Source organism: Pipistrellus hanaki (assembly GCF_964339955.1).
Source record: "Pipistrellus hanaki genome assembly, chromosome: 13".
NCBI lineage: Eukaryota > Metazoa > Chordata > Mammalia > Chiroptera > Vespertilionidae > Pipistrellus > Pipistrellus hanaki.
In genome coordinates, this window is record NC_140515.1 from 29,060,365 (window position 1) to 29,280,931 (window position 220,567).

General features: G+C 45.1%; 7 protein-coding genes across 15 annotated transcripts; 2 read left to right on the plus strand and 5 right to left on the minus strand.

The window, feature by feature from the left end:
* Positions 1-682: 682 nt before the first annotated feature.
* Positions 683-8,082, minus strand: MKRN2OS (MKRN2 opposite strand). Of its 3 annotated transcripts, XM_084902649.1 has the most exons (5): positions 7,634-8,082; positions 7,198-7,365; positions 3,829-3,878; positions 2,439-2,601; positions 683-1,225 (listed from the first exon to the last, which is right to left on the minus strand). In XM_084902649.1, exons 1-5 carry the CDS (start codon positions 7,690-7,692, stop codon positions 985-987), a joined length of 681 nt encoding a protein of 226 aa, XP_084758775.1. In that variant the 5' UTR covers positions 7,693-8,082; the 3' UTR covers positions 683-984. The 3 variants fall into 3 exon arrangements, with proteins under 3 accessions (XP_084758775.1, XP_084758774.1, XP_084758776.1); XM_084902648.1 differs by having other exon boundaries at positions 7,198-8,082; XM_084902650.1 differs by lacking the exons at positions 3,829-3,878; positions 7,634-8,082 and having other exon boundaries at positions 725-1,225; positions 7,198-7,393.
* Positions 8,083-11,959: 3,877 nt separating this feature from the next.
* On the plus strand, positions 11,960-54,662 carry MKRN2 (makorin ring finger protein 2). 3 transcript variants are annotated; one of them, XR_014796668.1, is made up of 9 exons: positions 11,960-12,115; positions 26,808-26,936; positions 28,201-28,382; positions 29,550-29,851; positions 31,356-31,570; positions 33,407-33,517; positions 37,877-38,021; positions 38,395-38,620; positions 53,997-54,662. XR_014796668.1 is itself a non-coding variant. In XM_084902627.1 (8 exons), the coding sequence occupies exons 1-8, from the start codon at positions 12,090-12,092 to the stop codon at positions 38,530-38,532; spliced, it is 1,248 nt and encodes a 415-aa protein (XP_084758753.1). In that variant the 5' UTR covers positions 11,960-12,089; the 3' UTR covers positions 38,533-39,828. The 3 variants fall into 3 exon arrangements, 1 of the variants encoding a protein (XP_084758753.1); XR_014796669.1 differs by lacking the exon at positions 53,997-54,662 and adding an exon at positions 39,612-39,828; XM_084902627.1 differs by lacking the exon at positions 53,997-54,662 and having other exon boundaries at positions 38,395-39,828.
* Positions 39,723-102,515, minus strand: RAF1 (Raf-1 proto-oncogene, serine/threonine kinase). Its single transcript, XM_084902586.1, has 17 exons — positions 102,094-102,515; positions 65,143-65,375; positions 60,711-60,823; positions 58,628-58,730; positions 58,184-58,341; positions 56,852-56,950; positions 54,696-54,849; positions 51,630-51,657; positions 51,396-51,523; positions 50,937-51,054; positions 45,075-45,159; positions 44,166-44,342; positions 43,083-43,129; positions 41,747-41,865; positions 41,245-41,376; positions 40,977-41,111; positions 39,723-40,763 (listed from the first exon to the last, which is right to left on the minus strand). Exons 2-17 carry the CDS (start codon positions 65,347-65,349, stop codon positions 40,620-40,622), a joined length of 1,947 nt encoding a protein of 648 aa, XP_084758712.1. The 5' UTR covers positions 65,350-65,375; positions 102,094-102,515; the 3' UTR covers positions 39,723-40,619.
* A 31,620-nt stretch (positions 102,516-134,135) lies between these two features.
* TMEM40 (transmembrane protein 40) lies at positions 134,136-158,344 on the minus strand. Of its 3 annotated transcripts, XM_084902639.1 has the most exons (12): positions 158,121-158,317; positions 148,537-148,620; positions 147,864-148,004; positions 144,930-145,019; positions 143,597-143,650; positions 141,065-141,100; positions 140,330-140,362; positions 139,916-139,966; positions 136,443-136,514; positions 136,279-136,353; positions 135,688-135,750; positions 134,139-134,715 (listed from the first exon to the last, which is right to left on the minus strand). In XM_084902639.1, exons 1-12 carry the CDS (start codon positions 158,248-158,250, stop codon positions 134,696-134,698), a joined length of 849 nt encoding a protein of 282 aa, XP_084758765.1. In that variant the 5' UTR covers positions 158,251-158,317; the 3' UTR covers positions 134,139-134,695. The 3 variants fall into 3 exon arrangements, with proteins under 3 accessions (XP_084758766.1, XP_084758767.1, XP_084758765.1); XM_084902640.1 differs by lacking the exon at positions 144,930-145,019 and having other exon boundaries at positions 134,136-134,715; XM_084902641.1 differs by lacking the exons at positions 144,930-145,019; positions 147,864-148,004 and having other exon boundaries at positions 134,138-134,715; positions 158,121-158,344.
* Positions 158,345-163,542: 5,198 nt separating this feature from the next.
* On the plus strand, positions 163,543-189,351 carry CAND2 (cullin associated and neddylation dissociated 2 (putative)). The gene is made up of 15 exons (XM_084902557.1): positions 163,543-163,702; positions 169,441-169,584; positions 170,804-170,958; positions 171,576-171,699; positions 173,074-173,345; positions 174,925-175,030; positions 175,229-175,371; positions 177,500-177,792; positions 178,578-178,719; positions 179,047-180,549; positions 182,302-182,397; positions 183,675-183,844; positions 184,113-184,277; positions 185,447-185,554; positions 187,403-189,351. The coding sequence occupies exons 1-15, from the start codon at positions 163,635-163,637 to the stop codon at positions 187,628-187,630; spliced, it is 3,717 nt and encodes a 1,238-aa protein (XP_084758683.1). The 5' UTR covers positions 163,543-163,634; the 3' UTR covers positions 187,631-189,351.
* On the minus strand, positions 189,306-193,714 carry RPL32 (ribosomal protein L32). 3 transcript variants are annotated; one of them, XM_084902654.1, is made up of 5 exons: positions 193,584-193,625; positions 192,944-193,014; positions 192,307-192,407; positions 191,552-191,733; positions 189,306-189,487 (listed from the first exon to the last, which is right to left on the minus strand). In XM_084902654.1, exons 3-5 carry the CDS (start codon positions 192,400-192,402, stop codon positions 189,358-189,360), a joined length of 408 nt encoding a protein of 135 aa, XP_084758780.1. In that variant the 5' UTR covers positions 192,403-192,407; positions 192,944-193,014; positions 193,584-193,625; the 3' UTR covers positions 189,306-189,357. The 3 variants fall into 3 exon arrangements, with proteins under 3 accessions (XP_084758780.1, XP_084758779.1, XP_084758781.1); XM_084902653.1 differs by lacking the exon at positions 192,944-193,014 and having other exon boundaries at positions 193,584-193,714; XM_084902655.1 differs by lacking the exon at positions 192,944-193,014 and having other exon boundaries at positions 193,416-193,605.
* A 2,637-nt stretch (positions 193,715-196,351) lies between these two features.
* EFCAB12 (EF-hand calcium binding domain 12) lies at positions 196,352-213,422 on the minus strand (the record flags this gene model as incomplete). Its single annotated transcript, XM_084903330.1, has 9 exons — positions 196,352-196,667; positions 197,974-198,119; positions 200,014-200,177; positions 203,227-203,440; positions 205,909-206,105; positions 209,315-209,468; positions 210,916-211,101; positions 212,318-212,760; positions 213,323-213,422. The coding sequence occupies 9 exons, from the start codon at positions 213,420-213,422 to the stop codon at positions 196,352-196,354; spliced, it is 1,920 nt and encodes a 639-aa protein (XP_084759456.1).
* Positions 213,423-220,567: the final 7,145 nt, after the last annotated feature.

A 220,567-nucleotide genomic window follows, 5' to 3' on the forward strand; every position in this document is an offset into this window, starting at 1 on the left:
CTCAAGCGGAGAAATAACAGGCCGACTACTGCCAGCGTCACCTCCAGGCGGGGAGCAGCCTCTGAAACAGGATGGGCACTGCTGAAGCTTTGAAAAGTAAGGGATGTAGCACTGAGACAGTTGCATGAAATTGGCAGTCCGAATATTGACCTTATCTGAATTGCTTTATGACATATAACTTACTTCCTCTCCGAATTTGAATGTTGGTGAAAGCAAAACTCTTATTTTCTCCTTTAACTCCGCTAATGCAAAAATTGCCGACCCATGGCTGCACATCTCAGGAACCACGGGCCTCTTGCAGGTCACCAGGTGGCCCAGGAGTTAGTGCATAAACCCTGGTTTTGCCACTGGGTGAGGTGAAAATACTCACTGTTTCATAAATTGTAGATGTCTTGCTCACCTTCTTACAAATGACCCCACCTTCTGGATTCACACGGAAAGATGGATTAATTCAGCTCTAATTAATTTATAGGAAGAGTTTTCATTGTTCTGGAGATAAAATATGCTGCCACTTTATGCTTTAACATGGATTCTCAGTTTGAAAACTAAAATTCTATGAAAAGAATTTTGAAAACTCAGGGCAATTTTTATTAATTTTGAAAATTCTTATACTGTGATAAACTGAAGTATGCTTAAAGGGAAGCCTTATCACCTTTTTTTTTTAATATTTTATTGATTTTTTACAGAGAGGAAGGGAGAGGAATAGAGAGTTAGAAACATCGAAGAGAGAGAAACATTGATCAGCTGCCTCCTGCACACCCCCCACTGGGGATGTGCCCGCAACCAAGGTACATGCCCCTGGCCTGAATCAAACCTGGTACCCTTGTCCGCAGGCCGATGCTCTATCCACTGAGCCAAACCGGTCAGGGCACCTTTTATTTTTTATTTTTTAATTAACCACAGGTTACTGTCTTTAGAAGTCTCTATGATCTGTTAAAAGTAGTAACCCCAAAGATCCTGTCCCTTCTGCTTTTCCACGCGCACTCAGCACAAACCACCCCCCGGAGGAGGACTCGGCGCCTGGTCCGGGCGGTCGGTCACGTAGAAGCCGTGCTCCTCTATCGCCCGGTAGAGCATGATGTACTTGGACGCCTTCCTGGTCCTGGGGACCACAAACTTCTCCGTGAACTCCTCCTTGTCCAGTTGCTCCTTGCCTTCTGTGGCCAGAATGCAGTTAATGAACGTGAGGGTGTAACTGTAGCAGTTGTGGTGTTCTTCTTCGTACCTTCAAAACAAGGATGTGAAGAAGAGAAGGCTTAGCTGTGAAAGCTGCTCAGGAGCAGGCCAGGAAGCTGCTGAGGGCCTTCCATACCTGAAACCGGGCTCACTCAGCGGGCCGGGCCCCGGCCTGGGCTAGTGCAGATTGCAGCGTAAGGTACAGATGAGACTCAACTGAATGTTCAGAGTGATGAGTGAAGGTGCACCTAAACCCCAACCTGGGGAACTTAATTTCACTGAAATTCTAGATTCTAGAAGTAGAATTTCATTTCTTAAATTTTAGGATAGCCTACATTTCAAGGGCAGCCTGAAAACAATTTAAGTGGACAAGCATTCTATAAAGTGTTAAGGGAGCAAGCAATTGAGAAATTAAATTTCAAAATTGCTAAAAACCAAACAACAGAACCTTAAAATATTTATAAATTTGCCGAAACCGGTTTGGCTCAATGGATAGAGCGTCAGCTTGGGGACTGAAAGGTCCCGGGTTCGATTCTGGTCAAGGGCATGTATCTTGGTTGCGGGCATATCCCCAGTAGGGGGTGTGCAAGAGGCAGCTGATCGATGACTCTCTCATCAATGTTTCTAACTCTCTCTCTCCCTTCCTCCTGTACAAAATCAATAAAATATACTTAATAAATAAATAAATAAATAAAATATTTATAAATTTTGAATATCATTTAAATTGTTTGTTTTATGGAACATAATATCACAGCTTTTGCTGTACATATTACTGTTAAGTGTTAAGTATGTAAAAAATATCTATTCAAATAATGAGAGTTCTAAGTTCTGGACCTTTCAACTCTTAAAATGCTCTGATTCTATTATGTAATACCAGAGTCAAGGTGCATGAAATTCGTGCATGGGTAGGGTCCCTAGGCCTGGCCGAGGATCAGGGCCGATTTGTGGGGCGACCAGCAGGGTGGTCAGGGGGGCCCTCTTGGCACCCAGCATGGCTGGCCTGGGGCCTGCGGCAGTTCCTGCATTGAACATCTGCCCCTTGGTGGTCAGTGCTTATCATAGCGGCTGGATGCACCCCTGCTCGGTCGATTTGCATATTTGGCTTTTATTATATAGGATATGCTGGCTCACCTCTGAAGAAACCCCTGCTTAAATTCTGTTACAGGTGCTACTGCTAAATGCCGCTCAGCATCTTCAGTGAGTTGATGACATCTGTGTGGCAAATGTGGGCCAGGGAGCAGGTGGTCTCAGCAGCCCCATACCTGTGAGGCAGCCAGGCCCACGAGGTGGAGAAGTCTTCCAGGTACTTGTCCCACTGGTCCATCAGCCCGAACATGCCGGGCTGCAACAACGGGACGCTGACACTCTGCTCCCAGCCCGCTTCGTCTCGCTGGACGCCGTGCACGGTGTAATTATAGACGACTCCTGCAACCAGAGCCAGGATCGTGCGGGAGCTTGGGGGACGTCAGAAAATGACAGCAGCCGCCACGGTAACCTGACATATCGGAAGCCCAGGTTGCACTTTCTGATTCCTGCCCATTAGCAGTAGGCCCCGAGAGGCTCCGGGACCTCCTTCCTCCAGGATCACCAAGTTCAGGAGGCAGCCACGCGCCTGGGGGATTTCGGGAAGGTCTTGCCTGGACCTAAGGAGAGGCTATGGTGCCCCTGCCTCACCTACTCTCTGCAAAGCAGTTCCTTCAGGGAACCCAGTTCTGGCTGCACCTGATCTTCAGCCTCCGGAGTCACCCCCAGGAAACGGAGACAACGATAGGCACCAGGATAATCATCTCCAAATAGTTTTGTTGAAGTTCTCCGTTTACAAATGGGCCTAGCTTTCCTTCAATCAGCAATAAATTTCTAGTGATCAGGCTGGTGGTTAGTGTTACTGATCACATGGGTAACTCTGAGCTCAAAAACCCAATCCTAGGTTTCTATTCACAGTATCAGTTTCTCCTGGCTGGCTTGCTCACCTTCCCAGGCCTGCAACTCCTGCAAGCGGCTCACCAGGCCCCTTTCCTGCAGATAAGGATGTTCTGGGTCCAGGGGTTGCAGACTCTGTGCCCTCAGAGCTAAATCTGGCCAAAAGAGCTGTTTTATTTAAACATGCTGATGCCTTTTTTTTTTTTTTTTTTTTTTTACAGAAAACAGCTGCTCCACTGCTCAGGCGTTCTATCCCCTGACTTATCCAGAGGTTTCTGCCTATTTCCTGGAGACCCTGGAGTGTGAAGACCCAGTAGCAGTGGGCTGAGTGAGTACAGGATTGGAGAGCACAGGGCCTTAGTCCAGATTCTGGTTTCCACACCCAGTGAGGTCTTGGGCAACTCAATCTCTCCAGGATTCTGTTGTTTTTTTCCCTTGTTTAAACACCAACAAAAAACTAAAAGGTTTCTGTCACTCTTGGCTGAGAAAACATTAATGACCTTTGTTTTCAAATATTGAGTATTGTTGGTAATACTTTGCTATACTGTCAAGTATTTCTCATTTGGGGGGAGAGTAGCATCACTTACCTCATGGTCCAGCAAGAGAAACCAGGGACCAGAGGAATTCCTAATTAAATGCTGCACCATCACTTTTCTTTAGAAATACTACTCTCCTCTGGATATTTTGGGGGCTTTTCAAGCTAAAAATATATATATATGAAAATGCACTCACCATTTGTGTTAGTTATTCCAACGTGAAGATCAGACCTTCCATCATACTCCCTGAAAGAAACAAATATTTTTTCCTCATTTGCATATGTCTGGCACAAAGCTTTGGTACGTAGAGTCGGGGAGTGGTGGGCCTCCTCTCTTGCCTGGTGCCAAATTGCTAACAGTGTCAGAGCCTGTGTCAAAGCTGGTTAGGCCAGTTCTACATTCGAGATCTAAAAATTCCCTCTGCCCCCATCTATTTTGTTGCCCCTCCCCCAGTACTCAAGATGAGTGTGCTAGAAGGCCGGTTCTGCCAGAGCCGTGGTCGGCAAACTGCGGCTCTCGAGCTACATGCTTCTCTTTGGCCCCTTGAGTGTGGCTCTTCCACAAAATGCCACAGCCTAGGCGAGTCCATTTTGAAGAAGTGGCATTAGAAGAAGTTTAAGTTTAAAAAATATGGCTCTCAAAAGAAATTTCAATCATCGTACTGTTGATATTTGGCTCTGTTGACTAGTGAGTTTGCCGACCGCTGTGCTAGAGCAAAAAGTCAGCGTAACACGTGGCAGAGGAGCCCACCCAGAGGTGGTTTGTTGAAGGAGCACCTTATTCTTTCCTCCTTTTCTATGAGGTAACAGCCTATTCCTCAGCCAAACGTGGGTGAGAGGCTCCTGAAGGCCTCCCAGTGCCGTCTGCCTCCGCGCATTTTGGTCTTGTGGCCTGTGACCACACCCGCTTCTCCTGGACAGCCCTTGTCTCCTGGAATTATTATTTACCTGAGACTGGACATTAGATGGATAATCCGTATAATTTAACCTTCGTATACAGTCCCAGGCCATCACTAACTAGCCTTAGGACATTGGGCAAATCATTTACTCTCTCTAATTCGTTTCCTCAACTATAAACTGGGAATATCATAAGCCTCCTGGTGAGCTGGCTGTAAGAATAAAATATCCATTGAGTGCCTACCGCATAGAGGTTATTTTTAAATGATAAAGCTTCTGTATCAGACCACAGGTCTGGGTATTTGGTTCCTCATTAAAGTAAGCAGTTGCAGGTTTTAAAATGACCACATGGCTGCCCCATCTCTTTAGAGCAGTCTCCTCAGGGTCATCTTGTTGGAGCCACTTTGAGTTCTTTTGAGACCCTGGGGGTCCCAGAGGTTGAAAACGAGGCATGGCTCAGTGGTTGAGCGTTGACCTATGAACCAGGAGGTCACAGTTCAATTCCTGGTCAGGGCACATGCCCAGGTTGCAGGCTTGATCCCCAGTGTAGGATGTGCAGGAGGCAGCCAATCCATGATTCTCTCTCATTGCTGATGTTTCTCTCTCTCCCTCTCCCTTCCTCTCTGAAATCAATACAAATATTTTTTTTAAAAAAAAGAAATGAAAATGAAGATGAGAAAAGCAGGGATAGTCTTGGGTGGCTGAGGACAGTGCGGCACCCACCAAATTTTCTACCCCAAGCTCATTCCCTGAGCACATCACTGCCCTTGGTTTCCTGCCTAAGTCCCAGGCATGTCCTCCCTTGCTCTTCTTTCCTTCAGTTATTTCTCAGTCTTGCAACACACGTTTATCGGGTGTCAACTATAAGCCTGTACAGTCAGGTATTTCTCATATTTTGAAGTGAGGGATAGTGACATACAGAAAATAAAACCGGGTCTCTGCCCTCACTTCCAGAGAAGACGTATTGCTTTAGTTTAGCAAGTTTCTAATAGTAAGTGCTGTGAAGGGAAACAATTCGTAGAATGTTGCAGATGCACGTAATGGGGCAGGGCCGGGGCCACCCCCTCCTATAGGACACCTTTGTACAAACGAAGGGGCCCCTCCTTCCTGCAGAAGCAGCTCCGCTTGGCGTGGCGAGTGGCATGCTGAGTTCCTGTGCTCGCCGCCACCGTGGCCCGGGGCCTCTGCGGGACCCTCGCCTCGCTAGATCGGAGCCTCGGGGGTTCCTCTGGGTCACTGCCGGGCTCTCTTTTATGAAGTCAGTGAAACTGTCTCAAGGTAAATGGTGGGAGTCAGTCCTGAGAGTTTGGAAATTGGGTGTAAAGGAAGGAAACGGTTTGGAATTTAGCTTTAGAGGGTCTACCCTGCTTCCCCGAAAATAAGACAGTGTCTTATATTAATTTTTTCTCCCAAAGTTGCGCTAGGTCTTATTTTCAGGGGATGTCTTATCTTTCCATGTGCTAGGTCTTATTTTCGGAGGATGTCTTATTTTCGGGGAAACACGGTAGTAGGCAGGAGGCTACATAAGACTCTGCAAATCCTGTCCTGAGGGGTAAAAGGATTGGGAGAATGCTCAGCCTGTGGCTTGTTTCAACACCGCCACCTCAATTCTGCCAATGCCCAGGGAAGACACGGATGTCATATGACCCCACATCACAGAATAAGTAAATCTGAGTAGGGGCCAATCAGGAAGCCGGTCATGTGTCATCTGAGGGCAGAGTTCCCCACCCAAAACTGCTCAGTAAGGATTTGTTGAATGAACCGTGTTTTGGCAAATGAATTCCAAAAATTTAACCACTTCATTAAAAAACGTTTGGAATCTAAACAGTTAATGACTTCAAGTTAGCATGAATGAATGAGGGGCTTGCTTATAAAATAGTCTGGTACAACACCTTTTACACACTTCGATTCCTGTCAGCCTCAGAGGGACAGTTAGGAAATCGATGAAAGAATTTAGTGAGCAGGGAAGTGAACAGTCAACTCTGATGTCTCTTCCCCAGCACTCCTGAGCGAGTTGGGAGCATTAGGTCGGGATGATGCGTGGACATTAGATCGGGATGATGCATGGACACGCTTCCTAACGGATGTGCCGCCCTCCAGTAGCTCCCCTGCTCTCTTGCAGCCTGGCTTGTCCCTTTGTAAACCCCACAAGGACTCTCAGGAGGCACAATCCTTCCTTTTGATTTCTGAAACCTTAGAGGCAGGTGGTGCCTGCAATGGAAATAAACCAGCTCCAGTCTCCAATTTAATTCACCTCCGTGCAAAAGCGTCTTCAGGCTCTGTACACTGAACCTGTTCATCAGAGAGATTACAAACTAACTCACAATAGAGGTATTTTGGTAAGACCGGCTGCTGGGTCATTTTTTTCCAATTAGCCTCTTAGCTCAAAATCTATGGCTAAGTAAATCTCCATATTATGGATTTTTCTCTCTTAAAATTGTATAAGTAGGTTTGACCTTCATATATTCTTGCACTTATCGCTCCAGGAAAGTAAGCACCCCGTCTAAAATAAATAGGCCCACATATTAGAATTAAATGCCAAAAAACTGGAAAGAATTATCCACCACATTTCACTCTCACTGTAAAAGGTTTTAGTGACTACAACACAGAAGGAAAGTTTGCACAATTCAATGCAACACTTAAAAAAAAAAAAAAAGACAACACTGTACCTAAGAAACGTCCCCTCGGTTGGCCGGAGGAGGAATGCACACTTTTCCTGATGCCCATTGGTAAACGGGTTGGAGATGCTGACAGGCGCTTCCTCCAGCTTCCTGGAGCCCACGTCCTGCCGGCAGAGGGGGCAGCAGCGCGGCACGCTGAAGCTGTAGATGCATTTCCTGCAGTGGTTGAATTTAATTAAAGGCTTTCCGGCCTCTGCACGCTGCATGGCTTTCCCGTCCTGGGCAGCCAGGGGCCGTTTCCCCAGACTTCCCTTTCCTGATTGCACAGGTAGCAAATTCCCGCAGCCCGAGCAACCTGATCGGCAGTGACGTCATTCTGATTGACGGCCTCCGAGGCCAAACCGGGTAGGATTAACCAGTACAGTAGCCAGGCCGCCCCTAACACTAGTGTCTTTCATTTTCCCTTTCGTTTGTGCTTGCTTACAAGACCGTTTTTCCAATCTTCACACATTTTGCTTCTGCTGGCAGCCAGCTCCTACTCATGCTTTAAAGCCCCAGGTTTCTGTGAAAACTTTCTCCGCCTCCTCCAGCGCTCCCTGGCCCTGCGGGGCTGGGTTCCTGTTTCCACCAGGGCACTGTCCTTTAATTAGTCATAAGTCTACGCGCCTCTTGGAATTAGGCATCTCCACTTTTTTTGTGTGTGTCTAGGAAAAGTTTATATCGTTTTGGTTTAGAATAAGTAACCTTACTTTGAGGTTACTGTCTTTTGATGCTTTATATTGTAAAGGTAATCTTGCTCATAAAAAATTAACAGCACAGCCGAAAACAGTTTGGCTCAGTAGATAGAGCATCGGCCTGCAGACTGAAAGGTCCCAGGTTTGATTCTGATCAAGGGCATGTACTTTGGTTGCGGGCACATGTGCAAGAGGCAGATGATCGATGATTCTCTCTCATAGATGTTTCTAACTCTCTAACCCTCTCTCTTCCTCTTTGTAAAAAAAAAAAAAAAAATCAATAAAATATATATATATATTTTTTTAATTAACAGCACAGTAAAAATAAAGATAGTGGTTACTTGCCGAAACCACTGGATTACTTGCCGAATAATCCAGTAGGGGGTGTGCAGGAGGCAGCTGATTGATGTTTCTAACTATCTCTTTATCTATCTCTCTTCCTCTCTCTAAAAAAAAATCAATAAAAATATATTTGAAAAAGATAGTGGTTACCCTAGGTAGTACTTACTGACTAGGAGAGGGTGTGAGAGGTTCTCAGACTGCATTTTAAAACCAACCAACTAGCTTGGCCAGTGTGGCTCCGTGAAAGAAAGTTGATATAATTCTATTAATTTTGAGATATTTTCTTTTTTTTGAACTAACACTCTTAGAAGCATCTTTTATATAGTGTATTAAATGCACCATTCTATCTGTAGTCAACACATTCTTTCACTGAAAACAGTAGCCTGATGCAATGAACAACTAGCATTCTCAGAAAAATCTTTTGTATACGTCTTTACATAGTGTACAACAGGAGGTGAATAGATTCTTTCACTGACATAACATTGTCCTGAATCACATGGCAACTCGCACAAAGAGGGAAATTTATTGGTCATAATGTGTTGGAAAAACAGAAGAACAATCTTAAATTTATTTTAACCTAAAAACATACTTCAAAAAATATATACCAAGTGTTAATCAAACTAAAAGGATAATAAACAATTCCACAGGGGGTTTGCACTAGAAATAAAAAGAAATCAATAAGAAAAGGCTAACTAGAAAATTCCCAGTAGTTTAGAAATTAAGCAGCATACTGCTAAATAATTTATGGTCAAAGAATAAATAACAATGGAAATTAGAAAATATTTCAAGTCTAATCATAATGACATTAAAACTTGTGAAATACAACTAAAAGGGGCTTAGAGGGAAAATTATAGCTTTAAATACTTAAAAAAGAAGAAGCTAGAAAACAAGAACAATTTGAACTTAACAATATAGACAATAAAGATTAGAGCAGAAGTCTGAAGTAAAAATCATACATTCAATACAAAAAATAAACAAAGCTAAAGTAAACTGCAGGACGAAATGGCTCCCATGATAAATATTCTGAACATTTAAGAAAAAAGTAATACCTACATTACACAGACATTTTCAGAGAATTGAAAAGAAGGAAGACTTTCAAACTCAAGCATATCTCAGATATTAAAACTTGACATGGACATTCAAGGAACACTACAGACCACTATCTCTCATGAACAAGGATAAAGAAATCCTAAACACAATATTAACAAATAGGACCTAATGATTTATAGAAAGAATAATATAACAGAATAAAAAATAAAACAATATGGCTTTTTTGATAGATGGGGAAGGGTTTTTTTAAATACATGTTCATGATAAAAACTCTAAGAAGCCCTAACCGGTTTGGCTCAGTGGATAGAGTGTTGGCCTGTGGACTGAAGGGTCCCAGGTTTAATTCTAGTCAAATTCTAGTCAAAAGCATGTACCTTGGTTTCCAGTAGGGGGCATGCAGGAGGCAGCTGATCAATGTTTCTCTCTCATTGATGTTTCTAACGCTCCCTTCCTCTTTGTAAAAATCAATAAAATATATATTTTTTAAAAACTCTAAGAAAACTTTAAAGAAAAAGACACTTCTTTAATTTGATAATGGATAGCTTCAAAAACCCTAGAGCTAACATTTTAATTAATGGTGAAATACTAAATAATTTCCCTGAATTCAGGAACACGACAAGGTTGTCCACTGTTACCACTTTTATTTAAGGTTACACTGAGAGTTCTCAGCAGTAAGCCAAGAAAAAGAAATAAAGGATAGCTCAGTTGGTTCAAGCGTTGTCCTGATACACCAAGGTTGTGGGTTCAATCCTGATCCAGGGCACACAAGAATCAGCCAATGGATACATAAATAAATGGAACAACAACTCACTCCTCTCTCTCTCTCTTCCTCTCTCTCTCCAAGATCAATAAATAAAAATTAAAAAAAGAAAATATATAAATATTGAAAATGAAGTAAAACTCATTATTTGCTGATGGCATGATTGTGTGTGTAGAAAATCCAAAACAATCAACAAACAAACCATTAGAATTAATACATAAATATAGCATGGAACAAGCAACAACAATTAGGACATTTAAAAAAATATCATTTAAAACAGCATCCCAAAAACCATTTAGATACCTAGGAATACATCTAATAAAAGCTGTCAGAGACCTGTACACTGGAAATGACAAATTTCCCAATGTAGTTCCTAATTTCTGAAATTTCAAAAGTTCTAATTGGAAGTATATACTGTGCTCATTCATTGGAAGGCAATACTTTTACAAAAGCAAAGTAAAAGAACTACATACAGTTATAGTTCTCATAGTATGTTTACATCAACACTGACGGCTACATGTTGTTTTTACAACACATATAGGTCTCACAGGTATAATATTGGTCAAAAGAAGACAAAGAGTACATACTGAGATAGGTACACAGATAAAAAAAAAGAGTACATACAGAATTATTTCATTTATTTCAAGGTCAAGAACAATCTAATTTATGATGATAGAGGTGAGATTTACACTTATCTTTGGGAGCTATTGATTGGAAAGGGGCGTAAGGGGTATTGATAATGTTCTTTTATCTGGGTGGTGGTTTCACCAGTGTATACATATGTAAAATTCATGGGAACATATGTGTTTTGTCTGTTATATTTCAATGTTTTAAAAAAATTTAAAGAATTTTTTTAAAGGCAATAGGAAATCATTGAAATTAAAAGTTTAATGACATGATCTGATTTACTTTTAACAAAATAGGTTTTGTATAACAACGGACTAGCAGGGGACAGGAGCAGAAGCCAGAAGAGCAGTTAAGAGGCCATTGTGTGGGCCCAGCTGAGGAGTGAGGGTTGCTCAGACTAGAACCATCAAAGTAGAAATGGAGACAAGAGGATTCATTGGAGGGCAGGGTCTGCTCTCAAATGTACGTAGGTGCAGATTTTGCAGGATATAGAGAACCAGAGGAACGTGTCAAGAATTACCTTTCTGGGCCCTAACCTGTTTGGCTCAGTGGATAGAGCGTCAGGCTGCAGACTCAAAGGGTACCAGGTTCGATTCCAGTCAAGGGCATGTACCTTGGTTGCAGGCACATCCCCAGATGGATGTTTCTAACTCTCTATCCCTCTCCCTTTCTGTAAAAAGTCAATTATTTATATATATATATATATATATATATATATATATATATATATATATATATATATATATTTTTTTTTTTTTTTTTTTTTTTTTTTAACTATCTTTCTGGGTTTCCACGATAGGAAATGGAAGACAAATAGAGAAATGCTTGGAAAGAAAATGACTAAAATTTGGGGAGTAAAGGTTTTGTAAAAGAGCAATTGGAAGAGGTCTAAGAGGGATTCCTTACTTGGGAGACGGAGGTCTGACGGTAACCGTTGAGGCAGGGCCTGAGAAAGGGGTCCGGGAGAATACATCTATTAATACATACAGGTTAGGTGTTTGGGATTAAGATGCGCAGAGGAGAGGCGGGAGCTTAGCCGCCCGAGAGGTGAGGTGACTCTAGGGACGCGAGCAGTCGCTAAGGAAAGCTCTTGGAGAAGGGGCAGACCCGTAGGGGCTAACCGCACTCGGTATCAAGACCGTCAAAACTAGGGAGCCCGCTAGGACCCGCCCAGGAGGCTTGGAAATGGCGGGACGAGGAATGCAGGGTCTGAGCATCCGCTCCGCCTCCATCCCGGGGCGGAACCAATTGTGACGGCGGCGAGGTTTCCGGCCGGCGCTACAAAGGTGAGCACGGGGAGGCGGGGCTGCGTGCGCCGTGCGCCGTCGTGACGCGGCCGCGCGGGAGTGGCAGGGCCGAGGAGGCGACGGCGGCGGCCAGAGTCAGAGGAGGCGGTAGGACGACCACGGCCCTCGATCCCGACCACCATGAGCACCAAACAGGTCACTTGCAGGTTAGTTTGCGTCTCTGCGGGGTCCTGGAGTGCCGGGGGGCGGTTTGGGGCGTCTCCCCCCCGGATCCTGAGCGACGAGGGCGTGCTCGTGCAGCCGCCGGGGAAACTGAGGCCGGAGCGGGTTCGTGGAAGGCTGCTCAGCTCCCCGTCCGGCGGCGTTTCCAGGGGGAGCTGGCGCCGGGCCCGAGCCGGGGAGCCGGCGGTGTGAAGCCGTGTTCGGGGCCGAGCCCCAGGAGGCGGCCAGCGCCGGGGCCGAGAGCTCGAGTTGGCAGCGCGGCCCCCGGGGGCTGGAAGGATGTCCGAGCCAGGGGCCTGCGGGGGCCTGGGCCTGGGCCCGGGCCCGGGACAAGGGCCCTCGGAACTTACCGTCGAGCAGGGAAAGGGGGTTTGGGTTCGAGTGAGGGAACGCGAAAAGGTCGTTTCCAAAAGGGGACGCGGCCCAGGAGTGGCTTGTTGATCGGTGATGAGGGCCTCGAAGAAGCTGAGGCCCGAGAGCGGCCTTGGTTTTCTGGGAATTCGAAGAACTCCGACCTGAACTTACCGAAAATAAGCCAGTAAGCACTGTTGTTCGCAGAAATAACAGTAGGTAGGGTTTTTTTTTGTTGTTGAAAGTTGAAGCGCTCCTCTTATTTCCAAGTCCTTAGTATTCATTGTCTTTAGGCTTCACACAACAGTATTAGGCAAATGTGATTTCCATTTCACAGCGCAGGAGGCAGGCTGGGAGGGAGGGATCCTCATACCGAGACGACCCATTTACATGGAGAAATACAATGGCAATGGGTGAATTTCTGTAGAAAACTCAGAACCGGATGAAATTGAAATGGTTTGGTTGTGTGACACCGTGGTTTCTGTGCGTTCGTCACCAGGATTGGGATGCTTCTCTTGCTGAACTGATCACTTGGAAAGTACAAATTTTATTTTAATAACTGTTCTCCATTAAACTTGTTTGGGAAACATTGCTAAAAAGGATGTTCGTTTGATTATGTAATACACTGTTTTAAGTATCATTGATGTTGTTATTTCTCTTCTTTAGTATGAATAATTGAGAAGCGACTGAAAACAATTTTCCTTTTAGCATTAGTGTGTAATTAACGGTTCAATTTAGCCAAGGCCCAGCTGATTTATGTTAAGCAGTGGTCAGAGATTTGCACTTAGCGTTTCTAGGAAAGACTTGCACTAGGTTATTTGTGCTAGAAAGTCTTTTGTGAAGACGTGTGTGTTTGTTTTTATTTGTATAAAGTTTCCCCAGTGTACTTAAAATTGAAAAGCCTTTTCAGAGTGAGCGGCAATACACATTTATTTGAGTTTTCCAAAAACAAAGAAGAATGTCTCTTTGGGGGAATCACTGATTCAGGCCGAAACCCACGTAGTGTTTTAATTAGGAAACAAAGGAAAGGGGTATTTAGGAGAAAGTGAAGGGGAACGGTTACATCTATGGAAGGAAGGCATTTGTATTGATGCAGGTAAGCTAACATTGTGATGCTAATTCTGGATCGTGTTTTTAATGTTAAGACCTTAGGCATATCTGCTTTCTTGTTTTCCTTGCTAAGGGTTCTCTGGGGGCACCATGTTGCTTTAGGCCCAGTAAAGGTTATTTTGCCTTGTTTTAACATTACAAAGGCTTGAGGCGTAAGACTTGCAAGGCCGTCCCAGCGGCTCCAGCTCTTGTTTAATGTGACTGTTTATATTTTTATATCCCTGTTGGAGCAGTGTCTTAAGTCATTGTGGACTATAGCGGATTCTGGCTACTGCTCCTAAAGGGGTTCACAAAAAAAGTGCACATTTATGCAATGTTTTATAATCGGGTCTCAACTCTGGGTAGAATCTAATTTTACGGATGCCGAAACCTTATGCTCAGAAAGACTTGAGACTTGCCCCAAACTTCACATCTAATTACAGGAATAAGAACTTAAATCAGCATCATCTTGGTTATTTTCTGTACCAGGAGATGGCCTGACCTGAAAGCTTTAGTCTTTGTTTGCCAAACAGGGGCGTCCTGCAGGATGTTGCATGTAAACTTAGAGTGAGTTGGAATGTTGGGAGGGATCACTTCTTTTTAAATACAGTCCGATTCTGTTGGGGGCGGGGGAAGAGGGGGCTTACAACATGCTGAGTGCTCTGCCAGCCATATTGCTTATAGTCCAGCAACCAGGACTATTCCATAGATTGTGAATCTGAGCCTCCACATTGAAATGATTACCCAATGTCATTCAGCTTCCAGGTGGCAGAGCTGTGGCATCAGAGTCCATGTTCTTGTAGACTATATGGCCTCCCAAGTAAGTTTTAGAAATGCTAAATGAAAGTTTCTTTCCTGCAGGACTTTTCAAAGCTTTTAATAGGTTCATGTGAAAGGAAAACATAGGCAAAAACCTACAGAAAGTTCACTTGCCAAAGAGGGTGAAGCAATCAGCCCTCCTAAGGACTGAACATACATTTAAATGGGAAAAAAAACCAAACCCCGCGGTATTACCAAGAGTTCCAAGTTTACATTAGTGTGTTCATGGTGGAAAAGCCTTTCTCGCTTTATTATCTTATTCACTAAAGCCCTTTTTATTTTTATTTTTTAGTTGAGAAACATCTATTTGTTGTTCCACTTATTTATGCTATGCATTAATTGGTTGATTCCTGTGTGTGCCCTGACTGGGGACAACCTTGGTATATCAGGATGACGCTCTAACCAACTAAGCTATCTTACCACTAAATCTTATTTCTAGACATTAGTAACTTATAGGAAATGTTCAAGGAATGATTTATTTGGAGGACAGACTTAAACAGGTTTCTTGGGTTTGTCTGAGGGTGCAAAGTATTTTTGTGGCTTGTTTTCCTGACTGGAATGTGATGTACATGATTACTCTGAATGGCAGCAGGACAAAGGGTTAATTTTGCTTCCATTCTAGTAGGTATTATATCTCTCCAAGAGATGGATATGAAGTCCTAGGATTCCCAAATTTAATGACAAAGACTCTCTAAATGTTTATTGTCTAGAATGGCAGCTCATACAGTTTTGTTATTCAACTCTCCTTCCTAACCATTGTCTATGTCTTCCAATGTGTCTTCAAAGTACTGGTGCAGGCATTTATTATAGCTTGGTAACCATTTTTTTTTTTTTTTCTTCCTCAAGTTCCTCTGTCTTATTACTATTAAACAATCTAGAAATTTCAGTTTCCTGAGGGAGTCAAACCTAGTTTTTCATTCTTTGAAAATCACAAAACATGACCAGTTAGTGATAGGAAGAATGTGAGCTCCAGAGTTGAGGTAGTTTTGGATTCGGATTCTGATATTACAGTTTCACATCTGTAAAATGGGAATAGTAATGCCTAACCAGCAGAGTTGGTTAAAATACTAAGTAATAACAACAGACTATCTTGGAGCATTTATGATGTGTTAGGATAAGCAGTTACATGCATTGCCTCAGCTAAATCTCACAGTAATCTGTAACAGCAGACTATGAAGTATGATTATTATAATCATACTAGTAGCCCAGTGCATGGATTTGTGCACATTGAAAGGAAATTAATTAGAAGAAATATTATAATGTTGCTGTTTGCCCTTTCTCTAAATAGAAGTGTCAGAAATGAAAGAAAATTAGTAAAATGTATTATGAAAATAATATATAAATTGGTTAATGAATAAACAATAACAACATGATATAACAACGACAAAGTCACAATATAAAACCCACAAAAACAAGATTTAAAAACATGATATAAAAGCAATGTAACCCACGGCCGAAGGTGGAATAGTGCAGCCCAGAGAGGAATCAGGTGGCCCAGTGAGCAATCGGGCTCCTTCCTCTCTGGTTCCGGGGTGTGTCACCTGAGAGCCACCACTGAGTCCCTGCAGCTCAGCAACTCATGTACACATCAGTGCACATCATGTACTGGCCAGTCAGACGGTCACTTAGCCTTTTATATATATAGATTGTAGATGGGTAAATTGAGGCTTGGAGATTTAAATAATTTGCTTTAGGTCATATAGCAAGCTGTCTGACTTTAGAGTCTTCACTTAACCACTACACTGTATTTCATCCCCACTTCCAATACATTTATTTCAAGTCTATTATCATGCCTAGCATTAGCTAGCTTCTTTCCTCCTTAACAGATCTGTTGTTACATGTAGGAGAGCCAGAAATTTTAAGCCTTTAAAAATGTGCAGGAAAATATAAAGGAAGGTGACAGGGAGAATATAAATTACGCATATACTTGGAGATGATTTGCAAAAGTGTTCTGCTACAGACAGGCACCATTGAAAGGCCTTCAAGAAACCATATTGATTTTGTGTGTTTTTTTCAGCCCTCAGCAACAGCTAGAATTATTGGTGGTTCTGTGGCTAAGAGTGAGCTAATATACTTTGCAACATATACCAGTAATAGCCATATTGTCCGAAACAATCTTGAAGTCACCCATAATAGCAGACCCCTCTGGAGTGTTCCCCAGAAAGAATCTCCCTACTTATTTTTAAGTCTCCAGCTATGTACTTCCCAGCCCTTGTACTACTCGTCTCTCCCCACTCCCCCCCACCCTCACACACATTATCTGCCTCAGTTCATGTCTAAGAAGGTATAAGGGATAGATGGTTTGGCCATGAGGAAGGGTGGACAGTTGGAAATGCACTACAAGGTATGAGAGTCCTGGATTAAGTTGAATACAACAACTGGGAGGAATGGCTGTAAGTGGTTGACAAGGATGCCCCAGAGGTTAGGCAGGGTGTATGGTAGTTTGTGTTTGTCACTGGGGAATGGAAATGGAGAAATGCTACAAAAGTAGCACTCATCTTTCTTGAAGGCAGTGATGGTGGTCTAGAAGTTACTTTTGAATCTCTTTAAATTTGAGCTCATTCACTTAGCAAAGTGAAATGGCTGCACAGAGTCACCAGCTTATAAAGTGGCAAAACTAACTAAAAGCTCTGGTTGGTGGTTAAATATTTGTTTTCTTAATGGCAAAGATAATTAGTGAATGCAATTTGGAAGGCAGATTTTCTGAATATGACTTACTAGAGGCTCGGTGCACAAAATACGTGCACTCGGAGAGGGGGGTGGTCCCGTCATCCCAGCCTGCACCCTCTCGCAGTTCAGGAGCCCTCGGGGAATGTCCAACTGATGGCTCAGGCCCGCTCCGCTAAGCCATTAGTCGGACATCCTTAGTGCTACTGCGCTGGCCAGCCATGAGCCAGCTTCTGGCTGAACGATGCGCCTCTGGTGGTCAGTGTGCGTTATAATGACCGGTCTTCCCCCATAATTCTGCCTTTAGGGTCAATTTGTATATTGCCCTTTTATTATATAGGATGGGATGTGATTGTAGAGAGATAAAAGGCATCCTTGTATGACCAATGTAAAAAATCTTTCCTCTTACATGCCTGGTTAACAAATAGTATCTGGTAGAGAACTTCTGGCCATCTCCTACCTAGTTTTTTGTTTGTTTGTTTGTTTTCAGGAAATATTCTTATCAGTTTCTCCAAAAGAAACCATTAATGAAGTATTTGTTAGATCTCACTTTTATCCAACTGTTTGTATAGCCAATTTGAGCCTGTTCTCTTCCATTATTTGAGTTTATTAATCCTCATAATTCTTTGTCATTCAGACTTGGTTCTTGGCACTGACTTTTTTTTTTTTTTTAACTTTTATACCTTCAAAAATCTTAAAATAGTTTTTCAGTCTTGATTTTGAATAGCATTTTTTTTAATGGTAGTTTTACTTTTATTTATCCAGGCAATAGATTATAGTTACTGCTCATAAAATGCCATAGTAGCCCAGGGCTCTGGTTGAACTGGTTGGGGATTTTTTATCTAGAGCAGCGATTTTCAAGGTGTATCCTTGGACCATCAACTTCAGCATCGCTTAGGGTACTTGTTAAAAATGGAAATTTTCAAAACCCACTTGGGCCTACTGAATAAGAAATTCTGTGATTTTGATGTAGGCTAACATTCGAGAGCCACTCTTCTAAAGGTTTCCAGAATTAACGAATTCATGCTATTGCAGGAAAAGTGGGCAGACTTCTTCAATCTGATCATTTTAAATTCCATCAGGAGCTATGTCTGGGTTTTTAAAAATTTACTGAATTCTTGGTGCTTTTTATTTTTTAAGTATATATATATATATATATATATATATATATATCTTCATTGTCTAGATTATTACAGGTGTTCCTCTTTTTTCCCCCCCATAGCTCCCCTTCAACTGATTCCCCACCCTACCCCATACCCTTCCCCTGCCACTGTCTTCATCCATAGGTGTAAGATTTTTGTCCAATCTCTTCTCGCACTCCTCAGACTCTCTTCCCCCTGAGAATTGTCTGTCCACTCCCTTTCTATGTCCTTGATTCTATTATATTCACCAGTCCATTCTGTTCTTCAGATTCTTTATTCACTTGATTTTTAAATTCACTTGTTGGTAGGTATGTATTTGATGTCTTTTTATTGTTCATAGTTTTTACCTTTACCTTTTTCTTCTTCCTCTTCTTAAAGAATACCCTTCAGCATTTCATGTAATCCTGGTTTGATGGTGATGAACTCCTTTAGCTTTTTCTTGTCTGTGAAGCTCTTTATCTGTCCTTCAATTCTGAATGATAACTTTGCTGGGTAGAGTAATCTTGATTGTAGGTTCTTGCTATTCATCACTTTGAATATTCCTTGCCACTCGTCTGGCCTGCATAGTTTCTGTTGAGTAATCAGCTGATAATCGTATGGGTACTCCCTTGTAGGTAACTTACTGTTTTTTTTCTTGCTGCTTGTAAGATTTTCTCTTTGTCTTTTGCTCTTGGCATTTTAATTATGATGTGTCTTGGTATGGTCCTTTTTGGGTTCCTTTAGTTTGGGGTTCTGTGCGCTTCCTGTACTTGTAAGTCTATTTCTTTCACCAGGTGGGGGAAGTTTTCTGTCATTATTTCTTCAAATAGGTTTTCAGTATCTTGCTCTCTCTCTTCTTCTGGCACCCCCATATTCTGATGTTGGTATGCTTGAAGTTGTCCTGAAGGCTCCTTGCACTATTTTCAACTTTCTGGATTCTCTTCTCTTACTGCTTTTCCAGAGGAGTGTCCTTTGCCTCTTTGTATTCCAAATCTTTGAGTTGATTCTTGTGTTCCTCTATTCTGCTGCTGGGTCTCTGTATAATATTTTTTTATTTCAGTCACTATATGTTTAATTTCTAGTTGGTCCTTTTTCATATCCTCGAGGGTCTCGTTAAATTTATCAGCCTTTTCTAGGAAATTCTTGAAAAACCTTATAATCGTGGTTTTGAATTCTATGTCCAGTCATTCTCCATTTCTTTCATTTTTTATCTATTTCCTTGTCTCCTCATTTTCGCTGCTTCCCTGAGTTGGTAAGGTGAAAATGGACACACTTGTCTTGCTCCTAATTCTAAAGAAAAAGCTTTTAACTTTTCATCGAGTATGATATTAACTATTGGTTTGTCATATGTGGCCTTTATAATATTGGGAGAATGTTCCTTTTATCTCCACATGGATGAGACTTTTTAAAAAATCATAAATGTATATTTGACTTTATCAAATGTTTTCTATATCAACATGTTCAATGATTTTATTTATATGCTGTATTACATTGACTTGCAGATATTGAACTAATTTTGCATCCAGGAATAAATCCTACTTAGTCATGGTGTATAATCTCTTTAATGTATTGCTGAATTTGATTTTTGTTTTGTTGAGGTCTTTTACATCTATTCATTGGGAATATATTGACCTATAATTTTCTCTCTCTTTTTTTTGGGGGGGGGGGGTTGTCTAGTTTGGATATCAGTAATACTGGCCTTCGAAAATAAGTGTAGGAACCTTCTCTTCAATTTTTTGGAATGGTTAAGAAGGATAGATATTAATGATTCTTGAACTGTTTAGTAGAGTTCATCTGTGAAGTCATGTGATCCAGGACTTTTGTTTATTGGAAGTTTTTTGATCATTGATTTTGTTTTGATAGTTATTGGTCTGTTCAGATTTTCTATTTCTTCCTGATTAAGTCTTGGATGATTGTGTATTTCTAAGAATTTATGCATTTCTTTCAGGTTGTCCAATTTGTTCACATATAATCGTTGTAGTATTTTCTTATCCTTTTTATTTCTAGTTTGTTGGTGGTTATTTCTTTTTCACTTCTGAATTTATTTGGGGCTTCTCTCTTTTTTTCCTTGATGAGTCTACTTAATCGAATTTGTTTATCTTTCTAGAGAACCAGCTATTGGTTTTATTGTTTTTTTAGACTCTTGTTTCATTTATTTCTGCTCTGATCTTTATGTTGTTTCTTCTGCTCACTTTGGGCTTTGTTTGTTCTTTTTCCTAGTTCACTTAGGTGTAAGGTTAGATTGTTTATTTGAGAGTTTTTGTTTCTTGAGGTAAGCCTATAGTACTATGAATTTCCCTCTTAGGGCTGCTTTTGCTGTGTCCCATAGATTTGGGATTGTTGTGTTTTCATTTTCTTAAGGTATCTTTTGATTTATTTCCTGATCTCATTGTTAACTCATTCATTCATTGTTTAGTAGGATGTTAGCCACTCTGTGTCTTAAGGTGATTAGAGACTTTAGAGCATTTACATTTGAAGTAATTATTGATGGGTATAAAGCTATTGCCATCTTAATTTTTCTTTTTCTTTTTAGTTCTCTGCTTTTTATTTTCTTGCTCTTGTGTGTTGATGACTCTTATAGAGTATTGTGTTTGAATTCTTTTCTCTTTGTATTTTATACATTTCCTGTAGATTTTTGGTTTGTGGTTACTATGTGTTTCATATATATCTCTCTAGTTATGTTTATAACAGTTTATTTTAAGTTCATGGTCACTTAAGCTCAAACACACTCTAAAATCACTACAATTTTTGTTCACTCAAAATGTTTGTTTTTATTTATTCTTCTGTGCATGTGTTTGTATGTATCCCTTAATTTATTTTAATTTCACATGATTTTCCTACTGTTGCTTTTTAACCTTTGTACTAGCTTTATAGTTCACTAATCTATTGGTTTCATTGATTGCCTTTGAGAAACCCAGGACCCTTCAGTCTGCAGGCCAACGCTCTATCCACTGAGCCAGACCGGCTTGGGCTGAACCTCAACTTTTCTATTTGCATATGGGTATAGAAATAATAGTCCTTGGCATTGTTAGGATTAAATGAGATAAATAAGCAAAAGTGCTAAAGTATTGTTAGTACTGCTTATCAGAGCTTTTGTATTTTTCCTTATTTTATGTACGTCTCATAATATACTTGTTTGGTGACAGTGGTGAGAGGACATCTTGCTCAAAAATCTTCATTCAGATCTTTATGAGTTATCCCTCTTGAAAAGACAAGTTGTCAAAAACAACAGAGAAGAGCAGGGGGATGGGATCAAACAAGATTGGTCGTGAGTTGATAATGTGAAAGCGTGCTGGTATATCTTGAGAGTTCATTCTATCATTCTGTTTACTTTTGTATGTTTGAAATTTTTAAAATAAGTGAAAAACAGTTCTTGGATAAAGCTTTTTTACAAAGCAATCTCCTAAAAGGCTCTCACCTTCAGCCCTCTCTAATCTATCTTACACATATAACTCAAGTGGCTTTTTCTGAAAAAAGCCTGGGAAAGGGTGTGTTTAATAAGAGTAAACAGTTTGCTTTTATGACAGAACACTCATAACTTTTCCTCTGCTACTGTCTATTGTATATCTCTGAGAAACATGAGACTGTGGTTTCCAAAGCTGACTTGACTGTGGGCCCTTAATTGCTTGTTTTGAGTATGCATTCATAATATTACAGCTGCTACTAAGGTATCTTAAAGCACAATTAGGGTAATGATGCTTCAGTCTCATCTCTCAACAGGCCTGTTCTCACCCCTCTCCACCTTTTTTCTTGCTGTCCTATCTTTTGCCACATACTCCTCTCACCCACTGTCATGCCTTCTATTTTGTAGACTCAACTTGGGCATGACCTCCACTGAGACATTGCACCCAGCCTGATCACCCCCTAACCACTCTGCTGCCAGCCCGATTGATATCTAACTGCTCCCCTGCCAGCTTGTTTGCCCCCAACTGCCCTCCTTTGAAGGCCTGATCCCTCCCAACTGCCCTTCCCTGCTGGCCATCTTGTGGTGGCCATCTTGTGTCCACATGGGGGCAAGATCTTTGACCACATGGGGGCAGCCATCTTGTGTGTTGGAGTGATGGTCCATCTGCATGTTACTCTTTTATTAGAATAGAGGCCTAGTGCATGGGTTGGGGCCCTGAAGGGTATCCCAGATCAGGGTGGGGGTTTTCTTGGGGTGTGGGGTGGCCTGGGCAAGAGGCCTGTGATGGTTTGCAGGCCAGCCACGCCCCCTAGTGGCCTAAGCAGAGGCCTTGGCATCTGGGATTTTATGTATCTTCTATAATTGAAACTTTGTAGCCTGGAGCGGAGCCAAGCCTCCTGCTTGCTCCGTGGCTGCAGCCATTTCTGTTGGAATTTGTTTACCTTCTATAATTGAAACTTTGTAGCCTTGAGTGGAGGCTTAGGCAGGCAAGGGCAGGCGGAAAGCTTAGCTTCCTCCATGGTCAGGGAATCCCAAGCCTCCCTCCTGCTCTCTATGGCTGTAGCCATCTTGGTTGGGTTTATTTGCATACTTGCTCTGATTGGCTGCTGAGCATGGCTGGTGGGTGAAGCTGGTATGGTCAACTTGCATATTATTCTTTTATTAGATAGGACTAGAGGCCCAGTGCACGAAAATTAGTGCACTTGGGGTGGGGGGAGGGTCCGTCAGCCTGGCCTGTGCATTCTTGCAGTCCAGGAGCCTTCAAGGTATATTAGACTGTGGCTTAGGCCCATGAGAAGTGGGCCTAAGCCATCAGTTGGACATCCTTATTGCTGCCACAGAAGCAGGAGAGGCTCCTGCCACTGCCACTGTGCTGACCAACCGTCAGCCCAACTTTTGCCTGAGTGGCACTCTCCTGTGGGAGCACACTGACTACCAGGGGGCAGCTCCAGCCTCACCCTCCATCTCCTGCAGCCAGCAGTCGCCATCCCCTCCCTCTACCCCGCCCCTCTGATCGCCATCCCCTCCCTCTGCCCAATGGTGCCCACCTTGGCTGTCCTGGCACTGCCCACTCATAGGCCCCGCCCCCTACCAACCAGTCATATGTTTTCCTTTGGATCCTTCAGCATATTGAGCATATTTAAAAGAGCTGTTATAAGAATCTTTGTCACCAAAACCAGTTTGGCTCAGTGGATAGAGCGTCGGCCTGTGGACTCAAGGGTCCCAGGTTCAATTCTGGTCAAGGGCATGTACCTTGGTTGCGGGCACATCCCCAATAGGGGGTGTGCAAGAGGCAGCTGATCTATGTCTCTCATCGATGTTTCTAACTCTCTATCCCTCTCTCCTTCCTCTCTGTAAAAAATCAATAAAAAATATATATTTTCTTTCTTTTTTTTTTCCTTTATTCATATTATTACAGATGTTCCTCTTTTCCCCCCCACTCCGTTGCTCCCCTCCACCAGGTTCCCACCCCACCCTCTGCCCTTTCCCCACCCATCATTGTCCTCATCCATAGGTGCACAGTTTATGTTCAGTCTCTTCCCACACCCCCATCTCTCTTTTTCCCCCAAGAATCGTCAGTTCACTCCCCTTCCATACCTCTGATTCTATTATATTTAACAGTTAATATTGTTCATCAGATTTTTAAAAAAAAAAATTTTTTTTTTGTTTTTAGATTCACTTGTTGATAGTTACATATTTGTTGTTCATAGTTTTTCTTTATTTACTTTCTCTTCCAAAAGAACCCCCTTCAGTAATGCATATAATTCTGGTTTGGTGGTGATGAACTCCTTTAGCTTTTTTTTATTGGTGAAGCTCTTTATCTGGCCTTCGATTCTGAATGATAGCTTTGCTGGGTAGATTATTTTTGGCTGTAGATTCTTACTATTTATCACCTTGAATATTTCTTGCCATTCCCGTCTGACCTGGTTTCTGTTGAGAAATCAGTTGACAATTGTATGGGTGCTCCTTTATAGGTAACTACCTGCTTTGCTCTTGCTGCTTTTAATATTCTCTCTTTGTCTTTTGCTCTTGGAATTTTAATTATGATGTGTCTTGGTGTGTTCCTTTTTGGGTTCCTTTTGTTTGGAGTTCTGTGTGCTTCCTGGACTTGTAAGTCTAATTCTTTCACCAGGTGGGGGAAGTTTTCTGTCACTATTTCTTTCAGTATGTTTTCAATATCTTGCTCTCTCTTATCTTCTGGGACCCCCATAATTCTGATGTTGGTTCGCTTGAAGTTGTCCCAGAGTTTTCTTACATTATCTTCAACTTTCTGGGTTCTCTTGTCTTCTTGCTTCTGCGGAGGAGGGTCTTCTGGTTCTTTATATTCCAAATCTTTGACTTGATTCTTGCGATCTTCCATTCTGTTTTTAGGACTCTGTATAATATTTCTTATTTCAGTCAATGTATTCTTTATTTCTTGTTGATCCCTTATTATTTCTAATTGATCCGTTTTCATATCCTCATAGGTCCTGTTTATCGGCCTTTTCTAGGATATTCTTGAACAACCTTATAAGTGTGGTTTTGAACTCTATATCCAGTCGCTTTTTGTCCTCCATTTCTTTCATTTGTGATCTATTTCGTTGTCTCGGCATTTTCGCAGCTTCCCTGATGGGGCGGGGTTTCAGGGTGGAGCCTACAGCCTTGGCTTCCTTCAGCCACGTCAGCCACGCCCTATGCGGCTCCTGAGTCTCAGTGTTCCTTAGTGTCCTTCAGTACTCGCTGCAAGCACCTCTGAGAGTGAGGTGCACTCGAGTTTTGCCTGCTACCAGTCTAGTCTCTCCTCCAATGAACCCGGAACTGGGGTTCAGTTCAGTTGGAAGTGGGATTAAGAGCAGTCTGGAGTTTTTGTCTCCTTCCCGCCAGGGCAATCCCGCGGCACAGCCAACCGTCCCTTCTCTGCGTGCAATGTGCGCGCCTCCTGGGGCAATGTGCGCATCTTTCACCGCTCCCCTGGGGTTCCACCTTACAGCCCAGCTCCCTCTGTATAAGCCTGGGTCCCCAGGGTCTGGCCTAGAACTGGGGTTCAAAGCAGTCGGAACTGGGGCTCAGCACAGTCCGGAGCTTTTGTCTCCTTCCCGCTAGGGCAATCTAGCAGTAGAGTCAACAGTCCGTCCTCTGCGCGCAATGTGCGTGCCTCCGGGGGCTTTGCCTTTCGCCGCTCCCCTGATATTCCGCCTCACAGCCCAGGCTCCCTCTGTTTGTGCCTGGATCCCCAGGGTCTGGCCTAGAACTGGGGTTCAGCGCTGTTCAGTCTGGGGTTCAGCACAGTCCAGAGCTTTTATCTCCTTCCCGCTAGGGAACGCCAGCCAGGCAATCAGTCGCCCCTTCTCTCCGGCTCCGTCCTCTCCGAGCGCGCTGTGTGTCTCCATACCTTAGGCTTTTACAGCTCCTCTGCTTTTCCTTCGGGTTTTCTCCTTGCTTCTCGTTGTAGAATTTCCAGTTAGTTGACTTTCCTGTAGTTCTGGGTAATGTCCATTTTATATTTTAGTTGTATTTTATTGAAATTGTTGTGTGCGGCTGTGGTTAGGTGTTTACCTGTGCAGCCATCTTGGATCCTCTCAATAAAATATATTTTTTAAAAAAAATCTTTGTCCACTAATTTCATCATCTGTTATTCCTATTACTGACTAATTTTTCTCCTAGTTTTGGGTTGCATTTTTGCCTGCTTTTTGGCATATCTATTAACTTTTGATGAATACCAAATATTAGTGTTTTTGAGCATTTGGATTTTGTCTTCTTTCAAAGAGTATTAATGTGTGTTTTGGCTAAGATATTTTCTATTAGGGTATATCTAAAATACTCTCTACTTTAGGACTTATTTACCCTTAATACCTGGTGTGCCCCTCTGTGGTCTCTTTACTGTTTGCTCTGAGTATTCAATCCCATTTCTCTACTCTGATTGGACAGAATACGAATGCCTCCCAGTTATTCTTTCAGGGCCAGAATTAGACATCACAGTGGAACATTCACACACACACACACACACACACACACACACACGGCTCAGTGCACAAAATTTGAGCATGGGTAAGGTCCCTCAGCCTGGCTGACAATCAGGGCTGATTTGTGGGGCCCCCTCTGGCACCTGTCTAGGCTGGGCTGGGGGCTGCTCTTGCAATGAGCATCTGTCCCCTGGTGGTTAGTGCTCGTCATAGCAACTAGTTGTTCACTGGTTGGGTCAATTTGCATATTAGGCTTTTATTATATAGGATAGGATACATAAATCTTTTGATGCTCACCACAACCCAATAAAATGGGTTGTATGACTTTCATTTTGTAGATAAAGATAGTGAGGCCCAGGGAAGCTGGTTTTGTGACTTACTCATAGGTGATAGGCTGGATCTTGGGCTCAGGTCTCTGACTCCATTATAACCATACCATGTAAGCTCCATGAAAAAGAAGGAGCCGTATTTTCACAATTATGAAGTGCACATTTTACACATGTAACTCAAATCAAGAGGATGTATCTTAAAATTGAAAATTTTGGGGTCATTTTTCTTCCAGAAAAAATATTATGGAGTAATTTTTTCCCCTTGAATTACTTGTGGTATATCTAAAAATCATTATGTCTTAGAATCAAGGAAATATATCTCTAGTGCCAAATACAGCCTTGATGACATAATATGTACACAATAGATATTTATATGCTAGGTTATAAAATATGTTGATTTTATACAGCAAAGTATGCTTCTAAAAGTTTTATGCCTCTGCTTGTCTCTTCAGGTATTTTATGCATGGTGTGTGTCGGGAAGGAAACCAATGCCTGTTCTCACATGACTTGGCAAACAGCAAGCCATCCACCATCTGCAAGTACTATCAGAAGGGCTACTGTGCCTATGGAACTCGATGCAGGCAAGAACCCCGCCACTGCCCCAATTGTTACACTGGGTTAAATATTATCTAGGATTCGGATCCTTTATTTGGAACATGGATCTTGAGGGGAAATTTTAAATTTAAAAGTAATATGACAACATTACAAAAAGTATGGCAAATAATTTTGAAACCTCAATTTCAGTACCCAAAACTTAATTTTTCAGAATCACTTTTCATGCTTCATTTTTATAAGTCTCTAGTTATAAAATTGCACCCATGGTATATATAAAATTTTATATCTTGCTTTTTTCCCCCCTACTTAACATGTCATAAGCATTTTCCTATGCTGCTATTTTATAATGTTACATAATGTTAACAGATCATCACATTAGAAATGTCACATCTGTGACTCCATTAGAAATTTAAATGACTTCCGGTTTTGCTTTGTTTGTTTTTTTTTGCTATGAACAATTATGTATATAGAATTTTCTTTTTATGCTGAAACCGGTTTGGCTCAGTGGATAGAGCGTCAGCCTGCGGACTGAAAGGTCCCAGGTTCGATTTCGGTCCAGGGCATGTACGTTGGTTGTAGGCACATCCCCAGGAGGGGGTGAGCAAGAGGCAGCTGACCAATGATTCTCTCTCATCGATGTTTCTAACTCTCTATCTTTCTCTCTTCCTCTCTGTAAAAAATCAATAATATATATATATATAAAAAGAATTTTCTTTTTACCACTGACATATGTAGGCAACTTTGTAACTTCTAAAACAAGGAAATATTTCCAAATCTGTTCCTGTCCTTTCCTAATGAATAGCTGCTCTGTTTTTTCCCGGGTTGCAAAGCCCTTCCTCTGGCTGCCTATGGGATAATGGCAGTTGGCCCACCTTGCCCTACCCCTGCCAGTGATGCCCCAGAGAGACAGCCAGGAAGGCTGGTCTCCAGCTGTTACACTGGCCATTGTTAACATTGTATAGACTCCTGCCCGAAAGAACGCTGGATTGGATGTCAGGAGATTTCAGTTCAACATCTGTCAGGAATTTTCAGGGTTTCTTTTTGTGTTCTGAGGCAGTATGTCTGCCCCACTCATGTCCTACAAAGACACTTAGGTGAATTTTCTACTCACTCTGAATTGCCAGGCAGTTTTTAAAATTGATAAGCCTTTTATCAGTTAAAATAAGGGGAGAGCTTGTTTCATTCTCCACCTCTGTAAATGGAGCAGAAGGAAGGGCTTTCTGCATCTGGGCAGTGTGGGAGACGTGCTTGTAGTGTGTCCATAATGCATCTGCTGTGTGTTTTGTTTAGATATGATCACACAAGGCCCTCTGCTGCAGCTGGTGGTGCTGTGGGCTCCGTGCCCCACAGCGTGCCCTCCCCGGGCTTCCACAGTCCTCACCCTCCTTCCGACCTCACTGCGCCTATTGTGAAAACTAACTTACACGAGCCTGGGAAACGTGAGAAAAGAACATTGGTACTTAGAGACCGAAGTGAGTGAGCGGAATCCTTTTGTTGTCTCATTCTGAAAAGCAGTCTTGTCTTTTTTTTTTTTTTTTTTTTTTTTTTTTTTTTTCATATTCCTTTCTGGTTTTCTCTTGACAAGAGAGTTGCTGACCTAATACCCCTCCAACCTGTCTGAATGCAGAGTATTCAGATGGTGCATTTGGCCTTGTGCCCACGGCTGGGCTGAACCCTAAGTTTGGCCTGGCAAAATATAAACTGACTTTTTTGTCGGCTTGTTAACTACCATCTGCACAGGTTGTTGCCCAATTCTGAGGAGCATCAAACTGTTCATGTCAAAGCTATGTATTTTGATAAAGAGCATGTATCACTCACTGTTTTACCCCTTGGTCAGTACATGGTCTTGGTTTTTATGGTGTTTGCCATTTTAGGTTGCACTTTTGGTAAAAAGAATGGCATATTGGGGTTTGGGGAGTGATCTGTACCCTGGAACAGGATTTGGGCAGAAAGAAAGCTAAAAATCATAAAAGTTGTTTTTGTTGGCTGGTTCTCATCTGGTGAAGGGATTTCTAGATCTCGGAATGTGTGATTTTAAGATAGGCAGATTCCATCCTAAGCAAACAAGTAAGTGATCCATTAAATATGTCCTCTAAAAAGGGACGTGTGTAATGGGTGGGGAAGGGCTCCAGGGTGAGAAGAGGAGGCCGTAGGACAAGTTTCAGGTTTTCATTAATTCTAATTCACTTTAAAATGATACATAACTTTACGGGTATAAAAGAAAACACTGTATTCTGTTGACCACATTCTAATTTCCCTTTGACTGACACACACACACACACACACACACACACACACACACACACACTGATATATATGTTTTTGTATTAACTGGTCCAAATGTTGACATTTCTATACTTGCTATTTTTAGAAAGCAACTTTAGTGTTCTTTTGTATAAGTATATCATGGTCTGTTATGCTATTTCCTTGTGTTGCTAACTATGCTTTTAAGTTAATGTCACTATGAGCATTTTATGCTATTTCTTTTATTTTTCTCTCTTGGCCTGTTTTTTCCTATATGTTCCAAGAGTGAAATTCCCAAGGTCAGAGTTGCTTAATCTGCCAGGTTTTGACTAGCTGCTTACCAGAATGGTTGGGCCAGTTTTCATTTATGTGTGTGCTGTGTGTTTTGTTTTAAGATCTCTGTGGCATGGATGAAGAAAAGGCTTGCCCAAGTGTAGTGAATAATCCAGGAGGCAGTGACGCCCAGAGTAGCCCAGAGATGAGGCCGAATTCCTACCTTGATGCAATACGGAGTGGCCTGGATTACTTGGAAGCCAGCAGCTCCTACAGCAGCGAGGAGCAGCTGTGCCCCTATGCCGCCGCCGGGGAGTGCCGCTTTGGGGACGCCTGTGTCTACCTGCACGGGGAGATGTGTGAGATCTGCAGGCTCCAGGTCCTGCATCCCTTCGACCCAGAGCAGAGGAAAGCTCATGAGAAGGTAAAGTTACAAGACTTCATGTGAACTCATTTTAAGAAATTTGAAAAGCACTATGTGACAAAATTGTTGGTATTTCTGCAAGCATCTGACTGCTAATAATACCTGTATTATGTACCTGGCATATTTACACCCTATTTTCAAGTCCTTTTCTGTTGTCACTTGACAATTCTTGATTATCCTATATAATAAAAGGCTAATATGCAAATTGTCCCCATGGGTGGGAGTTCCACCGACTGGAAGTTATATGTGCACTGACCACCAGGGGGCGGCACAGAACATGGTGGTTGTTGGTAATGTGGTGCTGGCAGCAGGCAGCGTGGAGGTGCTGCTGGCCCAATGGGCCCTTATGAGAGTTGGGACCACGGCGGGTGGTGGAGCAGGTGAGCAGGTGCACCAGGCCAATGCAAGTGCGAAGGCAGACCCCGGCTGGTGGAAGCAGCAGGCAGCTGGCAGCTGCTAGAGACCCTACCCATGCATGAATTTTGTGCACTGGGCCTCTAGTTTAGAATAAAAGGAAAAGGAGAGATCTCAGAAGCATAAAGCTATGCAAAGTTCAGAAAATAAATCCAGCCTCAGGAGCCTGGTGTGTGTGTGTCTGTCACACACATCACACACACACCCTTCCTCCCTAGGTTTACATGGCATTGTGGCTACAATCTAGCCAGGCTGAACCTGGAGAATTTGAGGGGCCACGTGTTGGAAGGGGCCTTTCAGGTCATTAGGTGCCAGTGTAGGAGGCACTGCCTCTCAGTGGGCCCTGTGCTCGAAGATGGGTGAGAGAGGGGAGGAGCCACAGCTGTGTGTAGAACCCCTGAGGAGCTCCTCCCTGGATGTGGAGGTCGTGTCCGCCACTCTCCGTGTCTTCCCAGAGTGTTCAGTGAGTGCAGAATTAGAGCTCCTCCCAGGTGTGCTGAGGTCTGTGCTGTTCGCGTTGACTTATCTCCCATCTGTGTCCATGTGAGCGCCGGGCAGAGCCGAGGTCTTTGTACTCTTCTTGGACTGTAATGCCTGATACACAGTACTGGTGTCACCTGCTTCCTGAATAAATGGATTCATTAAATAGTGTATTCTCTGCTTACCTCTGACTCTGTACTGCCAGCCTGATGTTTTAAGTTAAGGATTATTTGGCGTTTCTGGTATCGGTGTGGTTCAGAGTGAGGAAGGCTGCCTAGAGGGGCGAGGGGACCAGGATCCCGGTTCTTGTGAACTCTGTGATCCCACACTGCTGCGCTAGCCTTTGGGACAGCCATGGTCTCGGCTCTAACTGGAAGTGACCGTATCATGCTAGGAAAGCAAGGCGCTGGGCCAGTGATGGCTTTAAGTCCTCTTTGTGTCCTGAGAGAGTGTCGTGTCTTGAATCCAGGGATTGCTGTACCTGCATAAAGCAGCCACAGTCTGAGTTCTTTCCTGGTCTCGATTGTGGCAGTGTGGCTGGCAGCTGCCCCCAGCTCTCCCCGCTACTCAGCAGCCCAGACCTAAGCTTTCCCTCCTCTCTGTACTTCAGATCTGCATGTCAACATTTGAACACGAGATGGAAAAGGCCTTCGCCTTCCAGGCAAGCCAGGACAAAGTGTGCAGCATCTGCATGGAAGTGATCCTCGAGAAGGCGTCCGCCTCTGAGAGGAGGTTTGGGATTCTCTCCAACTGCAATCACACGTACTGCTTGTCCTGCATCCGGCAGTGGAGGTGTGCCAAGCAGTTCGAGAACACAATCATTAAGTAAGTACAGCAAGGGGTCTTAGCTGTAGAAGGAAGGGGTGTGTGTTTGATCTGGAATCTTCTTCCATCCAAAGGCGTTTCAATGCAGAGATGTGCTGGCCCCGGCACATCACTCCCCTTCCTGAGCCCGAGTGCCGTTCCCTTTGATGTGTGGTAACAGTTCCCACCGAGCCTCGGGCACTGGAAGGACACGCAGCAGGTTAATGGCAATGCCTGTTTGAGCTCAGCACTAACAGTACAGGGGGCTGCCCTTCCGCCAATTGCCTAGTGCCTTTTTTTCTTTTTTTTCTTTTTCTTTTTTAATAGATTTTATTGATTTTTTACAGAGAGGAAGGGGGAGAGAGAGAGAGCTAGAAACATCGATGAGAGAGAAACATCGACCAGCTGCCTCCTGCACACCCCCCAATGGGGATGTGCACGCAACCAATGTACATGCCCCTGACCGGAATCAAACCCGGGACCTTTCAGTCTGCAGACCAACACTCTACCACTGAACCAAACCGGCTTCGGCTGCCTATTGCCTTTTTAAGCTTCATTTTTTCCATCTGTAAAATAGGGTTATTTGATGATTAAGTGGAATAATGGCATGTAAAACATTTCACATGTCTGATAAACATGATGTGCTCCATGAAGCCAGTATTGAAATATAATTGACATATGACAACACAGGATTCTTACGTTCTACAGTGGGACAAGGTGGGAGGGGGGAGGGGAGCTAACTCATTGCGAAGTCACTGCATGCTGTGGACTGTTTTAGAAATTTTTCACACATTAACTTATGTCTCAGAGACCCTACAGTCTTCCTCATTTTACAGATGAGTAAACAGGTATGAGCTCAAATAACTTGCCTAAAGTTACACATTTGTGTGGTAAAATAACAGCTTTATTGAGACAAAAGTATACAACTTAGTTTTTTTTACAGTATATTCAGAGTTTGTACAACCGTTAATTGCTACAATCTAGAATATTTTATTATCTCAAAAGAAACCTCTGTTTGTAGTCCTTGCCCACCCCTCCGTGCTTCCAGGCCCTGGCAGCCGCTGATTTACTTTCTGTCCCGGGGACCATCCTCGCCATCTCAAACGGAGTCTTCTAGGATTTAGCCTTTTTGTGTCTGGCTAACTCTTATACATTACATGGTGTTTTTAGAGTGCAAAACATGTTATAGCATGTTCCAGTGCTTCATTCCTTTTTATGGCCAAATATCTCATTGTATGGATATCCACATTTTGTTTATCTATTCATCAGTTGATGGGCATTGGGTTGTTTCCATCTTCTGATTATTGTGAGTGGTGCTGCTATGAATATTCGTAGACAAGTTTTTTGTTTTTTTTATGGAAAACATGTTTTCATTTTTCTTGCGTAGATACCTAGGAGTAGTTGGGTAATATGGCCACTAGAGTTAACATTTTCAGAAACTGCCAGACTATTTTCCAAAGTGGCTGACCCATTTCACATTCCACTAGCAATGTAGAAAAATTCCAATTTCTCCACATAGTCATTAATACTTGTTATTGTCTTTATTTATGATTTTAGGTATTCTAGTAAGTGTGAAGTAATATTTTTATGGTGGCTTTGATTTACATTTCTCTGATAACTAATGATATTGTGCATCTTTTTCTGTGCTTTCTCAGCATTTCTCTAAAATGCTTACTCATATCCTTTGCCCACTTTAAAATTGGGCTTTTTGTTGTTGAGAAAAACATATTTTTAATAGTAAATATGTTGGTTAGGGAACATATAGAATGGTCATGCATTTGAGCAAAGGGTTTAGGGTGTAATGTGCACAGGATTTGAAACTTAATCTGTTCTATACTAAACTGATTCTTATTTCAGGTCTTGTCCAGAATGCCGGGTGATATCAGAGTTTGTAATTCCAAGTGTGTATTGGGTAGAAGATCAGAATAAAAAGAACGAGTTGATTGAAGCTTTTAAACAAGGAATGGGGTAAGTGCTTTGAGTTTGGGCATGATCCTGGTGCCTGCTTTGGTTCTTGTTTCGATCTTTGCCATTGCCTGCAGAGTCTCCTCCTTACCCCTAACTGAGGATGTGGTCTTGGGAGCCTGAGGCCACTCAGAATTTCTTCCTTCTCTCTGGCATCATGCTGGGCTTTGCAGATACAGAGATGAGCAAAGCCATGATGCAGTGGACTTGTTTCTAAGCTGAGGTCAACTTTTTATTTGTGATTATGTCACCCGAGCATATTTTTTTCCATTTATTTTTATGGAGTTGCAGGGAAGGAGTAAAGTGTGTTTGTCGGGGGTGTGAAACATTGATGTGAGACACATTCATTGGCTGCCTCCCACATGCATGCAACTGGGGCTGGGGAACAAACCTGCAACCCAGGTACATGCCCTTGACCAGAAATTGAACCAACAACCCTTCACAGACTGATGCTCTGACCACTAAGCCATGCCTGCCAGAGCAGATGTCTCTTCTAACGGATATGAGGTGATATCTTCTTGTGATTTTGATTTATATTTCGCTGATTAGCAATGTGCAAGCATCTTTTCATGGACCTGTTGGCCATTTGTATGTCTTCTTTGGGAAAACGTCTATTTAGCTCTTCTGCCCATTTTTATTTATCCCCCCCAAGTTAATATAACTTTATTGCAGTTTCAAAAAAGTGCATAGTTACATGTTGACTCTAAAATGTTTATTTCACTCATGATATCCTCATGAAGTCAGATATAACTGTTAGATATTGTATTTTCACTTCTATATTCTGATCTAACTTCACTAATAAATGAAATCGCTTCATAAAAAATATAAAGTACATAGGACATTGCTTTTCTCTCCACAAGAGCAAAGCACTTAAAAAATTATTTTTCTTTAAAAAGTCATAGTTAGACTAGTACTTTAAGTAGTAACAAGAATGTTTTGTCTTTATTGTTGAAAGTATTACAGCCTGGCTGGCATAGCTCAGTGGTTGTGTATCTACCTATGAACCAGGAGATCACAGTTCGATTCCTGGTCAGGGTACATGCTTGGGTTGCAGGCTCAATTCCCAGTGTGGGACATGAATGAGGCAGCCAATCAATGGTCCTCTCTCATCATTGATGTTCCTATCTTTTTAAGAAAATATATTTTTTTTAATTTTAGAAAGGGAAAGAAACATCAATGAGAGAGAACCACCCTCAGGCCTTCACCACACAATATTGTCTGTATCCATGGGTTATGCATAAGTTCTTTGGTTAATCTCATCTAGGCCCCTTCTCCCTTTCTGCCCCTTTTAAAATGGAACGTTCTTGTTGCTATTGAGTTATATTTGTTCTTTATATATTCTGAATATAACCCTCAGCAGATACAATTTATAAATATTTTGTCCCATTCAGTAGGTTGCCTTTGCCATGCAGAAGCTTTCAGTTTGAGGCAACCCACTTGATTTTTTGCTTTTGGTGTCAAATCCAAAAAGATTACTGGCAAGACAAGTGTTTAGGAGCTTATTTGCCCCCTGTAGTTTCTGATAAGTCAGTGGTAATTCAGATTGTATTGTTTCTCTGGGATTTCTTTTTTCCCCTGGGTTTCAGCAGTTATATATTTTACGAAGGAGTGTTTTGTTTTCATATTATGCTGCTTGTTGTTCTCTGAATCTAAGTTTTGTCATTCACCAAATTTAGAAAAGTTTGGTCACCAAATATTTCCTCTCCCTTCTTCGTTTCTGGTTTCTTCTAGTTATCTTTCGGTTCTCCAGGCCAGGACTGAAGTTTTCCATGGCAGTCTTAGCCAGCCTTCATAGACACACCCAACTGTGGCCTACTCTTGACTAAAAGCTATTTTTTCTATAAAGATAACCTCTTTGCCCTTCCTCCTTCTTGGTGTCTAATCTCTTACAGAATCCTCCCACTGCTGTTCATTCTCCAGTACTTTCAGGTGTTTTAAAAATGTTTGTTTCTAGATACTTGCAGTTGGGCCAGGTCTAGAAGCTTACTTGATAAAAACTGCTACCTATAAGTTCCATTTAAAAAAATAAATAAATAAGTAAATTATATATATATATTATTGATTTCATAGAGGGAGAGATAGAAACTGATGAGAAATCATGGATTGGCTGCCTCCTGCACGCCCCCTAGTGGGGATAGAGCCTGGAACCCAGGCATGTGCCCTTGTCTGAAATCGAACCCAGGACCCTTAGGCCCACAGGCTGACAGTCTATCCACTGACCCAAACCGGTCAGGGCTATAGGTTCCTTTTTAAGTTGTACATTGATTATGAAAGGCTTGTTGTTTTCCTCATGTGATATTATCATGTGTCCACCAGAGGGCAGGAGTGGCAAGGCAGAGGGTAGGAAGGTCTGCTGGAATAGTCCAGAAATTCTTGTTCCGATCTTTCCTGGCCTCAGTTTCTATTGACTGTGTTTTTATTCATTCCACAAACATTTACCGATTACCCACTACATACCAGGCATCTTCCAGGTAACACCAATGGGGGCTATGGGATAGATTAGTAAATATAATTTCATAGGAAATTGCAAAAGGACAATTATGATACAGGTTTTCTGGTGATAAATTCCCAAGCCATATGTCGCAAGAGGATGCACCTGGGTAGGAGTGTCAGAGAAACCTGAAGTACGAATAGCCTCTCCATGTGTGTGAGAAGGTGGGGGGTGGGTGCACAGAAGGACATGGGTGCAGGGTGGTACACATTCTGTGTCTGGGGAGCAGTGGAAGTGATCACTGAGGTTGAAAGGGGTATGTAGAAGGATTTGGGAGGACCTACCACCACAGGGATAATGGGGGACAGACTAGAAAGAATCAAGTCAAAGGGGGTGGGGGGGACAGGTGACCTACTATTTGGAGATGCTCCTCTGTGATAGAGGTTGGAACCTAGTGGGAAAAGAGGCCAATTAAGAAATTGACTGACAGGTGGGTACTAGAGGATGGCACCTCTGAGGGCTTCAACAGTGTGGGACCTGACAGGACAGTCTATTGGGAGTTGCTCTGTAAGCAGAAGTGATAGTTGAATGTGAGTGCTGAGAACTAAGGGAGTGAGAGTGATCTGGAGGCTTTTGTCCTTGGTGACCAGAAGAGGCTGGAGAAAGAAAAGCAGTTATTTTGGGGGTAGGAACTGGAGAATAGTTTTGAACTAGATGTGTTTATTAAAGCCTGTGTCCAACTGACTCTGGTAAGCACACACTGCTTGAGAGTCATTTCAAGATCTCAGAACCTCGGGGGCGGGGGACCATGGAAGATGTCTGGTTCACACATCTCTGCTTGAGTGGACTCCTTGCCGCCTGTCCTGGGATCAGACCTGGTGGGAGTAGCGCCCAGGCAAGCAAGGCAGTTCCCTCCCGTCTGCACAGGCGCTAGGTGGAAGGGCCCTCCACCACCGGTCTTTCACTGGAAACACTGGAGTCGGGGTCCCCCTTGTCATCTGCCCCGGCAGCAGCCCACACTTGTTTCGGTGATTTGGCTTTATTCTGCAACTTCTCTTCCTCAGCACCCCCAGATAGCCCTCTGGGTTATGGGGCTCTCTTCCTCTTCTTTAACTTGGGATCATTTGTGAGAATTTCATTTTAGTAATGAGAAATGGGAATTCTGTCATTTTCCTCAGGAGCAGAGGTTCTTAAAACATTGTGGACCAGTAGTTTTATTGCTAGCTTTACCCAGTGGCCAGATAAGTTTCTATTGAACGAGTACAAAAAATGTTTCACATAAATGTTAAATACCCATTGCATTTTGAAATTATTACATGTTATTGCTTAATCCTTTAAAAGAATTCTCGTGATTGGCCACAAGCCTTAGAACAGAAAACATGAGAATTCTCATGATCCGTCTGCAATGTTTTAACATAGGGATCTGTGGCAAAGATTGGGGGGGCGGGGGAGGGATTAAATTTTGATACCTGTATGTTGTAGACGTGTGTTTTATGCATTTTCTGTAGCATATAGTTAAGAACCCCTGAGAGGATGGGACCAAGGAAAACTGGGATGAGACCTCTAACTTTAGGCAGCTGCTAAAATTCACCCCCATTTCCCCCCTCTGTGGCTCCTATCATTGCTGGCCCCGAGGATGGGAAGTTCCCTGGGTAGATCTGTTGGGTAGCCCAGCTTCAGCACCTTGAAGCCCATGACAGTTGCCTTTTTGGAGCACTGCAGGCTCAAAACAGTGGGCCACCCATGTAGGTCAAGTTCTGTACGAGGGCATGTGTCACAATGGGAATACCAGTATTATCCAGCTTGGAAATCAGCATCCCAACCTCTCTGAACTTCAGCTTCCCTCCCTGAAACATGAGGGTGAACCAGTCCTACCCAGCGTTGTAGGCCCTAGATTCTCCCACCATCTTGGATTTTTTTCTGTTTTTTAGGAAAAAAGCGTGTAAGTACTTTGATCAAGGCAAGGGCACCTGCCCATTTGGAAACAAATGTCTTTACCGCCACGCTTACCCTGATGGGCGGCTGGCAGAGCCTGAGAAACCGCGGAAACAGCTCAGTTCAGAAGGCACCGTGAGGGTAAGGACTTTGCTATCTCTAGTCAGGCACACTTACTTGTGTATACACACCACTGCGGCACTATCACACTGCATGGGACCCTGTCCTGTATACATCAGGTAAGACTAGAGAGATTGGAGGCACATACAAGAGCACGTGTGTACCAAGCCCACAGGGGAGAGCGAGGGCCATGTTTCCCTGGAGGCACATGTGTAAGGTTCCCTCCAATCGTGGCTACAACACTAACCAGAAATGAGGGGCATTTCTAGATACTGCTCCTGAGTTTTTCTCTTAATAGTCAGGGCAACCAGAAATAGACAAAAGAAAAATAAGCTCCTCAGCCTCCATATTGTCGTTTTTGGTAATCAGGCATATTTTCTGGCTATTTTTGCAGTTCTTCAATTCAGTGCGCCTCTGGGATTTCATCGAGAATCGAGAAAGCCAGCATGTCCCCAGCACTGAAGATGTTGACATGACAGAGCTCGGGGACCTCTTCATGCACCTGTCTGGAGTGGAGTCGTCAGAACCCTGAAGAGAGATGGTTGCCCCTGCATCTTGGGCTCCGCCAGCAGAGCCTTTCCCAAGTAGGGTGTGCAGAGCTTCCTTTACTGCAGCCCCAGGTAGTGTGCGGCTTGGATTGAGTGGGGTTGTTTTAACCTGGGCTCTCATCCATTCTCCATTATTACAGCCATGAGAAGAGTGAAGGATGTAAAGTTAACAAGTATATGGAATCACTACTTTATAGCTGATATCTTAGTTGCACCTCAAGCTCCTTGGGGGGTGGGAGGGAGGGGGACTAGCTAAACAGCCAGATGGAGTTTTGATTGATTGCTTTTAAAACAGACTTGGCTCCTATCCTTCATGAGCTTTAGCTCCCTAGAAACTAGTCAACTTGCAGTTGCCACTAAAGCAGATTTCTTACCAAAGGATTCTTCATCCCTAAAAATGATTCCTTATAGTGAATTTCCATAAGACTTTGTGTGTGGTCAAAACCTGATATATACAGGGCTTTTCCAGAAACAAAAAATGGGCACTGCACGCCTTAGTGCCCCAAACGAGAGCAGGAGTCTCACTGCTCTATAGTCAGTAAGCGAATATAAACCTTCTTCCTTGTAAGGGGGCCTCGTAAAGTAGCAGGAAATGTGAGGCGGTAGATCAGTACAGCCCCTCATTTCTGGTTAGTGTTGTAGCCACGATTGGAGGAAACCTTACACATGTGCCTCCAGGGAAACATGGCCCTAGCTCTCCCCTGTGGGCTTGGTACACACGTGCTCTTGTATGTGCCTCCTGCCCAACCTATCTAGTCTTACCTGTAAAAAAACCTGGTCCAGACCCATCAGTGGTCCTAAGCATGTCTTTTTATCATCAGTTGTGATTTTAATGGAAGGAGCATAATGTTGTGAATCAGAACAAACTCACTCTAAGCCTGAATTTACCTATTTTTATAAACAGTTATAGATATCAAATATTTTGTAAAATGCATTAAAGTGTGGGTAGAAAAAAAAGGTCTATTCTTACCCGAGTTTAGAGTGCTTTATGCATAATTTTTATAGTTAACTCTTTAGTGAAGGGTGACAACACAGGCAAAGGCTGAATTAAATTCATTCCTAGCAGAGGCTCTGGGCCCATTTCGTGCTTCTCGAGTCCTGTTCCAGAAGGGATGAACAAATGGAGAGTTCAAGCTGTGAGCTTAACATTACTCTAAAAGGAAGAAACAGCCAGTAAGCCTACATTTAATTTATTTTATTAAAATAACAATTGAGGAACCATCAGGTAACTTTTTTGTCAGGCGCAATAAAAACAATTAAAACCAAAATCATCAAGAAAACCTGTATTCCTGGCTTCCTTGCATACACATGACGACTGTTGAGAGACAAGGCTGACCAATGGCCCCACCCCATAGGGGCAGCTCCTGGAAGACAAAATTCAGCATGATGGAAGACTGCTCCCTGAGAGAGCGGAGACTTGGACGGGGTGGGCCGGCACCTCTTCTGGGAAACCATCCCAATGCATTGGAGCCCTCCACGACACAGGAAGGGTCCCCAAACCCAAGTTCCATAGTACCAAAGCAGACGCCTCTAGGCGGCCATGGTCTCAACAGTGCTGGGTGGTTTGGTGCATTATGTGCAAAACTTCCTGTTTGGAGCCACATCACTCGCCACTATCTCTGAAGAAAGTCCTTCCTGTGAGAAGCATTCCTTATAGGAGCTGATATTCAAAATCCACATGTCCCCCTGCCATGATGGCTGGTCTGCCTACCTTCATTTTCTCTCCAAGTGCTTTTTCTTGCCCTAAAAGTACTTGTCTAGCTGATGGCCAGGGTCCCAGATCATATATTGCCATCAGCAGCCACTGGTGAATCTGGAGAAGGCTCAGCTCATGAGCATGGAGGATGCAGGTAGGGAGCAGGAGAAACCAGCATGGTAAATGGCTTCCTTCTCCCCGGACCAGAAAGGGTAGAAAAGAAGGCAACATGAAGTAAGGCCCTGTGAGTAGTCGAAGGTCCTTAGCAGCAGCTTCTCTGAAAACAAGCTCTCTGCTCCCATAGAAAGGGAGCAGAAAGATGGTGCCTGCTGACTTCCCTTCCTCCCCTGGTGGCCTGAGCACAGGTGCAGTCAGCTAGAAGACAGGCAGTCTTGGGGACGTGGTCAGTGTGCAGGCATTGATGTCCTCGGTGTGGGCTGCCCGGTGCAGGGATGGCTCAGAGGCGCTCCTGTTGATTTTCGGTAGAGAGTGCTGGAGCAGCTCAATGGACGACAGGATCTGAAACAGCCACAGAAGGTCTCATTATGAGGGCCTTGGTGTTACCACAGCAGCAGCAGCTTTCAGTTAGGAATCCAGAGATGCAAGCTGTTCTCAGCCCACCTGTAACATTTTGTGGAGAACATGAGCCCTTCCCCCGCTTAACCAGTTACTGCTATGATACTAAACTCCTGCTTCAATTTAATCAGTTCCAGCACCTTTGACCTGTCTTACCTGGGGAAAAAGAGGCCTCTCTTCCTTAACTTTCTTCACACAGTCAGCTACAAGCCGCTTCATTGCTTTGGGGCAGTTCTTGTATAGCTTACTCAGGTCTGGGGAGGCATACCCGCGGCCCACCATGAAGATGATCTAAGGGAAAGAAAACAGTTGAGGGAATGCGTGATTACCACTGAAAGCAACTCCCACCCTCCAGCTGCACAGACTGGCAGGAGGCCCAGAAGCTTCCACAGCAAGTGAGGCCCTTTACTGGCAGTACACATACCTGATCGCGGTTGTTGATGTGGGAGTAAGGGAGCTCCCCTGTCATGAGCTCGTACAGCACAATGCCGTAGGAGTAGACGTCAGACTGGAAGCTGAACGGGTTGTTATCCTGCATTCGGATCACCTCGGGGGCCTACAGGACAAAGGGCATTCCTCACCGTCTGCACCCAGCACTCCCAGGGGCCCAACTCTCCCTCCCATTGGGCACGAGAGTCCTGTCCTCTGTCCTCTGTCGCTCTTCCCTAAGGGCCCCTGACACTTCGAGCTCAGAAATCCTAGTCTCTGGGATCTAGCACTTCTTTTCAAGCTCTAAGCTTGAGCATGGTTCTGATCACCAGCTTCTTCCAGGAAGCCCAAGTTCACCCCCGGCTGTCTGATAGAGGAAGCGTCAGTGAGGTGGCCTGGACTTTGGGGGAGATGTGGAGAAATGCTTTACATTTTGCACAGACATGCAGAGCACCCCTTCTTCCCTGTACCCTCCTGTGGGAGCCATGCCGCCTCACCATCCACAGGATAGAGCCGGTGGGTTGTTCGACCTGCTGAGAACCACTCCAGCGTGACTTCACTGTTGCCAAACCAAAATCTCCAATTTTCACCGTCAGGCCTTCATGGAGAAATATATCTCAATGCTTGTTAAGGACTCTGGTTTCAAAACACTGGTCAAGTTAATTTTGAAAAACTTACCAAAATTCTTACTAGCATAGCATCTCTTCACCTCCCATTTGCCCGCAAGCCTGCTTTGCCCTGGATTTGCTAGGGTTTCTAAAGTTTTAAGAAGTACTTTTGAAATGTCCCTTCTTCCAGGAGGCATGGAAAATATCCTTGGAGTGCAAAATTATTTGGCTCCAGCCCAAAACAAGGCTTAGCCCCTGCTGCTTCTCCCCATTTACACATCTAGGTGCCAGGTTCCTGGCCTGTGACCTTCCCACATGATGTAGGTGTCTGAAACCCCAAGACTTAGAGTGCAGGTGTGCCTCACAGCTGTGCATGGCCTACTGTTATTGTTTCTCCCAGTGTTCTGCCCTCAAATGGCACGTGAATAACAATAGAGCAAATTACTCAATAAATACTGAATGTCCTAAGACATTTCTTATTAGAACAGGTAGCACTTGATTTCAAAATCAGAACCATTTGACTTCAAAATCATTTCTGGGTAATCAGGCTGTTGAAGGCTGCCTTGTGATCTGCTGATGCCCAGTAATTCACCTTAAAATCTGTGGTATCTGCTTTCATGGCATAATGTATTGGTCCCCAAAAAACCACTACTAAAAAGTATCCCATACCTCAGACACGTACCCAAATAAGCTATGTCCCATAATCAAACTCAATACAACTGTCATGCCTAAGAAGCAAAACTGTCAGCTGTAATGCCACCCTCCTCTCCAAGAAAAAGGGTGGGAGAGGGAGGAAGATGTGAAATCACATTTCATGCCCATTAGTGTGAAAAATGCCTTAATTATTTCTACAAAAGCACATTAAACCTTTAAAAGGGGAAGAGTTGATTCTAAACCTCTAAGGAAACTATTTCTGTACAATAAGACAATTATAAGTAGTAATTTTGAAAATTTTACATTTGGCTTCACCTATGTTCTGACGAGATACACAGTATCCACAAACTAGGGGAAAAGACAAAAAAGCCCCCCCCTCCTTTACCCCCAAGTAAATTTAGTAATCAACAGCTTAATAAAACTATACCTATTTCAAGCATAACCCACACACACATCTCACTCTTGTGGAATCCTTTTCAAGGTCACCTTTTGCTGAGATAATGTTGAAATGAAAGTCTCCCCTGTTTTTCTAAATTGATAACTAAGCAGTCAAACCATCACCAAAGGATACTGTTGGATTTCATGTCTCTGTGGATGATGTTCTTTGCATGCAAGTAGCTGTAAAGGGAAAACAGTTTAAGGGGCCTGGCTAGAAAGCAGCTCCCAACTACTACTAAGAAGCAAACCACCCGAAGGCCAGGCTCCCAGTGGAGCTACGTTTGGGGCTAGGCCCTGTGATGGTCAGGCTGGGCCACATCGTGCCTCACCATGAAGGTCACGACTATAGCAAAATGGAGGGACTCTTGAAGCATCTCTTTTAACCAAAAAGTAATTCTCACAACCAAAATATCCCTTAACTGATTAACAAATAAAATGCAGCATATATCTGTATAATGGAATATTATTCAGCCACAGAAAGGAATGAAGTACTGATACTATAATATGAATGAAACTCTCAAAAACATTATTTTTAATGAGAGCAGCCAGACACGAAAGATCTCGTTATTGAAACTGGTCTAAAATAAATAGTGATGGTTGCACAACTCTGAATATATTTAAAACACACACTTTAAAGGGGTGAATTTGATGATATGTGAATAATATCCTTAGTTTTTTCCTAAAAAGTAATTGTGACTAGTTATTTCCTAAAACGTAGGTAGAAATGAGCTTTTAAAGCACAGCTTAGCTTAAGCTCCCAGGGATGTGGTGTGTGAGGAACACACGCTCCTCCACATAAGGTACTTCCGAGGAAACGTTTCAGAAGCACTGCTCTGGGCTCGCCAAGAATGGAAGGAATAAACACCTTTCACAAAGAAATGTGTGAAACAGACACAAAAGGGTGGTGTGTAATGGAGATGCTGAGCATGACCTTTTAAGCATTATCCTAAAAGTGACATCTGATACCCACTCCCACAGCTGTAAGGCTGGGTGGCTGGATTTTAAGGGCAGTGGCTGAAAACAGAATCCGAGTCCCAAGATAGCAGCCTCAACTTGGATGAGGAACATGAAAGTGTCATTCTTATACCAGAGGCTTATTTTCAGCTATGCAAAAATATCAAAGAAATCGCTTAACACACTTGGCTTTTCCTAATCCTGATTTAGGGACAAATTGATGCTGGGACCCTAAACTGTAGTCATCAGGCCATCTACTCACTCCATTCCCTGAGCCGTCTGCCGGGCAATGTCAATCAGCTGGAACATCTGGAACTTGGTCTCTTGGACATGCAGGTGTTTGTAGAGGCTGCTGCCCTCACACCATTGGGTCACTATCGCCAGGTTGTCCTTTGTCATGTACCCCATAAAGAGCAGGATGTTCACGTGCCGTGTTTTGCTGGAGGAGGGAAGAGAGAAGGCTATGAACTCTGCCTTGTTTCAGATTGAGATCTCTCTACTCTGCTTCCTCACTGACGAATCCTATATGTTCTTGACACCACTCTTGCTTACAATCCGGGTGGCTGGCAAAGCAAACAATCCATTTGGTGTTCTGAGCTGTCACCAAGACTTACGATTCACCTCAGTGCTGGCCTTTTTGTATAAAGGACATTCTCTTTATCATTGTGCATTCCCAAATCTCCCCACAGGGGTCGGCAGGACCCCTCATTGGTGGAATTCAACATTATCCAACTTATTGCTACAAATCTAGTGACTCAGAGATTTGAAAGTTGAAAGTCTGACATTCAGAATAAGAAAGCTTGGCCATAAAAAAGCTCATGAAAATAAATGTGAAATGAAACCTATTTCTCCCTACCTCAAACCAAAACTCAAGAAACAACCTGGGCTTCCGAGTACAATGTGCCCAGAGACAAAGCAACGGAGGGGTCTGCTCATTCTAAAGGTCTGACAACCACATAAGCTGGAAGGAAACCTTCCATTTCCTTTCACTTGAAAGGGAGGATTTTGAGCCACAGGCCTCCACAGTGAACTCACTAACCACCAGTCCCAGCCATAGGCCCTCAGAGACAGGACTGCACCAGTAAGCCCACTTACTCTCTGGTTGGTGCACCACCACCAGTCCCCACCCCTGCCACTCCAGGGGGGCCAGACAGGCCAGCTTTCCACTCACCGCAGGACAGCCACCTCATTTCTGAAGGCCTGAAACTGCTCTGGTGTGGGGTCAACAACCTTCAGGATCTTTACTGCAACGTCTCCTGCAAATTAGTTTGTAGTCAGTATAGTCAGTTGAATTATCTTACTTTACTGTTCATGGACCCTAGTTCTGAGATACAGTGAATCATTTATTAAAAAATCATGTACCTAGAAAGATAGAATATGCAAAATTCTAAATTACTATTCAAGTGGCTGGGAAAAAGTTACATAGGTTACACTACTATCCTTTAAATGCCACCCCACAAGCCCTAGCCGGTTTGGCTCAGTGGATAGAGCGTTAGCCTGTGGACTGAAGGGTTGCGGGCTTGATCCCCAGTGGAAAGCGTGCAAGAAGGCAACTGATCAATGATTCTCTTTCATCATTGATGTTTCTATCTTGCTCTCTTCCTTACTCTCTGAAATAAAAAACATATATATACAAACATTCATACCACTCCACGGGGTGGAACAGGCTTGGTTTAAACTATTCCTAGAAGCCTGGCTCCCTGAGGTAAGGGCATGTGTGACAGGTCACACAACCTGGGCCTCTGAGAATGACATCAGTGGGTGGACATGAATGCCCCAGCAGATACTGAATCTTGGGGCCAGAAGGCTGGGGCCAGGAAGGAGGCCATTTAGCAAGCAGTTGTTAAACTTAACTGCCACGTTTCAATGAGACCTGAGATGGTCCGTTGTACAAATTCAGATATATATTGAAATTAAGCTCCGATGCTTTCAATACTATTAAACAATTCCTAAGGATTAATAGTGATTACTTACTATATCCTGGCAGTGTGTTTTTACAGGCATTATTTCATTTAATTCTCACAGTTGCCTTATGACATACATACTATTATCCTAATTTTACAGAAAAAGTTTATAGCCACAAACCATAGTGCTGGAATCAGATTAGATAGATTCCGCAGTCTGACTCCAATGGCTATTTTTAACCATAATACTATCAAGTTACTGTTAATCATTGTCAATCACTGTGAGCCTCTTTATATTACCTTAGAAACATCTATGGATCAATTCTACTTTATATGTGCTACCAATTTAGAAACCAATTTCAAAAATGCTTTTATGTCATATTTATCACCGAACTTATAAGCCCTATTAGGACCTTGGATTTTCATGGCAAATAAATTCACTAACACAGCCTTCTGGTGATCAAATAAAGTAGGAGTCAGTTGAATAGCACCTTGGAAGAGATAGTTCCTTCACCTATCAAGCACATCGTATCCTTGCAACCTCTGTTGGAGCACTCCTCACTACACTTTTGGGGAGCACCAACAGGTAGATAGTTCTTGAGATGGGTCCCAAACTGTTGCACTGTGATCTCTGGTTTTATCAACTAAATAAAACTGAAGTCCACTTAACCGCAGCCTCCACCCAGGCTTTCATCCAATTCCCTGGCACATGTGTTTACCAAGCCAGGCTCCTGTGAAGTTGCTGCTGACCTGGGATGGGAGTTGCACACTGTATTCAGAGCTGCCTTCTAGGAAGATGGAGCCAGTAAAACATGAAGCCCCAACCTCAAGTTCCTTATGACTGAGTAGGATTAGCATAACTGCTCACCTTGGAGCATCTGAGCCAAGAAAGGTGAGGAGCAGGTGAGGTAAGGAGGGGAGGGTGAGAGAAATAGGAGCTGTGTTCAGAAAGCTCTAGCATGGGATTTGGGCACCTGCAGGATACGAGAAGCTAGGAAGGAGTCTGCTGCAAAAGCCCAGGTAAGATGCAGGCACAGTCGTGGCGTGGGAATAGGAAGGGGGGTGGAGGCAAGAAGCCCTATGAAGGTAAAACCCATGTGGCAGCCAACTGAGTGGCAGGGCTGGGAGATGGCGATGCTGCTGGCCCAGGCACTGGGCAGAGCTTCAAAGGGACAGGCCAGAGTGGGGGGCAGGAGGAAGGCTTGAGGAGATGCTGTACTGTTCCTCAGGAGCTTCCTAGTTCATGAGCCCTCCCTTTTTTTACAGCTTTCCTCCAGACATGCTCCACTTGCTACTAAACTCATCCCCAGTGGCGTCAATTTTAGACCTACCTCAGAGCTCAGAGGATTCACTGGGAGCCAAAGCTTGCTCACAGTGACTCACTTGACTTAGTAGTCAGCTGATCATTCTTCACTTCTAGCCTCCATTTTTTGGAAGAGTGAACAGGGATAATTAACCCTTTGCACTCCGCTGTCCCCTCTCAGGGGACATTGCAGTTTATTAGTGATTAACGGGGAATTGAGTTAATTCAACGCACGTTTCGCAAAGTAGCGTCGAGTAGTTGGTAGCCAATGTCCAGAATGGTTTGGAGTGCAAAGGGTTAAAAGTTCATATTTTCTTTGTTCCATCATCACAGCCGTTCAAATCCACCCATCTCTCTAAACTCTGTTATCCAAAGATACATCATAACTCTGTGAGCTCCACAATACTTGAGTCTTCGTGCAAGTCATTGATGGGAAACCAAACAGGGTCCAAGACAGAGTCCCATGGCCCCCACAGGGATGCATCTGCCAGCCAGCTTACAGTAAACACAATAACAGACTATATGTAACTTCTCACCGAAGCCTGACTATATATGACCCCACTTCATTTACATGTAAATATTCTAAGAATTTCCATGATAGGCAGCCTGCAAGGGACAAGGGAAAATGGAGTTCAACTCATATAATGGACAGTTTTCCTATTGGTAGGAACTGCCCAGAGTTGGAATGATTTCTCATGGGATCCTACAGCCTCCACCCCCAGACCTCACTCCTATTAGCCTTTCAACACACAAATACTTTACTTTTCTTGATTATTATCCTCATCGGAATATAAACTTCATTAAGAGAAAGAATTTTTATCTGTTTTGTTCACTGCTTCATTCCTAGCCCCTAGGCCTAGAAGAATGCTTGGTATTAGAAGAATACTCAGGAAGCATTGCAAAGGAATGAATTCTAAGATTTAACTGTAAGCAAGATAAGTTATGAATTAACAAGCTGTCTGAGGCTCTGGAGTGGGAAGTGGGTAATATTGAGGACTTAGCTGTTTGCAGCCCAGGTTCAGAATCAGTTTCTGGAAGGGTAAGTCAGGACTCAGTGCCCAGCCTGAGGCCCCCAGGCCTTGCCTGGCCCCAAGTCTGTAGAATTAGGTACCAGCTCAAAACAAAGATGCCTCTCCAAACTATCTCAATACCTTTATAGCTGGCAATCTTTCAACATCTAAAGGATGGTACTAATTCATTTCCCCATTGGGATTGTCTAAGATTTATACACAGACCCTGTTTTCAGCAACAGAATAGAAGGAACACCATTCCTCTTCCTCTCATTGACTCGGTGAAAGTTATAAACTTCAGCATTAGGCTGAGATGGGGATCCCCAGACAAGGTTATGCCAGACTGCTTGCCTCAAGCTAAGTTGAGAGACCTGCTTGAGGGTTTTGCTGCCTCCTCTTCATGCTGTCAGTGCTGGTCCCTGTCATCAGTTTACAGCCTCTACTGCTATCTTCATGCTCTTTAAGGTGTTATTTGTAATGAGCCAAGACTAACAAATCAGACCACAAACTTATGCTTAAAAGGAGGCTCTGTACTTGAACCCCAGGGCCTCTTTACATAAAGTTAAGTAAGCTTTTAGTTCATGGGCCCGAGGTCTCCATCTCAGCTGCTTTGAGACCCTTCTGTTTACTTTCACACCTGCTAGGCAGAATCACAAATTTTCAAAAATCATCAAAATAGTCTCACTGATAAATTGAATAACATACTATATACAGGAACCAGAGGAACATTAACAAAGGGGGTGGCAGGGAGAGTACAGCACAAAACACTCGATCTAGAAATTATGGTTTCCTTGACTCTCCCCTGACATTTAGAGCTCACATGGCGCTCTTTCTGAGGGGCTGACATAAAAGTCCATGGCTCCTCGCTGCTCTGACTTTTCAGGCTTTAAAAACTAGAATTTTAAAAGCATTAGACATTATCTACCTTCTAACAGAAGGCTTTATGGCAGTATCAGTATAGCAGCCTAAAAGCTCACGATTGAGAAAAAAACACAAGTTCATAAGCAGTATTGTGGCAAATCTAACTAATGATATAAAAATTATGTGCTCAATCAGGAAACAAATTTGGGCACAATTTACACTGCATCTATTGGCTTTTAGCTGATGCTTAAAAAAAATGTGTGGCATAAAAATGATTAAATGCTCCCAATGGAAGCATTAAAGCAATAGTCACTGCTCTAACTCCTACAATTACTATCAGCCTTGTTGCAGATACAAGCACCTCTATCTTTTCCTAAGGCGTCACTTAGACATTTATGACATCTACTTGGATAATATTCTGCAAGAGTGTGATTTCTCAGAAACCCACAAGCAGGCCACTGGTATATTATTTAGAATTTTCAAAGGAAAAGGAATCATCCTACATGTAATTTACAAACGTGCTCGTCCCTGAAAGGAGAAATTTGTCCGATGATTAATTACAAGTGGTATACTCATATTCATGATCTTAAAGTTCAGGCAATATTGGAGGTATTTCTCAGTTTTCAAAACCGTGAATTTTAATGCTCCATTCACATGACTCTCTTAAGCTCTCTCAATCTTTGCCTGTTTACAATAAAGATAATATGGGAGCATCCAAAGTGGAAATAGGCACATAGGCCCTTTAGTTGTTTTTAGTTTTTGTTTGTTTGCTTTGGTTTTTATTTTTGCTTTTTTAAAATATGAATTTATAAGAGATGTCTTTTTAGGAACATGTAGCATTTTAAAGGCAATACTTCTTAAAATGTTAACATCATAAGCCAGAGGCATTAAAAACCTGACAAAAAATGCCAAGTATTTAGTTGCCAAATACACAAGCTGTGGCTACAGACATTGCAATAGTACATTTCTTTCAAGAGAAAGTGTTTCCATTAGAATAAGAATACTAACAACTCTACAGATTCAAGAAGTAAGCCTCTGAAAGCTCCCTTCCCTATCTGATGGGGATTCCCACAGCCAATCCCAGGGCAGATCAAAGAGAAGCTGTCGCAGGATGTTTGACCAGAGGCAGGGTGGCATGATGGTTCCCCTCTCAGGACCTGTTTTCTTACATGTAAAATCTCTAAGGTGCTTTCCGGCTTTAAGGTTCTAGAATCCATGCTCCCACCATAGCAGCAGATTCTTACTCATTTGAGAAGCTTCAAAGCATGTCCCTGTATTTAATGCGTGTAATAAAAGCCTAATATGCAAATCAACCAAATGGCAGAATGACCAGTCACTATGATGCGCACTGATCACCAAGGGGCAGACACCCAATGCAGGAGCTGCCTTCTGTCCACAGGCCCCAGGCCAGCCAGGGCAGGAGCTAGTGGAGACCCCGCAACGCCCTGCAGAGGGAGGTGACTGGGGGGGGGGGGGGGGGGGGGTGGACACACACACACACACACACACACACACACACACGGGACGGGGACAGGGCTGGCAAGCAGGCAGTGCCACGCCGTCCAAGGCAGGTGCCGGTGGATCCCCCAGCCTCCCCTCATCTATCTGCCAGTTGCCCCGATTGCCAGCCAGGTCTAGGGACTCTACCCATGTACGAATTTCATGCACCGGGCCTCTAGTCAGTTTATAAGAAGATTCCTGACATTTAGAGCTCACCTCTTGTTCACAAATTTCCAATTACCCTCACAATTACCCTTATACCAATTACAGCATTGTAGAGACTAAAATGAATGCTGTGAAATCTCGCTGAAATATTAAATTCAATCTTCAGATGTAACCCAGTATCCCTAGAGCGTGCTGCTGTGAGCTACAGAGCTTGCGGAATCCTATCCCCCTCCTATGCTCTCTGGACTGAAACTTGACTTCACCCCTTGAAGTCAAGGCCCCAAACTTACCATGCCACTTGCCCTTATAAACAGTTCCAAAGGAGCCTGACCCAATCCGAGTGGAGAGCATCACTTCACTGGCTTCTATTTCCCAGTAATAACTTGAATCTCTCTGTCCACGAGGCCTCTGAAACAGATCATTAAATACATTTCATGGAAAGGTAAAGGTCTATTTAACAAGGGTTTCAAAGGAAAGATTAACTCCATCTATTCTCAGACATTTTGAAGATAAACTTACTATAATTCCAATTTTTGTTTTTCAGAAAATACCATCTTAGTTGCACCCTCCCTTACAACAAACCAGCAAGTCTTCCTAATGGAAGCATACCAAAAATGGCATGACATTTATAATATGATTCAGCAAGTGCTTTTTGTTAGAGTCTCCTGCCTCCCTAAATTAAAAGGATTCTCATTTCTAAGTTTTTCTACTGAACCCTAACCTGCAGCAGATGCTTTGGCTATACTCACAATTTTGTTTTTCTCCTGGGTCCCGGATCCTGGTGCCCGCTCTCTCTGTGCCGGCACGGGGGTTTTGGGCTGTGACCAGCCCGTCGGGCTCAGGTTGTTGGGGCTGCTGGACAAGGCTGAAGGTGAGGCTTAATAGACAAGATAAACAGAATCCACACGTGGATAAGCCAGAAGAAGATACACAGCATAAAGAGCAAAAGCCCATTACTATTTGCTAAGACTCTGGACAAGTACCTGATTCGCTGTGACTTCGGATTGCATCCTGAAATAGAAAAGGAAAGCTGGTCAATTTTGGCATCAGAAAAGCTGTTCTTTGGGGAAGCGGGAGGGGAGGATTTACAGGAACAAAGTAGATGACAAAATCTCTAAATACAGTCTAATTTTACACTTTTAAAAATCAAATTCACCAAATGTCACTGTTTCTAACATGTTAATTTTTCATATATGATGAAAACCAAATTATCTCAGAAGAAAGCAATGCACACAGCAAACATACGTTTTAAGGAAGGCTAAGAAAGTTACTATCAGCTAAGATCTTTCCAATGCTTGGGGATCTTGCTCCCGTGAGGCCAAAAAAAGTGGGGGATTCAGTGGCAAGCTCACTCTTAACTTCCTCTGGGAGTTTATTAGGGTACATTGGCCAGAAGCTGGATTTGATATGAGTGAGCCATGACTTTATCACTTTATCCAAGCCTAAAAATCGTGGAAAGATGAAAGGACCATAATCTCCTAGTCCAATACCTACATTTTACATATAAGAAAACTGTGTAACAGGTCAAAAGACCTGGCCAGGCCACACTGCCAGCAGGTGGCAGAACTAGGACAAGAAACCATCACGAGGGATCTCGGCTCGTTCACCACAAATGCCCCTCAGACCTTAGGGACAAGCTCTGAAATCCGTTCCCCTCTAGGTGGGTAAGACGTCAAATGCTATCTGTAGAATTTATTACAAACTGGGTGAAAGTTAAATCACAAGGCCCTCCGCAGTCCTAAATACTCAATTTATATATCCTCACTTAAGAGTATATAAATAGTAACAATGTAAAACCACATGGCCCCTATATCCTCAAAAAGGGTATTTTTCTAGGAAATCCTATCCTCTTTGTTTTCTTTGTGTCACCACATTAAGATACTTTTTTTCCACACAACTATTACTAGAATGCTGCGACTTCATAATATCCTCACAAGATTCAAAGAAAAATCATAAACCAAGTTGCCCTTCCTGGCCTTAGCAGCCCCAACCAAAGCATCTTTAATAAAGCCTGGATCTGGGGTCCCCACACCTGGCAAGTCTTTAATAATCCCCTAGAGAGGTGTTTAATATCACAGATTGCATCCCACTAGGACTCAGTGAGCATGTTTGGGGGAGCAGGTGGAAGTCTAGGAACTTGTATGGTTTTAAGTACAACAGGGTGACTGCCGGGAGGGAAAATATTGGCCAAAAATGAACCTGACGTTTATTAAATACGCAGCAGCTACAGCTTTATTATCCAACTAATCTATTAGTTGTTTGAAGTCAAAGCATGGCACAATGTATTTTACTGACCAGGATTACATTCCCATTCACTAGGATTTCTTTCTTAATGTCACAGTAATTTTCTTCCTGTATCAATTCCATATCACATATTTTATTCTGTACTAATATCTACAGTTGGATTGATTTATCCTAAAAGGGACCTTTCAATCATCTTGGAATCTAAATATTAAAGCAAGAATGTATACTTTTAAGAATGCTGAATCATATGTGATAAAAACAAATCCAAATTTATTCTGTCTCATGTTTCTCTCTCCCTCTCTCTTTAAAATCAATAAAAACATATCCTCAGGTGAGGATCAAATAAATAAAGTAGAGAGAGGGTTAAGCACAATGGCAGTGCTAGTTATTTTATAGTAACAAAAATTTTTTACTTTTAATGTTTCCTTTAAATATTAGAGTATTTACACAGGAACAAGTCATATAGAAAAAAATAAGTAACTGATATATTACCATATGATTAACAGGGCTAATTTTGATTTAAAAAATAAAATAAAATTCATAGCTTATATATACACATGACCTCACAATAATCCTGTGATACTCAAAGTGTCCCTCCCGACAAATGCCTACTATAGACCCCATATCAGAAAGCCAAGTTTTTTGTTGAGTTCCTGCCACCTCTTATTGGTAGGACAAGTGATTTAAGGGTTGAGAAAGGTAAGCTGCGCCTGAAGTGGCAGGTATCCCTGAGGTTCTTCAAGGAACAAATTATGATGTAGAGAGAGCACAGTTATCTCTGATAAATTTTAACAAAGGATTTTCAGGGCATGTCAACCAAACTTACACATTTGTTCCTTTTAAACAAGGTATAAATAGAATAGTGGTGCTGTACCAACCAAATCTATACTAGCACTGATCTTGGATTAGAAATGATTTTTAAAAAATTTTTAATGCCCTTAGCCTCAAAATCACACTTGAGAAACTAATTTCACCTGTCAGCAATACCACAGACAATATTTCTTTTTTACTCCTATGTACTGTATTTCCAAAAAAGAAAAGGAACATGAAAGCAAGTCTGACAATAAATATAAAATTTAACTTAGTGACTGTTTCCTTCCTGACAGTCTTAGCAATCCTGTTAATGGACAAGAAAGCAAAGGCATAAAGAAGAATACCTACTCTTCCCCTCAAACAAAATCCTCTGGACCACGCCCTGGGAGAAGCATTCAGGCTGTTACTCTAGTCCAAAGCAATGAGAAATAAAGAAGAATAAAGAACAAAGGAAGTAGTTTTAAGTGTATTCAGTTGTTATTAAAGATGAACTAGAAAGCAAACCAATAGATCATACCAAAAGCCAAGAAAAGAAAAGGCGTTTGAAAGCACTAGCTTTGAGCACTTTTACATCTCCCTAAATACCTGCTATTTAAATCCTGACTCCACCCTTTTATTTCTAAGCTAAAACATTTAGTCTTTCAGAATTTGTAGTTTTTTCATCACTATTATTTTCTTTCCCACACCAAAATGAAACTACTCTTTATGTAGCTTATTCACTAGCTCACTTAAATCCCATTAAAATCTAACATGGAAAAAATGAATTCAAGGGTTAACATTTTTTCTTCAGGAAATTTTAGTTCTCCACTTGAATGATATACCAACCAGATTACTGAGCCAATCTAAAGATGTAGTGGATAAAAATGAAATTACAAAGTTTAGAGATCTGAGAAAGTGCTTATCAGGTTTGAAACCCAAAACTCTATGGCACAGTAGTCAATCCCACCCGAATTGACTGATTCCCATCACCACCCACCGGACCCTATTATTACCTCAATCATCCTGCTGTCCACAGGTAGGGTAGTGCTGACCATGTGGACATTAGGTGTGGATGTCGACCTCTGCCTCTGGGAAAGGGAACCTTCAGAGGAGGGGCTGGAGGTGTTGAATGTAAAGGCGTGGGGTGTGGAGTATCTGTGCTGGGAACTAGGTGAAGAGAAGAAAGACAATTCCATGATTGACATGCATGCCTCCCCACTGGAAAAGTCATTCAACTACCTACTTCATTAAGATACTTGGGAGACCCTAGCAGGTGTGCTCATTGGTTGGGCATCATCCCATGCACTGAAAGGTTGCCTGTTCGATCTCTGTTGGCACTTGACAGAGTTGCAGGCTCGATGCCCGAGTTGTGGGCTCAATCCTCAGTAGGGAGGAGGGTGCAGGAGGCAGCTGATCAATGTTGTGCTCTCACATTGGTAAGTTTCTCTCTATCTCCCTCTCCCTTCCTCTAAAAAAATCAATACACATATTTAAAAAAAGAAAAAGGAAAAAAGATACTCTGTGGTAACCCCTACTTGTACTACATACCACCTTTTACAAAATGTTCTTTTGTTTCAATATGCATCATTCAAATTTTTTCCTCTGTTGTAGGTGTTTTTGCATGCAGATTTTTGAAAAGGAAGTCATACATGCTCTTAGAAGTCATGTGAAAAGAACATCTAGAGCAGTGGTTCTCAGCCTTTCTGATGCCTCAGCCCTTTAATACAGGTTCTTGCTGTTGGGGGTCAAGATTATTTTCGTTGCTACTTCATAACTGTAATTTTGCTACTGTTATGAATCGTAATGTAAATATCTGTGTTTTCCGATGGTCTTAGGCGACTCTACTAGCGGTTCTCAACCTGTGGTTATTTTATTATTTTATTATTTTAGAAGCAAGTAGTTTTTTTGGTCAGACTTGCTTTTCAAATTATCAAGAAAAACAAAATCATACACAAATATATATTCAGATATTATTTCGATACAAGTCCCTTGTTCTAAGATATGTTGCTTTTAACAATTCTATGGTGATTTCATAAAGGCCATTAAATATTATACAATTATATGTTCATTAAAGTCAGTTTTTTGACAAAGATGTAGCTATTACTTTAGGTTCCAAATTCACATGTAACACTAAGCAAGATGTAAAGTCACAAACGCTCATTTTAAAGGTGGAAAACAGTAAAAGAAAATGTTCAAAATCACAGGTACATTATGAAGGGTGTTTACATAAAAATACCACCAAAAAATGGATTTTTAACCTTTGCTGACCAGGTTTTGTCTACATGTTTCAATTATTCCTGTGAATTTCAATTTAACTGCAGAAAAGATACGCTATTAAAATAGTATGTCTTGGCATTGAGATTACAAAGCAGAAAAGTGAATGTTTGCATCCCTTTAAAAACTGAAAATTGTATCAAAATTGTTGTTTCAGAATTCTTTGTATTTACAATATTCATGCAAACTTGTGAACAAGCTTTCATTTTGATCAAACTGATCATCTACATTTTTATAATAAAACTGAAGACTCAAAAAATTTATATGTAATTAGATTCTTTTTAAAGATAGCAGTCTATTAAATACCATGTCTTAGCAATGCAATGCCACAATAAGTTCAGTAATTGAGCACTGAGCTATGAACCAGACGGTCAGAGTTCGATGCCCAGTCAGGGCACATGCCCAAGGTGCAGAATTGATCCCAGTAGGGGGTGTGCAGAAGACAGCTGATCAATGATTCTCTCTCATCACTGATGTTTCTATCTCACTCTTCCTTCCTCTCTGAAATAAATAAAAATACCTTTAAAAAAGAAAAAAGCTTTAACAAATTTTGTTTTTATTACATCATTTTACATAGTTTTGGGATCCTTCCTGAGGCTCACCTCACTACATGAAGGCAGCAAAATCACAAGATTTTAAAAATATGATGAGATATTAAGGGTCATGCACGATAATAGAAGAATCCTAGTAAGAGTCACTTTCCAGAATGTAAGAATCACAGGACCAAAAAAAGAAAGCTCTACATTTTTCTCTAATACCAATAAAGCAGCAAAGGGTTTACACAGCGAGGAGAGAATGCAAAAAAAAAACCAAACCCTTTTTCTTTTCTATTCAGGATGCAATCCCACCTCTCAAGTCCCCATTATAACTTAAAAACAAAATAAAAAAAATTTACCTAACAGGCATCCGGGAAACAGACTCTCGCATCCGACGCATTGTCAAAGAAGGCAGTGCTGGGACCCCACTATCACCAATAGTGGAATTTGGAAACAATCTAAATGAAATCAGAGAAAGACTAGCTTATAGACTTGCAGTTATTTTATAATCAGCCTGACTTCCTTGCAAATTAAAGCTCCTCAAACTGAACTTTTCCTATTCACATTTTCTTTGATTATTTTAGGCTACCCAGGGTAAAGAGACCACCAACCCAAATGACTGGGTTTGAATGACCACAAGTTGTGAACAATACTGACCTGTCAATCAACATTGCAGGCTCTATGTATTTCTAGGAAATACTGGCCCTATGTCCAACTATGTCAAAATAATATTTTTTAAAGCTCCAGTAAAGCACATTTATAACATAAATCATGTGGAGTTTTCTGGAAACATTGTCTCGGAAACACACAGATGAAAAGACTGAAATGTAAAGAATAAGTCACATTCAGCACCAAAGGTTATAAATAAGAGAAGTGGTAGTGAGATGAGCACTTGTGCTCAGCAATTCCACATCATCTCAGGTAATCCTCATAGGACACTGCGAGGAAGGCAGTCACCTTCCGCCCCCGCCCAGATAAGTGAATCAGAGGCTCAGAGGTGATTACAGTTAGTGACATCAACATTTTGACCCATGTCTGCTGGACTCCAAAGCTTGTGCCATTTACCCTATACAAGGTCTCTGTAAAAGCAACCTGTCACTACCACAAAAGTAAAAAAAATGTTCCCATTGTGGTTTAATGATCATACTCCCTTAATTTATCCCTCAAAAAAGGGTAACACTTTGACTTTTCATATTCCTGTATTAACAGTTTTAAAAAGCATTTTGGAATATGTACCTTTAACTTAAATCTTACTAAAAGATATTTCTTCTAAATGATATACATTTTGATAACTGGTTTATCTCCTGAGGGATACAAATGTCTTTTAAGGTTTTAAGATTCAAAACATTTCAAGACTGTTTCTCCAGTTTGAAGTAAAGATAGAGGGTATTAGCTGACACTGTCTTTTTGGTTCCTGTATCCCTTTGTTCATTGCATTACTGAATCACAGTATCTCAATCTCTATATGACGGATTAACAGCCCTACCTGCTCATTTTAGAGAGTTATGCTGCACTAAAACTCACTGGTTTCAGATATGTCATATTTCCATAGTAGATGGTTTCCAAATCACGATAATTCATTTACCAAGTCCAAAAACCTGACCTGTCAGTCAAATATACAATAAGCATCCTCAAGTGATGTTATACACCCCCACCTCTTTATATTATGTTAATAAAGAATAATGCCTTACAGCAGTTGTCTGACATTACTCCAGTCCACACACATAGTAGGTACTTTGGTGCTACAATGCTCGTGAAATTTGTAGCCACAAGTCTGACATCGAAATCCATTTAGCAAGAACTTCTGACACATGTCACAGAAGGCAAGCTTTAGGAAGGTCTTCCGAGCCTGGAGCGACAAGAACACGGGTGTAAATTATGCTGAATAAATGAAAGGTGACAAAAGACAAAATAATTTTTCTTGACCCCCATGAGGTTTCATAAATAATCATACTTCTAACATTTGTGAAATTCATACCTAGGAAAAAATTACATCTGCGACTAATGAAGCCTAAACTGCCTTAATGTAAAACAATGACATAATTAACGCTTTAGATACATGCTATGGCATCAGGGAAATTCCTGCTAGCCAAACACTCGCTATGCCACAGAGAGAGAAGAGATCTGCAACTTACAAAGTTGTGTGTTGTGAGAGGAACATGATCCAGGAAGTCTACTTGAAGTTCTTCTCCAATCAAGGAGGCAGCATCAGTATTCCAATCTAAACGTGCTTTTTTACTAAAGAGGATTAAAAAAAATACAAAAGGAAAATGTTTAAACAAGGTGAGAGTTCTATTATTATTGGAACCCAGGTTGGTTGTTTACACAATGAAATATAGCAATCTCATGATAATGTAAATATGCAGTAAATTGGACTTTGTGATATTAAAATCCTATTAAAAATCCTAAAGAACCTATAAAACAGGTTATAAATACTGCTATGAGGGTAAAATTTAATCTTCACTTGCTTCAATATAGAAGATAAACAGAAAGGAATCACAAATGAAATGCACTTTTCTATTAATAAACAACAGGCTCAAATCTGTAGTTGGCAGACTCTATAAATATAAGTTGACAGCCGACTTGACTGTCTTAATATTGATATTTATTCTGAGACCACTCTTTCTGTGCCTAGAGTATACAAGACAGAAAAATTGATGCATTGAAGTAAAACGTAATGCCCAGCTCCTTTCTCATGTCTTGTCTAGTTAATTAGGCCCATCATCCTGAATGACAAGTCCTCTCGGGTAGGGAAAGAACACCACCATTCAAACCTTTGTTTACCAGAAGACGATTCCAGCCTTTTTTCTTTGTTTTTGTTTCCAATAGTAAACAATCAATCCCTTAATATAATTCCTTACACAAGGTCTGGGAAGTCCTGTTTTGCCCAAAAGAAAAAAGAGGAGCAGCCCTATTTTCCAATCATTCTTCAGGTGCTGTCTATCCAAGAAATAATGTAGGGTGGTTCTAAATCAATGCAACCTTGGATGGGAATGGAATGGACCAAGCTCCTCCTTATCTCAGAATCTCTCTAACCTTTTTTCTTAAATGACAGACTTATTTCTCTCAGTTTTGGAGGCTAGAAGTCTTAAGATTAGGGTGCCAGAAATTAGGTTCTGCTAAGAGCCCTTTTCCTGGCTTGAAGGTGGCTGCCTTTGCACTGTATCCCTCACATTAGGATCTCTGGTCTTTAAGAAGCACTATAGATTGGGTTGGGGACCAACCTGGAGCTAAAGATGGCATCTGCTTTGAAGATTTGCACTTCAACACCGCCTCCTAAGCTGAGAGAAATACCATAAAGAGAGGAATTTATGCTCACTTCTTTGAGTAGGCTCATTTCTGGGCCATACTCTCAAACTGGGGGACTCCCTCAAATATTACAAATGTTAGCTGAAGCTCAACAACAGAACTAGCACTTTCCAATAAGGTAAAGACGAGGTTATTTATCCACACTTTGGGGGTACAGTAACAGATAATGGACAATTATAAGTGGCTCTGATATGCTGGTGTATTATTCCTAGCCTTGGAAGGGATGCTTCTTTTGTGCCACTGGATCTTCCTTGAAGCAGAAATTCTTCTGCATCTTTTAGCCCTGTGTCAATCAAACTGTAGGGATTCAGTAAACTTAACTGAATAAAAATAAATGAGTGAATTACAAGAGAGTCAATCTCTTGGGAATAGTATTCTTTATCTATAAACAATAATGCAACATTTTGTGAGTACCTAATGTGTGCACTGCATTATTGCAAACACAAAAACACTTTGCTCTCAAAAAATATGACATTACTGTTTCCATCTATGAAAACATCTAACGTATTTTATTTTTCAATGCAATGTGTCTTTTTTAAAATATATTTTTATTGATTTCTGAGAGGAGGGAGGAGAGAGAGAAACATCTATGATGAGAGAGATTGGCTGCCTCCTGCTTGTCCCCTTCTGGGGATTGAGCCTGCAACCCGGGCATGTGCCCTTGACCAGAATCAAACCTGGGACCCTTCAGCCAACACTCTATTCACTGAGCCAAACCAGCTAGGGCTCTATGCAATGTTTTTAAGCAATAATTTCAAGGTTTTAGTATTTTATTTTTCTGAATTCTCTCTTTATAAACAAGGATATAGAAATATACAATATTTTACAGTAAGCTAGTATATATTTTTAAAAATGAAAAAGTATTCAAAGATCCTTACTAGCATGAAGCAGCTAATTTTGAGTTCTTACCCTTTGTGTTCGTGGAGAAGTCTGAACACTGCGCAGCACTCTGGTTGCAGGCCCCTCACCTTGAGTGCTTTCATAAGGCAGTCATGCAAGCTCATTCCATTTCGTACATTGACCTACAAACAAAGGACCATCTTTAGAACCAACACAGGCTGCACACCCTTGGAAAAACAAGCACAGAAATAAATGCACCAGTCTGTAAGGAGGCATGTAGCTTATAATGGTGTACATAGACACACACACACACATATAATGTCTAGCAATAGGTGAGCGCTTGAATAAAACACAGTACATCTGTGTAGGTCACATTATGCCACTACTAGATTATTCATAATAATGTGGAGGGAGGGGTGTCCATGATATGTTAACTGAGAGGAAATGTTTTTCAGACTAATACAAAGAGTAAGGTTATTTACAGGGTGGAGAAGATGTACATGTATCTGTGTGAAAAGGTATACACCTAGCTGTTAACATCAAGAGAGAGTGGTTGGAAAAGATAAAATAATAAACTTTCCCTTTCCCCATCTCTAATTTGTCTGACTCATTGAAATGTACATGCAAGCATAAACATCCACCAGAAAGAAAAATAAGCCAATCTGATCTATAAGCAAACGAGTCTTTCTGATCAAAAATTTGTATCTCAAACTATTTTCAATCAAACAGTTGATCTTCATAAAAAAATTTCCATTTTGCCCTGGTGAGGTGGCTCAGTTGGCTGGAGCGTCATCTTGGGCACCAAGCGGTTGCAGGTTTGATTCCTTGTTGGGGCACAGATCTAGTTTGCAGGTTCAATTCCTGGTCACGTAGGGGAGGCAACCAATTGATGTTTCTCTCTCACATCAATGTTTCTTTCTCTCTTTCAAGTAAATTAAAACGTATTTTTGAATGAGGATTAAAAAAAAAAAATCCCATCTCATTTGCACTTCACACTAGTGAGAGCAAGCAGGAAATGAAAGGACAGATCCTGCCCTGCTGTAAGGACACACCACTGCTGTTTAAATCAATGTGCCCAACATGACAGGAGCCTCCGCATGTATGCCTCCCCACAGTCCCCGAACCCAATCCTTAACAGTCAGGCAGTCATCCAGAGGCCTAGTAGAATGTGTGAGTGCCCACGGTACTAGTAAGGGCTGCTATATAAAAATCTCAACTAAAATCTTAAGGGGATTTTATACAGGCCCTATATACTTTATTTTTAAAGCCAATAAAGTTGACACAACGTAAGGCAACTAGAGTCGGAATGGCCAGTAAGGAGAGCAGAATGGAATGACAGCATTTGTGAGCTGCCTGGAGTGGAGCTCCCCCACCGGGTGAAAGTGTAACAGATGCCAGTTGCTGACCCAGCCCCTTCCCAGAGGAATGTGAGTGTATCTTTTATAAAAGTTTAAAATATTTTAAAACATTCATTTAAAATGTTACATAACAAGTTTATTTTAAAGGTTTCTTGAATCAGTGATATTCTTTAAAAGATCACACTAACTTCCAGCTTTTCAGGGGAAAAACAACCAACAACTAACAAAGTGAAATAAAGATGAGCTGAGCCCTGACTACTGTGGTTCAGTGGGTAGGAGCATAGTCCTGTACAAACGGAAGGTCGAGTGTTCAATTCCCTTTCAGGGCACATATCCATGTTGGGGTTCGATCCCCAGTAGGAAGGGATCCCCAATCGATGTTTCACTCTCATATTTCTCTCTCTCTCCCTCTCTCCCTCCCTCCTACTCTCCCCTTCCTCCTCCCCCACATCTTTCTCATCCATTAAAGCATGTCCTCTGGTGAGGATTGAAAAAGGGGGGGGGGGAAATAGTAATAAAATAATAAAATATAATGAGCTGAACAATGTAGATAAGAACAGCAAGAATGAGGACAACAAAGAGTAATAAACACATCCTAAGACTATCATACATGACCTGCATCAAACACTGTGCAGCAGTGCTTTGAAAGCTGTAAAGTGATACTTGTATTGTATCATTAATCTTCGTTAAAATTAACAGACTCCAAGAGTTAGACAGTTCCTTAAATATCTTCTAATCCAGTGGGGTTCTCAAATGTGGCTGCCATTAGAATCATAAAAGGGGCTTGTGAAATACAGATTCCCAGCCACTCCCCTCCAAAACACAAGGATTTTGATTCAATTAATCTTAAATGAAGCCCCGGAATCTCTATTTTAACCTGCTTTATCAGGTGATTCTAACTGTTTACAGTCTTAGCTATGGTCCAGTTACTCATACAACAACAAGGAGCAGCAGCAGTTAGTCAGAGAGACATGTTTACAAAACAAACGACAAGAAAAAATTCAAAATATAAGCAACTACTAATTTATTACTTCTAAAATTATTTAAATCCGATATACATCTTCTCTCATTCTCTCTACAACTCCCCATAGACACATGTTGGAAATGGTTACATCTGACTAATTTCCGGAGCCCGCTAAGTAATGATGAGTTATTTTGGGTTCCTACAGTGAAGCAACCTGGAGCTAATTAGAAGCAGCTGATTGACGGTGTTGGCCAGCAAGGAGCTCCTTACTCCTTCAGTGCCCCCCTAAGCTGGTGCCTGTGAAAGAAGCTGGTTCTTCCAGAGACAGAGGGTCCATCTCAAGTCAAAGGAATAGGAGAAACTTTTTCTACTGAACCTTCTCTTGAGCTGTAGGAGAAATCAAGTTTCCAAATCACTGGTTCCCAACTACCAGTTGTGTTCAAATGAAAGCTGCCAAGGACTACACAGATGTAGAAAAAAACTCAGAAATAATCACAGCTACCATTTTACTTATGAATTAGCCACTGTATTCAGCATGCCTCATTTCATAAAGGTCAGGAAACAGAGCCTCAAAATATTATGTAACCTGTCTAAATGACACAGCTAATAAAAGGCAACACAGGGATTTAAGTTTGGGCCTGCTTTCTTAAAGGTCCATACACTTAATCATTATGTCAAACTAAGGTTCCCAGCCTCCCAGGCAAACTAACAGTCGACGGGGAGAGAGAAGTAACTACAATAACGCCCAGAGCCACAACAGCTGATCTTCACATCACATTCACACTTCCCACCTGGGCTCTCTACTACGGTTAGAAAATTGAAATAGTAGGTAAAAATCACTTTGCAAATGAAAGACCACTACTGAAATATAAGGGAATTGTCATTTATTTTGCCAGTCATTAAACTTTCATTTTTAGGAAACATAAATAAATTTACTTAAATTTTAAATGACTTTTGAGTTCAAATGTACCTTAATGTAATACTGTAACTGGGAGGCTCCTTAGGTTCACAAAAGAAGTATAATTTATTAGTAAAATGTGGAGAGTGGAACTGTTCGAACAGACTGAGAAAACTCTGTCCTGACCTCCCAACCTCAGAACCCCGCCTCACACTAAGTACAAAGAGGAAACACAATGCCATGACTTTACATAAAGAATGAAGGGTGGGAAAGGAGAAGGTGTGGAAGTTTGAATTAAGGTTTTCAAATGTCCCACCTAGCAAAATGAGCACAAGCTTCATTTTTCTGCTTCAATGCGGAGGTGCTAGGATAGCAGGCAACTTTTTTGAACATTTTTTTTAAGTTGGGTTTTGTTTGTTTGTTTGTTTTTTGTCAAAAAACTGAGTGGCAGTGTCTGCCATGCATGATGCTAATAGAAGTCTGTCACTGATACTAAAAAAAATAAGCTTTGCAACAACTGGCTAGTGCCAGTGTTCTAGAAAAGAAGATGATGCTCTGATTTCTAAGCAACCTCCAGCTTTGCCCTGGGGCCAATGAACTTTAACATAATAAATTTTTATAGGTAATTTTATTTTCTTCTAAATACTTCATTATAATATTCAAAAAAATGTAAGTGAACATTTTGCTTTAATATTCAAAAGAAAATAATTTTTAATTATTAATGATTTTTTTAAAATTAGCTAGAAAGGTCTAAGGGAGCTTTGAAAGTCTTTAAAATATATCCCATAAGAATATAATATATGCCCTGGCGGGTGTGCTCAGTGTTGGGTTCAATTCCCAGTCAAGGGCACATACCTGGGTTACAGGTTCAATCCCCAGCCCTGGTCAGGGTGTGCACGGGAGGCAATCAATCAATGTGTTTCTCACACCATGTTTTTCTTTCTTCCCCTCCCTTCCACTCTCTTTAAAAAGCAATGGGAAAAATATCTTCAGTTGAGGATTAACAAAAAAAGAATGTACTGTTTGTTTAAATGAAGTGCAGAAAAGAAGATATACTAGGCAAGAGTTATAATAGAAGAAAGGCCAAGGATTGGGAAAAAACAGGGGCTATGGGAGGAACACAGCCATATAAAATAATAAAACCTGCAACTGGAAAGCCAATTAATGAAGATCCTAAGTGACAGTGAAGATTCTGCCTGTTTATAAGGTGGGCAACATGATCCGTAATGTTCCCTCTAGGCAGATGGACAACTACATTTTCTCAGAGGAATGTTCACGTACCACTGTTCTTTGCTTGTTTGGCAAGAAAACACGGATAGTACTGCTTGTCTTAGAAGAGTCCATAAGTTTGCCATCATCTGATGCTCGGCGCTGATAGCCAAACGGCTGAACTATGGTGGGGGAGATGCAGCTGGGGCCGTCAAACACTGCATCTTTGAATCCAAAGCCATTGCTGATCGTCTTCCAGGCCCCCTGTATGTGCTCCATTGATGCAGCTTACACAATACTTAAACCTGGTTATAAGAAAACAACAACAAATTATTTTTAATTACTTTATTAAATTATAATTCTAAAACATAAGCAATGAGCTCAACAATATGTAAATTGTGAAAATCATGGTATGTGGGCTTTCTCTTTTTTAAGTACTTCATTTTACTTATTTTTATCTTTTTGTGGTGAGAACACAACATGAGATACTCTTGATAATTTTTAAGTGTACAATACAATATTGCTGACTATACGTACAGTGCTGTACAAATCTCAAATCTCTTAATCTTATTCATCATCTTGCTTAAGTAAAACTTTTGCCTTTGATTAGCAACACTCCATTTACCCCTTCCCCAGCCTCTGGCCAACACCATTTCATTCTGATTCTATAAACTTGACTATTTTAGAGCTTTCTTATAAGTAACCAGAGGGCCAGTGCACGAAATTCATGCACGGGTAGGGTCCCTAGTGGTTGCTGGTTGCCAGCTGAGGCCTCCCTTCATTCCACACAACCCCTTGGTAATAGTGAGTGATTGAACTCCTGGTTGATCGAACTCCTGAGAGGACAACTTTGCATATTAGGTTGTTATATATTTAGATACCTTCTGCTTAAATAAATTAATTAGAAAGCTTCTATATTAGTATATTCCTATAAAATATTTCTGTTAATCCTCACCCAATGATATTTTTTTATAGAGTGGAAGTGAGGGGGAGATAGAGGGAGAGAAACATGGATGTGTGAGACACATCAACTGGTTGACTCCAGCACCAGCCCTGACCAGGGCTGGGCATCAAGCCTGCAACCAAGGTACATGCCCATGACCGAAATCAAACCCAGGACCCTTTGGTACTTAGGCCAATGCTCTAAATACTGAGAAAAACTGGCAAGGGCCTATAAAATATTTCATAGATAACTAAAAAATTAGCAAAGTGGGAATTAAGGATCTCTTACCCTTTAAGACAGCATGGAGGGACTTAGAGAGTACTATGCTAAGTGAAATAAACCATTCAGAGAAAGACAAGTATCACATGATCTCACTCACATGTGGACCTCTGATCTAATTAGCATATTATGCTTTAATATTATAGATTACACTATAAACTTCTACATGCCTATTTTATTTCTCCAAGGAGGGAGTGTGGGACAAGTAAACAGGGGCATGAAACACTGCCTCTACCTCTGGCACACTGAGTGCTGACACACTCCTAACTCTATCCCTTGGTTACCATGAGGTCACTTTTTAGGGCCACCTACAGTTTCTGTTTTTTCCTAGATCATTTTTCCCCAACTAATGAGAAAGAGAAGGAGTTTACAACCAGATTGGGGGGAGCCAGGGATAAAAGAGAGAGAGAGAGAGAGAACTCATTTGAGCATCTCAATGCAGCTCCTATGACCTATAGATATAAAGCAGATAGAGCAATTTTTAAAATATAACTCACTGCTCCCATTTTAAACTCGGAATAAAAGCTGAACTCCTTTCTGAATATTCCAAGCTTCACACCTAGGGACTCAGTGTATATTAGAGAGATGCAAATTTTTAAAATAAAGTACTACTTTTAATATCAGATTTATAAAATTTAAAAGACTGAAGACATCCATCACAAGCATTTGAGGAAAACTACCTCTCATTATACTGTTAATAGCATTAATTGCAACAATCAAATAAAGATTTAAATTCCCCTACCATTTGACAATCTATCCTGGGGTGGCTGGAGGGAAGAGGACCTGAACTCAGGACTGCAAAAACACACAGAAATAGTTACTGCAGCATTGTCTGTAATATCAAACTGTAAACTATTTCAGAGCCAAAACTGTGGAACTAAACTAGGAACAATTTAAAGCAAGACTGGTTTACAAAAACACTTCCCAGGAAAGGTTGCTGCTTCAACACTCTGGCTAAAGGTTTAATTTAAAAAATATTTAGCTAGACTTTTTGTCTAGAAAAAATATTATCTAAAGTTATAAAAAACAAAACAAAAAACACTACTTTTGTTTTGCCAGAGTAAATTTTTTAAAAAGAAAACTTGCTTTAAATAGGGATTATCTTATACATTTTTATTTAAGTAGAAAAACTATTGGATGTCACTGTTAAAATTATAAATTACTTTTCATAATGTAAGAATGGGGCCAATGTCAACTATCTGTTACAATACATTTAAAAATACTTTAAGGGACTACATGTGTTATGTAGTATCAAAAGTTAGTCATGCCGAAACCGGTTTGGCTCAGTGGATAGAGTGTCATCCTGCGGACTGAAAGGTCCCGGGTTCGATTCCGGTCAAGGGCATGTACCTGGGTTGCGGGCACATCCCCGGTGGGAGGTGTGCAGGAGGCAGCTGATTGATGATTCTCTCTCATCAATGTTTCTAGCTCTCTATCCCTCTCCTTTCCTCTCTGTAAAAAATCAATAAAATATATTTTTAAAAAAAATGTTAGTCATTCTCTTTACATATACAAAACAGCAACTTTATTGCTGCTGGGTTGTGTACCTGAAAACTGTATAACTTTGTTAGCCAGATAAATTTTGTCACCCCAATACATTCAATAAAAAGGGGGGAAATAAGTAATATCCAAAGTAAATAACAGCCCCCCCTATAAAACAGTACCTTTATTATTGCAAAAGTTCCTTGACCTTAAATATTTGTTGAAACAGTCTGAGATTCTGTATTCTAAAATCTAAACATTCACCTTTCACCAGAAAACACATAACACACTCAGTTTTATTTACTGCGATAGCTACATTCCATAAATTATTTAGAAAGCTTACAATTTATTTAATATAAATTTTTCTGGCTTATTTTAGATTTCAGGTTCAACTGGTTCTAGCTGTTTCCTTCTACATTCCAGACTCCCTTCCCTCCTCACCCACCTACAGCATCAAAGAACACATCAGAAATTAAAAGCCTACATCCTAACTGCTTCCTCTATCTTGGCTACTATTCCATTGAAGAAGTGACACAATGGGCCTACTCCCAAAGCCAGTCTCTGGAAGATAGCAGAGTAAGGATATTTTATGAAAGAAAATGGAGAGAACGCATGAACTCCTAGATATCTTAGCTTTCGGTAGTTACCCACTCTATAATTGTCAATCATAAGTTTCTCTAAATTTCTCTTAATCTATAATTTCTAGCCTACATTATTTTTGAGGGTGGTGGGTTCCATAGTTCACCAAAGTTTGCCTTCAATTGGCTTCATGCTTCATTTTCCCATCCTGGAGTCAAGATATGTTCACTGTAGTCACATAACTCAAGATTTTTATAGTCTAAACTCTTTTTTAAAGCTTTATCTTTCTATACAAAGATGTTCGTTTTTGCCCTGGCTGATGTTGTTCAGTGGTTAGAGCATTGGTCTGCGCACTTAGGGTCATGGGTTTGATTTCCAGTAAAGAGCACAAACTGGGATTCAGGTTCTATCTCCGTATGAGAAAAAAACCAATCAATGTGTCTCTCTCATCCATGTTTCTCTCTGTCTTGCCTCTCTCCCTTCCTCCCTTCTAAGCTTTCTAGAGCTTATGGAAAAAAATATCCTTGGGTGAGGTTTCACACACACAAAATGTCCATTTTTATTATCACAGTTCCCTTGTCATAATCACTCAACCTCATTTATCCTCTGTGTGAATATTCCTTTTTAGAACGTTAGAGTATCTAAGTTAAAAGATGGTTTGTAAATTCTAAAGTACTGAGTTTAGCAACAAGCAAAATAAATATAGTATAAAGACGCACAGCCCTGAATAATGCAGCAAGGGACTCAACGGAGTCAAAAGCCAAGCCCCTCAATAATCTGATAGGCTCCATCTTGAGATCTATTTCAGCTGCCTTCTTCGAGCCCCTATAACTAAAATAGCACCCAATATGGTTTCAAACAAGAGGATATTTTTTTCATTAATCTTTTTGAGAGAGAGTGGAAGGGAAGGAGAAGGGGCGGGGGGGGGGGGGGGGGGAGAGAGAGTCAGAGAGAAACATCAATGTGAGAGACACACATCAACTGGTTGCATCCTGCACACACTCCAACCCAGACTGGGACTGAACCTGCAACCAAGGTGTGTGTCTGTGGCCAGGAATCAACCCCGGGACTCTTTAGTCCAAGGGTGACACTTTAACCAGCCAGGACTAGGTATCTATAATAATAAAAGAATAATATGTTAATTAGACTGGACATCCTTCCAGATGAGGCTTGGGCTACGAGGGAAGCCAGTGCAGGCAGCTGGGAAAAGAAAGGCCTACTCTTGCACGACTTTTGTGCATCGGGCCTCTAATCTTATAATAGACTGCTTCTTCAGGGGAAAGACTTAAAATACTCAAGTCTCTTTATTTCCAACAGTGGGGTATGATGACCCATTACTGCTCAGGAAATAGTTTTGGTGAGTAATGACCAGCTTTCTGTTAAAACTAGAAGCCTGATTTGTCCACCAGTGGGGTTCCTCTGCCTGGCCTGCAGGATAGGGCCAAAACCGGCTCTCCTGCATCCCCCTAAGGGTCCCGGGTTGTGAGGGGGTGCAAGCCAGAACAAGGGACCCCACCAGTGCAAAACTGGGGCCAGGGAGGGACGTGGGAGGTTGGCCAGCCCGGGAGGGTCTGAGGGAGGGCTCCAGGGTGTGTCAGGCCCCTCTTGCTCAGTCCTGATTAGCCAGACTCCAGCAGCAAGCTAACCTACCAATCACAGGATCAAAGCGTCTGCCCAATGGTAGAGAGTGCACATCACAGCAAGTGGTTGGGCAGCCTTAGCATATCATTGGCATATTATGCTTTGATTGATTGTTGAACAGCCAACAGGACAATCGGACACCTAGCATATTAGGCTTTTATTATATAGGATTAGGGCAGAATGTATCTTGCATAGGACAAGTAAGTACTATTTTAAGAAGTCTTTGTTTAGGTACACACACATTATGAAACGTTTTTCTTAGTGTGAATCACTAATAAATTTGAAAGTTACTGATGTTAATTCTGAGGCCTAGAACCCCAAGGAGAGTTGGCATCACCTTCTCCAAAGGCATTTATTTATCCACACACAATACATTATTCCTGCACTTGAATAATGACTTTTTTATAGATCCATCTAGTCTTAAAATATCTTTATTAGTCCTACTAATGAACTGCTCTCCATATGTGTGCTAATTCCACTTTATGTTATATATTTTTTAAAAAGTCATTCCCCCTACTTCATGTAATTCTTCCAGTTTCGTGTATTTCATTGCTATCTGGACTAAAAAGAAACAAAATCAATATATTAAGTTTTCAGATACATTAGTTATTCTGTGACCTCATTTATTACTCAAATTACTGTAAAGATATCTACTTTAATGAACACACTGACAGTAACCTGAGACCATTCTCCAATACTGATTAGGTCACACTGTTTACTAACTTAAACAAGATGACATTTTAAGGCATGGAACTTACATTCCCAGGGTTTTTACGATATATATAAAATCTCATTTACTGCATTACTTTGCCCTAAGTGGAATTCTGATATTATCTGTCTCTCAATGTTAGGCCTTCCTTTACTTTCTCGTTTATCATTTCTTAAAGTGATCGTTTTTGCTGCAGGGCCTCTGTTTCCTGCCTGCTGAGAGGATTTTCTCTTCTGCTTTCAAATAAAACACCAAATGAGAGGGTGGTATTAACTCTATTTCACTAAACTTAATGTAGATTCCCTCCCCAATTTAAATCCTCTGTAGTGCACACAACAAAGATTACAGTACTCATTTAGTCTAGCAACTTTTTACCTTCTCTCTAGATGGCTTAAGAGATCCAGACTCCATACCTCACAAAAACCTGAAAATGTACAAATGGTTTTCTGGAAGTCTTTCTTTGAGGGCAGCCACTCAGTAAAATTCTGTAAGCCTCTATTGAGGCTTCCGATCCTCTGTGAGATTCTTTAGGTAAAGCACCTAAAATTCTCCACGATAATGCTTCCTTCTTCGTTTCCTATTCATAAAGAATTTATTACTCTCTCCTCTTTTTCATATTTATATTATCTACATATATATTAACAGCACTTCCCACCCTCTGCTATAATTTGTTTATTTACCAGTACATTCTGCTTCCCCACCTGTTGTAAGTTCTTTGAGAATGGAATACATGCTTTCTTTGTTCTTCCAGAACTTAACATGACTCCTGCCTCATTGGCATTATTCAACCAAGACTTCAAAACCAATGGGATAGTAATTGTAGAATCCACAATATATTAACATTAATGTAAATTATTAAGTAAAATGGCTATTTTCTAAATTATTAAGTAAAATGGCTATTTTTAAGATGTAATATAAAATTATATTTGAGACTTTTCTTGCTTCTTGAGGCAGGCTTATAATGCTATGAACTTCCTTCTCAGGACTGCTTTCACCGTGTCCCATAGACTTGGGGATGTTGTGTGTTTATTTTCATTTAATTCCAGGTAATTTTTTTTTTTAATTTCTTCCTTGATCTCCTTGGTAACCCATTCACTATTTAATAACATGCTAGTTAGCCTCCAGGTATTTTTTTTTTTTTTACTGTAGTTGATTTCTAGTTTCATGCCACTGCAATCCAAGATGCTTGGTATTTCAATCTTCTTAAATTTGTTAAGACTTATTTTGTGTCCTAACATGTGATCTATCTTTGAGAATGTTCTGTACACACTTGAGAAGAATGTATATTCTGCTGCTTTGGGATGAAATGTTCTGTAAATATCAATTCAATCTATCTGATCCAGTGTGTTTCCTTGCTGATATTTTGTCTGGAAGATCTATCCAGTGATGTTAGTGGGGTGATAGTTCCCGACTATAATTATACTAGACACCCATTGCACGAATTCGTGCACCGGTGGGGTCCCTTGGCCTGGCCTGCACCCACTTGCAATCTGGACCCCTCAGGAGATGTTGGATAGCCAGTTTTGGCCCAATCCCGATCCAGACAGGAGGGAGCCAATCCTGTGCGTTGAGCATCTGTAATTTAGTGGTCAGTGTGGATCATAGCATCTTTCCAAACAGCTGATTCCACCCTCTGCTTCATTCAGTCTACTTTTAATCCCATCCTGTGTATTTTTTATACCAGACATGGAATTCTTCATTTCTGACTGTTTCTTATTCCTGGTTTCTATGTCCTTTTTCATGCTGATGTAGTTCCCATTAAGTTCCTTGTTGTTCTCACTAAGTTCCGTAGGCATCCTTATAAACATTACTCTGAACTCTGTGTCTGATAAATAGCTTGCCTCCATTTCATTTAGCTGTTTTTCTGGAGATTCCTCCTTTTCTTTCATTTGGGAACTGTTTCTTTGTCTCCTAATTTTAACTGTCTCTTTGTGTTTATTTCTATATATTAGATAGAAACTGTTATGACTCCCATTCTTTGTGGGGTGGCCTCATGTAGTAAGTGCCTTATGTGACTCAGTGATGTAGTCTTTTGATCTCCTGAGCTGGCTGTTCTAGAAATGTAGCCTTGTGTGGGTTATTTGGGCTCTCCTCTAGTAATTAGGTCCTAAATGTTGTTGCCCCGTTCATGGGTGGGATTCTCCCCTAAAGCTGGCTGACTGTGAGGCTCAGCCCTGACCAATCATGAGAACTGCTGTGCAAGTGCAGTCTCAAGATGGTTTCTGCCCTTCCTTGTTTTTTAAAAGTCTCCACTTCCGCTAGTCTTCAGTTGGTAATTCAAGGTGAATGTTACCGAATTTAGTTTTCTTTAAAAAAAAAATATATATATATATATATATATGATATATATATATATGTGTATGTGTATATATATATATATATATATATATATATATATATATATATATATATGTATGTATATATTTATTGATTTCAGAGAGGGAGAGAGAAATAGAAACATCAATGATGCAAGAGAATCATTGACCGCTACCTCCTGCACGCCTCCTACTGGTGATCGAGCATGTGCCCTGACTGGGAATCAAACCGTGACCTCCTGGTTCATAGGTCGACTCAAACCACTGAGTCACACCAACCAGGCTCCTAATTTAGTTTTATTTCCAATTTGGTTCTGGGAGGAAGTGCAAGAAAGATCCACCTACTCTGCTGCCATCAGGAAACACTGTAATAGAAAGTTATAACCATAAGCAATCATCCATTAAAAAACACAAATATTTAACAAAGACTGTTTGGCTATCTAAACAATTACAATACTGGTTTGCTCTCTATTTTAATGCCTGCCACCTCACTATGGAACAAGATATATCCACTAAATTTTTTTTTCTTCAAATTCTATACTAAGTAGCAACATTAATGATTATACTGAGTTTTTTTACATTTCAGTATGTACATAAGAAGTTTATTCTTGCTGGGACCGGTTTGGCTCAATGGATAGAGTGTCGGCTTGGGGACTGACGGGCCCCGGGTTCGATTCCGGTCAAGGGCATGTACCTTGGTTGCGGGCATATCCCCAGTAGGGGGTGTGCAAGAGGCAGCTGATCGATGACTCTCTCTCATTGATGTTTCGAACTCTCTATCTCTCTCCCTTCCACCCTGTACAAAAATCAATAAAATATATTTTAAAAAAAGAAAAGAAAAAAAAAGAAGTTTATTCTTTACATACAATATCTCATTTAATATTCCAACTCTGTTCCCCAAGATTATTACTGTATTCTGATTTTGATGATTAGGAAACTAAAGGACCAAAAAGGTTAAATAAAATTGTCCAAGGATACATAATAAGATAGAGAACAATCAAGATTACTGAGAGAATATCTAAGGTCAAAAGCACTCACAGTTTTACTAAGGTTTTATCAAACCATCATTCTTTATTCTAAGGGGAGATAGGATCAGTGCAATTGTGAGACAAGCTATTGCTCAGATGAGGTGCTAGATTTCAACCTTGTGGCTGCCTGCTTCCTTATAGTTGCTCTTTCCTTCTACTCTGGTAACTTTTTAAAAATTATATTTTTATTTAGAATATGATATAATAAGAATTAAATTTGAGGAGAAAAAGGAAAAACATTACCTATAATCTTACTCATCCTAACCTAACACTTTTAAAATACCATTTTCTAATATTAGAAGCACAATACGCCTGACTGGTTTGGTTCAATGGAGAGAATGTTGGCCTGCGGACTGAGGGGTCCCAGTCAAGGGCGTGTACCTTGGTTGCAGGCATATCCCCAGTGGAAGGTGTGCAGGAGGCAGCTGGTTAATGTTTCTCTCTCATCAATGTTTCTAACTCTCTATCCCTCTCCCTTGCTCTCTGTAAAAAAAAAATCAATAAAATATATTTAAAAAAAAAAAAAAAAAGCACAATACATGCATATCAATTCAAAAATCTACCTCCAACTATTATTAGCCGTGTGGCCTTTGCTTAACTGCTTTACTGCCATCACAAAAATTTTCTCCTTGGTCATTCATCCAATAAACATTATCAAGTACCTAATATGCACCAGACACTGTTCTACAATAGATGCTTCGGGTACCTCACTGAAATAGAGACAAAAATCCCTGATTTTAGGAGAAGCCTATCTTCTAGTGGAGAGACACAAAATAAGTACCGTAAGATATATAACAGTGGGTAATAAGTACTGAAGAAAGAGAGGTTGCAATTTATATATCGAGGTCAGAGTAAGCCTCAGTAAGGAGGCAACAGCTGAGCCAAGACTTGGAAGTCAGGGAGTTCAACTTGCAGATATCTGGGAGAAGAGCCAGTAAAAACCCTAGAGCATGAGTGTCCTGTATACAAGGAATACCAAAAAGATCATGGAGTTCAGTGAACTGAGAGTACAGTTGGGGGCAGGGGAGACAATGCAGATAACACACTGCACTGTGAGGACTTGGCCTTTTACTGAGTGAAACAAAAAAGCCATGGAAAGGTTCTGACCAAAGCAGACAAGGATTGGTCCAGCTGCTTTTTGCAAATAAACCACATAGACAATAGATGTAGAATTATGAAGTCTGGGTTGAAGAATTAAATGTAAAAAAAAGATAATAAATACCTCACTGAGTTATGAAAGTTGTTCAAAAATGTCTGTCAGGCACTTAGCACTGTGCCTGACACATAGAAAATTACCCTATATAATAAAGAGCTAATATGCTAATTAGACTTGGTAGAATGACCTCCCAAAAGGCCTTCCAGAAAGACCAGTGGGCCGGGCCATGGGGCTTGGAGGCAGCGGGGGCTGTGAGGGCCAAGGCAGCCAAGGCTGGGAGGGCTGAGCCCATTGCATGAATTTCGTGCATCGGGCCTCTGGTATTGTTTTAACTTCTGATCTATACAAGGACACCTAGCATAGAAAATGAAACAGGACAGAAATTCAGCCATGTGCCCTATATACAGATACCATTAGCTTGGAGGAAAGGCTTTCTCCTAATTAACATGAAGTGGGCAGTCCTGCTAGCTGAGCCATGGATCTTTCTTTCACTATTTGGAAATGGTGCCTTTGGGGCTAGTGTCACATTAATAATCCTTGTCCATATGTATGCACAATTGCTTTCCCAATCCAAATCCTATGCTCCATTATTCTTCCTATATAATTTTAAATATTTGACAATTGTTTGCCTAATCATACTCAATTATGTTGGATGTAATTTATTATTACCTATGCTTACCTATTGCCACATATTTTTATATTTTTTTCAAATTTTAAAATTTCTGAAATCACCTTATTTGTCCGAACAGAGAACCTGAAATAAACACAGGAATATAGACATTGTGCTTAACACCCTAGGCTTGGGATTACTGGGTCGAAAGGTTAAGAATTATGCATGAGTGCTGCTACTGTCATGTTTTTAACACTTTAAAACTGGACTTGGGTAAATTTTTGTTTTTAAAATAAGCTTGTTTTCTAAAAGCAATTGGTTGCTATCTATTTTCTCTGATCTTTTTTTAGGGAGAGGGGGTGGTGGTAAAGGGGAGGTTTAATCCGGAAAAGGCAAGTTGTGATACTACTTCATTTTCTTAGAAGACAGAGTTCTAAAAGTATAGAAAAGGGTAAAGATACAGATTGATAAAGGCAACCAGTGGGTGTAACTTTTTAAAAAATATATATTTTATTGATTTTTTACAGAGAGGAAGAGAGAGGGATAGAGAGTTAGAAACATCGATGAGAGAGAAACAGCTGCTTCCTGCACACCCCCTACTGGGGATGTGCCCACAACCAAGGTACATGCCCTTGACTGGAATTGAACCTGGGACCTCTTAGTCCACAGACCGAAGCTCTAGCCACTGAGCCAAACCGGTTTCGGCAGGGGTGTAACTTTTATAAGAATTTCACATCAGGCCAGCTTTTCATCAGCAGGGTAAATGAGATAATTTTGTATTCTTCATATTTCTTCAAAGATAAGTATAACTCAGCAGCCTAATTTCCAGGAGCTCTCTGAAATGTTTTTTTTTTAATTTTTCTATTATTATTATTATTATTATTATTATTTTAATCCAGGAATCCAGGAGGTCACTGGTTCAATTCCTGGTCAAGCCCGGATTGCAGGCTCAATCCCCAATAGGGGGCATGCAGGAGGCAGCCAATCGATATTTCTATATCTCTTTCCTCCTTCCTTCCTCTGAAATCAATAAAAACATATTTAAAAATTTTTTTAATCCAACCATTTTAACCTAATCCTAGCCAATCTTCATCATCCCTTGCCTATTCCATCTATTCCACTATGTTTCACTCCCAATCTCTCTAAATCTATTCTTATCATCTTAAAAGACAAACCTGATGATATTTTTCCTCCTAAAATCCTCCATAGGTTCTTCATCCCATTCAAAATAAAACCCCAATATTTTTTTTTAAATTATTTCAATCTTTATTGTTCAGATTATTACAGTTGTTCCTCTCCCCCTACCCCCCCAGCTCCCCTCTACCCGGTTCCCACCCTACACCATGCCCTTACCCCCTCCCCCACTGTCCTCATCCATAGGTGTATGATTTTTGTCCAGTCTCTTCACGCACCCCCCACACTCCTTTCCCCCCGAAGATTATCAGTCCACTCCCTTTCTATGCCCCTGATTCCATTATATTCACCAGATTATTCTGTTCATCAGTTAGATTAACTGTTGATAAATAGGTATTTGTTGTTCATAATTTTTATTTTTACCTTTTTCTTCTTCATCTTCTTAAAGAACACCTTCCAGCATTTCATATAATATTGGTTGGGTGGTGCTTTTAGCTTTTTCTTATCTGTGAAGCTCTTTATCTGCCCTTCAATTCTGAATGATAGTTTTGATGGATAGAGTGATCTTGGTTGTAGGTTCTTGCTATTCATCACTTTGAACATTTCTTGCTACTCCCGTTTGGCCAGCATAGTTTCTATTGAGAAATCAGCTGATAATCGTATGGGTGCTCCCTTGTAGGTAACAAACTCTTTTTCTCTTGCTGCTTTTAATATTCTGTCTTTTAATTTTATGTGTCTTGGGGTGGTGCTCTTTGGATTCCTTTTGTTTGGGGTTCTCTGTGCTTCCTAGACTTGTAAGTCTATTTCTTTCACTAGGTGGGGGAAGTTTTCTGTCATTATTTCTACAAATAGATTTTCAGTATCTTGCTCTCTCTCTTCTTCTGGCACCCCCATAATTCTGATGTTGGTACACTTGAAGTTGTCTCAGAAGCTCCTTACACTATCTCATATTTTTGGATTTTTTCTTTTTACTTTTTCGGTTGGGTGTTTTTTGCTTCTTTGTACTTCAAATCTTTGACTTGATTCTTGTGGTCCTCTAATCTGCTGTTGGATCTCTGTATATTATTTTTTATTTCAGTCAGTATATGCTTGATTTCTAGTTGGTCCTTTTTCATATTGAGGGTCTCACTAAATTTATCGGCAGTTTCTAGAAAATTCTTGAAAAACCTAATAACAGTGGTTTTGAACTCTATATCCTGTAGTTTGCTTTCCTCCATTTCTTTCATTTGTGACCTGTTTCTCTGTCTCCGCATTTTGGCTGCTTCCCTGAGTTGATAAGAGTGGCTTTGTGTGCTAGGTGTCTACAGGATCCAATGGCTCAGCCTCCCCAGTTACATGAGGTAGACACTCTTGGTGCACCCCTTTGTGGTCTGTGTGCACAGTTTTGTTGTAGTTAAGCCTTGATTGTTGTTGGTATCGCTGGGAGGAATTGACCTCTAGGCCAAGTGGCTGTGAGAATCAGCTGTGTCTACGATGGGAGAACTTCTGTGCTGGAGACACCCTTATGAGGTAAGACTTGCTTCAGTGCGGCTTTGGTGCTCACTGAGTCTGCCCCCTTATGTATCTGAGGATTTGTAATCTGGATGGTCCTACTCTGACCCCTGGATACACTGGCTCTTGGATCTCCAAGGAGGTACTAATTTAGCTTCTGCCTGAGGCCAACCAGCAGGAGCTATGGAGAGATCTGCAGATTCCTCTTTGTTTGGGTTTTGGAGGTGCCCAGATGAGGCCCAGCTGTAAAGCAATGCAAGCTGTTGTAGGGCCTTAGGCCTACTTTTGAATGTTCTGGATCTCTCTGACTTAACTGCAGTTTGATAGGTAAGTTTAGATTTCAAAGGACCAGGCCTTTCATATGCAAAAGCCTCTGCCACAGCTTGGATGGGGCAGAGTCTCAGGGCAGAGCAAACAGCAATGGCTTCCCATCAGCCCTGCCCTAAAAGGCCCCCAGGTCTCAATGTCCCTTGGTAATCGCTGCAAGCATCTCTGAGAAAAGCTGCCCTCAAGTTCCACCTGATGCCAGACAGTCCATTTTCCCCCCCGTATAAGTCTGGGTCCCCAGAATCTTGACCAGAACTGGAGTTCAGAGCAGTTGGGAGCTTGTCTCTCCCTGGGAATTAAAAAAGCCAGCCATGTACTCAGTCGCCAGCCCCTTCCTGCATGCGCGCGCGCACACGCACACACACACACACCCCCCCCCCCCACACACACACACACACACGCCTCCGTATCTCTGGACTTTACTTCCACAGATCCTCTGAGTCTCAGTATGCTTTTCTCTTCCCTTCTAGTTGTAGAATTTCCATTCATCCAGCCTTCCTGTGGTTCTGGGTGATGTCTGTTTTGTCTTTCAGTTGTAGTTTTGAAGTTGTTGTGTGAGGCAGCAAGTTCAGGTGTTTACCTATGCCGCCATCTTGGTTTCCCCCCAAAACCCCAATTCTTTAACTGTAACCTACAAGGCCTTACACAATGACCTGGCCTCTATCTTCCTTTTCCACCTTATCTCCTACCCCTCTCTCATGCTCACTTTATTTCTGTCATACTGACCTTCTTGCTGTTAGTTCACTTCTTATCAATCATGCTTCTACTCAAAAGTCACTTCTCAAAGGGGAGCTCTTCAACCAACCTGCCCCTACCCATCATTCTTTTCTCTTTACTCAGCTTTGTGGTTTTCATAATACTTTGAAGTTGTATTAGATATCTGTCTACTCAGTGTTTATTGTCCCCTATCCCACTAGACAATATGCTCCTAGAAGCTAAGTTCATTTCACCCTTATAACCTCTTTGCCTTTAACAATGTTTAGAATACAGTAGGTCCTTGAGATATTTCCTGAATGAATAACAAAACACTGTCACTTGGGTCCAATGAATGCTGCACTCTAACAGAAATCTTCAGTGCAATCATTTAGGAATCACCTTTATACTAAGAGACTACACTCTAGAATCAGAACACTAACAACTGCAGAATTCTAAAATTGTACTTCAGCATTTTACAACTGTTGACTGGCAGTCAACTAAACAGTCTTACAAGAACTCATCAGAACAGAGCCCAGGCAAAAACCAGCTAGCTGACAATACCCAACTGAAGCCATTATGGAATTATTACAATATATTGATGTTATTTCCAAAGTTTGACTTACTAATATTGTTTGGTCTTTCCCTCCATAGTTTGTGTGTGTGTGTGTGTGTGTTTTAATAAAACTAAGCACCACTTCTGTTCACCTGGCTCTGTCACATGAAATTGTAAACATTTCCCACCTACACACACACACATTCAATCTGTCCTAAATATAGAATGCTGAAAATAAAAAGTGGTTTTAAACCACAGTAACCCTACCAAAGAAAGTAGAAATGTGTTTTTAAACATGCATAAGGTCATGTGCAATCCAAAAGAATGTATAGAAAGAGAAGCATTCTTTAGAGGTGATTGTTCAGTTTAAAGAAAATACAATAATTCCCAAGTATTTGGAGTGCATGTTTCAAAAACAAACAAACAAACACACACCAAGAATGTTGTAAGCATTATGCTAGTTATAATTTAGATTCTTGGGTATAAATTTAAAATATTCTTCTTGTAGGATGGATTTGAGAGCATTATGCTAAGCAAAATAAGTCAGTCAGAGAAAGATAAATATCACATGATCTCACTCATTTGTGGCATATAATAAACAACATAAACTAATGAATAAAAATAGAGCCAGAGGAAAAATACTTTAGAAAATAACAGAATTCTGTTATTTGCAGATTTTTGATATTTCCTACAAGTTTTTTGATATTACACTATATTAGTACAGTTTTGGTAATATTATATTTAAAATAGTTTTTATTGAAATACTGTTTATTGCAGGTAACATTATTATATTTAAAATAAAATTTTCTTGAAATATTAATGTTTACTGCATGTAAAAAAAAAACCCACCTTATGAAGCAGGACCCAGGGTATATTTACATATGTATGTATTCTTTCATTTCTTTTATTTTTGTTTACTTTTATGTTTGTTATAAATACTCAAATATTCTTTTTAAAATAATAAATAAGTAAATAAAAAAATTTAAAAGTGTATATATATATATATATATATTCTTCATGTACATTTGTAAATTGCCCACCATGAAACCAAGCACACATTCAGTAAAATTGAGAATTAAAGAGTAAACAATCAAGGAGTAATATTAAAAAAGATTAACACAGAAAAATTAAGAAGTAAACAAACAGGTGTAGTTCAGTAAAACAAGCTTAACATTTTGTTAACATTTCCAGGATTTCCAAAACTAGCAAAAGCTAAATAATAAGAGAACTGTTACGTGTTCACACTATGACTATATAATGCAAATGACTGTAATGGTAATCACTACTTTCTATTTGTTATGGACCAAACACCACAGGCCATAATATTGTACTCGTAAGAATAATTCTCCACTTTAGTAAAAAAAAAAAAAAAAAAAAAAAAAGAAGCAGCAAATTTCTTAATAAGAACAGTTGAATGTCAACAAGTTTTATAAGCCACAGCAAATTAGCTGATTTCTATGGTGCAATAAAAATTTCTCAAAATCCTTTATTTTTTAGAACTATTTTTTAAATATATTTTTATTGATTTCAGAGAAGGGAGAAGGAGATAGACAGAAACATCAATGATGACACTCATCGATCAGCTGCCTTTTGCATGTCCTACACTGGGGATCCGGTCCACAACTGTAACATATGCCCTGACCGGGAATGGAACCATGACCTCCTGGTTCATAACCACTAAGCCATGCTGGTAGGGCTAATCTTATTTCTTGAAAGTAAAACGATGAAAATCACTGGCCTCCTGCTTCAGAGCTTTCCGATAAACATACAGCAGAAAACTCACTGGCTGTACTGGTGCATGCTATTCATGGAAACTCTCAGGAAACGTATTCCTGGTTTCAAAAAATCTCATTTACAGAGTGTTTCTGAACATTTCTATATTTCTGAATTATTCAAGGAGTTTGTTCAGCTGGCATGGCTCAGTGGTTGAACATCAATCTGTAAACCAGGAGGTCATGGTTCGATTCCCAGTCAGGGTACATGCCAGGATTGCAGGCTCAAACCCCAGTGGCGGCTGTGCAGAAGGCAGCCGGTCAATTTCTCTCATCATTGATATTTCTCTCTCTCTTTCTCTCTTTCTCTCCCCCTTCTCCCTCCTTCCCTCCCTGAAATCAATAAAAATACATTTTTTAAAAATTATTAATTACCTGTTTAAGTCTAAACACCAGAAAGTTAAGGTTCCAGTCCTGCCATAATATTGCACTTCCATCCTCAAGAAACAAATCAAATGGCCATTAAGAGCACAGTACCAGCACTCAACCCCCAAGCAGCAGCAGAGAAGTCACATTCTGTTGGCTAAGGCAAAAAGCTGTACTGTATTTCCAGAGCCTGCAGAGTTCTGAAAACTGTTCCCACAATCTGCATGCCCAAATCTACACAAAGCATCATGAGAAACCAATTATAGCAGTTAAGAACATTCAAGTATGCAAACATTTTACATATCAAACAAAGTAAGAAGGTAGTAAATATAGGGGCCACACTATGTTTGTGAAAGTGACTTGTTGAAAATTTTACAAGAAATCAAGTTATTTCCTGGTACAATTCCCAATAAACTGTCCAAAGTGATCTTACAAAAGACATTTGTATAATTTATTCTGATGCTCATAATCCAGGAGAACACTGAGTTGTGATAAAAGCATTTTAAACTCAATACATTCATTTCAGTCTGCTCACACTGCGGCCCAGCTCTAGTAATAATTTCAGAGACATTTCTAAAAATGAATTACTAGTGCTCGATTAGTAAAATATAAGTTAGAAAACAAAATAAGCTTTTCAAAAACTTTAGTAGGGTCTCACTGGTTTTGCTTGAATTTATCAAATGCTATAAAAGTTTTTTAAAAGCAGGGTTATGTTTAAGGTGCAATATTACTAGGGAGCAGCACACATACAAAATACTGTTAAGTAGCCTCAGGACAGGTCAAATCTGTTAAGACTACAATTATGTAAATGTAACTAGCAGTACTTAGGGTATAATTTTTAGTGATTTGAGTTCTATGCTTTAAAGTCCATCTCCCATTGTAAAGCCGAATCTGAGGCATAAGTACCTGGAAATTCTACCCTACTGAATTCTGGAGATATAAAACATACTAGATAGAGCACTCACTCAACATTTCTGACTTATCCTCTTGTCACACAGCTCCTCTTCTAAAAGGTGGCCCCATGTTTTGGTTAAAAAAATAAACAAGCCCAGCCAGCGTGACTCAGTGGTTGAGTGTTGGCCTATGAATCGGTTCAATTCCCAGTCTAGGGCATATGCCTGGGTTTTGGGATCTTGCCCCAAAACCCAGGGTGGGGTGTGCAGGAGGCAGCTGGTCAATGACTCATCACTGATGGTTCTCTCTTCCTTTCCCTTCCTCTCTGAAATCAATTAAAAATATATTTTAAAAACCCACAATTATAGCAATCCTAATTAATCCAAAAAGCTTTTCAGGAGTTCAAATGTACAAGAAATAAAAACATCCTAAAACTTCTGCCTAAAAGAATCAAGAAGAAATTGGCAAATTTAGGATTAAAATTGACTTTGTTTCACCCTCTCCCTACCTCAGCCAGGTCAAGCAGACACATAAATCTTATTATTAACCCTTTTTTAAGTAGGGAAACACACATACACACACACACACACACACACACACACACACACACACACACAATGATGTAAATACTTAACACACAGGCATTTTCAATTTTCCTCAAAAATGCCTCATAGGGAAACCAAGATGGCGGCCTAGGTAAGCACCTAAGCTGCCCGCCTCGAACAACCATTTCAAAACAACAACTTAAAGACAGAATGGACATCATCCAAAACCACAGGAAAGCTGGCTGAGTGGGAAAATCTACAACTGGAAAGAAGGAGAGAGGCTCACGGATAGGGGAGCCGCAAAGCACTGAGGTAGGGAGCCGCTCGCATGCAGAGAGGAAGGGCAGCCTAGTGCCTGGCTGGCGGGAGGGGAAAGGAAGCCCCTGACTGCACTAAACCCCAGTTCCGGCTGCACGAAACCCCAACCCCTTCTGAAACCCTGTGGACCCAGGCTCATATGGGTGGAATCTGGACTGTAGAGAAAGGCACCCGGAGACTCAGAGACTGGGAGACTCGGGGGAGCTTGGAGCCACAGGGGGCAGAGTATACAGTCACACGTGAGTGAGTGCACGCAGAGAGATCTGACCATGGATTGCCGCAATCACTCCATAGTGGAAGGAGTTGGAAGCTCCAGACTACAGAGACCCAACCCAATTCCGGGTGAGCCCCTGGGGCACCCACACTCTTGCCGGGGGAATCTGGACTGTTAGGCGGAAACTCAGGGTAGCCACAGAAGGTAGAGGTCTGAGGCATACACACAAGGTCAGGATTGACTGGAAGCCAAGACTGTCGGCTCAGCCCTGAGACTCCACCCCATCCAAGCTGAGCACAGAGGCTTTTGCAATTTTGCAAGTCTGATCCTATAAGACTGTCTCCAATACAGAAGGTAACCTGGCATAGACACAGCTGATAATCACATCCAATTGGCTTGGAGGTCAATTCCTCCCTGTGATACCAACAACAATCAAGACTTAACTACAACAAGGTTATACACACAGTCCACAAAGGGGAGCACCAAGAGTGTCTACCTCAGGTAACTGGGGAGGCTGACCCACCAGGCCATTTAGGACACCAAACACACAAAGCTATCCTACCAACTCAGGGAAGCAGCAAAAATGCCGAGACAAGGAAATAGGTCTCAAACGAAAGAGATGAAGAACAAAAGAATGGATACAGAGTTCAAAACCATGGTTATAAGGTTTTTCAAGAATTTCCTATAAAAGGCCAATAAATTTAACGAGACCTTTGAGGATATGAAAAAGGACCAACTAGAAATTAAACATACACTGACTGAAATAAAAAATATTATACAGAGTCCCAACAGCAGACTAGAGGAACACAAGAATCAAGTTAAAAATTTGGAATACAAAGAGGCAAAGGACACTCCTCTGGAGAATCAAGAAAAGAAGAGAATCCAGAAAGCTGAAGACAGTGTAAGGAGCCTCTGTGACAACTTCAAGTGTACCAACATCAGAATTATGGGGGTACCAGAAGACGAAAAAGTGCAAGATACTGAAAATCTATTTGAAGAAATAATGACAGAAAACTTCCCCCACCTAGTAAAAGAAATAGACTTACAAGTACAGGAAGCGCACAGAACCCCAAACAAAAGGAATCCAAAGAGGACCACACCAAGACACAGCATAATTAAAATGCCAAGGGCAAAGACAAAGAGAGAATCTTACAAGTAGCAAGAGAAAAACAGTTACCTTTAAGGGAGCACCAATATGACTATCAGCTGATTTCTCAACAGAAACTACGCAGACCAGACAAGAGTGGCAAGAAATATTCAAAGTGATGAATAGCAAGAACTTACAACCAAGATTACTCTACCCAGCAAAATTATCATTCAGAATTGAAGGGCAGATAAAGAGCTTCACAGATAAGAAAAAGCTAAAGAAATTCATCACCACTCAACCAGTATTATATGAAATGCTGAAAGGTATTCTTTAAGAAGAGAAAGAAGAAAAAAGTAAAGATAAAAAGTTGTGATCAACAAATACATATTGATATTTATCAACATGTGAATCTAAAAATCAAGTGAATTAAAAAATCTGATGAACAGAATAAACTGGTGAATATAATAGAATCAGGGGCAAAGAAAGGGAGTGGATTGATAATAATCAGGGGGAAAGGGGTGTGGGAGTGCAGGAAAAGACTGGATTAAAATCGTACATCTATGGATGAGGACAATGGGGGGGAGGTAAGGACAATGGGGGTAGGGAACTGAGTGGAAGAGAGCTATGGGGGGGGAGGAGAAACAATTGTAATAATCTAAGCAATAAAGATTTATTAAATTTGAAAAAAAATACCTCATAAATCAGTTTATTACTCTGAATAAACTTACTTTCTAGTTTTTCTTCAAATAATATCTTATATTTCACTTATATTTAGTGGCAGAACAAAAATACCTAAGACAGACAAACACTTTGGTGTTTAAATGTGGTTTTAAAGAGAATCTATCTAAAACTTAGTTTCTGAGAATGTAGCAATACATTCTGTGTGGTTAAGATTGAGTCCAGCCCTAGCTCGTTTGGCTTAGTGGATGGAGCATCAGCCTACGGACAGAAGGGTCCCAGGTTCGATTCCGGTCAAAGGTGCATGCCCGGGTTGCATGCTTGATCCCCAGAGGGAGGCATGCAAGAGGCAGCTGATCAATGATTCTCTCTTATCATTGATATTTCTCCCATTCCCTTCCTCTCTGAAATCAATAAAAATATATTTTAAAAAACATTGATTCCAGAAAGTTTATTTCAATCAATAGACTTTATAATTTTACAGAACTTTACAGTTTATCCAACTCTCCTCACCACTCTCTCACGGGACTGTTAAACAGGGTAGTATTCCTACTTCTTTTTTAAAGAATATGTAAAGTTCAAAAGCTTTAGTGATGCCCTAGCGGGCTTGGTTCAGTGGATAGAGCATCAGTCTTGATTTCAGTCTAGAGCACGTACCTCAGTTGCAGGATGGATCCCAGCCCTAGTACAGCACATATGAGAGGCAACCAATAGATGTCTCTCTCTCTCTCACATCGATGTTTCTCTCCAACTCTCTCTCTCTCCCTTCCACTCTCTCTAAAAATCAATGGAAAAATATCCTTGGGTGAGGATTAACAACAACAATAAAAAAGCTTTAGTGAAAATTTAAGAGAAACAAAACAAATAAAAAATTCAGATCTTCATTAAATTGCAGTTCTATAACACACTGATTTAATTATGTGATGTTACTATTGTAGTACTTTTAAAGAGTTTATGAGTAATGCATCAGACCTGTATGTATAGGAAATGAACATTTACACCATGGTCTTATATATCACAAATTTATATTTTTCTCCATATTTGAGATGTTTATCTCATTTCTAAATAATGCATGATTTAATTTAAATTCATTATCCTAGAATTCCTAATGCTTTTTTCCCCTAACTTGGCCTTTCTTTCTTATCTACTAAGTAATATAGAACAGAGGGTGTATCAAAAACAATCTCTTATTCAGAAAGTTAATTCTTATAATCTGCAGTAAATGGATACAATTTAACACAAATACAATGAAGAGTCCATACATTTTTAAGCCATTCCTTTTTATCCTCATTCCAAAAAAAAATTTCCCTAGATTAATTAGAAGACTTCTGAACTTAAAAACCATGACTCACTAATTATAAGTATTAGTCAATACAAAAGAATTCCTGCCGAAACCGGTTTGGCTCAGTGGTAGAGCGTCGGTCTGCGGACTGAAAGGTCCCAGGTTCGATTCCGGTCAAGGGCATGTATCTTGGTTGCGGGCACATCCCCAGTGGGGGGTGTGCAAGAGGCAGCTGGTCGATGTTTCTCTCTCATCGACATTTCTAGCTCTCTAGCCCTCTCCCTTCCTCTCTGTAAAAAATCAATAAAATATATTTAAAAAAAAAAAAAAGAATTCCTATACATCAAAATAAGCACTGCCCTCCAGTTAAAATTCTATTGTAATATTACCTAGCTGCCCTGAATTTCTCCTTCACATGCAGAGGAGGAGGAACTAGTACCAAAGAGTTTTAAAAGTCTATGTCTGACATAAATGGCCTGAATACACTAAATAATGCCTGTATTTTAAATAGTATTTTTCTTACTGACATCTAAATTGAAGACATATTTCTTTCTTCTCTAGTGAGCATGTTTTATAACGTGTAAGGATTAAATAATATATTGGAAGTACATAGTGTTAGCCTGAGATAGTAAATGTTACCTATTATCAATTGTTATACAATCAATGATGGTTCTATTGATTACAATAATCAGGAACTCTTCACAATGGACCTTAAACCTCCAACCTGGGTTTTTCTGAGTTCTAAGCCTAAAGCTCTTAATCACTATGCTATTGTATTCCAAAAATTAAGTTTCAGGTTCCAAAGTACAGACCAACTTTGAAAGACCTTGTTTAGCTCAGACATTACTTAGTGGAGTAAGACTGGCACTATCTATTCATTTGCTCTTTGCAAACTGTATCAATATTCCCAGAGATCCTCTGCAGAACCTGTTTCTTCCTCTTTAAGATAGGATAATGTATATGTCTACATCACCAGGTTGTTGGGAAGATTAAGGGAATTAAGACAAAATCTTAAGTATACTCAGTCAATAAAGGTAAGCTATTATCTTTACAGGTCACTTTTTTTAAAAGCGTGTCTTTAAACAAAAGAATCACACCCTTAAAAAATCAAATGTCATCTCATCCAAGCTAGGAAACAATATGTCCACTTTGGAAAAGGCTATTTGTATTAGGCTATAGTTTCCCAACCAGTCCAAAAGGACACTCTGATACCCTGCAAGGTGTGTGTGTGTGTGTGTGTGTGTGTGTGTGTGTGTGTTTTGGGGGGGGGGGGGGGTTGTCAATATTTTTAAATTTCCTCACTCCTCTTTCTCAATTTCTGACCACAAACTGATAACTTCATCAGATGACTTGCCAACATAAACGCACATAGAAAAATGGGACACTCTATCCTTCTCAAAATTAACAAGCATGGGCTGCCCAAGTTTTGAAGATTCTGTTTAAAAAAGGCAATTAATTTTAAAATACAAGTTAAAAACCAGCTAGTTCAAAAATAATTATGTTAATCAGCTCCACAGTGAAATATGTCTTTAGCCAATTTCATTTTTAACTCTTCCAAAGTTACTTTGTCTGAACCCTTTTTAACCCAAGTTTTGCTTTTCATCTCCAAATCAATCATTGTTTTACAAGGAGTGAGAATGGAGGAAAAGTGTAGAAGGAAACGAACCTAATAATGAAGAGGATAGTCATTTTTACTTTTTATACAACTTCATTTTCCTTTTATTTTAAATATTTAAATATAATAACTTTACAAAAATATCCACCATAAATAGCAAAATGTCCCCATCCTCAAGCTTTATTTTTCTCTATAGTATCTAAATAATATATAAATTAGGGGTCTTTTTTTTTAACCCCGTCCCTTTTTTCTCCTGTCTAATTCCATTAAGTAATCTATATTAACAGCCTAACATTCTTTGGTGATTTTCTCTATGCTTATAATACCATCCTACCTAATAAAAGAGTAATATGCAAATTAACCATCACTATGCTACTCACAAGCCATGCCCACAAGCCAATCAGAGCAAGTATGCAAATAAACCCAACCAAGATGGCTACACCCACAGAGAACAGGAGGGAGGCTTGGGTTTCCCAGACAACGGGAACATCCTCCAGATCCAGGCTGCTCTTAGCCCGTCGGCCTGTGTTTAGATCCTGAGCTGGGAGCAGGGCAGAAATGGACGCGGGGACTTTAGATCCTAAGCTGGAAGCAGGGCGGAAATGGACGCCCCGCCTGCAGCCACTTGGGAATGCTCTAGCACCAAGCGGAGCTTTGGGTCCATGCCCCCAGCCTGGGGTTTCAGGCTGGCAGAGGCACACAGACCCATGCACAGATCCCCTCCCGGCCCAGCCTGGGTTCTCAGCCACTGAATCATACCAGCCAGGCAGATATGGAAGAATCTTAAATGTTTCTTTTTATATATATATTTTATTGATGTTTTACAGAGAGGAAGGGAAAGGGATAAAGAGCGAGAAACATCTACGAGAAAAAAACATCTATCAGCTGCCTCCTGCACACCCCCCACTTGGGGATGTGCCTGCAACCAATGTACATGCCCTTGACCAGAACTGAACCTGGGACTTTTCAGTCCACAGATTGACGTTTTATCTACTGAGCCAAACCGGTTTCAGCAATATTTTTATTTATTTTTATTAAATATAAACTAAATATTAATATTGTTTTATTTTTTTCCTTATTTTTTTATTAAATTATTATCTGTGTACATATCTTACCATTGCCCCTCCCTTATATACATACCCTCCCTCCCCAGAGTTTTGTGTCCATTGGTTGTACTTATATGCATGTATACAAGTCCTTCGGTTGATCTCTTATCTCCCCCAGTTCTCCCTCCCCACTATAATTTGACAGCCTGCTTGTTGCTTTATTGTCTCTATATCTATCTTTTGGTTCATCAGTTTATAATATTCTTTATTATCCATAAATGAGTGAGGTCATGTGGTGTTTCTCTTTCATTGACTGGCTTATTTCACTCAGCATGATGTTCTCCAATTCCATCCAGGTTGCTGCAAATGATGAGAATTACTTTTTTATGACAGCATAGTATTCCATTGCGTAGATGTACCATAGTTTTTGGATCCAATCATCTGCTGACGGGCACCTAGGCTGTTTCCAAATCTTAGCTATTGTAGATTGTGCTGCTATGAACATAGGGGTACATATATCCTTTCTGATTGGTGTTTCTAGTTTCTTGGGATATAATCCTAGGAGTGGGATTACTGGGTCAAATGGGAGTTCCATTTTCATTTTGAGGAAACTCCACACTGTTCTCCACAGTGGTTGCACCAGTCTGCATTCCCACCAGCAGTGCACGAGGGTTCCTTTTTCTCCGCAACTTCGCCAACACTTGTCGTTTGTTAATTTGTTGATGTTGGCCATTCTGACAGGTGTGAGATGGTACCGCATTGTTGTTTTGATTTGCATCTCTCAATACTATTTATAAAAATGGGATCTTCTTATACTTAGTGCCCTACTTTTTCCATTTAATATATCTTATCACCCAGGGTTAACTGAAATCATCTTTCACTAGTTGACTGAATACATTTTAGATTAAAAGGATATGCCCGGGCCAGATGGTTTAGTTGGTTGGAACATCTTTCCATATACCAAAAGGCTGCAGGTTGGATTCCGGCCAGGGCACATACCTAAGTTGCTGGTTGATCCCTCGGGTGCATAAGGGAGGCAATCAATGTTTCTATCTCACATCAATGTTTTTCTATCGCCCTAAAATCAATAAAAACATGTCCTCAGTGAAAATTTTGAAAAAACTTCTTTTTAAAAAAAGGGTATGAGGGTATAAAGAAAGGTGGTTATAACAACTACATGTACCAGCTCATCAAAAACCTTTATTCTTTTCAAAAAAGATGAGTCGTTGCCGAAACCGGTTTGGCTCAGTGGTAGAGCGTCAGTCTGCGGACTGAAGGGTCCCGGGTTCGATTCCGGTCAGGGGCATGTACGTTGGTTGCGGGCACATCCCCGGTAAGGGGTATGCAGGAGGCAGCTGGTCGATGTTTCTCTCTCATCGACGTTCTGGCTCTCTGTCTCTCTCCCTTCCTCTCTAAAAAATCAATAAAATATATATTTTTTTAAAAAATGAGTTGTTAATTGTGTAATTAATTCATCTCTTTGAACAATATTATATACAAATATATTTATAAGGAAGAAAAAAAGTCCATCAGATGCAAATATAGACACTTGTCTAACTTCTAAGCTACTGGTTTACCTATCCTATCTAATAAAGAGGGAATATGCAAACTGTCACACCATCACAAAGATAGCAGCACCCAGTCCCCGCCGGAGTCCCCCTGTGCTTTCAGCCCTGCGGCAGGCGCTCAGCCCCTAGCCACCCAGAGGCTCAGACAAGCCTCAGATGGCGGCTGCCCAGGGCCGCCCAAGGGTCATTTAACCAGGGCTTTTGGGCTGCTGACAGTGGCAGCAGCAGAGGTGTGATGGGGGCATCGTCTTCCGCCCTGAGGGTTCCGGACTGTGAAAGGGGGCCGGCCGGGCTGAGGGACCCCTCCAGTGTGTGAATTTTCATGCACTGGGCCTCTCGTTAAATATAATTAGCATAAAGAAATAAGCCTAGAGCCATTTCAAATCTATTAGGACAGTTATTAAAAAAAGAAAAAGATAAACCATGTACATTGGCAAGGATGTGGAGAAATTTGAACTTCCATGCGTTGCTGGTGGGAAGGTACAATAGTACAGTTGCTGTGAAAACAGTTTAGCAGTTCCTCAAAAGGTTAAACAGAACTACCATATGACCACTCCTAGGCATATAATCAAAGCAAAGCAGAAACTAAAAACACTTAAATACCAACTAGAGGCCTAGTGTGGGGGACTAGGGGAACCTCAGCCCCACCTGCCCCCTCTTACAGTCCAGGAGCCTTCCGGGATTGTCCTACTGACAGCTTAGGCCCTCTCCTCTGCGGGTGGCAACAGGCCAATCATGGGAAGGCACCGCCCCATCACCCCCTCGCCGCTGCTGTCTCTGGCCTCCCCCTGCAGGAAGCGACCGAGCTGATCAGGGGGAGACGATGCCTCCATCACGCCGCTGCCGCTGCCGGTCACGCAGCTGCCTGAGCCTCGACCCAGCCTCTGCAGTACCAGCAGCTGCCACAGCTTTGTCCAAAAGGACATCCACCAGTCTAATCAGCATATTACCCTTTTATTAGTATAGATGTTCATAACAGCATTATTCACAGTAGCCAAAAGGTGGAAACAACATGAGTCCATCAACAGATAAATGGATAAACAAAATATTACATACATGCCAAAACCGGTTTGGCTCAGTGGATAGAGCGTCCACCTGCGGACTGAAAGGACCCAGGTTCAATTCCGGTCAAGGGCATGTACCTTGGTTGCGGGCACATCCCCAGTGGGGAATGTGCAAGAGGCAGCTGATCGATGATTCTCTCTCATCGATGTTTCTAACTCTCTATTCCTCTCTCTTCCTCTCTGTAAAAAAAAAAATCAATAAAAAATATTTTTAAAAAATATATATATATTACATACACATACACAGAGGAATATTATTTAGTCATAAGAAAAAGAATTAAATTCTGGTCCCAGATGGTGTTGCTCAGTGGTTGAGCATCGTCCCATGAACAAAGAGATCACCAGTTCAATTCCCAGTCAGAGCACATGCCCTAGTTATGGGCCCGATCCCCAGTAGGGGGTGTGCAGGAGGCAGCCAATTGATGTTTCTCTCTCACTGATATTTCTATCTCTCTATCCTTCTCCTTTCCTCTCTCTCTAAAAATCAATAAAAACCATATTTAAAATTAAAAAAAAATTCTGACACATGGTACAATATGAATGACCCTTGAAAACATGCTAAGTAAAATAAGCCAGACACAAAATTATAAATATTGTGTTATTCCCTTATTTGAGATACTTGAATAAGTAAATTTATAAGAGAGAATATAGAAAAGTTTACCAGAGGCTAAGGATAAGAGGAATGAGGAGTTATTGTTTAAGGGATACAGGGTTCTGTTTGGGATGACAAAAAAGTTCTAAAAATAGTGGTGATGGTTGCACAATGTTGTGAATGTACTTAATGCCACTGAATAGTTTACATACATATGGTTAATATGGTAAAATTTACACAGAAAAATATTTGGTGGGTGGGGTAAACTATATATAACAAAATTTATCCTATTAACCTTATTCATGTATACACAAACTTTTAAGACTTGGAGATTTATAAACAAGAGTAACACATGACCTACCTTTAAGGAGCTTAAGTCTAGCCAGAGATGTAAGACATCTATACAAAAAATTCAATTCAATAAACATCATTAGCCTCTTACATATTCAACAAATAGAGCTGCAATCAGGGCTTGCCACTGTGCTAAAATCTGGATATTCAAAGGTGATTAAGATACAGTCCTCTATGAAAAGAGAAACATAAACAAATACTTTAACAAAATATGTACCACAATAAATACATATAAAGTCTATAAAGCAGAGTAGTACCAAAAAGTACTTATACAATTTAAGTTTAAATAAAAGATCTCATGAGAAGACTAAACCCTATTTTGTAAAACTACTGTTGAAATTCTCTGCTATTTAGATAGTCCCTAATTCTGTAAAGTCACCTCTGCTATTTTTTAGAAACCCCTTATTCTGAAAAAAATAACTTTGCTTTCTAGCCTGCTTTAGCCTGCTTGAATAATAAGGAAGATAAACTTAGCTGTCTGACCTTGTAGGCCAGAGACTAAATACACCCATACTCTCATGCCATGCCAGATGTATTTTTTAATTGGATAGAACTGTGTTGTTCTTAAGGCCACAAGCTTCCAGCGAGATAACCACTAAGCACACATAAGGCTGGCTCTTTAATAATAAGAAAATTTCTGCTTGTTGTTCTGCTTGGAATTTGAATTCATTTTTCTCTAAGCCCACCAGTATATATTAAAGTGTAACTCCAAACTCTCAAAGCATTGCTTGTTTTTTTGTTTTGTTTTTCCGGTCTTCTACAATAAAACCTACTATTAACTATTGGAATTTAGATTCAATACTTTCAAAACACACAGACCTGGTCCCTCAGCCTCTCAAAGGAAAAAATTTTTCCCCCACAAGTATCACTAAATAAGGAATTGAACATTGAGTTGGAAGCATTAATTTGAGTTTATAATCTAAGGCAGTGTTTCCCAAACTTTTGACATATGTGTACCCTTCTATAATTTTCGTAACGCTGAGTACCCCTCATACTCATGAGATCGTAGAATTAGGTGCAGCTAAGCACGGTGCAGTGCATATCCCCACCAAACTCTTACTGTACCCCTGGGGGTACGCATACCACACTTTGGGAAAAACTGATCTAAGGAAATGGTAAACTTACAAATGACTATATGATAAAGGCCATAAAAAAATAAATACAAAGAGTTTTAAGGCAGGACTCAAGGAAATAACAATAAATGAGAAGAGAAAAAGATCAGGATGAGATATTCAGAAGATGGTATTCAAAATGGTTCTTAAAAGAGAACAGATAAAAGTAAGGAAATCATGCCAATCTCTCTTCATTGAAAGCAGGAACTTATTACCTTATTCACTCTGCACCAAGCACAGTAACCTGCATCTACTTAAGTGCTAATAAAAATGGTTTTTTAATTCCACTAAATATAGTATGAGGAATCCATGCTAGCAAGACACAGAACCAAGAACTGTATGCATATTCTGATAGGTAATGGAGGAAACTCTTGGAAGATTTGCACAAAGGCCAGCACATCTACACCTGAATATTCTTTTATCATCATAAAAAAGATATATATAAGATTTCTCCATGAAAGAAAACTGGGTAACTGGGGGGACAAAACAAACAGGAAGATAGCATTACTCTGCACAACATAACTTCCTGCATCCTTTCAATTTTGTGGCATGTGATTATATTATCGATTCAAAAAATTATTAAAATTTCATTTTTTTTTTAAATTTGCACATTAAGAAAGTGAATCTGGTAGTAATAATGGATAATGCAGTGGCATGGGGAAAAACATAAGGAAAAGGAGCTCAGCGCTGGCAGGTTGCTCAGTGACGAGTGCTGTACTGTATACCAAAAGTTTAAGGTTTCAATTCCTGGTCAGGGCTTATACCCAGATTGTGGGTTTGATTCCCAGTCAGGACGTGTATGGTAGGGAGCTGATCGATGTTTCTCTCACACTCTCCCTTCCTCTCTCTCTAAAAAGCAATAAAAAAAAACACATATCCTTGAGTAAGGATTTTTTTTTTTAAAGTTCAGTTCAGAGGCTCAACAGTAAAAGCAAATACCGTGTTTCCCCGAAAATAAGACATCCCCTGAAAATAAGACCTAGCGCAACTTTGGGAGAAAAAATTAATATAAGACACTGTCTTATTTTCGGGGAAACAGGGTAGTAATAAAAGCCAGAACTAATCTGAAGTAGAAAGTAGTTGAAAGAAGCTAAAAAATATGGTTGTCAATGTAATCTGACAGTGACTGAATGTCTGTAGTGACATAAGGGCCCATAGCATAAATTGAATTGAGTTAATTTTATTTTATTAAATGTATTTTTTTATTTTTAAGCAATATATTCAAAGAATATGGAAAGTATAACGAGGAACATTACCCTTATGTCTACTGTTTAACAACCATTGTTAACATCTACATGTATTTTCTTCCTATGTGTAGTTTTTAAGATACAATTCACATACCATACAAATCACATATTTAAACTGTACGATTCAATGGTTTTTATTATATTCACAGATTTGTGCATCCAAATCCACAATCAATTTTTAGAACATTTTCATCACCAACCCCCCAAAAATTCCTATCACAATCATTGCCCTATCCCCACTTCCTCCAGCCCCTGGCAACCACTAATCTACAGTCTTGTCTCTGCAGATCTGTCTATTCTGAACATTTCATATAAATGGAATCATACAATATGTGGTCTTTTCTGCCTGAATTTTTTTCATTCACCATAATGTTTGTAAGGTTTACACATGTTGGAGAATATATCAGTACACCATTTCTTTTTGTTCCTAAATAATATTCCACTATTTTAAGTTTTTATATTCCAGATACATAATTTTGATATTCAGCATTTTCCATGTCATAAATGCTTCATACGTGTCATATTAATGAAAAGCATAGTGCTTCATCAAGTGGCTATACCAGTGTACATAATCATTTTATTACTGTTGAACATTTTAACTCTTTCCAGTTTCTTTCTATTGTAAACAAACTTTCTTAAATCAAACGGGAGCTCCTTTCTGAATGATCTATCTGGATCCAGAAGCTCTGAGCTTCCTAATGAGATTTGCCACAGAGAAGAATCACATCCTTCCAAGGAAAACTTAAGATTTCATCTAGCTCAAGCCTAGGTAAAGGAAGACGTTAAAAGTTATCCGAGGCTGAAAAGAATGCCTCCAAAATACCCATTTTAAGAATGAAAACTCATCAATTTAAAGACATATTAGCATAATTAAACATTAACTAGCCTGACTACTCTTCCATTAGAAATGTACAGGGATGGAGAAAGGTAAATACTTTGTCCATATGTGATGCCTAGTATTAAGTAGCTTCAAAGAAATCAGAAAACTTGCTTTCCATAGCAGATTGAGAGTGGAAAAAGAAAAAGAAAAAACACCTCTAGAGACTAAAAAAATGGTGGCGGATAAGTGGATGCTACACTCACAGGATTAAACTGAAATTACAACAAAAATTAAAAAAAAAAAAAAAAAAAAAAAAAGCCCTGGCTGGTTTGGCTCTGTGGATAAGAGCATCAGCCTGCAGACTGAAGGGTCCCAGGTTTGATTCCAGTCAAGGGCACATGCCCAGGTTGTGGGCTCCATCCCCAGTGTGGGGTGTGCAAGAAGCAGCCAATCAATGATTTTCTCTCATCATTAATGTTTCTCTCTCTCCCTCTCCCTTTCTCTCTGAAATAAATATATATATATATTTAAAAAGCCACCCTGAATAATCAACTGAAGACAAGCTGGAGAGAATCCTAATAACCAATGACAGAAAGTGGAGACTGCATAGAGACTGATTTAAAAAAATAATAAAACAGACATCTTAACTAACACAGTAAGATGTACTTAACTCTTTTTTTTTTTTTAAGATATTTTTTCCTCACCAGTTTTCCTTTTGCTTTCTTTCTCTTTTAATATATTTTTATTGATTTCAGAGAGGAAGAGAGAGGGAAAGAGACAGAAACCTCCTGCACCACACCCCCTACTCTCCCCCTCCCCCAACTGGGGATCAAGCCTGCAACCCGGGCATGTGCCCTTGACTAGAATCAAAACCGGGACCCCTCAGTCCCCAGGTCGGCATTCTATCCACTGAGCCAAACCATCTAAGGCAATGTACTTAACTCTTGCTATTAAATGACAGTAAAAATCCAACAAGTAAAAAGAGAAAATGACCTTGGTGTAGTCCACATGGTCCTCATAAGCAATCAGATATTGGGTTTTGGTTGCCATCAATTACCAATGCCTGCTGCTTCTCATTCATTAACCAAAAATGTAAACAATCTTAGTCACAAAAGTTTTAAAATTCTAAACTAGCTTTAGAATTGTTAATCCCACCCAATAAAATCCCTTAGAATCTGGTCTAAAAATAAAACTATGTGTCAAGTGTTCCTCAAGAAAAACTATGTACACTGATTGGAATGTGAGGCAATTAATACACTTTGTGAGTGATTTGCCAAAGAGACTTCAGATAGCCTGAGCCAAAACCAGTAACAAAGGAACAACACCCACTTGACATTTTCCTTGGTTAAATGAAATCCTGGGAGTGATTTTAGAAGAAAGGCTACACAGGTATTCTGGGAGAAATGAAGGAACAGATATCTCTGTAAAATTAAACATGAAAACTTTAATACATTATTACAGAATTTTACTCACAACTTTAAGGCAAGAATAAAATACCCAGCCATTATTATCATGAAGATTATAAGCAAGGTTAATTTAGCCCTACACATGAAATACTAACTGAATTTAGAATAGATATCTGATATTACATTTTGAACCTAGTTTGTTAAATAGGAATCCTTTTCCATCCATACACATGCATGAACACACATATACACACAAAATAAGACAACCTAAATATTACAAACCCATCCTAAATCAGCCCAGTGTTCCTCAGTTTCCAATTAATTTAGTCAAGGTGGGCAATTTTCCAACTACAGTCATTTGTTTTGAAGAAATGAAATTTCCATGATTTTGCACAATTAAAAACAACACACACAAACTTTTCAAGTCACAATTTTGTGGTTTCATAAACCCCCTACTGTCACATTTAGTCCACTGCCTTTCAAAGGCAATATTTAAAATTCTCTTCTGCAAATCGACATTAAGGCATGTTGTTTGGCTAACAAGCTCCTCCCAAGACCAGGATTATTATATATGGCCCATTATGTTCCTCAGACGCAAAACAAAAGCACTCCCTCATGTAACATTTTTCTATTTTTAGGCAGTAGGTTATCAACAAAGTTTTATCTGAAATTAAAGTGCAATAGAATCACACATCTATAACAGACTACTTAAACTAGTAATTTGAAGTAATTAATTATGTTTTCCATTTAATAAGTAATCTAGTGCTTCTGGAAAAGTCAAATTTAATTTCCAAGAAGTTTTTAATCTTCAAAGAAAACCACCTACTGTGATTTCACAAGTGGCATGTTTTAAACTAAAAGCAACTAGAGCGGTTGTAATACAACACTTGATGTTTAAACATTCTCCATTTCATCTTTTAGATACTTTTCATCATAAATGACCAGCTTAATCTGCTTCTCGCTGTTTTCTTCTGCAAAACCAAATCCCTTAAAATACTTTAATGTATTTCACAAGCCTTCTACTTTGAAGGCATACACTTTTTTTTTCAACTACTGACAAGAGTTTAACAAAGACTAAGCAATTCCACTATGATTTATGCTCATAAACACCACATACCTAAAAGATAAGCTTTTACAACAGAAACTGTAACTGGTTTATTTTCCCAAGTATCCAGTGTTCAACTGGGTCAAATGCTTCTGGTGCAATTTAAGCAGCTTAGTCCTTGAAGTGATAAGAGTGAAAATAAGCCAGAAGAGTCTTTTTATTAAGACAAGTTTTAGGGAGTAACACTGGTTAATAATACCATATAAGTTTGAGGTGTGCAATTTCATAATCCATCATCTATATATTCCACCCAAAGTCTAGTCTCCTTCCATCAACATCAAGAGAATCTTAATGTTCTTCAGTGGCATATAAGCAGCACAACTCAAGAAAGATTTAGAAACTGTTAGCTGAAATCTGTTAATATGATAATAAACAACACTTTAACATAGCATTAATCCTGTTGTGGGAAAATCATGTTCATAAAGCTAAAGATTTTATAAAGAACTGGAATCCATGGAATCAATCCAAAGATGGTTTACTGTACAAAACACATTTACTAAACTTAAAATACTCACTTGCATTCTACACTTTTTCAGATGTTTTACATAACCTGCCAATTTCTATATGACTGGGTAGCAGCCATTTAAAATGCATTACGAGTACAGTGGACTACATTTATAAAGTCAACATTTCTGTGAGCAAGTTATAACTTTAAAACAGTGATTTTCAACCCTTTTCATCTCATAGCACACAGAAACTAAATACTAAAATTATATGGCACACACAAAAAATATAAAATATTTTTGCCTTTCTGGCAAAAAATAAATAAATAAGGATATAATTCTGATTCATTCACACAGGACAGATATTGTTGGCTGGCTGTTGTCATTTTTTTTGACAATCTAACGAACTAAATAGACATTGCTTTTTTTTTTTTTTTTTTTTAAGAGGGGAGAGGGGAGGATGGGAGAGAAGAGGGAGGGAGGGGGGTCTAGGAAGAGAGAGGGAGGGGGGAGAGAGAGAGAAAGAGAAACATGGACTACTTGTTCCACTTATCTCTGCATTGATTCCTGGATATGCCCTGAAGGGGGAAGACAGAAGGAACAGCAACCTTGAGTCCAATGGAGACAATGCTCTAACTGAGTGGGTTCCCGGGCCAGGGCAGGTGTTGCATGTTTTAAAAATTCCTGAGACACACCAGTGCGCCATGGCACGCAGGTTGAAAATCGTTGCTTTAGAATAGGGGTGTCGAACTCAGAGAAGGGGCCAAAATCTAAAATCCAGCCTAAATCGCGGGCCGAATGGTTTACTGAACAGTCATAAACTGACAATGTCATAAACTGACAGCGGAGTGCAGTGATGACAGCGCGGTGCGGGCCACATTGCAAGGCCTGGCGGGCTGGATTTGGCCCGCGGGCCTTGTGTTTGACACATGTGCTTTAGAAGAATCTTCTGCAAGAGTCTCTGGGAATATGCGTTCAGTTTAACTCATAGTGTAAAGCACTTATCAAAAATATTCTTAACTGGGTTTCACAAAGTAAATCCTTTCAATTACTATCACCTTCAACATCATCAAGAGAAGGGGGAAAATTAGTCATCAGCAAGAAGTAGAAGGAAAAAAAAGAGTAAGCAACACATTTAAAATAACCCAAATTTAGTACGTAAACTAGTTCACTATCTTCACCAAAGAGCCTTCACAATGTAGACACCTTTTCTTTCAGGCCCTCATCTCTCACCACTTCCTTCCAGCACCCCAGACTATATTTATTTGCTGCTCTCCAAACTCATCCCAAGCCCAGCAAGGCTCCACGCTCTGTACCAGCTGTTCCTTCCCTTTAGAATGCTCTGCCCTCCTCACCTGGTGAGCACTTTTATTTCCTCCAAAACTCGGAGCAAAAGTCTCCTCCCGTGGATAGCTCTTCCTCAGCTCCCCCAGGGAAACACTAGCTCCGAATTCCCACAGCACCGGGTAAGCCCACCCCGATCACGGCGCCTTGTTTTCACGCCCTGGGGGGCCACCAGAGGGTAGATTCCCACCCCCACCCCCTCGCCGAGCCCACAAAGGAAAAGGCCAGCAGAAAATCCTCAGCGAACGTGCGCTGACTTCATCCCTACAACACAGATGAAGTGATCCTCTGGAGCCCGGTCACGTCTCAAGGAGAAGACACAGGAGATCCTATCATGCTTCCCACCAGAAAATGAATACCAGAGGCACACCCAGGGCTCTGGAAAGAGAACAATGAATGAACACAGCCGCCGGCCTCTCCTCTCCTGGAGCCCAAACTCCTCTCCCTGGGCATCGCCTGGCGCTGCAGAGCCCGTGATTGCAGCTGCAGAACCGAAACGGCCCGGCGGCTCTCGCTCTACACAAAAGACAGCCAGCCCCGGATCTTCATGCCAAAGCATCCCGAGGCCAATGCCCAGGATATGCATCCCAAACCTTCCGTGAATAACTCACCGAGTCCTGAAACCCAGAGGCACGCACCTCGAGGTCCCTATGCCTTTGTGGTGGGGAGGCAGTGACCTCTCCTACCCTCCCCGGGTCGAGGGGTTCCTCTCGTTTCTCCCCCCCTCACCCCCCCCTAAAAAAAAAAAAAAGGCTGTCTGTCACTGGAGTGACGGACGGACCTTGAGAGAAGATGCAGGCTCGGGCCCCACACTCCGCGGCGGCGCCACCTCCCTCCCCCGAGAAAAGGCATGAGCTCATCTGAGTGACAACACAATACGGGGCAGCTCGCTCCGGGCGGACTTTCCCATTACCAAAATGTGAGGAATGTGCACACGGGGTACAGGGGTGGCGCTGGCACAAGGAAATTAAAAGAGTGGGAGATGTGGGGAGCTTGGCCCGCCGGCCATGACACCGGGCCCCGGGGGCCCCGCCCGCCCGCCCGCCAGCGCCTCCCGGGGTGACAGCGGCCTGGCGCGGGCCCTCCACCCACCACCAGCCGCGGGGCCACCCGGTCAGCGCCGCCCAGTCCGGCCCGACGGGGAGACGAGCCTTTCGGCCCCGCCGCCCGTCTTCCCCTCCCTTCATCCAGGCCTCGGCCCTGCCGCCTACCTGAAGGAGCCGGGGCGCCTCCGAGTCCCGCGGTCCGTCCGGCGGCGGCGGCGGCGGCGGCGGCGGCGTCCGGCCCGCTCCTCCTCCCCGCGCCGGGTGAGGGAGCGGGAGGCGGTCACATTCGGCGCGTCCCCAGCCCAGGGGACGGGGCCCCGGGCAGCCCCCGCATCGCCGCACTCGCGCTGCGCGCCTCAGGGCACACGCCCCAAAGCCCGGCCAGCTGGCCCTCTTCGGGGGCCCAAGGAGAAGCGGCAGGCAACCCTCCTCGTCTCACGCTCCTTCTCGTCTGACTCCCTCCATCTAAGATGGCGGCCCCAGCGCCCGCGATGAAGAAACTCTCTCGGGCGGCCCCGGCGGGGAGCGAGCCCTCCTCCGCTCGGCGCTCCTCCTCCCGACCTGCGCGGCGCCGCCGTCTCTCCGCTTCTGCACGAGCCCGCCCGCCCGGCACTGGCGACTTCAAAACCTGACTCGGGCATCTATCGCTCTGGCCTGGATTTAGGCCCCGCCTCCCGAGGAGGGGCGTGGCTTCGCCGTCCAGCTGGTCGCCATTTCGGAGAGGAGCAGGCTGCAGGGCGACGAGTCCCCGGCTGTTGGCAGTGGAGGAGGGCCCGTGATTGGCCGCCTGCCTCCAAGGGGTCTGCGGCCAGAGGGAGAAAGGCCGACGTGCCAGCATCAGGAGGCCGGGGAGGACCGGAGGATGCTCAGCGTGCACGACTGTCTGTCCAGCTCTGGCGCCTCCTCTCCAGAGATGGGCAACTAGGGCTATCACATCGCGGCTCCACCACTTACTGGGGATGTGGAAAAGCCCCTGAACTTTTCTGAAACTCAGTTTCCTCATCTGTAAATTGGTGGTTCCCTCTCCCCGCCCCCCCCCCAAAAAAAAATCAGGTTGGCAAGAAGTTACAAAGTGGTTAATATCCAGTGTGGTCCCAGGGAGAGGAAAACCTGTGGCGGACCCGCCCTCAATCAGCCACTGGCAGGAATGGGTGTGAAGAGGCCAATTGATTCTCTATTGGTTGAATTCCCAGTCGGGGTTACCAACTTGATCCCCAGTAGGGGATGTGCAGGAGGCAGCCTATCAATGTTTCTCCCTCTCCCTTTCTCAAAAAAATCAATAAAAAATATATTTTTAAAAAACATTCAGTTGAGTAATCTTGAAGATCTAGTTGATCTTATTGAGCGATATCAGGCAGCATCCTATCCAGCAACTAGAAAGGTGCTTCTTGGGGTACAAAGTGGAAGGTCTTTAAAAGAAGGAGGATGGGGCAAGAGTGATGGGGGGGCAGTCACATCTTTTCTTGGGGGAAGAGAAGGGAAAAGGTTTTTATCCTGCAGATTGCCTCTTCTTTCCATGGGGGGAGGAAAGGCCTATGTGACAGATTACCTTACTGGTACCTGACCAGAAAACAGTGTGTGGGAGAGGTTGAATCTGCAATTAGATCAGGTATTAAGTCTAGGTTTTTTTGTGTGTTTTTTTGTGTGTTTTTTTGTGTGTTTTTTTTATATATATATTTTATTGATTTTTTACAGAGAGGAAGGGAGAGGGATAGATAGTTAGAAACATCGATGAAAGAGGAACATCAATCAGCTGCCTCCTGCACACTCCCTACTGGGGATGTGCCTGCAACCAAAGTACACGCCCTTGACTGGAATCCAACCTGGGACCCTTCAGTCTGCAGGCCGACGCTCTAACCACTGAGCCAGACCGTTAGGGCGGTATCATGGGCTTTTAATGAGTAACACATTTTGGGCTTGTTTTTTTTTGTTTGTTTGTTTGTTTTTTCTTTTAACATAACAGCAATACCTACTTCATAGTATTAAATAATAGAAATCACTTAGCCTTGGGTTTTAGACTTCAGTTTGTGGAGTCTAACTGCCTACGATCAAATTTGTTCTCTGCCACTTCTTCAACTGTGACTTGGAAAAGTCCTTTAGACCTCAGGTCCTTAGCTTCCTTATCTGTAAAGAAAATGGGCTAGTACCCACCTGACAGCATGGTAAGACTTTGGTGAGTTGAAGATGTAAAGCAACATAGAACAGTGCCTGGCTCATTTACACTACAAGCGTCAGCTGTACTTACTCTAGCCCTCTCTCTTCATCGTCAGTACTTAGGGCAGGGCAGCAAAGCCACAGCTGCTGACCCCAGGCCACGCCTTTCCGTTGACCCAGGTGTTTGTCCTGCACTTCACAGCTTAGATATCTTTAGGAACCTGTGCCTCATTCAAACCTCTCAGTTGATCAATAAGCATGCCAAAAAAAAAAAAAAAAAGAGTGCCAACTTGATTTTTTTCAAAAATAATTTTTGCGGTAAAATTCACATAACATGAAACTAACCATTTTATAGTAGCAATTAGTACATTTACAAGGTTGTACAACCACCACCATCTAATTCCAAAACATTTCAATCACTCCAAAGTAACCTCTTACCCTTTAAACAGTTTCTTCTATCCCATCCCCACCTAGCCCCTCGCAGCCACCAATAGGTGTGTTCTATCCCCGTGGTTTATCTATCCTGGTATTTCGTATAAATGGAATCGTACAATATGTTACCTTTTGTGTCTGGCTTCTTTCACTTAAATGATGTTCTCAAGGTTCATCCATGTGGTTGCATGTGTCATTACTTCCTTTTTATAGCTAAACATGTAAGTGTATACCACTTTGTTTATCCATTCATTTGTTGATGGACATTTGGGCTGTTTCCATTTTTTTTGCTATTGTGCATAGTGACTGCTATGAGCATGCATGTATATATGTACTTGTTTGAGTACCTGTTTTCAGCTTTTTTCGGGCATACACCAGGAGTGGAATTGCAGGGGTCATCTTGCACTCCGCTGGGTTGCATGTCCCCACTTTGAAACCTCTGATTTGGTGTGTTGAAGAAATGTCCATACCTGTAGAGAATTTTTATAAGAGTTTATTTGAGCCAAACTGGTGACATATGCCAGGGAGCGAGATCTCAAATCCTCCAGAGAATAACAGTTTTGCAGTTTCTTTTTTGCCTGTGAAATTAAGGAGAGACCATAAGGAAGATCCCCTGGAGGGAGAAAGCAAGGCAGGGATTGGTTTACAAGACTGTTGAACTCATATGAGGGTGGCCTCATATTAGAAGGAGGGGCATGAGCCCGATGGTGTGGCTCAGCAGTTGAGCGTTGACCTATCACCCATCTACTTCCCATCGAACCCCTTTTTTTCATCCACTGGTGGAAGGAGAGGTCGGGAGAGTTATGGGTGTTAGGAAAGGTCTCAGGAAAGAAAAGGGGGAAAGGGATGAGTCAGAAATGGCATGAAGGAAGACTGGACAGGCCATGATCTCAGATCAAACAGAGGAGGGGAAGAACAGGTGTCCTCGGAGGGAGGAGTGATTGGGGAGACTACCATGGAATCTCTCCTGGGTATTAGAATGTTCTCCTTAATTTAGAGGTGCTTACATGGGTGTGTGTATATTACATGTACCTACATATATATATATATATATATCAGTAATTGGCATGTGCACTTTTCTATACATTTGTTACACCTCAGTAAAACGTTCTTTGGAAAAACACCAGGTCGCTAAGCCTGGCAAAAGGGTGCATTTTTCAGATGAAGGAAAGAAAAACTTCACACATAATAGTTGCCTGTTATGGAGCCTCTTCGTATAATCAGACATTTTACACAATCTCCATTACTCATCTCAACTTGAAAGGCCTGATCTTCAAATGAGGAAGCCTTCCGAGAGGGTAATTAATTCAAGGGCAAAGCTGGGAAGTGGCAGAACAGGGACCTGAACCTGTTCATTTGTTTATTCCTCATGAAGATTAATGTTGTGCTTCACATGTGCCAGGCCCTGCAGTGAACAAGTCAAAGTCCCTGCCCTCGAGGTCTAGCAGGGAGACAAGAGGCAAACAAGTGAACCAATAATATATCAACACGAGAGTTCGGATTGTGGTAAATCAATAAGGGGAATGACTAGAGAATGGTAGAATGGGAAGGGGGATGCCTGTGACTTCTCTTAGGAGGTGGTCGTTGAACTGGGCACCGAGAGAGGAGAGAGAGCCGGGGGAGAGCATTCTAAGCAGCTGGAACAGAACTGAAGGGCCATGGAGTGGGAAAGCAGTGCAGGCCAGTGGGCTCAGAGCACAGAGAAGGCTGGGGAGGAGATGAGGCTGGGGAGGTGGGTAGAGAACAGAGGACAGAGTCGTATGCAACCGGACCCCCAGTCCCATGGCCTTTCCATCCCACCCTGCCTCTCTGGTGAGTTTGAAGTATGGGCTGGCCTGGACGGAGTGCTGGAGACAGAGCCAGGTAAACAAACAGTTACCCCAGCAGGTCATCCCAATGTACTCTAATGGCGAGCTATCCAAGTTCTGTGGGAGGGCACGCAGAAAGGGGAGGGAGCAACCAGTTCTGCCAGGGAGGGTCACAGAGATCTCTGCAGAGGCAACATGTAAACTGAATGTTAAAGGAGGAGTCAGAATTTTCCAGACTGAGAAGAGAGGGAGAGCAGAGTAAGAGGTGGGAACAGTATGGGCAAAGGCGTAGGAGGCGTGACTTAGCACATGTTTGAAAAACAGCTAAGTTTCTGTTGAAGTTCCTATCTCTCTCCCCCTCTTCCTTCCTCTCTGAAATCAATAATTAAAAAAAAAGTGAATAATAATAATAATAAGTAAATAATTTAAAGTTTAGCCCTGGCTGGTTTGGTTCAGTGGTTTAAGTGTCAGCCCGCAGACCAAAGGATCAATTCCTGGTCAAGGGCATGTACCTGGGTTGCAAGTTCAATCCCCAGCCTTGGTCTAGGCACATGCAGGAGCCAACGAATTGATGTGTCTCTCACATCAGCCCCACTTACAATGACTGATGGGGTCCCTCTGCCTCTGAGGTGTGACCAACACAGAGCCTCAGACAGTCTCTGCTACCATCTTCATGGCTCCACCTCCTCCCTCTTCCTCCCATCCCCAGACCAGACCTTCAACCTGAAGACCACTTCCAGCCGGAGCCTGAGCTGCTGCCTTTCCACCATATTCTTAATTCCGCAGCTGCCGAGAACAGACACTGCAGGTGGCAGCTGCCAGAGGAGGCTCCTCGGAGATGTGGTCCTTGAGCTGGGATTGAAAGTCGAGAAGAGCATTTCCAGCAGAGGGAATAGTGTGAGCTGCTTCTCTGGGTGCCCTGGGCCCCGCAGGCCTGAGAGGAGAGCAGGCACCGTCCCTGGGACAGGAGGAGTCGGGCCGGTGAAACAGACCAGAACTCAGAGGCAGGCCTCCCACAGGAAAGGGGTGCCCTTTACCAAATGTCAAAAAGGCGGTGAGGCCTGGAGGGATGTTCTGGTGAGGAGAGGCACCCAGGGGCGGCTGCAGTCCTTCCTCGCTCCCCTGCGGAGTGGCAGGCATGGGCTCTGAAGTCAGAGGAGCAGATCAGATGCCAGCCGGGCCCGCCTGCTGTGGTGCCTGGCCTCTCCCTCAGGTGATGTCTGAGGAGGAACACCTGCCTGTAGGATTTTTGGGGAGAACTGAAACAGGAAAGTACGGGCCCTGGCATGCAGCAGGTGCTCAGGGAGTCTTGCTTCTCATCCCCTTCCTCACCAACACCTCCCCTGACTTGCTGGTTTCTGCCTTACACAAGTCTGCCAGGTCTTGAAGAAAACAAAAACATCAGAATTTTCAAGTGTCTCTTCCCCCCTTTCAGTTGCCACCCTCGTTCTTTCTTCCCTTTTAGGGCCAAATGTATCTAAAAATAGTGTGGAGTCAGGCTCACCCATCCTCACCCATCCCTCCATTAAGCCCCCACCCGTCTGCCTTCCACAGCCACCCCTGCCTGCCTCTCCGCACGGAAACATCCCTCCAGGAGGGACCCCCGCCCAGGCCTCACCGCCTTTTTTGAAATTTGGTAAAGGGCATCCCTTTCCTTTGGGAGGCCTGCCTCTGAGTTCTGGTCTGTTTCACCGGCCTGACCCCTCCTGTCCCAGGACGGTGCCTGCTCTCCTCTCGGGCCTGCGGGGCCCCGGGCACATGGAGAACCAGCTCACACTATTCCCTCTGCTGGAAATGCTCTTCCCGACTTTCAGCCCCAGCTCTAGGGCCACATCTCCGTGGAGCCTCCTCGGGCAGCTGCCACCTACAGTGTCTGTCCTTTCTCTAGATCTTTGTGGGTTTCCCACTTCAGCCCACACCTCATTACGCTGTCTTTTCTCAGTCTCTCATCGTGTCAACTGGCAGAAAAGGACACATTTTGGAATCAGCCATTGGATTTCTTTTTAAATTGATTTTAAGAGAGAGAGGAAAGGAGAGGGAGAGAGAGAGAAACATCAATGTGAGAGCAACACATCGATTGGCTGCCTCCTCCACGGACCCCACCAGGGATGGAGCCCACAAACCAGGCCCAGGGATCAAACTAGCAACCCTGTGGGTGGCCGGATTGATGCCAAATCAACTGAGCCAAACAGGCCAGGGCAGACTGAATTTCCAGCTACTCTTCCTATTGGCTGTGTCAGGCCAACAAGCTAATACACCTGTCTGAAAGGTTGTCATATCTGTGGAATGGAGATAATAACTCATGTCATGGGGCTTTGGTGAGGCTGAGACCCTAATTAAAGCATCTTGTGTTGGTGAGAAGCAGAGCGGGCTTCATGAGCATGAGATCCGAGCAGACCCCTGCCTGCACTCAGAAGGCCCAAAGCTTGGGTTTTAATGAGCCTGTGGTCTCTATCTTAAAATTCTTGATAATTTTATCTCTGAATTTGTGTTTGGATAAGTGAAGTCTGATGGGACAACGGAGCATGCACATAGGGGCTTTGGAACCTCTGTTCACACGTGGTCCTGCCTCCTGCCTCCTGCCTCCTGCCTCCCAGGGGTTTTGGTCAGCTCCCTATTCCCCTTCCTTTCCGACACTTCCCCCACCTGCAACCTGCGTGCCAAGTCCTGCCCAGCCTCCCTGCCTCTGCCCCCGTCCAGCAGCCCTGGGAAAGACCCTTCAGCCAGCAGGCAACCTGGGCCTTATTGGAGTCTGCACTCACCCTGTGGAGACCCCTGCCCCTCAGGGAACCCAACATTAAACAGCAAACACAAAGCACTGTGACAAGTCAGGAGAAAGGAAAACGTCCTACATTGTGATACTTTCAATGGCACTTTTTCCTGCTTCATGAGCAAGGGGCTCCACATTTTCACTCTGCAACGGGCTCAGAAATTATATAACTGATTCTGGAGAGAGGCCAGGAAGGTTCTATGGCCCCCCAAAGGGTCTTAAAATTTGCCAGCTCTCCCCAAACAAGGTTACAGAGACACACTAATGAGAACAGCAGTAAAAGGAGAAACCACCCAGCACGCAATGTTAACCTGGAGCCTTGTCACCAGATCTGTGGCAGACCATCACTCCAAGAGCCCACTGTTGCCTAACAAGTCGCCACAAACTCAGGAGTATAAAACATCAACTATTTTTTAATGCTCACAAATTGTCTGGGTTAGGAATGCAGACAGGTCCTATCTGTGACGGCTTGCCCCAGGATGTCTGGGGCCTCAGGAGAAAGGACTTCAATGGCTGGGGCTGGAGTGTCCACTGCCAAGATGGTTTCTTTACTCCTATGCCCAGAGCACTAGCAAACAATGAAGAAGGTGCGCCTGCTCGCCCGGTTGAAATAGCCACAAGCCCACCCATGTTCAAGGGCAAGAAAAACAGATTCCGTCTCTTGATGGGGAACTGTCAAGGTTAGAGAAACTCATATGGGTGGGACATATTGTCGCAGCCATCTTTGAAAAGTGCAATCAGCCTGGTTGAGTGTCAGATCATGAACCAGGAGTTCATGATTCGATTCCCAGTTTGCCGGCTCCATCCCTGGTAGAGGGAGTGCAGGAGGCAGCCAATGGATATTTCTCTCTCATAGGTGTTTCTATCTCTCTATCCCGCTCCCTTCCTCTCTCTAAAAATCAATTTAAAATATTTTTTAAAAATAAAAGGGCAATCAGCCACAGCTATAAAGTAAGTTTTAAAATAAATCCTGTAATTATCTTATCTTTCAAAAGGCATCATTAATTTCTGTTACGGTTATAATGGGATTATGATTTTTAAAAATTAATTTGTTGAATATAAGCATTTAAAATATATCATCACCATTTTAAATATCTGCTTTGGCATTCTACACTTTTAAAAAATACACCAGGCCCTAGCTGGCTTGGCTCAGTGGATAGAGCATCGGCCTGTGGACTGAAGTGTCTCATGTTCATTTCTGGTCAAGGACACATGCCTGGGTTGTGAGCTTGGTCCCCAGTGTGGAGCATGCAGGAGGCAGCTAATATTGATTCTCTCTCATCATTGATGTTTCTATCTCTCTCCCTCTCCCTTCCTCTCTGAAATTAATAAAAATATATTTTTAAAAATAAAAATATGCTAGGCATGTCCCTGGCCTGGTAGTGCAGTTGGTTGGAGCATTGTCCCAATTTGCCAGGATTGTGGGTTCAATACCCAGTCAACCAGTGGGTACATGGAAGAGTGAAGCAACAAATTAATGTTTCTCTCTCACACAAATCAATAAATAAAAAAATTTTTTAAATGGAAGTGGCTCTGGCCTCAATCTCTGAAATGAGGGCCCTATGATTTATTTTTGTAATATTCTACCATCATGATCCCCCAACATGTAGAACTGAGCATACAGGTGGTACTTAATATATATTTATTTCACAATTAGCTAAGGCAGAAGAGAAACTGTGATTCTAACTTGGAGTTAACTTCTGATGAAACAAGACTTATTGGATGACTAAAACTTTAATTTCAGGTTATTTCATTGTCACCACTATCCAGAGTCTAAAGCAGGTAGTGTCCTCCATTGGTTGGATGATTCCAAAAGGAGAAAGAAAGCCTGATAATTAAAGCCAAAGGTATGCTTGTGTTGTTTTGTTTTGCCTAAGTCATATGGACAGTCATCTCAATTCTCCAGTTCATAGTTCATTTTCTACAATTCAGTTTATTTCAGTGGCCATTTACTGAGTATTTACTGTATGCTAGGAGCCAGGCACTGATCTAGCCACTGGATGAAGAGATGCCAAGCACAGTCTGCACGGCCCCCCTCAGTGTGTGTGTGTGTGGGGGGGGGAGGGGGATTGGGGTTGTTTACAGACAAATGAAGTGTAACTATATTCAAGGAACTCAAACAGGTCTTAGTGTTACACAGAGCATGTGACTCAGGCCTGGCCAATCAAAATTGCACATGCCCCTGATCACTGTAATTGGTTCAGGGATGAACACATACCCAACTGGATCCAAACAAAGTGAATCTCAGAATTTTTAAAAATATATTTTATTGATATTTTACAGAGGGGAAGGGACAGGGATAAAGAGTTGGAAACATCGATAAGAGAGAAATATCCATCAGCTGCTTCCTGCACACCCCCTATTGGGGATGTGTCCACAACCAAGGTACATGCCCTTGACAGGAATCAAACCTGGGACCCTTCAGTCCGCAGGCCGACGCTTTATCCACTGAGCCAAACCAGTTAGGGCAAATCTCAGGATTTTTGAGGGAGCCCCCAGATGTCTTCTGACCTTTTCCCCTGAACTTGAACCTTGGGAGAAGGGAAGGCTGGGGTCACCTCAGCTATGCCTGAAGTCATGCAGCTCCTGCTGGCATCTGCTGAGCATTAAAACCAGCCAGACCTACGACAAGCCAATCACAGGCTTTTCAGTTCCATGTAGCGTGACATTCCTTTTTTTAAACCTAATACCATCGAGTTAGTTTTCCTATCACTTGTAATAGAGTCCTAATAGATGTTCCAGGGATTACCTGTTGATGTCCTCTCTGGCAATATTGACATTAAGTGAAGGTCATTCTTTTCCTTCTTCTGAAGAGAGAGATCTTGTAGAACATGGAAACCACTGGGAAACTATGCACACACTTGCAGAGGGAGTGTGTCTTTGACCTGAAAGAGTGTCCCAGGCCCCAAGGAGACATCTTCCCAATGACTTTGTCTTCCTTCTGCAGCTTTGTGTCCTTGGATGGCCTGCTCCTTCCACTCTACCCCCACAGCATCTGCCCCTCCCCAGCCTCTGAAGCTCTTGTGGATTCACAGGGTTTGGTATTGGGAAGGCCAACTGGCCACCTTCACCAGATTTAGGTTAACTATGCTGTGAGAATTTGGGTATTCTTATAATTAATAATGTTTGCACCCTTTACAAATAGATATTGGCCACAGAACTGAGTGGGTGAGGATTGAGGAGCTTTGTTTGTTCAGTAGGTGTGGATGGGATGCTCTGGGATTCAGCTTAAGTTGGTACCCTTCACCTACCTCTCTAGAAGGGAAAGACTTAAAGATGATACAAGAGGTCAACCTTAGCTAGAAGCTTCTGACAACAGATTAGTATTAATCTGTGCAGCCCTTTTCTCAGCCTCACATATGGTTTGCACATTTAAAAGTCTATAGATTTCTTAGTTCATTCCCTCATTTTGGTTCTGGGCAATTTACATTTTATCTTCCTCCTCAGGTTTCCTCTAATAATGTCGGGGTCCTGTCCACATTTGCCCTACCAGGAAAAGCAATGTTTTCTGTTAGAAAACATTTTCGGAAACCAAACCACTCCAAAGCAAGTTGGTTAGTGTAATAATAAAGTTAATATTAACAAAAACCGATAACAGTGATTGAGAGCTAATAACTATATCAGGCCTAATGCCATAAGGCCTATTATAGTAAGCAGTAAATCATATGATTGATTCACATAACAGCGCTGTGAGACAGAGAACATCATCAACAGAAGAGGGAACTAAGGCAAGGACACACAGGTAACATGCCTGAGCTCTGGATCCAATTCAAACAGTTCAACCCCACCCCCCTAATTTTTAAAAAATAGCTACTTGTTTTTCACATAATTTCAAAAAGAAAATGTGCAATAGTACTAAATAGTACTTCACATATATAGAACCTGCACTTTTAACCATTACAATATATTTGTTCAACACATAAATAGGCACAGAAACATAGTAAGCAGCTAATTTTAATTAAGAAAACATCAATATTCCCAAAACGAAATTCCAAAACAAAGATTAGTCTTGGCTGGAAGTCACAAAGCTGAAGGGGGAAATGAAGTGTGTCTAATATTTTCTGCACAATTCTTACTCATTTCTGTGTTTATCCTTCCTGAGGTTTACTTACGGCAATAAGCAAAAATTCACAAAAGCTCAGAGCTTACAGAAACCTTAGACACTTTTCAACGCAAACCACCTCCTCACCTCCTGCCCCCACCTCCCACACTCGTCAGGTGGGTGAGCCGGCCCGAAGGAGGGGCCAGGGCTCTGACTGCCAAGCAGCCCAGGGGAGCTGAGAGCCCGGTGGCTTTAGACCCGGATCAGCTCAGGTCAAAGGCCAGTTCTGTAACTTATAAGCCATGTGGCCTTGGACTGAGGCCTAACCTCACAGAGCCCGGGTTTTCTTATCTGTAAATGGAGCAAAGAATATAGCCCTCATGAGATTACTGAGGGAATTTGAGATAAGGTATGTAAAGAACACGGTACCTATTAGGGATCTAATAACTGTCTCCTTTCTCTCTCTTTTCAAATAGCTTTAATACTTCAGATTACTACTCTAGAACAGAGTCCCAGAAGTAGAATCACTGAATCTACTGAAATAAACATTTTTTACGGCCCTTGGTCTATATTGACAACTTGTTCTCCAAAAGGGTGCTGCTGCTGGTGGCATCTGAGATTGCCAGTTTCACTACCCCTTTGTCTGCACAAAATATTATAACTTTTTCCTGCTGATTATTAGAAAAAGAATAAAAGTACTTTATTACTGCTTTCAGTGGTATCTCTTTGATTAACTGTGCAGGTGAATATTTTCCCATATGTATGTTCCCTACTTTCTGACCTATCTGTGCCTGAGCTTTGACTACTGGGTATTGGCATTTTTTTTCTTATCAATATGTGTGAATTAATTTTTATGAGAAAGCAGTTAATGTCTTACGTACTGACTGCAAGTATGTGTTCCTAGTCTTCTGTTTACCTTTCTATTTTGAAACTGTTTTATTTATTTTTGGTGATTTTGTAGTTAAAGTTATTGTTGTGGTATTTTTGGATGTTTTTAAGCTATGGAAGTCTTTTGTCTGTATTTTGATGTTTTTCTTTTCTTTTTAAAAATTTAATTAAATTTAATTTTTTTCCTGTCACCATTTATCCCCATCCCCTCTTTCACCTCCACCCACTCCCTCCCCTCTTAATGATTTTCTTTATGATTTATCCTATAACTTTAAAAAATATGTTTGTATTGACTTTAGAGAGGGATAGAGAGAGAAAGAGAGAAATATCAATGCAAGAGAGTAACATTTATTGGTTGCCTCCCACAAACACCCTGAACGGGACTGGACGGAACCCACTCAACACTCCTGTGGGAAGCAACCAACCAATGTGTCTCACATCAATGTTTCTCTCTCTCTCTCTCTCTCTCTCTCTCTCTCTCTCTCTCTCTCTCTCTCTTCCCTTCATCCCTTCCATTCTTTAAAAAAAAATTTTAAAGGCAATCAAAAAATATTCTCAGGTGAGGATTACAATAAATAAACAAACAAACAAACAAACAAACAAAATTGGAACCAAGGAGAACTGGATAGAAATTACCCCATGCTAAACTTGGAGGTACCAACAATGTAGAAGAATGGGACCCCAAGTGCTGTTTACCCAGTACCTAGGGGGGAAAAAAGGGGGGGGGGGAGTTCTACATCTAATTTGCAAATTACACCAAAATGAAATGCAAAGAGTGAAATTTAAACATAAAAAATGAAACCATATGCACACTAGAGGAAAATATGTGAAAGTTTAAACAAACTTATTCAGTGCAAGGGAGGCATTTCTAAGTGTGATACAAGTGCCAGAAGCTGTAAAAGAAAAAAGCGTTGGCAAATTCAACCACATAAAAGTCAACTTTCTGCATGGTAATAAATAGCTGAAGTAAGCTCCAAGGCCAGGTGGCACACGGGAAAACAATATTTGTGATTCAATTCATAGTCAGAGGACTGGCTTCTGTAATAAGAGTGCTCCAAAATCAGTAAGAAAAGACCAAGTGCCCAATTAAAATAACCAAAGGAGCCCTAGCTGGTTTGGCTCAGTGGATAGAGCATTGGCCTGTGGACTGAAAGATCCCAGGTTCGATTCCCAGTCAAGGGCACATGCCAAGGTTGTGGGCTCGGTTCCCAGTGTGGAGTGTGCAGGAGGCAGCTGATCCATAATTCTCTCTAATCATTGATGTTTCTCTCTCTCTCTCTCTCTCTCCCTTCCTCTCTGAAATCAATTTAAAAAGTAATAATATCCAAAAGATATGAAAAGACAATTCATGAAAATAAACATGCAAATAAATCAAACATATTAAGAGATAGCCACCATCATAATAAGAGAAATCACACTGAGAGCCCAATTTTCACCTATCAGATTGGACAAAGTGTATTTGCTAACTCCCCCCCAAGTATTTTTGCAGTATTATTTTATTTTTTTGGAGTATTCTTTTTTGAGAAAGGCAGAAAGTTAAGACCATAGTCACTGGGTGGCCCTCTTAAGAGCCTTTTGCGATTCTGGGGCTCTGTGACCATCATAATTGTCATTGTCATTATTTTATCAATTAGCATCATCTGAGTGTCAAGACATCAGCTGTATTAGAAAAAGCAATACAGCAAAATAGTTAACTATAGTATAATGGTTAACTGCCTAGGTTTAATTCTTAGTTCTGCCACTTACTACCCAGGTGGCCTTGGGTAAGTCATTTAACTTTTGAGCCTCAGTTTTCTCATCTGCAAAATGGGAATGATGTGGGATTGTTATGAAGAACTAATGAATTGATATATGTAAAACCTTTAGAACAGTGCCTGGGACATGGTATGTACCATATAAGTACTAGCAATTATTATTACCACAGGGTGATCCTAAAGTCTGGAAATATAGAAAATTTTATTATATATTATCAATAAACCATTTTCCCTAAAAATTCCTCTATGCTTCCAGACCGATGCCACTTTATATGTGCTAGATGCTTTAAAAAAAAAATACCTTATTTAATCCTCCCCATAGTCTTGTGAGGTTTGCTTTATTGTCTCCATTTCACTAAGAACACAAGGGATCACAGAGAGGGGAAGTTGCCTTCCCAAGATCACACAGCTAGGGAGGGCCACGGCCAACATTCACACTCAAGTCTGCACAAGTTCTTCCCACTCTTATCTCAGACCATCCTCTCCAGACTGTCTTCCTCAGAACAGGCACCCTCTGGTCCACTCAGGATAGAAAAAACACAGTCCAACCAGAGATCCTGCTTTCGTTCTGACGCTACAGCAGGCCCTGGTGATTTACAGAGAAGGCGGGGAGCTTTTCCATACCCCAGCCCCACCCTGGCCCAGGATTCTTAAAGCGGAGAGCGACCAGACAGGCGGGCTCCGCCTCCTGCGCGCTCTGCAGCGGGAGGTGGCGGGCGGAGGTGGAAGGGGTGGGGTGCGGTGGTGGGAGGGCGGGGGCGCGGGCGTCGCTCTGAGGCCCAGGAATGAGGCCAGGGCTCCTTATTTACATTCGGACACAAACAATGGCCCGACATTCCCTCCAGCGCGGCCCCCTCAGGAACAGGCCCCGGAGTGCATCCAGGCTTGTTCTACTGGACGGTCAACGCGTGCAAAGTGCGCAGTGACCTGCTTCTAAATAGATCCCGTGTGGGCCGTGACTTTGAAAGCAAGCCAAAGGCCCTAACCTTAAAATAGACAGCCTACTGCCCTGTTATTTTCATGCCTTAAAAAAAACAAAACAAAACAAAAAAACTCTCCAAAGCAAAGCAAGTATTTTTATCGCAGGCCTCTGCTCAGAATAGCAGCACCTATTTATTCGGAGGGAGGAGAATGCAAGGCAAATTTCATCATCGGAAGAGCATCACCCTCAGCACACAGGAGAGAATCCCTCCCCTGGGAGCGCGGTTCTGTGTGGTGTTCCTTCCACAGCATCGCCAGCCTCTACCCCAAACCTCAGGACACAGTCCACATCTTGGCTCCCCGGGCACCTCTCTTTCTTTCTTTCTTTTTTTTATTATTAAATTATTATCTGTGTACATATCTTACCATTGCCCCTCCCTTCCTTACATACCCTCCCTCCCCAGAGTTTTGTGTCCATTGGTTGTACTTATATGCATGTCTACAAGTCCTTCGGTTGATCTCTTATCTCCCCCAGATCTTCCTCCCCTCCCCGCTGTAATTTGACAGTCTGCTTGTTGCTTTACTGTCTTTATATCTGCCTTTTGGTTCATCAGTTTATAATGTTCTTTATTATCCATAAATGAGTGAGGTCATGTGGTGTTTCTCTTTCATTGACTGGCTTATTTCACTCAGCATGATGTTCTCCAATTCCATCCAGGTTGCTGCAAATGATGAGAATTCCTTCTTTTTTATGGCAGCATAGTATTCCATTGTGTAAATCACATGTGTCAAACACAAGGCCCGCGGGCCAAATCCAGCCCGCCAGGCCTTGCAATGTGGCCCGCACCGCGCTGTCATCACTGCACTCCGCTGTCAGTTTATGACATTGTCAGTTTATGACTGTTCAGTAAACCATTCGGCCCACGATTTAGGCTGGATTTTAGATTTTGGCCCCTTCTCTGATTGAGTTCGACACCCCTAGTGTAAATGTACCTCAGTTTTTTGATCCAATCATCTGCTGACAGGCACCTAGGCTGTTTCCAGATTCTAGCTATTGTACCTTGTGCTGCTATGAACATAGGGGCGGGCACCTCACTTCCTAAGCTGCCCCAGGGGCGCGGGCCCCAGTCAGGGTAGCCTGAGGGGCCTCCCCTCAGCTTTCAGACTGTGTACAGCCTTCATCCTTTGCTTCTCTCTTGGTGGCCAGAATTCAGATCTTCCCTGGGCTGGAGGCTCACTGACCTCAGGTGCAAGTAGAAGTCTTGAATAATCATCATCTTAGCCAAAATGTTTTGAGCACTAACTGGGTGATGCCAGGTACCGTACTGCGCATTTCTCCTGTAGGGATTATCTCACTGAATTTTTAAAAAATATATTTAAAAAAAAATAAAATAAAAAATATATTTTATTGATTTTTTTTTTTTTTTTTTTTTTTTTTTTACAGAAAGGAAGGAAGAGGGATAGAGAGTTAGATTAACATCGATAAGAGAGCAACATCGATCAGCTGCCTCCTGCACACCCCCTACTGGAGATGTGCCTGCAACCAAGGTACATGCCCTTGACCGGAATCGAGCCCAGGACCCTTCACTCCGCAGGCGGAGGATCCATCCACCAAGCCAAACCGGTTTTGGCTCTCACTGAATTTTAAGGCCTGTTCTTCGAGGTTGGACTACTATCAGTCCCATTTTACAGGAGGCAAAACTGAAACTGAGGTGAACTGCCCAGGATCACACGGGCAGAGGATGAGCTAGGGTAGTGGTCGGCAAACTGCGGCTCACGAGCCACATGCGGTTTGCTGCTCTGTTGATGAATGAGTTTGCTGACCACTGCTTTAGGGAAAAACACTTAAAAAGACATTTTAATAATGTACTAAAGTCTTTAACCTGAAGTCAAAACTTCTGGGTAAGGGTAATGCCTTACGCAGTGGTCAGCAAACTCATTAGTCAACAGAGCGGCAAACCATGGCAGCAGCGGCTCGAGAGCCGCAGTTTGCCCACCACTGAGCTAGGCGGTCTGAACCCAGGCTGAATGGCCCCCACGTGTGAGCCCTAGATCATTCTGTCATGGTTGTTGGTTTTTACTACCTATGCATATTATCTCATTTTGTATGACATACATTTCTGTGTGTCTGTGGAGATGGCCCAATATGCTGGACATCTGAACCATTTTTTATTAGCTTCTTTAAACTTTTCTGTATATATTTTTTTTTTATGAGCATGCATCATTTTATTATCAGAAACCAAACACTAGTTTGAGAAAAGTAAACAGAGGAAAGCACTGTCTCAGGCAGGGGCAGTGTGGGGTAGTGGTTACAGGCCAACCGAGTTTAAATCCTGTCACTGCCACTTCCTAGCTGTGTGGCCTTGGGTAAGTCACTTATCATTTCTGTGCTTCTGTTTCCTCACCCACGGAAGAGAGGCCAATGATGAAGCACAGTAATCCCTCCTTTGGAAAACTGCTATTGGAAACTGCTGTTTGAATTATTCTGTGTTTCTTAGTCTCTTATTCTGTAGGTCAACTCTGTTATTTTTAGACTGTGAAATAACTTTGTTTTGTTTTTTTGTTTTTTTTGCTTGAATAGAAAAGATAAACTTAATTGTCTGACCTTGCAAGCTAGCCATCTAACTGATATGCTGATATTGATGCCAGGTGCCTGTATAGATATGATAATAAAGGTTACAGGTGTGTGTTAGATAGGATACATACTCAAGGTTACACATTGTCTGTAAAAATAACTTACAAAGGACCTAAAAAAAAAAATATATATATATATATATATATATATATATATATATATATATATATATATATAAAGAGAATGCTTCCTCCTTTGGGTGTTCAGAGTTTGACAGAGGTAATCTGCTCTGAACAGAGGTAATCTGCTTGCAATAAAGATGACTCCTGACTGATTGGCTCATGAAGGCGTCTTGTCCAGCTCGCTGATTTGTGATGCAACGAAAATAGCTCCTATGTGTTCAATGATGTGACGGCTGCTGGACCCTGGAGCTAAATCCAATTAGATTCAAGCCAGAACAGGGGTTGCTTCCCATAAATTCCCTCTGACAGTGTCTGACTAACCTCCCCTGTGCCCCAGACGTGCCGGTTCCTGGAATAGGCTCTGGCTCTGCTGTGGGTAAGTATGCAAGGTGTTTTCCCCCTCCTCTGAGGCGGGTCACACCCCAGTACGTCTATCCATCCTACCCTGCCCTATATAACCCTGCAGCACCTGCCATGTGTCATCTCCCTGCTGCCCAAGACAAGCCTGGTGACATACATTGCATAGTTCCCTTAATAAACCCTTGATGTAATCCTGGCGTTGTCGGCCTCTTTCCCTGGTCTCTGGGCTCAGGGGAAATTTCCCAGCAGAGGGAGAGTCATGATTTCCACTTTGGATAGCTCGAGCTGGAGCTTGGAGACGCCGTGGACACCGTGTGGAAGCGCCAAAGGAGAGGAATGTGGGAATCCTCGGTGCTTCACTATGGCAACCGTCGTCGAGCGTCCACGTGAGCTGGCCCAGAGGGAACAGCGGAGGAAGATGGAAAGGACACCAAGGACTGCGGCTTGAGGAGCCCAGCGTTTAACAACTGCGCCTTTGCAGGAGGTTAAGGCTGCCGAGGAGACAGCGAGGAGCAGCTGGAGAGGCAGAGGATTGTGCATTGCTGAGAAAGCCAAGAAAAGAAGGCAATGGGAGGAGAGAGTGGCCCACCAAATCTCACTCCGCTCCAGGGTCAAGTTAGAAAAGGACGGAAGGACTCATCGAGATCAGTGACCTTCGGGAAAGCCACTTAAATTCTACTTGGGCTTAACCCTGCACTTATTCTCTTCCGGGTGGGCCTGTGACACGAACTGGCAAAGGAGCTGGGGCTGTCCCCAAAGAGTGACACCGAGTGGCCAGGAACCCCCATGAAAAGGTGCTCAGCCTCATTAGTCATCAGGGAAATGTAAACCCAAACCACAATGGGATTCCATTTCACACCCACCAGATCGGCTAAAAATAAAAACGCCTAACAATGCCAGGATTTGGCAAGGACGTTAAGCCAATGGAACGCTCGTGCATTGTGGGTAGGAATGTCTACGTTGGTACAACCTCCTTGGGAAATGCTTTGACGTTAACTAGTGCGGTTGAGGATGTGCACAGTGTTTTGGGCGCGGTTCCCTGGGAAACGAGCTCTGAGGAGGAGGTTTGCAGGCGGGAGATTTCACAGGCAGCACTCTCAGGACCCACACTTACTTGCACGGGAGAGAGAAGAGCAGAATTTCACAAAGGGAGAAGATGAACTGCCATGGTGTTGTGGCAGAGCCCTCACTCAGTCACCCAGAGCTCTAAAAAGCAGGATGGCCCTTCAGAGTGGTCCTGAAATGATGGAAAGGTGCCAGGCATTGGTACCCCTCTATTGGCCAGTCATTGCCCGAGGCTGCCCCAAACGAGGGGTCAGAACCTTGGACAAAGCAGCCCCATCTATTAGAAGGCAAGACTCCTGGCAGCTGGGGAGTGCATGCCTTAGTCCCGAAGAAGATCGGGGCACACACCACAGCCTTCTCCACAGTTCTGTGGCATTTGAATCTCCTGCTTGGTAAAATGAGTTAATGCCATCTGAGAACAGGTCCTCCTGAATTCTGATCCATTTTTCTTTTCTTTTTTTAAAAAATATATATTTTATTGATTTTTTTACAGAGAGGAAGAGAGAGGGATAGAGAGTTAGAAACATTGATGAGAGAGAAACATTGATCAGCTGCCCTCTCACCCTCTACTGGGGATGTATTATACCTGCAACCAAGGCACATGCCCTTGATAGGAATCGAACCCAGGACCCTTCAGTCCGCAGGCTGAGCTCTATCCAATGAGCCTAACTGGTTTTGGCTCCATTTTTTTTTTTTTTTCTGCATAAACTTTAAAAGGTTAGTGGAATGAGCTATAGCTCTCACACTACAGCTGGCTGACTCATTATCTCCTTCCTCTACTACCCCCTCTACACCCTGCTGCTTGGCTGGCACCTCTGCTGGTCTAGGCAGTTTACCTAGGGAGATGGCCCAGACCTCCATCTCTCAGGGATCTGAGACCCTGGTCACCATGCTTGTCTTAGTCATGGCTGCTGTATCTGTCTACGTACCCTCAAAATGGGTCAGACAAGCACCAAGAAGCGCTGCAGTAGGTCACCTGCTGGGCTAGATGTGTTCTTCCCTGTCCTGTTGTGTAACAGCCGCCCTGCCTTCTCTGATGTCATGGTCCATTTACCTGCCAGGAGGGTGACTCCGCTTTTTGCCTGCTGGTCTCTTGGCATGAGGAACTTCAAGCGATCAGGTAGCAACAATAGCTTGAAGGATAATGGGACTCTTGTGTCTCCTAGTGGAAGCATTGCCTGCTGTGAACCGAGACCTCGGAGACCTACAGAGTCTAGAGCTGTGGGGGCGGGAAGCCCAGATTCTCCCAGAGGCTCACCGGGAGTATGGTGAGAGGAGTCACTCTTACTTCTACCCCCTATTCCCAGGTCCATTTCCAGGCCTACCTCGTTTTATTGTGCTTCTCTTAATTGCGCTTTGCAGATACATATTGCATTTTTTACATATTGAAGGTAAGACTCCACCAGCAAAAAGATTATGACTTGCTGAGGCTCATAGGATGATTAATATTTTGTTGTTGTTAATCCCCATCTGAGGATATTTTCCCATTCATTTTAGATAGAATGTAAAAAATGGAGAAAAGGGGGTGGGGGGAGAGAGAGAGAGAAAAATTGATGTAAGAAAGACACAATTGGTTGCAGGCCAGGGATTGATCCTGCAACCCAGGTATGTGCCCTTGACGGGAATTGAACTCAATACCCTTTGGTGAGCAGGCCAATACTATAACCACTGAACAACACTGGCCAGGCCAACAATGAAGTATGTACATTGCTTTTTTAGACACAATGCTATTGCACACTTAACAGATTACAATATAGTGTAAACATAACACGCACCAGGAAACCAAAAATGCATGTGACTCCCTTTACTGTGAGACTCACTCTATTGCCATGGTCTGGAAACAAACTTCATATCTCTGAGGTATGCCTGTATTCTACTTGGTTCTGGTCCAGGGTGAATAGTGCTGGAATGAAGCCTCTTGGAAGGTGATGCTTCGTTCACACTGGTATTTCCCAGTTGGTGCCTCGGTTGCATCTCTTTTTTCAAGCTACAGTGCTTTTTTTAAATTTTTAGACCTACCAAATATTTTTAATATAAGAATTCTTTAATATACAAACTTCAATCATAACAGCGTCTGCAGAACAGTGAGGGTGAGGGGAGGTTATGAGGGGACAGGGAAGGTTTTCAGGTCTCGGTTTCCCTCACCTGTGACCGCCTTTGTTGCCTGGGAATACAAGGAGGAGAATTTAGTGCAGCCAGAGGCATAGACGTCTTAGAGCCTGCGCCAGGGTGGCCTGAATGCAGGAGGCACCACCAACACGTCATCATCGCCACTTTTGGGAAAACCAAGTGCAGTTAGGAGACAATAGAAAAATGGTTGTTGTTGAGAAGAAACTTATCTTTTTTTTTTTCAGTGTGCTGCTGATCACACTTTTTTGGGTGTAGAATAGGGTTTTCTAGAGGTTGTTAGATTGGCAAGAGGTAAAAAGCCGCCTGGGAGAAGAACTGAATGGAATCTGAGCCTGTCTCGTACCGGGATTCCTGGCCTCTGAGCCTTGGGTCGGCTCTGATGCTTGGGAAAGGGGAGGAATGACAGCGCCTTTGGCCCAACAAGGCTGGAGCCCTGCCAAGCATCGACTAAGGAGGCCTCGAGGCGGGCCAGGGAGGTCTTGGGCGGCAGCTTTCGGCCAAGAGTACTCAGGAGAGCCTAGCGGTACAAATGCTCTTGGGCAGAGTTTGTTGCAGGTGTGGAAGAGAGAAAGGACACAAAGTCAGAAAAAATTAAGAACTAAAGAATTGTGAAGGACTTGCTTCTTACAGGCCTGTGGGGGTAGAATTGAGATGATACTTCTGGGCTGAGGCTGGGAGAAATCCAAAATTTGTTCTCTTTGGGACCCAGTTTGGCTTAGATGTAGGTTTCAGCTCCAAAGGCCTGTGGCTTCAGAGCAATGCCATGCGGCATGTCATAAGTCCAGTAGATCCCATGATCATGCACCCACTACTATACCTCCTTTGCTATGAAATGAGCCCTTGGTCTATAAAGTGATGCTATCTGAGGCTAAATGTCATCAGATCAGACATTCTGCAAGTCTTTAGAATGGCTGAAGGAAAGGCAAACTCATACCTAAAATAGATGTTTCAGCCCTGGTCGGTGTGCTCAGTGGTTAGGGCGTCAACCAGTGCACCAAAGGGTTGCAGGCTCTATTCCTTGTCAAGACCTGGGTTGCAGATTCGACCCCCAGCCCCACTCGTGGCACATGCAGGAGTCAACCAATCGATGCCACTGCCCATAAGTCTGTATTTATTCTTATCTTAGGCCACATGTCTATAAAGTGGATGCCTGTATACATTGCCCAAAGCCCTGCCTGTGGGAAGATCCCATCTCGTTCCTGTCTTTAAAGGTCACTTCTGAGTGAGGCTATAGTGAAACTATATTCCATTTTTAGCTTTTGCCCGCCTACCAAACAGACCCATCTGTGAATCAAGGTTGGCCTTTTCCATCCTTGTCAGATAGCCATAAAGAAGCCCCACGCAGCCATAGGTGTGAGATGAAGGAGAGGTGTTAGTGCAACATCGGTGGATGACATGGGGCATTTAGGTCATCTGCATGTGCAGCTTACTTGGGTCTTCTGCCCTACTTGTGCCTGGTCCCAGATGTACCATCTTAAAAAAAAAAAAAAAAAAAAAAAAAAAAAATATATATATATATATATATATATATATATATATATATATATATATATATTGATTTCAGAGAGGAAGGGAAAGGGAGAGAGAGATAGAAACATTAATAAAGAGAAAGACTCATTGTTTGGCTGCCTGCTACACATCCACACACTAGGGATGGATCCCACAACCTAGGCATATGCCCTGACCAGGAATCGAACTGTGACCTCCTGGTTCATAGGTCGACCCTCAACCACTGAGCCGTGCTAGCCGGGCATATGTACCATCTTAATTTGGATTGCTGTTGAGCCCACTTGACCTTATGACTTGGTAGGCCTGACAGATCCCAGCGTATGATGGCTGTTTTGGCGATAGGGTCACTTAATGTCCACAGCCAGGTGCGTCACCTCTACCAAGGCCCAACCCAGGAGGAGCTTTCCAAAAGGTGAGAATCCCTCGCTGTAGACGGAACAGCCTTGCTCTGCTAGTAGATTGTAGTAATCTCATTGGGCTTGCTGTAAAAGCATGGCACCTATTCTCTAATACCACAGGTACCTCTGATACCACGGACCCTTTCCGGCCACATGGCCCAAGAGGCAGAGCTGTTTGCAGCACAGTCTGGATCCCCTGCAGAGCTCTTTTCTGCCCAGACTCTGCTTAAAGCTGGCAGCCTTCCCTGTCACTCAGAAATAGGTTGGATCAGTATTGCCAAATATAAAACATGCTGACTCCAGCCTGCCGAGGTCTACCCCGGTTAGGAGGTACAAGATGCAATCACATGTCCTTCACTTTGCAGGGGATGTTCCAGCATATCCCAGCATACCTCAGATCACTCACTCCCCCAAATCTACACCGATGTGGTGAGCCTCTTACTATAGGGTTAATTGGCCATCCTCTGGAGCCCTTGAATTCTTGGAGGAGGGTTTTATCTCCTGCTCTCCAAAACCATGGCTTGTTCTCTAGCCCTAGTAACATTATCTCATTAGTAAAGTGGACCAATATGATGTTTTGCAGAATGTCCAGGTGTTTCAATTCATTCAGAATCTGTAATGACAGAGGCCAGGAGAGTTATAGCCTTGAGGTGGATCATAAATGTGTATTGTTGTCTGTCCCACATAAAAGTGAGCTGTTTCTGGTTGTTTTTAGGGATGGAAAAGAATGTATTTAGGCTGAAACTGGTTTGGCTCAGTGGATAGAGCGTCAGTCTGTGGACTTAAAGGCCTCAGGTTCGATTCCAGTCAAGGGCATGTACATTGGTTGTGGGCACATCCCCGGTGGGGGGTGTGCAGGAGGCAGTTGGTGGATGTTCCTCTCTCATCGAGGTTTCTAACTCTTTATCCCTCTCCCTTCCTCTCTGTAAAAAAATCAATAATATATATATATATATATATATATATATATATATATATATATATATATAATGTATTTTGGATCGATGGTTGAACACTATTATCTTGAAGCTTTCTTAATCTGTCTGGCAAAGCTACCACATCCAATGCAGCAGCAGCACCTGGGGCTACTGTTTGGTTGAGTTGGGAGTAGTCCACCATCTGGTTTGTGCTGGGTCAGATTAGTGAATTAAAGGGGGAATAGATGGTGACTGCTACCCCTGAATCCTTTAGATCTTACACAGAGATCTCAGGAGAAAGTATTCCTGGACCCATTTTGCAGATGAGGAAACTAAAGTTTAGAGAGCCATTAAAATAGTATATTTATTGTAAAATCAATGTTCACGTTATCAGATCTGTTTAATTCACAAGCTTTTGCATTTAACCACGAAGCTATCCAAACAATAACTGTAATCAGAACTAATGTAGGGAAGTGAAAAAGGATCTGAATGAATTGTTCCATGTCCCCAAACTTCCCTCATGCTTTTTGCTGGAAGTTTTCATAAACTAACTTTGGGATCAAAGAGGACCAGCTCTACCTGATTTCTTAAGAGGGAGGTGTCACGTTCAATTGAGAAGGTTTCGTTAGCTTTTATTCCTGACAGCTTTTGGGTGAGCTTTATTTTCTAAGCTATATGCCAGGATGTTTTCCCGTTTGGTTTTTCCAGGATCGTGATGGAAAAAGAGAGAGGAAAGAGTTGCCACCCAAAGTTAAAATGTGGCCTTTCGCGTGGAACAATAGAGCATGAGGCTTCCTAGAGCCAACAGTAACTTTCTTGTGCAAAGGATGAAGCTGCTCACAGGTACCGCTGCTCTCAATAGGCAAGATGTTTTATGGTCCCGGTTTCCTCATCCATGTAATGGAATTAATAACAGTGTCTACCTCATAGGATTGCTGTGTCTTGTCTATCTCTGAGTCCCTAACATAGCTGGCACCCAGGAGCATTTGGTGAATATATGCTGAATGAATGAATGAATTTTTCAAGGTTAAATGAGATGATGCATATGCATAGCATGGGGCAAACCTTATATTCTAAGGTGGTAATTTGACAATATGTATCAAAAGCTTGAAAATCACACAGGTCTTTTGACCCAACAATTTTATTTCTGGAATTGAAACCTTAATCCTAGTCACTTTCATAATTAAGATAATTAATAATGATGACTATCTTAATTATTCATACAATTCATAATTTAAAATGAATTTAAATTATAAATTTAAATTTAAAAAATAATAAAAATAAAATGCACCAAATATTTAGCTACAAGAATGCTCATAGAAAAACAGCCTAAGTGTCCATCATTTTCTGATGAAAAATCAATGTGTGACACATAGAGAGACTTAAAAGGCTGTTTCCTTAGTCACCTGACTGTTCCCCTGTGTTTTCAATGTTTTGCCATTATAAATAATACTGCCGCCAATATTTATACATACACCTTTTCTCAAGTTTCAGGTAGGTTCTCAGAAGTGTGGTTGCTGGATCAAAGGATAGGAATATTTTTAAGGTTCCTGCTAGGCATTGCCAGACCGCTCTCCCAAAGAGCCATTACTGGTCTCAGCTGCCACTAGCATGGTACAAGACTGCCAGTTTCCAAACAGTCTTCCCAGTGTGAGATAAGATAATTTTAAGTGGTTTTGCTAACTCGATGGAGAAAATAAGTTATCTCCCTGTTGTTTTAATTTTCTTTTTAATTAGAGACAAATACAGCTTCTCACCTTTAAAAATAAATTAATAGCTCATATTTATTCTTTTGTAAATTGGTTTGGGAGAAAAGCTCTGGGCTTTTCACCACTGAACATCATCTCACCACTTAACCTCTCAGTTTCCTCATCTGCACCATAGAGCGATACCAGAATAATTGTGAAGTCAAGTGATACAAAGTCTGGGAAAGCTGTATTTTGCATGTATTTATTATCATGACTGGACCCATTTAGCCTCAAATATACCTATAAAAGTTTTTTTTTTATTATTATCAAAGTTCTGTTTTGTCAACAATTCAGAAAACTTCCTCCACATCTCAACTCCTGAAGGCCTTACTTTTTGTGGGCGACCTGGTGCCTTAGAAAGCTGAGAGAAAAGTCCCTTCTTAATACCTCCGTGCTTTGAAGGAAACAATAGAGTGTTTGGGATTTTGCAGAGAAGGGCCTCCATCAAAGCCTGAGGGTGTCATTATTTGACACCAGCAGGAAATGCAAAATACAGCTTTCCCAGACTTTGTATCACTTGACTTCACAATTATTCTGGTGTCGCTCTATTTTGTAGATGAGGAAACTGAGATGTTAAATGGTGAGATGATGTTCAATGGTGAAAAGTAAAAAAAAAAAAAAAAAAGCAAAAAAGCAAGGGATTCCGGGGTGCAGCCTCCCCACCTCTGCAAACTTGAGCTTGAGCTTGAGCTTGCCTTTGGAAGAAGAGCCCCTCTTATCAGGAAAGGTCAAGGGCGTTCTTAGACCCAAAAGAAACGCTCCAAGTGCCAGAAGCTGACCTCATGCTGACCTGGCAGGTGCAGGAGCCAGAATGCTTCAGTTAACCACTCTCAGGAAGTTTTCTCCTCGGTGTTTTTTCTGTTGCTAGGAAACCTCGCTTCGCCGAGGCTCATTGGTTAGAGCGCCTTCTTGTGTCCGTGCCTGTAATAGCACCTTCAGTTGAGCAAAGAGCCAAGATTACTTTTTGTTTATAATACTTGATTTCAATAATTTTTTTGTTGTGGACTATAACATACAGAAAAATATCCAAGATATACATACAGCTTGAAAAATAGTTATAAAATAACCTTCCAGGTAAATAAATAGAGCACAGCCAGTAACACAACCCCCTCCACCCCCTCACACTCCCTCTCTAATGCTTTGGTTATTCCTTTATCGCTTTACTTCGTGGCTTTATTACCTGTATATGTAATAAAAAAATATGCTTAAAAATATAGCGTTGTTTTTGTCCGTCGTGGAACTTTATATTTTTAAAAAGCCATATGTTTTTCCCTGGTCGGTTTTGCTCAGTGGATAGAGCGTTGGCCTGCAGACTCAAGGGTTTGATTCTGGTCAAGGGCATGTACCTTGGCACATACCCAGTGGGGAGTGTGCAGGAGGCAGCTGATCGATGTTTCTAATTCTCTATCCCTCTTCTTTTCTCTCTGTAAAAAAATCAATAAAATATATTTTTTAAAAAGCCATGTTTTTACTCAATATCATGTTTGTTAGCTTCATCCATTTTGGTGCCTACAGATATAGTGTACTTGTTTTTATTGCTCCATAACATTCCATATATGACTGTACCACAGTGTATGCATCCTCCTGTTGATGGAAATTTGTGCTGTTTCTAGCTTGGGACTATTTTGAACGGTGCTGCTATGAACTTTTCTGTACATGACTGGCTGCATATATGCATTTTATCTCCAAGGATAAAAATGCCAGGCCACAGAATGTGTATCTCTAGCTTTACTTGACAATGCCAAACAACTTTATGAAGTGGTTGAACAAATAAATGTACATTCCCACCCAGCATCTGATGTTTATTCCTACGGTTCCAAGGGGCTACAGTTGCTATTGTCAGGCACTAATTTTCACCAATCTGGTATTTCATTGTCATTAAAATTTTTATTTCCTGATAACTAATGAGATCAAGCACATTTTCGTGTTTTCAAATCCAGTTGGATTTCCTCTTATTCAAAGTGTCTATTCAAAATGTTTGTCCTTTCCTTTTGGGTTGTTTGCATAATATTTGTAGTAAAAACCTCTAGTTTCTGTCTTTGGCTAATCTCTGATTTCAGTAGCTATTATGATAAACAAATTAAAAAAAAAACTTTTATTTGACATAATTTCAAACTTACAGAAAATTTGCAAGATATTGGGGTGATCATTTCATAAATTATATAAATGTCTAATCACTAGGCTGTCTACCTGAAACTAATATAATACGGTATGTCAACTGTAATTGAAAAATATTTTAGCTGAAACCGGTTTGGCTCAGTGAATAGAGCGTTGGCTTGCGGACTGGAGGGTCCTGGGTTCGATTCCGGACAGGGGCATGTACCTTGGTTGTGGGCACGTCCCCAGTAGGGGGTGTGCAGGGGGCAGCTGCTTGATGATTCTTTCTCATCAATGTTTCTAACTCTCTATCCCTCTCTCTTCCTCTCTGTAAAAAAAAAATCAATAAATATAATTAAATAAAAAGAAAAATATTTTAGATTTATCTTAAGAAGTTGTAAGACTAGAACAAAAAAAAATCCTACAACCCTTTCACCAGATTCCCAAATGTTAACATATTGCCACTTTTATTTTATCCTCCTTTCTGTAAGTACCTATTTTTCCTGAACTTGAAAGTAAGATGCAGACATGATAGGTCTGTACCGTAAAAGTTTCAGTCTGTGTTTACTAAAAGCAAGGACATTCTCTTACATAGACACAGTACAATGATCAAAACCAGGAAACTGCCCAGTTGGTGTGGCTCAGTGGTTGAGTGTCAGCCTATGCGTTACAGTTTGTTTCCTGGTCAGGGCACATTCCCAGGCTGTGGGCTCGATCCCCGTGTGGGACATGCAGGAGGCAGCCGACGAATGATTCTCTCCCATTATTGATGTTTCTATCTCTCTCTCCCTCTCCCTTCCTCTCTGAAATCAATATATTAAATATTGATTTAATAATACATTAAATATTGATTAGATAATATGTAAAATATATTTAAAAAACACAATTGGTACATTAATAATGTCTTAATAGTGACACATTAATATTTTATCTGCAGACCTTATTCAGATTTTGCCAGTTGTCCCAGCCATGTCCTCTGTAACCGAAGAAAGTTCAGGATCATGTGACTGGAATATGCTGAATGCCTGTCAGAACCCACCCTAGAGCAGAGGTGGGGCCAACCCTTCCCAGATCCATTGGGTACAGGTTTTGTTTTTCCAAACTTTTTTTTTTTTTATTGTGGGGAAAATAGATAACACAAAATTTACCATTTAATCATTGAAAGTAAATAACTCAGTGGCATTATGTAAATTTACAACATCTTATAATTATCACCATTATCCTTTTCTAGAACTTTCTCATCACTTCAAACAGAAACTCTGTATCCCTTAAGCAATAACCTCCATGCCACCCTACCCCAGCCCCTGATAACTTCTCTTATACCTTCTGTCTCAATGAATTTACCTCTTCTAGGATCTCATGTAAGTGGAATGGTACAATATGTGTCCTTTTATGACTGGTTTATTTCATAATTCCTTAAGGTTCACCCCTGTTGTAGCCTGTGTCAGAATTTCCTTCTTTTTTCTCTGGCTGAATAATATTCTTTTGTACGGAGAGAGCACATTTTGTTGACTTGTGCATTCATCAGTTGATGAACATGTTTCCATGTTTTAGCTACTATGAATAATGCTGCCGTCAGACTCTGAGGTAACTCTAGCCTCAGGTGGAGAAGGGAGGGAAGGAAGGGCGGGCGGGAATGTCTAGTCTGCCAGGTTGTCTAAGGAAGGTCTGGCAGGTGTTGGGGAGTCCTGTGTCTCCCAGGAAGGGGCCTGCCTTACTCTCCCTCCTGTGCTAAGTCAGACTGGGAGCATCCCGGGGGAAGCCTGGCCTTGGAGCAAACACCAGCACAGCAGCCCTTTGTCAGTGACAATCCCTTAGAGTCAGAGGTCAGTGAGGCCCATTTTTATGCTCCTTAAGCCCCCACCAGACTACAAGAGTGATCTTTCTAAAATGAGATCTCACTATGCTAGTCCTCTGCCCACACCCCTCCCATGGTTCCCCAGTGTCTTCAGGCTTAAGGCCCACCAGCTCCATACCCCAGTTCTCAGGGTTCATTTCCCATGAATCCTCACTCCAAGGTGCAGCTCATATGCCTCCCACCTGCTGCTCCATTGACATGTGTCCTCTCTCCATGCCTTTGCCTCTGCTGTGCCCTCCACCTGGAAAGCCCTTCCTACAGGTCTCCACCCAAGCCTAGCTCAATGTCAAGTGCTTTCCCCAGCTCCCCCGGGCCTGTCAGCAGCATAGCCTGGCTCTGTCTCTGGTCCAGGATGAGGTACTCTGTAGCAGACAGAGGATTCCTGGGGCTGTGTCAGGAGAATGAGACAAACAACGGCCACGTCTTCTCAGGCTTCTTGCCTTTCCTCCCAGCGCGAGCTGGCTTTGCGTGGTCTCAGAATACTCTCACACCCCCTTCCAGTCTCCACCGTGTCTGGAGCAGAAATCCAAGGCAGAGCCAGAGAGGTCAGAGGTAGAAGCTCCCCCGACCCCAACCGAGCCCTTTCCACCTCCCCGCCCTCTGCTTTGCAACCCGGCCTTCCTGGGATCAGGATTCAACACTTTATTTTTAGAACACACGTTGGGCTGGGGCTCCAGCATGTCCAGGAATCCACTTGACGTCTCAGATGTAACCAGACCCTGAGCTGGCACTGGCCGTGAGCTCTAGCCGGGCAGAGGAGCAGTGGCAGGGTTCCCAGGCAGTGCTAGGGGCCAGGGCCCCGGGGGGAGACAGACCCTCTGCAGAGATCTGGAGCGCGTGGGACTTTCTCCCAGGGGACAAGGAGCTCCTGCCACGTGACCCACTTAAACCCTGTCTTTCACAGCTGGGACCAGAGAGGCGACTGGTTATCAGCAACAGAACTGGGATGGAACTCACGTCCCCACAGTTCGGTCAGGCTGCCAAACATTGGGAAAGGAATGGAAAAGAGTGTATCCTTTTTTTTTGTTCCGGCTTCCTCTCCCATTCTCAGTAGCTCTTTCAGCTCCTGCCTCCAACTTAACACTACAGATCCAGTTTTGTTTGATCATAAATTATTTGAAATTTGTTTATTTATTTATTTATTTATTTATTTATTTATTTATTTATTCATTCCACACCTGAGGATATTTTTCCATTGAATTTTTTTTTTTTTTTTTTTTTTTTTTTTTTTAGAAAGAGGGGAAGGGAGAGAGGGAAACAAGGAGAGAGAGAGAGAGAGAGAGAGAGAGAGAGAGAGAGAGAGAGAGAGAGAGAGAGAGAGAGGGAGAGAAATTGAAAGAGAGAGAGAGAGAAAGGAAGAAACATGATTGGGAGTTGGTTGCCTGCCTCAACTCAGGAACGTGCCCTTGACTGGGAATCAAACCCAATACCCTTTGGTGCGAGGGCCAGTGCTCTAACCTCTGATAAACACCGGCCAAAGCTGAACTATTTTTAAAATTGTGGTAAGATACACACAACATAAAATATACCACCTTCACTGTTTTTAACCATCCAGTTCGATGGTATTAAGTACTTTCACATGGTTGTACAACCATCACCACCTCCATCTCCAGATCCTTTCCTTTTCCCAACTAAAATTCTGTGCCCGTTTACCGCGGACTCCCCCACTCCCTCCGCCCCCCACCCCCCCCAGCCCCGGCAACCACCATCCTACTTTCTGTGTCCGCACCGGACTGCCCCAGGGACCTCACCTAAGTGGAAGCGTGTAGTATTTGTCCTTTTGTGATCGGCTTGTTTTACTTAGCATAATGTCCTCAGATTCGTCCACGTGGTAGCATGTGTCAGAATGTCCTTTCCTTATATGGCGGAATAATATTCAATTGTGTGTATACACCACATTTTGTGTATAGACCACATTCATTCATCAGTGGGTGCTTGGGTTATTTCCACATTTTGGCTATTGTGAATCACACTCACTGCTATAAACACAGGCGTGCAAATATTTCTTTAAGTTCCTGCCTTTTTTTTTTTTTTTACTTTTTAAAAAATTGATTTTAGAGAGAAAGGAAGGGATAGAGAGAAAAGAGAAACATTGATTTGTTGTTCCACTTATTTATGCATTTATTGGTTAATTCCTATATGTGCCCTGACAGGATTGAACCCAGCATGTAAGAATACTGAGCAAACGTCAGCCATTGATATTATTACTAAGTATAAAGGGTTGTGGTGTAAAGCACGAAATAGAGAGTGGCTGGAAAGGATGTGGATGGAGAGTGTGTAGTAATGGAAAAGCGCCTATTCTATGTGAAAGAAAAAAGGGGCCCAAAATAAACATACATGAGCTCACACACTAAAAAGACTCACAGAAAACAATCAAAATGTTAACTGGGGTTGATTTACAGCTGAGATCTAGGACAATTTTTTTTTTCTTCCTAATGAACATGTTTGCAAAACCCTGTCTCCCATGTGCAATTGAAGTCTTGGACCTAAAATGAGTGGATTTACTTCTTTTATGATTTCCATAGGGCAGGGTCAAAGAAGACCCCAAATGTATTCTTGAACTCAAGAAAGCCGACGAAATATGTCACTGACTCTTTTTAGTACAAGGAAGAAAACGTTTATTTGGATCTTGATGGAGTCCAGGGCTGCAGAGCCGGCCCTAGGTGATGGAGCCCAGATGCTGTGGCTTCGTCCCCCATAGCTCTCCCACATCAGGTTTACCCAGGGGACCTGACATGGTGGTTCCATGTCTCAGGGCAGCGGACTGTACGTCTGTCCTGCGGTGGCTCTGTAGGAACTGAGAGCACACCGGGAGAGCCTGGGGGTTCGAAAGAAACCGGAGCCCAGACAGATTACAGCTTGCAAGGCCCAGGAGTCTCTTACTGCCCCAGAAGCTTCCTGCTGATCAGGGTACCACGAAGGGTTCCGTTCCCTCACCCTCCCTCTGCCTTCCATCCTGGCAGCTGGGCTGCGTGCCAGCACTGCCCAAAGGATGCCTCTGCCAGGGCTGGTGCCAACGTTCAGACCGTGTGGAAGGAAAAGAGCTCTCTTTATTGCTCCAGCCTGGCCTGCCCCGTGTCCCCCAGAATGCCGCTCTGTGCTGGGGATGCCACGCTGGTCACCCTCGGGCTGGGCCTGGCTGCCCGCCGGGCACTGGCCTCAGTCAGTCCTCCTGAACCCTGGAAGGAAAAGCCCACAGGATCATGGGATTCTGAAGACAGTCAGGCCTCATTCCCACCATCACCCCAGATGCCCAAGACCCATCACAGCTGGAACAATGGAGTCACCCCAGAAGCCGTGGGTCTCAAGGATCCGCAGCCATTGCAATGAATTTCCGCTTTATGAATTTAGTGGTTTAAAGAAGATGGAAATCCTCAGCTCAGAGACACACAGGCCCCCCTGGCCTCTGAATTTTGAGACTTAATAGTAGACACAGAGCTGCTGCTCATCAAAGAGGATCTCCTTTCCCTAACTGGTTTGGCTCAGTGGATAGAGTGTCGGCCTGTGGACTGAAGGGTCCCAGGTTCGATTCAGGTCAAGGGCATGTACCTTGGTTGCGGGCACATCCCCAGTAGGGGGTGTGCAGGAGGCTGATCGATGTTTCTCTCTCATCGATGTTTCTAACTCTCAACCCCTCTCCCTCTCTGTAAAAATCATATATATATAATTTTTTTTATTTTTTTTAAAGAGAGGATCTCCTTTAGCTCAGCCCAGCCACTCTAGCTGTGTGACCCTGGGCAAGTCACTCTACCTCTCCGAACCTCAGTTTCATCAGACAAATACAAAATGAGTAAAGCCCACCCCCACCCCCACCCCCAATGCTGTAAAGCAAATAAAATCTCGGAGAAGACAGAGTTTGGGGAAATGTTCTATGACAGAACACCCAGACTCCCTTCGGTTTCACACGTAGGGACTGCCGCGTCCCTTCCCGACATGATCTTCAGCCTGTGCGGTAGGTGTCATTACACCCAATTTCCTGTTGAGGAAACTGAGGCTAACAGAGCTGGTACATCGGAAGAGGCAGGAATTGAACCCAGGCCCCAACTCCGGGCCCTGTGCTCTTTCCCATATGCTAAACCTCATTGGCCACAGAAGACCCTGATTGAGAGAGAGAGAGAGAGTGAGCTTAGGAAGAATTATATAAACGTTACCGATCAGCCTGAGCTTCTGGAAGAGGGGGATGAAGCCCCGCAGGGTGCTGTGGATCCGGTACACTGCCCAAACAAGGAGAGAGAGGTGATTGGCGTTGTGCTCCTCAGGGGCCCTGGGGTCAGCCCTCTGCCCGCCCACACGTGGACCACGGCTTCGGCCACACAAACAAGGCTCTCGTGGTGGAATGTCAGGCAGCAGGTTTATGCTTAGATAATAGTACTGGCGTTATTATTAAAAACAACAGCCGCGAACAGCAATAACAGTTCCAGGAAATGGAGAACGCAGGACCCAACCCCATTAACTAACTTGTTTTCAGCATCTGCCTGATTTCTGTTTGTTTGCCACTTTCAACTGTTTTTGTTGCTTTTTTTTTTTTTTTTTTTTTTTTTTTTACAGAGCTGCCCATTTTTCCACAGAGTTTTGCCAAAGACCTCGCGTTGACCTTGAATGCGGTCAGGAGGAAAACAGGAGCATAAGAAAATCTTTTTAAAAGTGCTTAGGTCGTGGCTCTCTGGCCCCTGGCAAGCCTCTGTGGCTGGTCCAGCCACCACCCTCTAAGAGTCTGGGATGGGGGGCAGAGGGATGCTTACCCAGCCCGAAGTAGATGCCAACGGTCTCCAGAGAGGCAAAGGTGAGCAGGCCAACCCCGAGGGACATGAACCAGTCTGCGAGGTCAGTCCGGGAGAGAAGCGTTAGCCTGCAGGCCTGAACCCCCAGCCCCCAGCAATGGTTCCCACCCCCCACCCCCACTCACCTGCGTAATAGTGGTAACACACCAGCAAGGCCCCAATTGCAAAGCAGAGGAGGACGAAGTGGAAAAACTCATCTGTAAAGGCAGAGGAGGTGGGGAATTTACCATTTGCTTCTTTCTCCCTCTTTTTTTCTTTTTCTTTTTTTTTTTAAATTCTCCTCCAAGGAGTGAGGATATTTTTCCCATTGATTTCAGACAAGAAGGAAAGGAGGGAGGAAGGGGGGAAAGGAGCGGGAGAGAGAGAGAAAGAGAAACATCAGTGTGAGAGAGACACACTGATTGGTTGCCTTCTGAACACGCCCTGACTGGGATCAGACTTGCAACCCATGTAGGTGTCTTTGACCTGGAATTGAATCAGAGACCCTCCAGTGTGCAGGCCAATGCTCTCACCAGGAGCTCGCCCGCTAGGTTAGTTACTAAAAGTATTCTTGCCGAAACCGGTTTGGCTCAGTGGATAGAGCGTCGGCCTGCGGACTGAAAGGTCCCAGGTTCGATTCCGGTCAAGGGCATGTACATTGGTTGTGGGCACATCCCCGGTAGGGGGTGTGCAAGAGGCAGCTGATCGATGATGATTCTCTCTCATCGATGTTTCTAACTCTCTATCCCTCTCTCTTCCTCTCTGTAAAAAAATAAAATAATAATAATTAAAAAAAGTATTCCTGTCTCTGCTGAAGTGTAGCTTTTATTCAGACACTTCTCCGGACCAGCCCAACTAAAACAGCACCCCAAGCCCCACCCTTTCCAGCTTTTATCTCACTTCATTATTTTTCTAGCACTTATCACCGCTCAGCTGGTTATGTTTTCATTTCCGTGTTTGCGCTCTGTCCCCCTCCGGAGGGTGGCGGATGGAGGTTTGCCCATTGACCAAAGCAGCACAGGCAGGCGAAGCTGCTGACACTTTATTTGTGGAATGCATGTATAGACAACCGTAAAAATATGCAAATGTTTCAAGTTTAAAAGTTTCACATTGCCCCATTCTCCCTCCCTGAATCCTACTCCTTAAAACCGAGTGGTGATTGCCAAAACCTTTCCAGGCACAAGTATGTACAAGCACTTAAAAAAGAAAAAAAAAAAAAAAAAAAAGCGAGGGTCAATGAGCATACCTGCTGTTCTATAATTCGCTCTTTCCCTCTCATTGATAGATCAGGGCCATCTTTCCCTCTCAGAGCATAAATAGATCTGCCCTGTTCTTTTTTATTTATTTATTTTTATTTTTTACTTTAAAAATATGTTTTATTGATTTTTTACAGAGAGGAAGGGAGAGGGATAGAGAGTTAGAAACATCAATGAGAGAGAAAATCCATCCGCTGCCTCCTGCACTCTCCCTACTGGGGATGTGCCTGCAACCAAGGCACATGCCCTTGACCGGAATCGAACCTGGGACCTTTCAGTCCGCGGGCCGACGCTCTAGCCGCTGAGCCAAACGGGTTTCGGCTGCCCTGTTCTTTTTGATGGCTGTATAGGGTTCCATGTTACGAAGTCACTCTGGTTTATTTAACCAGCCCCCCCCCCCCCCCCCCTCCGGTGAAGTTACTGATGTCAGAGGTTTGCTGATACCACCTGTGTTGTACCAGCATCGCGACACATGACCGGCTGTGCGTGCTGTGGGCCCAGGGCCCAGAAGTGGAAATGCAGGCGTGGGATGTTCAGAAGAGAACAGAGGCGGGGGGTGGGGGGTGCTGAGCGGCTGCAGGAATTCGGGGGGGGGGTCTGTGAAAGAGAGGCCCCCCTGCCCTTTGCTGGGCACCGTGGGAACTGTCAGAGGAGGGAACCCGGGGGCTTTGACCCCTCAGGGGGCTGTCATTACAAGAGGTGCAAACAGAGATTTCTAGAAGAAAGGAAGGAAAAGGAGAAGGAGAAGACAATGCGGAGCCGGTTGCCTGGGAGGAGGCAGGCTTCCTGAGCGGGCGCTGAGGCCGCCGGGAATGGGTCTCAGTTTAGTCCCGCGGAGCCAGCGGAGTGCTCTGACGCTTTGGGCCAGCGACCCGGCCTTCCTGAGCCTCCGTGTCCTCACCGATGTACGGAGGAGAGCAACCTCTGTGCCACTGAGAGGGCGGGTGGGGTCTTGGCTGGGAAAGTTGGTAAAGGGCAAAGGCAGTGTGACGTTGCATGTCACTGCTGGCCAGGAGCATTTTGAAGGCAAATGAATGGAAGGGGAGAAGGGTATTCCTGGTTTTATTTTCCTGGGGGGAAATTAAAATGAGTATTTCTAGGACATTCTTTGCTCTGAAGTCAGTTTAACCTTCGCGGGGGCGGGGGGGGGGGGGAGGAGAGAGTACATCTGAAATGAATATAATGCTGTGTGTCAGTTATATCTCAACGTAACAAAATAAACACCTAAATTCCATTCAGAAAGTCAGGGACATCTTAAAGTTCAACGTAAGTGTTACCAAATATACTGATAGCTCTGCTCCTCTAAAGAAAATAGCAAAGACAGCAGCATTGTTCACGTATAAAAACCATAATTATGATTTCATCAAAAAAAGTCAAAATAAGCGTAAGACAAACGGCAATACATTATTTTGTGGAATAGTTCTTTGAACAGACAATTCCCCAAACGACCAGATTTTGCTGAGTGTAAACCACACATACACACACACACACACACACACACACACACACACGGGGTTCCAGCAGCCGTCTGCCTGCAGAGGCTCCGCTCACAGGGACAGGCTGCTGTGTGTCTGACGGGCATGAGCAGGGTCGGGCAGTGTTGGGGCGTGGGGTCTCAGACCACACTCTAAGAAAGAGAGCGGAGAGGGGACTCTCCTTCTCACTCTGGGGTATCATGTATGTCCTGGAGCTACTCAGACATGGCCTGCCCTCAGGGAGCCCCAGTTTTAGTCTGACAAGGCTTGTCTTTTAGCCCGGGACAGTTAAACAGCGTGCTCTGGTCATCTGGGTGGGCAAAGGCAGAGCCGGGGGCGGGGACCCCCATCTCCGCTCCCTGAAGGAGGGCCTTTGCAACAACTCCAAATGTTTCTAGAACAACTGCCGTTTATTTCGTAAAAAAAATCACAGTCTCTCTCCCCACATGTCTCCTCCTCCCCGAAGCGCCCCCGGATTCCAGGCCTGGAATGGAGGAGGGCCCTCTGGTTTGCATCATCCCTTCTCTGGAACTTGTCTACCCTCAACTCACAGCCTCCTCAGCCCGGCCGTGTCTGGAGGGAATGTATTATCCCAGTAACCCCACGTAGGGCAGAAAGAGCTTACGTCCAGGGTTAAAGCTCCGGCCGTCCCACTCACTAGGGATAAGACCACTCCCCATGCCTGGGCCTCAGTTTCCATATCTGCAACATGGGAGTCACTGTGCCCCCTTCTCAGGGTGATTTGAAGCGGGGGAGTTTGCAAGTTGCAGGGCACACACGACAGGGGCGGGCTGTGACTCCCGTCGTTCTGGGCCACCAGCGGGCTTCCCACCCACAGAAACCTGGACAGCACCGGCAGAAGCAGCTTGTGGACATCCACTTCCTTACCATCTTTCTTTATGTTCAGTCTTCTTAACTGAGAGGCCTCCTCCACGTCTCCTGCGGAACAGGAAAATAGACTTTAACGCTGACACAGGACGGTAGGCGGGGCTTTCCCTTTCCCGCCTCCTGCGGATGGCTCCTTTTCCCGGAGTCAGAGGACACGCCCTCCCTGCAAGACCCACCCCTCAGGGCCACGGTGTGAAGGTGGGGAAGGCTGCTCCTGAGGCCCCCACGGACCCCTCCTGCCTCCACAGGCCTGAGCCTATGCTCTGTTCCATTCCCCCTGGGCTTGGGGGTCCCCTTCCTGAGTGGTTGGGGAGACAGACGCTCTGGCTGGTGATGGCCTCCCTGCGGGGACTGACCCGCCTCCCCAGGATGGCTGTGACCTCATCCCACCCCTCTTGGGGCCGGAGGACTTACCGCTTGCTGGGTTGGAGCCTCTCCTTCGGAGTCCTGGAGGTTAGAAACTCAGCATTAGTGCCCAGCCCGGCCTGGGTCCGTACCAGCGGCCTGCCCCCTGGGGAAGGCCACTGTTGGCCTGTGAGATCGCTCCTGTCAAATTGTCCCCCGCCAGGAGCTCTTCCTATCAGCCCATCGCTGGTTCTCACCTCGTTGGACCTCCTTTCTTTCTTTTTTTCTTTTTTTTTTTTCAACTCTTTTTTAATTTATTTTTTTATTAAATTATTATCTGTGTACATATCTTACCACTGCCCCGCCTCCCATACATACCCTCCCTCCCCAGAGTTTTGTGTCCATTGGTTGTACTTATATGCATGTATACAAATTCTTCGGTTGATCTCTTATCTCCCCCAGATCTCCCTCCCCTCCCCGCTGTAATTTGACAGTCTGCTTGTTGTTTTACTGTCTCTATATCTACCTTTCGGTTCATCAGTTTATAATGTTCTTTATTATCCATAAATGAGTGAGGTCATGTGGTGTTTCTCTTTCATTGACTGGCTTATTTCTAATCTCCACGGGCTCCCTGCCTCATGCCACAGCCAGCCCTGCTGCTGCTGAGCCCCGGTCAGGGCCCCAGGCTCCCAAGTGGGTCTGGAGTCCCTGTCTCACAGCCATGAACCCCGACAACAGCTGGCAATGCCCAGACCCCATGCAGCACCAGCACCGACAAGCCCTCTCCCGAAACGAGGCGCTCACCTGACTCTCCAGCGGGCACCACCTCCCCAGGAGCACCTGCAGGGAAGGAAAAGCCAAGGTCACAGACCCGTTATCCTCCTCCAGAGACTTTCCGTTCGGTCTGAGTGGGCTGCGGGGGGACAGTCACCACCCACCAGCCGCTAATGCCGCTGCCACCGCTGCAGGAATGCCTGCCCAGTGTTACAGGTCTGCCACCTTCCCAGGAGAAGCCAGAAACCCGGGTGTTTACATAAACTTCTGTGTGTGTGTGTGTGTGTGTGTGTGTGTGTATATATATATATATATATATATATATATATATATATATATATATAATATATTTGACTTTTTACAGAGAGAATCATCGATCAGCTGCCTCCTGCACACCCCCTACTGGGGATGTATCTGCAACCAAGGTAGATGCCCTTGACCAGAATCGAACCCGGGACCCTTCAGTCCGCAGGCCGATGCTCTATTCACTGAGCCAAACCGGTTTCCGCATAAACTTCTTGATTATAAAAAAGAAGGCTGACAACTCTTGTATTTTAGCAAATCAGAGAGTTTATGAGACTGTGTTACTATGTAAGGAAAACCACTGCTAATTATCATTGCAAGTTACCAGCGATTTTATGATGCACTCTGATTTCAGATATGTCCAAATGTGAAAAAAGGTGGGTTGCAGAATTGATGAGGTGTATTAATAATAATTTTTAAAAACACTCTATGAGCTTTGCAGAGCAGCTCCCTTGCTTCCACCAATGAAAGTCAGCCTCAACACAAGGGTTTGTAGAAAATAAAGAAAAACACTCGGTGAGCCAGATAAAACACATCTGCACACACAGGAGTCACCAGTTTGCAACCTCTGCCTGTTCACGATGACCTAGATCTGGGTGATGACACCTAGCCACAGGCCGCAGCCCCGCCTGGCCCCCAACTCCGGGAGCTGTGCTGGGTTGTACTTGGGAGCCCCAGCTCCGCCCCCACAACCGAGGTTCAAGCCCCTTGTCTGGCGAGCTGAGCCCTACATGCCTGACCTGAGTTGCAGCCTCGCCATTAATCTGGTCTGGGGTGACCTTCCCACCCATTCGCCTTCTAGCTCTTGGTGCCTATTCTAGTTTCCGGTGACCTCTCTCCTAGCCCATCCCCTTCTTCCCCTCAAGGGCAGGTAGAACTTTTAAGAAGGTACTAAGCAGGGTGTCTGTGTTGGTGCCCTGACGATTGTGCTTGTCCTTCCTTCTATGCTATCTCCACTTCAGGAGCAATTCCTGTTAATTTGGGGGGGAAATGCCAAACTAAGATCAGAAAAAGACTGTAAACACTTCTTCCCCATCTCCCCCCCACCACCACCACTGAGAGCCCCCACTCCTGTATACTTCCTGTGGTTGAGGTCAGCCCCAGGACACAGGCACCATAAGGGGGCACTCAGCACATGGCAATAAACATTCAGCACGCTCAGCTGTCCTTATGGTGAACATGAGAACACTACCTACAAGTGACCCAAGAGTGACCAGCACCAAGGATACAGAGAAGGTACCAGAAAGCCACGAAATGAGACTCAACCGTGTAATTTACTGAGGACCCACAATGCCTTGGGGTGGGAGGATGGGGAGGAAAGAATTCACAAATACATGACAATATCTACATGAGCTACAGTAAATGTGAATTACTTCCGTGATGAGAAAAAAATATTTTAAAATATACATAAATATCAGTTTCTCTCATTTCACACCCAATGAAATCTTTCATAATTGGGTAATTAAAAGCATTAAAAAAAACACACCTAAATAATACTTGTTTTTGTTTAAAAATAAATTTAAAAATCAGATAAATGAGCAGCGTAACTATTGCCCACAATGCTACCACCCAGAAGCAGTCATTGGTAATATCTTGCTGCCAAACATCAAAATATTTTATTTACGTTTCTTCAAGTATAAAAATAAGTGTTTCCTGATGTTTTTCTTGGGTCATTATCAGGAGTTAGAACACTACGCAGATCATGGAAATGTTGGATGAAACAAAGTTAAGGAGGTTTTCTTATCTGGCCATGGGCATTAGTCAGGCTTTTTGGCAAATGGGTTCATTCCTATAAATTCCCCCCATTTCATCAGAGTTCTACGAAGCAAATAGATACCATATTTACAGCTCGCTGTAATAATCACGGTGCTCAGAGGCAATTATTCCATAATATGAATCTTGTAGAGTTCAGATTTGTAATCTTCCCTTGCTGGCTTAAACAGCCAAATGTTCGACAAGAGAATACTGATCAAGTTTCATTTTGCTGGTTGGGAAGCTGAGGCCCAGAAGGTTGGGAAGTTGGTCAAGTCAAGGTTCTAGTCCAGAAGAGAGCCCAGGACAGGGTCACCACAGCGCAGAATGCTTGTTCCATGTCCATCGCCAACGTTATAGCCACTCACCTCACCACATTTTCTGCATCTGCCCACAAGGTTGTAGCTCATGAAATACACATGATCTCGTTTCTCCCCAATAAACCCCTAGGCCCTCCTGTCTTTGGTCTAATTCTGTTTTTTCCAAAGTCACTGGACAATCAATTACCTCCGTAGAGTTGGAGCTCGTCCTTCAAAAGGTCAGGCTTCTCGTGCTCAGCACCTGGGGAGAGACAAACCCCATTAGTCCGTTCTTCCCTTGAGCGGCCTCCCAGGGCAGCTTCTGTCTTGCACTGGCATGAAGTCTTAAAAAGCCTTGTGCTGGGGGTAAGCTGGGCGGTAGTCAAGAGGCAAGACAGCCTAACAAGTGCTTCCCTTTTCTCTGATGTCTGCCCTCCTTCCCTAGGACACCCGGAGGTGACTGTGTTCATTTATTAAGAAAGAATTGGAGCCCTAACTGGTTTGGCTCAGTGGATAGAGCGTCGGACTGCGGACTGAAGGGTCCCCGGTTCAATTCTGGTCAAGGGCATGTACCTTGATTGTGGGCACATCCCCAGTAGGAGGTGTGCAGGAGGCAGCTGATTGGTGTTTCTCTCTCATCAATGTTTCTAACTCTCTATCCTTCTCCGTTCCTCTCTGTAAAAAAAATCTGAGCACTTCATGAATGTACCAACACTGTATGAAGTACTTTATATTGAATAGTTCATTTGATCCTCCTGGAAATCTTATGAAGGAGATATTAGTCCCTTTTCCTCCCCCATTTTACAGATAGGAGACTGAGGCTCACAGGTATTTCCTGAAGTTCACATAGTCAGTGACAAGTCCAGGGTTCAAACTCAGGTCTATCACTATAGCCCTCAATCCTAATCGTTTTTATCTCCAGAAACAATATCCAAAACTCAACTCCATCTTTATGGGCAGCATTTATTAGACACCTTCTGTGTGCCAGGATTTGTCCTAGGCATTCATCCAGGCTCTTTTCCCCGTGCTCTTTTCTTCCCATGATCCATTTGGGCTGAAATTTCTCTCTCGCTCTCACTCTCGCTCTCGCTCTCTCTTTTTGCAAAAAAATTTTTTCTGTTGTTAAAAATAAAGCATGCTCATGTCGAATATTTATACTATAGAATAGTTCAAACAAGAGAAAATAATAATCCCCCATAATTTAACTACCCAGAGATAACCACTATTAGCATTTGGGTATTTTTCCTTCCAGTCTTGTTCATAGCCACATATGAGTGAAATAGTATAAAGTGTATGTGAGATCAAACTGATGATATGATTTGATATCTTTCTTTTTTACTTCAGAGCGATATAAAGACCAGAGAGCTCTAACCAGGACAGGGTGTGGCATCGCTGACCTATCCTGCAGTTGGGGGACATGAGGTTGTTTCCATGGTTGCCCTACTGTAAACAATGCTGCCAGGAACATCTTCACGCAGACACGCTCAGGCCCAGGGAGAAACTCAACAGTGAACCGAGAATGGTGAAGGCCTGCCGCCTACCCGCTGGGCCGCCCCTGTGGGAGTGTCCAGCCCCCCGCCTCCGCCGATGCCTCCTGGCTTTCCTGGGGTGCTGGTCCTCATCACCGCTCTCTGCAGGAACAAACACAAGCTGTAGGAGAACCTCGGCCTGAAAGAGCCCAGAAGACACTTATTCTGTTGTTCATTCTCAGGATTTCATTTTTGTGAAGCGTGTGGCCAGGAAAAAACAGACTTAACATTGTGTTTGTTCTCTGGGAGACAGAGCAAAGGATGATTTTTTCTTCTTCTTCTTATATCGTTACATGTCCCACATTTTGTACAATGTGTCTATACATGCCCGGCTGGTGTGGCTCAGTGGTTGAGCGTTGACCTATGAACTAGGAGGTCACGATTCAATTCCTGGTCAGGGTTGTGGGTCGGTCCCCAGTGTGGGGCATGCAGGAGGCAGCCAATCAGTGATTCTCTCGCATCATTGATGTTTCTATCTCTCTCTCCCTCTCCCTTCCTCTCTGAAATCAATAAAAATACATATTTTTAAAAAAATGTGCCGATGGGTAATCTTTCACAATAAAAAATGTAGTTAAAAAAATAACAGGCTACATTAAGAACAGAAAGATGTAGAGAGAACAGTGCTGGTGCATGAGTATCAGTGAGGGTCCTGGGCCTGGAGGAAGTCTGGGCTACAGTGAGACGATGGGGCTTGGGGCCTTGAGCCTGAGGGATGGCCTGGTCTGACTCCCAGCAGCAGGCCAGTCTCTGTGGATCAGACACCAGGATCCTGAACGTCAGCCTGTCCCTGTGAGCTTTTGCGTTAGTGTGCCTGCCGTTTTCTCTCGGTGTTCAGTTTCGCTAACCACAGCCAATCCCACATGTGCTGTGGAGGCAGGAGGGAAGTGCTTTATGGCCACTCGGGAGGGACATTTGTGTGGGAGCAGCACCCCCTAAGGGGCAACCAGGATCAGGACACAGACTGTCCCCTCCCACCACAAAGGAGAAACACAGGGACAGAGCCCCCTGACAGGAGTCCCCGCACCTGGAAGCCCTTCTTCCAGAGCTAAAGCGCTTAGTTTCTAGCTCTCTATCCCTCTCCCTTCCTCTCTGTAAAAAATCAATAAAATATATTTAAAAATATATATATCTTATGGATTTTGTGGCCGTAAGCCTCAGTCTCACCATTTGCAACATGAGGACATACGTCTAGGGTGCCAGGGCTTTGCAAACATTTTTTAAAATTTAGCCTCAGATCGCTTTCATCTAATAAAATCTCAAACCCAGGCCCACTATGTACAACAGATCAGGGCTCTGGCTGAGGAAAAATAGACCAGAGCTAATCCTTAGGCTCCTCAGGCCCAGAAAGACCTCCAGGGAATCCCGGTTACTGAGCCTTCCTACAGCCTGTGCCTCAGTTTCCTCATCTGTAAAATGGTAACAGTGATAGTACCTCTCTTGATGGATTGCTGTGAGAATTAATTGAGTTATTACAGTGCTCGGGACAGTACCTGGCACAGGTCAGTAGCATGAACACATGCTAGCTATGATGTTTGCCGCTGCTATAAACTCAGCCTTACATTTTGAATCAAAATAACAAAAGTGAAAGAATATTCTGCTGTTTATATTAGAGAATAACGCGACAATTTGTAATCAAGTCCCAAATAGGGACACTTATTTCTCTAAGCCCCACTAGAGTACTTGTGGGGAAGCGATACTTAGGACATGATTTGTATGAAATATTAAGAAAGCAAGAGCAACGGTGGTCGGTGGGAGAAAAAGGTATGGAACTTCCACTCCAGCGTGAGGGGAAGATGGGGCTATGAGGGAGGCACAAGCGGGCGGGGTTTGGGGGGGCGCAGTCCACGCATTGTAAGGAACCATTTCAAACCAGCAAACTTTAATTTACTTAAACCTAATCCTACAGATCAAAAGTTTCTAATAGATATATTATGCAAACTGTAAGTAACTATGTAATCAAATGCATGACCCTCAATTTAAAAATAAATAAAAAAAATGAATGAATGAATAAGTAAATAAATAAATAAAAGCAAAAGCTTTTGAGCAAGGGTGCTCATGATTGGAATAAATTGGTGGTCAGGTGGGGTAACAATAATTATTAACAATAACAATGATTAACAATAATATCTCCTTTTTAAGCTTTTACAAGGTGCTAGGTGCTAAGACGTTACACATGTGATAAATGTTATCTTCATAAGAATCCTATGAGGTAACAACTTTTTTTTTTACCATCCCTATTTTAGAAATTAGTACCCCAAGGCATATAGGGTTAAGGGATTTATCCAAAGACACATAGCTAGTTAGTGGCCAAGGAAGGATTTGAACCCAGGCAGGCTGCGTTACAGACGGGTACACTGACTCTGACACCAGACTATCCCTAGGAAACCTCAATGTCACTGTACATGAGATGCAGCCATTTGAGGGGTTATTTGGGAGGCATTAGAAATAGCTGCAAAGATATGACAGAACAGCAGGGCAAAACGCCAGAGGAGAAGACAGCAAAAAAAATGTTAAACCATGAACAAAATTGTCTATATGATTATATATAACTGTATACAAGTTTTATGTACAGACAGGCAGGCTCTGAAAGGGAATGTGGAAAAACAGAATTGAAGTATCAGTGTGGGAGATTGTGGGGCATGGTTTTTTTCATGTAAAGGATTTCTTTCTTTTAAAAAAAATATATTTTATTGATTTTCCACAGAGAGGAAGGGAGAGAAATAGAGGCAGAAACATCGATAAGAGAGAAACATCGATCAGCTGCCTCCTGCACACTCCCCACTGGGGATGTGCCCGCAACCAAGGTACATGCGCTTGACCGGAATCAAACCCGGGACCCCCTTCAGTCTGCAGGCCGATGCTGTTCCACTGAGCCAAACCAGTGAGGGCTAGGTTTTCTTGAATAATATAAGATTATATGCATGCATATTTAAATCTGTGCTGTACCTGAAGCAGAGGAGGACGACGATGAAGAGGAGGAGGAGGAGGAGGATGAAGAGGAGGAGGAGGAAGACTTGTCTCTCTTATACTGTTTTTGAGGAACGAGTCCGGCCTCCCTGTCGTGCTTGTGCGCCTCTGTCTCTCCATCTGGGAGGAGCACATCGGCGGGGATGAGTGTTTCCCGCCTGTCCCACCCCAGGGACCACCAAGGCCTCCTCAGGGGTCTCTCTGGACTTGGGGGACCAGGAGGGGCTGGTTTCTCCAGGACACTCTTCCCAGAGGCCTCGGGGTTCTAAGAAGGCCCAAGGCAGAACTTTCTCTAAAACATGGAGCCCAGCCTGCTCTGAGACCACTAGACGGTATGAGTAGTTGCCAACGGAAGATTCTCTGTAAATGTCAGGGCAGGTGGGATCAGATGAAGCCCTATCTCCCTGTCTCCTATTCTGGGGCTCTCCCTAGTGCCAGCCCAAGCCCACAGAGCCTCTTAGAGAGCAGCTGAGGGCTCCCACAGCTCGAAAGTGCTGAGGACAGGCTGGACCGAGCACATATGTATGTGTACATGTGTGTAAAGTCACTACTTCTTTGGAAGTTTCTAAGCAGGGTCTTCCTCTGTTCTACCCATTGCTGGATTCCACCTCCCATGAGGCTTTGCCCAGAGGATCAGAGAAGGCACACATACAGTCTACATCTTCTGTATTTCCGAGGACTTGGCTGTGGTCTGGAGTCTGGGAGGAGGATCCTGGAGAAGTCTCCATTGCCTTCCCTGGAGGAATAACAATAACAAGTAATTAATATCACTTGTAATTAATAATCAATAATAAGTAGTTAATATTCTTAATGCTGAGAGAGCTTGGCAAATAAATAAGAAAAGGAAAAACACTCAATTTAAAAAGGTATAAGAGCCAAAACCGGTTTGGCTCAGTGGTAGAGCGTCGATCTGCGGACTGAAAGGTCCTAGGTTTGATTCCGGTCAGGGGCATGTACCTTGGTTGCGGGCACATCCCCAGTAGGGGGTGTGCAAGAGGCAGCTGTCGATGTTTCTCTCTCATCGACATTTCTAGCTCTCTATCTCTCTCCCTTCCTCTCTGTAAAAACTCAATAAAATATATTTTTAAAAAATTTAAAAATTAAAAATTAAAAAAAATAAAAATAAAAAGGTATAAGAGAAATAACTTCCAAAAAAAGAAAAAATACAATTAGGGAAATTTGGATAATGATAATCTTTTGGTAATATAGAAACGTACTTTTAAAAAATAGACTTTAGTATTTAGAGCAGTTTTAAGTTCACAGTAAAGTTGAGTGGAAGGTACAGAGATTTCCCACGGACCTCCCATCTCCATACATGCACAGCTTCCCCACTATGAACATCCTCCGCTAGTAATTTTCAGGTGTGATATTTATATTGAGGCTATATTTATTTAAAGTATCCTTAAGTTTAGAGATAAATACCGAAATGTTTATAATAAAATTATATTACGTCTTGGACTTGCTACAAAAAAATGATAATAATCCTGTTGGGTAGTCAGTCGGAGGGCATGGGTAGGGGTCCAAATAGACAAGCATGCCCATCAGCCAGTAGTTGTTGGAGCGATATCAAAATACAAGCCGTGGTGCTCTCTGGGCGGTGTTATCACGCATGTTTTTAGTTTCTTATTTTTACTTTGCATCTTCTAAATTTTTAACAGTAGTGCTATTGTCATGATAATAAAATAGCCAGTAATTTTTTTTTCATCACTTAACAATGTAACATACTACCTCATATTAGTATAATAGCACTTCACGGTTTTCCAAAGCGCGAAGTGTCTGTAATTCCGTCTGAGCCTGATCACAAACCAGTCAGGCAGGAGACGGAGCACACCGGGCCCGTGCTCGCAGCTGCTTGCTCTCGTGTTGTTTGAAACAAATAAGCCTCATTTTGCTGAAGCCTCGATAGTAAGGATTTTTGTTGTTTGTAGCTAAATACAGTTCCTACAGAAACACACCCCTACATTAATTAAGCACCCAGTATATGCTGGCTCTGGGGAAACAGTGGTGAACAAGTGGCAGCACTTTGCTCGAGGAATTTCCGGGTAGACCTGGGGGCTGTTGGAACCCAGGGGCCAAATCAGATCAGAGTCAGTCAAGGGAAATTACTGATGGAGGCGATGCCGGAGGTGAGCTGGAGGGGCCGAAGGGAACAGGTGCAGAGGCACAGAGGCAGGGGGCCATGGACCTCATGGGAAGCAGTTGGCAGGAAGCATCTTTAAAGAAGAAATGGCTTTGGAGGAGGCCCAGAGGACACCCCTATTGCATCCCCTGGCAACTTGGTCGGCAAACTGCGGCTCGAGAGCCACATGTGGCTCTTTGGCCCCTTGAGTGTGGCTCTTCCACAAAATACCATGGCCTGGGCGAGTCTATTTTGAAGAAGTGGCATTAGAAGAAGTTTAAGTTTAAAAAATTGGGCTCTCAAAGGAAATTTCAATTGTTGTACTGTTGATATTTGGCTCTGTTGACTAATGAGTTTGCCGACCACAGCCCCAGCACATCATTCTTGAGCCATAATCAACTTTGCCTTGCATCAGACTTCTCTCCAAGGTAAGGCATCTTGTTGCCTAACTCCGGGAGCCGTCATTCCTGGCCACCTTCATATCTGTGCCCAGGGCTCCGCAGAGGGCCTGACACACCCAGGGTATGTCTCTTCTACTGGATCATGAGCCCCGTCAGGGTGAGAGACTGAGGCTGATTTATTTATGTGTCACTGAACCCTGCACAGGGCCTGACAGAAACCAAAAATGATGATGGTGATGACGACAATAACAATACATACTTACTATCTGCCAGGCCACGATCTAAGCATGTAAGCATGCATGCTACACATATTAACTTATATTCCTCACCACAATCCTAGGAGGGCTCGCCATGCTTGTGCCCATTTTATAGGTTAAGAACACTGAGGCAGAGAGACACTAAGAAACTTCCCCAGAGCCATGTAGCTGGTCAGTGTCCGAGCAACAGTGTTTGTTCAGTCCATGATGAGGACTGGAAGACAAATGCTGGCGCCTGTGCCCAGGCCCCTGACATTTGTACCAGGAGAGAAGCACTGAGTGTTATACAAGAGATGCTGACTTGGCTTATATTTAGCCTCTGGTGGAAGTGTCCTCATAACCAAGTTCACTCCCTCGGGCAGTTCTTCAGCACACTGACCCATCGGGAGAGGGGAAATGGTAGGAACTATTCTTGCCTCACCCTTCCTTCACCCTTATTTCTTTTTTAAAATATATTTTATTGATTTTTTTTACAGAGAGACAGAGAACTAGAAACATTGATGCGAGAGAAACATCGACCAGCTGCCTCCTGCACACCCCCCACCGGGGATGTGCCCACAACCAAGGTACATGCCCTTGACCGGAATCGAACCTGGGACCTTTCAGTCCGCAGACCGACGCTCTATCCACTGAGCCAAACCGGTTTCGGCTTCACCCTTATTTCTGCTATGAGAAAGGATAACTAGAATTTGTAGACATATATTTTAAAATATGTTTTATTGGTTTGAGAGAGAGAGAGGAAGATAGACGGGGGGAGAAAGAGAGAAACATCTTGGACCAGGGATCGAATCCACAGCTTGGGTATGTGCCCTGACTGGAAATCAAACCGGCGACCTTTCAGGGCACGGGGCGGCGCTCAACCAATTGAGCCACACCGGCAAAGGCAAAGAATGTTTATAATTTAAAACTCAAGGATCGGTGTGCAAGGCCATGCTCAACACAAAGGACAGAGGACTCGTGGTGGAACACCAGGCACTGATGGAGGGATTGCTGGGAGGGGCTTCGGAAAACTCAAGGTCAGTGCGTGTGACTCCGAGCCCAGAGGGACAACCACAGACAGCTGGCAGAGGGGTGGAGAAAGAAGAAAGCAGGAAGAGGAAAAGAAACATGGCAGGTTCCCTGCGACCTAATCTCATTCATGCAAGTCTCACTTATTGTGTGCAGGCAAACCTTAGGCTTAGATTGACTGACTTGTCCGAGGTCTCCCAGTTTACAGATGGCCCCTATCCTGACAGAGAACCCCCACCCCTCGCCCTGGTTAGAGCATCTCAGGTGGCCCCACATTTGAGGCTGATCCTACAAGGAAATCGACTCATTTTCTAACACTTCTCTCCAAAAGCCCAGCCCTGCTGAGTCACTGGTGGTGCCAGGTCCTCTGAACTCACAGGTCTTGCTAAACTGGATTTCCCCCTTCAATGCAGCCCAGATTTCCTAAGTTCCTGCTGTCACAAGGGCCTGGGCCCAGAGGGGGAGGGATAGTAGGAGACAGCCTCACAGCCCAGCTGACCATCAGCCAGGTGGACCTGTCAGGACTCTGGGTGAACCTTGTAGCCACGGAACATCCAAGGATGCAGCCAGGACCTTGGGTTGCCCCTGAGGGAGTGAAACAAAAGGGTGCAAAGGGACAAAGTCAAGTTTGTGCAGAAAGAGGATGGGTGGGCCCCGTTTGGAGGTTGTTTACACAGAAAGACCTAGGAGTGTTAAAAGACACTCTGAAAGGTAAGTACATTTTGACACAAACATCTAACAGTACGTAGCACATAGAAGGTACACCACCGATGTTTGTTAAAGTGCAGTATAAGCCAACAAGGTGACAGAGCTACAAAGCAAAGCTAGTACAGCCTTAGGTCATATGAATAGAAGCACAGAGTCTACAGTAAAGAAGGTGACTCACATCCCACCATCCCCCATGCTGAGTTCAATCCTGGGTTGTGCATGAAATAAGATCTAGTCAGACAGAGAGAATCCAGAGGATGTGGGGGGTATAGAGACAGCACCCAAGGGATGTGGCTGGTGGAGCAGGATGCTCAGCCTGGGGATGAGCATGGACAGACGTGGTCATTGTCCCCAACTCTCTGCAGGACTCCTTCAGGACAGGGGGACAGGCGGGGCTGTGAGCCAAGAGAGAGGACCTTGGGGAGCCAGCTGGACGAGTGTCAGCTCAATATGCAAAAGGAATTTTCTTGAAATGACATCTCTTTTGGGGTGGTCATGAGTGCCAACTATGAGAGGTGGCAAGCTGAGGAATGGCAGAGGTTGACTTAGATGTCCTTAGCTCAGAACCTATTAATCTCTAAAATAATAATTTCCAAAGTACAGAAGGAAAATATTAGCTCATCTAGCTCTACTTTTAACTAAAAATAGTTAATAGTACATTGTTCAACTCTGATGTGCACCCTTTGCCATGTGTCAGACATCAAATGTCATGTCCCCAGAGGCCAGGGGGAGCTCAACAATACAGACCGGTCTGCTATGGCCACATTTTCCTTTTCCTACATTCAGCCTGTTTGACATATTTCGGTGTACTAGTGCCAGGTTGGGTGGATTTGAGGATCAAACAATATAGCTTTGACTGACTCAGCCCCCATAGCATGGACAAGTGGCTTCAAAGAGTCCCTGCAAAGGAACCTCGAATGGAGATAACTCTAATCTAGGAAGTACAAGCAAGCAGCAGGAAATGTGGGAGACAGACCCCTCCTCCCCGACCCCCCAGTTCAAGTCCTTCATCAGCCACATGATCACGTTGAAAACAACAACGAAGGGGATCTCCCTCATGTATAATTGCTTACTGAAATAATAATATGAAGAAAAAGCTATTTGAGACATGAACTTCCATCACTACCATCAGTGAGAAAATTCACTGAGTATATATTGAGATGTTAGCTAATGGTCCATAGTACTTGTATGTAATTTCTAAATCTATAAATATGTATATACTAGAGGCTCAGTGCACGAAATTCATGCACCTGTGGGGCCCCGCCCCCCAGACTCCCCATATTCATGTATTTTTGTATATGTATGTATTTTTGTGTGTGTGTGTGTATATATATATATATATATATATATATATATATATATATATATATATATTTGTTGTTGTTGTTAATCCTTACCTGAGGACATTTTTCATAGATTTTTAGAGTAGAAGGGAAGGCAAGAGATAGAGAGAGAAACATGGATGTGAGAAAGAAGCATCAATTGGTGCCTCCTGCAGATGCCCTGACCCGATGGGGCAAAATAGCGTCACTGACAGGGCCGTCTGCTGGCGGCCTGCTGGGGCTCAGGCGTTGGGCGTGTGGCGATTTTCTGTTTCTGCTTCCACTTCTGGTAGAGCTCCCGCTTGTAGGAGCTGCTGATGTAACGACCACTTTCTGTCTTGATCTTCTTGTCCTCCTCTCCTGACTGTCCCACAAACCGCTTCTTCTTCCCATCCCACCTGAGCTGCTGCTGGCCCCTGGGCAGGTTCTGGGCCTCATCGCCCATCAGGGTCAGGAGCCACCTGCTGCTCAGAGGCGCCCCTGTCCCCTCCGATGCTCAGGCCCGCTCACTGGAGTCTTTGGGCCCATCGGGGACAGAGATATCCTGGTCCAGCGGCCAGGCCTCCTCCTTCCACCTCTTGGCTCCCCGCTCAGATCCTGGCTGCTGCTGTTTGTGGCCCACTACCTCTGTGAAGACGTCCTCCATGCTCTCTCCTGCATCCTCTTCCTCCCTTTCCTCCTCCTCCTTCTCTTCCTCTTCCCCAGGCTGCTCTACCTGCAGTGCTGGGCAGCTCAGGGCTGGGCCAGCCAGGCCCTCCTGCTGCTCCTGCAGGCCCTGCTGGCAGCTGGCGATGGCCCTGCAGTCCTTCTGCCGCCTGGCCCGCATCACCGGGCTGCTCAGGTCCCGGCTGGAGACGTTGATCTCAAAGATGGTCGCCTGCGAGCGGTACTGCTTGATGCTGTTCACCAGGCTTAGCCGCTACAGTTCCTCCTCCTCAAGCTCCAGCTGAAGAGGGGGTGCAGGCCCAGCCCCGCGAGGTCCAGCTCCTTGGCCTGTTTGATGGACTCCAGTGAGGGCTCACATGCTGCTGCTGGGCTTGCCAGCCACTCGGCCCAGGCCCCGCTGCTCCAGCAACGCCTCCAGGGTGTTCCCAGGCCTCGGCGTCCACCACGCTCTGTGGCACCGGGCCCAGCACGCCGTCCACACGCCCGCACCTCAGGGCTCCTTGTGGGGGCGGGCGAGGGTGAGGGCACAGCCCAGGGACAGGTGCAGGCCCAGCAGGTAGGGGACCTCATCTGGGGTCGCCAAGGAGCAGGCTGTGCCACTTCGGCCAGCCCGGCCACACCACCCACGCAGTGCAGGAAGAGCCTGCCCTCGGCAGGGAAGCTGAGGTTGATGTAATTGTCCAGCAGCGGGATGTCCAGGCCCCGGCCCGCCAGGTCCCTCATGAGGAGGTGGAGCACTGGCCGTGGGTGAACTTGGCCAGGTTGATGTTGTGGGCGTCTGGTCCAGGGCGCTGTAGATGTGGGAGCAGCTCACCTGCTGGAGCGGCCTCAGCCTTGAAGGGGGGGTGGGGCGGAGGGGCAGATAGTTCTTCTGCCTTGGGTGCATTTGCATATTAGCCTTTTATTATATAGGACTGGGAGTTCCCAAAGCACTTTTCACCATCAGAAAGTGTGGCAACTACTGCTCCAGAGCCTGAGACCCAGCTAGACAGGAGGGAGGATATTCACTGGTTTGGAATATTTATTTCAGATTTAGGGACCAAGAAAAACTAGGTGGGAGTGTGCCACTCCGTAAACTTTTGTGAGGCCTCCCCAGATGTTTGACAATTAACGGGAAGAAACAGTCTTAACAGGTTTCCCCTGGCTCTGACTCCCCAAGGTGGAAGCCAGTCCAATTTCTTCTTTCTCATCCTCTCCTCTAAGTTTCTCTCTCTTTCTGTTTCCTCTCTCTCTTCTTCACTACACCCCAACACACACACACACACACACACACACACACACGCAATTGGCAACAACAAAAACCAGAGGGAGGTATTTGGTACACAAGCACAGAAAGAGCTTGCTGGCTCATGAATGTCAGGCAGACCTGGATTCAGTTCCCACCTCTACCGGTCGCTGACTGTGAAGACTTCAGAAAAGTCACCTCCATTCTCAGAGCCTCAGAATCCTCTGGGAACATGAGCATGACTACAACTCAACAATACAAAGAAAAAGGACTCAATTTTTAAAAAAGTCAAAGGGTTTGACTGGATATTTTTCTGAAAAAGATACACAGAGAGTCAATAGCACACTGAAAGATGCTGGACACCGCTAGTCACTAGGGAAACGCAAATCCAAACCACGATGAGATACCACTACACGCTCCTGAGGATGGCTGAGAAAAGAAGCTTAAGTGTTGGCGATGATGTGGAAAACTGGAACCTTTATAAGATAGTTGGTGGGATTGTCAAATAGGACAGCCGCTTTGGAAAGCAATGTTAAACATAGATTTATCATGTGACCAAGCAATTCCACTCCTAGATATATACCCACGAAGACTGGAAACTTATGTCCACACAAAGATTTGTACATGAATATTCACAGAAGCATTATTCATAACAGCCAAACGGTGGAAACAACCCAAATGCCCAATGACTGAGGAGTGGATGAACAAAATGTGATATAATATAATCATACAACACAATATCATTCAGCCATGAAGAGAAAGAAGTGCTGACACATGCTACAACATGTATCAACCTTGAAAACACTATGCTCAGTGAAAGAAGCCAGTCAGAAAGGATCACCTACTGTATGATTCCATTTCTATAAAATGTCCAGAATAAGCAAATCCATACAGAGAGCAGATTAGTGCTTGCTGGGGCAAAGGGGAATGAGGAGTGACCGCCAAAGGGTATGGGTTATTTTGGGGCTGAGCATAAAATGGTCTAAGATAGATAGTAGTGATGGTTGCACTACTTTGTGAATATACTAAAAATCACAGAATTGTACACTTTAAAGGGGTGAATTTTATGGCATGTGAATGATAGCTCAATAAGTTTTTATTTCTCCTTCTTCTTCTTCTTCTTCTTCTTCTTCTTCTTCTTCTTCTTCTTCTTCTTCTTCTTCTTCTTTAAAAGAGGGCTTCACACATAAGATTGTTGTGAAAGTAAAACAGGGCCTCTAGCCATGACCAGTTTGGCTCAGTCGATAGAGCGTCAGCCTGTGGACTGGAGGGTCCCGGGTTCGATTCCGGTCAAGGGCATGTACCTTGGTTGCTGGCACATCCCCAGTAGGGGTGTGCAGGAGGCAGCTGATCGATGATTCTCTCTCATCGATGTTTCTAACTCTCTATCCCTCTCTCTTCCTCTCTGTAAAAAATCAATAAAATATATATATTTTTAAAAAGACAGGGCCTCTGGCAGGGCAGTGCCCAGCGGGTCCCGGTGGGGAGCAGTGTGGTGGCTTTCCTAGGGCTGTGAGACACAGGTGCCTAGAGTCTTAGATGCTCCACTAGGCTGAATTCTAGGAATTTCAGAGCCAGGAGGGAGTCTCACTCTTTTTTTTTTTTTTTTTTTTTAAATATATTTTATTGATATTTTACAGAGAGGAAGAGAGAGGGATAGAGAGTTAGAAATATTGATGAGAGAGAATCATCCATCAGCTGCCTCCTGCACACTCCCAACCCCAATGGGGATGTGCCCGCAACCAAGGTACATGCCCTTGACAGGAATCAAACTTGGGACCTTTCAGTCCAAAGGCCGACGCTCTATCCACTGAGCCAAACCGGTTTCGGCGGGAGTCTCACTCTTTACTGACCTGCTGAGTTTGGATCCCAAACAGGACGTGCCCCACTTCACTCCATACAGCTCCCCCAACAAAAGTTCCTGACCCAGCTTTTCCCGCAGTTTCTAAACAAAACTAACACAACAGGCACGAGACCCTACATCATCTGTCGTCCTAAATGCTGCCTCTGCGGAGAGAAGCTGGGGTGCTCTGAGCAGAGGAGGCTCCCCGGGTTCGGGAAGACAGCCTGGGGCGAAGGGGAGGGTGGTGCTGGGACGGGAGGGCGGCCCGTCCTCCACTTGTTGGCCAAGGCGCAGAGGCTGGGAGGTTTGAGGGGCATAACCTCACCCTCCGGAGCTATTTGGTCCCACGGGGCAGAGGTTTCTATCTAGTCAGACCCTTCATTTCACAACGGGGGAAACAGGCTCAGAGAGATCAAGGGGTTTTCTGAAGGTCCCGAAGCAGGTGAGGGATAGAATCAGGAAGTGGCCATCTGCTATGCCAGCTGAAGCCTCAGTGACCTGGCTGGTGTGTGTGTGTGTGTGTGTGTGTGTGTGTGTGTGTGTGTGTGTGAGTATTTGCCATCCTCCCCTGACTTCCCCAGAGATGGGAGCTGAGTGCTCACCCAGCTAGGAAGACACAGAGCTGGAATTCCAAACCAGGTCCACTTAGAGAATATGAACCCCTCACCCGGCCCCGCGCCCCATTACCTGCTGTCCCGAGGCCTGTCAGGTACCAGGCGAGCCGTGTGCGGACTGTGCTGATGCCAGGCTGGGCCGGGGAACAGGACGGCCGGGAGAGGCCCTGCCACACCCCCGTGACGGACAGGGGGCGGGGCATGGCGTGTCCCTGGGCCACACTCACTCAGGAAGTGGCATTCCTTCCTGCCGGTGCTATCAGCCCCAGGCCTTCCTGACAGGTTTGCCTCTTCCCTGTGTCACCCCAGGAGCAGCAGAGGGGGCAACCACGCCCAAGAGACCCCTCCCCCATGCTTTCTGTCTCCAGGGGAATGATGTGGGGAAGTTGCACCATCCTTGGCTGTGCTAAGCTCTGGGCAGGGAGGAGGCGGGGCATCTCCCAAGTCCCCCCTCCACCTGCACTGGTGAGGCTGACTCAGGGTGCAGCCATGTGGACCGACCTGATGCTACTGGGAAGGGTGAGGCTGGGCAGACAGGAGGGGGGGGGCGGGTAAGGGGGAGAGACAACACTCAAGGGGCTGGGGATTCCTGAGGGCAGACTGGCAGTGCCCTCTCCTGGTGAAGAAGTTGGGCAAAGGCTAGAACATGCACGGCCTGTGCAGGTGGGAAAACGCAAGTCCTGAGGGGTGGGGACGGACCTCCCGCAGATAAGGCCGGGACTCACCCCAGCTCAGCCTGCCTCTGCCTCTCACTCCCTAAACAAAAACTCTAAAAGCAGGACAGGGAGCAAGTCCTACACTGCCCTGGGGAGCAGGCACCCAGGCCAGAGGGAGACAGGCCCCGACAGGCCCCGTGAGGGCCAGGCCCCAGGAGCTGTGGTTCCCAGGGCTTTCTAGACGTGGAGTCATCCAGATTCTAAGCTCAGGCCAAAATCTTGGAGTCACCCTTTACCCTTTGCTCTCCCCTCTCCTGTAGCTGACCTATCTGGAAAGCCCTGTTGGCCTCACCTTCGACATATCCCGAATCTGGCCCCTTTTCTCCATGGCAATCACTCTGGCTCAGACAGTACAATTGCTAGTCTCTCTGCTCCTGACCTCAGCCCACCGTCTGTTGTCATGACAGCCACCCAAACAATTCCATTAAAACCCATCTCAGATGGTGTACCTCCTCTGCCCACACCCTCCCAGGACTCCCCCTCACTCAGAATAAAACTCTGGTTCTTTTACAGCCCTGCATGATCTACAATCCGCCTCTTGCCCTCTCTGATCTTAATTTCTGTGACTTCCTCTCTCACTCTGCCCCAGTCAGAGCTTTTCCTCGGGGCCTTTGCACCAGGCATTCCCTCTGCCTAGAGTGCTTTCCCCAGACAGCTACCTGGCTGCTTTCCTCACTTTTCAGGTCTCTACCCAAATGCCACCTTCTTCCCTGGCCACCCTGAGTGAAGTAGGAACTGCCCGCACCACCTTTCCCTCTCACCCTGCCTCATTGTTCACCACCTGACGGACGGTGTATTTTCTTGTGTGTTCACCACTGACGTACGGTGTATTTTCTTGTGATGCCTATTTCCTTGTGTGTTTGTTTGTTCCAGGATCCAGGACAGTGTCTGACACATAGCAGGTGCTCTGTACATTTTGTTGAACAAATAAGTGACTTGAAAGGGCAGCCGCACAAGCATTCCAAAGGCATTCTAGGCAGAGGGGACCATGAGCACAACCATAAATGCTTAGAGGATCTGTGAATGGTTCGGTACAGTGAGAGAGCAGGGGCGTGGGGAGTGAGGGGTTGGGGAGGGGAGGAGAAGGGAGAGTGAGAGAGGCAGGGCTTCCGAAGTCAGGCCAAAGAAGCTGGATGTTATTCTGAGAGTGATGGGGAGCCACACAAAACAGACATGATCAAATGTATGTTGTAGACAACAGTTTGGCTGCCTTATTTTGGGCTGGTGGGGAAGCTGTGAGAGGTAGGCATCCGGTGAGCATGAGCCATGGCAGGGGAGATAAGGACGGGGTCAGGGTCGTGTACCCGCCACCTGTGGCTGGGTATGAGCCTTCAAGATGTGGCTGGCTGGAATTGAGAAGTGCTGTGTGTTTAAAACACACACTGGATTTCCAAGACATGGTATGAAAATAAAATATAGACTGTAGCTTATTTTTGATATATTGGGTTACATAAGATATATTATTAAAGTTAGTTTCACCTGCTTCTTTTTGCTATTTGTAAAGCGGCTACTGGAAAATTAAAATTTTTCATAGGCACATAGAACTCACAGTGTATTTCTGTTGGACAGCGTTGAGTTAGAGGGCAAAATGGACGGGGCTTGGTGGTCAGTGGGCTATGGGGGTGAGGGAGACCCTTGTTCTAATTGCAAGTCTCTACTCCGTCCCCCAATTGCTTCTTTGTGATGACAACATGGTCTAGAGGCAGAAAGAAGGGGCCACAAGGAAGAGCCAACAGAGTTAGTTTTTATCTCAACATAAGCACCCACACACAATTCATATCTTCACAGTAAGAACTATGTAGAAATAGGCTGACAGAACAGGCAATTAGACCTCGCCCTGGAGGTATGTAAGAAGAAACTTGAAGACCATCATTAAGCAGGGAAAAGAAAGTTGAACAAATTATTCTCAAAATATGGTCCCTGGACCAGCAGCATCCACAGCTCCTTTTAGAAAAACAAATTCTCAGGTCTCATCTCAGTCCTACTGAATGACAAACTCTGGAGGTGGGACCCTCCATTTGTAATTTAACAGGCCCCCAAGGTGATTCTGATGCCTACTCAAGTTTAAGAACCCTGGACCAAATAACATTCCTACCATATGTGAACGACTGACACATAGTAGATGCTCAAAAAAAAAATAAAATAAAATAAAAATAAAAAATATATATATATATATATATATATAGCCACAACCTTTTGCTGGCTTCTAGTTCCAAGTTGAGGTCCTTGCCCTCCCTGAGCAAATGTAGAATTTACTCCTGTAGCACCTGGTTGTGAGTGAACTTGGCACAGGGCGGAGGCACAGACCCAGGGCATTTCCTATCTGTGCCACAGGCAGAACTCCAGGACCGAGACGGAGCTGCCAGATATATAAGGGGGGCCCCAGCTCAACTTCATCCCAAGGTGACCCCACTGCCCTGTGTGTGTGTGTGTGTGTGTGAGAGAGAGAGAAAGACAGAGAGAGAGCATGTGAGGGGGGCCATTGATTCATGAGACAACCTCCCACTGTCCTGTGGGCACAGCTGACAGCCCCGGGGGAGCCAGCTCAGCAGCGGAGCGTGGCATCCGGCTTCCCCGCATTCCAGAACTGCCAGCCTGAGGCCCACCTGACTCAGCAAGCACGTGCTCTCTGGAAACACGGACAGCTCAGACACAGTCCCCACGTCCATATAAACACCAGGAGCAACCAGCTCCTCCCCGTGGTGAAATGATTTGTACAAAGTGCTCCGGTCAGTGCCTGGACAGTTAGCTCTCACTCCCCCTGGGCATGCTTGTGATGGGGCCACGGGACCCCTCCGGCTGATGGAAACGCCCCAATGACCTCTCCCGTCTGAGGATTATGCACAGTAGGTGTAAGGGGGAAAGAATGTGCACCTACTGTGAGTACCCAGTTCCTGACACAGACGCTTGTAATTCTCTTAGTTGGTGGAGGTGATAAGCTCACCTCACACGGAGATCCTGAAACCCTTGGCATTTTTTGGGCGATGGAAGCCTCTTTTGTTCTAATGAGCCAACTCTTGGTGAGCTCTTGGAAAGCTCCAGGATGGGGCTGGTCACCAGAAAGACCACGCTGTGATTAGAAACTTGGACCTTTCAGCCTCTGGGAAGGGAGAGAGGCTGGAGACTGAGCTAACATTAAGTCATGCTGCGGTGATGAGGCCTCCATAATAATCCCTCATCTGTGGGGTTCAGAGAGCTTCCAGGTTAGTGTGCCAGGAGGTGGTGTACCCCAACACCATGGGGGCAGAAGCCCACGTACTTGGGGACCTTCCAGACCTCACCCTATGTGCCACTGCACCTAGCTGTTCATTCATATCCTTTATATCAATATAACAAACCAACAAACATAACTAAACTTGTTCGTACGTGTTGTGAGTTTTTCTAGCTAATGATCGAACCTGAGGAGGAAGCCATGGGAACCCTCGATTAATAGTAGATCTGATAGCCGAAACCGGTTGGGCTCAGTGGATAGAGCGTTGGCCTGCGGACTGAAAGGTCCCAGGTTTGATTCCGGTCAAAGCCATGTACCTTGGTTGCGGGCACATTCCCAGTAGGAGGTGTGCAAGAGGCAGCTGGTGGATGATTCTCTCTCATCGATGTTTCTAGCTCTCTATCCCTCTCTCTTCCTCTCTGTAAAAAAATCAATAAAATATATTTTTTAAAAATAGTAGATCTGATAGATCCTCCCTTCCCCCAACAGATGGACGGAGAATGACATAAACTTCACCTGCCACTGTGGGAGGCCTAGACTTGCCATTGGCATCGGACATGGAGGGTGTGTCACGGAAATAAGCCCTTAACATTTGGAGGCTGTGCTAACTCTGGGTAGTTAGTGCCAGAATTGCTTGGTATGAGGGGGGAAAAAAAATCACACAGTTGGTGTCAACACTTAGAATACTAAGACTGAACATGTAAGTAAATATATTGTAGATAGTGAGAGCAAGATTTACCCCTGTTAAAGAAAGACATTACAGCCTGGCTGGTGTGGCTCAGTTGTCTTGTTATCCCGAGGCCACACAGCCAGGAAGCAGCCTAGCAGGGACTGGAACCCAGGGTTGTCTTGCTCCGAAGCTCGAGCCACTCCCTTTCCCGAGAGCCAGCAGCCTCCTGGCTATTTAGCGAGGAATCTCCTTGTCCCCCTACAGGTCCTCTCACAGCCTGTCTCTAACTGTGGGCAGCTTCATGGCAGAATGGTTGCCCACGGTGTGAAGGGTTCTGGGGTCAGTCCTAATTCCATCCCAGACGGGTGGCCCTGCACAGCTCCCTTTGCCTCTCTGGGCCTCAGGCATCGTCATACAGTGGAGAAAGGGGTCCTGACGGCCTGGGGGGTGGGGGTGGCAGGCAGCGGCCTTGGTGTATGTACCCTTTTCAGATCCTCTCTGGCTCCGGGACGGACCAGCATGAGGAGTGGGGCAGGGTGGACTGGCTTTGGGTGGCTTGACCTACCAATAGCAGCTCCTGCTCCCTGAATGCTTAGAAGAGAAAGCGGAGGCTCAGGGGAGACCAGGAACTTGGCCACGGCTGCACAGTATGTGGGGGCTGGCAGAACTAGGATTGCAACCCCAGACTGGGATCCCACGCCTAGGCCCCCGAGCAGGGGGAAAGCCGGGGCCCGCAGGAATCCCAGGCAGACGTGGTCCCGGGACAGATAGTGAGCTCCCCGTCGCCGGGAGCATGCAAGCGCTGCTGGCGGGGACCCCGGAGCCCCGCACGGACCGCTCAGCCTCCTGCGGTGGCGGCGGCGGGAGCGGCCGGGGCGGGCGGGGCAGGCGGCTATTTCTGTCCGGTGAGCGCAGCGCGGCGGGCGGCGAGGGCGGCGGGGGGCGCCCGCGCCATATTCCCTCCCGCCGGCCGCCCGCGGCACCGCCACCATGAGCACCGCCGCCTTCCACATCGCCAGCCTCCTGGAGAAGATGACGTCCAGCGACAAGGACTTCAGGTGCGCCCGCCGCCCGCCTCCCGGGTGCCCTGGGCCTTCCTCCGCGCCCCGAGCGCCCGCCCGCCCCCAGGACCCGCAGCCCCTGCCGCCCCCACCCCGGGGTGAGCCCACACCTCTCCCGCCTCCACCCCCCGCCGGAGAGTGACTAATCTCTGCTTCACCTCCCACCGTGCAAACTTCAGCCCCTGCCCCTGCCCCCATCACAGCCCCACTCCCCTCTGCACCCCTCCTCTGCCTCTGCTTTCTGCCCCCTGCCCCCTGCCCCTGCCCCTGCCCCCCATCACAGCCCCCGCTCCCCTCTGCACCCCTCCTCTGCCTCTGCTCTCTGCCCCCTGCCCCTGTCTGCCATCACAGCCCCACTCCCCTCTGCACCCCTCCTCTGCCTCTGCTCTCTGCCTCCTGCCCCTGCCTCCCATCACAGCCCCAGCTCCCCTCTGCACCCCTCCTCTGCCTCTGCTCTCTGCCCCCTGCCCCTGTCCCCTATCAGAGCCCCAGCTCCCCTCTGCACCCCTCCTCTGCCTCTGCTCTCTGCCCCCTGTCCCTGTCTGCCATCAAAGCCCCAGTTCCCCTCTGCACCCCTCCTCTGCCTCTGCTCTCTGCCTCCTGCCCCTGCCTCCCATCACAGCCCCAGCTCCCCTCTGCACCCCTCCTCTGCCTCTGCTCTCTGCCCCCTGTCCCTGTCTGCCATCAAAGCCCCAGTTCCCCTCTGCACCCCTCCTCTGCCTCTGCTCTCTGCCCCCTGCCCCTGTCTGCTATCAAAGCCCCAGCTCCCCTCTGCACCCCTCCTCTGCCTCTGCTCTCTGCACCTGTGCCCAGCCCTCCTCTCGCCCCGCGTTTGATGCTCCCACAGGGAAGCGAGGGTCCCGAGCGCTGCCTGTTCTTTCCTGCATTGATTAGAACCCGGCCCCTTCCCGGGATCACTCCCCAGGGTTGACTTTTTCCCTGATAACCTCAGCACCCTCCCTCTTGGCTCTTCCCCTTATCACTCCAGACTTTCTCCCTGCACCCCAGGGCCCCTTTTTCCATCTCACCCCTCCCTTCCCTGGTTTTCTCGGACACAGCTGGAAGGAAGAGACCTGACTGAGTGGCTTTGCAGGCACAGATATGGTTAGGGTGGAGGATCCTGGGTTTTGTGTGCCCACTCCTCTTCTTCCTCCTTCCCCCAGCCTCACTGAGCCGCACAGGAGCAGAGCTGAAAAGAATGGAGGAAACCTGTGGTCCAGCCCCCTCAACCTGGGGGAATGGATGAGACTGAGGTCCAGGGAGGTGAAGGGATGTGTGCCCATGGCCACTCTGCCAACTCTGGACCCTCGGAGTCGAAAGGAGCCTGCAGAGACCAATAGAGCTGCGCCCACTTGTTGTTGAACATTCCATCCTTTTATCCCCATTCTACAGATAGGAAAACCGAGGTCCAGAGGCAGGAAGGGCCTAGGGGCAGTCACAGAGCTAGGAAGTGGAGGACTCGAGGGACAAAACACAGAGGCTGAGATCTTAACAGGCCCTCTGAGTCCAGCCCCCTGCCTTCTCTGGAAACCCGTTCCTCAACACCCCTCAAGACCTCCGACACAGCTTTAGCAGAGCCTGTGAGCTCTGGCTTTAGATCCTGGCCCCAACCATTTCCTGGCCGTGTGGCCGTGGACAGGTGCTTAACCCGTCCTGAACCTCCGCTTCTGTTCCTATAAATGCGGGTATTAATAGAACCACCTCAGAGGGCTGGTGTGAGGATGACATGCGTTAATGCATGTGGAATGTTTAGATTAGGGGCTGGCACCGGGGCAGCCCTTCATAAATGGACCCATGATGTGGTGCATTATCAGACATCTGCCATGCCCTCTCCCCCGCCTGGAAGTTCTGTTCCCCGTCCTCATGTTCACCCTTCCCCTGGCTGGCTCCTCCTCAGGTGTCACCTGTGTGGGATGCCTCCTGACCCCCAGGCAGGTGTAGGCACCTCCTCTGAGCTCCCACAACTCTTCTGCCCATGTTTCTGCTGGGTCACCTCTTAGCCTTGGGAGACCCCGGGCTCCTGGGCCACCAAACTGTGAGCTTCCTTTTTTTTTTTTTTTTTTTCTTTTTTTTCTTTTTTTTTTTCTGTCCCAGAGCCTATTCTTTGTCCCCAGGAAGTGCCCGGAGAGGGGCTATTTTCTGTGTCCCAGGCTCCTTGCTGTGCTCTGCAGTCTCGTCTCATCAGCCCCCCTGCCCACCTGGGCTATAGTGATTGCTCTTCCTGCTCTCCAAAGGCTTGGCGAGGTGGAGACACCTGCCTGCGGTCACAGCGCTGAGGGGGTTTGGCAGAACCTTAGGTCTCGTCTCCCGGAGGGGCTGGTCCTGCCACCTAGAGCCTAAGAAGCCCTCTCAGCCTGCTCTGCCTGTGTCCCTGAGAACATTTCGAACGGCTCGGGCATAAGAGGATGGTGTCTATTTTTAAAGTCCAAATACCAGCGAGGCTGGGTCCTGCTGACCAGCTGCCCGGGCACCCATGTGGCTGCTGTTTCAGCTGAGTCTCCTCTAAGGTTTCTCTGGAACGAAACTGAGACTGTGTCCTCTGGATCCCGGAGGCAAGCGGTGACTGCAGAGGGAGGTCCCAGGCAGGGCGGAGGAAGTCTCTGAGCCCTGTAATTCCGGGGCCCCGCTCTGTGGGCAGGGAAATGGTAAACTGGGGGAGGGTGGGGAGGTGGGATCCGGTAGGCATTCTCACATCATTTCTTGAAAACACAATGGTATTGGTTGAGGACCCGGGGGGACTGACTAGTGGGGCTGATTTTCCTCCCAACTTGCTGCGTGGCACTGGACAGTTCCTGCAACCTCTCTGAGCCTAGATTCCTCGTCTGCTAAGGACTCGTTGCCCCTCTTCACACCTCCCCAGGATGTGAGGAAGCAGGGCAAAGAAAACTCTCATGTTTCAGATGGAAACATGGGACTCAGAGAGGAGTCAGTGGCTCGGGGTCACCCCGTGGATAAGCGACAAGACCAGTGTGTTCATTGAAAGCCAAGCCTTGGTGCTCAAGCTCCCGTCTTCCGAGCTACACACTTTCCTGTCCACCCCCCCCCCCCCCCCGTCACCTCCACGTACATGTGCGCAGCAGAGCTTTCTTCCTCAGACAGCTAAGTGTTTCCAGGAACTGGGGTGGGGCTGGGGGGTCTGCAATGCTGAGGCATATGTCAGTCAGAAGGGTTGATTTCTAAGTTCAGGTTTTTTTTTTTTTTTGTGTGTGTGTGTGTGTGTGTGTGTTTGTTGTTGTTGTTTTAAATTAATATATTTTATTGATTTTTTTACAGAGAGGAAGAGAGGGGGACAGAGAGTTAGAAACATCGATGAGAGAGAATCATCATCAATCAGCTGCCTCTTGCACACCCCCTACTGGGGATGCTCCCGCAACCAAGGCACATGCCCCTGACGGGAATCGAACCTGGGACCCTTCAGTCCGCAGGCCGACGCTCTATCCACTGAGCCAAACTGGTTTCGGCTGAGTTCAGGTTTTCACACAGCTGTTTGGTGTGGAGCCCTGTTAGAGCCTGACTCTACCTAACATTCCTCCCTTCCTGCCTTCATTTTGCCAACACCCCCCCCCCCCCCCACACACACACACACACACACTCTCCAGGCCCTCTTTGGACCTGCTCTTTGCTGGGCCTGGAGTCCCAGAGGTGAAACTGCCAAGCCCCTGTGAGTTCCTCATGTAATGGGGAGACACCTTGGTGACCGGGGTGCAGTGCGGTGAGAGGAGTGCTGTGACGGAGGGACGCAGTTGTCTGAGGGGTCCTGTCCGGAGGAACCGGGTGCGCTGAGAGAGTGTGGGTAAGGGGGGTAGGACAGCTGGTCACAGGAGTCATCCCTGAGGCTGCTTTGAGCTGGGCCCTGGGCAGATGAACAGGCTTTCAGCGGGTGGAGGAGAAAGGAGGGACAGAAGGCCCATCTCGGGCAAAGGAGCACATCCCTGGGGCTGCCGGGCGGAGCTGGCTCTCCAGGGACTGCAGCAGCAACGCAGCTTAGAGACCCTGCCTGCCTTCTGAGAATGTCCCGTCAGCTGGACAGACCTCGGAGTGCATGTGCCTAACCCAGGCCCTGGCCTGGCTCAGACCCAAGCCTCTCCCTTCACCTTATCTTGGCTGCTTCTCCTGGGATGGCCAGGCCCAGAGGTGGGCACAGTCAGCTCTGCCACGCCTTCCTTCTCTCAGCAGCTTGAGGCTTATCCCAACTATTAAAAATAAACAGCGGTGACATCGGCAGGTGCCCTCCTGGTAACAGGAGGGGGTGGGCCATCGTGACATGCAGCGGCTGATCTGCGCCTGCAAAAATGAGGCGGACTGTGACCAGTTTTGCAGGGGGGGAGGGGGGGAGGAGGCTTTTGGTTGACTGGCTCACACCAGAAAGCAAGGCTGGCGTGAGGAGCTGGGGGGGGCCTGGTGGGTCAGCCAAAGCTGGAAGCTGCCTGGGGCCACCACACTTTGATCCCGACTTCATGGCATCTCTCCTCGCTGCTCTGCCATGCTTTCTCATCTAATGTCCACTCTCCGGTGCCTGAAAGAGCCTGTGAGCAGGGGGAGTGGGCCTGATGGGAACCTGGTGGCCCGGAGTGTGTTTGTCCCATCTAAAGAGGGCAGCCGTGACTTGATGAAAGCCAGTTATCGTCATATAGGCCCAGTTGTATTCAAATATTCTGTTACCAATCGAATCTGGAAATCATTACATTTATGTCAACTCTCCCAAACATTTGCAAGGTGGACACAGCTGAGGGCTGCCAGTTTGAATGACTCTGCCCTCTTTTCTGAATCGTGGCAGGAATGGTGCTCCACAGCGCCCCCTGCAGCCCAGCTCTCCATGACTTTGCAGCTCAGTCTGCCACTGCATGGTCCAATGCCCTGAACAGGGCACCAGGCCACACAGATCTGCCCATCTGGGGGTGGGTAGCCCTGGACTCTGATGACCACCTAGGTCAGGAGCCACAGCTGGGGATTGGTCAGCTGCTGACATCAGTGTCTAAGACACGCTCGGGCCCATCGGCATGGCCAAGGGTAGTGATTCTCAGAGTGGGGTCCCTGCCCTTCAACATCATCCAGGAACTTGTTAGAAATGCCCCAGCTCAGACTTACTGATTCAGAAGCCCTGGGGGTGGGCCCAGCGGTGTTGGGCAGCCCTGCGGGTGGTTCTCACGCTGGCTGCAGTTTGAGAGCCGCTGGTCTAAGGGCTGGGGCTGAAGTGGAAGTGGGCAGGGGGAGAAGCTTCTTGCTGACACCTGACTTCATTGGAAGGTGTCTGATCAACTTTCATGAATGAGACGTGAATGATGTACTGTGTCTCTATAACAAGGGCAGTGCCACTTACTGAGTGTCTATGGACTGAGTTCTCACTGTGTGCTAAGCACATCGCATGCATTATCTCATTTCATCTTCCCTACAGCCCCAGGAGGCAAAGCCTATTCTCAGACAGGTAAACCAAGGCTCAGCAGTGTGACGTTCACGTTTGTTTAAATGTCAGAAGCAAGAGCCTCCAGCCGTGAGGCCCCTAAGCATTTAGCTAGTGTGCTCTGCTCTGCCACTCCGGGCCGGCCCCATTGTGCAGCTGGTGTCTCTCACACACGGGTCTTCTCGAGGGAGCCTGACTGTGTCCACAGCCTGGATCACCGACTTTCCCTCGAATCTTTGCATCAAGGCCTGCTTCTAGGAGAACCCTAAGAGCTTCCCAAACCCCTGGGGCCCAGGAGCGGCTTGAAAAATCCCCCTCTGCCCTCCCTGCCCAGGTTCATGGCCACCAGTGACCTGATGTCAGAGCTGCAGAAGGATTCCATCCAGCTGGACGAGGACAGCGAGCGCAAGGTGGTGAAGATGCTGCTTAAGCTCCTGGAGGACAAGAATGGGGAGGTGCAGAACCTGGCCGTCAAGTGGTGAGTGTCGGCCTTGGGGGGGAGGGGAGACGGGGAGGCACCCTCTGGCTATGCTCCCCTAGCGGGGGAGCTCCCCAGGCACCCCTGCCCCTTTGGGGTACAGTCTCTGAGAGAAGAAGAATTGCTGAGCAGCTCTTGGAGTCCCAGTGGAGCTGGACAGTGACTTGGTCTGGGTTCCCCCAGAAGTAGACCCAGCAACAAGGACTCAGTTGTAAGTTTATTTGAGGGGTGACCCCAGGAAAACCCCAGGAATAGGGAATCCCGTGAGGCAGGGAAGGGAGAAAGCCCATCAAGCCTGCGTTATCAAACAGGTTACTGCTGTGGACAAGCAGAGCTTAGCTCTACTGGGGGCCGCTTAGAGGGTTCCCACGTGCCAGCTCTCTGTCAGTCCTTGACCGAGGGCTACCCCTGGGGAAGGGGCGAGGGATGCATTCCCGGGCACCTCTAGCCAGAGGACGTGCTCAGGTACAGATGCAGGTGCTGGCTCTGGAAGGTCAGGCTGGCGTGCACCAGCGTGGTGGGAGCTGAAGGGACATGATGGCCCACAAAAGCTTTGCTCTTTGCACCATGAGGCTGGTCCTCAAGAATGCACAGGACGTGGGGGAGGGGGGGAGGGGGTCAGAGGGGGCAGGCACTGAAGAATGGCAGGGGTCAATAGTCAACAGAGGATTGGCGCACTGCCTCTTTAACAGTACTCTGTGAGCTGGGCCCAGGCATTCTGGGCCATGTGAATTAAATTCAACTTGATTCAAAGAGCAAAGGGAATTCAGTAGAGAGTTTTATGCAGGACAGTGACATGGTCAGGTGTGTGGAATGGAACAGAGAGAGGGTGGGCTATGGTTTCCCACCAGCACAACCAATATCCCCCTTTTACAGCAGGTAGTCTGAAGTACCCTTTTCCTCTCATGAAGTGAAATTCACACATATTATAATCTGCCTCCACACCATTTCAAAGCAGTATACACTAAGTGACCAGATTATTATGATCCCTGAATGCATAATAATCTGGCCACTCCATATATATCTGTTTACCTGATAATTACATTCTTGGAAACTTTATGGTATATTAAAATAGTGCAAAAAGCATGGGGAGAAGAACTGCACAGCAGCTCTGGGGGTCCCAGTGGAGTTGGACAGTGACTTGGCTTGAGGGAACATACGGCTGACTCAGGCTGAGCCTGCGGCTTTTGAACCCCCTCCCTCCCTCCCTTCCTGTCAGCTTGGGTCCTCTGGTGGGCAAAGTGAAGGAGTACCAGGTGGAGACCATCGTGGACGCTCTCTGCGCCAACATGCGGTCAGACAAGGAGCAGCTCCGTGATATTGCTGGCATCGGCCTCAAGACTGTCCTGTCGGAGTTGCCCCCTGCAGCCACAGGTACCCAGGCCCCAGGAACGAGGTACTATAATTACTTGTCCTAGCTTATGGTTACAGAAACTGAGGCTCAGAGAAGCGAAGGGACTGATGTAAGGTCAACCAGCTAGTCGGCGGCAGAGAATCCAGGTCCCTGTCCAAAGTTCATGGCTCTGTGTCAGGAATGCTTTTAGCTGCAAGTTACAAAATGCAACGCGTGGCATCTTAAAGAAGTGAGGGTCAGCAGTTCCACGTTTGCAGCAATTCATTCAGCAGCTCAAGTAGGACCAGGTTGAGTCTCTGTCCAAGTCTCTTGCCCTTTATAAGAAAAACACGTGTTTCCCTAGAATCCCTCCATAAAGGGGTCATCTGGCCCCTCCTAGAAGTAAGGGAGTCCAGGAAAGGAAATGCTTAACTTTTCCCTTCACCCTGGTGGAAGGAGGGGTTGGATATGGGGTGAACCAGCCGGCAGGTTGGCCATCAATTCTAGCTCCCTGAGGGGTCACCTTAAGTTCGGTCAGGACTTTGGGTCAAGCATGGGACCACTCAGGCCCTGGGTTTCCTGGGTCAGCAGATGAAAGGCTGACCAGAGGTAGAGGCCAGCTCTGCTACTCACCATGCCCATCCTGTGCTCTGTGCAGGCTCCGGCCTGGCCGCCAACGTGTGCCGGAAGATCACCGGCCAGCTCGCCAGTGCCATCGCCCAGCAGGAGGACCTGGCCGTGCAGCTGGAAGCCCTGGACATCCTCTCTGACATGCTGAGCAGGTGCAGGAGGCCACCCCGGGCAAGAAGGATCGGGATCGGGGTAGGAGGGGGAGCAAAGGGGACAGGGAAGGATTGAAATCCACAGAGCCAGCCCCTTCTGCACTCCAGGCCCTGTGCTCAGGGCTCTTTAATTGGCCCTGCCGTCCTGCAAAGGAGAACTCGTTTGTCACAATGTGATAGGCTGTGAGAGGTGTGGTGACCTGCCTGAAGTCAGACTTTCAGTAAAAGTCAGAACCTAGGATTTGAACTCAGGTCTCTCCATAGCTTTTTAAAAGTCCAGCACAGGCCCTATCACATTCAGTGTTTCCCAAACTTTTGACATATGTGTACCCCTTCTATAATTTTTATAACGCTGAGTACCCCTCCGTACTCATGAGAACGTGGAATTAGGCGCAGCTAAGCACGGTGCAGTGCATATCCCCACCAAACTCTTCCCGTACCCCTGGGGGTACGCGTACCACACTTTGGGAAACACTGAAACACATAAGTAAATGAAACCCAGACGAGAGGTCTGGGCTGGATGGAGAGAGATGGGAAGGCGAGGTCCGTGTGTCAGTGCAGAGTGAAAGGAGAAAAGGTCTGAGGACAGAAAACGCACAAGCGTGGTCCAAAGGGGAGGATGGAAGCTGCTGAGGTGGGCAGGGGCTGCCTCCTACCTGTATAGAAACCGTCCTCTGGTGTTGCCTCTTGCATTGAGCTCAGAGCTCAGCTTTTTCGGAGGGCACTGGGGGAGCCATCAAGGAGACTGAGGGAGATAAGCAGAGGAGTAGGCTTTAGACTACTCTGGTCTGTGTGTGTGTGTGTGTGTGTGTGTGTGAGGGGGCTGGGGGTAGGTTAAGGTGAGCAGAGGTCCCGCTTTTGGCGGGACAGTCCCGATTTTTAACAATTTGTCCCCACAGGACAAATTGTTAAAAAAAAAAAAAAAAAAAAAAAAAAAATTGGGACAAATTGTTAAAATTTTTAAAATTTTAAAAATCGGGACTGTCCCGCCAAAAGCGGGACCTCTGCTCACCTTAGCGTAGGTGGGATGGACGCTGAGGCCAGGCCCAGACTCCCAGGGAATCAGTACAGCCTCATTGTAGCCCCCCCGTACCTATTACCATGGTGCCTCTGGGTTCAAGTTCTGACCTTGCATTTTTTGGCTGGGTGGCCTTGAGAAAGTCCCTTCCTCTCTTTGCTTTCTTTACATAATAATAATAATAATAATAATAATAATAATAATAAAAAATGATCACACCACACAGTGGCAGGGTGCCTTACCACAATCGGGTTGCTAGATTCCTGGGAGCAGGCCAGGCGAGGACGGGGGTGAGGAGGTGCCTGGCTCAGGGTGCTCCCCCAGGGGGCCCGCCTGACGCCCCCTCCGGCCCCCAGGCTGGGCCCCCCGCTCGGCGCCTTCCACGCCAGCCTCCTGCACTGCCTCCTGCCGCAGCTGAGCAGCCCGCGCCTGGCCGTGCGCAAGCGGGCCGTCGGGGCGCTGGGCCACCTGGCGGCCGCCTGCAGCGCCGACCTCTTCGCCGAGCTCGCTGACCACCTGCTGGACCGGCTGCCCGGCCCGCGGGCGCCCGCACCCGCCAGCCCCGCCGCCGTCCGCACCCTGATCCAGTGTCTGGGCAGCGTGGGCCGCCAGGCAGGCCACCGCCTGGGTAAGGGGCCGGGGTTCCTGGGCCGGGAGGCGGGTGCAGGGGAACGGAGCAGGGCTCCAGGCTGGGGTGGGTGGGTGGGTGGGCCTGGGGCGGGCACCTCCAGACGGGGGTGAGGTTCATCCTTTGGAAGGGGAGAGAGGCCCCTGAGAGCCATCTGCTTCTGAGCCTCAGATCATTATAAGTCCTGTCACCAAACTTACTGGCAAGTAGAATGTTTTAAAAAGTAAGTAAGTTCTCCCTTTGGCAGCACATGTACTAACAATTTAAAAAAATAAAACCATTTCTATCTTCTTATTTTGACAAACATACCTTCATAACAACCTGTATGCCCGGTGTGAATGTTTGAAGTTTTCATTGGGAGAATATACATACAATAAAGCACACTATTCAGTGTGTTTCCGCCTTTGGGTCCGGCCACGGAACTGCCCCAGGCAAGATGCAGAACATTCTCATCACTCCCAGACGTTCCCTGTGCCCTTTGTAGTCAGTTCATCTCTTCCTAGGTGCCCTCTCTTTCCCCCGTCTCCGGGGCAACCACATATCTGTTTTCTGTGACCATAAATTAATTTTATGGAAATGGAATCCTGCAAGCAGGTTTGCATTTATTCTCAAGTGCCTTGGAGTTCTGGGCTAGAAAAAGTCAGTGTGGGTTGAGTGAGCCCCAGGGTCTGCCCCCTCCCTTCCCTCTGGCTCTCTCCCTGAGAGCGGCCTTAGGCACGCCTGGGGACCCCAGCCCGCAGTCCACACTCTATCTACTCCCCCCGTCTTCTTCTCTGCCCTCTCTCGGCAAATTGCAGCCACCCCATAGCCGCTCTTGGGAGCATGGACCCGGGAAAGAGGCCTGACAGGACCCAGACACAGGTTCAGGGTCAGGGGTGGAGGACAGAAAAGTGGGGAACGGTGTCGCTGGAGAAAGGCTGAGGGGGGCCCTCTAAAGCCCAAGGGTCAGGCAAGGGCCCCTCTTGTCTGGTCTCTAAGGGCAGTACCTGCTTTGCCCCTTTTTCCATCCAGGGCTACAACCTAGTGCAGGAAATAAGGCGAGGGCTCTTATTTTTATTTTTTTAAAATATATTTTATTGATTTTTTTACAGAGAGGAAGAGAGAGGGATAGAGAGTTAGAAACATCGATGAGAGAGAATCATCGATCAGCTGCCTCTTGCACACCCCCCACTGGGGATGTGCCTGCAACCAATGCACATGTCCTTGACCGGAATTGAACCTGGGACCCTTCAGTCCGCAGACCGACGCTCTATCCACTGAGCCAAACCGGGTTTCGGCTGGGCGAAGCTTTTTATCTGCATCTTAATAATCTTCACAGAAATCTCTGTCTGGTAGGCATTGTTACCTCTGCTGTGAAGATGAGTAGACCGAGGTCAGGGAAGGGCTGTGACAGGCCCAGGCTCCCAGGGCTCCTAGGTGGCAAAGCCAGAGCTAGAACCCACATCTGTTTGACCCTGAAGCCCCTGAGCTGGGTTTGCAGTGGCCAGGGATGCCGGCACAGGGGCAGGCGGGGTGCTGTGGGCGAGGAGAGCCCGGGAGAGGGTCCGGCCCGTCCTCAGGGACCCGCCTGGCCTTACAGGGGCCCACCTGGACCGCTTGGTGCCTCTGGTGGGGGAGTTCTGCAGCCTGGATGACGATGAGCTCCGGGAGTCCTGCCTGCAGGCCTTCGAAGCCTTCCTGAGGAAGTAGGTGCCGTGGGATGCTGGGAGACGGGGGCCCCAGAGTTTCTGTGGGGAGTTGGTGGTGGTGGTGGGGGGGGGGGGGACAGGGCTGGAGGCAGGACTCTGGCCCCAGAGCAGTAAGATCTCAGGACTCATCACCGGGCCCCACTGCCTGCCCTGTCCTGCCTGGGTCCACCAAAGCCTCCCTCTCCCACCCCACAGGTGCCCCAAGGAGATGGGCCCTCACGTGCCCAGTGTAACCAGCCTGTGCCTCCAGTACATGAAACATGACCCCAACTATAACTACGACAGTGACGGGGATGAGGAGCAGATGGAGACGGAGGAGAGTGAATTCAGTGAGCAAGGTGGGTGACCAACCTTGCGGAAATGAGTGCAGCTCTCCTGGGACCCCCTTCCCCAGCCAACGATGGGCCACAGTCAGTGAGTGCCCTTATCTTGATCCCACCTGTCCCTCAGGCTCCAGCCCTGCCTTCCACACTCTGGATTCTCCACTGTCCCCATCCTTTCTGGCTGTGCGGTAAGGGTAGTAGTAATCACTGACATTTATTGAGCATCTACCGGTGTCCCAAGCACTCTCTCAATTCAGGTTCCTTACACAGGAACTCTAGAAAACCAGGTGCTTCTCATTAGCCCTGTAGTTTAGACAGGGAAGCTGAGACTGTGAGAAGTGATTTGCCTGAGATAACACAGCTCTGAGGTAGCTCAGCTAGCAAGTGGCATAGCTGGGACTTGGAGCCATGCCTGACAGACCTCACTGCAATGCTACCCTTTCGGTCATGGCTTCCAAGAGGTAATCCTCTAACCCCGCAGAGTGGAGCTCGGATGGTAGAGTGACATCTGGACGGGGAATGAGCTCAGTGGCTTCCTTCCTTCTGTGTCTGTGGTCCAGTTCGTCACCCAGATGGGTGTCCCTTGTGTTCTCAAAGCAGGCCATCAGTGGAGGCCAGGGATTTGGGTTTCGATGGCGTCCTTGGAATGAGATGGGATGGTGGGAGACAAGACTGGACAGTCATATTGGGACCTCGAATACCAAGCCAGGGAGATCGGGCAATTTTTTTAAAATATATTTTTTATTGATTTTTTTTTATGGAGAGGAAGGAAGAGGGATAGAGAGCTAGAAACATCAATGAGAGAGAAACACCGACCAGCTGCGTCCGGCACACCCCCCACAGGGGATGTGCCCGCAACCAAGGTACATGCCCTTGACTGGAATCGAACCTGGGACCTTTCAGTCCCCAGACCGACGCTCTACCACTGAGCCAAACCGGTTTCGGCGCTTTTTTTTTTTTTTGTCAGTAACGGGGAGCTGTGGATATTTCTTCATGGGTGGCATAGGGTGGAGGTAACAAATAATGGTCCTTCAGAGGGGACATCTGCTAAGCTGCCGGGGCGCACCCATGGGACCATCCCGTGGGACAAGCTGGCCTGTCCAGATGCCAGCTCTGAGAGCTGAGTCTTCAGCAGAGCAGTGTGGGTAAGAATACTGTGGCCTCTGAGCCTGTGACTAGGACCATGCCCCTCTGAGCCGCAGGTGTCTCCACAGGAGTTATAGGCACGTGGGCCTCGTGGGCATGAATCCCAGCTATCCTGTCCCCTGGCTGTGTGCCCTCCGAGAGCCTCTCACTATCTCTGATCTTTGTTCTAGACACCTCTTCACCGATACAATGGGGTTCACGGCACTGTGTGGGCTCTGGCCTCTCAGGGGAGCTGTTTGTAGGAAGCCACAAAATCAGACCATTTCTTGCTTGGAAGCCAGGCAATCAGGGCCCTTGAGAGGCTGGGGCAGGGTGTGGGTGGGGCAATGCGAAAGGAGGCCCTGTGTTACCTCTTCCTTCTGGAACCCCCATGAATGAAACATCACACAGCCAGTCCTGAAACCAAAGGACGGGTTCTGTGCCCCAAATGGATTCTCCAGGTCCTCGTTAAAGACGTGGAAGTCAGGTTTTTCCCTGGTGTAGACACAACAGGGAGGGATATGGAGGCAGGAGGAGAACTTTGGTTGAATTCCAGCTATGTCCCTGATCATGTAACTTGGGGCCAGTCTTTTCCCATCTCTACGGTGGAAAAGGAACGCCCGTCTCACAAGGTCGTTGCGAGGCTAGAATGAGGTTGTGGGTTTGACGTGCCTGCTGCCATCCCCAGCACACAGTAGGTGTTCATTAAATGGTAGGTAACATCCCTTTTACAGGAGTAGGCAAAAAGTAGGCATACAATTGTTCCTATGGAAAACACAATAATTAATAAATAATACAAGAATACATTCTGTGTTTCACGGGCTCACCACCGTAACCCTACCTTTGCCCGCCCCCGTAGTGTGTAAGTAATGGTCATCAAAAGGTGGGACACGGGCGTGGCTCCTTCTTCGCCTTTGCACCCTGGGCGCCCCCCTGTGGGGGGGGAGGGGCGGGCAGGCAGCTCCCTGCCCCTCTGCTCCGGAGTGCGGGGCCCATGGGTGTCTGGTTCCCGCCGCAGAGAGTGAGGACGAGTACAGCGACGACGACGACATGAGCTGGAAGGTGCGCCGGGCCGCGGCCAAGTGCGCGGCCGCCCTGATCGGCTCTCGGCCGGACCTGCTGCCCAGCTTCCACGCCACCCTGGCGCCGGCGCTCATCCGCCGCTTCCGGGAGCGCGAGGAGAACGTCAAGGCGGATGTCTTCCTGGCCTACATCGCGCTGCTCCGGCAGACGCGGCCCCCGAAGGGGTGGGTGGGGGCCGTGGAGGAGCCCACCCAGACGGGCGGCAGCCTCCACATGCTGCGGGAGCAGGTGGGCACACCTTCACCTCTCCCCCCTCCCAACCCTCCTCCCCCAACTCACCGCTTACCCTCCCACCTTCTCACAGCCCTCCCATCCACCCCCACACCCCGCCATCTATCCACCCGCTGCCTGCCCGGCTCTGTGCGTCAGGCTGGGCCCAGCGGGGAACAGGACAAATCAAAGCCCTGCCCTTGGCCCGCTCGGTGTTGGGGTCCTGCTGATCGATTGGAGGTGGGGGAAGGGGCGGGGAGGGGTAGTTCTAGGCTCTGGCGGAAGCACGGGGTGCCGTTCCCTGAGGTGGCAGAACATGACGAGGCCGATGTCCAGAGTTCTGCTCCGGACATTTATGTCCACGATTCTCGGATGTCCAGGTGGAGAGAGACATCCGGGGCAGTCAGCACTCACGTCTGGTGTGGACAGTGTAGATGGAATATCCTTGTGTGCTGGCCTCTGACGCTGGGGGAGCAGATGAGCTCCTCCGGGGAGAGCCCAGCTCGGGGAGAGAATGGGCCCTTGGGGTGGAGGGGTGAGAGCCAGACTGCCTGTGTCGTTTTGAGCAAGTTATTGAATCTCTCTGTACCCAGCTGTCCATCTGTCAAGTGGGCCGAGCTGCAGTGCCTGCGTCAGGTCCGAGTATAGAACCAGGTGTCTGGTGCAGAGCAGGTGATGGAAAGGTTGGGATCGAGCGACCATCTCCATGCTGGGGCCCCCGAGGGGCACCCAGCCAAGCCCCTCAGGAGTTGGGGTGTGGAAGCTCCCCGGGAGATCGCTGACGTGCCCCCACTTGCCCACAGGTGCCCCTGGTGATCAAGGCCCTCCAACGGCAGCTGAGAGATCGGAGTGTCAGGGTCCGCCAGGGGTGCTTCAGCCTCCTCTCCGAGCTGGCGGGCATCCTCCCTGGCAGCCTGGCAGAGCACATGCCTGTGCTGGTAGCAGGTAGGATGGACCGGAACCTGGTGTCCGCTGTCCTGGGCCTCTTCCAGAATCTGGCCCCCAGTCCTTGAGGGTGCCCCTATGCAGCAACATACAGTTGGCTCCCCATTGCCAGCAGTGAGAACAAGGCTGGGGTGCAGGCCCTACATCCTGGCTTCAGATGGCCTTGTGTCCCTCAGCCCTGGCCCCAGCCAAACCCTGGCCTCTTAGCATTTGCTGCAGCAGAGCCATGCAGCTCAAACCCCTGTGGGTGTGGCACCCTCGCACCCAGGGAGGACTGTGTTGGGCCAGGGTCTGCGGCCCCTCATGTTTGCACAACCCGCCCTGCAGGCATCGTCTTCTCGCTGGCGGACCGCTCGAACTCCTCCACCATCCGGATGGACGCCCTGGCGTTCCTGCAGGGGCTGCTGGGCACAGAGCCCGCCGAGGCCTTCCACCCGCACCTGCCCACCCTCCTGCCCCCCGTGACGGCCTGCGTGTCCGACCCTTTCTACAAGATCGCAGCCGAGGCCCTGCTGGTGCTGCAGGAGCTGGTGCGGGCCCTGTGGCCCCTGGGCGGGCCTCGGGGGCTGGACCCCGGGCCCTACGTCGGAGAGATGTCTGCGGCCACCCTGGCACGGCTCCGGGCCACCGACCTGGACCAGGAGGTGAAGGAGCGGGCCATCTCCTGCACGGGCCACCTCGTGGGCCACCTGGGGGACCGGCTGGGGGACCACCTGCAGCCGTCGCTGGCGCTCCTCCTGGACCGCCTGCGGAATGAGATCACCCGGCTGCCCGCCGTCAAGGCCCTGACGCTCGTGGCTCGGTCCCCGCTGCCGCTTGACCTGCAGCCCATCCCGGCCGAGTCGCTGCCCATCCTGGCCTCCTTCCTGCGCAAGAACCAACGGGCGCTTCGGCTGGCCACCCTGGCCGCCCTGGACGCCCTGGCCCAGCGCCAGGGACTCAGCCTCCCTCCGCCTGCGGTGCGGGTGGTGCTGGCGGAGCTGCCCGCCCTGGTCAGCGACAGCGACATGCACGTGGCCCAGCTGGCCGTGGACTTCCTAACCACGGCGGCCCAGGCCCAGCCGGCCTCTCTGGCCGAGGTCAGCGGCCCCGTGCTCTCGGCGCTGCTGCAGCTGCTGCGTTCGCCCCTGTTGCCAGCGGGGGTGCTGGCAGCGGCCCAGGGCCTCCTGCAGGCTCTGGTGGGGACCCGGCCCCCGTGCGTGGACTACGCCAAGCTCATGGGCCTGCTCACCGCGCCTGTGTACGAGCAGGCTGCGGACGGCGGGCCGGGCCTGCACAAGCAGGTGTTCCATTCCCTGGCGCGGTGCGTGGCCGCCCTCACGGCTGCCTGTCCCCAGGAGGCAGCGGGCACGGCAAACCGCCTGGTCTGCGACGCCAGGTCACCCAAGTCCAGCACGGGGGTCAAGGTGCTGGCCTTCCTGTCGCTGGCGGAGGTGGGCCAGGTGGCCGGGCCGGGCCCCCAGCGGGAGCTGAAGGCTGTGCTCCTGGACGCCTTAGGGTCGCCCAGCGAGGACGTGAGGGCCGCAGCCTCCTACGCGCTGGGCCGCGTGGGCGCCGGGAACCTGCCGGACTTCTTGCCCTTCCTGCTGGGGCAGATAGAGGCCGAGCCCCGGCGGCAGTACCTGCTGCTGCAGGCGCTCCGGGAGGCCCTGGGGGCCGCCCCGCCCGACAGCCTGAAGCCCTACGCGGAGGACATCTGGGCCCTGCTGTTCCAGCGCTGCGAGGCAGCCGAGGAGGGCGCCCGGGGGGTGGTGGCCGAGTGCATCGGGAAGCTCGTTCTCGCCAACCCGCCCTTCCTTCTGCCCCGGCTCCGGAAGCAGCTTGCCGCAGGTATGCGCCCAGGTCACCGGGGGGCAGTGTGGCCCCGCGCTTCTGAGCATCCCGCACAAAGTGGGCTGGCGTCTTGTGTGGGAGATAAAGGCAGAGGAGTCGTTCAACGCTGTTTCCCCCGAGAGACTTAGAGGCCTCCTCCCGTGAGATCGCCGGAATGGAGGAGGCTGAGGCCTTGATCTTCCACATGAATGTTTCATGAGGAGGCCACTTTCATAATCCGTGATGTGGACAGCACCCTCACGTTTCAGGCGAGGGTTAATCAAAGCAGGTCTCCGAGGGGCGAGGCCCTGCCACTGCAGAGTGCAGCTTTTGGGGGCTAGCTTGAGTCAGGAGCAAACGGGAATGTAGACTGAGATTGGAAGCCAGGCCCTGGGGGTTGCGGAGGGCCGGGCAGGAACCAGGGGGCAGGCTCTGTGTGGTCAGATCAGGGCCCATCAGGTGTTCCACAGCTCAGGGAGGAAGGAAGCAGGTAGGTGTACCTGTGCGGCTATGTGGGCCCCTGAGAGCGAAAGGCCTCCAGGCCTGAAGCTGGTCAGCTGGCCCCCGGATAGGGTCCTTGGGTGTACCATGTCACATAAGGTAGGCAGAGTGCTTTTTTTTGTATGTATATTTTTATTGATTTTTTACGGAGAGGAAGAGAGAGGGATAGAGAGTTAGAAACATCGATGAGAGAGAATCATCGATCAGCTGCCTCTTGCACACCCCCTGCTGGGGATGTGCCCATAACCAAGGTACATGCCCTTGACCGGAATCGAACCCGGGACCTTTCAGTCCACAGGCTGACACTCTATCTATCCACTGAGCCAAACCGGTTTCAGCCCGAGTGCTTTGTAGAGTGCTGTGGTACCTAATCAACACTGCGCACCTGCTGCTGCTGCTATGTTGGTGGTTACGTTAAGCCCTTGCTGGGTTGATGAGATCAGCTGTGTAGCCCTCACCCCTGTGTGAACAGAAAGAGCATTCCCTGAGAGGATATTCCTGGTTACACTCACAGGGCTGTTCACAGGGACCCTTGAGAGGCGAGTCTCAGGATGAGGAGCAGCCCTGCCTTTTCTAAGCGCTGGCTTGTTTCTGCCTCGTGCATTCTGTTGAACCAGCTAGCCAGTGCCATGTCCTTTTCACCACTGGTTTCGGAAAAGAAAGCTCAGAGCCAAACTGATGGCCTGCTTCTAGCGAGTTCACCAGACTTCCCAGTTGCTTCTCCCTGTAAGCCCCTCACTCTAGTCTCCATCTCACTTCCCTTCCTTTTTAAAAAAAAATAAATATTTTTCTTGATTTCATAGAGGAAGAGAGAGGAATAGATTGGTAGAAACATTAATGAGAGAGAAACATCATTGATTGGCTGCCTCCTGCACGCCCCCTACTGGGGATTGAGCCAGGAACCCGGGCATGTGCCCTGACCCCTGACCGGGAATCAAACCCAAGACCTCTTGGTTCCTGGATCGACACTCAACTGCTGAGCCACACCGAATGGGCTGCTCTTGAGTTCTTGGTTCTCTGTATCTGGCAAAGTGGATACCTGCAAACTGACAGTTTTACTCTCCCAGCTGCAGCAGGAAGAATCAGGAAGATTCTAGGCTTCCAAGAGAAACGGTAGCATTGACTTTCCCAAAGATTTTGGGGGGTTTCAGGTGGGGAGAGGTATATTTTTGTCTTCCATGGAGGCAGAGGAGAGTCTTGGCACCTTCTGACCTGTGGGTATCCAGGATCGGCCCTGTCCCTCATCAAGCCACTGCCCCTTGTCCTCAGGCCAGCCGAACACCCGGAGCACTGTCATCACAGCGGTCAAGTTCCTCATCTCGGACCAGCCCCATCCCATTGACCCCCTCCTCAAGAGTTTCATTGGTGAGTAGAGCATGCCCTCTGTCTGCAGCCCCATTCAGTCCCCTACACAGCTTTAGCTGATTTTTTTACACATTAACTGAAGGGAGTTGGAGACCAGGAGACCACCTTATCATCATGACAGAAGCAGGGCCTGGGTTCAAACCCCCTTCGCTGCCACTGAGATGCTGAGTGAGCCCAACATGCCCCTTCTCACCTCTGAGCCTCAGTTTCCTTATCTGTAAAATGGGACATGAAACTGCAGTCCTAAGGTTTTGGAGACTCGTGTAGTATAATCGAGGGATAAAGTGCTCCATGACCACAGAGGCTCTTAGAAGAGGAAACCTATCAACCTCTCTAACACTTTGGCTTCAGTGGGCACCGAGCTGGGCAGGGCTGCCCCATGGCAAGGGAGAGTGGATCCCTGACTTGTCCCGGTCAGAGGGACCTTCTGGCCTGAGGAGCTCAAAGAGCCTTCGTTGGGAGGAGGCTTAGCCCTCCTTCCTTGGAGCCTCTGCAGGCCAGGCTCACTTCTTCAGCGCTCCAAGCCTATGGGTCTTTGTTGTTATATATATTTTAAAATATACTTTTATTGATTTCAAAGAGGAAGGGAGAGAGAGAAAGAAATACAAACACCAATGATGAGAGAGAATCACTGATTGGTTGCCTCCTGCACATCCCCTACTGGGGATTGAGCCCACAATCTGGGCATATGCCCTGACCATAAACTGAACTGGTGACCTCATGATTCAAGGATCGATGCTCAACCACTGAGCCACATAGGCTGGACCCAGTTCTTGATTTTATTTATTTATTGAATATATAAAACATTAACACAGTTATTAAGAAGTCTAAACTATACAAAAGACATACTCAGTAAAGTATGACTTTGTGTAAGTTTATTCACCACTCTGATCTTCAGGCGCCTCATCTATAGTAATATCAGGTTAACATTTGTAGGATCTTTGCCTTGTGCCAGGGCCTCTGCTATGTGCTTTATATACGACCACATTTTAAATCATAAACTCATTGCTACAGAATAGACACTGCTGTTACCCCCATTTTACAGATGAGGATATAGAAGCTCTCCAAGGTCCCAGAATTTGGGTTTGAACCCAGGCTAGACTTGAGTCCACATTCTAATCTGGACTTTTTGTGCAAGGTAGATGCTCAAACATGTTCACCCCCATTCAGCCAGGTATGCACGACTCACGTGGACCACGTAACTGATTTGGCGGTGGAGATGGTTTGTGTCGTGGCTGTGCCATCTCTCACACCCCCTCTCATTTTCCTGTCGCCAGGAGAGTTCATGGAGAGCCTGCAGGACCCGGACCTGAACGTGCGCAGGGCCACTCTGACCTTCTTCAACTCCGCCGTGCACAACAAGCCCTCGTTGGTCCGGGACCTGCTGAATGACTTCCTCCCGCTCCTCTACCGGGAGACAAAGATCCGCCGAGACCTTATCCGAGAGGTGAGGCGGGGGGAGGACTGAGCGGGAGCTTCGGGGCTGACTGGTGGGGCTGTGCTGAGGATTAGGGTCCAGCTCATCAGATGAGGCTGCATGGCCTACGTCAAGTCTGGACCCTCCACTTCCCAGCTGTGTGACCCTGCCAGGGCAGCTTAATCCACGCTGAGCCTCAGTTTCTCCTGCCAGGCAAAATGAGCAGCAGACGTGGGGTATGCAGCAGGCTCTGGGGGAGGTGTTCCTGTACTCTGGGGTCACATCCTTCCCCCCGCAGGTGGAGATGGGGCCCTTTAAGCACACCGTGGACGACGGGCTGGACGTGCGGAAGGCGGCCTTCGAGTGCATGTACTCGCTGCTCGAGAGCTGCCTGGGCCAGCTGGCCATCTGCGAGTTCCTGAACCACGTGGAGGACGGCCTGAAGGACCACTACGACATCCGGGTAGGATGAGCCCCCGCCAGCACCATGCCCACCCCATGCCGAGGGGACAGCCAGGCACCACTGGGCCCACTGCTTGTTTGTCCCTCACTTCCTGCCCCAGGAACCCCCGTGAAAATAGCTGTATTGTTTTCGTTTTTTGTTTTTTCTGATAAGAACCCACGTCTCACTCTAGCTGGTTTAACTCAATGGATAGAGAGCGTTGGTCTGCGGACTGAAGGGTCCTGAGTTTGATTCTGATCAAAGGCACATACCCAGGTTGCAGGCTCGATCCCCAGTAGGGGGCATGCAGGAAGCAGCCGATCAGTGATTCTCTCTCATTATTGATCTTTCTATCTCTTTCCCTTTTCCTCCCTCTCTGAAATCAATAAAAATATATTCATTGATTTTTTTAAATTAAAAAAAAAATTTTTTTAATTTATTTTTTTACAGAGAGGAAGGGAGAGGGATAGAGAGTTAGAAACATTGATCAGCTGCCTCCTGCACACTCCCTACTGGGAATGTACCTTGACCAGAATCGAACATGGGACCTTTCAGTCCGCAGGCTGACGCTCTATCCACTGAGTCAAACCGGTTTCGGCCAATAAAAATATATATTTTTAAAAAGAACCCATGTTTCAAACACCTTTGGTTTGAGTCTACACTGGCAAGCTCTTTGGATGGTTTGGCAATAACTAGAACAATTTATAATTCTCAGACATACCCTTTGGCCCAGCTTTTCCATGTCCATGAGCTTCTGAACTAATTCCTGCACATGTTCAGAGTTTTATGTTCAAGATTTTTCTTCACTGATTTCTGGTCATTGGGAAAATCTGGAAGCTATCTAAATGTTCACTTATGGAGAACTGACTCCATAAACTGAGTACCTCCAGTCATGGAATCCTAGCCACATTAAAGAGTGAGCTAGCCAGTTTGGCTCAGTGGGTAGAGCATTGGCCTGCGAACTCTCTATCCCTCTCCTTTCCTCTCTGTAAAAAAAAAAAAAAAAAAAAAATCAATAAAATATATCTTCTTTTAAAAAGTGAGCTAGTTCTCTGTGTACTGATGTAAAAGATGGCCAAGACCCACTGCGTGATAAAAGTGAGTTATTTTTCACGGGTTTTTCCCATGCTTGAGCAAGTCTTCCTGTTCTTCTCTCCCATTCTGGCCAATGTCTCCTTCCTCCCGGGCAGATGCTGACCTTCATCATGCTCGCACGACTGGCTACCCTGTGTCCTGTGCCTGTCCTGCAGAGGGTGGACCGGCTCATTGAGCCACTCAGGGCCACCTGCATTGCCAAAGTAAGCCCCTGTCCGGCCCTATAGGCCCTCTGCTGATCGTTCAGTTACCATTTACCAAGAACCTCCTAAGGTACAGGTGGTGTGGGAAGGGCTTATTTTAATCATCGTCATCCAATGAAGTAGTTCTTATTACTTCTTATTCTTACCATTGTCTACACAGGGAACAGTGGCTCAGAGAGGCCAAGTTGTTGGCTGAGGCTACACAGCTAGTAAATTGCAGAGCTAGGATTCAAACCCAGCTCCGTCTGTCATTCATTAAATATTTCCTGTGTGTCAGGCCTTGTGCAAGGTACTAGGGACACAGCATCGAACATGAGGGACTCCTTCTTCTCACATCCGAATTGGAAAACTGAGGCACTCATAGACAGAAATCATTTGTTAACTGATTGGTTAGTATGGGGGCAGAGTTGGAGTGCCTCAAGGGTCCAGTGTAGGGATCCGGGGCAAAAGGTCTCATGGAAAGCTGCAGTGTTGAGAACAGAGCCTGGCACACTTAGAGGGTAAATTACCCAGTAAATACCTATTGAGTGAAGAACTATTTTGGGTTTTGGAAGAGCAAAAGACTTAATCACAAGGAGGGCAGATTATTTCAGATTGGAGCTTAACGAGGAAAGACACTCTTAAGCAGTAATTTCCAAGCAGTAGCACCTTTTCAAAAAAAATTTATGTGGATAAAATTGATAACTTATTAATAGAAACCTGCCTTGCAAATTTCTATTTTTAACGTATACTTAGTATGAAGTCAAGTAAAACAGTGGTACTGCAGGCCTACTGAACTCTTGACAGTCTCTGTGGCCAAATTTCTCTGGTGTACTTTGAACTGTACTGCACGGAGAAAAATCCAGTTCACAGAAGAAGCTGCAAATGGCATCGCAGGGTCGGGACACCCTTCACTTGCTTTCATCTGAGCCTGCGGAAAGCCGCTCAGTCTGGCTGCTCAGAGGATGCTATTTGTCAAGCACAGTGATGAGAGCTTGTCACATCCATGTCCCCAACCCCTCACCCACAATTCTGAATCCTACAAAGCTCTGGAAACTAAAAGACTATAGTAACTTGTTTGGCACCAAAACTTAACTTGAATGGGCACCAGGCTGTTTATGACGTTATTTCCCTCTTTATGATATTCATAATATTCTTACATTTCCCCCTAAACTTAGTGGGGGAAATGCTAGTGTATTTGATTACAGGGTATTGAATCAGACTATCGCCTGATATCTGCATACTATCGCCTTTCTAAAACTCCTCAAATTCCTTAATTTCAAAAGCACATCTGGTGTTAAGGGTTTCAGAGAAGGGGTGTGGGCCTGCAAGGTCCTTTAATCCTCGTAGCAGCCCTATAAGAGGAGGCTCTTATTTATTGTTGGGGAAGTGAGGGACAAAAGTTTCTATCTACCTGAAGTCACAGCTCTCACCGGCAGAGCCATTTGAACGCAGGACTGTCCAACCCCATACCAAGTCCTTAACCATTAGGTTTTGAGGGGGAAGAGACTAGTGTTGTCTGGGTTTAAGTCATGGAAGGCCTTTATTCCATAAGCATAGGAGAATTTCTAAGATTCTCTAAATGGGAGAGGGTGGGGATAGGTAACAAAGTGAACATTGCACACGAATTATGACCTTGGATTTATTATAAAAAAAAAATAAAGGTAATTTAGATTGGCTACTCAAGGCCCTTTGGGTGACTTTGAAGCTGATTTGCATGAGGAAGCCCAAAGGTGGAGGGAGCCCTCAGGAGGCTGGAACCAGAGATGGTGAAGCAGGGGAGTGTGCCACAGGTGGTGGAGAGGAAGCCAGACTGTGGTGCAAGGACAGGCTCAATCAAGGATGGCTCATTGTTGTTTCCCACTTTAGGTCAAAGCTGGTTCTGTGAAGCAGGAGTTTGAGAAGCAAGATGAACTGAAGCGCTCTGCCATGAGGGCAGTGGCCGCCTTGCTGACCATCCCTGAAGTGGGGAAAAGCCCCATCATGGCTGACTTCTCTTCCCAAATCAGATCCAACCCTGAACTTGCCACCCTCTTTGAGAGCATCCAGAAGGATTCTGTTTCAGCCCCCAACTCAGACTCAATGGATCTCAGCTAGTCTTAGCCCACCCCCTAGATGGCCCTTCCTCAAGAGAAGGAGGCCCACCTGGGCCTGAGGTACCAGCCTCTCTCCCACCACCAAAGGCCACTGGCCTTTAATCCTTTCATCTCCCTGGGGGCCCTCCTATTCCTCTTTGGGGTTTACAGTGCCTTCTCCAGGGACCCTAACTCATAGGTTCCCCAACCAGGAGCTGTAAGGCTGCCAACAGTTGGGCCCTTTAACTCAGGACAGCCATTCAAAGCCCTGGGATGTAATTTCTCAGTGTGAATTCACACTAATCTAGTTCTCAAGCTGGGGAGGCACTGCTTCACAAAATACTTCTTTACTCTTGTGCTCACAGCTGTGAGGTTAGGAGGCAGCAGGTTGGCCTTTCTTCTATACTACTCTTTTTACAATTCACTGGATTGGAAACACCAAGAATTAGTGCTTTGGCTGGGCATCTTAAAAACTGATACTTTTTGAGTTATTCATTTTAGAATAATAAAAAGATTCTAATAGGCAGTAATAAATCTGAAAGGTTTTCTTGTGTGGGTAGTGAATTACACCTAATGTGTTTCGAATTTCAAAACCCTTTATGAAATGAGCTGGTTAACAGCAAAACACTATTAAGTGCAAACCACTTTCATGTCACCCCACCTAGGCATAACCAGGTGGTTTATGACCTTCTAAGGTTTGAATGTGTCCTTTTTAGAAACTCATAGAATTTTGCGATAGGCCAAAGAATTTTGTGCTATCAGAAAATAGGTTAATAAAGGAGATCCTAAGCTACAAGTTTCTCTGCACAATTCTTACCACTTATTAGTACATGTCCCAAGTCAATTGAAAGAAATCAACCTGTAAGACATTTATCTACTCAGAGTGAGCCTTACATCCAGGCATGGCTAACACACCAGGAAAATTTTTATTCCTGGCTCAGTTAACCAGGATTGTGAAGATACACCATTATACCTATTTTGGCCAGATCTGCCAAGATATTTGGTGTCACATTTTAGTTTGTGTGCCAGGGATAATAGCTGTCCTGCAGTACCACGTACCACATCCCATGTGACCTATATAACCTTTAAATTAGAGCCTACCTACTGTAGTTGTAAAGGAGTTTGGGTGTTAAATTCTGAATCCCAAGAGGCCCAATGAATACCAGTTAAGGATCCCACACCTATGGAAATTATGCCAGAAGCCCAGAAGCAGTGAGTTTGCAGGGGGGCGGGGGGGTGTTTATATTGAAAGCTACCTTCAAGCATTCAGGGTGGATCATTCGAGGGATTTGTGTTACCCTGTTTTGTATTTTTGGACAGAAGCTATATGGTCCTATTTCAACACCGAACAAGAATTTAATGAAGACATTTACTTGGATCCTTTTTATGCATTTTCTCAATCTCCACAAGAACCACAGAATTTATTCAACTTTACAAAAAGTGAGACTAAGAAAGAGCTTGCTCCGAGCTGCAAGGTCCCTCAATGAAGTTTCAGAACCAACCGTGGTCTGAGAGCCAAGTCTTCCGCAGCCCTAACTGGAGCTGACCAAGGCTGGTCTGGGCACCTAAGACCAGTGCCTGTGAAGAATTGAGTATCCTTCCAAATGGCAGATTTCAGAGCATTAATAGGCAAAAGAACAATCTCTGACAAGCTGTCAGAGAAACTGGAGAGTAAAACCAAGGGCGGAAATGCCAGATGGCAGAATTTTATGATTTTATTAACACAAATACAATGTGTACACAATCTGTCTATTCGTTTTCTTCGCTGCGCAGCCTGGCATTGGGATTGGTGACTCTGATGGCCAGCTGGGCTGCTCTTTCCACAATGGCTTTGCGGTTCTTGGAGGAGACGTTGTGAGCAATCTCAGCACAGTAAGACCTGGAAGAGAACCAATAAGTAGGTAAGGAGCAAGCCAGCCCAGAACACTGTGTGTTCCACTGGGAAGCAACAGCTTTGGTCACTTCACCTCCAGACCCACAGCACTGGGCAGAGAGGGTGCTGGTGAACAGTGTTGAATGACGACACCTGCACATCCCAAATTCCACAGTACTAGCAAAGCTCTCTCACTACCCCCTATTTAATCCTCACAGAAACTGTAAGACACGTTATCCCCTCCATTTTGCAGACAAGAGGTGGAAGTGAATTTCCAAATCACAATGCAATAATGAACAGGGCCAGGATGGCTCAGCCCTAGACCACAAGTTGAGATTCTCCCTCAGTCTTTCTGGCCAAACTGCCCAACTCAGGGAAGTCTCAGGGAGCTTGGACTTGCCCCTGTCTTGGAACTGCAAGTAGCAGAGCAGATTCCAACAGTGTAATTAATCCAAGAGAGCTCCCTGATCCAGACCATAAATATTTTACTTGACTGCCGCAGATATAATTCAAGTTGAAAGTAACATTGGCTTAAGCCACCCAGTGAGTAGCAATATCTTACATTTCCTGAGCATGTGTATACCAGGAACTGGTCTCATCCATTCCTCACAGCTAAACATATAACAAATTGGTCTAATGAACAAATTTCAGTGAGGTGATCTGAAGCCATAAAAGGTGGATTAAGACACTATCTCTGGAAGATTAAGGAGTGATTGACTTGTTATATTACACTTTGGGACTCCCCCCATTTTTTCAAAAACTCACCAGATCCTTATCTATATGTATGTAATAATCACACTACATATTTTAAATACTTTCCCTGGTGCTTGGGCATTTTTCATATGTGACATTTTTAAATACATGTATTATATTTACAAATTATTCACTTACTGTTGCAATGATCAGCTTATAAAACTTCATTGCATTTTAATTATTTAAGGATAAATGCCCAGAAACTTGTGGATTAAAAATCATGGTTCCTGATACTGCAACATTTTCACTACATGCATTTTTTTGCTACACAACAGGTATTAGATTGGGCCTCCACCAACATTAATCCCAATGCTCATCTTTTCTAAAGAGAATTTCCAGTATTTCCATGCCTGGTTAAATCTCCAACCTAGAAACTCAACCAAATAAGGCTTCACAAAGACCTTCTATGCATATATGCATAACCCATGGACACAGACAATAGGGTGCTGAAGGGGGGCAGGGGCAAGCTGGAGGGAGACAATGGGGAAAAAGGGGATGTAATACTTTCAACAATAAAGAATTATTTTTTAAATAGTTTCACTCATTTTTATTATGTGTCTTCCCATGAACATTATTTTCTCAACCCAATGTTCTAGTTTTGTCCCAAGCCAGTGGTTGGCAAACTCAATAGTCAAGAGCCAAATATCAACAGTACAATGATTGAAATATCCTTTGAGCCAAATTTTTTAAACTTAAATTTCTTCTAACGCCACTTCCAGGCCGTGATATTGTGAAAGAGCCACACTCAAGGGGCGAAAGAGCCACATGTGGCTCATGAGCCCAAGTTTGCCAACAACGGCCCTAAGCAAATCAAAGTCTCCCATAGGGCTCACCAAGTGTCTTTCTTAAAACAATGAGAAAGCAATGTTGTGACTCAATTCACTTTTGCATCTATACACTGTTTAAGTGCCCTCTGCCTGTAGTCTTCCTTTTCTCTACCTCTGATCACACTCTCTACACCAGACAGCACTCCACCATTCTGAAGATACCTGTGGCCACAGTTTAAGTGCTCCTTCGGTCTGAGGCTATCCCTCACATAAAGAAAGCAACGTTCTGGAAATGACTGCCCAAATTACACAGCAGTGTTTGTAGTGTTAACTCAAGTCCTTTTTGAGTCTCTATACTTTTCAGGACAAGCCATCATGCCCTCCCTCACATTCCCCCTAAAAGCATTTTAAAGTCCCCAAGAAGCATCCACTAAGCTCCTGAGAGAATATACAACTCCACATGCATTTTGAAAGGTCTAGAGTCCCTACCAAAAATGCTCAGATGTGTACTTCTGGCATCTGAAAGGGGGGGCGGGGGGATCCAACTCACTTATTGCACATCAGCAGCACTTCAAGCTCCTTGACGTTATGGACTAGAAACTTCCGAAAGCCACTGGGCAGCATGTGCTTTGTTTTCTTGTTGCTCCCATAACCAATGTTGGGCATCAAGATCTGGCCTTTGAATCTTCTCCGCACCCTGTTGTCAATGCCTCTGGGTTTCCGCCAGTTCCGCTGAAAAACAAGTAAGAGGGTTAGTGTCTATGCAGACTGCCAACTCTTCCTTCTGGAAGAAAAAAAGGGGACCAAATGAGAAATAACAGTAGCAGTCTTTGGATTACAGGATTTCACCATTTCTTTATATACTTATTAGTGAAGAAATAAAGGGCTCCTGTATTTGCACAACAGAATGGACCCACATTCACACTCCTAAGTAAAGGAAAAGTATATCACACACCAATGGAACATGAGGCGATTGTGTACAATTACGATGAAAAGAAAGGGCTTCCACATTGCCCTCAAGAGTTAAGTTTTCTCATCTATAAAATAAGGATAATTACCCCTCATACCATCAAGGCCACCTGAAAGGATATAAGCCTCAAAACAGCCAAGTATGTCGCATCACTTCCAATTTACACTCCAAGAGGCAGTTCCAATAAAGGCCTAGGTTTCTACAGTAAGCTCTTTCACCAACCAGACTCGTTGATTCGTTTGCCAAAGAAGATGTCAGAAACCCAAAAGCTGATTCAGGGACCCTTTTCTTCACCCTGACATACACACTTCCACGTCCAACCCAAGGCCGCATACCTTAATTTTGACATATCGGTCTGACTGGTGCCGGATGAACTTCTTGGTCCTCTTTTTGACAATCTTGGGTTTCACGAGGGGTCTGAGGGCAGCCATGGTGCCTTTAAGAGAGACAGGTACCTTGAAACAAAGGTCAGCCCCAAAGAGACTTTCCTTGCCCAGGGCTTCACTGTTGCAGAGTGCCTTCCAATCACCAGCTACCGAGCAAGCAGGGAATGGAATGGGTGCCTCTGCCAGGCCTGTTTTTCCTCCCGTCTCCGAAGCTGGCAGAATATGAGCCACTCGCCAGACGCGGTCCTGGGAGGTTAGGGGTCACCTCGCCCACGCCAAGCCAAGAAGGAATCCCAATGACTGATTTAAAACAAACTGGTCCCCAAACGTTCTCAGTAAGCAAAGGGGCAGCAAATCCTACGCCAGTGTCCCAACCCCCAGCTGGTCCGATTTCCTTTTAGTTATGCCGGCATTTGACAAACTACAGGAACTGGGATCTGTTTTCTCACCTATTAAAAACGGAGATACTAGTGCCGTGCCCAGACTAGGGCAGACGTTTGGTAAAGAGAAACCTGTAGATGAACTTCTAAAACGCTCCTGGGCCTTGGAAATGCCATTCTACCTGGAGATCAACTCAAAAAGTTACCTTCCTCAAGGTGTCCTCAATGTGCTCGCTCATAGAAGATAGTGAATGCACAGCCCTGTCCCATTGATTTCCTCAAAGACAACGACAGTTACAAATTCCCAGGGATCCTGACCCGATAACCGAATTTTTGGTAACTGAGCGAGTCCACACGCCAAGTCGGTTTCTTTCTCTCTCCCCCTTTTTGGCAGTTCCGCCGCAGCAGTCACCCCAGGGCCAGACACTGCGGGGACGGGAGCGTCGGGCAACAGAAATAGGTTTTTATCTTTTTAAACACGTGGTCTATTGGATATCGCTGATCTACTTAAGGAACCTTAGTATTTGGGCCCTGGCCAGTGAGGCTGCAAAACCCGATCGCTCCACGCCCAAGAGGGACCTCCTCAGTTTGATTTCAATCGGCGCCCCGCTTTCCCACGGCTGAAACAAGCTGCCCGCAGCTCAGAATCTTCCCCAGAGGCCGCCCTGGAAAGCCAACCTCCAACACCGGCTGGGTCACTTCGTTGTACTTCTGTAGGCGCATCCGCCAAGCGACAAGGACAACACCCAACGAGACGACCACTCGAAAGGTTAAGCCGCCTCACGAGGGAGCGATTGGGCCTGATGGACAACGCGGAGACCCAGATGACGGACGATTAAAACTCACCGAGTAGGAGATGGCTGCCACCTCCGTAGGCAGCGCCGAGGAAGAGAGGGGAAAGTGCCGCGCAAGGCCTGATGGGAACTTGACCTCTGGGTCCTGGCAGGGAAAAGGAGAGCACTTCCGGGTCTCGGTCGTTCAAAAATAAACGTCAGAGAAATAACACTGGAAAAAAGTTGAAGGTTACCTGTGTTTTAATAACATTAATGTCTAGGAATACCTAGTACTGAAAAATGTTCAGACCTGCTGTTGGGACTACGTAGAATATTTGGAATTTTTTTGAGCTTCTAAGACCTAGTGGGGGGCGCTCCCACTTCCGCCAGAAGTTGAAGCTGCACTTCCGCCTCCAGCTTATTTTCTTTTTTCCTTTTCGCCCTGGTGTCTTCTGCTCCAAAGCGCGCCTCTTGCTGGCCAGGAGGAAGCAAAACAGAGACTTCAAAATATACTCTCATGTGAGTTATTATAAAAAAAAAAAAAAAAAGAGAGAGACTATGTAAAATAGCTATCGTTCAATGGAATTTACTATCCTTTCCACAATTCTACGAAGTAAATATATTATTTTACAGAAATGTAGAAAGTGAAATTTGGGGGTTGACAAAATCCACTCTTCTAACCATTAGGCTAAAACGGCCAGGTTGTTGTTGTTTTTATATATATATATTATTATTATTGTTATTCTTTATTTAGTGTTTGGTTTTAAGATTAATGTGAGCCCTAGCTGGTTTGGCTCAGTGGATAGAGCGTTGTCCCGTGGACTGAAGGGTACGGGTTCGATTCCAATCAAGGGCATATGCCCAGGTTGTGGGTTCGATCCCCAATAGGGGGCGTGCAGAAGGCAGCCTATCAATGATTATCTCTCATTGATGTTTCTCTCTGGAATATATATATATATATATATTAAAAATATATATATTAAAAGATTAGTGCAAAAATCAAATTTCAGAAAAAAAAAAAATGTCCCTGGATCCACAATACTGATGTCATAAGTGATCTTGATAGGAGTAATTCCAGGGGCCAGATGGAGACAGATGCTAAACTGGATGTGTTCTTAACTGAATGACAAGAGAGGAGAGCGAGTGTTGCCAACTCCGTCATGAGATTTTGATTGTGAAGGGATGATAGCAGGATGATTCCCTTAGACCAGTGTTTCCCAAACTTTTGACATATGTGTACCCCTTCTATAATTTTCGTAACGCTGAGTACCCCTCGTACTCATGAGATCGTAGAATTAGGCGCAGCTAAGCGCGGTGCTGTGCATATCCCCACCAAACTCTGGTGCAACCCGTACCCCCACCAAACTCTTCCCGTACCTCTGGGGGTACGCGTACCACACTTTGGGAAACACTGCTCTACACAAAGGGAAGGCGAATTTGAGACCCAAAGAAGTGAATTGTGAAATGTGAAGTCAAATGTCTTGTTCCTGGTCACTTATTTGGCAAACAGAGTTAAGACTAAAACCCCTTGTGAATCACACCTCATGAACTCTACTTATCCTGTGGTCTGTGGGGAGTCACAAAGGATGCAGAGCACAGGAGCACTGTCTTAATAGCTGCCTATATCTACCTATGAACCAAGAGGATACTGTTCGATTCCCGGTCATGTGGTCAGGGTGATCGGCAAAAAAAGGCATTTTGGGTGGCTAGCAACCTTAATCTAGTCACTGCCTCTTGAATTGTCTGGTCCTGCAAGACCTGTTTACTCCCATTTTAGAGAGGCCATAACCTTCCCCAGATGAAGTTATCAGTGCTGGCGCCAGGCCAAGCCTTTGATTGAGGTCTCAAAGCCCCAGCACATAGAGCTCTTTAAGAACTTGCAAAGGGGACCGGAAAACCCCATATTTGGGAGACAAAGGACTGAAAAAGATATAAAAAGGGACAACTTCTTACATGTTGTTGCTCAGAATTTAAAAGACATTTTACCCTGGGCCCACACAATGATAATAATAAAGTGTAACTCCATTTCTCTAAGTATTGCTTGATTTTTGTCTGGTCTTCTGTAACAAGGGAATATGTCTGAGTTAGGGCTTGATACCCAGTGGAGAGCGTTCAGGAGGCTGCCAATCAGTGATCCTCTATCATCATTAATGTTTCCATTTCTCTCTCCCTCTCCCTTTCTCTCTGAAATCAATAAAAACAAACATATATATATATATATATATATATATATATATATATATATATATATATATATAATTTTTTTTTAACTAGCTGCCCATATAATGGAGAAGGTTTTGACAGCATCAGATGAGTTAATCAGACAAAGCGTTCATGAACCAGAGTACATGCTTCCAATTGTAAAAGACTCAGGAGATTTGGAAGAAGTAACCCAATGGCTGTTTTGGGGGGGATGAGAGACATGGTGTTTCTCAGAGGAAGGCACAGGGCTCCCCACACTGCCTCCTGCTTCCCCCCAGACACTGAGATCCCAGGATCAGAGGCAGGAGGTGCCAGGCAGGCATCCATCAATATCCCAGGGAGTGTGCCTGTTGTATTACCTCAGGCTCAGGACCCCAACTTTTCCAAACACCCTTCTCGCCACAACTTCTGAGCAAGAAATCACATCAGATGGGTCACAGGTGACATGAGAAAAACTCCAATCTGGTTTATTTCAAAAGGGCAGGGAAACACCCCCAAACTGCACTTCTTTCTCTGGACACATCTGCCTCTGAGATCCTGGACACTTTACTCTGGAGACAGCTAGCCCCCAGCCATCCCACTGAAACGATTTCTTCCGTTTGGCTCTTTGACACTCCTGGTGTCTGTGGCTCTGGGCTGCTACCTGCACTGGTATCCAGCCCCAGGCTGGCTGGGTTTGACGTCACCTGGGCCACTCTGGTTGCTGTAGACGACCTTGGGGGCATCGGAATAAGCACAGGTCATGTAGTCCCTGTTTCTAATGGGCCATCGCAGGTGGGAATGGCAGGTGACCGGGTAAGCTGGGGGCCGCTGTTGGACACAACTGAATAGCATCAGGCTCCGGTCCACAGTCACAGAGGGCAGGTAGAGCTGCAGTTTGTCCAGGAGGTGACCCGGCCAGAAGAAGTTGGGGTGGGTATGCCCTGTACCATAGGGACTCTTCTCCTTCAGCTTCCTGGAAAAATGAGAAGACACAAGGAAGGTTGTCATGGTGATGGTCCGGACAGGGCTGGAGCTCCTCAGCAGAGCAAGCCAACTGTGGCCATAGAGGAGGTGTAGCATTGCATTTCATGCTTCTATTACCCTGCCTACCTTACCAGTAAGGACCCAGAGGCCTAGAGAGGATAAGTCATTTCTCCACACTGACAAGCAGCAGCAGAGTGTAGGCTTGACTCCAGCCTGCTGCCTCTAAAATCCAAACTCTTTACCTGGATATTATCTATTCTCTAGAAACATTTTAATATGGTCTTAAGAGTACAGCCTGTGGAGCCAGTGTAGCTGGATTGAATGTGTAAGAAACATGCCTCTGATTTATCTTCATAGAAAAGAAACAGCATCTGGCCAGGCCATTACTGAATTTTCCCAAAGCAAACAGGATGTGGGGTGGGGAGAGAGGATGAGAGCCGTATATGTGGCTGGTAGCACATGTCCTAGGATGATTCCCCTAGACCAGTGGTCGGCAAACTGCGGCTCTTTGGCCCCTTGAGTGTGGCTCTTCCACAAAATACCACGTGTGGGCGAACATGTATAGTGTAATTGAAACTTCGTGGTCCATATGCAGAAGTCAGTTTTTGGCTCTCAAAAGAAATTTCAATCATTGCACTATTAATATTTGGCTCTGTTGACTAATATGTTTGCCTACCACTGTCCTAGACAAAGGGAGGTGGAGGCAACCAGAGAAGGCACCAGCCCCCCTCCCCCACTTTTTTTTAAATAGCCCAATGGGAGACAGCAAAATCTAGGTGACTTATTAGGAAACAGGTGACCAAATAGTCCTCAGCCAATGAGGAACCGGAGGAGGTCTCAATACATGAGGCGATGCTCCTTTGCTCACGTGTGATCCTGTAAAATGGCACTCTCTCGAGAGGGTTATTAAAAGTCTCATTTTCACCATGCTTCTGTTTCCTAGTCCGTCGTTTGAAAACTGGACAGGTGAGCCATTTCTCACAAATCCCTGCTCCACCTCTTTAACAGATGTGTGACTTTAATAAGAAATTTTCTGTTCCTCGGTTTCCTCCTCTGTAAATTGGGTTTGTTGAGAGGACTGAAGTGAGTTAACACATGGAGAGCACCCAGTCTTCCTGGCACTGAAGTTGTTTTCCTGCCTCTCAGCTCCTAGGCTCTGAGCCCCAGATGCTGGGCTAAGAGCACCACAGACATGAAGAGCCCCAGGCACCTCCACAAATTGAGGACAGACCTCCTCCCATCTACCCCCCCCCCCCCCCCCCCCCCCGATCCAGAGTTAGATGATTTGTACAGACCTGGCGAATTTCTCAAACTCTTCAAAGTTCATTTCCTTTGGCTGATTCCTAGTGGATAAGAGAGAGAGGTATCTAGTCAGGAGAGGGGAAATCCAGGTTTGTGGGGTCTCAGAGAGTAAGTTGGAGGCCTCAGGATGGGTCCATCTCTGAATCTAAACCAGAGCTTTGAAAGGAGAAGAATTTTTTTCTATTTGGTTTGGGGCCCTAACTCTGTCCTCCCAAGCTCCAGTGGAATAAATAGTGGGGTTGGGTCAGCCAGCTGGCTGGGCAACTCTGGGTAAGCCACTTCCCCTTTTAGAACATCAGTTTTCTAATTTTCCAGAATGGAGATTAGTTATGAGAGATGCTCGATAATCTGAATCATTTCTGGGCCCCCAGCTTCCATTTTCCCTGCCACAGCTGAATCCAGCCTTGGAGATAAGGATGGTAAACACCAATTCTCCAAACCTTGGGCTTGGCAGACATCACTAATCAACCACAGCACTCTTTCCCAGCAAGCCTGCATTTGGCCTCAGAATCTTAACACAATACAGTCTAAGTACGTAGCAACACCAACTCAATGCCCACCCCAGGCCTAGGTAACCTTTCTTTATCCTTTACATGTGTGGCCTACCTAAGCATGGACAAGAGTCCTGTTCTCAAGTTCCCACCCACTTCCTAGGTTTTCGGTTCAGGATCAGAAAGGGCCTTCTAGGCCACTGCTACCTGCCTGGCTCATGCTTAGTTCTTCCCAACCAGAGTGTGGACAGGGCCCACCTGCAGGCCAAGGCCACTCTTGCACTTGAGAACATATTGACAACAGCAGTCATTGCCTGAGTAACCAACTATCTGCCAAACACCATGCTAAGAAGTTTGCATGGATTTTTTCTCTTGTCCTCATTGTGTATAGTAGGAGCTATTATGCCCATTTTACAGATGAAGAGGCTGATACTCAGAGAGTGAAGTAATTTGTCCATCTTATCCGAAGCTTGTCTGATTGCCACTCAGCTCTGCAGCATCCCACCCCAGCCCTCCTGTCCATACCACCCCAGTGGGCAGCTAGCACGCATCCAGAGTATGGGAAGATCCTAGGCCCCTCCCCCTCAGTCATCTGAACCCTCCTTCTCCCATGCTGGCCCCATCCCTCTGCAGGATTCTGCTTATTCTCCAATCTGCAGTCACCATGGTAGCTGGCTCATCACCTGCCAAGTTTCACCTCCTTCCAAAGAAGGAGATTGTCTTTTTCTTTTCTTTTGAGAGTATATTTATTAAACCTAGAGACAGTGAAACAAGGAAGGCCTTAGGATACACTAGTAAGAAGCAACAGGAGAGAGCCTACGTGGGACTGCTTTGGCTGACTGGAAAGTCAGAGAAAGGGCCCTTGGAAACAGATTCAGGGCATTAGCCTGGGATGAACTGCCACTACCCAGTGCTCCCTGGTTGTGAGTCTCGTGGGGACTCTTCATGTTTAGTAGATGTACGCCTGAGAGGGAAGAAAGGTGTGGGCGTGCTCCTGGGGGTCAAGAAGGATTTTTTTTTTTTTTTTTAAAGAAGGATTTTTTTTTTTTTTTTTTTTTTTTTTTTTTGGAGAGGACTCAAATTAACCTGAGAGTCAGACAGTACCCAGTGCAGAGTTCTTTTCTCCTCCCAGGAGCTGTAAGCCCCTTCTTGCCAGAGAAGGCTGGCAGGGGAAGGGGCTGTGCTCTGCAGCACTCATGACACTGGGTCCATGATTGGTGAGGAGCCTCCCGATTCTCTTAGAAGCTCTCGTTTTTATTTTTTCCAGAGAGCGTGAGATCACGCAGGATGCAGCCAGGATGGTAGCTATGTGGGAGTGAGGTGAGGTGGCTGTAGACCTCAGACATATGCCGGGGGGAGGGGGGCGCGCGGGGGGCCACTGGGGACTAGTCAGGCTTGGTGACTCGATTGGACATACAGGGTTAAGGCAGAGACACTGGTACAATATGACATCCCAAGTAAGTCAGCATCCCAGCTTCTGTAGCTGATGGATAGCAGCAAGGCAGGAGGCAAAGGGAAGGGGGAAGGGGGGGTGGGTCTGACACTCAGCTTGTCCATCTTCTTAGCCATAGACTTTTTGGAGCACAGGGCCTTGAACAGGGCTGGAGTTGAGCCGGGGATAAGGTCCGAGTAGTAGCCTCCTGGCTGCCGGATGGGGCGCACCTGGTCCATCTGGGAAATGATCTTGTCCCCTGGGTACAGCAGGGCTGTGAGCAGCAAGAGAAACATGGCCTGTCAGCCCAATACCCCACCCCACACACCTGAGGTTTTGAGGCAGAGAAGGGCTTTTAAAAATAATAATAAATTTACATTTTTGTTTAAAAATATTTTTCTTATATACATGGTTTAACTTTAAAATTTTAAATGATTGTAGATTAAAAGTAAATTGCAAAAATAGTGCAGAGGGTCTCTTACCCTCCAACCATGACGTGACATATATAGGCATACCTGGTTTTATTGCATTTTGCTTTATTTCACTTCACAGGTGGTACTTTTTTTTTTTTTTACAAATGGAAAGCAAAACCCTTTACCAGTAAAAAGATTATGACTTGCTTTATTGGGATGTTGCTTCTATCATAGTGGTCTGGAACAGAACATGCAATATCTCCAAGGTATGCCTGTAATTACTGCAAAATCAGAAAATGGAGTTGGCAAAATACTGCTACCTGGACTAGAGTTAAGGGTTGGCAATGGCCCCGGGGCTGGGGTGTGTTAGGATAGAGCATGAGGCCACATACTCTAACGGGGTGTCCTTGTCAGGAGTCCCAGGAGGAGGTGTGTATGGGGAATTTCCCGGAGGCCTCACTAGGCTGGCTTAGACCCAGTTGATGGCAGTTTCTCCTTACCTGGAGTTAGTCTCACAGATAACCTTGGGAGGCTTTCCTAAGAAGTGCAGCACACTAAAAAGACTAGGCCAGAGTCTACATCTTCCTGCCACCACGGAGCAGTGCTTGTCCTAAGGTGGTAGCACTGGGGCCCTGGCCTAGTATTTAGCTCAGTTATTTAGAACATCATCCCCATATGCCAAGGTTTTTGGTTCTACATTCAGTCAGGACACATACAAGAAGTAACCAATGAATGCATAAATAAGTGGAGCAACAATTCGATTTCTCTCTCTCTCTCTCTCTCTCTCTCTCTCTCTCTCTCTCTCAAATCAATAATTAAAAAAAAAAAGTTAACACCCAAAGACCTCAAGTACTAGAAAAATGAGTGGAAGGTTACACTCCTGGTTATTAATGTGGTTATTTCTGGGTAGGGCAGGGATATGCAGTGAGAAAGGGGAAGGGGGGAGGGGATATGTAGCACCAGCACTTTGAAAGGGTATATAGGCTGCTCTCCCTCCAGGGAGCATGCTCCCACCTTTCCCTCCCCCCTCTCCCCAGCCCGGCCCAGACACCTTACCATTAGCTTCCTCACTTCCAAGGTCTAAGGGCCCTTCCTTTACCTCTATAACTTGCTTGCTAAGCCCTTTACTTCTAGGAATTACTTTTTCTACCTCTGTAATTTACCCAATAAATGTTCTCTTCCAAAAAAAAAAAAAAAAAGTATATTGGGTTTTAAAAATACATTAAAAGTACATACATGATTTTTAGAATAGATTTACATTAATAATGTTGTGTAAATGGAAAATAAAAATAAGTTGGTGAAAGGACAATCACTAAAATATTAATGGTGGTCAACTCAGGCTGGAGTGGGATTTTTATTTTTATGTTTTCAAGAAGATTTAAGTGACCAAGTATTTGTAAAATAAGAGGGAAGAAAAACAATGAAGCTACATTCACTGGGGAGAGGGAAAATGCCCCCGTGTCCTAGAATCCTGGCCCACGAGTGTGAGACCTGGAGGCTGCGGTCACCACGTTCTAGTCGAACAGACTCAGAAATCTCGGTGCTTGTGCTTCTTTGTCTATAGCTGAGCAGGCCCCTGCCTAAAGATAGCCAACAGACAGTGGCCAGGGCAGTGGGACCTGTGCACCTCGATCTCATATTCTAGAAATCCCATCTAAGAGCAAAGCAGGCTGAGCTGTTCTTCCCTCCTTTCCTTCTCTCTTCCCACAGTCCCCACAGCGGCTCTAGTCACAGGTAGAACTGGAGTCTTTTTCATCTAGGTCAGTCAAAGGCAAGAGGCAGCCCACCCACAGATGCTCCTGAGTACCCCTGAATGTGAGATCCTGGCAACAGGGGAAGCTCACAGACCCAGGAGCTAGCAGAAGCCAGCAGTGGAGAGAATCAGTAGTTGCTTAATGTCTGCTGACAGGAACAGAGAGAGAGAAAGGAGAGAGAAAGAGAGAGAGAGAGAGAGAGAGAGAGAGAGAAAGGGAGAGAGAGAGAGAGAGATGGATCTGCTGCTCCATCGATTTATGCAATCATTGGCTGCCTCCTATATATGCCCTGACCAGAGACCAAACCCACAACCTTGGTGAATGGGGACGACGCTCTACCCAACTGAGCTACCCGCCAGATGTGACTGTTAACTCTTGTTCTCGGGAGAGTCTCTCCGTGTGCCCTTCCTCAGCAAACCTCGTTTTCCAGTTCCCAGTACGGTCACAGCTTCTGCAGAGTTCCTATGGGAAAACCTGTGCCCTCATGCAGCTTGCTGTTCATGTTTTCTAAGCACAGAGAGGAACCTGCCCGTTAAATTTACAAAATCATCAATCCGGGGTGCCAGCATTGCTCTGTGGTTATCATGGAAATATCTCTCAGAAGCACACATTCTACTCGGAGATGTGGAGGGTTCAGGTGTGTTTGGATGTACGAAAACACAATTCTTCCCCTAAGCTCAGGGTGGAACCAGTAAGGAAATCTCAGGGTTGAGTCCTGATGTCTGAGCAGGGAGCAAAGGGCCTCAGCAGAACCTGACTCCTGCCTGGTGCACTCCTACCTCGGTGCTGCAGAAGGACCAAATAAGGGGCCTGGATAGGGAGGTGGTGTTGGAAACACCCAATACAGCATAGCAGTGGTCACTTCTATCAAGTCTCCCTCTTGGAAATTGAGACTGTTCCTTTATGTTCAACTGCAGGGCTCTTTTGCTCGGAACTCCTGTCCTCTAGAATGCCAGCTCCCCAGGCTCAGTCGAGGAGCCCAGACCTCCAGGCTTTTGGAACTTGTGGAGCTACAGGATTCTAAAACTCCCGTCTAACAGCAATGCCCCCACCACAGGTTACAGCAGCTTGGCTGGGCGCATGTCATCTGGGGGAGGGACAAACCTCAGGCGAACATCTGAAGCATTTCTCTGGGGCCAGCCCCCGAGGCCCTTACCTTTCATGAGGACGTCCTCGGACAGCTGGAGGCCATAGTGCTGACAGGCCTTCTGGCACTTCAGGTAGACGAGGAAGGTGTCCCTCCGGAACAGGTTGAGGAGGTCACCCATCTCCCCGGGGATGGTGGACGGGAGGCAGTGGCTGTCAAAGTGCTTATTCCCACTGCGCACCAGGCGGCACTGCTCCGTGTACTGGATGGAGGGGATTGTGAGCTGCAAAGAGAAAAGTAGTCGGCACACCCTTCCCTTCACCTTGCCTCTTTCCTCCTGGCCCGAAGGCTGACGATCTATGTTTCTACACAAGGTCACCTTGAGGGGCAATGGCACAGAATGCACGGTGGGACCCAAGTTCAGGTTTTGAAGTCAGTAGCTGGGGAGAAAAATCACACCTGGTCAGCACCTGTGGCTGTTATACTGATGTGCACACATGATGATATAATATAGTCAGTGCAAATGCCCCACATGTGTCCTACTGAAACATTGCATAAGTGAGATTTTTAAATTACCTGCAAGCCACCTGTGACTTTGAGGATGGCAGAATAAGGCCTGGGCAGTGTGTAGCCACTTTTGGCCTTCTTATTTATTTATTTACAAAGAAAGAAAAAAAAAAATCTATATTTTTAAAACTTTTAAAGCCAGAATCAGTAAAGTACATCTTACAGGCCAAATCTGGGCCACCACGTGTTTTTAGAAATAAAGTTTTATTGAAACACAGCTGCACCCATTTGTTTAGATGTGGTCTGTGGCTGCTCTTGTGTCCAGTGACAGAGCTGACTTGTTGCAACAGAGACAATAGGGCCCCCAAAGCCTAAAACATTTATTATCTGGCCCTAGGAAAGTTTGCCACTCACTGTTCTAAACATTTTGGGTTTTCTTGTCATGCAACTGAATCATATATATCTTAGTTGGTATAGCATTTACCAGTACCTAACATTTTATTATGTAAATGATAAATTTTAATGTAAATACATTAAAATGTATATCTATGTGTAATATTATATTAATACTAGAGGCCTGGTGCATGAAAATCCATGCACTGAAGGTGGGGGGTCCCTCAGCCCGGCCTGCCCCCCTCTCACAGTCCAGGAGCCCTCAGGGGTGGGAGGCGATCTGGCGATCAGGGGAAGGTGATGCCCCCATCACATCTCTGCTGCAGCCACTGCCGGCAGCACAAGCCTAGGCCGGCCCTGGTTACCTGAGCCTCAGGCAGCCCTGGGAGACTAGGCAGCTGCCATCCTAGGCCTGCCTGTGCCTCAGGCCCACCCTAGGTGACTGGGCAGCTGATATCGTAGGCTTGCCTAATCCTAGGGTCGACCCTGGGCAGCTGAAGGGCTGAGGGCAGGTTCGGCCACACCAAGTGCCTACCACCACCCCCTACCCCGGGCAGGGCTGACAGGACTGGGGGACTCTGGCGTGGCTGAGGGGACTGGGTGCCGCCATCTTTGTGGTGGCATGACGGTCAATTTGCAATCCCCTCTTTATTAGATATGATTGTCTGCCTCCGTGGCTAAACTTTCTAGACTGGCAGGTTCTAGAGAGGCTGTTTTGTTGTCTGCAGCATGTAGAAGAGTGTCTGGGACATCACAGGCTGTCAATGAATATTCATTGGCTGAATTAATTCAGGCAACCAATTCTTCCTTCCATTACTTGCCATGTATATGTGGAGGGCCTACTCAGTGCCACACCCCATACCAGGCTCTTGGATTCCCACTGTGATGAACACACAGGCCTAGCCTCAGGATGCAATGTCATAATTAAAGAATGGGAGGAGGGAACCTAGGCAGTGTGGCTCAGTTGGTTGGGCATCATTCCATGCACTGAAGGCTTGCTGATTAGATTCCTGGTCAGAACACATGCCCAGGTTTCAGGCTTGATTCCTATCAGGGGGATTGCAGGAGGCAAGATGATCAATGTCCCACTTTCACATCAATATTTCTCTCTCTCTAAAAATCGATTAAAAATCTAAAAAAATAAAAAAAGAAAGGGCCCAGCTGGTGTTACTTAGTGGTTCAGCGTTGACCCATGAACTAGGGGGTGGTGTTTTGATTCCAAGTCAGGGCACATGCCCAGGTTTCAGGCTCAATCCCCAATAGGGGGCATGCAGGAGGCAGCCAATGATGATTTGCTCTCATCATTGATGTTTCTAGCTCCCTCTCCCTCTCCCTCCCTCTCTTGGAAATCAATAAAAAAAAAACACAAATCTTTAAAAATCTATCTTAAAAAAGGCCCTAGCCAGTGTGCTCAGTGGTTATAGAGCCAGTCTGGGCACATCAAAAGGTCTTGGATTTGATTCCTTGTCAAGGACACATACCTGGGTTTTGGGTTCTCTCCTTGCCCCCATTGGGGCACATGGGGGAGGCAACCAGTTGATGTGTCTCTCTTACATCAATATTTCTCTCTCTTCCCTCCACCTCCTTCTCTTCCACTCTCTCTGAAAAAGTAATGGAAAAAGTATCCTCAGGTGAGGATTAACAACAACAACAAAGAATGGGAGGAGAGGAACCTGATACGTTCAGAAACATTATCTCATTTCATTTTCACAGAAATCTTGTGAGGTAGGTATTGTTCTTATTATCCAGAGGAAACAGAAATCTAAAGCATCTGCTCCCAAGTCCCACCAGCTAGAAGGTGGTGCAGGTGCAAGAGATTTGACCCATGTCCTTCCACTTTGGCTGGGGTACCTTGGCCTGCCGCTTCCTCTGCCGATACCGCTTGCCAATATCTTCCATCTCCTCCAGGGTCAAGGGCCTTGCCTCCATCTTGGTGTTAACCATGGGTACCTTCAGATGGTCCATCTTGGGAGTTTTGGGGGGTAAAGTCGCCTGCTTCTTGGACAGCTGCTGTGACAAAACTCTAGACCTGGAAACCCTAAGGAAGGCTGGAGAGAAGAGACAAAGGAAGGAGGGACTGAGAGGGTGCCCAGCCATGGAATCCATCAAGCAGTTAACCAATGTCACCACGCAAGCGCCAGAACATCCCTCTGCTCATATCCCATGTGTTCAGTCAGTGCCATCTGAGATACACCTTGAAGGTGCCCCTGCTCTCCATCTCTACTATGGCCTCCCTGGTACAAGAAGGCTCTTTCTTCACCTGTACCACGGCCTCAGCCTTCCTGTTTCTGTTCTTATTCCCTGGCATCCTGTTTTCACCAAACAGCAAACAGGACCTTTAAAAGATATAAATCGCATCCCTTCATTCCCCTGCTTAGAACTCCTGTCTTTACACAGCACTTACACTGAAACCCAGAATCCTCTCCGCGGTCTGCAAGGCTTGGGAGGATTTGGGTTCAGCTAACCATCTACCTTGTCCACTTGACCCATTTCCTACTGCTCACTCCTCACTTACTCCAACCCAGGCCCCGCCCCCATTTCTTTCTGCCCCCTGAAGATTTTCCTGTCTCAGGGACTTTCCTGTCCCAGAATGCCCTTCCCCAGGCTGGCTCCTCACCAATCAGTCACTCAAGTGTCAGCTCTGATGGCTGCTTTTCAGAGAGGCCCTCCCTGACCCCCCTCCTCTTCCTCCTCCTACACACACACACACACACACACACACACACACACAAAATCATCTTCAAAGCATTAATCATTACTGAACATCATCTTGGTTAACCTTTACATGGAAACTATTTGAAGGCAGGGATATTGGCTTTTTCACTGCTATCTCCCCAGTTCCTAGAAGAGTCTAGTACATAGTAGGTGTTCAACAAAGATCTAAATGAATGAGAGCATAGTATTGCCCCTGCCCTGGTTCAGGCCTGCATCATCCCTGGCTGAAATCCAGGCCCTACCACCTTCTGGTTTGGAGAAAGTGGACAGGTGGTCAGCTTCTCTGAGCTTTGGCTTCTTCCTTGAAAAGCATGAATAATAGCCCTGTCATCCAGGGACTTAAAAGATAAATTGAGCTAATGCTGTAGATAAAGCTACCCAGCTTACAGAGGGTGCCCCTAGATGCTATCATCTTCTTTCTCTCTGGTGAGCCAAGGGCCTAGACTCTGGCCCCTGCTGCCCCTTTAGGCAAAGCAAGTGACTCCCAAGTCTGCTTACCCTACTTACTGCAGCTCTCCAAAGAAAAAGAACTTGGCTATGACAAGTGTGATAGCACCATTTAGCACCGTTTAAGCAAATACCTGTTGCTTGGCTTCAAGTCTGCTTATCCTGTATAATAAAAGCCTAATATGCTAAGTGTCGGGTCATCCGATCATCTGTTCAGTCGATCAAAGCATCATGTGCTAATGATATGCTAAGGCTACTCAACCACTTGCACTGACCACCAGGGGGCAGACACTCTTGACTGGTAGGTTAGCTTGCTGCTGAGGTCTGGCTGATTGGGGACTGAGCAAGATTGGCTGGACATGCCCTGAAGCCTTCTTGCATTCTCTCCCTGGCTGACCAACCTCCCACATCCCTCCCTGGTCCTGATCATGCACCTGTGGGGACCCTCGGCCTGGCCTGCACCCTCTTTCAATCTGGGTCCCCTCAGGGGATATCGAAGAGCTGGTTTTGGCCTGATCCTGCTCAATGCAGGAGCTGCCCTCTGGTGGTCAGTGCGCTCTCACAGGGGGAGCACCACTCAGCTAGAAGCTGGGCTCATGACTGGTGAGCACAGTGACTATAGTGGGAGCCTCTTCCGCCTCTGCAGCAGTGCTAAGGATATCCAACTGATAGATTGGGCCCATGCCGTCAGTCGGACATCCCCCAAGGGCTCCTGACTGCCGGGCTGATCAGTTGGTAAATAATAGGCCCCAAATACCTTTGCTGCAAATATGTATCACGGCATACTGGGGTCATTCACTCAATGACTTGCAGCCCACTAGGTGGAAAACAATTAGCTTTGGTGATTTATAATGAAAAGGCTAAAAGAGCACGGGTTAGAAAGCACTCCCAACTCAAGGCGACCCTGAGGGTGTGCTGGACATGAAAGGTGCGAGAGATTACTACTGTGGGGGTGATGACACCCAGGAGGCAACTATGGGGGAGCTCAGGTTTCCTGGGACCCTGCCTGGGAGTGACGGTGCTTCTGCCCAGTGGCTTGTTGAGACTAGAGGTCAGAAATCTGCATGCTGCGCTGTGACACTCCAGCAGACTGAGGAATGGATGCTCTCAGGAGCTGTCTGCTCTCCTCAAAAGAACCAGCCAGTGAGGACACTGAGCACCCAGCTCAGAGTGACTGGGAACTCCAGAGGCACTGCTTAAATCACCTATGGAACCCCTTCCACTACCCCAAGGTCATGACCTTACATGACCTTGGGGAGGACGAGGAGCTTCTCCTTCTCAAATATGTCTGGAATTAAGTTCCTGCTAACCTGGTAGGTGGGGGCAAAGCAAGATTGGCATAATTTAGAAAAAGAAAGATGTGGTTATATTTGGGGAGGGCTCTGGAATGGTGGGAGATGGTTAAAGGAGGGCTTTAATATCATCTATAGCTGTTGAATTTTTTTTTTCAATAACTAAGTTATAAAGAAGCACGATTCACCTTTGTGTTGTAAATTCATATCCAGAGCTATGGCAAGTACGTTTCTAACTTGTCTCTGTGCGTCTGGACAGATGTGGCTCTAGAAGCACATGGCTTGGCAAATGGAACCCTACCTGTGCACACCCAGTGCAAACCTTGTATCCCTTCTTCAAAACCCAGTCCAGATAGTAGAGTACCAAAGTAGGCTCTAAACATGTGCTAATTCTGGTTTCTGAATTTAGTTAGTTTTTTGTTTGTTTGTTTGTTTTTGTTTTTTATCAATAAGGTGCAGATTAGTAGTAAGAAGGCCTTGGACCCACATACAAATAGAAAGGCTTGGCATTGGATTCTCAGCCTATCAAATGGGCTTTGGTGGGCTGAAACCACCCCTTTGATAATCATCCCTTAAAGATAAGGACTGGGCCTCATCCAGCTTTTAATGGACAAGGTAGCTTGGCACTTCAGAAAATATCTACTCCTTATTTGACCTCTGGGCCTGGAAATTCCAGAGGCTTCGCCTACCTACAGTAAGCCAAAGTTGGGAGAACACACTCAGGAAATGAGCCAAGGCTGCCTCTACCATGCTTGCTCCAAGATTGGGGAAGTGAAGGCACCGGGGTGAGGGTGGATACGTACAATCCTTTGTAGTTATCTTGCTTTTTGGCTGGCCAAAGGCCCACTGCTTGTAGGTGTTGAGCAGGCTATCCAAGGTGATTTTGTTGTGCTTCCCCAGAGAGCTGAGGTAGATCACAACATCCTCTATCTCCTGGTATCTCAGAGGGACTTCAAGCTGAAGAGAGAAGAGAAGCCCCAAGTTGGACAGGCTCTGATCCAGATATCCTATCAGAATGGCCAAGGCCTTGTCAGCCTGGCCCTGCCTTTTAGTCTGGTTTTATCCACAGCCATTCCCAGCTCCACAGTCCCGGCCTCAAGAGCTCAGAGCCCTTTCCTGGCTTCAAACACATCCTGCAATTTCTCAGCCTTGCCATTACTCAGATGCTTCCCTTTCAAAGCCTGAAAAAAAATTTGTATCCCTTCTTCAAAACCCAGTCCAGATATGACACCATCTTTCTTTGCAGAATCTGTTATGTCTTATTCTGGGCTCCCACCTGACTTCCCAATGCCAGCTTTCCCATGATAGATTTGAAGGAGGAGTTCACATGTCTATCGTCCTTGCCCATGAGGGACATATAAGCCTCCCTTAACTGAGGGTAAATAGGATAAAAAATACGATAGATACTACTCTTTAAAAGGAATGAGCAACTTTGCATGAGCACAGCCATAACAAATATTCAAGAAGAAATATTTTAAAAGGAATATAATTTTGTTCTTCAGCTTCTTTAGATAGCAGTCATTATTATTGAGCTTTTTATAAAGCAGATCAGAACTCTCCAAGTATGAAAAGATTTAATGTTTTGTTATCTTGGTGATGATTAAAAACAATTTATCTTTTTGTTGTATTTAATGCTTTGAAGTGTTCAGATAAGTACATGTCATAAAATAATGTGAAAACTGTAATGATTTAAAGTCATAAAAGGTGTGGCATCAGCTTTCTAGAATTATTTTATAAGGTACCTTGTATTTGAAGTATATAAAAGCTTAATTCAGCAAACTTTTTCTATAAAGTGCCAGATAGTAAATATTTAGGCTCCATGAGCCATATGGTCTCTGTCATAACCACTCAACTCTGCCGTCATAGCATGAAAGCAGCCCTGACAATCCGTAGATGAATGAGTGTGGCTGTGTTCCAATAGCACTTTATTTATAAAAACAGGAAGCAGTTTGGATTTGACTCCGGGACCATAGCTAGCAGGCCCCTGCACAACCAATAGAACCGTCTATAATGATGGACATGCTCTCAATCCGTGTGTTGCAGTAGAGGAATTGCTTGCCACATGCGACTATTGAGAACTCAGAATGTAGCTGGTGTGACTGAGGGACTGGACTTTTAATTTTACTTATAATTAATATACATTTTGAATAGCCAGTGAAATTGTGGTCTAGTTCCAAGGGCATCACTGGGAGCTGCACAGAGATAGAGTCAGAAGCTGCATTTTTTTTTTTTTTTAATTTTAGTAATTTTTTTTTGTCTAAAGTTTTACATATGTCTTTTTTTTTTTTTCTCCCAATTGACCTCCCCCACCCCAGCCTTTCCCACCCTGGGCAAGACCCTCCCGCCCCAGCATAGACACCCTCCCCACGTAGGCCAGCCTAGAGGGAGCACAGGGGGTACTGACCACCTTCAACGCCGTAATGAACATCTCCCTGGAGATCGTCTGGTTATTGCTCAGGTCCACCTTTGCAAATATATCCAGGATCTTCAGATTGTGGCCGCGCAGGAAGGAGTACAAGGCAAACAGGGCAGAGGGCTTGGGCAGTCGGAGCTGGGGCGGACGGAGGTGGTGGCGTCGGAGGCTTTTCTTCTGAACGAGGCAAGCAAGTGGGACAGAAGGGAGAGTTCAGGGGAGACAGGCCAATGGAACATGATCCCCAGAGTTAGGGAGAAATGGGAGAGGCGGAGGCTGAGCAGCTCTAAACAGACAGCAAGATGAAGTGCATAGGACACTAGATTCAGGCAACCGCAGGACAATTTGCATTCTGCCACAGAACTCCTGGGAGACTTTGCTTTGCTGGGCCTCAATTTCCCACCAGAAACAAGAGGCTTGAGCAATATGAGAACTAAAATTTTATTCTTATCCACATCTCTCTGGTCAGACAAGTCAGTATTATGATCCCGCTGGGCTCTCAGTGCACCCAAATACGTGCTCCTGCTTGGAGCTAGGTCTCCCACCGCCCGGTCTTTGCTCCAGCTGGGCCTTCTGCCTAAGTAAATGCCTTCCCTTCTTTCTCTACCCATCCAAATCCTCCTCCTCCTCCAATTCCAGGCGAGAGGGAAGATTTAGAAATAACACTCCCTTACCTTGCTGCAGCACCTGACAGTTTACAAAGGGCCTTCCTGTTCCCTGGCTCACAGCTCCTCTGTGCTCCAGGACGGATGGGTCCCACACCTATTCATTGGCCTGTAGCAAACTGTCATTCTCTCTCCTGGGGTGGTTTTAAAATAGAGCCCCAAATCCTTCAACTCTCCACCCCTCTGAGATGGAGGCTAATTCCCCTCCCCTCCGTGGAGGCAGTACTTAGTGACTCGCTTCTGACAAATAGAGAGGTAACGGTGCGAAGCTGTTGAGACTCAGACCTCCTGAGACAGGTAATAGAAGGCACTGCAGCCTCCCCCTGGTTTTCTCTTGGACCGTTCACTCTGGGGGAGGCAGCCCTATGGAGAGGGCCCAGTGGCTAGGCACTGAGGTGTCCTGCCAGCTGCCACGTGAGCAAACTGCTTCGAAGCGGACCGTCCCACCCTAGACAAGCCTCAGATGTCTGTGGCCCCCACCAGCATCTCGAGATGAAAAGACTCGAAGAGAGAGCCACCAAGCTAAGCTCCTCCCAGATTCTTGACTCGCAGAAAGAGTGAGAAAATAAGCCCTTGCTGCTCTAAGTCATTTTTGGGGTATTTGTTACCTAGCAACAGATAACTAATGCACCTCCGTTTAAGGACTTCTGTTTGGTGCTCTGCTAAATGGGGTGCACGATCCCCCATCCTGCCTCTCATACCCTCATCTGGCGAATGGGGCTGCTCACCTTGGCGGGGGTGGGAGGGACAAAGTGTTCCATCAGCGGGGCCACAGGCTGCTCCTCGTGGGTCCTGCGTAAGATCTTGGCCTCCGAACGCGTGAGGCTGCGCTTGTTCTGCAGCCACCTGTCTATGTTGCCAAATGTCTCCAGCTCCTGCCGACATTTCAACCTCCGGCTCATCCAGGTTCTCACATCCTCCGGGGGCTCTGGGATGTCCCTGACTTCCGGGGCTTTGGAGCTGGGGATGCTCTGTGTGGGAGCCTGGGGCTGTGGTGTTGGATCCACCGGAGCTGCATATTTCTCCTGAGGCAAGATGATGATCCGCCGGCGGCTTCGAGGCAGATGGAAATCCTTCTGCTTGAACTGCTTGAAGCAGTGGGCAATGACCAGTTCGGGGTTGAAGACGTGATCCTTGCTGAGGTTTTCATCACTATCCGAATGGCTGTATCCTTGGGGGAAGATCGTTACAAAGTGAGTTCCTTTCAGGAAGAGGACTAACGGAGTCAGGAAAGAAAGACTCCTCAGCACCAGGTTGGGCCCCGGGGCACCTGGGTTCCAGGCCCAGCTCTATCCTTGTCTTCCTATAACGATGAAGACAGTTACATGTAACGTGACCAGGCACTCCGAGCGCAGGCACTATGCTAAGGGCTTTGTGAGCTTTCTCTTATTTAATTGTCTCAGATTCTACTCTTTGTTGTTGTTGTTAATCCTCACCCAAGGATATTTTCCCATTGATATTTAGGGAGAGTGGAAGAGAGAGGGAAAGACTGGGAGAAACATCGCCATGAGAGAGCCCAGGCGCGGCTGTGTGTGTGTGTGTGTGTGTGTGTGTGTGTGTGTTTGTGTGTGTTGCAACCAAGGTAAGTGTCCTTGACCGGAATCAAACCTGGGACCCTTTGGTCCACAGGCCGACACCCTATCCATTGAACCAAACTGGCTAGGGCTCGGATTCTACTCTTACTCCACTCCTAACTGGTAATCAGAATGATCTTTTTCAAATGCCATTCTTACCTGCTCTGGTCATCCAAAGCAGCATAGTGCTGTTCAGAGCAGAGGCCTTGAAGCCAGAATGCTCCAGTCTGGGTCCTGGCCCTGCCACTTCTGGCAACATGATCTTAGGTAAGTCCCTTAGCCTCTCTGTGTCTCAATTTCTTCATGTGTAAACTGGAGATGGCACCTACTTACTGATGGTGGAGATGTTTGGAATCAGTCTATTTTGGAGTTGCTTTGTTCACAGTAGCATGCCTTTGTTATGTACTCACCCTTCGCCCACTATGAAACCCTTCCATGACTTTCCAAAGTAAGAGCCTATGACCCTTCTCTGCCAGCCTTTCCTGCCTCATTATTTGCTCAGCTTTCCTTCCTAAGTCCCAGAGACCGTGGCTTCTATGAATGATCCCTGAATGACCTAAGCTGCTTCCTGCCCAAGGATTTTGACATGCTGTTCCCTCTGCCTGGAATCCTCCTTCCCCCATCCATCCCCTCTTCACTCCTCCTCATCCTCCAGATCTCAGACCAAATGTTACCTCTCCGGCTCCCAGGCTCTCGTATATCCTCATGTTACCTCTGCATAACACAACCCATACTTTTCCTTCAGACCGCTTATCACAAGTATGTAAATGAAGGGTTGCACTGGCAGCCCTCGTGCTTAATGAGCTTGGGGTCTTCTTTTCTTTGACGTTCTTTAACATTTTCCAATCTGAGTTACTTTAGGCTGGGGCATGCCCTCTCCAGCTTGCCATGGTCTCCACCATTCCCTGTTGTCTCACACGCAGATCCGTTCTTTTTAATGCGTTTTGTTCAGGTAGACCTTTGTGTTCGAAACTCCTGGTTCGATTGGTTGATGTTGTTGTTTTAATAGATTGTGAACCAGGACCTCATTTCTTTTGCTCTCTCACCTCTTGAGCCCCAGCACCTCCACTATGCCAAGTGGGAGCTCAGGAAGTATTTGGTGAATGAGTGAATGACAGACCTAACGGGTTGGCTCTATACTCACTTTACAGATAAGGACACTAAGGCACAGAGAGGCCCAACATCACACAGATGATAAGTAGCAGAGCTAGGACATGAGGACGTGAACTCTGGTTTGCCTGGCCCCAGAGCTGTGCTCTTAGCCATTATCCCAGGCTGTCACTGATTTCCTGCCAAGTTTCCATCTTTTTGTGCCTAAAATGATATAAACTCTACTCTAGTTATCTCCCAAAGCTGTTTTGAAGATCAAATGCATATGGGAGTGTTCTAAAATTCAGAAGAGATATAGCATTATTAAAAACATTATCACTATAAATTTTCTTCTAAAACCAAAAACTCCTCTGCCTACAATCCTTCTGTTACTGCCAACTAGCTTCCAGAATAAAGTTCAATCTCTTAAGCCTGACCCCACCTGTCCAATCCAGGCCTACCAGCCTCTCCGATTTCTCCTTACTTGTCCCTTCTGCCTCACCATGTATGTATATCCAAACTGTATTTGACTGTGGTTCCTCAGGTACCCCTTCCTATTCCCCCCAAAATCATGCTGCTTCCTCCCTCTGGAATGCTCTTCTCTTGTCCCTGCTTCACTTGATTATTTTATACTGACCCTTCCAGAGTCAGCTCAAGCATCATCACCCCCTGAAGCCTTTCCAACTCCTTCCTCGTGTCCCCTCTAGTTTGCCACAGCCCCCATGCTTAGCTCCATCATTGCATTGACCATATTTTTTCTGGGTCAAGATGCGTTCTGGGTTTTTCCTTCCCAACAGACTGTGAGTTTCTCAGTGACAAGGACCGTGTTTTGGTTCCCATGCATTCCCAGTGTCCAGTCTGACACAAAATGAACGTGTGATGCATTTGTTAAAGTCTCTTTACAATGCCCACGTGTTCCGTTTGTAGTCAGAAAACAATGAGTGCACATCAATGTGGACATGAGTGAGTGCTACTCAACAACCCACTTATTATTTCTTTGAGGACAAGATGCTGAGGACTACTGAGAATTTAGCCATTCATCAAATCAGCTTTTACTAAGAATCTCCCAGGGCTTGGCACTGGCCTGGTGCAGATCCAAACAAGGCTGGGTGCCCAACTGCAGTGCACTGGCACAGAACAAGGTAGGGTAGCCAGAGGGGTAATGAAATGCTCTCAGCCGGAGGAGAAACACAGATGGAGAGACCCATCATGAAGGGGGGACATGACATGCACCTTTGAGAATGAGTCTGGTTTTAAGGAGTGGAGGGACAGGTGTGGGCAACAATGCTGGCAGGGGGAGTGGATTTCAGGGTTACTCAGCATTTTCACAAGTTGCAAGCACATTGTGTGTGAAGGAGGAGGTTAATGAGAAATAAAGTTGGAGTCATCTCGAATGCTAGGTTAAAGGGTTTAAACTTTACCTTGCAGACTATAGGGACACATTTAAAATATGCTCTTCACTGCTCTCGCTACTTCCACTTGTGCCCTATCTAGACCCCCCAATCCATGGTCTACCACAGAAGAGTCACTCCCTCATCTGAACCCCTCCAATGGCTTTATTAACAGCTTTCGGTGCTCTTAGAATAAACACCTCCCTCCTAACAATGTCCTACAAAACTATCCTTGCTGGCCCTGTTCCCTTCACCTTCCTCGTCTCCTCCCACTCCCTTCTCCCTTGATAACTTGGTCCAGCTCTACTGGCCTTCTTCCTTTTTGTCCAATTAGCATTATTAAAAACATTATCACTATAAATTTTCTTCTAAAACCAAGCTCTGTCTTGGTTCTTAGTTTTGGCATTTGCTGTGCTTTCTATGAAGAGCATAGACGTCCCCAAGTTTCCTTCGGGACTGAGCCCTTCTCAGCATATAGTTCTCAGCCTAAGTCATCCCTACCCAAAGTCACCCCACCCTCTTTTCTTTTAAAAATATATATATATTTTATTGATTTTTACAGAGAGGAAGAGAGAGGGATAGAGAGCCAGAAACATGGATGAGAGAGAATCATCGATCAGCTGCCTCCTGCACACCCCCTCCATGACCCTGTCCCCACCTAATCTGGTTCTCCCAGTAGCTCCCCTAGCTCTGTGAAAGGTACCTCTATCTACCAGGTCACCCTAATTACCAGCCGGAGCATCTTTTTGATTGCTCTTTTCCTGTTCCTCATCGGATCAGTCCCCAAGTCCCTGTAGTAAGTACCCTCTGGTCTGGCCTTTCTTCCTCACCTCCCAGTACCTCCCACTCCCAACATTCTGAGTCTGCCAATCCAGTCTCACCCTTCCCAGTGGCTTCTCCATCTCTCGGCTCACAAGATCTTTCATGATCTTATCCCTTCTGACCTCTCTTGCCTCTCACTTCCAGCAACACTCAAACCATCAGCAACTTCCCGAAGACACCATGTCTCAGGTCTCTGTTCCCTAGGACTGGAATGCCTTTCCTCCCCCTTTTGGCTTGGAGAACTCCTTATTAAGCTCCAATGTAAAGAGGTCTCTTCCAGGACCTTACATCTGTTCCTCCCCATCCGTGTTTAGCAAACCTCTTACTCCCGGATGTGGCCCTGGCCCAGCGTTCACTCTTTGTTCTGTAATCATCTGTGTATGTTTCCTTCACCTATGATGTTGTAGTGCCTTGTCAAGGACTGGTCCCACACCACGCTTTTGACAGAAGACTTCATGCCTCTCCTCCGGCAGTACCAAACGCATTAATGTCCAGGGAAGAAACCGGGTGAACCTGGGCCTGGATACCTTTCCCAGGTTTCTAAACCAAGGCAGTTTGACCCACTCTCCCAGCCCAGGCATGGAAATCTGAGAAATGTGTATGACCCACCCCCGACTCCCTGGCAACCCCTCCCCCAGAGGGGGACGGCACAATAAGATAGGCGCCTTCTGTGCTTGCTCTCACTGCACTTGCGCGCGTCTGCCCGCCTGCCTGGGCTGAGAGCTTCCTGGAGGCGGCACTGCTTCCCTGGAGCGGGAGCTTATGGAGCATCGACGGAAAAAAGGCCTCGAACTTTTCATAGGAATAGTCCATGGTTATGGGCGCTGAAGAGAGGAAGATCTGTGTATGTGTGTGTGCGCGCGCGCGCCCACGCGATCACTTTCTTTTGCCGGAGTGTCGAGATTTCTAAAAACAGTAACTTCAAGTTTTGCGAGAGAGTTGAGACTCGCAGGGCGTGAAACAGTCGGTTGCCAGGACTATGGATGTGAACGCCGCCAGCCGCTGTCTTGCACTGGAGACTCGGGGAGCAGGGAGCAGACTGGCGAGGGGCGGAGAGCCTGTGGATTAGACTCTTTTCACCCGTCCTGGGAGGGGCGTTAGGAAACTAGCGGTGGAGAGTTCGTGGTTTGGCGAAAAGGCAAGCTTTCTTAGTTTGACCCAGTGGCCCCTGAATCTGGAGTGATAAGCCCCTGGTTTTCCAATAAACCGTGGGATCGTCAGAAGGTCTCCGTTTTTCCATCTCAGCGTTCTCATCCAAAGAACAGGCCCTGTTTTAGGAACCCACATGAGTCGTGGCATATAGAGGCAGCTTTTTTATATGCTTTGCCACTGCAAAACAGCATGCCACGGCTGGGAATTACAGAATCCGAGAACCGGAGTATTAATAAATATTTGAAATGCCCATCATAAACTAAATGTGATCTATCCACACAATGGGATATTGTTTACTCGTAAAAAGGAATGAAGTAACGGTGTCGCACCATGCTGCAACACAGATGAATCTTTTAATTAAAAATTTATATATATATATATATATATATATATATATATATATATATATATATAATTGATTTCAGATTGGAAGAGAGAGGGCAAGAATAGAAACATCAATGATGAGAGAGAATAATTGATTGACTGCCTCCCACACACCCCACACTGGGGATCAAGCCCACAACCCTGGACATATGCCATTGGCCAGAATTGAACCCGGGAGGCTTAATAAACATCATCTAATAACTGGATAAACTAAATGTGATCTACCCATACAATGGAATATTGTTTACTCATAAAAAAGGAATGTAGCCAAACCAGCCAGGGCAACATAGATGAATCTTGAAGACATTGTGCTAAGAAGCCACACACAAAAGGCCATATCTAATTTAATTTATAAGAAATTCCCAGATTAGGCAAGTTTATAGACACTGAAAGCAAATTTGTGGTTACCAAAGGCCCAGGGTGGTAGAGGTGGGGGCATTGGGTTTGACTGCTAACAGGTACAGGGTTTTTTTTGGGAGGAGTGATGGAAATGTTCTTGAGTGCTTTTTCTGGGTAAAATACCATCTTCACTGAAGTGCATTATTTTTGTGACTCTCCACAACTTGAGGTATATATTTAGATCATCCTTATGGGCCACCTTAACATATTAAGCACCCAGCCTGTTTTGTCTTCCGGGCGGAAAGTATAGTGTTAGTCACTGGTGACTAAATGGTCACTTTTGTAAGGCTCCATTTAAAAACTTACATGTACTAACTTAAAAATCATAGGCACCATAATCCCATTCTAAAGAGGTTAGGAATCAGGTACAGAGGTCAGGCAACCTCACATGCAGGCCTGGCTGTGGCACTCCTGATGGATTCTGGGGGAGGGAATTTGACAATGGGCCCTGCCACACCTGATGCCCTAAACCTGGTGAGCTTGCCCTACCCTCCAACCCCAGCAGTGGCCTAGGGTTTCAGAGGCCTCTCTATTCTCTTAGCTGCAGTATTAGGGCATCTTGTCTCTACACTAGGGGTGTCGAACTCAATCAGAGAAGGGGCCAAAATCTAAAATCCAGCCTAAATCGAGGGCCGAATGGTTTACTGAACAGTCATAAACTGACAATGTCATAAACTGACAGAGGAGTGCAATGATGACAGCGCGGTGCGGGCCACATTGCAAGGCCTGGCGGGCTGGATTGGCCCGAGGGCCTTGTGTTTGACACATGTGCTCTACACCTTACCCCCTTTGTTCCCCTTATTGTGTGTGCCTTTCTCTTTCCCTGGGAGGGCCTCTACAGAGCCTTTTCAACTTTGTACCCCTCCCTAGCACAGAGCTTTGCCTTGGTGAATGCTACTTTGGTATTTATTAAATAAAAAATGTTATGGGGAGTTATGAAGGTGATGTTTGCCTTTGGTGTGTGTATGGCCAGTTTTCCTGTTCTCTGGTCAAAATCCATCCCTCAAGAGACAAACTTGCTCACTAAAATGGAAACAACCAACACCCCTGCAACGCACTGCATTCTGATTGTATTCACACATTATCTGACAACAAAGGTAGTTTCCTTAACAATTTCTTTATTTATTCGATCTCTTTAATTTTCAAATCATACCTTAAAATGGCACTTGGTCATTGAGACTTAATAGGATTATTTTGTTTGGCGAGTTCTTTCATAAGCAAATGCTTCAGTATTGAGCTATAACATTATAAAACCTGTATTAAAAATGACATAAAACTTAAAATGTCCTATCCTCGCCGAAACCGGTTTGGCTCAGTGGTAGAGCGTTGGTCTGTGGACTGAAAGTTCCCAGGTTCGATTCCGGTCAAGGGCATGTATATTGGTTGCAGGCACACTCCCAGTAGGGGGTGTGTAGGAGACAGCTGATCGATGATTCTCTCTCATTGATGTTTCTAGCTCTCTATCCCTCTCTCCTCCTCTCTGTAAAAAAAAAAAAAAAATCACTAAAAATATATATTTTTAAAAAAATGTCCTATCCTCCAGCTGGAAGATGAAAGATGGTAATGCTTGAGTTTTCACAAAGGGATCAAAGTATGAGCTAGTATGAGCTACACGCTGATACTATGAAATAGAGCTATGGGCAGATATTCACATCAGGTTATCAAATTAATGCTGGGGTCAAATCTCCAATTCCTAAATGCCAACACATGACGAGAAAATAATCTTATTTTTCTTTTGGGGGGATTAGCTGTTTTTAGTCAACATTTATTATGTGATGAATAGTTTATTGATATTTCACAGAGAGAGGGAGAAGGAGAGAGAAACACTGATCAGCTGCCTCCTGTATACCACCAGGGATAGAATCTGCAACTTGGGCATGTGCCCTGACCGGAAATCAAACTGGCAGTCTTTGGGTGCACAAGACAACACCCAACGAACTGAGCCACACCGGCCAGGGCAGGAAATGTATTTTTAAAATTAACTGCCGAATACATACTGTACTATCTTTTTACAAGTTTGGCTACAAACTCTTTGATTACTTAATTTTAAAAATACTTATTTTAGAGAGAGAGAAAGAAGGGAGGAGGGGAGGGAGAACATATTTGGATAACACTCTAACCAAATGGGCTACCCAGCTTTTTCATTACTTCTTTTTTAAAAAAAAAA

What these genes read in the sequence shown, in the direction of transcription:
- CAND2 (XM_084902557.1), top strand. Translation starts at nt 163,635, where the DNA reads ATGAGCACCGCCGCCTTCCACATCGCCAGCCTCCTGGAGAAGATGACG. An exon ending in TCCACATGCTGCGGGAGCAG is followed by an intron (nt 177,793 to 178,577) that starts GTGGGCACACCT and finishes ACTTGCCCACAG; the next exon opens with GTGCCCCTGGTGATCAAGGC. An exon ending in CCTCCTCAAGAGTTTCATTG is followed by an intron (nt 182,398 to 183,674) that starts GTGAGTAGAGCA and finishes TCCTGTCGCCAG; the next exon opens with GAGAGTTCATGGAGAGCCTG.
- RAF1 (XM_084902586.1), bottom strand. Translation starts at nt 65,349, where the DNA reads ATGGAGCACATACAGGGGGCCTGGAAGACGATCAGCAATGGCTTTGGA. An exon ending in CTCTCACAACACACAACTTT is followed by an intron (nt 58,342 to 58,627) that starts GTAAGTTGCAGA and finishes TTGTCGCTCCAG; the next exon opens with GCTCGGAAGACCTTCCTAAA. An exon ending in CCGGCTCTATCCTGTGGATG is followed by an intron (nt 41,377 to 41,746) that starts GTGAGGCGGCAT and finishes TTTGTCCTGTAG; the next exon opens with GCCCCCGAGGTGATCCGAAT.
- MKRN2 (XM_084902627.1), top strand. Translation starts at nt 12,090, where the DNA reads ATGAGCACCAAACAGGTCACTTGCAG. An exon ending in AGAGGAAAGCTCATGAGAAG is followed by an intron (nt 29,852 to 31,355) that starts GTAAAGTTACAA and finishes TCTGTACTTCAG; the next exon opens with ATCTGCATGTCAACATTTGA. An exon ending in TTCGAGAACACAATCATTAA is followed by an intron (nt 31,571 to 33,406) that starts GTAAGTACAGCA and finishes TTCTTATTTCAG; the next exon opens with GTCTTGTCCAGAATGCCGGG.
- RPL32 (XM_084902653.1), bottom strand. Translation starts at nt 192,402, where the DNA reads ATGGCTGCCCTCAGACCCCTCGTGAAACCCAAGATTGTCAAAAAGAGG. An exon ending in ACCGATATGTCAAAATTAAG is followed by an intron (nt 191,734 to 192,306) that starts GTATGCGGCCTT and finishes CTTGTTTTTCAG; the next exon opens with CGGAACTGGCGGAAACCCAG. An exon ending in GTGCTGCTGATGTGCAATAA is followed by an intron (nt 189,488 to 191,551) that starts GTGAGTTGGATC and finishes GTTCTCTTCCAG; the next exon opens with GTCTTACTGTGCTGAGATTG.
- TMEM40 (XM_084902639.1), bottom strand. Translation starts at nt 158,250, where the DNA reads ATGCCCCGCCCCCTGTCCGTCACGGGGGTGTGGCAGGGCCTCTCCCGG. An exon ending in GTCGTCCTCCTCTGCTTCAG is followed by an intron (nt 145,020 to 147,863) that starts GTACAGCACAGA and finishes TTGTTCCTGCAG; the next exon opens with AGAGCGGTGATGAGGACCAG. An exon ending in AGGCTCCAACCCAGCAAGCG is followed by an intron (nt 139,967 to 140,329) that starts GTAAGTCCTCCG and finishes CCTGTTCCGCAG; the next exon opens with GAGACGTGGAGGAGGCCTCT.
- MKRN2OS (XM_084902649.1), bottom strand. Translation starts at nt 7,692, where the DNA reads ATGAGTAGGAGCTGGCTGCCAGCAGAAGCAAAATGTGTGAAGATTGGA. An exon ending in ACCGAGGGGACGTTTCTTAG is followed by an intron (nt 3,879 to 7,197) that starts GTACAGTGTTGT and finishes TGTTTCTTTCAG; the next exon opens with GGAGTATGATGGAAGGTCTG. An exon ending in TGGAATAACTAACACAAATG is followed by an intron (nt 2,602 to 3,828) that starts GTGAGTGCATTT and finishes CTCTGGTTGCAG; the next exon opens with GAGTCGTCTATAATTACACC.